At 44.3% G+C, this 263,213-nt stretch overlaps 1 protein-coding gene and 2 long non-coding RNA genes across 15 annotated transcripts; 2 read left to right on the top strand and 1 right to left on the bottom strand.

Annotated features, from left to right (window-relative positions):
• Positions 1-13,463: 13,463 nt before the first annotated feature.
• Positions 13,464-15,616, bottom strand: LOC103882142. Its single transcript, XR_643850.4, has 2 exons — positions 14,527-15,616; positions 13,464-14,422 (listed from the first exon to the last, which is right to left on the bottom strand). It is a non-coding gene; the product is annotated as an uncharacterized LOC103882142 (long non-coding RNA).
• Positions 15,617-15,889: 273 nt separating this feature from the next.
• DGKG (diacylglycerol kinase gamma) lies at positions 15,890-229,373 on the top strand. 13 transcript variants are annotated; one of them, XR_001899900.3, is made up of 26 exons: positions 15,956-16,178; positions 57,642-57,956; positions 69,933-70,009; positions 78,463-78,628; positions 79,206-79,268; positions 87,827-87,997; positions 91,974-92,023; positions 95,919-95,993; positions 96,686-96,808; positions 101,471-101,588; positions 104,768-104,856; positions 108,172-108,288; positions 109,325-109,417; positions 111,651-111,710; positions 115,186-115,265; positions 116,436-116,510; positions 119,015-119,100; positions 123,745-123,834; positions 125,007-125,167; positions 134,331-134,395; positions 164,513-164,603; positions 187,861-188,038; positions 211,861-211,981; positions 215,215-215,275; positions 225,762-225,845; positions 226,697-226,804. XR_001899900.3 is itself a non-coding variant. In XM_003894703.4 (25 exons), the coding sequence occupies exons 2-25, from the start codon at positions 57,890-57,892 to the stop codon at positions 226,793-226,795; spliced, it is 2,376 nt and encodes a 791-aa protein (XP_003894752.2). In that variant the 5' UTR covers positions 15,890-16,178; positions 57,642-57,889; the 3' UTR covers positions 226,796-229,373. The 13 variants fall into 13 exon arrangements, 11 of the variants coding, with proteins under 11 accessions (XP_003894752.2, XP_021790276.2, XP_003894753.2 ...); XM_003894703.4 differs by lacking the exon at positions 225,762-225,845 and having other exon boundaries at positions 15,890-16,178; positions 226,697-229,373; XM_017955608.2 differs by lacking the exon at positions 226,697-226,804 and having other exon boundaries at positions 225,762-226,685.
• Positions 229,374-235,560: 6,187 nt separating this feature from the next.
• Positions 235,561-242,233, top strand: LOC103882144. Its single transcript, XR_643852.2, has 2 exons — positions 235,561-235,857; positions 240,974-242,233. It is a non-coding gene; the product is annotated as an uncharacterized LOC103882144 (long non-coding RNA).
• Positions 242,234-263,213: the final 20,980 nt, after the last annotated feature.

Here is a 263,213-nt window from a genome sequence, read left to right on the forward strand (position 1 = left end):
TGAGTTCTAATCATTTAGTTGCCACTTTGATAGCTACAAAGGTTAATTTTACGTGTCAGCTTGACAGGGCTAAGGGATGCCCAGATAGCAGGGCAAACATTACTTCTGGGTGTGTCTGAGAGGGTGTTTCTCAAAGAGATTAGCACCGGAATCAGTAGACTGAGTATGGAAGATCACCCTCACCAATGTGGGTGGGTGCCATCTAATTTGTTGACAGCCTGTATAGAACAAACAGGAGGAGGAAGAGAAAATTCTCTCTCTCTTTTCCTGAGCTGGGATATCCATTTTCTCCTGCCCCTGACATCAAAGCTCCTGGCTCTTAAGCCTTTAGACTACATCTGCAGGTATCAATGGCTTTCTTGGTTTGCCAGCTTGTGGATAGCAGATTGTGGGACTCCTCATCCTCCACGGCGGTGTGAGCCAATTCCTTTAATATATCAATCAGTCTATCTATCCATCCATCCTTCTGTCAGCTCTGTTTCTCTGGAGAACTCTGACTAACACAATGGCCTTCAAAACCAACATGTTCAAAGCTATACTCTCCATCTTCCTGCCACTAGCAACACCTTCTAGGTGAAAGGTGGCATTGTTCACCAGTTGCCCAAACAAGAAGTTTGCTCTTCCCCCTAACACCTTTCTCTCCCTCATCCCCCAAATTTAATCAGTCTCCAAAATTCTTTCAACTCTTTCTCCTGGATATTCCTTGAGCACATCTGCCTTCTCATCTCTGCAGTCACTTGGTCTAGTTCCAGCCAGTCTTTCTCTGGATTGTTCAATGAGCCTCCCAGGTGAGCTCCTTGCCTCCACTTCCACCCATCTCTGATCAGCTGTTCACACTTCATCAGAGTACTCTTTCTAAAAGCAAAAACTCCGAACTCATACTTTCCATGCTTAAAATCCCCATTGCCTTCAGCATAAAAATCAAGACTCCTTAGCCTGACCCACAGGGCTTTTCAAGGCCTAACCTCAGTCTCGTCTCTCCTCCCTCTCCGTCTCCCATTCTGCATCACATCATGGTTTATAATTAGGGTGATTGAATAGCTTCTTCATCCAAATTAGGATACTTATGAGAGAGAAAGGAGTCCCAGTCCTAATTATGCTGGGATAAACTGGGATTCTCCATGGCAAACTGGGATGTATGGTCATCCAATCCATATGGCCATACCAGCACCCAAATCCATAAGTTCGTCCATTTCTTCCCAGAGCTAACTGGCAATTTCTCTCTGTGTCTCTTGGCTTAGGTTTTCAGAGCAGGAGGATCCTTTTGTCCCAGCTCGTCTTTTCAAGGCAAGCCCAAGTTATAGCCACTGGCCAACCTCTAGGTTAGTTGGCCATCTTTGTGTCAGGTGATCAAATGGGCCAGTCAGGGTGTCAGCATGTGGGTTACCACATGGCATAGGACATGGGTACTCGAATGTTCATGGCCACTCACTGAGGTAAGGCCTCTGGGTGGGGACTCCCTTAGAATGTAGAGTATAGAGTAGACTAGAAGGTACTCTGAGTTATCTCTAGAGTATTAGTAATGCAGCAAATGTTTGTGGAATGAGTGGACGAATGAATTTTCATCTGCTTTTTTCTTTTTTTTTTTTTTTTAAAAGGGAGTCTCACTCTGTCACCCAGGCTGGAGTGCAGTGCTATGATCTCAGTTCACTGAGCCCTCCGCCTCTGGGTTCAAGTAATTCTCCTGCCTCAGCCTCCCAAGTAGCTGGGATTACAGGTGAGTGCAACCACACCCGGCTAATTTTTGTATTTTTAGTAGAGAAAGAGTTTCTCTATGTTGGCCACGCTGGTCTGGAACTCCTGACCTCAGGTGATCTGCCCACCTTGGCCTCTCAAAATACTGGGACCACAGGTGTGAGCCACAGTGCCTGGCCAATCTTCTACTTTTAAATCATTCCCCCCCAACCTCGATATCTCTCCCGGTCACTCATTCTCTCTCTAGCACTGACATTTTTCATGCTAAAACCATAATTTCAAAAGTCCCAGAGCCAATTGAATGTCAGGCAGGCACTTACCCTGGCCAAAAAAGAAACAGACAGGGTCGGTGTTGGAGGATGGGTCTTGAAGGCAATATAGGGCAACGATGAATAGCAAGGCTTTGCAGGTTCAAATCCCAGGGCCACCACTTAGTAACTGAGTAACTTTGAGCCAGTTGCCTAACTTTTCTCACTCTTGGTTTCCTTATATGAAAAATAAAATAAGACTCATCCTAAGGGACTTATTCAAAGATTAAGTAAGATAAAATATGAAATTAATGTCATGATATTCAGTAGCCACCATTATTATTATTACTACTGAATGAGGAGAGGTTCAGCCCAACGTGACATACTTAGGCATTCTGTAAGGGCCTATCGATCACATCCTGTGCACTCTAAAACAAAACCTACAAAAAACTTTTCCCAAATAAATAGGCAGCCTGGCTGACTCTGAGTAAATCACATGAGGGAATCACATGAAAAATGTATTGTATTCTGCTAGAAGCAGCAGGAGAAACTCTTTATCATCTCTGACCATTAGAACTTTTTTCTTTTCTTGAGCCAAGATGTATTTCCCTCTAACTTTTGGCTTGTTGTCTCTGATTCTATCTCTTGGGTCCTTCAAGGGAGTTCCATGGAACTTCCTTCCAGCCCCATGGAATCAGCTGGAGCTTCTATGATCTTCTCCTCCACATAGGCCACAGATGGCTGGTCCAAGAGTGAGCACTTCAGTCATGTCAATCAAATTCCTTCCCTGGGATTTTAAAAGTTAGAACCAAGACAATATATCATTGTTTTTTGCCATCTACAAAAAGTTGGTCTGGAGGGTGAGAGGATGAGGCTAAAGTTCGGAAAGAAGCAGAGATAAGATTGGGCTTAGGAGGAGAGGGGAGGGGGAGATACAGAACTGATGACATGCGATCCCTGGTTCCAGTTGTTCATGAAGTCCATTCATTTCCCTGTTCTTTCTGCAGCTTGGTAATTCAGAGATTTGGGTTCACTTTCTGCTGTTTCTTCTTAATAGAGTTTTGGCTAACATGGAACCACAATGGATTTGTCAGACCTTTCTTCCCCAGAATCCCCATCAGATGTTAGAAGACAGCTCTATGTCCTCTGCCCGTGAGTCCTGCTCCTCAACATGGTCCACTTAACTCTGTGTAGCTTTTAGAGGGGGCTCATTGGGGCCACATAGAACTTTGCCTTTGTTTCAGTGTTGGATTTATATCAAAGGCTTTGTATGAACAAATGATTTTGTGGTTTAAAGATATTTGAAAATAATTGCCTTGATTTTAAACTATTTGAGGCAGAGCCCATCACTGTATTTTCAGTGTTTAAAATATTGCGGCGCACAGCAGAATCAATAAATGTTAGATAAATGAATGTATTCATTGGGTTCAGCTTCCTTCAATACCTTGGCTGTTCTTTGAACACACTGGCCTGTAAGTCCCCTGGAGCTGTCCTTATCCACCCTTTAAAAAAATCTCCTCTCTTCCTTGGGAATATTTGCTTGGAGGTAATAGACCTGGACCAGACATCAGCAAGGTCCCACACAGTTCCTCCTCATACCCCAGCCACTCTGCCCAGCATTTATCAGCACAGCCAACTTGTCAGCTGGCTAACTTGGAGGATGTCTTTTCTCCCCAAATTTTCTTCTCTCTTCCTTTCAAATCCTGCTGTGCTGTTATTCAGTTATGGAAACAGCAGAAATCATTTTAGAAAGGAAGCCAGCTGGTTCATTAGTCTGATTAAACTCAAGCAATGGAATCTGAGCACAGTTCACATGATGAATGGTTTGCTTTCTCCTTGGCCCCAGTGAGTTTTGCAATGATTATTAATCTTGGGGCTCAGTCACCCCTCACATCTGCAACATCCTGTGGGTCAGAGAAAAAGGACAGGGCTACAATGAGATGATGTCAGGGCTTTCTGAGTCGCAATGTTTCCATCTCCCCCTCTTCCTCACTGCAGACCTGGTGGACTCCACAAAGTACGCCAGGCTCCTCTATTCTGTCTTAAAAACCCTGATCTTCAGAGTCAGAGAGGCTTGTCTTTAAAGTCAGATTTTGCCACTTAGCAGCTCTGTGATTTGAGGCTCAGATTCTTCACTTAAAAGTGGGGACAAGGCCAGGCGCGGTGGCTCAAGCCTGTAATCCCAGCACTTTGGGGGGCCGAGACGGGCGGATCACGAGGTCAGGAGATCAAGACCATCCTGGCTAACACGGTGAAACCCCGTCTCTACTAAAAAATACAAAAAACTAGCCGGGCGAGGTGGCAGGCGCCTGTAGTCCCAGCTACTCCGGAGGCTGAGGCAGGAGAATGGCGTAAACTCGGGCGGCGGAGCTTGCAGTGAGCTGAGATCCGGCCACTGCACTCCAGCTTGGGTGACAGAGCGAGACTCCGTCTAAAAAAAAAAAAAAAAAAAAAGTGGGGACAAAAACATGTATTTTGGCCAGACACAGTGGCTCACGCCTGTAATCCTAGCACTTTGGGAGGCTGAGGCAAGTGGATCGCTTGAGCCCAGGAGTTCGAGACCAGCCTGGGTAACATGGTGAAACCCCGTCTCTACAAAAAATACAAAAATTAGCAGGGCGTGGTGGTACATGCCTGTAGTCTCAGCTACTCGGGAGGCTGAGGCAGGAGGATCATTTGAGCCCACAAGATTGAGACTGCAGGGAGCAATGATCACACTACTGCACTCCAGCCTGGGTGACAGAGCAAGACTCTGTCTCAAAAACAAAACAAAACAAAACAAAAACATATTTTTCGGGAAGCCACAAGGACTGATAACTACTTAAACTTCCAAATGAAGTGGTTCAAAATGTGTGGAGCACAGGAAGGAGTGTGAAGAGGTGAAAAATGGCTCAGAACAGGGTAAGCAGGGGCCAAATCACAAAGGGTCTTACAGGCTGGGCAAAGTAGTCTAAGATTTTATATTGAAAGCATCAGGGAGATTGTAACAAGATAAAATCATGGGAGAGTGATATGATTAGATCTGTACTTTGGGAAACTCATTCTGACTGCAGGACAGAAGGTATAGATTAGGAGACTGGACTGGCACAACAATACTTGTGGCAGGGAAAATGACCAGGAGGCCAGCACAGCTGTCCAGGGAGAGAGGATGCAAGCCTAAACGCAGGCGGGAAGTGCAGCAATGAGGAATCTGCCTCTTTCGCAGCAGATTTGGAAATCAACAAGAAAGCAAAATGAATTGTCATTGCTCAGGGACTGAGGGTGAAAGGGGGTCCAGGAGAGGAGAAAGGGGGCCCAGGAGAGGGGAAGTCTCAGCTAACCTCAAGGTTCCTAGCTTGGCTGAATTTGCAGAGAGTGGGAGCCATTCTCTAAGGAAAGAAACACAAGGGAGATGCAAATGTGTGGGGCACTAGGATACAAGCTGAATGTGGGACATGTTGAGTTTGAGGTGCTATTTTCAAATTTTCCATTTAGTAATGTGGAACCCAATATGATGGGAACAACTGGGCAGACCCTGTCTGAGGAGGCCACCTCCCCAGGACCTATTTCTGGGAAGATGAACAGCCAGAGTAGCCAAGACCAATATTTGTGTATCCCTCCAGTTTGACATTTTTTTCCTGGGAAGTCCTTTTGGAGGTTATAGCAGTGATGGCCGGGTTTAGAAATGCTCCTAAGTTTCCTACCAAGAAATCTCTCTCACTGTACAGAACACCAAAACCTACCATTTCTTTTATTTGGCCCTCACCCTGCAGGTATGTCTGTTGCAGATATGCTTTTTCTATACTGGTTCCAGGTGTGGAAGGGGGAGTGCAGCAACCCCAACAGAAGAGAACAGCAGCAGGTTTGTGCACCTGCAGAAAGAGGCCAAAGATGACCCCAGATGACGGTTGCTATTTAGGGAGGAAAAACCACAATGATGAGGAGAATGTCAGGGAAAAGCAAAGAGGTAAATAATACACAGGGACAATGAAATAGAAAAAGAAAACGCGACGAGCAACCTACATAAAAAGAAATTCCCAAAGTGGTCTGCAATGGGAGAGAAAAAGAAAATGGACCTCAAAGTTACCTCCAGAGGATGGCTTGGCACAACAGAAAGAGCACAAACTGGCCGGCCGCGGTGGCTCATGCCTGTAATGCCAGCACTTTGGGAGGCCAAGGCAGGCAGATCACGAGGTCAAGAAATCGAGACCTTCCTGGCCAACATGGTCAAACCCTATCTCTACTAAAAATACAAAAAAAAAAAAAAAAAAAAAAAAAATAGCTGGGCGTGGTGGCACGCACCTGTAGTCCCAGCTACTCCAGAGGCTGAGGCAGGAGAATCGCTTGAACCCAGGAGGCGGAGGCTACAGTGAACTGAGATTGCACCACTGCACTCCTGCCTGGTGACAGAGCGAGACTCGGTCTCAAAAAAAAAAAAAAAAAAAAGCACAAAGTTTAGAGCCCTATCGTCTTTGGTTCAAATTCCAGGAGAAAACTTGGTTGTGTGACTTTGGCCAAGTTGTGTCAACTCTCTGAGGCTCAGTTTCTTCTTCGACTGTAAAATGCTTATACTAATACCTTCCTTGTAGGGTCAGGATGAGAACTGGCCCAGCAAGGTGACCAGTGCAGAGGAGGGGATGGGTTAATTTCAGTAGTTGTTACTGCTTTTTTTGCCTCCATTTCTCCTCTTCCAGCTCCTCTGGGGTTGGTTCCCCCTGCTTCACCACCACAGGAATGATCCTGCACCCCTTTGGGGCACTCTGACCAAATGCCCACAGCTCTAGGAGGATAGTGATGGCAGGACACCCCCTGGATATATCTCCCCACACAATGAGCTCTGGGTCCCCGCTTGGTTTGTGAAAAATTGAGTTTGGCATCAGCTTCTCTGGATTTTGAAAACATCTGGTGACTACGAGGAGAAGCAGCAAGGTGGAAGGAGCCTGGGTCCTGACGCCCAACAGGACTGAGTCTGCTTCCTGCTACCCCAGGTGTGTGACCTTGAGAGCCCATCTCACTTCCCAGACTTCAGGGTCTTCTCTCCCTTACAGGGCGATCGCGAAACTAAAATGGCGTAAGAGAGAGTGTCTGGCACACAGTAGGCACATGATGAGTGTCTTCATTCTTTCCCTTCTTTCCTTTCTTCTCTGTATCTTCAAGTTTCCAGAGAATATTAGAAATTAATTATAAAACTGTATAGGACTCAATGACATCAATCAATTTCTTAAATTACCATTAAATATAATTGTCAGCAGAAGAGAGCCGAAAAACACACATCCAGAATCCAACAAAATGAGCTGAATCTCACTCTGTGGATTGATGGCAAATTGGCTGAGTTCCTATTCCTCCCTTTGTTTTTAATGCTGCAGAGATGAGGCAACACCAGCACCCAGGCCGCAAAAGCAAATGTCTCAATGTATTCGTTTTTCTAGTTTAATCCGTTTCAACTATGAAAAGCAGACAGTCATCTATAACAAAGTAGCCCAACGATAATTTGAGCTTATCCACAACTCAGCTTTGGGAGTTCAACTTGGGACTCTTCTCCGTCTTCATTCACCACCCAAACACAAAAGGATAAACAGCATATTTCTACTGTTTATTCCTTTTTTATTTTTTTATATTTTTGTCTACTGTTTATTTCTATATTAAGCAATCATGAAAAGATCATGGAGTTGCAGCCCACATTTCTATAAATTATAATGAGCAAACACGGTATCAGTAAAAAAAAAAAAAAAACAAAAAAACAAAAACCTAAAGCATGCAGTGATGTGCTTCAAGTTTTGCCTCAAGACCTGAGGAGGAAGACACAAGTTTATTCTCCACTGACAGTAATATTTCTGTGGGAAACTTTTGAAAAGAGCCATGTGGCTCTTTTCTTTTTCTACCAAAAAAAAAAAAAAAAAAAGCCAGGCATGGTGGTGCACACCTCTGGTCCCAGCTACTCAGGAGGCTGAGGCTGGGGGCTTGTTTGACCCCAGGCAGTCAAGGCCGCAGTGAACTACGATCACACCACTGCACTCCAGCTTGGGAGACAGAGCAAGACCCCCATATCAAACAATTAATCAATAGAATTTCTGGTAGGTGTTTGGGACTTCTCTTTCATTCTCCCTCCACAGACTGTTCAACTCTGTCTTCTTTAGACCTTTAATCCGACTGCATCTTCTTACCACCCATTTCTCCCCTGTGTGGTTTGTAATTTTTGCTCCACCATGAACCCCTCAGAGACAAAAACCAACATCCCTGTCTGAATCGTGTGGGTAACACAGCATCTACTCACTGGAAGTGCCCAAGAAGCATTTGCTAAATGAACAAATTCACAAATGAGAGGAAAAAAAGAGTCTACTTTCTATACCTCTAATTTATATATCCCTAATTGGCAAAACTCCCAGAAACATCTAGAAATTATTTACGGAATAAAGTAAGTTATGACATTAGCCAGAGGTCTGTGAGACGGTGATTTGGAAAAATTCAGAGCCCCCCCCAGTCTACATCCTTCTAGGGCCAATTGTAAAAATCTTTTTCTCAGGAACAAATAACTACGAAAACGTTAAAATACAGGCAGTTCCCTACATAGGAACATGTTGTATTCTGAAAGTCTATTTATGAAATTATTGTTTGAAATTCAGAATACACTTTCTCATAGAACTGTGCTCAGAAGAGTAACTGACAGCATAGCTCCAACTCAAGAGATTTGCAAAGGAAAATAATAGGAAGCACTAAAGCTATACTGTGGAATCACCCTTTTCTTTTACACATCATAAAATAGACATATGGAATGGGTCAAACTACACTGTAACTTTTGGACAAGGAGCAATACTTGGAAGCAATAAAATGAAATTTTAAATGGTTTCTTTTTTATTTATTATGAATGCTTTTACTTGAGAAAAAAGCACGTTGTATTTGCAGTAGCTGCTGAGGTTGAAAGGGATACCTGAGGAGATGCTTAAACCAGGCTGTCCTGCTCAGACTTCAGGGCCTGGATGAATCACCTGCAGGGCTTGTTCAAAATGTAGATTTCTAGTCTCTCCCTCTAGGGAGGCATATTCGGTGGGTCTGGGTAGAGCCCAGGAATATGCATTTTAACAAGCACTTGGGAAAGTCTGACCCAACCGATGTGAGGACCGTGTCTAAAGAACAGCTAGCCCAGAAGAGATGCCACATTACTTCTACCTGGGCTGAAGTCTCATCTCCTGAGACTGCCTCTGTCTGTTTGGTACAGAACGATGCCTCCTCTCTCATTCTCCCAATTCCTTCTCCAGTGGGAGAAGAGGGCAAGTAATGACCTGTCACTCCACAGGCTATGTATAGAGTCAGGGATTCAGGGTAAACAGCATGAGTGAGAGATTAAAGAGATCCTATCACTCATTCAACAAACATTGAGGGCTGAGATGCAGCCAGCATGTGGGTGGTTGAAATTACCAAAAATTTTTGTAGGGTGGAAAAATAGTCTCTGCCTTGAGTACTGCTCTCGCAGGTAGTAACCTCCTGCCAGTAGCAGCTACCCCAGTGAAACTCCCCATGGGTTGGGATTAATAACATCTTCATAGGATGTGTGTGTATAAAGTGCTAAATACATTATAAATGCTTGATAAATGTGTATTTATTTCTATTATTGTGTTGCCCTGCAACTATATTAAAATACACTCGGAGAATCAAGACAAAGACATAAAAAAATATAGCCAAGCAACAATAAGCCAGTTTTATAGAGTACAGTTCAATTTGTTGACAAGTACTGTAGAATGAAAATTAAGGCAAGTTCAGTGTGAGAGAAGCTCTCTTAGAGGAAGTGCACAGCACACTGTGGCTTCTGGTTTCTAATATTGCCTCTACCACCAACAGGCTGGGAGATTCCCAGCCATCCGCCTCTGTGTAAAGTGAGGATGGTGGTTCTCTCCTCACAGGGCTCTTGGGAGGGTTAACGTCCAAGTCTGCATAGTGCCTGGCTCATGATAGGTGCTCAGTGAGAGGAAGCTCTTTAGCAAGATTTGAAAATGGGAATAAGCCTTCCTGTAATTGTAGAATTTCAGAGCCAACAGGGACATGTAGCTGTCTTCTTTATATTCAGTTTCATATGATTGATCCCCTACTATGTGCAATACTCTGTGGGTGATAGAAAAACAATTAAGATGTAGTCTAAGGAGGATAAATTGCTGTTCCATGGATAGGGCGGGACAACGGGTATGAAGCATATACAAGTAATTGTAATACAAGGCAGTCTGTTGTAAGTACTGGAATAAATTATAAACAAGTTTCAATGGAAGTACAGGAGAGAGAATAATTAACTTCAACTGGGTGGATTTAAAAGGCACTATAGAAGAAGCAAGAGAGAGAAAAAAGGCAGTTCTCCCAGCTGTGGGAGTAGCCTGAGCAGGACAGGGAGGGAGCAGGTGCAAGGTGTGTTTGGAAGATGAAGCCGGGCAGCCTGCACACCGTGTCCTTGAAAAGCTTACCGGATGTGCAAGTGGATGAGTGAGCTGGGACCACTTCATGGAGGGCCCTGAATGCCATTTTAGGGACTCTCTATTTCTCTCTATTTAAGGCAGTGATAACAATAATTCCATTCATCCAGAACCTACCATGTGACCAATCCTATTGTAGACTGTTTATAAATATTTCTTCTATCTTCCATAAAAGCCTATGCCTAAGTATTATTATGTCCATTTTGTGGATGAGGGCTCTGAGGCTTTGAAGGCTTTTGAACAAAGAGAGGACTTTGGGGTCTAAACTCTCAGAAGTTACTCCGGCAGCAGCAAATGGGAAGAACGGATGAGAGGTGTTGGCACTTGGGGCTCCTTTAATTGCTAACATGTGGTGACATTTTATCCCCCCAAATTGGTTAATGGGAGATAAAGAAGTGACCAGGATTTCTAAAAATAGACTGATCCTTTCAAAAGTTTTGTGGGCTGGGCAGGCTTTGAAGCAAATGGTCATTTAGGGAGTTAGAACCTTTTCCTCTCTGTGGCTCTTCCCAGGGTTCCCCATGAAAAGCTTCCCCTCCAGGGACCACAGTGAAGAATTCCACAGAATTTCTGCTATGACCAGACATAGCAGAAAACAGACCTGGAGTAATGTAGTGAACCCAAATTAGCCTTTTTACAAGCTCATTAAAGCATAAAGTTTAACATCCTTTGCCCAAAATATAACAGAAAGAAGAAAGCCTCCTTTTTTCTCCCTACTCACTCACACCTCCTTCCCCTCTTTCCACCATCTGTCTCCTGATAGGCAATCATCAAAGCAGGATCTTGGATGGGTAGGTGTCTCCTTCACTGTCAAGTAAACACAATCAAAGTTCCTGGGAAATCCATTGTGGGCAACTCCAGTGACACTGTAGAATTCCAGACGGGGCAGATGTGCACTCTGGTAGTCCTGAAGTCCGCCCGCTCCTTTCATGTTAAAATATGACTATATTTGGGAGCGTGTAGACAGAGTTGCTGACCTGAATTGCTGTTTCTTAGGAAGCAGACACATTAGCAAGTAGTGTAATAATTAAGCTTTAAAAAATAGACTACCTTAAGGAAACAGACTATCTTCAATAACTATATTTTACATTTTTGCATAGCACTTCTAAAACATCTTCAAATAAGCTTCTTCATTGAATCATTGCCCTGAGATGCATGTATTACTATCCCCACTTTGCAGAAGAGGAAATTGGGGCTTAGAGACTCAGATCTAGCTCTTTCGACTCCATCTAATTCTAAATGATCTATTTATTATTCTGAACCCCATGGCTTCTCCTTTGTGTTTTCTTCAAGCTTATCAGTTGATATTGTGAGAATTTTCCCAGCTTGCCTTGTGGAGGGGCCCCACCCAGGCAAGGGGGCAGTACTTAAAAGTTGTTCAGTTGCTAGTACAGTGCCATAAAGGGTTGTAGGGACCATTTCCAGCCTTCTTATTTTACTAAGAAGAAAACTGAACTGAGGGAATCACCTGCCTACATTCCCAGGGCTGGATCCCAAATTCCGTTCATGGCAGAACTGTGACCAGGAGCTCCTGGTTCTCCTGTTTCCAACCCACAGTCTCATTCCATCACAGCCTCCACAGTCAAAGCCAAGAGGAAAGTTAAGGTTAGGACTTGGCTAATATCTGTTCCCATCCTGTCATTGCTTGATAACACTGAAAGATCCTATTAATTATGAGATCATAAAATATTAGGTGGAAGACAGCTTGGAGATAATCTGGTATAATCCTTTGTGTTCTGTACGTGAGAAAAGTGAGGCCTAAAAAGGCAAGCAGAACCCCCAACCCCAGCCCACCTTGCGGTTGGTGACCCTGAACTCAGCTATGCTCCAACTGTCAAGTGCTGTTCACTCAGCTTGTCAGAGACAGTGGGACTAAAAATTTCCAGACACAGGTACCTGACTCAGCCCTCGCTTTGCCTTGGCAATGGAGATCAGGCATCAGCTGCTGGCTTGGATGATGTGTTCCCAGAGCAACATGGTGAGTGTGAGCTGCCAACATTGAAGTCTCAGGGAATGTAAAGTGTTGAACCAGTTAAACATCCAAAAACGTCCCGTCTCTCAGAAACAAGGGTGACTCATCACAGCGCTTGGGCTACAACTGGGAATGGCATTAGGGTGGCTGTGGGGGCTAAAAATCCATGCTCAGAAGCCCCCGGCTTCCTTTCCTCTGGCTCTATGTTCAATGGTCTTTTCTCTGGCTGAGAACCAACATATACATGCTTCACTGCCAAACCCTCCTCCTCCATGAAGCCCGCCTTGACTCTTTCAGCCCAGAGGAGGTCTCCTTTCTCAAGCCCTGAGAATCTGCCCTGTACAATTTGGCACTTGATTCCATACTGTCATTCATTGTTTCTTAACCCAGTGGAGCGTTTGTTTTATAACTGACACGGATTGCAAAATCTTTGAGGGGAGGCACTAAGCTTCCTCCTCTGTATCCTATAGTATGTCTCAGGGTGTCACCACAGAGCAGAGACATGCTCAGACTCACAGATAGTCCTGACCTCAAGACTCTTTCTGCTTTACCTTATGTTTGCACATACAGCAAAGGCCCAATAAATCCTCACTTGTTTCACTGTAGCTTCTCCCTTTTCAAGTAAAGAACTCAGTTGCAGGGCCTCTGTCAGCCCATGCAAATTAAAGAAAAGGCATCTCTCTCTCCAGGCAGAGATGACCCTGCCAGACACAACCCCGACATGTTGTGTGACTGGGCAAGTGGGGCATGAGTTGGATTTCAGCCCCTTAGCTGGGTGCCCTGTGCAGCGAGCCACATAAGCCACCTGGGCTCTGGCTCCTTGTGAAAGCAGCACCAAGGACTCCCTCCCCACAGTGCTCCATTCTGATGGGGAAGGCCTACCTTGGGAAAGCCGGCATCAGTTACTTCCCAGCTTGCTTCCCAGCTCATTTCCCATCAAAAACAAACAACAAAAAATCCACACCTGCCATAGCTTCTCACTATGGAACCCGAGGTCTATGCTCCTGGAAGAGCATTTGGAGACTCCCACAATACTGTCCCATCCTTCCTTTCTTCTGCTGGGAAGACCCAGAACTTACCATGAATTGTCCTACTTCTCTGCTTTTGCTTTCTCCCAGCCTAGATTGCCCTTGTCCTATTGATCTTTGTGTGAGATCTCTATTCCCCTTTAAAATTCGATCCCAAACCCTACCTCCTCCATGATGCCTCTATTAGCACTAACTGTGCTTTGTGCTTCTTCCCACCCCATCCCTCTTTGCCTTCCACATTGCTTCAGCCTCTATTACCACCTTTTCCTCCATGTTATTAGCATGTAACTCAGTCCACACAGCCTTCTCTGAACTCATCCTGCAGCAACCAGATGCATCATTTGGCTCCATCTTGATCCCAAAGGAATCCATTTGCAAACAAATTGGTGAACAATATTGACTTTACGAATGATTTCTTTCACAGGACCAGGGGCTTTCATAGCTCACCCCACAGCAAACTACTTACCAATCTTTGCAAGCATCTCCCCTGTCCAAATCCCTGGACAACTTGGCAACCCTGTTGCCTGTTCTCAGGAAAGTTATTTGGCAACCCTGTCCTCAGAGCTCCTCCCCTCTCATTACCCTTCCCCAATGTGCTCTCAACCAAGCTGAGGCTCCACACTCAGTCTCTGCATGTCTTCCCCATTTGTTCCATTCAACGTGTTTCCTTCCTGTCCTAATAAGCAGAACAACTCAATATTGTCCTAACTCCTACTTGCAAACATGTACCCCAAGTCCATTACGTTGCTCAGCCAAACACAGAGTCTCCTTCAGTTTAGCCTTCTTTAGAACGAGTTAAGAATAGACAGCCAGAATGTTTTTCTTGTGACATGTATGTTCATTTTCCTCCATTGAGCATGCAGTCAAAAAAAGCAAGGATTGTGTCTTCCACACCCACGCAACCTAGCACAGTGAAAATACATACAAGAAACCTGTGTTCAGGGCTCCCCTCTTCCAGGGACGAGGACAGTTCTAAGTCCTTTCTGTCTCTCAGTTCCTCTTTCCTCCCAAGTAAGGCCCAGAACTGGAGTTACGGGGAAGCACCTGAAGACAGAGTGGGAGTTTAATAAATAGCTGTAAAATGAATGAGTCAGTGACTGAAAAGGAAACAAGAAAGGATAAAGGAAGAACTTTGAAGGCACCCTCACCAAGATTATTTCAGTCTAGCTGAAGGGAACTTGGAGAACCGACCCAGGGTGATAGAATGGATAAGACCTGGAGGATAAGAGGAGTAGCAAACACCGGGTTCTTGTATCAACTCTGCCTTCATCACTGTGTGGAAACTTGAGGAGATCTCTCAGCTCTGTTTCTCATCTGTCTCACCAGCCTGCCTGCAGATAGCCCAGTATGAACACCACCCAACACAGTCGTGAGGGCTGTTTGACATTCATATTTCAGGCTTCTTCCCCAAATGTGCAGACACCCAGAGCCCCTCGGCGCCTCCACACTCTGCAGAAAGCTTTTCTTGGCTACAGTGCTGGTCCAGGGACCTTCACTGCCCACTGGCAGAAAAGAATTCTCTGCTGTGGAAATGAGTAAACTCCACATATTTTAAAGATGACAGTCTAAACTCCTAATGATTCTAAATGTGGTGTGAAATGGACAGAAGTCATCCTGCTGTGTGACATGCCTGAAATAGTGTCACCATCACCATCACCCCCCACGTGGACATGCACGTCATGGAAAGAGAAGCAACAAGTCACAGTGCCTCGGCCAATGTAGCTCCCCTATTCCCCCTCTCACCCCCAGCCTCTTTTCTGTGCTTTTCTACATTTTTAAAAAAGAAGGGATCTATTTGCTCTGCAGGAATACTGTCCAAAGTCACCTAAAAGCAAAGGAGAATGGGAATTAAACACCCCCGGAGACCCGACCCATCCATCAGAGTCCAGCTCAGGCAGGCTGTGCCAGTCTCCACCGGGCTACAAGGAGAAAACCTTTTCAAGTTGAACGGCCACCAATCCACTGCCACCGAAGTCAAGGCTGTCAGAAACATCCCTCTGGACAGAGCCAGTGATTTGGAGCCTAGATATACTGAGTTCCTGGGAAACAAAGAGAACTTGTTGATTTTATATTTTTATTTTTTCTTCGATTTGGTCTGGATATTACGGGAACCTTGACCGGAGTTGAGAAAAGGAAACGCCCAGTCGGTATTTATTAACGTTATCCTTCGCCTCCGGGGTCAGGTGCTCTCTGGTACCCACCACTGCTGCGTACTCTCCACACCCCTAAGCCTGTAACTCCTCCTCCCAAACCAAAGCCCTGACAGTAAAAAAGCGTCCTAAAGATGCCCGCGCCCAAGTTGCGCCAAAGGGGTCGGGTTCCCATTGAGCGGATCCACGTTCGTGTGTGCGCACGCGTGTGCATATGTGGGCGCGCGTGTCTGTGTGTGCCGTGTGTGTACGCGCGCGCGCCGGTGTGTGTGGCGGGGGCGGGCTCTGCGCCCGGGGGCAGGGCTCCGCAGTAAGAGTGGCAGCTGGACTTGCCAGGCTGCGAGGGGCAGGGCACAGAGCCGCAGTGCCGTAGTAGCGGGCCACGGAGATAGACGGCTTTGGAGCTGCGGAACCCCCAGCACAGGGTGAAGACCCCGGCGCTGCCAACCACAGCCTGGCCTCCTGGTCTCCGCAGCACCCACTCGGGCTGCATCCCCCTCCCCCGAGAGGGCTGCGCGGGCGGGAAGACGCCCAGACGCCAGCTTCGGTCCCCCTTCTGTCTCTCGGTTCCTCTTTCCTCCCAAGTAAGGGAATAAACCGCGAGGAAGGAGCGCCCCGGGCCACCGCGCAACCAAGTGTTGCCTGGTGAGGTAAGACGGCGGCCGGCGCGGTGGAGGGGGTCCCCGGCTCAGGGAGCGCCCGGTGCAGCAACTTGGAAAAGGAGGGCAAAGCGGGAGCTGGTCCCGCGGCCAGGGAAGGGGCTGCAGCCAAAGCCACGGCGCCCACGCCGACAGTTCCACCTGCCACAAAGCTCTGCAGGAAGGGATGCCCCGCTCAAGGGGTGCAGGCTTGGGGAAGGCACAGGGTGGGGCTCGGCTCTCCCTGCGACTGAGAGGCCCCTCAAGCCTCAAAGCTGTGCGGGTGGGAGGCGGCCTTTCTCCAGGCAGTTTGCGAAAGCAACTGGTCGAATTTCCTTCTTCTAGTCTTACCTTGGCTCCTTGATATCCAGTTCGCACTCCAGGCAGTCCGAGAAGCAGGGGCTGTTTTTCCTAATGTCTGGCCGCCAAAGCCTCCGACCGTCCCGCGGGGTTCTAGGACTTTGGGGGCACTCCACAAAGCCCCCGGGCAGGGCGACTTAAAGCGAAGCTGAAGAGAACACGGACACCTCAGAGAATAAAGGAGGGAAGGGTCAGGAAGAGAATCTAAGGTTGATCTGTGTAGTCTCAGAGTCACAAGATGTTTCTGTGTGTGTGTGTGTGCTGAGGGGTGCGTACCCAGAGTCACCTGTGGTGCCTTCGCAGACTCCACCGGTCCTCCTCCCCTTGCCTAGCCTGAGATTTTCTTCTTTTGAACTAGTGGAATAGAATTAGGGGAAGGGGCTGTGGAGTTCTAAAAAGCCCTACAGGTGATTTGACGTGCTGCCCCCATCCCCACCATCACTGCAGTGGAAAGCATGGGACCAGAGCTAGAACCACCTCCCAGATTAGAGGGATCCAGCTGCGGAACTCAGGGCGGCGGTCGAGACCCCTCCCCTAGTCGCCCCCCGCGGCGGGAGGGTCTGCTGCAGCGCCAGGCGATTTGTGGCTGCGCCGCAGTGGTGCCCGGGAGCGCTGTGAACCCGTGGGCGCGCTCTCCCGCGCTGCGCCGCTACCTCCTCGGACTTCATTAGCATACGATGACCTCTCTGCGGGGAGGAGGGCCTGGGAGGGCTGTTTGTCATTCCTTTATTTCGGGAGCTTGGGGGACAACACTTTGGATCTGGAGGTGAACACCGGGGGTGTCATGATGAGAGACAGCGGTCAGGACACAGGACTGGAAACTGACCCCTGGTCTTGATGGGGGAATCAACTTTGTTATTTTGGTGCTTGGGATTCTCTGTCTGTAAAATACAGCTGGCAGAGCCACTTGCTGGCACACAGGGCACCCTGGTTGTCAGTGAAGGAAATTAGATCATAGAGGGCAAATGTCGAGGTTTGGTCATGAACCCAGGCACAGACACACACCCCTTTATGTTTTATGTCCCTCTCATTCCAGGCATGTGTCTGACATAGGAAAGTACTTCACTGTCATATTAAAAGGCTACATTTGCTGGAGATTCCAGTCCGAATATAAATTATACTCCTTAAATAAAGCGGCTGCAACTAAGCTAACTTCCCTGTCCTACTCCTGATCTATGTCTTTTTTGCCAATCACCCCACTTAACGTTTACAGCCAGCACTATAGGCATTACTACAGGTATTTTTCTGGGAGGGGCTTTAGAGTGGGAAGCTAGTAGATGAATCTTTCCTAGCTTAGAATTTTATGTAGTGGTTGGTTCAGATCAACCAAGACATGGGGAGAAAACGATAAACATCTGCGTGTCTTGAAATCTAGACTCTCAGAGATGGGAGTAACTACTAAGATCATCTATTCCAGCTCCCCCAACCTCTCCAAGTCCCCAGGCAGCACCATCAACAGATGGCAAGGATCCCTCCAACCTGGACACTCCCAGAGGCCCAGGCTGTGCATGTGTGAGCCTCTGCGAGGAAAGAACTCAGAAGCCAGCAACTGTTCCCTCTCCTACTGACGGGAGTTGGTGGATGCTGGCCCCACCTCCTCCCCTGGAAGAGAAGGGAGAAAAGGGTGGGGAAGTGCCCTTTCTTTGTGGTGAAACTTTAAAACTTTTTAAATGTCTATCTTATTGTATTACATCATTATAATGTACTCTTTTGGTATAAAAGTATTTCATGTTCATTGCCAAAATATTGGGAAGTTGAAAAGTATGCAAAGAACAAATCAATCACCCTTGATCCTACCACTCCCATTCCACACTGTTAATATACCGGCATATTTCCTTTCCATCTATTTTTATGCCTTGAAATCCTACAGTCCATACAGAGCCAGCATTTATTGGATGCCTAAGAAGTATACTTTGCATGCTGTTAAATTTTGCATGCATTACGTCCTTTAATCCTCAGGAGGCCCTCTGAGGTGAGTACTATTATTATCAATCCCATTTTTCTAGGGTTGCATTTTTCTAGGGTTCTAAGAGTTCAGGTGACTTGTCCAAGTTACATGGCTAGTACGTGGCAGAATCGAGATTCAAATTCAGGTTGTCTGACTCAAAAGTATGGTTGCTCAGCCTCTGTAGCTATTGCTTCTCTGCTTTTCTTCTGAGTTAGTGTTGTAGCAAAAGACCTTTCATGAACATTGTTTTCCTGGCTGCATGTTATTACACTGTCAGTTATTTAAGTTGCTTCTTGTCTTTAGCAACTACAAATAACTCTGGGCAAAGTCTTTACTGCACACATTTCCCATTACTTCCTTTGGATAGATTCCTAGAAATAGATCACCAGGCTAAAGGGCATGAATGTTTTAAGGCTCACAGTATCTATGAGAAGCCACATTTCAAAAAGGGTACACTAATTTACGATTCCATTCACCAGAAGCAACTCAGCCATAGTTAAAGCAGATGACCTTTAGGAATTCAGATAGGCCAAGGCCTCATATGACTAAAGCCACGTCACATGAGCATTCTTCAGTCTCATGGAAGAAGGAATCACACATAGCACCCTGCTTTACACACTCAGGAGGGATTCTGGAAACCATACAACATAAAGCTATACCTGTTTTTATGTGAGCAAGTATCAGCTGCAGAATTCTCTAGCTAAATGTCACATACTAACTTTGAACAAATCAAACCATCATGTAAAATATGTAAAGGTGTATCATGTCCCACTTCTCCGTACAAGTAATTATAACAACCTCACTCCTATGAATGCGCATCACGATCACAGCCAGATTCAGCAAGCTTAACCCATCAGCAACAACTTCTTCACACACTGGCCATATTCAAAGAGTTGTTTATTTGTACCAAGTATCAGAATTCCACAGCCAAACCACAGTGAGAGCTGATGTCACTTTAAAAGTAACAGAGTTCATCTGACTAAAAAAAAAAAAAATCACGGCTAGTAACTATTAATAGTAATAAAACAATTTAAAAATAAGGTTATACCCATCATTTAAAAAAAAGTCCCCAGGTAGAAACAAAATGTGGCTGGAAGAAGAGAGATTGAATTAGGCAATACAACACACACACACACTCACACACTCACACAAACACACAAGGGTTAGAAGAAAACAAATTGGCCCTAACTACGAGTTGTTCCTGGAGCCTCGTTGATCTCCAAGCCACCTCTGCCACCAGCAGTGGGTTTAGTAGCCCTGGAATATAATCTGTTGTTGCTCCCACTCTGAGATCAACTTACGCAAAATTCAGCTCAGGTCCTGAAACATCCTTCAGGGAAGCCCAGCCTAGAGACTTCCTGAATCTGTAACACCTGTGCATAAGCTTACCTCGCTATGGTGAAGTCGCTTATTTGCATATCTCCCACTGAACCATGAACCCCCGGAAGGCAGAGACCATGTCTAATTCTTTTCTGTATCCCCAGCACCTGAGATAGTGCCAATCCATAGTCAACAATTAAAGGTGATGAATGAACAAATAATAGGATTTTCCAGGTCTTGTACTGGATGCTTTATGTGCATTTTTCTTTCAGTGTACCTTATTCTGCTCAGGCTAGTCAGTCCCAGAAAGGTACCTGAAAGGTATCTAGAGCTGTGCTGTCTGTTTTCACATGTGACTATTTCCATGTTTAACTTTAGTTCATTAAAATTAAACAAAATTTAAAATTCAGTTCCTCAGTTATACCAGTCACATTGCTAGTGCTTACATGCTGCATGTGACCTCTGGCTACCATATTGGAGAATGCACATTTAGAAGATTTCCATCATTGCAAAAAGTTTAACTGGACTGTGCTAGAGCATAAGCTTGGTGCAAGCAAAGTGTGTGTCTGTCTGCCTTGTTTTCCACTGTGTCCTCAGCACTAGCACAGTGCGTAGCCCAGAAGAGATGAGGGAGAGAAAGATAAAGGAGGGATGATGGTAGTAAATGTTGTGGTAATATTAACAATAGCACTTATTGGGCCCCGACTCTGCATCCCACATTGTGCTATGTTTTGTACATGCATAGCTTCACCTGATATTCACGTCACTATACACCTGATATTAACTCCATCTCATAGATAAGGAAATTGAGTCTCAGAAAGTTTCAGTAATTTGCCTGTGGTCACAAAGCTGATAGGAGAGACTGAGATTGAAACTCAGGTCCATATGATTTCAAGCCTTTTCTCTTTATTTATCTTCTCTTTTTTCTTGGACCTTTTGCATTTCTGCCTCAATAACTGCTGTGTGTGGTGATGTGGATGAGGATTGCCACCATCGTGGTTTCCTGGGAAATCAGAGAAAGGGGACTTTTGAAAGCTTTCCAAAAGAAACAATGGGTATAATTTATGACTCTGAATGACATATCAAGAGTGCAAAATTTTGCTCAGGGTCTCAAGAGAACCTGTCCCTGGATGGGTGAGGGAGGGAGAAAGGAACCCACCCATAGTGTGGCCTGACCAGGGGACCAAAACCTACAAGAGCAGACCCAGTCAACCACCATAGTCTGTGCTGCTCCTCAGGGAGTCCTGAACCAGCTCTCAAGATCTTGCAGCCCGTTAATGGGGTGACTTGGCTCTCAACTCCCTGGCCAATGCCCTTTTCACTGCTCCAACCTACCTCATGAGCCATTTGCTCCAGTGCCCTCACTATTATTATCATCACTCTTGTCCTAGTTTTCTCTAATTTCTTTATTCTTAAAGAATAAAGTGCAAAATTTCAAGGGAGTCCTAATCAGCATGGAGAAGACTGAAATTACCACCTCCTCATTCTATTTCCTATTTCTATTAAAACTCTTTAAGGTCTAATTATGAATCTATACCATTGATACCTGTTGAGCTTAATATCACCTGAAGTAACCCAGTTCTCTTTTATACCTGCTCTTGAACTGGAACTGTGTTGCCCACCTGCTCGCCTTCACCCCATACTTGCCCACACCCCCTCACAGTCACTCTAGATAGAGACTGTGCAGTATTTCTCATTTTATCTTGTTCAGTTCAGTCTGCCTTGCCACCTTGCCCAGATAATTCTGGCCGTGATTCTATCATCCAGTGTATTTACTGGCCCTCTCAGCCAGCATCCTACCATCTCTGAGTCTGATGAGCACGACCTCTTCATCTAAGTCATCAATAAATATAATGAACACCATAGGATTCTGAGGCATTCCATGCATGTTTCCTAAACATAGATATTAATTCAATAATTAAACAGCACTTAGAAAATTTATTCAGCTTTCTGTGCTACAACTGAGCCCATATTTCTTCCTCTTTTTCAACATTATTAGAGGAATCTTATCAAAGGTCTTGATAAAGTCCAAATATTCTTCATCACTGGTATTTCCTTGATCTTCTGTCCAATAATCTTGTCAAAGAAGCAATTTTGTTGGTCGGACATAAATTAATTTCAGTGATTCCATGTTGGTTCCTTGAAATCACAGCTTCAATCCTAAAAGCTCATTCCAAATCCCATTCCAGAATGTTTCCTGGAATTAACATCAGTCCCTCAAATTAAGACATTTTTATAGATTTTTCCATTTTAAAAAGTAGAACTTTATTTCTCATGAAGGTGATGGTAGTGGTGGTGATGATGGTGGTAATGGTGGTGATGGTGGTGGTAGGACACTGATGCTGGTGCTGGTAGTGGTGATGGTAGTAATGGGGGTAATGATGGTGGTGGTAGGATGGTGATGCTGGTGTTGGTGGTGGTGGTAATAGTGGTGGCAGTACTAGGGGTGATTATTGTGGTGGTGGTGGTAGTGATGATGGAGGCAATGATGTTGGAATGTGATGGTGTGGGTGATGATGGGGGGGGTGTGATGGTGGTGGTGGTGGTGGTGGTGGGGTGATGGTGGTGGGGGTAATGGTGGTAAGGTGGTGGTGGTGGTGATAGTGGTGATGATGGTAGTGGCAGTGGAGGTGGTGGTGGTGGTGATAGTGGTGATGGTAGTGGTGGTAGGGGGTGACAGTAATTGTGGTGATGATGATCATGGTGGTGGTAGTGGTGTTGATGGTGGTGGTGGCAATAGTCGTGATGGTAGTGGTGGTGGTGGTGATGATCATGGTGGTGGGAGTAGTGTTGGTGGTGGTGGTGGTGGTGATAGTGGTGATGGTAGTGGTGGGGGGGGGGTGACAATATTGGTGGTGATGATGATTGTGGTGGTGGTAGTGGTGTTGGTGGTGGTAGCAATAGTCTTGATGGTAGTGGTGGTGGTGGTGATGATCATGGTGGCAGGAGTAGTGTTGATGGTGGTGGTGGTGATGGTAGTGATGGTGGGGGGGTGACAATATTGGTGATGATTTTGGTGGTGGTAGTGGTGTTGATGGTGGTGGTAGCAGTAGTTGTGATGGTAGTGGTGGTGGTGGTGATGATCATGGTGATGGTAGTGGTGGTGGTGGTGGCAGTGGTGATGGTAGTTGTGTGGGGAGTTGACAGTAGTGGTGTTGGTGGTAGTATTGATGGTGGTGGTGATAGTTGCGGGGGTGATGGTGGTGACAATTATAATGGTGGTTGGGGGTGGGGTGATGATGGTGATAGTAGTGGCTTCTTTACTCTATGATTCTGAACAAATTAAGGAGCATGGTCTAATTACCTCAATTGCACACTGTCTCAGCACCCTGGGATGTTATTCAATTAGGATAAGAGATATGTATTAATTTGGGACAGATCTAAGAATTTCTGGCATCATAGAAAACGAGATCAGAGAAACAGCCAAGAGAGCATCTGGTTCTAAGCCTTCATCCCAAGAAATAAGGAAACTCCCATCAAAAGAAGTGCCCTGCCTGGGGTTACCCAGCCAGAACAGGAGCCAGGGTCTTGCCACTCTGACCAGTGCCTTCTCCAGGGCATAACTCCTCTTTTCACTTTCTTTTCTGAAGAAGCTTAAGGCTTTGTTTCCTGCAAAAATATCCATTTCTCCTCTTGGAATTCGCCTCTTAAGTCACTGATGCTTCAGTGAAAGTTAAGGATTCTTTCCTGGAATCATGATGTGTAAGAGAAAAGAAGGAAATAGCTTAAGAGCTCTCATTCTCCAAGTGAAAAATGGAGGCATCTAGAAAAGTCTGCTGTGACAAGAAAACGGATGGAAGAGAGAAACTCAATGGCCACACAGCAGCTGACAAAACCCAGACTTGCCTGCCCAGTTAATCATTTGGGTCCATCACTCCTTTCTGTGTGGTTTGCATAGGAAATTTTCTTCTCACCTGGGGCATAAACAGTGTCGTCTACACAGAAACCCAGTTTTCACTTTGCTGATGGTTGATCTGGGGTGAAAGTTCCAAGTAGCCAAAGGTCAGTGAGGCCACTTTGATCCTTAGATGCTGAAATACTTGAAATGTTTTTGGCCTAAATGTTTCCATTTCCTGCTGCATTTCTCCACCCCTCTGCTCTGGGAACAGTGGCTCATAGTACTTCACCAGCTCCCTCATGCCCCTGCCTTGAGGTTAAAGTAAATAAGCTAGAGAAAGCTCTTTCCAACTCCCATAAGGCCAGAGTGTCCCTTCCTTGGGAGTCACACAAAATGGTTACTCTCATCTAGCCCCCCAAACTCCCCATCCTAAAGTCTCATCAATAAGGATGTTCCTGATCCACAGAATCCGACATAAAGATATTCACGGGTGAAAGTCAGTCTCCTCCCTTTTCTCATGCCAGCATGTCCAGCAGGCCTGGATGATCACGAAGTGATCTTTCTCAACTATTAGGAAGCCAGTAGCCATATGATCCTATAGGGGAAAAAGTCCCACTGTGCCCCAAAGACCACATTGTTCTTTAATCCCTAAATTATGCAAACCATAGCAATGCTCTCCTGAGGATGCTCCATCATTTAACCAATATTCAATCAGTAAATATGTGCTCAACACCCACTTCATGCTAGTCGCAGGACTCATTTCTGGGGATAGGACCAACTGGGTTTCCAGGAACTGAGTGGAACAGAGTATGTGTGTGTGTGTGTGTGTGTGTGTGTGTGTGTGTGTGTGTGTATATGTATATATAATATATATATATTGTTTTGAGATGGAGTCTCGCTCTGTCGCCCAGGCTGAAGTGCAGTGGTGCAATCTCAGCTCATTGCAACCTCCGCCTCCCAGGTTCAAGCAATTCTCCTGCCTCAACCTCCCAAGTAGCTGGGATTACAGACACATGCCACCACATCTGCTAATTTTTGTATTTTTAATACAGAAGGGGTTTCACCATGTTCAGGCTGGTCTCGAACTCCTGACCTCAGGTGATCCGCCCTCCTAACCTCCCAAAGTGCTGGGATTACAGGAATAAGCCACCATGCCCAGCCAGTGTCAATCTTTAGATGAGAGTCAGGGGAGGGTCACATCCCCAGCCCGGGAAGGTATTGGACCTAGGAAATCAGGTAACACTCTCTGGAGTAGATGAGCTTGAACTGAAATTTAAAGGATGCGTGAAGTTAAGTGAAGGAATGAGGGTAAGAAATTCTAGGTAAAGGGAACCATGTATGCAAAGCTAGTTCTTGTTGTGTATACTTCAGTGTTGCTGGAGCAAAAACTGTGAGTCAGGAAGTTATGGGAGATGAGTCTGGAAATGTGGACAGGAGCTGGGCCATGGAGGGTCTCATTTGTCACATTAAAGTGTGCATTTTTTTTTCTTGTAGCTAGTGATGAGCGGAGGGGCACTGAGAACTCATAAGTGGGGACTGACGTGGCCACGTTTTAACATTAGAGCAACCTCTCAGGCTGCTGTCTTGGAAGGAGAGAAGATGGAAAGTGAGGCTGCCCCTGAGGGAGTTCCAGGCAGATGAGGACTAAACCAATGGCAGTACAGGTGGAGTGGGGGAAAGAACTTGTAACTGAGTGTATGTGAGGGGGCTGAGGGAGGCAGAGAAGCCAAAGGTGGCCACCAGGCTCCTATACCTGGGAGGATAGTGGTTTCACTGACCAAGAGAATCTAGGAACAAGAGCAGGTGTGGGGTTGGGTAACGAGTTCAGTTCAGGGCATGTTAACTTTGAGGTTTCAGTGAGAGATCCAGATGGGCACGTAATTGGATAGACGAGCTCCGTGGCTAGCGGCCCAGATAAGGACGTCCTCAGTGCAAGTGGTGGGTGAAACTGTGAAAACTCATGAGATCAGGGGAGAGTCGATTTTCATGTATCTTGATCAATGTATTGCCAGTACCTGAAAGATCCATGTCAATGAGGTCCATGCCTATCTAATAATGGAAAGAAATGTCTCACAGCGTTGAGAGTCTGGGCTTGTCAACTGAGCTGTCCCAGTAGCCATTTATTGACTCAGACCAATGTCCACTTCTGCCAGGTGCATGGTCAAGCAGGGCGGTGGCTTACAGAAACACTTATGCTCATCTTCCATATTAGAGCTCACAAATTTGTAAGCGGGGTCTTTCTCTCTAAGCCAGTGGTTCTCAATTCTATTTAACATTAACATTGCCGGGGGCGGTGAGGGGGGGGCCTTGAAAAAGCACCAGTTGTAGGTCCCACTCCCAGAGATGCTAAGTTAATTGGTCTGGGGTCAAAGCCTGGGCCTCAGTACTTTTTTACGTCTCCTAATGCTACCAACTACGCCAGTGTTCAAAAGAGTTAAGAACCATTGCTAAACAAAAAATTCAGTGATTTCTCAAATTACACAGCTTTTAATTCCTTAGCTCTTCTGGTAAATCTCCTACGTGTGCATTACAGTTTCTCTAAAAACTACTTTAAGGTGTCAGAACCGAAACTGGGTCTGCACACCAGCCATGGTTTTGCTTGCGTGTCATCCCTGTTTTTGTATTCAGTGGGTATTTCTCCCTCATGCCTGCAAGGCTCATGAAAACTTTGTCAAGTCTCCTGCACGTACATCCACTGTCTACCACATTTCCCTGAGTTATATAACTAATGTACCTGTCAAGGAGATGTAAGAATCACCCGCCATGACTTCTTGGTGAACCTTGGTTAGTTCCAAGGGATCATTCCCTTCTCTTTTAACTGCTAACACGTCACCGCTGAACCCAGCAGTTCTCTAATTTTCATTTGCATTAGAACTTCCTAGAGATTTCTTTTGTAATGAAATGTGGATCCCAAGGCTCTCTCCTCAGAGACTCTGAGCCAGAGGTGTGGGAAGGGGGCCTCGAACCAGCATTTTTAACCAGTACTTAGGGTAATTATGGTGTGGGGATACCACCTTCAAAAAATAAGGCCTTAAAAATGAAAAATGAAGCATACACATTTAACTCTTACCTTCCATGATTTTTATTGAAATAACCAAATTCATATATACATATTTGGGTATTTTTGTTACAGTACTGACAACTAGCAAAGGATATCAATATAATCCACATGACAGACGTTTTGAAAACATTCCATAATAAAGAGTGTTCACAACAGTGATTGAGGGAAAGACCAACCAACTGTAAGTCATCAGAATGGAAGGAAAAGTTGGCCTGGAGATTAAATGAAAAGTACTCCTAGAATTCCACTAACATCTCCAAAGGTAAAGCATCAGAGGCTGCAGAGAATGGAATAAATGTTTGAAAACCACATATCTGAAAAAGAATTAAAGTCCAGAATATATAGAGAACTCCCAAAACTAAACAACAGCCACAACAACAAAAAAACCCAATTCAAAAATTGATAAAGAACTTGAAAGACATTTCTCCAAAAAAGATATATGAATAGCAAATAAGCACAAGAAAAGAAGCTCAGCGTCATGAATCATCAGGGAACTGTAAGTCAAAACCACAATGAGATGCCACTTCATACCCATTAAGATAGCTATTATGTATATTTTTTAAAAGAACAGAAAATAACAAGTGTTGGCAGAATGTAGAGCAATTAGAACTCTTGTACACTGCTGATGGGAACGTGAAGTGGTACGGCCACTATGGAAAACAGCACAGTGGGTCCTCAAAAAACTGAAAATAGAATCACTGTATGATCCAGCAATCACACCTCTAGGTACATACCCCCCAAAATTGAAAGCAGGAACATGAAGAGGTACTTATACATCCATGTTTATAACAGCATTCTTCACAATAGCTAAGAGGTAAAAGTGACCTAAATGTTCCCTTATGGATAACTGGATAAACAAAATGTGGTAAATGCATACAATTAAATATTATTCAGCCTTAAATGTGAATGAACTTCTGACACATACTGCAACATGCAACCTTGAATACATTACACTAAATGAAATAATCCAGTCACAAAAGAAAAAATACTGCACATTCCACTCATATGAAGTACTTACAGTAGTCAAATTCATAGAGATAGAAAGTAGAATGATAGCTGCCAGGGTGTGGTGGTGGGAAAGAATGGATACTTATCATTTAATGCCACAGTTTGTTTTGCAAGATGAAAAAGCTCCGTGGAAGGCTGGACGTGGTGGCTCATACCTGTAATCCCAGCACTTTGGGAGGCCGACGCAGGTGGGTCACCTGAGGTCAGGAGTTCGAGACCAGCCTGGCCAACATGACGAAACCCCATCTCTACTTTAAAAAAAAAAAAAAAAAACAATTAGCCAGGCGTAGTGGCACACACCTGTATCCCAGCTACTCGGGAGGCTGAGGCATGAGAATCGCTTGAACCTGGAAAGTGGAGGTTGCAGTGAGCCGTGATTGCACCACTGCACTCCAGCCTGGGCAACACAGTGAGACCCTGTCACAAAAAAAAAAAAAAGGTTCTGTGGATGGATGATGGCGATGGTTGCACAACAATGTAACTGTTACTTAATGATACTGAACTGTACACTTAAAGATGGTTAAATGGTAACTTTTATGTTATGCATATTTTGCCATGTAAAAAAACTTTAAAAAGTGGCAAGAGCTACAGGAACGCTAGGTAGGCAGGCAATGGGAAACACATCTCAATCAAATGCATCTAGTGGTCCCTCAGGTGTGCCTTGTGCTGGGGCTGTGGGACTCACTTTGTGAAGCTCATGAAAACAATATCTAGCAGTTCCAAAGGAGGGAGACATCTAAGAATGCAAAGCTAATGTCACTCTTTAAAATAGATGCTAAAAAAAGAAAGAGAGAACATAAACTTAAAAATCTCCAAGTTATATTTGTAGAGATTTAAGAGGATATAGCAGCAACTATCAAAATGGAGCAATCTGAAAGAGAGCAATCTGAGATTGTGAAACTTTGCCTGCTTTGAAATGAAAAATATTTTGCAGAATTGAAATCATGCAGTGGAAGCACAAACATTGGAACAATGCAGAAAGCTAAAGACGAGCAAGAATTCTGACAAAAAACATGAAAGTGAAATAATGAGGGGAAAATGGAGACTACTATTCAATACATTAAACATATAAATACAGAACTTCCAGGAAAAGAAACAATACAAGATGTTATAATAAAAAAATACAGGCAGCTGAGGCAGGAGGATCGCTTAAGCCCAGAAGGTCAAGGCTATAGTAAGCCAAGATTGCCACATGGCACTCCAGCCTGAGTGACAGAGCAAGACCTGCCTCTAATTTTTTTTTTTTTAAACTTTAATTTACCATGGCACATGTGTATCTACATAACAAACCTGCATATTCTCCACATGTATCCCGGAACTTAGATTTAAAGAATTTTTTAAGTTAAAAAAAAATATTTTCCTGACATTAGTTCAAAATGCTTCATGTGTACCAAGAAAAATTAAAAGTATATTCTGGTGAAAATTATTAATTATAAGAAAAAAATCTATTGGTATGAAAACAGAAAAACAATGTTTTATTTTCAAAGAAAAAATAAGCAAGTGTCAGACATTCTGCAACACTAAATGTCAGAAAGAAGCTGAGGTATGACTGGAATTTTGGGGTAGTAAGATAATGAGCCAATCGGTGCCGTAGCTCATGCCTATAAATCAAGCACTTTGGGAGGCCAAGGCAGGCAGTCACTTGAGCCCAGGAGTTTGAAACCAGCCTGACCAACATGGCAAAACCATATCTCTACTAGAAATACAAAAATTAGCCAGGAATGGTGATGCTCACCTGTAGTCCCAGCTACTTGGGAGGCTGAGGTGGAAGGATCACCTGAGCCTAAGAGGTGGAGACTGCAGTGAGATGCGATCACAGCACTGCACTCCAGCCTGAACAACAGTGGGACCCAATCTCAAAAAAAAAAAAAAAAAAAAAAAAAAAAAAAAAAAAGATTATGAGCCAGAATTCTGTATTCAGTAATTTGTACAGAAAAAAAAAAAAAAGATATTCTCAGCCAAAAAAAAAGAAAGTACCCAGCAAGTAGGCCACTGAAATCCTTTACTAAAAAAATGTATTTACTCAAACTATTCTGGTCAACAGAGAAATTAACATTAAAGCTTGGGAATGGAAGAGATGTGATATTACAACTGTAGGGTGAATAATAAAACCACACAAACATAGACTTAGTATTTACATGTTATTCATATAGTCAGGAAACAATGCAACTGTCAAAAATTAGTCTCAACAAAGAAGATACATAAGAAACTTAATGATAATAATCTGGGGGTAAAAACTCAGATTACTCAAGGCAAAAATCCTTGATGTGCTGAATGTCTCATTTTGTACTGTGGGAAACATTGAATATATTTTCATTGTTGACACAGAAAAATACAGGTTTAAATACATTTTTAAATAAGAAGAGAGTAGATGAATATAAAACTAGAAATACCATGTTTAACTTCAAAATTAGGAGGAAGATTTGGAACATCATAGCCGAGAATAAAAACTTAAAAAGGGTTGGGCGTGGTGTCTCATGCCTGCAATCCCAGTCCTTCAGGAGGCCAAGGTGGGTGGATCACCTGAGGTCAGGAGTTTGAGACCAGCCTGGCTGACATGGTGAAACCCTGTCTCTGCTAAAAATACAAAAATTAGCCTAGCGTGGTGGTGGGTGCCTATAATCCAAGCTGTTCAGGAGGCTGAGGCAGGAGAACACTTGAACCCAGGAGGCGGATGTTGCAGTGAGCCAAGATTGTGCCACTGCACTTCCAGCTTGAGCAACACAGTGAGACTCTGCCTCAAAAAAAGAAAAGAAAAAAAAATATATTAAAAAGGAAATAGCAAGGAAACGTTAATATAAAAAGTATGAAATAAGATGATAGAAACCAGATCAAACATACCACATTAAGTGTGAATGGTTTAATCATTTCCTTTTTTCTTTTTTTTTTTGTTTTTTTAGTCAGAGTCTCACTCTATCACCCAGGCTGGAGTGCAGTGGCTGCAATCTCGGCTCACTGCAACCTCCACCTCCCAGGTGCAAGTGATTCTCCTGCCTCAGCCTCCCAAGTAGCTGGGACTACAGGCGCCCGCCACCATGCCCGGCTAATTTTTTGTATTTTTAGTAGAGACGGGGTTTCACCGTGTTAGCCAGGGTGGTCTCAATCTCCTGACCTCGTGATCTGCCTGCCTCAGCCTCTCAAAGTGCTGGGATTACAGGGGTGAGCCACCGTGCCTGGCCAATCATTTCTATTAAAAGACAAAAAAAGTGCATATTGGTCAAAACCCAATTCTAAATATATGCTGTTTTAAACCAAATGGGAGAGAAAAGGGATAAAAAATGAAAGGGCATAGATATATCAGAAAAATGCAAACAAAAAGAAAGGAAGGTGATATTAGTATTAAACTACAGCTAAAAGTAGAATTTAATACAAAAACCATTAAATGGTAAAATAAAGCTGTCAAAACACAATTGCAGAGGGAAACTCTAACATACATCTATCAATCTTCAACAAATTGAGTGCCAAAAACAAGTTAGTGTTTTAAGGCTATAAGGAACTTGATGGAATGTACATATATAGGACTTTACATTTAAAAAATGAAAAAAATATTAAAATGTTTATGAAATATTGAGATATTTTGATCCCAACATAAAAAAATTTTGGTGCATTTCAAAAAATGTAGAACTTGTTCTGGCAGTAACAGGCAAATAAAACTGAAGTATGGTTACACTAGGATCATCTATTCTTCAAATTTGGTGTAAGTCTAGGACCTGTGTACATCCACTCACCATTATTGATTTTAGCATTCAGTGAGAACAAGACCAAAAAGACCTGTTATTTAACAAGCACCAAGTTTATAAAACGCTTCCTTCTTTAAGAATGAATAAAGAGTAAAACATATAGGAATTAAAGGAAATGTAAAATAAGGGAGTAAATAATAGCATACGAAATGAAAATGAGATACTCCAACTGGGCCTAAAAAAATACTTTAGTAGACTAGAATCTTCATAAGAGGGCACTAAAAGGCATGGTCTTTACAAATCAAAAGAGAATAAGAGGGGGCCGGGCACAGTGGCTCACGCCTGTAATCCCAGCACTTTGGGAGGCCGAGGCAGGCGGATCACAAGGTTAGGAGATTGAGACCATCCTGGCTAACATGGTGAAACCCCGTCTCTACTAAATATACTAAAAATTAGCCGGGCATGGTGGCGGGCGCCTGTAGTCCCAGCTACTCGGGAGGTCGAGGTAGGAGAATGGCGAGAACCCGGGAGGCGGAGCTTGCAGTGAGCCAAGATTGCAGCACTGCACTCCAACCTGGGCCACAGAGCGAGCCTCCGTCTTAAAAAAAAAAAAAAGAGAGAGAGAGAGAGAGAGAGAATAAGAATAAGGCTGAGATGAAAATGAAAAATGGTATTCAAAGATATGAATGAAATATGGACCTACTGCAAGGAAATAGAAGCACAACAGCAGAATTAAAATTCACTAGCTGGAATTAATGAGTTGTGTATTCTATCAAAAGTCAAAGCAAGCAGGTGAAGGAAGTGATAGTATAAAAGATAGGCAACTAGTACTGAAGCCAATTAAAAAAGACATCTAACTAATAATTTGGACATCAAGTTTTAAAACTGTATGCAAGGCGAGGGGCGGTGGCTCATGCCTGTAATCCCAATCCCAGCACTGTGGGAGGCCAAGGCGTGTGGATCAGGAGGTCAGGAGTTTAAGACTAGCCTGGCCAAGATGGTGAAATCCCATCTCTAGTAAAGATACAAAAATTAGCTGGGTGTGGTGGCAGGCGCCTGTAATCCCAGCTACTCGGGAAGCTGAGGCAGAGAATTACTTGAACCGGTGAGGCAGAGGCTGCGGTGAGCTGAGATCAGGCCACAGCACTCCAGCCTGGGCGACGGAGCAAGACTCCGTCTCAAAAAAAAAAAAACTGTATGCAAAAGTAAAATGTATTCAAATAGCATATATGCATTGAAACAAAAAAATTCTGAGATAAATTTGGGCCTAAAAACTCAGATAATAATTTTTAAAGCCTGAAAAGATGTGTTTGTCTGAAAGGATGAGGCAGTGAAAATAAAATATTCTGAATTCCTTGGTTCAATTATGAGAGAGTCATTTCATTCCTGACGCTTAAATTTAGAAGACAATAGTTATAGAGTTTTCAATAACCCACCTTCTGAATCAAGGGGTCTGAGAAAACAAGCTCCATGTAGCAAACTAAATATTAATTAAACAAAAGAGACAGCAAGGAAGCATTAAAATGATAATAAAATAGAGCATGAAAATGAAGACACCAAACACCTCAGTTATAACAATTAACACAAGTAAACTAAATCACTCGTTTTTAATAAAAGTTTTCTTATTGGATCAAAAATGAAAACTCAGCTTTATGTTGTTTACCATAGGAGCCCTTAAAACAATGTGTCGTGCAAAAATTGACACACTGAGAAAAGGTATAGCAGGGAGATGCCACAAAAACTAAAGCAGAAGTCATGATACTGATATAAGACAATGCAGTTCATGACAAATATCATTAAATAATACAATGAGCGTTGTTTTCTATAAGTGAAGAATCAAATTCACAGGGAAGATATAATGGTCATGGAAATATACACGTCAATTAATATTGCACCCCGAACTGATGGAAACACGATAGCGGTGGAATATTTCCAAATACCACTCTCAGGCTTTCACATATCAAGTAAACAAACAAAACATAATATAAATACAGGAATTGTGTAATATAATGAATACTACTGAAAAAATTATATGCTGCGTAATACCCAAAATACATAATAAAATTTCTTTTCTAGGGCTCGTGGAACATTTATAAAGATTAATTATGCATCAGGTTATGGATAAAACCTCAGCAGGTTCCTCAAAGCAAAAATAGTAAAAGTCATAGTTTCTAACTGTTAGAAATGAATTTTATTTACTTACTTATTTTTTAACTTTTATTTTAGGTTCAGGAATATATGTAAAAGTCTGTTACATAGATAAACTTGTGTCACGGGAGTTTGTTGTACAGATTATTTCATCACGCAGGTGTTAAGCCCAGTACCCAATAGTTACCTTTTCTGCTCCTCTCCTTCCTCCCACACTCCCCAGTTAAGTAGACCCCAGTGTCTGTTGTTTCCTTCTTTGTGTTTATAAGTTCTTTAAGTTCTCATTATTTAGCTCCCACTTGTAAGTGAGAACATGTGGCATTTGGTTTTCTGTTCCTGCGTTACTTTGCTAAGGATCACAGCCTCTAGCTCCATTCATGTTCCCGCAAAAGACATAATCTCGTTCTTTTTATCACAGCACAGTATTCCATGGTGTATATGGACCACATTTTCTTTATCCAATCTGTCGTTGATGAGCATTTATGTTGATTCATTGCTATTGTGAATAGTGCTGCAATGAACATTTGCACACATGTGTCTTTATGGTCAAATGAATTATATTCCTCTGGGTACATACCCAGTAATGGGATTGCTGGGTCCAATGGTAGTTCTGCTTTTAGCTCTTTGAAGAATCTGCATACTGCTTTCCACAATGGTTGAACTAATTTACACTCCCAACAACAGTGTATAAGTGTTCCCTTTTCTCCCCAGCCTTACTAGCATCTGTTTTGGTTTTTTTTTGAACTTTTTAGTAATAACCATTCTGACTGGTATGAGATAGCATCTCATTGTGGTTTTGAGTTGTAAGAAATGGATTTTAAAGGTAAACAACAGCAGAGGGAACTGTCAGTAAATTATGTCTACTTACACAATAAAATACTAGGTAACCAGGGAAAACAGCATTGTATGTAGAGGAATGTTTAATAACACCAAATAATGCTCACCATATACTGCTAAGTGAAAAAAAAGACAAAAAGAGCTAAAACAAATTTGAAATTTTTTTAAAGAAATGCCTACATATATATGGATAAATTCTAGAAAGAATTTACAGCAAAATGTTAATTGTCATTATAGTTGGATGAGATGATATTTGATTTTTATTTTAAAATCATTTAAAAATATGATTTGGATTCTTAGCTAAGACTACTATCATGCTCACACTGTTGATAGTTTGTGGAATATATTTTTTTCCTTTTTTTTTTTATAATAAAAGTAAGAATAGGCCAGGTGCAGTAGCTCACACCTAATCCCAGCACTTTGGGAGGCAGGTGGATTTCTTGAGCTCAGGAGATTGAGACCAACCTGGGCAACATGGTGAAACCTCGTCTCTACCAAAAATACAAAAAATTAGCAAGGCGTGATGGTGCGCATCTGTGGTCCTAGCTACTCAGGAGGCTGATGTGGGAGGATCGCTTCACCCTGGGAGGTAGAAGTTGCAGTGAGCCAAGATTGTGCCACTGCACTCCAGCCTGGGTGGCAGAGTGAGACTTGGTCTGAAAAAAAAAAAAAAAAGAAAGAAAGAAAAGAAAGAAAGAAGATTAGATTTGCTTGTTTCCGGTCCTCTGGCTTTTTGTTGTTGTTCTTCTTCAAACTTCTTCAAAGATCAATGAAAGTGGTTCAGCCTCCCTGGAGGTTCTGGTTATCTTCATTCCCAAGTGATAGACTAAGCTGTTCTTTGCTGTTATTGGTCTAAAATGAACTGGCCCCACTTCCCAGAATTCCTCCACCTGTTTGTTTGTTTGTTTGTTTGTTTGTTTGTTTTTTCTGGCCCATAGTGGGGTTTTCTTGTTGTTATTGTCATTTAGTATTTCAGATCACTTTCAGCTATTTTTTTCACATTATAATTTTTAAGTTTAAGTTTGTGCCATCTTCCTATATGTTCCTTGGTCGTATGCCTTTCTTTTCCTTGTTTTCTAAATGTCTTTTTCAAATGGGAATCCATGGCTGAGCCTGCAGGCACATCTTTTAAAAGAACTATTTCTTTTCCCTTTTTATTGGAATGATTTTTGAATGCTTCCCCATTTTGGAAAACTTCAGTCTGCCTCTATTCCAGAATCTCATATAATCATAACTGTCTTCTTTTCAACCTTTTAGACTGCCTAAATCTAGAATTTTTGGCTATTTACTACAGCCAGCCTTCTCTTCATTGACAATCACGGCCTCTGAGCTGGAGTGGCTTGTTTCTCCTAATATGTCTCTTCTGCTTGCTTCACCAAGCAGGGTCTTTCTGTTGGTCAGAATGAGGGACCGAGAGAAAAAAACAAAAACAAAACAAAACATTAAATAAAAAAATAAAGAATGGGAGACAGAGGAGTGTATCTAGTTAAACTTCTTTATTCCATGTCAATGAGGGAAATGAAGAGACTTGTCTGATGCTCTGTTTTTAGCTGAAAAGGGCTTTTTGGAAGTGTTTAGCCAGCACAAGACCACTTTCACTGCTCTCACTTCCCTTATGGCAGAACACCAGTGGCTGGGAATCCACCCTCCATTTTTTCCTGTGGACAAGCGGCCTGTAGAAAATGCTCATAAGGAGCTCACGTGTGTTCTTTACCATATTCTGCTCACTCACGATATTTCTAGGTGCTGTATCCTTAGAGTCGTGAATTCCCATAACAAATCAATCTCTTGCTGTCTAGACTGATCAGCCCATCAATGTAGTTTCTAGTATTCTTTATAATTATGTATACATATGTGTACGTGTCACCAGGTGCCTTCCCTCTCTTGTTTGTCTGTGTTTTACCAGCAGTTCCTGGATAGATTCATGGTATTATCCCAACACTTTTTTATTTTATTTTATTTTATTTTATTTCATTTTATTTCTGAGTTGAGGGTTTCACTATATTTCCCAGGCTGATCTTGAACTCCTGGGCTCAAGCCATCCTCCTTCCTCAGCCTCCCAAGTAGCTAGGACTACAAGCGTGTACCACTGCATCTGGCTCTATCCCAGCTTTTTGATCCTCTTACTCATCACTCTGTAGTAAATACGTGTCCCCCATGCTTAGTAGATACAAGTCCTTCATGACCTGACATGAACTTACCCTTTCAGCATATGATAAATCATCATCCAGAAATATACAGCCAGTTAGTGATATCTGCTTCCTTGTTATCCCAGAATTGCAACGGTCAGCAGAAAGAACAATGACAACATTATCCCTATTCCCAAGTCCTTCACAGTCTCGCCCCTCAAACTAGTGGGAGATCCAGTTAGCCTAGGAGATAAAGTACCTTGAATACTTGGAAAAGGCACTGAACACAAACTGATAGTTTAGTTCTTGACCTGGAAAATAATTGAAACCTGTGGTTTTTGGTAGTCTCATGTGCAGAACAGACTGAAATGAGTGAGAAAATAGTTATGAGACCAGAGACATGCTAGGGCCATTAAGAAGCCCCTACCCAGAAACTGGAGATGCCGTTACAAGGAATTTAATGGAGAGAAAGGGGCAGAGCTGAGAGAGAAAAGACAAAACTTGGTGAGTTGGTGTCTGATTTGGTATTGAGATATCAGAGAGGGGAAGGAGACTGAAGGTACATAAAGCCAATGTATCAAGCCCAGGAAATGTGGAGAATGACTTCTTCATTGAAAAAGTTAGTTGTTTAGTTTTGGAGATAGAGGTGGGAGAAAGGTAAGTTTGAGAGTAGATAATTATATATTTAAAAGTTACACCTAGCAACTGGTTGGAGGAATGAATACGTGCATGTGATTCCGCCAGCAACAGGGTGCCTTTCTGACCAAAGTAAACTCAGCATGTGGTTTCACACTCTGATCAAAACAATGTCAGTCAATCAAATAAAATGATTTATTTTTCTTTAGTTGGGGCTGGTTTCTGTTCGCTATTTTTGCCTAGTTCAAAGTGACTCACCCAGGGAGACAGTTCCTCCAATTGGGCTGTAATTTATTAAACACATTCAGCCAAATGACTAACTCTGTGCTCTTCTTCCAACCCTTTCAGTGGTATTAGTCTGGCCCATGCATCCAGCCACTCCTAACCCCTGCAAGCAGATGTTTCCATAAAGTTTATAGTTTTTTAAACTTATTTATTCATTAACAGCTTCTAGAGGTGAAGGTGAAAATTTACAATATTTTGTTTTCTACAGCTGGTACTAAAAAGCATCTTCTTTCCCTCCCATCCTCTTGAAGATTTTTCATCTCTAAATTCATACTTGCTCTCATTTTAAACCACTTCTCCATTTTATGAGGACACTCAAAGGGTCAGGGAAAGCCGGGCGCGGTGGCTCAAGCCTGTAATCCCAGCACTTTGGGAGGCCGAGACGGGTGGATCACGAGGTCAGGAGATCGAGACCATCCTGGCTAACACGGTGAAACCCCGTCTCCACTAAAAAATACAAAAAACTAGCCGGGCGAAGTGGCGGGCGCCTGTAGTCCCAGCTACTCGGGAGGCTGAGGCGGGAGAATGGCGTGAACCTGGGAGGCGGAGCTTGCAGTGAGCTGAGATCCGGCCACGGCACTCCAGCCTGGGCGACAGAGCAAGACTCCGTCTCAAAAAAAGAAAAAAAAAAAAAAAAAAAAAAAGGGTCAGGGAATCTTGGCACATTTACCTGTGTCTGATAAAGAAAAAAGGAAGGGAATTAACATCTGCAGAGACCTATGTGCCAGGCACGGTGCTGGGAAACCTATATTCATTATCTTTAATCCTACTGTGTAAGGTGATACCACTCTTCCCATTTTCCAGATGAGGAAACTTGGGCTCAAGAGATTAAGTGGAATAAATAGTATGTTCAAGACCACAAATACAGGAAATGTCATGGAGGAGATGCTGACTCAGGTTTGTTGGAGCTTGGGGTGATACTCCTTTCTGTTTCCTGGCAGATATAGATTTCCGGGTACTGCTGACACTTTGTGCTCCACATCAGAAGCCAGTGGTACAACAGAGCAGCAGAGAAACCTTTAATATCTCACAGGCTCCAGTGTACAGGCCTCTTGGCATGCCACCCACCCCCACAACCCACACACATGCTTCAGTAAGCTGGGCTCATTATTTTGGAAGATTTGGGGGAAATGAAATAGCACATTCCTAATTAGTTTGAACTGAGGAACCCATTAGCTATATTTTTTATTGAAATTGAAAATGCAAAAACATAATCTCATAGCATGAAAAAACCTCTTTTAAAGTTACACGTAGTTAGGAGTCTTGAGGTTTTGATTTTAGTAGTTCCTCTCTCCAGTGGAGGCATGTAAGACACAGTTAGGAAACAGGAGTCTTTTCTGCTCTTTCTTCTCAGTCAACCATGTCAACATCGTTGCTGGCTGAGCTCTTCTTTCTCTGAGCTCCACAGCCCTTAGCACACACAGCTCAGTACTGTAGCTTTTACAGAAGCTCTGTGATATTCCCAATGAGCTTTAAGTTTACTGATGGCTAAGGTAATCCTAATTCATCTTCGCATCCCCCATAGCTCCTAGCAGAGTATTTTAAACATACTAAAAGCTTGGTAAATGCACAAGCATAATTGCCTATTGAACATCATTATTTCAACCAACTTTATAGGAAAGGATAAGCTAAATAGAAGATAGAATAGGATTTCAAGCTAGAAAAAGTCCTCTATAATTTCTGGTGTAGGGGACCTTCAGGTGAAGGTAATTCATTTATTTAACAATGGTATACATTTATGTATCGTTCACAGATACTAAAATTCACGTGTTTATAAATACTTATACAGAATGAAAAGATATAATACATGTTGTTCATCTTATAAGCCCACATACATTACACGTGTTTGTATATAGTACACATAGATATGTTCCATGCAGTAACTGCTTGGGTGTCTGCCTTCGAGTCAATGTTCCGTAAGGCTCCATCTCTAACCAACATAGGTAAACTTTGAAAAGATTGAGTTGTGCCAGAAAAAAATAGAAAGAAGCAGACCAAGATGGTAAAAATAAGGATATTCCTTCAAATTTTTAAAAAGTATAAATAATACATTAACACATTCCCTTTTTAAAAAAGAATTAAAATATTACAGATAACAAAATCTCAACTTCTAAACTTTATGTATTTCTTGGAAGTAACCATAATTACATTTCTTGTATATCCTTTCACATCTCTCTTTTTTACAGTTACATAAGAATATTTGTACTACTACAAATATTGCATGTAACTTTGAGAGGTTTTTAAATTGACATTTACTAGTTCTAACAGTCACAAAAACCTCCACAGGGGAGATTCCATTATCACTTGCATGAGGAAAGTAGGGCTCAGATAGACAAAGACTTCAAAAAATTTACCAAAGTCACGTAGCTAGTAAGTACCAGAACTAAAGTGAGCCTTCCTATCCATGAATAAAATATACATCCATTTATTCAGATTTCCCTATTGTCCTGCTATAAATGTCTATAGGTTTCTCCATTTTTCTCCATGAAGGTCTTGCACATTAATTGTTAGATTCACTCCAGTGCACATTCTACTTGTTTTTTGTTTGTTTGTTTTGTTTTGTTTTGTTTTGTTTTCCAGACAGGGTCTCACTCTGTTGCCTGGGCTAGAGTGCAGTGGCTCCTTCTTGGCTCACTGCAACCTCTGTCTCCTGGGCTCAAGGCATCCTCCCACCTCAGTCTCCCAAGTAGGTGGGACTACAGGTACACACCATCACGCCAAGCTCAGTTTTTAAATTTTTTGGTAGAGATGGGATTTTGCGCTGTTTCCCAGGCTGGTCTTGAACTCCTGGGCTCAGGCAATCTGCTCATCTCGTGCTGAGCAGATTACAGGCTGAGATTACAGGCATGAGCCACTGCACCCAGCCCATTCTACTTTTTATTAAAATTTTGAAAAAGATTTTTTCTATTATGCTATATTTCCTAATTGGCTATTGCTAGTGTAAAGGAAAGCCACTAATTTTTTAATATTGATTTTGTATCAGTCACTTTGCTGAGATCCCTTAATAATTTATATTTGTGTGATCTCTTGGTTTTTCTAGATTTGCTATCATATCATTTAAAAATCATGACAGATTTGTCTTTTCTATTCCAATTTATATACCTCTAATTTTGTCTTATTTAACTGCATTGGCTGGGATCTCTCATAGACTGAGACTATTGAATAGCAGAGGTTCTAACATGCATCCTTATCATGTCCTTGATTTTAATGGTAATGCTTCTAGTATTTCACCATTTAAATATGAAGTTTGCTGTGGGGTTTTGGAGGATAGCCATTATGAAGTTAAAGGATGTTTCATTTACCTTCTGATGTGCTTAGAGGTTTTGTTTTTTTGTTTTTTGTTATATTTGAGTATTGAATTTTGTTAATTTTTTCTACATATATTTTGTTAATTTTTGTTAATTTTGTTAATTAATTTTGTTAATTTGTTAATTTGTTAATTTGATAATTTTGTTAATTTTGTTAATTTTATCTACATATATTGAGATGTTCTCTTGTATTCTCTATATGAAGTTCTCTTATATTCTCTTATATTCTGTTAATATAGTATATTGGTAGGTTTTATAACATTGACCCAGTCTTGCCTTACTGAAACAAACCCTATTTATTGTTATTTTAATACTATAATGAATTTTACTATTTTATGTGGGATTTTACTCTATTTAGGCGAGTCTGGTCTATAATTTGTCTTTGTATTTTCATTGCTAAGTTTTTGTTACAGGGTTATGCTAGCCTCATAAAATAAATTGCAACTTAACATCTTTTTCTATGCTCTGGAACAGCTTATGTAAGAGAAGAACTATCTGTTTCTTGATGACTCTTAGAACGGCCTGTAATACTGTTTGGGCCAGGAGGGTGGGGCACGTAGACCTTTTAATATTGGTTCAGTTTTATATATTATTGAACTAGTCAGGCTTTTCTAATTCTTGAGTCACTTTTGATCACTTATATTTTTGCAGAATTTTCCCGTTTCATCTAGGTTCTTGAATGTGGCGCTATAAAGTTGAATATAGTAGTGTCTCATAATTTAATAAAATCTCTTATATTTATAGTTATGTCTTCTTCTTCATTCCAAATATTGTTACTGGTTCTTCTTCTTCCTCTCCCTCCTCCTCCTTCCCCTTCTCTCTCTCTCTCTGTCTCATACTCTGCCAAAGGATTGCCTATTTTATTAGATTTTTCAACAATATTAACAACCAAAAGGACTTTTGTTTTTAACCAAAGCTGTCCAGTTTTTTCTTTGTTTTCTTTTGGGTGATAGTTCATTAATTTCTGCCCCTTTCTTTATTACTACCCTCTTTGGCTTCACTTAGATTTCTTTTGGGTCCCTTTTTTAGCTTCTTGAGTTGGAGGCTTCATTCATTTTTGTTTTCATCTACCTTGTTTTCTAAGAAATTTATTTAAGGATACAAAGTGTCCTTTAAGCATTGCTCTAACCAAATTGCAATCTACTACATTGATATTTAAAATGTTCATATTTTCATTTTTATAAACATGGAATTACTTAAGAATGCATGGATCTTTTTCTTAGTTTTCATATTGTTGCAGATGAAATTTCCTGGGATGCAGGTTCTAAGATGGAGATTGCCATGCAGAAGTGTTATGAACTTTATTAGGGAGTATGCTTGGGATCACCATTTGTGAAAGGGAAGGGACAGAAATGGAACTTGGTGAAGGGAGAAGCTGGATTGGGATGGTCCTGCAGAGTTTCTCCCCACTGGGGTGAGATGACCAGGCTTTTATACCATACCACTGTGTATCATCCAGTCACTGGATGTGGGCTGCCCAAGAAAGGGGCATGATCTTGGACAAGGCAGCTTTTTAGAGTTAAGGCAATTCCTGAAAATAATTGACAGGTGACAGTTGTCTGCCAGCGCCACTCCCAAGCATCTGGAAGATCTGATTGGCACAGTTCAGCACCTACTACAAATATGTATAGTATAATATTTTAGATGTACGTACTAAAAGGTATTTAACAATCCTATATTGTATGGCATTTAAATTGTTTAGACTTTTTGCTATTATAAACTGTGCTGCAACAAATGTTCTGGGAGTTGAATTCTTGTGGAAATAATAGTAGTTGCGAAATTAATACTGTTATTACTGTCCATAGTCGCTTTCTTAAGATAAACTTGCAGAAGTAAAATTTCATGGAAATGTACGTTTTAAGGCTATTGGCATATAGTATCACCTCAGCTAATTTACTTCCACACCAGCAGCATTGGAGAATTTCTGTTTCCTTCCTTTCTTACCAACAAGGATATTAACTATTTTTAAATTGTTAACAATTTGGTAGGTGGCAAAAGTATCTTACTGTTGTTTCTATCCAATGGAGTATGGTTTAAATGAATATGAAAACAAAAGGCATTTCCCAGCCTAAAATGATGGCACCAGATACCATGTGGCAAGAGTAAAGGGTTTACATCTAACATTTCTGGAAGGAAAATTAAATTACTGTCTAAAAAGAGCTTAAATATTACTTCACTCACCACAATTATCAAATTAGGAACTTGAAGACAGACAGTAGAACTGACTGCTTAGGCCAAGACGGGTGGATCACAAGGTCGGGAGTTCGAGACCAACCTGGCCAATGTGGTGAAACCCCGTCTCTACTAAAAATATAAAAAAATTAGCCAGGCACGGTAGCAGGCGCCTGTTGTCCCAGTCACTCGGGAGGCTGAGGCAGGAGAATCGCTTGAACCTGGGAGGCGGAGGTTGCAGTGAGCCGAGATCGCACCACTACACTCCAGCCTGGGCAAGCTACTAAATACTAGGACTTGGATTAGACCCAAGGGTCATACGACACTTTTTATTTGCTTTAGAAAATTAATTTTCTCTTCCTTTCTGGTTTCCAAACCCCATCAAGCTGTGGTGTTTCTGTAACTGGGGTTTATGAGCACCTTGTGAAATGATTTCAATGTTGTACTTTATTCAAATGGCAATGTTTAAAATTATTACAGGCATATTTGCATTTTCTTGATGACTTTCTTATGCCAAGTACTGCCACACGCCAATGCCCATTAACTTTGTGTCATATAACATAATGGCGGGGAACAGCCTCCAGAGTCAGAGCGCCTGGATTGGAATCCTGGATTCATTCATTAATAGCTCTATGACCTAGGACAAGTTACTTTACCTCCATGTTTCAGTTTCCTCAGCTTTAAAATGAGCATAATATTTGTATCCGCCTAATAGAGTTGTTATGAAGAGTCAACCAGCTAATTCATGCAAGTTGTTTAGGACCATCTGTCACATTGTAAAGGTTACCTAATATTAATGAAGTATTTATTTCAAACTGGGTTCTAGACACCTCTGGGGTAGAGGAGGCCATCCAGGGACATTGTCTGGGCCAGGCATGAGGTGTACGCACCTCTAGATGCTGTTGTCCACAGTGCTGAATCATTATTGCATGATTGCCCATTAGGACACTGTTGGTTGGTGGAGGAAGAGGCACCTGGCTACCCAGAGCCTTCCATAAACTCAACCCTAGGCTTCTGGAATGAACCGGTAAATCCACCCTCCATCAGTTTACAATCTAGAGATGGTACTAATAATCTCCGTAGGTCTGAGAAACAGTACGGATGCAGAGTGGAGTGGGGGGATATGGGCTTTGCATTCAGGCAGACGTGGCTTTGAATGATGGCTCAGTTTTCTGCAAGGAACCTAGTCCCAGGTGTAATATTACCTTGAGAGATTATTTTGAGGATTGCATTAATATAGAACAGGTAGTAGACTCTCAGTAAACAGCTGCTGCTGTTTATGTTGCTATGGGAAACAAAAAGGGGAAGAGGAAAAGGAAAGGAGAATTAGAGAATGGGAGATCAGGCACTGGTAGAAGAGAGAGGGGAGGGAGAACATGAGCGCTTCATGAAGTGGAGAATGATGACTGGATGGCTGACCTCAAGTTCCTCCTAGTCCACGGGAACTTACCAAGCTGAGCATGGTTTTACACACCGTTCCAAACTTGAATGTTTTCTCTTTAGTGTGGTTTTTTTGTGGTTATTGTTAAAACACACACACGTACACACCACACCACTATCACCACAATACCTGGGCATTTTTACAGAGCTGTCTGTCTCTAGACCTGCCCAAGCCCCATACTCATGCCCAGGGCTCTGCAGTGTCTCTTCACTGACAGATCCATTTCTGGTGTGGGAATGAGTTGCTGGCCTTAATAGAGCTGTCATTTTCTTACCTTCTTGGAGTTTTGGTTTGTTTCTTGTCCATTTGCTTAATGGTAGAAAATCATATCTGTTCTGTGCCTTCTCTAGATGAGTATTTTGCACAGAATGTTATAGAAGGAGTATGAAAAACAGAACCAGATTGGAAAGAAAGGAAAATACTGCAGGGAATATAAGTCATAACATGACAATTTTAGGAGTGTGGCATGATGACAGTTTTCTGGCAGTCATGGGCCTCCAGCTTCGCTGTAATGTTTTCCTGCCTCGGGAAAGTGGAACTGACTTGACAGACCCAAAATCTGTCTGCTTAAGGTCCCCATTAAGAAGAAGAAATAGCTCCAGATACTCCAAGTTTCTCTTCTTAGTCCTATTCCTTACATTCACGTAAAGCAGTGGTTACAAAACACAGGCATGTTGCTGGACCACCCTGAATTTCTCTAGCTCTTGTGTGGGTTCCAATAATTTGCCTTCCTAACACATTCCCCAGGTGGTGCTGATGCTGCTGGGATGAGGACCACGCTTTCAAAACCACTGACAGAAAGTCTTACTAGTGATGCTCTCATAAACAGTCCATTTTTTGCTGCTTGTAACAGGATACCTGAAGCTGGGTAACTTACAGAGAAAAGGAACTTATTTCTTACAGTTATTGAGGGTGAGAAGTCCAAAGTTGAGGGACTGCATCTGGTGAGGCCCTTCTTACTGGTGGTGGCTCTCCATAGAGTCCCAAGGTGGTGCAGGGCATCATATGGTGAGGGGGCTGAAGGTGCTAGTTCAGATCTCACTTCCTCTTCTTATAAAGCCACCAGTTCCCCTCCCACGATAACCCATTAATCCATGAATGGATTAATCCATTCACAAAGGCAGCATCCTCAGGAACCAATTACCTCTTAAAGGCCCCACCTCTCGATACTGCCACTTTGGGGATTAAATTTCAACATGAATTTTGGAGAGGACAAACATTCAAACCATAGCAAACGTTATACAAATAATCCTCATAATAACCTTGTGAAGCATGTGTTAATATTTTCATCATTCCGATTCAGAGATGAAGAAGAACCTGCTAATGTCACACAGTTGTATGGGATAGAGCCAAGATCTGAATTCTGGTCTCTAATTCTAAAGCCAGACTTGTGCTTGGTGCTCTGGGCAGAAGTCTCCCTGACACAAGGCATGAGTCTAGGGCAGCTGTTTCCCCAGGTAGTAATTTCATAAAGGAGACCTCCACTCACAATCCCTTCCCACATCAGCCCCTCAGCACTGGAGTTCAGAATCAGAGTTTTCCATTGCTATTCACAACCCTGCTTCCTTCACATTTCCTCATATGTTAAAGGCCCCAAGTGACAAAGCTGAGTGAACTCTCCCAGGTTTCACAGAGGTGGCCCCAGGGCAAGAGTAAGGGTTTTTTCCGAAGTCCCATGTTTTGCCTACAAATTTCCTGCATATTTTGCATTCTATTCCATTCTGTGCTCGTGTTTAATATAATATAGCTTTTTCCCTCTCAAATAATATTGGCTTTTCAGGAGCAGGCCATGGTTTTTCTTCCCCTTCCATGTTGAGGACCAGGGTGTGGCAGCTCCACAGTTGGTTTATTAATGGCATCTGTACCTGCACAGACCCATTGCTTAGGTTCTCAGTACTCATTCAGCCGGAGATGTTACCATGGGCTTTAGAACAACACAGACTTAGATTCCTATACAGTCCTGTCATTTACTGGTAGGACAACTTGGGAGAATTACCCTGGGCCTGTTTCTACAGCTATAAAATGGGCATAAAACATACCTTCCTCACAGGGTTTGGTGCATATTACAAATGAAGTTTGCAAGGCACAAGATGTGTTGCAATCTATAAATGGAGGTTGCTGCTATTGCTTGTTATTACAATGATTTGCTGAGCAGGTGAACAAATGAATGAATGACCAGTCCTCAGACTGTGATGCCCCTGAGCTACACTCTTCTTAGACCAACACTGTCTGCCTGTGCCAAAGACAGACCCCCCAGAGTAGCAGTTCTCAACTTCTCCTCAGAGCCCTAAAGCTTTTCCTGGGCACCAGCCACTCCCAGGTCCCCCACCTGGGCACTTGGTTCAGCCTGACATTTTCATGACTATCCTGTGGCAGAGATTCTCAGATTCACTCTGAGGCCACTAATGGTGTACAAAGTACCTCTCAAATGAAATTCCTCTCTGAATTCTTATGGATAGAATGCAATTCCAAGACTTTTATGTTTATGTTTGTTTAAGGACTATATGCTGGTAATCTGCTAAATGAGTTATTAGGTATTACTCATATTTGCCACTCATAAACTTAAATTAGATCATTGCTAAGTTCCCCAAGGGCTTTAATTCAGTTATCTGTGAAATCAGGCTGCTTCTAAATGCTCAGCAGCTACAGCCCCCACACTCAAGCAGATGGTTAGAATCCCGTGACCTGGGCAAGGCCCCGTTGTTATCATTGCATGTCAGTCTTGCTTCGAGTAGGTTGTGGTTTTCAGCTACTGCTATTCTTGCTTATTAATTAGAAATTATAGTTCACTTGACTTCATCATTATCATAGTAGTTTGTGGAGGATATTTGGCTAACCCTACAGCAGGCAGTGATACATATTTGCATCGAAGGTATTTTTAGCCTATAATTTTCCAATTACTAGATTTTAAGACATGAGTAAGTTGCAGTTCAAGCATGAATCATGCAGATTCTGTTGCTAAATAGACACATGCATAACCTGCCCCTAAAAGTGCTTGTGTAGTTGTCTTGGTTATCTATGATTACATAACTACCTCAAAATGTTGTTGCTCCACATTTATGTTATTAGTCTATGTGTTTCTGTGCATTGGGAATCCAGACCAGGCTGAGTGGGGGCGGGTTATCTCTGCTCCACATGTGATGTCTGCTAAGGCTGTTAAATCCCAAATGACTTCTTGTCCCACAACACAGCTAGGATGAGACTTAGATGACTGGGTGCTGGCTGGAGTGGCTTGGCTGGGGTCTTACATCTTGGGCTTCAGTTCTTGTCATCAGCTGAGTTGCTCAGTTCTCCTCTCTGTAATGTTAGATCTCCCTTCATCCATGTGGCCTCTCCACGTGGTCTCTATGTGATCTCTCCAGCAAAATGGCTGAACTTCTTACATGGCAGTTCAGTGCCCTTAGGAACACAGAAGTGGGAGCTGCCAGGTCTTCTCAAGGCTTATGCCTGATACTGACACAGCACCACTTGTAATGCATTCTCTTGGTTAAGGCTAGATACAGGTGCAGCCCAGACTCAGGGGAAGAAACTAGAAAGGGCATAAATATCAGGAAGCATGGTTTGGGGGACCACCAATGTAACCGATGACCACAATAGTGACAGTTCGTTGATAAATTCAAGCAACTTATGTAACTTACAAAATACTATCAGATTAAGCATAGTAAAGTCACTTGATTATAAGTCTATATCTGTTATAACTTTATAACCCTGATAGCCTATACTTGTGTAGGTCATTATTTTAATATTAAAATGTAAGTATTGATGTATATTTTATGGTAAATTAAGTGACTCATAAACGATATTATCAACAACTGTACTGCAACTTGTGTCTTTTGTTCCTCTTGAATTCTTTTTATCACCCAGTTCTTCCTCTATAGGGACATGTAAATAGATGTGGTAGGATCTTTGACTCCGTGAAAATGATGTTGGTCAAAAAAAGGTTAAGAATCATTTTTCTAGTGTCAAAAAAATGAACTCTTAGAAATCTTGTAATCGCTAGGGCTACAAAGTGGACAGGACATTCTTTCTGCCCTAAAGGAGTTCAGAATCCTGTAGGGAAGAGAGGTGGTAAGTACATGCACTCAGCAAACGTCATAATGGAGAAAAGCCCAAAGTGCTATTGGAGAGCAGAGAGGATATGCCCAGCCACATCTGGGCAATTAAAGAGGGCATCTTTAGGTACAACTTAAACTAAACTCCAAAGGCTGCGTAAGAATTACAGGGTTGAAGAAGGAACAGTAGGAGTAAAAGCCAGAGATGGGGCACTTGTCAAGTTGTGACTTTCCACAAGTCTGAGAAGAGAGGGGTTTTTGTCTTTGTAGCTTTTAGTCTTTCTTCCCTTATGAAAATGTACTCATTATGGCTTTGTAATAAACCTTCAAATGCACATAAATAGGCTTCTCCAATCTGATGTCATATTCATGAATTAATGTTTTTAGGAGAGTAAAGAGGAGATGAGGAGGTGTTTGTTCCTGGATAATTGGGTATGGCTGATTCATTCAAATGAATAGAGAGACCCAGGGTGCAATTCAATACTCATTGAATTTGCCTTCTTCCTCCTGACTTGTGATTTCCATGCTGACATCTGTACAGAACAAATAGAATTTGATCCAGTATATAAAATTGCAGAGCTAGAAAATGCATTAGAAACCATTATTCCCACCCCCTCATTTTATAGACAAGGAAACTGAGGCCAAAGGAGCTGAAGCAATTGCTCAGAGTGACATAGCTGTACAGACATAAAATACTCTTCTCCTAGCCAAGTCAGACAATATCCAATCTGAGTTTTATTTAGAAAATCCTATTCAACTTTTTCTGTCAGAAAAGATGCTTGGGGTGGTAATAAGAAGATTGTTCATACTACAAAGAGCCTCTGAGAGGGGAGTGACGGAGCGGGCTGCTGAGGGATGTGCTGAGCTTCGTGAGCTACGGAAAGCCCTCCTGGGTATCAGCTGTCACCTTCATCAAAGGGCAGAAGCCAGAGGCGGGCTGTCCCGTGGGATACCACCTGGAAAGTCAGGCAGTGTTTTAGGCCCCTAACTTTTCTTGAAGGAAGTAAAGAATGGTGTAAGGCCAGGCGCAGTGGCTCACACCTGTAATCCCAGCACTGTGGGAGGCCGAGGCAGGCAGATCACCTGAGGTCAGGAGTTCGAGACCAGCCTGGCCAACATGGTGAAACCTCGTCTCTACAAAAAATACAAAAATTAGCTGGGCATGGTGGCAGGCTCCTGTAATCCCAGCTACTCGGGAGGCTGAGACAGGAGAATCGCTTGAACCCAGGAGGTGGAGGTTGCAGTGAGCCGAGATCGTGCCACGACACTCCAGTCTGGGTGGCAGAGCAAGACTTCATCTCAAGAAAAAAAAAAGAAGAAGAATGGTGTAACTCTTTCCACTGTGAAGTCAAGCACTGAGCTACAATGGAAGAATCATGATAATGATAATATGAATATTTGTTGAGTGATAGCAATGTATACCACATTACCTCATCACCCCTCCTCAGCAGGAGCATCAGCTCCTTCAGGAAGCTTTTCCTGATTCCTTGTGCCTGCTTCAGACACATTAGAGGACTCCATAAATCTCTGGGCATATCTGCACCACTTCTCTTGCCAGCTTGTGTGTTAATTATTAATAGCTGTTTGGGTGTCTGTCTCCCACAAGGAACCGTCAACTACCACAATAGAGGAATATATAGAATTCTGTGGAACACAGCTGGGAGAATAGGCAAATTTGCTCAAAGAATTTCAAAAAGCTGTAGAAAAGAAGTGACCTTTTAACCCGGATCCAAAGAGATGAGTAGAGATTTGTCATAGGAAGGGAGGAGTAAAGGGCATTTCAAGTAGAACAAACGCATGGTGTATTTGTCAGTCCATAAGGCTTATGGGGTCCTCCCACATCCAGGCACTTTGCTAGTGCTAACAGTAGACAGAAGATAGATTTGGCTGGAAGGTGGAGTATGGGGGAGGAGGTAATGGGGGTGAGAATGGGGAGGTGAGTTATTACCACAGGTAAAGAACCTTGTGGAACTAGCTAAGGAGACAGTCCTTTTTTGCCTGGAGGCCAAGGGAGGCCTCTGAAGGATATTAAGGAGGTAAGTGTCAGAATCCAATTTAATTCTAAATGAGAAAGATCTCTACGAACAGGTATGGTGTGATTCATAGGGTGTATTGATTAGTGAAAAAACAATGTGCAGATAATGATCTATAACGTGCTACCTTTTGTATTAGAAAGAAAGGGAAGCCAGGCACAAACGTTCACATATAATCTCAGCACTTTAGGAGGCCGAGGCAGGTGGATCACTTGAGCCCAGGAATTCAAGACCAGCCTGGGCAACACAGTGAGACACTATCTCTACAAAGAGTTAAAAAAAAAAAAATTAGCAGATCATAGTGGCATACATCACAGCTACTCTACTGGGAGGGCCGGGAGGGGGCTGCTGAAGTGGGAGAATTGCTTGACCCAGGAGTTCAAGGCTGCTGTGAGCTGTGATTCCACTACTGCTCTCCAGCATGAGACAGAGAGAAACCATGTCTCAAAAAAAAGAAGAAGAAGAAGAAGAAGAAGAAGGAGGAAAAGGGGAAATAAGATATTCATTATCTTCTCACATGTGCAAAAATAAACACAGGAAGTATAAACTAGATACTATAAGGTTGAGTGGGAATAAAATAGAAAAGAGGAGCTGGGAACAGAGTAAGAGGAATGAGGGATACTTCTTTCAGTACGTCTTTTTGTTTTTCTTTTTGTTTTTGTATTAAGAAAGGATCCCATTCTGCTGCTCAGGCTGGAGTGTAGTGGTGCAATTATAGTTCACCACAACCTTGATCCCTCAGGCTCAGGTGATCCTCCCACCTCAGCCTCCTGGGTATCTGGTACCACAGATGTGCACCACCATGCGTGGCGAATTTTTTTGTTTGTTTGTATTTTTTGTACAGATGGGGTTTTGCCATATTGCTCAAGCTGGTCTAGAACTCCTGGGCTCAAGCAATCTGCCTGGCTCAGCCTCCCAAAGTGCTGAGATTACAGGGGTGAGCCATCAACGCCTGGCTGAATATATCTTTCTATACAGTTTTGACTTTGGAACCATACTGAAAAAGAATCAGTGGATATGAAGAAAACACCCTAAAATGAAATACAAACAGAAACTGATGGGAGTGAGAAAGAACTAACTACATAACTTTTGAGAGTAGTATTTTGAGGGTATGCTGTTGCCTGAAAACAATAGTACTGTAAACAAATCTTGAAGTCTATTTTGTTTTTCACAGAGGTGTGGACTAGCAATTCTGGATCTACTTTCTGTGTAGTAAGCAAACAAGTGTGTTGTAGATGATGGAAACAAAGCTTGTTAGAGAAGAAAGTTAAAAAATATGGAAGGAAGGGAAGGGTACAATTGACTTTGTAATGTTGGACTGAAGGTGGAGGTGTAAGTATGAACTCAAGGTATTTAACAGAGAGAGAGAGAGAGATGAGGGGTTCATGTGTGTGTATATCTGTGTACATATATTTTTTTTTAGACAGTGTCTCACTCTGTCACCCACGCTGGAGTACAGCGGCACGATCTCGGCTCACTGCAACATCCAACCCCCACCTCCCAGGTTTGAGCGATTCTCCTGCCTCAGCCTCCTGAGTAGCTGGGACTACAGGCAGGCACCACCACACCCAGCTAATTTTTGTATTTTTAATAGAGACAGAGTTTCACCATGTAGGCCAGGCTGGTCTCAAACTCCCGGGCTCAAGTGATCCTTCTGCCTCAGCCTCCAAAAGTGCTGGGATCATAGGCGTGAGCCACCATGCCCAGTACACACATCTATTTTCTAGCTCTGTCCTTGATAGGGCCTAGCAGCAATGACACCTCAGCAGCAATGAGCATACCTGGTATCCAAGCCTTGGCTTCAAATGTCATTCTTCACTAAAGGAACTCCTTAGAGAAATGACTGATTTTAGCGCTTGAGTTGAGGAAGTTCAAGATGAGGCTGAAACATTTTGTAGAGCTAGAAAATAAGGATGTGCTCAAAAAATGATTGAGATATATCTAAAGAACAAATCACCACCTTGACTGAGTTTCCACTGATCAAATCTGGAACAATTTGAGGTAGCAACAGATTTGTAATCCACAGAATAAAATAAGAATCCATGAAAATAAATATATATTATATATAAATGCAGTTTTTATACACACATATATATTCTTTATATATTTATAATTTATCTTTATAGTATACATATAAAGTGATATAAATAACAAGAAGGGAAAGCTCTTACTTACAATAGACTCCTAACTAACGAATACAGAGGGAATGACGGAATTAGAAAATCAATATCATTGTAATAATTAATCCAGGCAAGAATCATTAGTGGATGCTAAAACTAGTGGATAAGAGTTTGATGAGTAATTACAAAATTACAACAACCTGGAGCAGTATCAGATCAAGTTCCAAAACCTGTGGCACAACACTAGAAACTTTCTACTCGACTACTGTCAGCTGATTTTTTAAAATTTCAACTATTATTCAGCGGGTACAGGGGCAGGTTTTTTACCTGAGTACATTGCATGATGTTGATGTTTGGGGTATGAATGATCGGATCACCCAGGTAGTGAGCATAGTATCCAATTTTTCCGTTTTTCAACCTTTGCTCCTTTTCCCCTCGCCCCTCTAGTAATCCCCAGTGTCTGTTATTTCCATATTTATGTCCATATGTACCCAATGTTTAGTTCCCACTTATAAGTAAGAACATGTGGTGTTTGGTTTTCACGTATTTTCTATTTGGTATTTGGTATTTTTATTTGGTATTTTCTATTCCTGTGTTAATTCGTGTAGGATAATGGCCTCAAGCTGCATCCATGTTGCTGCAAAGGACACAATTGCATTCTTTTTTTACGGCTGTGTAGTATTGTATAGTATATGTGTACTACATTTTCTTTATCCAATCCATCACTGATGAGCACCCAGGGTGATTCCGTGTCTTTGCTACTGTGAATAGTGCTGTGATGAACACATGAGTGCATGTGTCTTTTTTGTGGAACTACTTATTTTTGTTTGGATGTATACCCACTAATGGGATTGCTGCATTGCATGGGAGGTCTGTTTTAAGTTATCTAAGAAATCAACCTGCTTTCCACAGTGACTGAACTAATTTACATTCCCAGCAGCAATGTGTAGGCATTCCCTTTCTCCAAAGCCTCACCAGCATCTGTTATTGCTTGTCTTTTTAATAATAGTCATGGTTTTGATTTGCATTTCTCTGATGATTAGCAACGTTGAGCATTTGTTCATGTTTGTTGGCCACTTGTATTGTCTTCTTTTGATAAGAGTCTGTTTGTGCCCTTTGCCCACTTTTTAATGGGGTTATTTTGTTTGTTTTTTTTATTCAGCTGATCGTTTAAGCCACATTGCTACATGTTGTATTTGTAACTGGATGATAATAACAATGATTTATTGAGTGTTTGCTATGTGCAGGCATTGCACCAGGTGGGGATCTTGTTTTTATGTTTTTTGCATATATTAACCCACTTCATCCTAACACCAACCCAGTAAGCCTTTTAATTAATATCTTCATGTTTTAGATGAAGAAACCAAAGTTCAAGAGATGAAAAATATGTCTAGGGTGAAATAGCTCAGAAGAGGGCAGAGCCCAGATTCAAATTCTGTGCCTTCTGGTTTTAGTTCAGTGTTGTTCTGTCATGCAGTGTGCCTCTGCGTCCTCTTAGATCTCCCTCTGTGCTTCTGAAGGTGTGCAGAATGCCCAGGCAATGGAGGCATTCTTTTTTTTTTTTTTTTTTTTTTGACAGACTTTCACTCTGTTGCCAGACTGGAGTGCAGTGGTGCAATCTGGGCTCACTGCAACCTCCGACTCCCTGGTTCAAGCGATTCTCCTCCCTCAGCCTTCCGAGTAGCTGGGATTACAGGCATGCGCCACCATGCCCGGCTAATTTTTGTATATTTAGTAGGGATGGGGTTTCACTATGTTGGCCAGGTTGACAGAAGCCAGGTCAAACATACCACATTAAGTGTGAATGGTTTAATCATTTCCTTTTTTCTTTTTCTTTTTTTTCTTTTATTTATTTATTTATTTTGAGATGGAGTCTCGCTCTGTCACCCAGGCTGGAGTGCAGTAGCGCGATCTCGGTTCACTGCAAGCTCTGCCTCCCGGGTTCATGCCATTCTTCAGCCTCAGCCTCCCCCGCAGCTGGGACTACAGGCGCCTGCCACCACGCCTGGATTTTTTTTTTTTTTTTTTGTATTTTTAGTAGAGACGGGGTTTCACCGTGTTAGCCAGGATGGTCTCGATCTCCTGACCTTGTGATCTGCCCACCTCGGCCTCCCAAAATGCTGGGATTACAGGCATGAGCCACCACGCCCGACCACACCCAGCTAATTTTTGTATTTTTATTAGAGACAGGGTTTCACCATGTTGACCAGGATGGTCTCGATCTCCTGACCTCATGATCCGCCCACCTCAGCCTCCCAAAGTGCTGGGATTACAGGCATGAGCCACCGCCGTGCCCAGTAGGAGACATTCTTAAACAGAAGCACTGGTGGCTCCTTCTTTCTTCTCGCCATGTTTACTAAACACCTAGCCTCATTTTTTTTCTCATCTGCAAAACAGAGAGAGCAGTATTGAATTTACATGTTATTAAGAGGACTAAATTAGATAATGTATATAAAGCATATAGCACAGTGTAAAGTACATGTCCATTCATTGATAGCAGCAGCAGCAGCGGTGACAGTGGTGGCAATGCTAGATTCCCTGGCATGATGGCAAAGATTTCTAAAGGATACTCCTCACTTTCATACTAAATTGATCATCAGGAGCCAGATCATAAAGAGCTTTGTGTTTCATGAAAAGAAGATTACATCTTATTCTACAAGCAGTAGAAACTACTGAAGAATTTTATTACTGAGAGAGATGTGATCTGGTTGGCAATTTAGAGAGCAGAGCAAGGGGAGAACAAAGTGCAAGGCAGGAAGAGCAGCAGGTGGCTGCTGTCAAAGGCCAGGCAAGGGATAAGGAAGGTCTGAGTTAATGCCAGAGATGGTGTGATGGACAAAAAGGAGCACACAGTGGACAGTCAAACTCTGGGGCTAGTGCCTGGGTTTGGCAGGAGAGAAAAGGGGAGGAGCTTAGCTGAGCCTCCTGCCTCTGACCTGGGCACTGGTTTCTCTTGGGCATAATCCGAGCGGCTGGGGACACTGGAAGGTGCAGATCAGGGATGGTTTGGGACACAGAAGGGAGTCGCAGTAGATGGTTGGATATTCAGATCTGGATTAAGGCATCTGAATATCTGAATATTCAGATTCAGACCAAGGAGAGAGCTCAGGGCTGCCGCAGCATGCGGGGGGTCATTAAAACTTGGAGGTGGATGAGATCCATCAGGGAAGGGATGTAGAGTGAGAAGAGGGCTGAGGACCGGACTTTGGAAGCACCAATTTTTTCTTTAACTTGTATTTTAGGTTCAGGGGTATGTGTGCAGGTTTGTTATATAGGTAAATCGCATGTCACGGGGGTTTGGTGAACAGATTATTTTGTCACTCAGGTAATAAGCATAGTATCCAGTAGGTAGTTTTTCAGTTCTCTCCCTCCTCCCATCCTCCACCTTCAAGTAGGCCCCAGGACCTATTGTTCCTTTCTTTGTATCCCTGTGTTCTCAATGTTCAGCTCCCACTTATAAGTGAGGATGTGCTGTATCTGCATTTCTGTTCCTGCATTTGTTCACTTAGGATAATGTCCTCCAGCTCCATCCATGCTGCTGCAAGGAACAGGATCTCATTCTTTTTTATGGCTGTGTAGTATTCCATGGTGTGTATGTACCACATTTCCTTTATCCAGTCTTCCATTGATAGACCTTTAGGCTGATTCTATGTCTTTGCTGTGGAAACATTTCAATATTTAAAGATGGCAAAAGAAGAGGCTGAAGGAGACTGAGAAGAAACACCCAGAAAGATAAGAGTTTCAAGGTGGAAGTTTCGTGCCATAGCAAAGACTGCAGAGAGAGAAACGATGTGAGGAAGGACTGAAAGGTGCCTGTTGAATTTGGCAATTAGGTCACTGATGACCTCGACAGCAGCAAGTGCCAAGGAGCAGAGTCGAGCTGGCTAGATTAAGGAGAGAGTTGGACTTTCAAGGAGAGAAACTAGAACTTAATGTCCCCAGGAATGTGGGTATCTCATTTCCTTGCCATGCATTCTGGTTAATGGAAGGTCTTCTTTATAAAGCTAGAATCTCTCTCTCTCTCCGGCATCTTCCCTCAGCTCTCGTTCACTCTCCAGGTCCAAAACAACCAGTCTACACACTTCCCCAGAGAATGGTCCATATATGCCTCCCAACTTGGTCATCTCATCCAGCACTGCTCATATGCTCCAGGCACCCCAGACTTGCCTTGCAGTTGGCCACAGGATGGATCCTGTTTTATTAAAACTGGGCTTGTTCTTTGGCAGCATTAGAGCCTGTGTTTCAATTGGTCTTTATTTCTCACCTTTTTAGGTTGGTGGCTTCCCAACCATGTTTGTAACCTCAACTGAGAATAAGAAAGACACTTCACAATATGATCAGTATAACCATGGGTGTATAGCTGAAGGAAAAGCCTATGACATAATACGTCCCCTTACTATGGTAGATGCACTCTAGTATTTTCAGCTCCATCTCATTCTATCCTATTCCGTTTCATGTGTTTGCATGCTTGTTGTGACTCATTACATCAATTTCACAACCACAAAACTGATTTAATGACCCACAGTACGAGAGGCTCAAAGGAAATGATACTCAGTGTTTTTTTGAATCCATCCCCATTTCCCTGCCTCATTGAGGCCAGCAGCCCATCCCTCTAACTCCCTTTTTTATGACTCTAAGAGGACAGAGAATTGCTTCAGTCACTAGATGTTAGCCAGTCTTGGGGGTGTTCCAAAATGGCTCACCAGAGCTATCACGGTGGAATTTGGAAATCAGTGGAGGAGAGAATGGCTGCATAGGCTCCTGTTCCTGTAATTACTCATGAGGCACCCAAGAGCCTAAGGCATTTTTATGCCCTGAGGATGCCCTTAGGCAGCCCTAATACCACCTCTCATGTGACACATTGAACATTTCCCAGAGCTGAGTAGTATGGCCCACCTGTTCATACAGGCCACAGCTTGCCCCTCAACACTCACTCCCAGCCAGACAACTGTCGTTATCCCCTCTTCAGACCTCTCTGAGGGGAGAACCATCCTTGAGAACCATTGAACCATTGTTCCCTGTAGATCTTTCAGCAAAGAAAATTCAGGCCTTTTTTTTTTAACACTCTCATTTACAATGTCTTTTTTGCTTCTACCTAGGAAGAGCCAGGACTTCTGAATTTACCTTGAATACAGACAGGAGGATGTTGCCTAAGGAATAGCAGAGATCTTGTCTCATCTTCTGAGAGGCGCCTGCTGCTGCTGTGTACACTTGAGTGCTCCCAGAAGTCTCCTGAAAGACTTACATCGCAAATCTGCAATGAGCCAAGCCCTTGGCTGGGCCTCCACTTCAGCCTAGCGAACAAAACTCCATCCCTGCCCTTTAGCCACTCACGCCAAGTTTAAAAATGGGTGAAGAACGGTGGGTCTCCCTCACTCCGGAAGAATTTGACCAGCTGCAGAAATATTCAGAATGTGAGTAAATGCATGGACAGACCTGGGACAGGATTTCTTCTTGGCTGGAGACATCATTTCTGGAAAGCCCAGTAATATTATCATTGCAAAGCCACAAAGAACGATGTCGGGCCTGATGGCTTATATTTCCTTATAAACACAGAATTAGTGTATTTAACATAAAAACACAATTATCTTTAGGCTCAGTAAATACTACGTGCTCACCATAGAAATTTGGAATATACATGGAAAAAAATAGAGTAGGTTAAAAATCCCTGACAACACTACAAACATCTTAGAGCACTTCCCTGCTGTGCATTTTGCCTTACACCGTTGAGCTCACACTGTATACACCCTTCGTTAAGCCTGCATTTCTCACCTAATGTATCGTATGTATTTTCTCACATCATTAAGGCCTCTTTAGAGCATAGTTTTGAAGGGCTGCATGCTGCATGGCTACGTTACTCAATTGTTTACTGTAATATATTCCTGCATTTGGAACCAAGGCCTTCTTGCAGTAAGTTGCTGAATGCTGATGTGTGTTTCTTTCTTGACTTTGTTCTGGGAAGGGAAGGCCTTCCCAGGAAGGAAGAAAAACAAGAAGCACAAAGGGGATGCCTACCCTTGAGGAATCAGAATCTTTTTAGGGAATCAGAAATGTGCTCGTGACACAGAGAACAGCTTTAAGGCTGCAGGCAAACAGCTCTGGTAGAGCTGGCTAAACTAAGCATAGAAATGAGAAGGGAATCAAAAACCAAGGGAAACTGGTATGGGGGTTGTATTATACTTTGCTACTTGGTTCAATCCACAATCAAGGAGTTAGCGGCTCTGGCTCCTTCTGAGAGTTGTGGAGAAGGGATCCATCCCAGGGCTGTGTTTTTGGCTTGTGGATGGCCATATTCTCCCTGCATGCCCTCACATGACATTCTCCCTGTGTGCATATCTCTGTGTCCAAAGATCCCCCTATCCTAGGCACACAACCTTATTGGCCTGGACCCGCCTATTCAGTCAGTCATGACTTCATCTTAACTAATTACATCTGCAACCACCCAAATAAGGTTACATCCTGAGTTATTGAGGGATAGAACTTTAACACATAAATATGAGGTTTGGGGCACAGTTGAACCGATAACAGAGGGTTTAGCTGGATAAACTCCATGGAGGAAAGAGGTTTAAAATGTGAGCAGTAGATGGAAGGGGAATGATGGAAGCAAAAGGAATGTTTAGGAATGTTGATTTTGAGATGGCGATAACACACCCACTATGCATTCCTGTAGTGTGCAGGGATGGTTAAGGAGAGCTTCTGGGCTGGATGGTGAGAAGGCGCAGAGAATGAGGAGGACATAAGGAGGCATGGGGATAGCAGAAGGCCTTAGGCCTTGCGTGTCAAAGTGTGGGCAAAATTTAGAGCCAGGAATCTGGAGACTGTATGCAGGGTGGCTTGGATCAGGCAGTTTCCAGGCCAGGGAATTGGGCAGGATCCTTTGGAGGAAATCTAGTCTGAGCCAAAGAGCTAGGCTAAGATGGTGAGCGTGGCCATGAACAAATGCTAATTCGTGGGAAACTGTGGTGGAAATACCATCAACACATATAGAACAAAAGAAAGTCATCAAAGATACCTTGCAGACTGAATCTGTAGAAAATGACATCAGGATGCAGGGCTGATGGGGAATGTTTGGGAATGTTGATTTTGAGATGGTGATAACACATCCACTATGCCTTTCTATGTGCCAGGCTCCAGGGATCCAGCAATAAATGAGACACAGTTCCTGCCCTCAAAGAGATCACTGCCTCACAGAGGAAGACAAACAGGACTCAAGCAAGGGTGTTGCAGTATAGCCGGTGGTCAGAAGTGGGCAGCGTGAGAGGAGAAGGCCCAGAAGTGGGCAGCATGGAAGGAGAAGGCCCAGCTCAGCCTAGTGGGAGGCTTCCTGATGCACGCATTGTTTCCAGACTCCAGGAACTGTATGGGGAGGGAGGGAGAAGGGTGTTCTGGGCAGAGGACGTGGCTTGGGCAAGGGCAGGGCAGGGAGGAGGATATCATAGGAGCTTCCAAGAACTGCAAGCAGCTCCCAGGCTGGGATCCCAGAGCTTGTGTTGGTGGTGGTATCAGTAGTGTTGGGGGAAGAACTAGAAAGGAAAGTAGGACCCCATCCTGGGGAATCTTGCTTTCTAAGCAATATGTCCTGCAGGCCCCAGGAGGGTATGTAATGGGATTTGAGTGGAAATGAGGGGTCAGTCCATAGCTCTGACTTGGGAATTACATGTGGAGATGGCAAGGAGAGAAAGAAAATGAATGAAGGCACTCACACAGCAGGAATGTCAGGAAAGAAAAGAAGAGGTTAGAGAACGAGGCTTACAGTATGTCTCTATCAGGGGTCAGCAGAAGACACAGAGAGAAGAACCAGAAAGACAAGTAGGTGGAAAAGGGTGCAGCATGGAGGGCGTGAAGGTGAGAAGGGGCTCCAGATGCAGCAAAGCCACTGAGCAGGCAGAGGGATGAAAAGGAACCAGAGTATTCAGTAGGAGAGGGTTCTTTTGGGGTTGGGCCTTTTCTTTAAACATTTACCTGTGTCCTTCTCTGACACTTGCTCGTGTTGTCCATGTCGGGAGACTGGATGAGGCACTCTGCTACTGTTGTTCAAACAGGAGAGGAAAAAAAGATACAATTCTTACAAAATGATTAATCCTCAGAGAAAACCCTGAAAAAGTCATTCCCACCAATTTTAGACACATTCTGGTGTTCAGTCGGATTGCATTGCCATAGCAACCACTCTTCCATAACCACATAAACAGGAGCTCTACAATAACAAAATAATGAAGTGTACAGCCTGAGAATTGAGAACTTTCTCCAGTGGGGTTACCAGGTAGGAGAGGCTCTTGGTATTTTCCACTTGTATAGTGTAAGGTTGGCGCCTTCTCTGGTGACCTTCTATAGGGTGGGGGTGGGGCATCTTAAAACTGCTCTTGGAAGCATGTATATTTACTTTGTATGTATACATACATACATATACACACAGACACATAGACACACACACATATAGCTGACTGTAAGTTTGCTGTCAGTCTACGATGTAAAGTACTTACCAAAAGAACTAATGTGATATTAAGAAATTTATATTATAAAACAATGAAATTTAAAGCCAACCATGATTCTATTTTCCAGTGATAACCAGCACTGGCATGTTTATGTATAAATGTAAGTATAAAAATAAATATTAAAATATACATGCACATATACGTATATACACATATACAACTTACATATGTAAAACAAACTTGAGAATATGCATGCTGTACTATTTTGTATGCTGTTTTCTTCTCCTTAACAATATGTTTCAGTTACCTATTGCAACATCAAAACAACTTCAAAACTTGTGTGCTGAAACAACCACCATTTTGGTTTCCCATGATTCTGTGGGTCAGGAACCTAGGCAGACATGGTGGGCATGACTCATCTCTGCTCCACTGTGTTTAGACCTTCAGGCGGGAGATCTCAAACAAGTGAGGACTTAGACCATCCAATATGGCTCGTTCACTCACATGGTGGGACCTCAGTGTTCCTTCATGGAACCTGTTTCTCCAGCACTTTCTTGTCTCTCAGGGCCTCTCCATATGGCCTTTCTTTTCAGCAGGATAATCTGGAAATCTAACATGGCAACTCAGGGCTCCAAGAGCACAAAAGAAGCTGCTGTCAGATCTTTTTAGCACCTGGGATCAGAGATCCTAGAATGGAACTCCCTCCACATTCCATTGGTCAGTGCAGTCACAGGCCTGGCTCACATTCAGTGAAGTAGAGGAATAGACTCCACATCTCAGGGAGGAGGGACTCACATAGGGACAGAAAGAATTCATGGCAGCCATCTTTGGAAACTGGCTAGCACACAAGATCAATCATGAGTCATTCCCACATCATTCTGTACTCTTCAGAAGCATAGCTTTTAGCGGTTGCAGAGATTTTTTTTACTACATTTGTACTATTTCATCTAACCAAACCAGTCATTGCAATCTTAGGCTGTATTCATAGACTCATAGTGCCTAGTAAGGCAAACTGATATCCACATTCTAGCCTACCCTGATAGACCATCAGACCTCTCTAGAGGACTGAATTTATTTATGGTCGCTATGGTTTACAATGGACATGGACAACCTGGAACTTGTTTGAGAGTTGGTGAGAGACTTCACAGCCACATTATGGAGAAATGAAGATACTGTGCATATTTGTTGGAGAAGGGAAGGGAAAGGTGAAGAAGAGCTCGTTGTATTAAAATAGCTCAGTTCTGTTGTGGGAAGAGGTGTGAAGTTAATTTTGAATGACTTCAAGAGGTAACCCTAGGACTAATGGGAGGAAGTTATAGGAAGTCTTTAAAGTGTGGAATACATTAATTCCTAGTGGTCAAACCTGCCCAAACTGGAATCAAATTGACTTAAAAATGACTGGGTTTCCTTTCCCTGGAACTGTCTGGACAGAGAGTTAGTTGACACACTATAGGGGAGATAAGAGCTTTAGTCATCTGGTTGATTAAACGACCTTCATTAGCTCTTCCAATACTTGGTTTCTATATTTAAATAGATTTCTACCACAGAAGATGTGTGCATGTGGGGATACCCCCTACTGACCCTCTTCCTAACAAGAATTACTGGTGGCCAGTAGAGGGTGGGCATTTTTTTTTTCAATTTTTTGTTAATTCCTTAAAAGTTCCATGATGCATCAAGGACAGAAACTATTCATTTATTCAGAAAGAGAAAAAAAGGAAAACAACTGATGAAGCATCCATTAAATTTTTAATTCTCTAAGAAACTAAACCAAACATTTCCTACATCAGCCAGCAGTTACTTGGACTGTGTAGAACTTTTTTTTTTTTTTTTTTTTTTTTTTTGAGACAGAGTCTCACTCTGTCTCCAAGCCTAGAGTGCAGTGGCGTGATCTCGGCTCACCGCAACCTCTGCCTCCCAGGTTCAAGCATTTCTCCTGCCTCAGACTCCCAAGTAACTGGGATTATAGGCACCCAACACCACGCCAAGCTAATTTTTGTATTTTTAGTAGAGACGAGGTTTCACCATGTTGGCCAGACTGGTCTCGAACTCCTGACCTCAGGTGATCCACCCGCCTCGACCTCCCAAAGTGCTGGGACTTCAGGCATGAGCCACCGCACTCGGCCAGAATTTTTAAAGTTGGGAAAAATCTTAACCATCATCAATGCCAAGCATTGCACATTTTAAAAATGAGACTACCAAGTCCAGAATGGCTCAGTGACTTGCCCAAGGTCATACAGAAGATCAATGGTAAAATAAAAATTAGAACCAAAAATCTCTCAATTCTAGTACAAACTCGTTTGCTTCAATTCAGCAACAACAAATTAAATGAAAAGTACCCACTGGAGCTCAATCTTCAAACATACATTAATGTATGTATGTGTATGTGTGTGTGTGCGTGTGTGTGTGCATGCAGATATGTATGTGTCAAATAAATTACATTAAAGCAAAATGTTAAGATGTCATTAAAGAGAATCAATCCATAAATTATGCTATTAGGAAATATATTTCATTCGAATCAGATTATGGCAAAGTTTCTGACTTTAAGATGTGGGTACAATTCAAAATACAAAACTGTTAGAGTCAGAGAACATATTTAGGGCTGATTTGTAGAACAATAGAAGGCTCTAAGTAAATGTTCTGTCACTAAAACCTCGCTATTTATGCTGGCCAGTAGAGTGAGGCTTGATCAAATGCTCATGAAGTCCTGGACCCATGAAGAGTCATATCTCATTGCTTCTATCTTGGAAGGATATAGCTGTAACTATTTCTCACCAATATGTGTTTCCGCATGACAGATCTTTTTTTCCTTTAACGATGAGGAGGACTCTGCCCACCAGGAGTCACAGAATCTATGGACAGGGAGGAATTTCTATGGAACAATAGCTCTCAACGCTTAATGTACACATGAATCTCCCGGAGAGCTGTTGAAATGCAGATTGTGAATCGGTAGGTCTGGGGTACTGCTGAGATTCTGCTTTTCTAGCAAGCTTCCAGGCGATGCTGATGCTGCTGGTCCAGGGACCACACTTTCAGTTGCAAGATGGCCCAAGTTGTCTGATCCACTCCTCCACCTTCACTTGAAATATGACCGATGAGGCCAAATTATTTGGAGAAAAGGTGATAAAATGTTCTAGCAATACAAATTTTACTTACACAAATAAGCCATACCAGTCATTCAGATCATTTATGATGACAAAAAAATTGTCTCAAAAAGCATTTTCTTGTTACTGACCCCAATTCCCTCTGCCTCCATATAAAGTCTTTTCTTATTATGTCATATGTAACATCTGTGGCAGAGCCATCGCTTCCACAGGTCAGTGGTCCTCAGCCTTGGCTCACGTTCAAATCACATGGAAGGCTTTGAATACTTCCAGTGTTCTGCCCACACCTTCCAGATCATTTAATCACAGTTTGTAGACATGGGGCCTGGGCATCAGTATTTTTTAAAGCCCCCCAAGTGATTTCAATAAGCAGCCAAGGTTGAGAACCACTAGTCTACCTTTTCTTTCTATGCCCCTGGGAATATAAGACACGTGGGACAAGTGTGACCAGCTCAATCCCTTTGCTAGCCTTCATTTATTCAATAGATCTTTCCTGAATATCTATTTTTTTTGCCAGGCAATGGGTTGCATGTTGGGGATGAACAGTGAACAAGAAACAAAGTTTAGGTGGGAGAACATGTGTGTAGCAAGTATATTCGTGCTTATGAAGCTGGGCTTCTCCCCTGTGCTTCCCACGTGCTGCTCTGAGGCCTGACTCCAGCTGGCTGAAGAGGTGGGCCTTTTGATCCAGTGCTCCTGGCCCTGGCCCTTCTGTTTTGACATTTTTCAGGACCCTTAGAAAACTCTGCTCTTGTTGTTGTGCATCTCACTGTATAACTTCCTAGAGTAATTAGAAAATGTATTCATACATTCCAGCCTTCACTGGAAGAAGGAAAATCTAGATTTTATTTTTTTGCTCATGTGCCAACTTTCTCTTCCACTCATCTCAGAGACTCCCCCTGCCCACCACTTATGGTCTTTCTACTCCATGGAATATGTTCCTTTGTCCTCGGCATCATGGTCTTTTCTGGGTTGCGACGGGCAAGCCTCAGCAGTCAGCTCCAGATCCACAGGCACATTGCTTAGAGCATATCAAGTGAGGTCCATGAACCTGCAAAATTGGTGTCACTTAGGATCTTATTCAGAATGTAGAATCTCAGGCTGTGGTCCAGTCCTACAGAATCTGCATTTTCACCGGATCCCAATGTGACTCATATGCGCATTACAGTTTGAGAAGCTCATGGAGAATTTTGAGGAATGGAGAGTTATCATGTACCTTAGAATTCCACTCTCATATATGGATTTTCAGATTCACTTTTGAAAATGTTGATTTATAGTTCTTTCAAAGTTTAACAGTTTAATGATCTAATGCTCAAATACTCTGTGTTCTTAACTAGACAACAGACTATAAACTTTGGGGTCTAGTCCTGGCAGCACAACTAATATTCTGCTGTAAACACTGAAGTCTCTGATTTGTCTGCTTGTTCAGATGGAACGCATCCCTGTCCCACACCAACAAGGCAACAAAGGTGTCTGTGTGTGGGGCCAAATTTTTCCCTTTAAAAGGCTTTGAATTTGCTCGAACACTAGGAACAGTGCTTGGTTTAGGTCCCAGAGTTCTTGGCACATAAAGTATACAAGACAATTTTGGACTGAAAACTTCTTAGGGCACTGGTAACCTTGATCAAAGAGAAAAACTTTCTGAACACCCGATTTAGGATAGAATTCCATGTGGATAGTCCTGACAGTCTGGGTTAACGCAAAACATACCTCTACCTTGCCAAGCAGCTGAACAAGTTGGGATAGAGTTCTTTGGTGTTGTCCACTTAAACAATAGATAACGTCTGCCAAGCACAGCAATATTAAATTTAGCAGTTATAAGCTTTTTATTCCCTTGGCAATAAGTATTCAAGTTCAGGGGCTTTTTAAGACAGTCCTCATTTACAACAATAAAATCATGTCCTAGAATGGCAGTCCTCAACCTTGACTGTACATCTGAATTCCAGGAAGCTTTTAAATTTTACTGTGTCCTGGGTTCCTCAAGAAATGCTGACTTAATTCACCTGGGGTAAGACTTGGGTTACAGTGTGTATAGAGCTCTCCAGGTGATTTCAACATGCAGGCAGGCTTGAGAGCCACTTTCATAGAGGAGGAGTCCTGGCTTCTAACTTGCCAGTGTTCAAGTATCCAGTGAATCTCATAACCATGGCCCATTATTTAGAAATATTTAAAAAGTGTGACTTACGAGCTGAGTCTCCTTGAAAGAATCACTTAAATTCCATAAGCCTCAATTTCTTCTCTACAATAAGGATAATTATTACATTAGAGGGTAGTTGTGGGGATTTAAATAAAATATGTAAGGTGACTAGGACAGCATCTAGCATATCACAAGCACTCCACAAAATGGTAATTGTTACAAAGAGCTGTAGAAATGGCCCTATTTTGTACAGTCAGAAATGGAACGTGGTGTCCTCTGAATCTAGTGCTGGTATTATGGTAAAGGCTTTGACAAAGGAATTTTCTGTGAGGTTATGCTATTGGACCCACAGATGACACCTAAAATAAGACCAAGGAATGCTATTTCCTCATTATTCTTTTCTGTCTTAAGATGAAACAGAATAAAGCAGCTGTCACTGAAGTAGATTAGTCATGCATAATACCTACTTACTCCTCATGGAAAAAGAAACCCAACACAGAAATCTATTCAGAAGAAAACTGTTATAAATTATATGAGGACATCCAAGGAGAAAGTAATGTGTCCCAAATTTGAGAATTAGGTTGATTCCCTTTTTTAAAGGGTATTGATGCTATAAGCCTATGAAAGCCCACAAAGCAAATTGAAGTAAATATGTGACGAGTAATCCATCTCATGGAAAGCTAGTTAGAAATCTCTTGGCTTGTTGTTGTGCTTTTTTTATTTATTTAATTTCAAGCTATTAATCAGATATCTTAAAATAAATGTCTTCCCTATTTTTTCTTTTTAAAACCTCTGTTTATTTTATGTGAACATATGATGAATTTATGTGTGTGTATATATATCACATATTTAAATATAAAACAGGATTTTGAAAATAGAGCAGCAGCACTTTAGAATCAAAGGAATTCTGCTACAATGAATGGTGTAATATCTAAAATGAGATGAGAACATCAAAATATCATACATTCAATTGAAATTACTCCATTGGTTCTCAATCAAAATGCTAACTCTACACTCTTCTTCCAGAAGTCACACCAAGGGTACCCATGTTCTCAAATTTTTATTTTTTTTAATTTAGACATTTTAGCTGAGTTTAAAACCTCCCATTAAAATAAATTCTAATGTGTAGGATTTGTTTTCCTAAATAATTAAGCTGCTTGTGGAATAACTTGAATATATGTGTAATGTTAACTGAGCTCTGGTCTCATTCTAACTTCTCTTTTATCCTGTTTCCAGAGTGGTCTTTAGAAAACAGAGAGCTGGTTATATGATTTCACCACGCAAATAAATCTTTAACCATTTCAAATCAATGTTCTTAACTCTACATTCAAGACCCCCCACAAATCCAGCCACAAACAACTCTCTGGTTCTAACTTGTCCTAAACGTTCTGTGGTGCCCATCTCTGCACTATTGCTCCCTTGGGCTCTTCCGAGAATACCCTTTCCACTTCATATCTGCCTTTATAAACCTTATCCAATTCTTTATGCCTCAGCTCAAGTGCTACCTCCTTTATAGGGCAGCCTCAGTTCCCACCCCATCCCACTTTCATCTTAATTTTCCTTCTTCCCCACTTGGTGTTTCATAGAACTTCATATCATTGTGTCACCCTTAATTATACCTTTCTTTATGTTAGCAAATGTTAGGAAGCTATAGTGAATAATGCTCAAGGGAAAAGACCATATACTTTGAGCCAGACTAGACCTGAGTTACAACTCTGGCTCTTGAGCAAGTTGAATTAATTTTTCTGAATTTCAGCTTCTCCATCTGTAAACTGAAGAAAATACTTCCATGGATTAGTAGAGGAGAGTTTATGAGACTATGCAGGTGAAGGTCTCCAGTGAGGGACAGCTATTAGTACCACAGTTATTTAGATCATCTTTCCCACTAGTCCATTAACAGTATCTTGCCGCATCTTACCCTCCATAGTGTTTGCTGAATTGAATGGAAGCAGCCCAAATTGACAGCATCTGCTGCCTGGCTCTTACTGAGCTATTAGATTTTCAACATCTGTTTTGAATTTCAGAAAGAAATTTCCATTTTTAGGCAACAGAAGCATTTTCCTGTTGTATTTCAATATGTCTCAATCCTGAAATGATTAGAACTTCTGCTTGATTGAATCCAAGTCAGCAAAGCCATGGAGAACAGCCCAGCCTCTGAATAGGTCTGCTTTACCTAGGCTTAAGAGACCTTAACCCTCTGTACACAGAGCCTGGGCAACAAAAAACACTGTGTGAGCTTTTAATAACATCGTCCTTTGGCTCAGATGTTTAAATAGAAACAATAACGGAGCTTGGAAAGCTCTTAATTACCCACAACATTGGGAGAGAGGGAGAGCCCAGGTCATAGAAACCCTGGTTTGCTTTGATGTCTAGAGTGCTGATAACTACACAAGATGAATTCATAATGTGTTTTTAATAACAATTATTGAGTCTCTTTTCTGGGTTCCCAATTCCTTTATAAAATTCCAAAAAGAAGCAGCTAGTCTTGTCTCCAGTTGCTTCTGAATGATTTCCTATGGAAAGCAGCATTTTCCAAACCACCGTGCTTCATGGATTCTCTGAGTCTTTCTTTATCTCCTTTCAATGTAAATGCAACATAGAGGGAACATTAAGGGGAAATCATGGCGCAGGGTGGAGGCCTCAACTTTCAGAGGAAGGTCTTCTGGCTGTCAGAAATATGTGAGAAATACCATGGGAACATAAAACCAATCATGCTAATTATGAGACATAATTGAGGTTATGTTTTATGTGTCAGAATGAGTAGCTCAGTTTTATCCATCAAGATAAAAAATAAAAATCAGGTGGAAAAAAAAAAGAGGGGGACAGAGTTGTCAAGATTCCAGAAGTAGAAGAAACTATCTTCCTGCAGTGTACAGCAGTTTTTCAGCACCAAGGACAGAGCCTCATGGGGTTTAATGCCTACCCATTCTACATACTTAATGAATTTTAATGTTTCAAAATTTTCACTCAGATGTTTATATACTCATCTACATATTGTTTTTCTGAGCCCTAGTTACACATCAGACAGTATGATAGACAAAGACTCACCAGCCAGTTAACAGCTTTCAAGGTAAAACTGAAGCAGGAGATGAGCAAGATAGGCAAGTTAATAAATAATTATAACACTATATGACAAGCGCTATTACATAGTTGTGTACAAGTCATGTGGGAACCAATGAAGGGAATGCTTAACTCTGACTGGTGCAAAGGAAGACTTTACAAAGGAGTTGACATTTGAGCTGGATATTGAAGAATGGGTGAAATTTGCAAGACAAAGAAGAAACACCATGAAAGAGTGCACAATATGTTCAGGGATGTCTGGAAATGTAACTTGATGTGTCTGAAACATAGAGTAAATAGGGAAATGAGGAATAGGGTAGATAAAATCACCAAGGGCTTGTATTCCAGGTTAAGGGCTTATCTTCCAAGCTATGAATGGTAAGCTTTATCCTGGGGAAACAGAAAGCCCTTGAATGGTTTTGAGTAGGGATATGATCTGATCAGATTTGTGTTTCAGGAAGATAATTTAGATGCAAGGGGGGAAATCAGACGGAAAAGAAGAAGTGGGAGGTCAAAGGGTAAAAGAGGGTGACATTTCTCCAGATTTTCTGGGACTGAGGGGCAGCTCCAACATAAACATGGTTACACAGGGAGAATTTATTTGGCCCAGCTTCCATTAGCTGTTTGCCAGTGTTTCACATGTGAATTGTGTCTCTTCAGATTCCTCCAAGAAGATAAAAGATGTCTTGACTGAATTTAATGAGAGTGGGAGCCTCAAACAATATGACCCACATGAGGTAAGAACAGTTTCATTTTAAGCCTTTAAAAATCCCTGTGTTTTAGCCTTTCCATAATTTGTTTCACTCTTGGAGACTCCACTTGCCTTGAAGAACTTGCTCTTCAGCATGTTTCCTCCTAAGTTTCAAGTGAGCCATTTGTGCTACCTGGCATCATATGTTTCCCAAGCCCATACACTCATCCCACTGTCCTAGAAGACTACCACTACTTCTCCTCTGCTCAGATCTCTCACCCCTCCTCTCCTCATCCTCAGTTAACAACTGAGTTTTCTACTTCACTGAGAAAAGAGAAACAAACAGAACATATCTTTCACAAGCTCCCTCACCCCATATGCCCACCTATGTGTACCTTTTCTTCTGTAACTGGAGATGAACTCTACATGATCCTGTTTAAGTCCAGCTCCCCAACGTGTGCACACAACCCCATCCTCTTTTGGCCTACTGACAGGCATTACTTCAGCAACATGTCTTCCCCAGACTCCCTTTCCCTCCCTCCACCTCCTTCCTTTTCTCTCTGTATCTCTACTTCCGTCTCCTTCATATCAACTTTCTTCTGTATATTTTATTTTTCCCATCAACATGTAAACATTCTGTTACTTCTTTTATATTAAAAAACATTTTCCTGACTCCACTTCCTCCTCTAGGTACCACCTCATTTCCCTCCTGTGTTTTATAGCAAAACTGTACAAAATACTTGTCTATACTCGTTGCCTCCAAATTCTGTTCTTCCTACTTTCTCGAAATGCCTTGCATCAGTCTGTAACCTTCACTCCTCCACTCAAACCACTAGTCAAGATAGCCAAGGGCCTCCCTACAGCTAAATCCAATAGCAGTTTTGCTCAACATCACTGGACATGGTTGGTCAAGTCATCCTCCATTTTCTTCACTTGGTTGTAAGATGCTACCTTCTCCTGATTTCTTCTTACCCCTCTACTTGACATTTACACTTAAAAATCAAATAGGGATCTCAAACTTAACACGAACTAAAATGATGTGTCCTTAATCTTCCCCTATAAAACCTGCTTTTTCAGCAGTCTTCCCCATTTCAGTAAATGACAACTCTACCCTTCAAGTTATTCAACCTGAAACTATGCAGTCATCATCAACTTTTGTCCTTCTCTCACATCCCACATCCAATTCATTGGCAAATTCTGTTAGATCTACCTTCAAAATATACCCAAAATACAGACACATCTCACCACTTGCACTGCTAGCATCCTGACCTGAGTCATCACCATACTTTGCCCAGATTATTGCAAGAGTCTCCTAACTGGTCTCCCTGCTTCTGCCCTTGCTGCTTCAGTCTATTCTTCACACACATCCTGAGTAATCTGTCAAAATTTACGTCAGAGCTTGTGGCTGCTCTACTCCACAATCTCCCATGGTTCCCCCCATTCCTACTCAGAGTAAACATGAAGATCATTACAATCGGCACCTCCCCCAGCTCTCTGACCTCATCTCTTGCTACTCTCCCCATCTTCAGCATATTAGCTTTCTTGATGCTATCAAACAAGCCGGTGTCACCATAACCTCAGCACCATTGCTCTTGCTGTTACTATTCCTTAGAATGTTCCTCCTCAGCACATCACATTGTCCATTACCTTACCACCTTCCAGTCTATGCTCAAGTCACCTTCTCAGTGATCATCACCTTCTTCATCTAATACTTGAAGCCCTCTTTCCCAACACTTCCTATCCCCCTGCTCTGCATTATTTTCCTCCTAAGTACTTCTCACCACCTGTCACACTATATAATTTACTTAATTAATTGTCTGTCTCTCCCACTAGCATGTTTTTATTCACTGCTGTGTCTTCAGTGCCTGAAAAAGTATCTGGCTCATAGCAGGCATTCAATAAATATTTGTGGACTGAATAAATGAATACAAGACCTCCCCCTACTTTCAAATTCAATGAATCTAACATTTCTTGGGCTTCTATGCACTGTATTGGGCACTGTAGAAGGCATAAAAATACAGAAGCACAGTTCCTGCCCTCCAGGACTTATTTCCTACTGGCCGGGTCAGGTTTGACAGCCATGACCCTGGAATTATACAGTCTTAGGTTAGACTTCTACCTCTGCCATCAACAAGTGGTCTTCAACAATATTTCATATCTTTGAGCCTCACTTTCCTCATCTATAAACTGTACATAACCAAAAAAAGCCTCAAAGTTTGTGGATGAGTGAATTAAATGGGAGGATCTTTGCAAAGTGGCTAACACTCTATAAGCACTTAAAAATTTGTACCTGTTGTTATCCCTCTTCCATCTCCTTTCCCCAGAATGTTTTTAACTCAATTCCGTTTTCCCTGCTCCTGAGTCCTTTTATAAAGACAAACCACAGAAAAGTGACTGATCTGCAGGATTAACTCAGGGAGAGACTGGCCACTTTCTTATTCACGTTGTCATCCATTGAACAAAACTGATCAACACCTTCTCTGCTGGACACTGGAAATGAATCAACAGAGCCTGTGCCCTCAAGGTACACCTAAGAGGGGCTTTGGATAAAATGCACCAGTTGCAGAGAGAATGAAGCAGGAGGAAGGTAGCCAGAACAGGGGCGAGATTGAGAATGCACCATTTCAAAGAACATTCCTGAGGAGAAACCACGCAGAGAAGATAGCAGAACCAGCAAAGAACTCACTGCCCCACACCCCCCACCCCCAGCTCCAAAACACAGGAACAAAGCCTGGCGGGGGCTGCTAATCAGCTTGTCCGCCCTGGGGCTGATGAGTGGGAGAGGAACAGTTTGGTCAGGGCCACCGCGGGTGTGGAGGCCACAGGAGCTTTCAGAAGCAGGGAGTCGCTTGGCTGCTATGAGCATGCAGCCGCCCTCACCTCTGTCGGGGCTGGCCCCCACTTTTTGTACGCCAGGCACTGCTGGGTCCCAAGGGAGCTCTGCCACTCTGATTTTGTTCTCTCACACAGTGCAGCTGACTTCTAGTAGGTGTAATGTCATGGCACGGGGGTTAGGGAAACAAGAAGGGTTTAATTTCTCTAGAGTTTGATGGCTTACTGCTGCTAAAATGTCTCAATGAGAAACGAGTTAGCTGTGGGAAGGAGCAGATTGCTAGCAAAGGTAGGATGGGAATAAAACTTTGCAGAGTGGCAGAGCTGCATCTGGTCGTGATGAACATGCACTTGCCCATCAGCACCAAGTGATTCTCTGGAGAACAGAGTGGTGGCAGACAATAGATAGTGGACAAAACCCAAAAGAGCAAAAGAGGCAGGTGACTTGGTGGCACTGTGAGCCTGGACCCAGACACCTGAGCACAAAGCCCAGCTCTGCCATGTGCTTTATGATCTTCAGCAAGTTATTTATGTTGTCAAAATTTGTTTTATCCCCAAAATGACAGTAACCGTTCTTCCCCACACTACTGTCCTGAGAATGAAAGTGCCTGATGCCTGCTAAGCTCTCCATCTAGTTCTCCTCTCTTCTTGGTCTGTGTAAGGATTAACACACTCTCTTTAAGCATGTTGCAGCAGGAGCAAATTGCCCAGCTAATTCCTGCGTAAAAGCTGCTGGGGGAAAACAGAGTTCCTTTGGCCTGAACCATGAGCGTGCCTGGGATGTTATTCCAGGTCTCAGAGAATTGCCAGCAAGCCTCATAGTAGTTGGTCATCTGGTTTGGGCATGACCCCTAGCCACTCCCTAGTTAGTCTCCCATAATGCATTTACTAAGCAACTACTCTGTTACTGGGCTGTGCTTTTAAAGAACTTTTGCATAACCCAGATATCACCTTGAGAATGTGGCACATTTTTGCATGTCTTTGCCTGCTGAACATGGAATACTGGAAGGGAGTGTCAGGGAGCACTATGCCAGTTCTGGACCCTGTGACAGATATAGAAGCAGGAGCACTGGACTAGGGGTCAGGAGGTCTGGCCTCTGGTTTCACTCTGCTGCTAGCTTGCTGGGGCTCATCACTCAATTTCCTGAGCCTTGGGGGCATCAGAAGACCAAGTCCTCTCTGAGACTCTTCTGGTTTGCAAGTTCTGTGCTTCCAGGTTTATTCCGTGCATCCTGTTCTCTAGGATAGGGACATGCATGGCTGGATAATTTCCGTCAGTATTATTTTCTAAGTTCTCATAACAGTTTGTCAGCTCTTTTCCTATGGCACTTGCCACTGATGACCATGCATTGCAATTATTTCAATATCTTTACCTCTTATATAACACTGACTCTTTGAAGATATGGACCAATACCTAATTCACTGGTGCCCAGCATATCTATAGGTATAGATATAGATATATCTGGTGTATTTCCCCCCTTTTTCCAATCTGTTTCTTCTTCAGCAAATTGTGAGTGGAGATATATATATATATCTCATATATAGTTGATCCCATAATAGTTGGTGACATCCAGGGGCCAGACACCAGGCTATTCCTGAGGTGCACTGATTAGGGTTCATCATCCATTCACATGCCTAAGAAGAACCCTGTCATAGGTGGTGTGGGGAATTCAAACATGAAAGACGACATTCTCACTACCTTCCAGGAGCTCTGGATCAAGTAGAGAACCAAGGTGTGTCACAAACCACTATGTATCAACGCACAGCAGCAGATATGAGTGTCACAAGACAGGAACCAAGGTGCCAAGTATGGAAATTCAGGGACAGAAAATCACAAGGCTTTCTGGAAAAGGCGGAATCTGGGTTGGGCCTTAAAGCATGACTGGAACTTTAACATGTAGAGATGGAAGCAGTTCATGCAGGGCAGAGTGCATGGAGGGTTGGTCGGGAAAGAACACAGAGGTCAGCATGGACAGAGTGTATACATGCACAAGGGGAATAATAGCAGAAAATACCAGAATCATCTCAGAGCTTGAAGTAACTACAAATCTTGGTTGGAGGGGATTATCGGAGGCTATGAATTCTGAAGGTCTAGGAAAGTACACAGGATGACCCACTGGACTGTAGAACACTGCATATTAGACTTTCTATTTACATTCATCTAATTTCCACTTGCCAATTTAGTTTTGCAAATATTTTATAATGTATAGTGCAAGAACACAGAAGTACATCAGCTGATCTCAATTTAGTTCCATGGGCAATTAGAAACCATGGAAAGTTTGTTTTTTGTTGGTGGTGGTCGTAGTTTTTTTTGGGTTTTTTTTTGTTTTTTGTTTTTTGTTTTGAGACAGAGTCTTGATCTGTCACCCAGGCTGGAGTGCAGTGGTGCCATCTCAGCTCACTGCAAGCTCTGCCTCCCAGGTTCACGCCATTCTCCTGCCTCAGCCTCCCGAGTATCTGGGACTACAGGCACCCACCACCATGCCCAGCTAATTTTTTTGTAATTTTAGTAGAGACGGGGTTTCACCATGTTAGCCAGGATGGTCTCGATCTCCTGACCTCGTGATCCACTTGCCTCGGCCTCCCAAAGGGCTGGAATTACAGGCATGAGCCACTGCGCCCGCCCCATGGAAAGTTTTTGAGTAGAGACGCAATCTTATCAGAGTTGTGCTTTAGGAAGATCAACAGGGCAAGGATAGATAAGATAGGTGGGAGGACCAACAGATGGACATGGGAATCAGGAAGCTTTGGAGGGGTATTGCAATGATCCAGGTGAATTATATGGAACAAAAGTCAGAATCCAGGAATTTTGGTGATGGCAGCAGGGACAATGGACATAGAAAAGGTCTGGATGTCACAGACGTTGCAGAAGAACAGTGGACAGAAGGAAGAGACAAGAACTAGTCTCAGACAACTGACGGTTCAAAGCTCAGCCTGTAATGTTGGGAGCATAATGGTGTCATTGGCATTAACAGAAATTGTGGAGTCAGAAAGATCAGCTGGTTTTCAGGGAGCAAGCTAATTGAAGTTTAGAACTTGAAATCTTCTAGTTCAGCACTCACAATTTACTGAAGAAGAAACAGATTGGAAAAGGAGGGGAAATGCGCTTGGTCTGAGACCAGTCATGAGGTTTGCTGAATCTCATGCTGATCTTGTTTCATGATCTTTTGGCTTTGGTTTTTTACAGCATTATGTTACATTGTTTAAACTTTTTTTTTTATTAGATCATTTAGTACAGTCTGCTTTCCAGAAATATTTTATTCTGATAGTTTTCATTTGATGCTAGCTGTAAGAGATTAATAGTTCACTATGGAACTGAAAACTACCTTTTAAAATAGTACTTGTCAATTAAAGTGATACAAAAAGACAAAGCAAAAAAACCTTTAGAAACAAATTAATGAAGAACAGTGCCATATTATTCAGTCAAATCAAAGTAAAGAATGAGAGAACCAAAACAGAACAACTGCATAGAAAATAGAGAACTTCAAAAAGAAGACAGGATGAAATGCTGCAGAGAGGCCAAAGATGAGACAGTCTAAAAAGAGATGATTATATCTGTGACCTTCAACAAAGCAGTTTCAGAGGTAATGGGCTAGGATCCAATCCAAATGGGATTAGGGAGGTGAGGAGGCTAATCTGGTCTGTTTGGAGAAATTTGAAAGGAAAGGCGAGAAGGATGGGCCAGTAGCTCTGGTAGATAGCACTCTCTTTGGAATAGGGGACATTTAACACATTTGCAGGTAGATGAAAAGAAAATGCTGGAGGTGCAATCAGAGCCAGCGAGAATGGAATCAAGGATCATATTGGGTGGGTTACAGTTGGAGAGGAGGGGCTGGGCATGGTGGCTCACGCCAGTAATCCTAGCACTTTGGGAAGCCAAGGCAGGCAGATCACTTGAGGTCAGTAGTTCAAGACCAGCCTGGCCAACATAGTGAAACCCCATCTCTACTAAAAATACAAAAATAGCTGGGCATGGTGGCACGTGCCTGTAATCCTAGCTACTTGGGAGGCTGAGGCATGAGAATTGCTTGAACTCAGGAGGCAGAGGTTGCAGTGAACCGAGATGGCGCCACTACACTCTAGCCTGGGTGACAGAGCGAGACTGTCTCAGGAAAAAAAAAAAAAAAGAAAGAAAGAAAGAAAGAAAGAAAAGAGAGGAGGAAGAAAATATTTTGTTATTGTGTATTAGGAGAAAGGAGAAGGATGTGGGAAGAAGGGACATTCTGAGGCGATGAAGCTACAGAGACAGCGAGGGACAGAAAGAATGTGAAATAAAGAGACACAGAGACTCTGGGACAGAAAAGGAACAGAGACATGGATAGCTGTCACAAGAAATGTGAGCCTACCATTTGCTTCGAGTTCCCCTGATCTGGTAAGAGCCTCTTACCAGATTCAGACTTCCTTCACTCTGCAAAGGAGATGGATAGAACAGTCAAGCCTGGTGCTAAACAGAAATTTATTTGTGGGCCCCCCAGTGGGTTGGGGAGGCCATTACTTGCTTTTAAGGTCAAGATTTTGAACCCAAACTTGTTTATACACATGTAAGCCAGTCTTTGGTTCTGGGAAGTCCCCCAGATCTCCCAGAACAGACAAGGGGTTAAATGCTACCAACATTTTGATGGGCACACCAAGTAGACTCCTGCAAAGGGATTTTATTCTCATGGCTGCTATTATTCACAAAAGCTTGCACAGCAGATCTCGGAGTAGTGCTTCCTCAAATGGTTTCCAGGAGCATCTGCCGATTTGATGAAGAATCTGATGCCATCAAAGCACAAGCCAGTGATGACTCACTGCAAACTGTTGTTGTTGTTGAGTGTTTGCTGAGTGCAGCAGCCCTTTCTGGCAAAGCTGCTCCCAGCCTGGGACCAGAAGCCAGGCGGTACCGGGAGAGACACAGCAGGAAGAGGGTCTAGTTTTTGGCATATCTCTTGGTTCTACCTTCTGTCCTTGGCTTCCTGCTCTTCTCCTGGTGCCTAAAACCTTCACAAGGACATGTTTTGAGAAGCAGCTGAGCCAGAAACACACACCCCCTTGTTATTTGAGGGTTTTTCCAGGGAAGATCAGGACTATGAAAGTAATGAAGGATGGAGCCTGTTCTTTTCTCTTCCAGGTCTTTCCTACTTTCTGAGACCTGAATACTCAGGCATCACATCCGTCATGGCACAAGAGGGAAACCAAGATACTACAGAAGAACCATTTCTTTCCATCATATTTTCAACTACATCCTTCTTCATCTTAACTAGGATTCCAGAGCACAGACCTTGTCCCCGCTCATTAGAGCCACATCCCTCACACGGTCCTGGACTAAGGGAGAGCCCTGCACTTTGGCCTCCACTCCCAAGGCTCACTCTCCAACATCTCCCTTTTTATCTACATTTACATAATATCATTTCTTATTACAGGAGCCTGCTCTGGTTCTGTGCCCCACCAACCCCCAATATGCAACCGCAGCATTTTCTCTTTCTTACATCCATCCCCCGCACCCTGTGCCTCTCATTCTCTATCACTTCCCTGGCCTTTTCATTCCTGTCCCCATCAGCTCCTCCATGTCCTGCTGCCTCCCTTTCCATTTCTTTCACCTGCCAGCTTTTCTATTCCTTTTCCTTCTCTCTTCCTCTCTGTCCCTTTGCTTCTCTCCACTGATTTTGCCCTTTTGCTCCTTCTCAGCCAATTAGCTATGATGTCTTCAAGCTGTTCATGAGGGCATACCTGGAGGTGGACCTTCCCCAGCCACTGAGCACTCACCTCTTCCTGGCCTTCAGCCAGAAGCCCAGACAGGAGACCTCTGACCACCCGATGGAGGGGGCCAGCAACAGCGAGGCCAATAGCCCAGGTACACAGAGTGTTCCCCAAGATGGGCAGACCTTGTGCAGCTCTCACCCCCTACCACAGCCACAGACTGCATTCCTAGAGGGTCCCCTGAACATAGTAACTACCCCACGGGTGCGAATATGAACCAAGAGACAGGGACGCCCTTCCTCAGAGCGCTTTACAGGAAGCCCTGATGAACCTCTCAGCAAGAGGAATAAAGAGGAGGCATAATTCCTGCCACTACAGATCAAAGAGCAGGGTGGGGAAAGAGGAGACACAAAATAACGTATGGCAGGGGAAGAGAGCCTTCAGCAAAGGCTGACAGTCCACAGATGGAGCACATTCAGCTTCTGTGTCCAGGCTGGGACCAGCCTGGAAGTGTTAGAGGAGAGGGAAGCCATGATCCCTGTCTTCCTGGAGCTTGGGCTATAATGGGGGAGACACAGTCAATCCCAATAAGTGAGCATGAACCCAGCCGACAGTAACCCAGAGACAGACACAACCCAGGTGAACCAGGTTCCATGGGGAGGTCCCGTACCTGCCCTTCCAAGAAGCTGGAAGGCCTGGTCTGGTCCTTAAATCTTCTTTTTGTTCCTCAGATACTAATATACAGAATGCAGAGAATGCCACCAAAGCAGATGAGGCCTGTGCCCCTGATACTGGTAAGTCTTTGGAATATAAGATTTGTGGGAAAAGTGGGGAATATCTCATCCCTGGGGAGAAGTGGGGAAACCTAACCAATAGTGCTGTCCTTATATAATTGTGCAATCTTATGCAGATCTGGTCCTCCTGTGGCCTTCAGAACCTCCATCTCTGGGGCTCCTGTCATTTGAATGTTCTGGGATTCTGAGGCTGGGTAAAGGTTTTTGCTTTACTTGCCCTAGAACAGAGCAAGTCGGGACTTGGAACAGCTTGCTAGATGTTTCTCTCTGATATGTCTGCCTGCCCAGAAAGTGAAGAGCCTTCTTAGGAGAATGTGTGTGTGTGTGTGTGTGTGTGTGTGTGTGTGTGTGTGTGTGTGTGTGTGTGAGAGAGAGAGAGAGAGAGAGAGAGAAGTGGCTGTGGCTCTAAGGCTGAGGTGCAGATTACCAGTGTGTAGCTGGAGAGGAACAGAGCAAGAGGGTAAAAATGTGCCGTGGTTGACTTCCAACAACATATATACACTATTTTGAGTAAGTTGAAGAGTTGCTAATAAGTTAGCAAGGGAAGCCAGCTCAAATGGTCTTGAAGATGTATTTGCCAGGCATCTGCTCATTACACATTTCATTTAAGCTTCACAATCACACCACTTTACACATGAGGAACTGAGGCCTTAAGAAATTATGTACCACTGGTGTGACCTGTGGAGCCAGGGATTCAATCCAGAATCATCCAACCTCAAAACTCCTGCAGTCTTTCCTATACCAAGAGAGGACACAATGGTCCTGGTGGTGTGGTTGGTTCCTGTGGAATGAGCAAGGCTGCACTCTCAGTGGGGCTGCTGTAGTGGTACCTGCTGCCCAGAGGCCCACTGTTGGGCTGTCAGAGACGTGGAATCTTCCCTGACACATTTATCAATGGGAAGCCATTCCTCTCTGCTGTTGACAGGCCAGGCCCAAGGCCAGAGGCTCCTGCGAAAATGAGCAGTAAAAGTTACCATACTTAATTTCTGTTCTCATATTCAATATAAATGTCCTGAGTACTATCAACTCAAGTTGGATCAGGCAACAGAGCATGTTGCTTAAGGAGCCAGGCTGCCTGGGTTTGATTCTCAGAGCCAACACTACTTAGTTCTGTAACCGTGGACATGTTTGAACACTGTCTCTGTGCCTCAGTGTCCCCAAGTGAGATAACAAATGTTATTATGAAGGTTAAGTGAGTTAGATATGTTAATGCTTAGAATAGTGCCTGGCATACAGTAAATGTTTGATAAATATATTAGCATTTATTATTCAGGCCACCTTCCAGAAGTACTCTTTATTCCTTTTTTTTTTTTTTTTTTTTTTAGATAAAGTCTTGCTCTGTCCCCTAGGCTGGAGTGCAGTGGTACAATCTCAGCTTACTGCAGCCTCGACCTCCCAGGTTCAAGCTATTCTCGTGCATCAGCCTCCTGAGTAGCTGGGATTACAAGAGTGTGCCACCACACCTGGCTAATTTTTGTACTTTTTTAGTACAGACAGGGTTTCGCCATCTTGGCCAGGCTGGTCTCCAACTCCTGACCTCAAGTGATCCACCCACCTCGGCCTCCCAAAGTGCTGGGATTACAGGCATGAGCCACCACACCCAGCACAGAAGTATATTCTATTCTTAACTCAGTATGGTCTGCCATTATCTCCTTCAACCTGCACCCTCAGTCTCCAAGTGTGTCAACTGGGCATCCTCTTCTCATGAAAGGTCTCTCATGGGCTCTCTTTCTCCCAGGTTGCTCCTGAAGCTTTCAATACAAAGACCCAGAAAGTCAGACCTTTTTTTTTTTTTTTTTTACTGTGCATTATCATTTTATTGAAAAGCTTTATAGATATCCAAAGGTGAATTCCAGCTCTTGGGATGTGCCCAGGGGAAAAAGAATGCAGTTTTTATTATTATTATTATTATTATTATTATTATTTTGAGATGGAGTCTCGCTCTGTCACCAGGCTGGAGTGCAATGGTGCGATCTCGGTTCACTGCAACCTCGGCCTCCCAGGTTCAAGTGATTCTCCAGCCTCAGCCTCTCGAGTAGCTGGGACTACAGGCCCATGCCACCATACCCGGCTGATTTTTGGTATTTTTAGTAGAGACAGGGTTTCACCATGTTGGCCAGGATGGTCTCAATCTCCTGACTGGTCTCAATCTTGTGATCTACCTGCCTCAGCCTCCCAAAGTGCTGGGATTACAGGCATAAGCCACCCCGCCCAGCCTATATTTTAAATATATATTTTAAATATATATAAAACAAGATAGACTAGAGATACTGCAGCTAAGAGAAGGGGAACTCATTGCAACAGGGACCTGGAATGAGAGAGTTCCTTCAACGTAGTTCTAATCTTTTTTCCTGTCACAGCAAAAAGAGAAACTGGAAGGATTATCGAGTTTTCAGTGTTTAACTAAAGGCCTGGTGGGATAAACAGTTCATGATAGATGGAAAGCAGAGCATGGTTGGGGAAAAACAGTTACCGCCGGATCATAAGCTCAGCAAACTCCAGGCTACGCACAGAGCACCAGAAAGCAAAGACTAGGAGCACCTGTGCCTTCCTGATGGTTTCAGGGACAGCAGCAGCAGGGCAGGACTCTGCAAAAATGCTGGCTCATCCACGCCCTGCCCAGCACGCCACTCAGCCATGCTAGTCCAGAGCCACGTGGTGAAATGGACATAAGGCACAGATAACTCTTACATCTTCTAAGGACTACAGGAGGCATATTCTGGCATAAATCATTCTCAAACTAGGGAGGAAAGGGTGAAACTAGTAGCTCTGAGATTTTAAACTCCCAGCAAGAAACTCAGTGGTGAAAAGCATCCTGCCCCAAATTCTTTACCTAGAGACTTTTCTTTTTTTTTCTTTGAGACGGAGTTTCGCTCTTGTTGCCCAGGCTGGAGTGCAATGGCGCAATCTCAGCTCACCACAACCTCTGCCTTCCAAGTTCAAGCGATTCTCCTGTCTCAGCCTCCCAAGTAGCTGGGATTACAGGTGCATGCCACCACACCAGGCTAATTTTTCTATTTTTAGTAGAGATGGGGTTTATTTTATCTGGAATTTCAAGAGGAACCTGGAAGAAGATACAATTCATTCATTGACGTTCCAAATTGTCTGGGCAGGTTGTGTTTTAGTGGGTAATGTTTCTGAGCTACCAAGGAAGAATTTATTGGGGATATGTCATTATGTGATATTTGAGAAAAGATGATCGATGATGATAATGGAAATTAGCTGACTTATTTGACCTCCATATGTATTTGCAATAGTTGTATCATTCTGGGTCTAAAAGAGAAACTTCCAGAGATTTCCTCCTGGAGAAGTGATTTTGTGATGTACCATTTTCCTTGTGTATGGGAAAAATCAGCCCCCTATAGTAAAATCATGAAAGGGCAATTATCTGACCCTTGGCCCAAGGAGTTACATAGCATTTTTTTTCATCTTCTTTTGACACTTGAGATTTAAGGGGAAAAAACCTTTTCCTGCTAGGCCCTCTTCCACAGATGTCTTAATTAGATGTCCCTGTTCACCAGGAACAAGAATTATAGGGCCAGGCGGTCACCACAGAAAGGGGCCTCTGCCAGCAAGGAAGAGCCAAGTCCTGGACTCACCTTCAATCAGGCCATCTGCTGAAAAGACCAACCTTTTCCTGTTGTCCAAGTGGAAGCCAGGGGAAGAGCTTAGATTCTTATTTCATGTGGCCTGTCTAGGCCTATCAGATCAGTCTCCAAGCTCAGATCCAGCAAAGCCCACTTCATTCCCAGAGCAGGGCAGGCATGTGTTTTGCCCATAAAGACAACAGAGCGGGGCTTTCAGGGTCCAGACTTTGGCTCAGAGGCCTGAGCAATCTATCACTGTCAAAATGTCAGCTCAGGAAAGGCTGAGCCCACCCTTCCCTTCATGAAGGCCCAGGACTAACTGAGATGAACAAGGAGAACTTCAGTGTCCTGGTGTTTCGTTAGTTTCTTGGCCTGTTGAGATGTTTCAGCAACTTGGAATATTGAAATATCAAGGAAAGTCTCCTAATATTTTGTGTTAGTTTTTCCAAATTGTAAAAGCAATATACTCACATTGTAAGAAATTTGAAGGACACAAAAAAATAAAGAAACCACAAAGATCAGTGGTGTCAAGGGTCAGGGGAAGGGAAGGATGAACAGGCAAAGCACTGAGGATTTTTAGGGCAGTGAAACTACTCTGTATACTATAATGGTGAATGCATGTCATTGTACATTTGCCCAAACCCACAGAATGTAGAACACCAAGAGTGAACCCTAATGCAAACTATAGACTTCAGGTGGTAATGATGTGTTGATTTATTCATCAGCTGTAACAAATGTACCACTCTGGTTGGGGAGTGAGGCATGGTAGGCTATGCATGTGTAGGGAAGCAGCGTGTGTGAAAAATCTCTGGACGCTTTTCTAGTTTTAGTCTGAATTTTACAGTGCTCTAAAAAGTGTGTTTTTTAAAAAGCACAATAAAATCACCCATAATTTCACCAATGGAATTACGTGTGTGTGTGTATGTGTGTGTGTGTGTGTGTGTGTAATCTCCTTGTAGATTTTTCTATAGATTTTTTACAGAATTGGGATCAGACTGTATTGTATAGATAATCTGGGACCCAGTTTCTTCTTTTTTTTTTTTGAGATGGAATCTCGCTCTGTTGCCCAGGCTGGAATGCAGTGGCACAATCTCAGTTCACTGCAACCTCTGCCTCCTGGGTTCAAGCGATTCTCCTGCCTCAGCCTCCTGAGTAGCTGGGATTACAGGCACCTGCCACCATGTCCAGCTAATTTTTGTATTTTTAGTAGAGATGGGGTTTCACCATGTTGGCCAGGCTGGTCTCCAACTCCTGACCTCAGGAAATCCACTCACCCTGGCCTCCCAAAGTGCTGGGATTACAGGCATGAGCCACCATGCCCAGCCTTGGGACCCAGTTTTGTTCTTCACTTAGTTAAGTCATTTACTTGAATGATTTCTGTAGTTCAAGACTTTGGGTAAACATCAGTTTTAATTCAATCCCCTCTTTAAACAGATGAGAAAACTGAGGTTGAGTATGGTGGAGTAAGCCTGCTTGTGTTAAATCACACACACATACTTTGTGTGTTAAATCACACACAATTGAACACAAACTCAGTGCTGGAATCACAGTCTTCTGCTGCCTGGCCTGGTGCTCTTCCCACTATGCCACACTGCCCAACTGGTAGGGAACAAGTAACACAGATACCAAGAGAGAAAGTGGAACAAGTCAGGTCTGCCCAAGAGCCCTCACATGAAAGCGTTTAGGACATGGCACCAGGACAGAACCTCTGCGATCTGGAAGAGAGTGTTGGCCTTTTTACAGGTGGTACCTGAGGGACATACTCAGATGGCCATAGGTTAAGGGTAGTTCATATAAGGCAGAGTGAAGAGGAAGAACACTGTCATTCATAATGGGACAATGGCAGTGCCTCTCAGTCTTCCTGGACCCCTGCATCTCTATGACAGGAGTTAGCAGCAGACTTCAGTGAAAACTAGAGAAATGGTTCAAGATCCAAGGATTGAGGTATAAATTGGCATAAATTGCATGTTTTAAGTGTATAATTAATTAATAAGTTTTGACATATGTATATACCTGTAAAACTAGTACCACAATTAATATAATGAACATACCCATAATCTCTAAAAGTTTTCTTTGTAATCCCTGTTTTCCACCCTCTTTACCCACCCACGCTTCATCCCCATACAACTACTGATCTGCTTTCTGCCATATATATTAGATTGCATTGTCTAGATTTTATATACATGGAATCATACACTGTCTACTCTTTTGGGTCTGCCTTTTTCCACTCCACATAATAATTTCGAGATTTATCCATTTTGTATGTATCAATAGTTCACATATTTTAGTTGCTGATTAGTGTTTTAATATATAGATATTCCACAATTTGTTCATCTGTTAACCTACTGATGGACATTTAGATTGCTTCCAGTTAATGATTATTATAAATAAAAGTGTTATAAATATTCTTGTGCTTTAATGATGTTGAGTGTCTTTTCATGTTCTTAATTGTTTGTTTATTTGGTCTTATTTAATTTCTTTTTATGTATTATGAGGCTCAATTTGCTAAAATATTAAGAACGTTTGCCTCTGTGTTCATGAGGGATATTGATTTGCATGTTCATGTCTTGTCATGTCATTGTCTGTTTTTGGCTTTAGAGTAATGCTGGCCTCAAAAATGGGTTGCGTAGGATTCCCTCCTCTTAAATTTTCTGGAAGAATTTGTATAGAATTTATGGTACCTCTTCACTAAATGTTGAGTACTGGATTTTCACATTCCTACAAATACTCCTGAGCTTTGTTTTTAGGTACAGTTAGGTTACTTGGAAACAGTCTGATCTTTTTGGATCTATCTTTTAAGCTTCACCGGACAGGACCAGAAAGGCATTTTCTCACTACTGAGAAACAATGCTTCTGAACACTCTATCGATGGTTCATGAATCATGGGGGTTTTCTACCCTGGTTGGTGGGAATAGGCATCACTCCTGGTTCTCTTTGCATTCCAGGGATTATTCCCTCTAATCCTAGTTCTTTCCCCAGCCTTAGGTGTTTTCCTTCCACAAGTGTGCTGATTCTACTCAGCTGAATAACTGAAGGGAACTCTCTGCTGTCACTCAAAGGGGACCTTCTACACATATTCAGAGCTAGCTGTCTGTGCATCCCCTCCTCTCCAGTGCCTGCTCTGTGAACCCTAGCCACCATGGGTTCCAGGTTCCAGCTTCACCTCCACTCAGAGAGACTGCCAGGGTTAGCCTAGCTTCCCCTCTCTGTGCTGCAGCCTAGAAGCTCTTTCCAAACAGTCTGATGTGGCAGTTGTAGGAGTCGTCTCATCTTCTCAGAGATCAGTGTTTGGTCCTCCCTGATAATGTAATGTCCTATGAACCATTGTTTCATACATTTTGTCCAGTTTTGTCACTGTTTTAGGTGAGAGGGTAAATCTGGTCTCTGTCAATCCATTTAGTCAAGTAGAAGTTATTGATCGTGTTTTAATTGATGAATAATCTGAGGACCTAGCAATAACTTTGGGTGTAATGGACTACACGGTACAAAGGCCTGTTCCCATGTTTTCCTCCAGTGACAATCTTAATACTTCATTAAATATGTAATTTTATTACAACCTCCCCTATCTCACTATCCCTATCTTTATCTCATCCTATTGTATTTTCATCTCTACTTGTCGAACCCTGAGGCTTTCTGCTTTTGTTTAATAAAGGTGATATCTTCTTACATCCTGCTAAGGGTCTTGTCCGGCAGAAAATTACTTTTGAAAATCCGGTCTTCTGAGACCTCAGAATGAAGCTTTCTTTCCTTACTTTGCGGCTGCGTTTCATAGGCTCCATCTTGGTTTCTTCATGAGGCCCTTTGTAATATACAAAGTGTGTCAGTGACCTTTGGTCTCTCCTATTGTCCATCTGGATGATTGTTAACTCCCTTCTCAGACCCACAACCGAATCCCTGGAACCTGGAAGGCTTTCATCTAGCACAGCCCTGCTTGCCTAAAATGGAATATTTACTTCCATTGCTTGGTTGTTTGTTTCTCCGAATGAAGAGTGTACAGGTAACATTGCCTTCCTCAACAGACGTTACTATCAAGGCTGTCTCTCCCACTGCCTCTACCTTCAGTACTTTGTTACTTGGTGGTATAATATTACAACACCTAAAATATTGGATTTTCCACTGCCCACCTTCCCTTTGTTCCCTGGTTAGTTGTTTTCTGTGAGTTGTACACTCCTAGCAGATATTAAGAGATCATTTCTGATGAGCATGGAGGTAGAGAGGGAAGACAGCATTCAAAGTGTCTCAAATAGTAGAATTCACACAGGAAAATGGGGTGCCCCATTTTCTTGTTAGTAATAGATCTTATAGTTCTGAACCAGCGGACAAAGTGTGGAAGAGACAAAGTGTTTTCCTACCTTAGAAAGCAGAAATTTTAAATGGAAAACTTACCCCATTCTTGCAGTACAATAATGCACTTTCTGCATTTTCTTCATCCAAATGATTAGACTTGCAGTTAGTTTGAGTTCTTCCTAGTTTCTGGAGATTCGTTGATTATCAATCCCAGTTTTCTCTTTTGAATATTCATCCTTTACGTGTGTTTAAATGTGTTTGAAAAGAAAATTGCAAGGTCTATTAAGAAATGACTGTTGGCCATTTACCATTTTGAAATCCCGGCCAAAATTACTTCTACAAGTTGGGTATGTTCCCAAAAAAGTAGGCCATATGACATTTATCTGTTGATTATTGATATTACCAATAATCACCATCATCTTTTCTGAATATTCAGAGTATAGATGAATTTCCTGCAAGGAAATAGACTCTTAAAGGGGTCAGCATGAGATCCCTTCAGAGAATATGAACTCCACAAGTTGGATTTCTAGGGCCACTAATTTGATCACATCTATGTAACCAAAGCTTTTGAAGACACTTCTACAAAATTCTTGCCTCTACCATGAAAAGGATGGGGTAACAAAGAGGGGTTAATATTTACTAAACAGAAAATGCCCTTGGATGTTTTCATTTTGCCTATCACAGAATCAAATATGGCTGAGAAGCAAGCACCAACTGAAGACCAAGTGGCTGCAACCCCCCCGGAACCCCCTGTCCCTCGGTCTTCAAGCTCGGAATCCCCTGTGGTGTACCTGAAGGATGTTGTGTGCTACCTGTCCCTGCTGGAGACGGGGAGGCCTCAGGATAAGCTGGAGTGTAAGTGCTCACCCTGTCAAGGGGCTTCATCTTTTTCCTAGAGAAAGATCTGGGGTTCTGTCCATTATTCCTGAACACACTGGAGATTGAGCTGGTATCATGGATATAGGTCCTGCGTCTTTGGAGAGGTTTCTTTGTCCTGTTACCAGCAGTGATATGAACAACTCCTAGAATCCACCCTGGGACATAGTACCAGTTGTGTATCATGTGGGAAAGGCATCTGAAACCCAGGCATTGAGAACCAGAATCTGGAAAGGGGAAGGGGTTCTATCAAGCGGTCAAGACTTCCTTGCTTTGCTGGCAGGAGTTCCTGAAAGCCTTTACTCAGAAAACTGCTACCTCCTCTTAATAGATTTTTTAAAGAAATATATTCAACATCTGTTCTCCTTCCCCCTATTCCGTGCCCAGGCAACTCTTTATGAGGAAACATTCTTTTCTTGAGATCTCATCCATCTCTGTCTTGATAAGGCTTTGTCCATTTCTCTACCTACGCCCCACCCCAAGATTATTGGCCTCTAGAGAACGAGGAGGCCAGTTAATTAAAGGAGTTGAGCTTGGTTTGGTGGTGCTACTAAAGTAGGTTTTAAAAATATGTCTTCAGGAGGAGAGTAAGAGCTGGGGGCAGAAAGTTCACAGTGGCTGAAACAGCCTGCAGTCTTGTAGATGATTCAGTCCAGGTATGGTTTCTCTGGCTTCTGTGAGCCTACAGACATACTTTTAAAAAATAGAAGATGATAGGACCTTGTTAAAAAATTTGTATTGTCTTTGCTTCTCTTGGGAACTTAAGTAGACAGCAAGGCAAAAAAAAAAAAAAAAAAAAGTACATTATAGCCAAAGTCAAAATTCAAGTTAATAATAAGACTAGTCAACAAAACTTAAACATAAGCAAGGGAAGTCTGCCAAAGGTTAACTCTTGCCAAAAACAAAATGAAACAGTTTGCTCATTAGCTGAGCTTAAAATCTCTCCCATAGGTTCGAAGTGTTAACAATTGCAAGTCTTAAGTGCTAGTTTGGTGGCAAATGTAGCAGATTGCTGTTTTCTTCTAGCTAATGTTGAAAGTGGAACATCAAATTATTTCCAGCATTTAGCTGGATTTTGAATTTCAGGCATTGTATTTATTGGTAACTACCAAAGAGAAGGTGACAGATTGTTTTATATTAATGACTCTCCAACTGAGTCTTATAATGGCCATGCAAAGAAAGGTTAAAACTTGTTATTATAGAAAATTTCAAAGATAAAAGTAGAAAGTACAGTGGACGTCCATGGCCCCATCACCCAGCTTCAACAATGATCAACTCATGGTCAGTCTTGTTGTGTTTATACCTCCCACCCATTCCCTCTGCCTCAGAGTATTTTGAAGCAAATTCCAGGCATCATATAATTGTATCTGTAAATATTTCAGTACGTACCTCTAAATTCACAGACTCTTCTTCTTTAATATAACCTCAGTACCATCATCACAGCCAAAGAAAATGATTCCTTTTACTATTATCAAATAATATTCACATTTTTCCAATTATCTTAGATATTTTTAACTGTTTGTTTGAATCAGGATCTGAGTAAAATTCATATATCACCACTGGTTGTTATGTGTCTTCACTCTCTTTTAATCTTTCGGATCCCTCTCCATCTTTTGCTAATTTTTTCCTTGCAAATTTTTTTTTTTTTTTTTTTTTGAGACGGAGTTTCACTCTTGTCGCCCAGGCTGGAATGCAGTGGCGTGATCTCTGCTCACTGGAACTCCACCTCCCAGGTTCAAGCAATTCTCCTGCCTCAGCCTCCCGAGTAGCTGGAATTACAGGTGCCCATCGCCATGCCCAGCTAATTTTTGTATTTTTGGTAGAGACGGGGTCTCACCATGTTGGCCAGGCTGGTCTCGAACTCCTGACCTCAGATGATCCACCCGCCTCAGCCTCCCAAAGTGCTGGGATTAGAGGTGTGAGCCACCGTGCCCGGCCTGCAAGTCTTTTGTTGCAGAAACTTGGTCATATAGAGTTTTCATTTTGGTTTGCTTTTTACTAAACCATATCAATTTATATCCTTCCTTAACTTTAAGGACGGAAAACAAGTTAAACTTTTCTTTGTAAAAACCAAGCATGTATTTTTTTGGAAATAATAGACTGAAGTCCCACACCTATTGCCAATGCAATAATAACAAGAACAACTATCATCAATAAACACCTTATATTTGCTAAGCACTTTGAATGCCTTCTCATTTTAACCTCACCGTAACCTAGAAGGAAGGCACAAGAGGGTTAAAAGACTTGTCCAAGGTTACACTGCTAAAATTAGGATGCTTACTCAGGCCTTTCTAGTTCTATTGTTCATGCACAGTAGGACCAGAGAGAGGTCAGCGTTGGAGAGTCGCCTAGGCCCAGAGACCTGGAATAATGCTAGCAGAAAAGGTCTGTTTATGTCATTCAACCATCTGCTGGGTGAGTCATCAGCATATGATACATGCCTCAGACTGGGGCCTTCTGAGGAATCACAAAGAATCGAAAGCCCATGACCCTACCTTTAAAGGACTTTGACTTCGCCAGCGATGCACCCCTGAAAAAAACACAAGGTACAGAGACATTAAAACATCTAGGAGGAAATGATGACACAAGGGCAACTTTGCAGAAATAAGGGGACCGGGCTGATACGTGCCCCGAGGTGTTGCACCGAATGGGTGCTCCACAGAGAAAGCAGGCATGATGAAGGGTTTTAAGGAATAGCAGGAAAGGCCAGGGAGCACGGAGGCTCATGCCTGTAATCCCAGAACTTTGGAAGGCCGAGGCGGGCGGATGACCTGAGGTCAGGAATTTGAGACCAGCCTGACCAACATGGAGAAACCCCGTCTCTACTAAAAGCACAAAATTAGCCGGGCGTGGTGATACATGCCTGTAATCCCAGCTACTCGGGAGGGTGAGGCAGGAGAATCACTTGAACCAGGGAGGCAGAGATTGCAGTGAGCCAAGATCGCGCCATTACGCTCCAGCCTGGGCAACAAGAGCGAAATTCCGACCCAGAAAAAAAAAAGCAGGAAAATGAAGAAATGCTTATCTCTGCTTCCTGCCATCCCGACTTATGAGACCACAGACAGGATCTTTGCCTTTTGGTTGAGTAAAATATAGGTTTCCAGGTCCCATAAGTAAACATGTAGTTCCTTGTCCAAAATTTTCTCCCAGAACTTCCTTATTCTACATCACCTCCCTGCAGTTAGAACATGATTGAAGATGTTTCTGAATAGCATGTTTCCAAATACCTTTTAGAAAAAGGAAAAAATGGCTTCTGTAACAACTACTTCATAGCATTATGAAGGATTAAGTAATAATGAGAAAGCATATAGGACAATACCTTGTATATGTTAAATGCTATATATAAATGTTCATTTTAAAAGGAAAATAAAAATTAGTGACATCTGTTGAGTGTTTTTTATGTTCTAAGCCCAGTTGATTTGGCCTATCAGTTACACATTAATCTTCATAATAATCCTAGGAGAAACCAGCTATTATTATCTCCACTTTATAGATAAGGAAGCTGAGCTCAAAGAAGTTATATAACTTATTGGGCACTCCCCAGAAGTGGCAGGGCAGCCCTAGGATTTAAATCTGCCTAACTCTACACTTTCTATGCTCAATAGAAGCAAAATGCTGGTGCCTCTGCCCCACCCCAAGCTGGGCATTTGCTTTAGGTTGTGTTCTAGTGACACTGAAAGGTGTTCATGCTCCCCAGGGAATCACACTCATGACCTGGACTTCATCAGCCACATAGGTATTGCTTAGACAGGTCCAGAAGCCAGGTGGTTCTCCTCCCTTGGCCCAGTCTCTCCTTAAGGAAGTCAGACTCTGCGCTCAGAGGGAGGAAGAGCTGGCTGCCACAGCCTTCGTCACAGTGGTGACAGAACTAATCTAAAAACTTGGCAGCATTAAAACTTCAGCCATCCCTGCTTCTTAAAGGACACCTCAAGGCTTACCTCTGTGTTTCTTACAGTCATGTTTCGCCTCTATGATTCAGATGAGAACGGTCTTCTGGACCAAGCGGTAAGTTCTCACTCTAAATATCCCTCACGGACCTGAGAAAGGCTGGGGGAGCAGGGAGCAAGCAGAGGAAGAATCTGAAAATGTTCAGTTCTGTCTTTATAGTAATAGCAATGTCTCGATGCAGGCTGAGGAAATCCGACTGGGACCTCTCCACCTGCTATTTCCTAAGGGCCAGCCTTGCAGAGCGTGAATGCCAACTTACCTTTTCACTCCCGAAGCCTGGGATCATCAAATCTCAGGATGGAGGGATGCTTTAGCATGTCACCTAGTTTAAATTCCCGTTCAGTTCACAAGGTCCTCCTGCAATTTCCTGCAGGAGTCCTGAGGCCAAAAGGAGAGGGCAGGGGAGGCAAAAAGACTAGGGGAAAAGGGCACCAGAAAGGAGGCTGCTGGTCACTGCTGATGTGTGAGGAAGGAGGCTGCTGGTCACTGCTGATGTGCTTTGGCATCACCCTTGGCTGCTTCTCCTACTCCAGGGCACTAGCCTAGGAGTCTGGTTCTGTCTGCTCTAATGTCAGGTCATGTTCCCATCCTGTTGCACCTGAAAAAGCCTGAGACTCACCCTTACCCCTTCAGGAATAGGCAAGGATCAGTCAAGGCTCATGGAGTAAAAGGAAGGATGGAAAGAGAAGAAGGCAAACAGAGTCAGATAGGCCCTGTGATCCTGACTGTCAATGTCAGAGATAGGGCTCATTAACAGGAAGGCCCTGAGGTTGAGATGCAAGGGGTTGAGTCAGACCAGAGGAAGGAAGGAAGGGAACAAGTCCACTAGACCAACTGAATCATCCCAATTCCCTCTAAACCCCAGGCTGCCTCTGTGGGAAGCACTGTGGCTCTTCAGCCACATTGCAATGCTGTGGGTTGGGTCATCTGCAGGAACATCCAGAGGATCACAGATTCTCAAGAACTTGGTCATCACATATTTACTGAGTGTCTGCATTATGTCAGGCACTCTTCTAAGCACTGGGGGTATGGCAGTGTAGCCAACTGACAAACTTCCATGCCCTCATGAAGTTTTCACTCTAGTCCAAGCACAGACACTAAGCAGCATAGTAAAAACATGTGTCAGGTAGAGATGGGTGCTAAGAATAAAAATAAAGGAGGGGAAGTGTTGGAAGAAGTTGCAGCTTTAGTGAGGGTGGCCAAGGAAGGCCTTTCTAGGACGGGGCATCTGAACAGAGGCATGAAGGAGGTGAAGGAGTAAGTCTAGGGGAAGAGCCTTCCAGGAGAAAGAACAGTGAGTGTGAGGATCCTGAGGGTGCCTAGGATGTTAGAAGATTCACTCCAGGCCAGTGTGAATGGAGCAGAATGAGTAAACAGATGAGATCAGAGCGAGGGAATGAGATTAGAGAAGTCATGGGATGGGGGTAGGGGAGTGGGGAGTTTGCAAAGCATGTTAAATTTTATAGGTGATTAAAAGTGTTTATCTTTAGCCAGGTGTGTGGCTCACACCTGTAATCCCAGCACTTTGGGAGGCCGAGGCAGGTGGATCACGAGGTCAGGAGTTCCAGACCAGCCTGACCAATATGGTGAAACTCCGTCTCTACTAAAAATACAAAAATTAGCCGGGCATGGTGGTGCACGCCTGTAGTCCCAGCTACTCCGGAGGCTGAGGCAAGAGAATTGCTTGAACCCTAGAGTTGGAGGTTGCAGTGAGGCAAGATCATGTCACTTACTCCAGCCTGGGTGACAGAGGGAGACTTTATCTCAAAAAAAAAAAAAAAAAAAGTGTTTATCTTTTACTCCAGAGAAATGGAGAACCATTGACGATTTTGAGGAGGGGAGTGATGTGATTGACTTATGTTTTAACAGAATCACTCTACTCCAGGTGCGGCGGCTCATGCCTATAATCCCAGCACTTTGGGAGGCCGAGGCAGGCAGATGACCTGAGGTCAGGAGGTTGAGACCAGCCTAGCCAACATGGCAAAACCCCGTCTCTACTAAAAATACAAAATAAATTAGCCGAGCATGGTGGCAGGTGCCGGTAGTCCCAGCTACACGGGAGGCTGAGGTCGGAGAATCACTTGAACCTGGGAGGTAGAGGTTGCCATAAGCCGAGATTGTGCCACTGCACTCCAACCTGGGTGACAGAGGGAATGCAAGCAGGGATACTGGTTAGGAGGCCATTGAAATAATCAAGGCATGAAATGGTGGTAGACTTGTGCAGGGCAGAATCATTGCAGGTGGTAAGAAGTTGTTAAATTCCAGATACATTTTAAAGGTAATATTGGTAGACTGAAGCAAATCTCAAAAGAGTTATCTGATTCAACCTGGAATCCCTGGCATATGGACTCCCAGTAACGGGGAGGTCATCCACTACCTTAAGACAGCCATTCCACTGCTGGAGGTGAGGCTGGAGAGGGCTTCCTTCCCAAAAACAGGCACTCCTCTGTCTGCCGGGGAATCGTTTTCAACTCAAAACCTGCTTCTGCTCCCCTTCTCCCTCAACCCAGCAGGGAGGCCAAAATAGCCAGTCCTCAACTCCTCCCTTCCCTGCATCCTTCTGCTTCCTTCTGTCCCCCGTACCTGGCCAGGACAAGTGGAATACCTATCCCATACAATAGACCTTCGAGTATTTGAAGGTGCTATCACATCTCCCCTAAAATCTTCTCCAAGCTAAAATTTCCCTATTCCTATGCTGGTTCTCATAAGGCAGGATTAAATATCCACTTTGAACAAGCTCTGGTTTGTCAATGCCATTCCTGAAATGTGGCACAGAACAGAATCCATCCCCTGTGACCCTTTAAGTGTCCAAACGTGGCCCGATCAGGAAGACCTCAGGAGAACTTTTTCTTTTTGAAATCTGCCAACTCTGCTTCTATTTACATAGCCCAAGACTGAGTCCAATTCTTGATTCCTGAATTACATTTTCTCATTAAATCTTGGACCCAACCAGATTCACAAGTTCTTTTCTATTGGAACTTCTGCCGAAACCTCTCCCCACCTTTGTGCCCACTTTCTTACCCTCATCTACTGGCCTATCCTGTAGTTTCACAATAGATTGTTTCTTAATTTAAATGAAATATAATTTTTTTAAATCCCTGCTGGGTTTTAGCTGGCTATTTTGACCCAGCATTCTATCTGGTGGAGGTAACACTTTTGAACCTTGCTTCAGTCTACAACATGTCCTCCCAAAGCAATCTTACTATGAACATCTTAGCTGGTGCCTAAGTGGTGCTAACGTTGACACCAAATTTCTCTGCAGTCTGGTATGTTTCAGCAGGGCTCTCAGAACACTGACTCATTGGCAGCCAACAATTCTGTGAGGTTTTTGATGGAGCCTGGCCTCAGTACCAAAGGGCTTATTCATCAAGTAAACATATTCCTCATGAGTTTCCTGTTCACGGACTCCTGGGCTAAGGGCTGGACCATGGTAAAAAGGAAACAGAGGAGATAACAAAAGGAATCAAGATCATGGTACCTGAGCTAAGACACACACAGTAACCCTCCATGCAGGAGAAACTGGCCTTGAGTGGGGAGATGGATCCCAAGTTGCTAAAGCTGTGGGGATGAGTGATAAGAAGTGACAGGAGAAACCTGCCTTGGTTTGTAAGTATTTGTGGAAGTGATAATCACAAAGAGGGATAAAAACAGGAGTGCTTTCTATGCATTCCAAGTTAAAGCACAGAATAAGGGAGAGAAGGTGGGTCCAGGAGAAGTCAGTGTTAATGAGCTTTTTGCATACCTCCAGCTTATGCATGCTCTGTGCTTCTCGTGAGCTTTGTGGTCGAGACAGAAATAAACTGAGCTCCTCACAAAATGCCAGTTACTGCACCAGCTTCTTCTCTTGCCCTGCCCTGTCCCTCTTCCCACTGGGCTTAATTTTGAGTTCAGCTCTTAAGGACACACTTTTGGTTGTCTCCTTTTGATATTTTCTCCCTTTGCTATTTTCTAGGAGATGGATTGCATTGTCAACCAAATGCTGCATATTGCCCAGTACCTGGAGTGGGATCCCACAGAGCTGAGGCCTGTGAGTTTCTGTAAGGATGGGATGGCTTTGGAGTGAGCTTCTGAGATGGGAGGGGGACACACTCGGGACATGAATGAGTGTTTACTCTGCAGGTGCTCCCAGACTCATCTTCTTATAGGCAGCTTCTTTGGAGTCCTGCACTTTACCTCCCACCTCTCTGATAGGAAAAATGTAGGCATCAGGAAAATGTGCAGACATAACTGAAATAACCATACTAATCTTTTCACCAGTGCTAAAATGTTATAACAGAAATTCATCAGTCAAAGAATTTAGAGAGAACTGTAGAGATTTCTGTTAGAAAGAATTGTAGAGATTTTCCTCAATCACCAGATAAAATGAATTATAATAATTACATTTGGGGGCTCCTATGTGTCAGGTATTTTATTATTCACTTTACATTCATTTTCTCTAATCCCTGCTACAGTGTTGCAAACACAACAATATTATTTCCATTTTTACAGATAAGCAAACCAGAGCCCACAGAGTCAGGGTGACTGACCCAAGGCCCAAGGGCAGAGCCAGACCTGGAAGCCTGACCTCCTCACTCCCAGTCTGCTCTATTCACACTTAACGGGAGAGGAAAGGGTAAAACACAAACCAGATAATGCAAGACCAACAAGACAGCAGAGGCAGAAGGCAGGTAGACAGGTTGATGATGAAAATGGACAATGATTGCTCTTCGGATTCCACAGATATTGAAGGAGATGCTGCAAGGGATGGACTACGACCGGGATGGCTTTGTGTCTCTACAGGAATGGGTCCATGGAGGGATGACCACCATCCCATTGCTGGTCCTCCTGGGGATGGATGACTCTGTAAGTCAACAAGCTGGAGTTCAGAAATCTCTTGCCATTCAGGAACATTGGGCTCCACATTAATATCCACATATCACTTTGGCTTCTGCTCCAGACTGCCCAACAGATGTGCCATGCATTCTAGACCAGCCCCAAAGTCCTCTCTATTCACATTATCTTGTATCCATTAGTGCCTGAAATATATTCATTTGACAGACATTTACTACGTTATTACTACATTAAAAATACTGCTGTGAGGGCACACAGACACAATATCTGCCTGCAAGAACCTTGTACTCAACCAGGCAAAGGGCCACAAACTTCAAAGAAGAATTCTGTCTTTTCAACAAATTAGGTTTAAAAATGCTAAGAAAATTGGGGAAGGAAAGGTGAGAGGAAAGAAAGAAGGGAGAGAGGAAAAAATACTGACTTGTTGTAGGGGTAGCTTCCATGAGTGTATCTTATTTAACAATCAAAACAACCAGATAAGGTAAATATTTTTATCCCAATTTACACAGATGGAAAACTGAGGTTCTCACCCTAAGGAGCAAAAGGAGGAGTGAGGATTTGTCTCTGACACCAAAAATAGTGCACTTTGTAATATCTCACACGTAAGAGTTAGGCCAGTGGGAAGAAACCTTGGAAGGTGTTGACTTGTCCCTGAAGAATGCATGAGATTTTGATGTCCCATTCTTGAGAATAAAGAGCAGGTGGAAAGACCTAGAGAGAGTTTATGGCTTGGAGAACAGCTTGATTAAAAACACAAATGAAAGAAAGTTCTGGCTGTGTTAGGCAAATCTCCCATTTGATCAGAGTAGGGCATATGTGTAAAGGCTTAATGTGAAATTGATGGTTATATATACCTTCATCTGACCCAGTTACTGCATTCTCTACCTATTTACCAAGTGAACTCACTTCCATACATGAGGTAGGGAAGACTAAAACTAGTAGAAGCACAAATGGTGACATTAAGCGTTTACTAGTCACACTGGTGGTGTGACAACACTACTTTGAGATTACAGATCTCAAAGATTACACTTCTTTCACACTATTCCATAGAGAGGAACAGAGCAGCAAGTGCAGCTGGGTGAGCCTCTAGCTGACCAAGTTGCCTATAATATCTTCATTTCATAGCTCTGCAATTCAGGACTAAAGCTGAGCCCCCATTTCTGAAACTCAAGAACTAAGAATTGGGCTGGGCGCGGTGGTTCAAGCCTGTAATCCCAGCACTTTGGGAGGCCAAGATGGGTGGATCACGAGGTCAGGAGATCGAGACTATCCTGGCTAACACGGTGAAACCCCGTCTCTACTAAAAAATACAAAAAAAAAAAAAAAAAAAAAACTAGCCGGGCGAGGTGGTGGGCACCTGTAGTCCCAGCTACTAGGGAGGCTGAGGCTGGAGAATGGCGTAAACCCGGGAGGCGGAGCTTGCAGTGAGCTGAGATCCGGCCACTGCACTACAGCCTGGGCGACAGAGTGAGACTCCGTCTCAAAAAAAAAAAAAAAAGAACTAAGAATTGTACAATCATTTCATAGCATGTCCAGTGCTTTCTAAGCGCTAAGGAGAAATCAAGTAACCAGGATCTACATGACCCCCTTCTCATTCCTTAGAACCCTAGAAAGTCAAGCTGGAAAAGATCTTTGTGGTCCCTGGTTGATTTCCTTTGTTTTACAAACTGAGACCCAGAGAGGTGAAGGAACTTGCCCAAGGATATCCACTGAACTGGCACTAAAGATCATCCCCCTTACTCGGTCATATCACACCTCTCACCCAATGATCCTTTGCCAAGAAGCTTTATGTACAAGAACCCAATCTAGGAACTGGAGGGGCTCAGATAAGTTAAATATACTTTCTGCTGATTTTACTCACTCAAGATTATACTCAAATCAAAACGGAAGTTCTGCTTGGGTGCTGTTCCAAAACACCATTTTTTTTTTTTTCTCATTTAGGGAATAAAGATGGGACATTTTAGTTACAGGGAACCAATTTCCATTTTCTGTTCTACTTTGGACTTGCTGAGGTTCAGAATACCACCAACTCTTTGCATGGAAAAGACCCGCTGTTTTGTGACTGGAGGAAGGAGAGCCCATCTACTTCCTCAGCGTTCTCCCTAGTGTCTCCCCTAAATGCCACATCAGCCTTGTAAAAAGCTCTATTTTACATCAGGAAAGTGGCCAATGCAAGTTTAGTTTTATTAATCAAGAGTTTTGTGCACTTATTTTTAAATATGTACTTTAAAATTTTTTGACACTATTTGGGGTTTTGGAGAAAGCCCCCATCAATGTCTTAAAAGTCCGTGGCTTCTTGGGCTTTTTCAAAACCCACATACAATCACTGAAAAGTCTGGGGAATCGCTGAATGGGATATTTGCAAAACAGACTCTCTCCCAGGGAAATCGTAGCAGCAGCATAAAACCTGGCGAGCACAAGGAAGGCTACTCCCACATTCTGCAGCCACCATCATGTGGAAAGGAAAGAGCCACATGATGGTGCTATAACCCAAGCAGAAACATTACTTTATCCCTAGTCATGGTCCCTGCACTTCTTATATCCATAAAAATAGTAGCTGAGAAAGGGGGATCAGCTAACTGACTTAGCTACTAGAGGTGTTTTCAGATACATTGACAGCCCTTTGGGCTACATGAAGAAGTCTGCTGAAGAGTGCTATCATTTTCCTTCTACTCATACAGGAAAACCCTGGCTTGCGAAGTAGAGAAGAGGGATGGAAAGAGCATGGGCTCTGGCCAGCAAAAGACCCAAGTTTGACTCCTCCTTCAGTCCTTCATTATCTGTGTGGGTTTGGGCTAGTTACAGAACTTCTCTAAATCTCTGTTTCTCATTTCTAGAATGGGAGTAAATCTACCTCCTTCCATGTCAACAAACACTTTTTAGTTTATTTTGTGTCTCCCAGCATCTGGAATGAAATAAGAACTTAATGAAAGTTTAAATTTACAACGTGTCAGGCATTGAACTAGAAGATTTACTTACATGGTATCACTTAATTCTTACAAAAATCCCTTGAGGTAGACCTTGGTCAAATGAGTAAATGAATGAATCAGTCTTTTGGTAAATCATTATCAATTTGTGAATGCATTTACTAAAGTGGAGACCATTAGATAAGAGGGTTTTAATTCTATAAAACTCATGTCCTGGAATAAGCAGGGTTTGAGGTAATGAGAAGAAAAGAGCTTCTCTGTCCCAGAGGAGGAAGCTAGCATTTGGAAAAGACTGTGAGCTCCTCTGGAGATCATAACAGAAGCCTGGGCACAGGCCGAGGTCTGGTTGCAGTGACCAGCTCGAATGCATATGCACCCCAGAATTGCATTTGAATTGCATTTGAGTCCCGCACATTGGACACTATGTCCATGACCATCGGTCCTCATCACCTTACCGTAGCTTTTACTGCTCATAAAACCAGCCCAAGAGTGTTACCTTGCGATGGAGCCTACGAGAAAGGTTCAGGGATCACACATGCAGGAGGGACATTCCTCCAGCCACAGCCTCAAGCCGTGCAGTGCTCCCCTGAGGTGGGAGGTGGGAGATGTGGTGCTGCAGGAAAAGTGTGTGTCTGTGTGAGGCTTGGTGTGCCTAGTAGGTGGAGGTGATTTCACTTCTGAACAAAGTCAGGAGGAGATGGTCTAACCCTCTCTCTGTCTTTTTACTATTTTATCTGTGTACTGAAAGCTGATAGGAGGAATACATTGTTTTTTACTAAACTCTTTCATCTTGATTATCACACTAGTACATGCATACTGTAAAAAATTTGGAACGCACAGAAGAAAGTAGAAATCAGAGAATACAATAAATCCATATTGCTACCAGCTATAGCCTACCTCTATTAACAGGTTAGTGAAATTAGTTCCCATCAAAGATCTATTAGATAAAACTCAAATCATAACATATCATCGAAATGGCATTCTGTTTTTTCACTTAGCATCATATCATGAGCACATTTCCATGCCATTAGATAGTCTTATAAATATCTTTTTGATTGCCACCTAATATTACATCAGGTGGATGTGCTGCAATTAACCTTTTGGTAATTTTGAGACCTTTAGGATATTTCCAGCTTTTCATTATTTTAAATAATGCTGGGTTCAGCATCCGGCAGGGCCCAAAAAGGCTCATCTGACTTTTAAAAATTATTTCTTTAGGACAAAGTCGAAGAGGAGAGATTGGTAAGTCAAAGGTTATAAACATTTAAAGGATCAAGATAGATAGATAGATAGATAGATAGATAGATAGATAGATAGATAGATAGATAATAGACGATAGATACATAGATAGATGATAGATACATAGATACATAGATACATAGATAGATGATAGATAGATAGATAGATAGATAGATAGATAGATAGATAGATAGATAGATAATCAGATTGTTGTTGTTCAGTGTATGCTTCTGCCAGCCATGTGGGAGAGGGTTTATTTTATCCCACATACACATACTCCCATTCAGATGTTTCTTGCTTTTAATATTTGCTAATTTTTAAAACACACACAAAAAAAACTTTGTTTTTATTTGTATTTAAAACTGTAAAAAAATATATCAATAACTCATCTTCCAACTATTAAAAAAAAGTCTTATTTAGGAAAAGGAAGAACGTGCAAGAGGCAGCCCCTGGCTTCATCCATCTCAGGGTGGCCAGCGTGGGATCTCACCTCCTATTACCCCTGCAGGGCTCCAAAGGGGATGGGCGGCACGCCTGGACCATGAAGCACTTCAAGAAACCAACCTACTGCAACTTCTGCCATATCATGCTCATGGGCGTCCGCAAGCAAGGCCTGTGCTGCACTTGTGAGTAAATTTCCTTCAAACCTCTTTCCCCCAGGCACCATCTTGCTCTGCACGTGGTTGGTTGATCCATTCCAGAGAAAATGTTGGTATTTCTGCTTCCCAGCTTGAGGAACCACCCATATTGTTCCAACAGAAGGAATAAAGTGAGGCCTTCATGTCCTGTTTTTACTCTACCCAAGTCCAATGGACAGGTCTTGGACTATTTATTATTAGAGGCTTTTTATGGGCCACTGACTCGCTAGAAAAAATTATTAAAGTTCACATATAATTTAAAATTTCTCATACTACTTTTATTTGGATTTTCTAGTCAATATTTATTCTGGATATGTTCAGAGGAAACTTATTTTTAAAAAACTAATAAGCATTTGGAGCCAAGTACAGTGGCTTACACCTGAAATTCCAGCACTTTGGGAGGTGGAAGCAGGTGGATCGCTTGAGGCCAGGAGTTTGAGACCGGCCTGGCCAACATGGAGAAAACTTGTCCTTACTAAAAATACTAAGGTGCTGGAAAGGATGTGGAGAAATAGGAACACTTTTACACTGTTGGTGGGACTGTAAACTAGTTCAACCATTGTGGAAGACAGTGTGGCAATTCCTCAAGGATCTAGAACTAGAAATACCATTTGGCCCAGCCACCCCATTACTGGGGATATACCCAAAGGATTATAAGTCATGCTGCTATAAAGACACATGCAAACATATGTTTATTGTGGCACTATTCACAATAGCAAAGACTTGGAACCAACTCACATGTCCATCAATGATAGACTGGCTAAAGAAAATGTGGCACATATATACCATGGACTACTATGCAGCCGTAAAAAAGGATGAGCTCATGTCCTTTGTAGGGACATGGATGAAGCGGGAAACCATCATTCTGAGCAAACTATTGCAAGGACAGAAAACCAAACACTGCATATTCTCACTCATAGGTGGGAACTGGACAATGAGAACACTTGAACACAGGGAGGGGAACATCGCACACCGGGGCCTGTCATGGGATTGGGGGATGGGGGAGGGATAGCATTAGGAGATATACCTAATGTAAATGACGAGTTCATGGGTGCAGCACACCAACACGGCACATGTATACGTATGTAGCAAACCTGAACGTTGTGCACATGTACCCTAGAACTTAAAGTATAATAAAAAATAAAAAATAAAAATACTAAGAAAAAATTAGCTGGGCATGGTGGCATGCGCCTGTAATCCCAGCTACTCACGAGGCTGAGGTGGGAGGATCACTCAAGCCAGAGGTGCTGGGAGGCAGAGGTTGCAGTGAGCCGAGATCGCACCACTGCACTCCAGCTTGGATGACAGAGTGAAACCCTGTCTCAAAAACAAAAAACAAACAAACAGAAAATCATTTTACATTCTGTAAATGCAATGGGAATTAAAACTCTACAGTTGTTTCACTTTTTAATTCCTTTAGTAAAGTCAGAGTGGAAAAGTGGGAAAAATTACAAGTGGTAGAGGAAAAAGCAGAGAGGAAGACTAGGAAGGCGGACAGGAGAAAGGGATGGGGAAAAGAGTGATAAGGAGTAGGAAAGAAGGGGTCACAGGGAGCAGGAGGAGAAGGCAGAGGGGCTGCAGCAAGAAGGCATGGCAGGCACTGGAGTATGTGGGTGCAGAGCCCTGCCACCCACCCCATGATGTGGACAGTGACACTCAGCCTGAACCCACCAGAGACCGGGGAGCTGCTGCTGCAGGGAGGCCCCTTGGCTGATCCAGGTCAAAGTGCTTCATCCAACACGCGCATGTGAATGAGGCAGCAAGTGACCTCAGCCACAAAAGTTGCCTTGGCAGAGCTGGACCCACTGTCCACAAAGACCAAGCATCAGCGGGCTGAAGAAGGGGCCCACCAGGCCTGTCATGGTGATTCATGCCTATCATCCCAGCACTTTGGGAGGCCGAGGCGGGCGGATCACGAGGTCAGGAGATCAAGATCATCCTGGCCAATATAGTGAAACCCTGTCCCTACTAAAAATACAAAAATTAGCCGGGCATGGTGGTATGTGCCTGTAATCCCAGCTACTCAGGAGGCTGAGGCAGGAAAATCACTTGAACCAGGGAGTTGGAGGTTGCAGTGAGCCAAGATCGTGCCACTGCACTGCAGCCTGGTGGCGGCGGGAGATCCTGTCTCAAAAAAAAAAAGGGGGGGGCTGCACCAGTCTCCCCAGTGCCAGTTCAAACCCAGCTCTCACCCACATTTTGTAGATAGATCTCATTCCCATTAAGTTCTAGGCCCATGGGCCTCTGCTGTTCACATAATGGTAGTAAAAACAACAGCAATAATATATGGAGTAGCTACTCTGACCCAGACACATGATGCTTTACACAAACTGTCTCATGTACTACTGCAACATCCCTGCAAAGAGAAAGAGGCCGTTTTCTTCCCTTTTTACAGAAAACCCTGAATTTCAGAGAGGTCAAACAATTTACCCAAGGTCATGTGGATTGTTACAGGGGTCTGCCTAGCCTTAAAAAGCCCTGGCCTTGGCCGGGCCCGGTGGTTCACGCCAGTACTTTGGGAGGCTGAGGCGGGCGGATCACCTGAGGTCAAGAGTTTGAGACCAACCTGGCTAACGTGGTGAAACCCTGCTTCTACTAAAAATACAGAAAATTAGCTGGGCATGGTGGCACATGCCTATAATGCTTATAATCCCAGCTACTCGGGAGGCTGAGGCAGGAGAATCACTTGAACCCTGGAGGCGGAGGTTGCAGTGAGCTGAGATCACGCCATTGCACTCCAGCTTAGGCAACAAGAATGAAACTCCGTCTCAAAAAGGAAAAAAAAAGCCCTGACCTTTCTATCCGCTCTCCAATGTCCTGGGCATGCAATACAGTGGCACTGGCATAGCCAGGAGGATGATGCTGCACACTCCCCTTCAGCAAAAAGCACCTTTCCGGGGATGTGTTCCTGCAGCGTTCACTGCCTACAGAGGAAGGGAGTGAGGCAGGTGGAGGTGCTGCCGCAGCGGATAAGAAGGGACTCTCTCCTCCAAGAACGATTGCAGACTATTTTGAATTTCCATTAGAAAAGCCCAGCCCCCTGTGTCCCCTGCCCCTCACCAACCACCCAGAGGGAGGTACAGGCCTTGGCTAGGGTGGGAGGGCAGCTGGGCCTCTTCTATGTGGCCATTCACAAGCACCTGCCTTGATGTTTTTTTTCTTTTCAGACTGTAAATACACTGTCCACGAACGCTGTGTGTCCAAAAACATTCCTGGTTGTGTCAAAACGTACTCAAAAGCCAAAAGGAGCGGCGAGGTTGGTGACATCTACTGCCTTGTTCTACTGCATGCCTCATCCAGGAAACATGTCCATCAACATGGATTCCTGGGCAGGAAGGCTTGCTGGGAGCTTCCTCCAGTCCCTTCTGTGCCTTGAGGACCACCTGTAAACCATCTCGTTCATTCATCAATCCATTCAGCACCTTCCTGGTGCCTGCTGTGTGCCAGGCTCCATGCTAGGGGGTACATGGGTTGTAAGAGATGCTCCCCAGCCTGCTCAAGAACTGTGCTGTCTAGGAGGAGAGACAGGCATATACGCAAAGAACAGAGTAGTGAGATGTGTGCTACAGTAACACAGCTGTGTGGAAGGTACAGTGCAAGCACGGGGCAAGTTGCACAAAGGAGCTGGCATTGCAGTTGTGTCTTGAACACAAATTGGGAGGACTTCATGAGACATCGAGAAGGACCAGACTCTCCAGGCAGAGGAAGCCTCGTGTGTAAAGGCATGAGACGTGGCTTATTCTGGGATCCATGCTTAGTTTGGCGTAGCCGGGGTGGAGGATGCTTAAAGGAAAGTGGCAGGAGATGCACTCAGAAAGTGGTGAGATCTGGTCTGAAGCAGGTCTTGTGAGGCCAGCTGAGTGAGAAAGGCGTTTTCTGTGCAGCCGGGGGCTACTGAAGAGCTTCAAGCACAAGAAGATGTGATTGAGTTTGTGAATTAGGTTAATAGCTCTGAGTGTGAATGTGGGAGAGAAATCAGGGGAGGGAGACTCTTCCAATACTTGAGGCAAAAGGCAGTACTGTGCTGAGGGCCCGACTGTGGTGGGATCCACACTCACTGCTGTAGGATGGTCCTGTGCTGAGGGTCCCTCGGGCCATGCCGGTTATTGGGTATTTTGACTGTCACGTTGGCTAAAGAAGAGAAAATGAAGGGAGAGTTTGAGAGGTAATTTGGAAGTACCACCACCGTGACCAGGACATGGTGATAGGGATGCAGAGGATGAGACAGGGGAAGAGGTAGGGAATGGCTCCCAGGTTTCTAACCCTTCAGCCATTGGGTGATGCCATTCTCCAACTCTGGAAATAAACTTACCTTAAAATTAGCAGGGAAAGGGCACTTTGCCTTCCTGCAAAGGGAAGATGACATGGAGGAGTGTGAGTCAGGAGATGGTTAGCAGTGAGAGTGGTACCCAGTCCTCCTGCAAAAGGACTCCCGGGAGAGAAAGGCGTCTCCTAGGATTTGTGTGCATGCCCTATGGACACTGCATGGTCTCATCCACGCCGTCTGCACCACCCCATGCACACCCTGCTCCATGTCCATGCCATTCACCGGGACACATGGTGTACCTGCTGGATGCAGGCCCTAAGCCTGCACTCTGGCCACTTGTCACACAGAGAACAGAGTGAGGCCGATGAGGGGCTGGCAGGGCACACTCACAACCTTTTCAGCCTGCAGGAGCACCCCCAGTCTTTCACCATCTCCTCGATTCCAAAGAGAATGGGGAAGGCAACGTAGTATTGGGGGAACGGCTCCGGACTTGGGATCAGAAGACCTGGCTAGGAAACTCTACTTGGCCATTCACCAGCCTTGGAACTTAGGGCCAGTCAGTTCACCTCTCTGAAACTTTCATTTTTTTCCTCTGCAAAATGGAAATAATAATCTCAGAGCAAATTCAATGTGGCCATGTAGATGACAGATTAATTAGCAAACCGAGTTATTTACACCCTCGGAAGTGCAAGGCACAAGGTGATAAGCTACCAACCACACTGACACATTTTCTGGAGCAATAATTTTACCAAAAACATTCTTAGGGGAGGCCTTAAGCAACTTAATTGCTAAGTAATTTAAAACATTTATTCTTGGACCAAGTGCAGTCACTCACACCTGTAATCCCAGAACTTTGGGAGGCTGAGGAGGGCCAATAGCTTGAGCCCAGGAGTTTGAGACCAGCCAGGGCAACATGGTGAGATCCTGTCTTTACAAAAAGAAAATACAAAAATTAGCCTGGTGTGGTGGCATGTGCCTGTAGTCCCAGCTACTCGGGAGGCTGGGCTGGGAGGATCGCTTGAACCTGGAAGGTTGAGGCTGCAGTGAGCTGTGATCATGCCACTGCACTCCAGCCTGGGCAACAGGGTGAGACTGTCTCAAAAAATCACATTTATTCTTATTTAATACAAACCTGGACAGAATTACACGAATATTTCGTGGGTTTTTAATACTGCGCTTGTAGTTAGCCACTTCAGGGTATGTCCCCCACCTTCTCCTAGAGTCTGTATCTACTTCCTTCTGTTATTTGTGGTCTCATGGTGAAAATTTTCAAGGGAGAATTTTGGTGAGAATTCCTCAGCCTCCCAGATAGTGGGGCTACTAGCCAGCTGCTGTTGCTTTAGCTGCACTGACACACACATAAAAAACATCCCCACCATTCCCACCTGTTTCCAAATGCCTAGCCTGCCCTCGTGGTATTTCCTGGTCATGGAGCAGATACAACCAGCTCTCCAGGAAACAGGTGTGAAAAGCACCAATGGACCCGCACTAATTTCTTTTGACTTTTCTCTAATTTCCTTCTAGAGTGCTTTTCAGTCTCAATTTCACGTTATAATCACCCAGAGTGCATTAAAACATATTAATCATGTGCCCCACCCTCAAAGACTCTAATTTATTTGCTCTGGAGTGTCCGCTGGGCATTAGGACTTCTAAAAGCTCCCCCAGGTGGTTCTAATGAGCAGCTAAGGCTGAGGAAAGAGAAGGGCGTTACCCAGTTGTGGGTACCCCCAAAGGGCCAGCACTGTCCCAGGGAGGCCCTTCCAAACGTGCTATCTCATTGCATTGCCCCAGTAACCCCAGAAGTGGGGCTTCTTATACCAATTTCTACAGGTCAGGGACCTGACACTCAGAGAGGTCTAAGAACTGGCCAAAGGCCACCACTTCAAAGAGACTCCAGCCAGTTTTGTCTGTGGCCCACCCAAACCCTCCACAGTTCCTCTGCACCACGCTGCCTTCCACAAGAGGGCGCGTACAAACACATCACTGCAAGGAGTTCTGCAAGACAAACAGATGGACTGCCAGACAAGATGCTGCTCAGAGGCCTGCCTGCCCGGGCGATTGAGCTGTTCAAAATGTGGCAAAGCGGGTTTTTAATCTACTTCGATTCACACAGTGTCAGTTAGGCAGGGAGGAACCACATCGTGCCATTAGGCAAAGCAATCCAACCTCCAATAAGCATCCTCTACACAGGAAACAGTCCCTCTGGTTCTCGGCATCCCCTCCCAGATCCTTCTCCTCCAGCCCAGGGCCCCGGGGGGCATGGTTCTGCCGTTTTCCCTGGCATCCTTCGCTTCCCTTCCGCAGGTGATGCAGCACGCATGGGTGGAAGGGAATTCCTCCGTCAAGTGTGACCGGTGCCACAAAAGTATCAAGTGCTACCAGAGTGTCACCGCGCGGCACTGCGTGTGGTGCCGGATGACGGTGGGTTGGTGCCCAGGGCGGCCCTGCTTCTTTTCAATGTTTTTTTTGCCCAAGCTGCGGCCCAGGAGCAGTGAACATCTGGCCAGAGGGCATGAGCAGAGCCAGGGGAGCGAGGGAGCCCCACAGCCCCTATGCAATGCCCTCAGCCTAACGATGCTCTAGTGAATTACCAAGCTGCCCAGAGAGAAGGCACCCCCGAACCAGGGGAGTGAGGACTGCTGAAGAAGAAGCTGGCCAGTCCACTGTCTCTGTGGCCTGGCAGCTGGGATCAGCAGGCCCGACTATGAACTTCTTTCACCTGGGTGTCACCTGGGGCCGGGGACACTGACAGAGTGGGAGAAAAATTGGACAACAGGAACATCATAGGAGGGGGTGCCTGCCCTGAAGGCGCATTCCTCAGGGCAGCCCCACTGCCAGGGCCAAAGGTTTGGACCTGCTGCCACCAGCCACCGCACATGCTGTGTCCACAGCCCCACTGGACACCCAGAGGGCCACTGGCAGCCACTGAGCTGGCCGACCTGCCTGACAAAACTCAGTGCCAGCTCTTGTCCTTCTTCCCAGGTATCAGCCTCAAAATGTAGATTTCTCAAAACCAGACTGCAGAACTCTCAAAATACAAAGGTTGAATCACAAGGTTTACTCTCAGCCATCCATGAGTTTTTTCATCAAGATCTCCCTTCTCCCAGAGTCTCGGGACCTGGAGAGCACATATCCAAGGGGGCTCTGGAATCAACACGGGGTGCCACACTGAAGGGTCACAGGCCGGCTCATGATCCTGTTGCTTCAGTAGCCATGAGCAGCTCTTGGCCTCCTTGTTCTGCCCACAGCTGACTTTGCACTCTTAACCACACACACACGCGCGCGCACGCACACACACACACACACACACACACACGGCAATACTGTCAAAGTCAGCAGTGCATCAGGATTTGGGGGAGCACTAGACAGCTCACCTCTCCCCAAAACCTCCATGTTTGATGTTTCTTTGCTCACTTTCGCTCACTCTCTTTTTCATTTTTTTCATTTCTCCTCTCAGTTTCACCGCAAATGTGAATTAGCAACGTTGTGTGACGGTGGGGAACTCAGAGACCACATCTTGCTGCCCACCTCCATATGCCCCATCACCCGGGTGAGTGCTCCTGCCCTGGCGAGGGCTCTAGCTTCTCTGCGTTCTGGTTTCAGATGCAGGCAGCTTTCAGACATTCACATCCCTCACAGGGCTTCGCTGACAACTCTTTGGGTTTGTGTTTTCTTTTCTTTCTTTTTTTACTATTATTTTAGGTTAGAGGGTACATGGGATGGTTTGTTACACAGGCAAACACGTGTCGCGGGAGTTTGTTGTGCAGATTATTTTATCACCTGGGTTTTTAGCTAGTGCCTAGTCGTTAATCTTTTCTGCTCCTCTCTGTTGGGTTTGTGCTTTCAGCATGTGCTTGAAAGAGGTCAGCGCTGCACAGATCAGATTTTGAGAGAAAACTTCTCTGACCAAACTGTTTCCAATTGCTGGCCATCCTGAATGCCCTGAAATGACCTGTCAAGGAAAGCACATTTGTTCTAAGCCTCTTGCAGGCAGAGCACAGCACACACCACCTATGCATGGCCAGGCTCCCAACCACCCTCATCTCTGCCAATCTCCCTGCCACGTCCAAACCCTATCTCCCTCTACCTCCTGAGTTTCCACTTGAATGTCTCAGCCAATTTGGAAATGAAAGCAGCAAAATTAAGCTCCTTTACCCCCACCTGACACTTTGTCACCTGTGTTGAAGACTCCTCTTCCAACAAACACCAACACTTAACCATGGCATCTTCCCATCTTAAAAATGTTGCAAGTCCCACTCATTCCTCACATCTCACTCTGAACTTGACCAGCTACTTCTCCTCATTAAAAAGGCCAACCATAGTGGCTCATGCCTGTAATCCCAGCACTTTGGGAGGCTGAGGCGGGCGGATCACCTGAGGTCAGGAGTTCAAGACCAGCCTGGCCAACATGGTGAAACACCATCTCTACTAAAAATACAAAAATTAGCCAGGCGTGGTGGTGAGCACCTTAAATCCCAGCTACTGGGGTGGCTGAGGCAGGAGACTCGCTTGATCCCAGGAGGTAGAGGTTGCAGTGAGCCACCTCTACCTGGAAAACCCAAGCATTTATTCCACCAAAAGACATGCACAAGAATGCTCATAGCAACTTTATTCATGACAGTTAAAAACTGGAAACAAGTAAATGACCATTAACAGGAGAATAGATGAATAAATTGAGGCATATCGGCATCTGGCATTCATAGAATGGGAAACTACATTGTAATGGGAAAGAACAAACTATGCATAGAGTAAAAACATGGAGAGTCTCAAAAATATAATGCTGAACCAAAGAAGCTAGACTCAGAAAAAGATATGCTCTATGAATCCATTATATTAAATTCAAAAGCCAGGCAAAACCCATATGGTATCAGGAGTCACAACAGGGTTATGCTTGAAGAGGTAGTAGTTACAAGGCCATCCCCATATACAAAATTCATCAAGTCGTACAATTTAGATTTGAGCATTTTACTATATGTGAGAAAATCTTAATAAAATAAACATTAGAAAAATAAACAAGATAAACAAAACCAAGAAAAATGACAACATCATATCATTAGATAGTGCTCAGCAGAAAAGCCAAGCCTATGGCCGGGCGCGGTGACTCACACCTGTAATCCCAGCACTTTGGGAGGCCGAGGGGGCAGATCACGAGGTCAAGAGATTGAGACCATCCTGGCCAACATGGTGAAACCCCGTCTCTACTAAAAATACAAGAAAATTAGCTGGACGTGGTGGCACAGGCCTGTAGTCCCAGGTACTCAGGAGGCTGAGACAGGAGAATCACTTGAACCCAGGAGGCGGAGCTTGCGGTGAGCCAAGGTCACACCACTGCACTCCAGCCTGGTGACAGAGCGAGACTCCGTCAAGAAAGAAAGAAGGAAAGAAAGAGAGAGAGAGGCAGGGAGGGAGGGAGGAAGTAAGGAAGGGAGGAAGGAAAGAAGGAAAGAAGGAAAACAAGGCCAAGTCTAAGAATTTGCTTCTCAGAGCTCAAGCTTCTAAATCAACTAAGTGGAATTCTGCCAATTTCAGTGCTCCCCATTATGTCCCTTGCCTCAAAGGTAAAGTCAGCCAGTGATGTCATCACTGGAGGCTTGGAGAATCCTAGAAAAAGTCATAGGGTACATTTCTTTATTTAGGCCAGAAGCCCTATGTTGAAAAACTTGTCTCCATACTACACTAGCTTTCTGATCTCTTCATATCAGCCATTTGTTTTTCATCTGATCTCTCTCTTTGTATTAGTCTTCTTTTTCCAAAAGATGCTTGTCTTTCCTTTCTTCTCACAGGACAGGCCAGGTGGGAAGTCTGATGGCTGCGTATCCGCCAAGGGTGAACTTGTCATGCAGGTACCTCATGAGCTCTAAATCCAATTGCACTTTCTAAGTTGTTCCAGGGCTGTGGCGGGCAGGACGGGGTTCAGGTGCTATAGAAAAGCATCTCATCACTTGCCTTCTCGTCTGACCAGTTATACCACCCAGGAGGGCATTTTTTTCTGGCCTCTGGAGTTACCTTTGACAGCCACACTGTCAGCAAGTGGTGAGAGGAAAGGTTGGCTGATCCCATTGCTGGTCTTATTGGGCTTTATTACTATTTTAGGAACAAGTTACATAAAACTTTAATATGCAGATGTCCTAAATAATAACAAAGATGTGGCCTAAAAATAGACAATGGGTTTTCCAGGATTGCCAAGTTGTCTCCAGAACATGATCTGCCAAAATGAAGCTAACCAGATCTAAAAGTTCTTCTTAATCCTTAAATGTATACTTAAGAACTCATTTTTTTACTTGGGTTCACCAATGAACATTTTTTGTGCCTTCCACAGAGTTCCAAGGAATGCAGGGAAGGCAGTCTGGTGAGGAACAAAGAGTACTAGAAAAGGAAATAGAAAACCGGGGCCTCCTGCTCTGCCTCTGAGCCTTAAGTTTCCTCCACTCAAAGGGGACACAGTAATCCCTGCCCTGCCCACCTCCCAGAGGCGCTGTAAGATTAAATGAGAACATACAGATTCACGTGTTGTGAAAAGTAAAACAGGCCAGGCACGGTGGCTCATGCCTGTCATCCCAGCCCTTTGGGATGCTGAGGTGTGCAAATTGCCTAAGGTCAGAAGTTCGAGACCAGCCTGGCCAACATGATGGAACCCCGTCTCTACTAAAAAAACAAAAATTAGCTGGGCGTGGTGGGAGGCGCCTGTAATCCCAGCTACTCTCGAGGCTGAGGTAGGAGAATCGCTTGAACCTGGGAGGTGGAGCTTGCAGTGAGCCAAGATTGTGCCACTTCACTCCAGCCTGGGCAACAGAGGGAGATTCTGCCTCAAAAGAAAAAAAAGAAAAGTGAAACATAAGGCAGAATGAGGGGAGAATCTTAATATGTGAGAAAGCTCTAGAAACCTAGAAGGGCAGAAAGGTGGGAAACAGACACAGGCACACACACATCCACACCCGATACGTGTATGCCAGTTGCTTAGGGCAGGCAGCCAGCAGGATGTGCTGCATCTATTATGATGGGACAGAGTCCATGCTGTAGGGTTGGCTGTTAAATACATTGAATGTCATCTCCAGAGGTGAGGGATTATTCCTTAGCCTCCAAGATGCTTCTGGGCATCACATAGTCACCCTGGGCAGGTGAGACAAATTTTTTAGATCATTGGGAATGCTATTATCCTTTTCAAACAACATGGCACTGTGTTTGCTGGACTTTTAGCTTGAGATCTGGAAAAGCAGGCATTAGATATTGAATATGGAGGAGAGCTGCACATCCACATTGGTGTATCCTTCCACTGAACCCACAAGTATTTGCTGAGTACACACTCTTGTGTCTGGTGCTATACAATCCTTGGTAATAGGGTTACACACACCCCACTCTGCTCCCAATGCATTTTAATCCAGTTGATGTTTTGAGTCATTTGTCTAAGAAAGTTAAAAAAAAATACAAATGAACAACAAAAGAAACTCCAGAAGATAGTACATGGTTTGTTTGTTTGCTTGCTTGCTTGTTTGTTTTTTGAGATGGGGTTTTGCTCTTGTCTCCCAGGCTGGAATGCAATGGTGTGATCTCGGCTCACTGCAACCTTTGCCTCCCGGGTTCAAGCGATTCTCCTGCCTCAGCCTCCCGTGTAGCTGGGATTACAGGCATACGCCACTACGCCCGACTAATTTTTTTATTTTTAGTAGAGATGGGGTTTCACCATATCGACCAGGCTGGTCTCGAACTCCTGACCTCAGGTGATCTGCCTGCCTTGGCCTCCCAAAGTGCTAGGATTACAGGTGTGAGTCACCGTGCCCGGCCAATAGTACATGTTTTAAGTGCAATCATTTTAGTTGCAATGATCAAGAGAAACTTCATATAAGAGATGTCTCTTGAATTGAGCCCTGAGGATAAGAAGGTTTTTGTTGGTGGTGGTGGTAGTCTTGTCTTGTCTTGTCTTTTCTTCTTTTCTTTTCTTTTCTTTTTTTTTCTTTTCTTTTCTTTTCCAATACGGAGTCTTGCTCTATCGCCCAGGCTGGAGCGCAGTGGCGAGATCTCGGCTCACTGTAACCTCCACCTCCCAAGTTCAAGTGATTCTCCTGCCTCAGCCTCCCGAGTAGCTGGGATTACAGGCGCACGCCACCATGCCCGGCTAATTTTTGTATTTTTAGTAGAGATGGGGTTTCATCATGTTGGCCAGGCTAGTCTCAAACTCATGACCTTGTGATCCACCCGCCTCGGCCTCCCAAAGTGCTGGGATTGTAGGCATGAGTGGTCATGCTCAGCCAGAAGTTTGTTTTTTTTTTTTTAAGAGTTTGCAAACAAGGAAGTAGGCATTTCAGGTCGTGGAATGGGAGAAGAAACAAGCATGAGCAGACCCATGGGTGGGAATGCAAGAGACATACTCTAGACTTACTAGAGGAGCAAGAGCAGGACTTGGCTGCACCTGCAGCTGAGGGTTAGCAGGAACTAGGAGATAGCAGTAGAATAGGGCTAGACTGAAAAGGCCTTTAACACCAGGTTAGGAGATTTACATTTTATCCACAAAATCCAAATCCTCCTTTAATAATGAGATGTCATTACCAGTTTTTGAGCAAGAGTGGCATGGCTGACCTGGTGTCCTGGGAAGGAACTGTGTGGGAATGGCATGCAGGACTTACCTAGGGTGAGAAAGGCACAAAGCAGCATGGGGCTGTGGCAGCCAGAGGTAAAGGGACATTTCTGGGAAAAGTTGACAGGACAACACCTTCCTTGGATAGATGAATGAATAACAGAAACAGGGAACCAGGAGAAAGACCGAGTTTCACAGGGAGAGAAGACGTGTCATGTATGAGGCACGTTGAGCTTGTGCTGATGGTGAGATGTCCAGTCGACGGTACCCACTGGCCAGTGAGAAATGTGGGACCAGGGTTCAGGAGGAAACTGGGGCCGGAAATCAGCATTTGGAAGGCGCCAGGGTGGAAGCGGTGGCTCACTCCATGAGTGCTATTTCGCTTACGTGTACGATCAGACAGCCGTGCTTCCTAAGATCATATTCAGCTGTGTCCCCCACAAAATTTACTCTTGTGCTGTAGGTACAAGACCACATCACTGTTGAATGATTTGAAGCTACAGCACCATTGTCCCATCGCTGATCCCGACCTCAAACCCTCATTTCCGTTAACACTGCTTAAAGACCATTCAAACTGGAGACACTTAGCTACTTAGCCCCTCAGAAAATTCAGCCAGTGGACAAACACCTGACCGCCTGCCCGCCTGCTTCTCATCTGCCTCTCCGAAGCTGTCTTGGCTTCAACTCTCATTTCACCCCCCTATTGGATGAAGCAGAGCTAATTTCTTTTTCTTTTACCTTTCAAGTATAAGATCATCCCCACCCCGGGTACGCACCCCCTGCTGGTCTTGGTGAACCCCAAGAGTGGAGGGAGACAAGGAGAAAGGTACGTTCTCTTCTGTTTCAAAGTGGAGCAACTAGGGCAACACGACTCAGGCCCTTCCTCCCCTTGGCAGTAACACAGCAGGCTGTGGAGACAAGCAGACTCAAATCCCAACACTGCCACCTGCCACTTTATGACCTGGCCCAAGTGACTTAAAGTCCCCAGGCCTCGATTTCTCCCTCTGTAAAATGGAGATAATTATCAGTCCTTCTCTCACAGGTGAGAATAGACATGGCGATTAGCCCACAGCCTGCCACGTAAGCCATTATTAAGACCACCAGGGTTAGACCACGCTCTGAGATGCCTGTGCCTTTCTAGCCTCTCAGATCTCTTGATTTAAGAGATGATGGGGGTCACATTGATTAGGGCCTCCTGTGCTACCACCACCCATGAGAAGCCAGGGCATCCACCTCATCAATTTGCTAAAATGCCCAGTTCAGTGGTGGCTAGAAACTGCTAAACAGCACAGGAGGACAGAGAGAATGGTTAAAGCAGCTCTGTCTCCCAATTCCAGGATCATTAACAGAGGGCACCATGATCTGGAATCCAGGTTAAAAAATAATAATTAGTAGAGTTAAAGCAAGAACTATGAGGACCCCCATCCTCGTCCAAGGGGCAGGACACCCCTCCTGAACTGACCTGACTCCAAGCTGGAGCCAGGAAAGCAGGCCTGAGTGCAGTCAGGGCCTCTCAGCCGCCCCCTGCCCAATGCCACCTCCTGCATTTCCTCCTGATCCCAGGACTGCAGGGGGCCTCTCCCTGGGGAGGAGGGGGGTCCTGTGATGCTTTTGTATAGTCTGCAGAGGGCAGAATCACACTGCCTAGACCATACAGAACATTTGGGGAAAGGTCTCTGTGGAGGACAAAGCTTTAGAATGAAAGTTCTGTTCTCTGGGTTTCTCTGCCCTGTTCTCTTTGTAAGGAGTGATGCTTCTGGGCTTAGGAGCTAGGTTGGTAGTGCAGCCTTGAACCGGGGCTGATAATACGGGGATGCCAGGTGGAGCCTGGACTCCAGGGTCAGCAGGCAGTGCCTTCCCCTCCAGGGATGAGGATGAACCCTCATCCCTGCCACTGGTGGGCTCCAGAGGTGTTTGCCCTAATGTGACTTCTCACGATGACATATTCCTTCTCTGTCTCCCTTTCTCCCTCCTCTTCTTTTTTTTTTTTCCATAGAATTCTTCGGAAATTCCACTATCTGCTCAACCCCAAACAAGTTTTCAACCTGGACAATGGGGGGCCTACTCCAGGGTATGGAGATCACAATCTTTACCTCTTATTTCTCCCCCTCCCTTTTAATCTCCAATGAAGATGCTTCTTTTGTCACCTTTTTTATCTTTCGTCTCTCAACTTGTCCCTTCCTGCCATTTTACACGCTGTCTCTGCTTTTTCTCACGTCCTACTCTGACTCCTGGAGATATTCGGGATGCCCAGGAAGGCTAACTCTGTTTGAGAAGTGGCCTCCTGTAGCTTGTCCTAGAAAAAGTTGTTGATTTTATAAGAGGGGATAACCGCACACACCTTTCATTTGATTGACAGGAGGAACAGGCTGGTAAATTATTTTAACTTATTTGCAAGGCTCTGTTAGCTGGTGTCTTCATACTGAATCATCAGAGAAGAGAAAGTTTGCTTATCATTGTCAGTCAGCAGTTTGGAATTCTAGACAGTGACTCAGAGCTCTGCCTTGGTGTTCCACTGTGGGGGCATTTTAGGATCAAGACAATTACTTGTTCAATGGAATCACTTTTGTTTTCTAAATCATTCGATTTTGAGGTTGTTTTGCTCCTCCTGCCACTTACTCATTGGTTATTCTCTGCTTGTTAGCATGGGGTTGAAAAGAGGCCCGGTGGGAGGCGTGGTCCCTGTGTCCATGGCTAATGGTGAGCTGCAGGTACCTGTGATGCCGCCCCTCCAACACCTGGGCTAGAAGGCAGGTAAAGCCTGGGCTTCCTCCCAGTCCGGGCCAGTGCTCGAGAGCCCTCTGCTGGCCGGCCCTGGACCCGGGGCTGTCTGCATACTCTGGGCTGGGCTTGCCCAGCACACAGCCACTTTGCCCAACCTCCAACAGGGATTTCTATTCCGGGTTCAGCAAGACCCCTCAGAGAGGTTGGAGTAAGGACTCTGAAAAGAGAATTTGACCCTGTTTTTGGTCGGCTGACACCAAAGCTATTATTTGTGGCAGCGGTAGTACAAGGCCCAGTTAAAAAGAGAAAGAAAATGTAAGTACAGATTCAGTACTCCTGCCATGATTTGCCTGTAAAACTAATTTCAGAACAGAGCCCACCTCTGTATACCACTGTAGTTGCCCTCACAGTCACCATGATTGCCATCACTGCTGAACAGCACAGCCTTGTGACAGAGCAGCCCCCCACAGACACCTTTACCAGCCCACTGCCAAAACTTGCAGACCGTCCTCCAGCTTAACCTCATGTATTCTAAATTGTTTTCATCTGAAATGTCGAGCCAAGTGGCTGCTTCCAGGGCTGATGCGCCCTGAGGGTCTCTCATGCGCCTGTCACTCTGTAATCAGACAGGTTGCCTAGCTGGAGGGAGCCTCTGTCCAGAATTCACTTCCTGTTGGAGAGCAGAGTTCTGCAAGAGAAGTGGAAGAGAAGGAATGTTAATTTGCCTACACATGCATCAGTGACTGAAAGCTCCGGGGCTCTTCTCAGACCACCAGGCAGGGCAGATTGGAAATACTGACCTTCGGCTTCCCAAGTCCCACCCCCAAGGTGTCCGCAGGTCACATTTGTTCTAAAGCAGAGGTTCTTAACTTTTTTGTGCCAGGAACCCCTTTGGCAGTCTGGTGAAGCATACAGACACCCTCTTAGAATATTTCTTAATGCATAAAATGAAATAATAAAAGGTAACCAGGGAAACCATATCAAAAAATAGTTATCAAAACAGTAAAACAAATTAGTGATATGAGAATATAGGAGCTTCACCAACACATTAAATAGGAAGACCCAGACGCGGGTCTAATAACTACCATAAATTCCGAGCAGTGGTAAGCATGACGGTGCTATGAGACATCTGCCACAACCGTGATGAAACACGAACATGCCTGTGATTTTGACTGTTGACAAAGTCATGGCTATCGTTCAGACCGCTGTGGTTTGTTGCCTACATGCTGAATTGAAGGAAATACTACTAATTTCAGTTTGAGCTTAGGGAAAATAAGAATGTAATATTTTCTCCTCCAAGTTCATGGCCCTCTGAATCCAATCCACAGAACACTTGGAGGTTCATGGACCCCAGGCTGAGCACCCTGCTCTCCAGGGTTAAGGCTCCGGAGAAGAGAAGGGCATCACTCCACTCACTGTGGCCCGCAGGAGAGTGAAGTGAAGATCCAGCAAATTCAGTGCATCTCGCTTACCAGGGCGGATGTCAGGACAGAGTAGGCGGGAGAGCCCGAGAGGAGTGAAAACACTGGAGGCTATTTGTATTGATGCCAAAATGCACAAACTCTGGACTCCTCGGCATAACTAGTAGAGAATTTCTAGAAAACCATTTTCCATTTGTGTTGAATGTTGATTCAGATTCTCCTTGTACAAGAATGGGCCCCTTGGCCTTGGCTCCATGTTCAAGGCACTGCATAGTAACTTCTGGTCTCAGAACATTGAGTGACCCTTTCAACCGCAAAAGGAACTGAGGTCTTAACCTACTCCTGGGGAACAGGGGAGACTCTGACTCAACGTGTATCGATGTCAACCGCAACCTAGTAACAAGTCCATTTTGGCCTTTCTTCTTCCCAGGTTGAATTTTTTCCATGATACTCCAGACTTCCGTGTTTTGGCCTGTGGTGGAGATGGGACAGTTGGCTGGATTTTGGATTGCATTGGTAAGCATGGGCTGAGAGGGCCTTTGCTGCTTATTTATAGTAAGCATATTTACAATCGGCAGAAGGCAATAAAAAAGGAAGGGACATGGAGCCATGTCTGTTCATCCTTGTATCTTCCCCTGGACCAAGACTTGACTAAATATTTGCTTTGGGTGGAAAAAAATAAAATTAAGAAATAAGACAGTGAAATGATTCCCTCCGATACAGAGGTAACAGTTTAGTTTCAGGCCTTCCCTATAAAGCAGATCTGTCATGGCTGGTGTTTGGGCAGTGGCAGGACAGGTCAGATCTGGGTGGTGGGAGGACAGGAGTGGAATTCTGGGCAGATCCTTTGGGGTGGGTAAAGGCAAGAGAACTAAGCATAGATCATAGCCTGGGACAAATCACCTTGAGATGAACAGCCGGAGCCTGAGTCCAGAAAGTGCATCTGCAAAGTGCAGATCAGTGCAAGCAAAGAAGGACCACACTGAGCTGTGTCCTCTACAGTACACTTAGATAGCAAGGCCCAGGCTGGAAGGCTGGTAGCCTGAGTTCTACCCAGCTCTACCTGGATCTGTGGGTCCTCGGACACATCAGCCCCAGTAAGTGATGGAAACTGACTGAAATTTTGGGATGGAAGCAGAGTCAAGATCTAACCCTAGAGAACCCAGACAAACACTGCAAAGTGTAATATAGGTATAAGAAAGCAGCTGGGGGGGAGCACTGGGGAGGACAGTCATCAAAGTCGGAGACTGGGCCCTGAGCGATGAGCCCTGGGCTTTCCATTCTTCGTTCCACAAATGCCGCCTGTGCCCCACGATGGCTCAAGCTCTCCCCAAGGCACTGGAGATACAGCAGGGAATGAAGAGACAAAAACTCCGCTTTTATGGAGCGTACCATGTAGAGAAAAGAGACAGGCAATGAACAACTAAATAAGTGAGACATAGTATGTCAGGAGGTGTTTAAAATACAGCAGGGAAGAGGCACAAGGAGCTCAAGGCGGCAATCTAACACCTCACAGAGAAGACAACATTTGTGTGGAGATCTGGAGGAGCGGTGAGCCACATGGATACCTGAGGAAGGGCAGTCCAGGCAGAAGGAACAGCAAAGACGAAGGCCCTGAAGTGGGAGCAGGCCTGGCTGCTGGAGGCAGGTCAGCATGGCCAGAGCAGAGTGGATTCAAGAAAAGCTACAGAGGATGAAGCAGAGGTGATGAGGGACCAGGTGACTAGGACATATAGGGCATTCTATGGAATATGGCTTTTATACTGGGAGGGTCCCATGACATTGGATGGTTTTTAGCAAAGGAAGAACATGACAGATTAAGAGAAGAGGGCAGAAGTGGGGAGATCGGTTAGTAGGCCACTGCAGCAATCTAAGAGAGAGATGTCCAGGGCTTGGACCACAGTAGAAACAGAGGGGTGGTGAGAAGGGGCCAGCTTCTGGATATCTTTAGAAGGTAAAGGCAATACAATTTGCTGACAGACTGGATATGGGAGATGAGAGGAAGAGGGGAGTCAAGGATAAGCCAGGACTAGACCGTGACCAGGGCAGAGAAAGCTGTGCCTCCAGGGGTTGTAAGTAGACCACCTAGCTGGGTGAGAAGGCTGCAGGACTGTACACCTGCCGCCCGCCACTCCCCCGGGCACTTTGGTTGCCATGGACACAGCCCTGCCAAGCAGCCACCCACGCTCTCCTGTCACCTTGGGCTCTGGAGCTGTTTGTGGGAGGAGGGAGGAGTCCTCTGGGAGCCAAGGAAGGAAAAGCTGATCTGCAGAGGGTGGATGGCTGCGGTACTGGACTACTCACACAGCTCCCTCCCCACCATGAAGGAGAAAGTAGGCTTTGGCGGAGAGCTTTATGCAATTCATCCGCAGAGGACCCAGGTGATAAAAGCTGCTCAAAACAGAAAGAAGATCACAGAAGGAGGAAGAAACATTAGTTTTTTTCACAGGTTAGTGACCCAAAGAGAAAAAAAGCAGAAGTAAAAGGGATAACTGTGTAAGATACTCATCCGTTCACTCTCATTTAAGCACTTGTTCAGTGCTCTCCAGTGTCCCTCCATGGTCCCCTCTCTGATCTGTTCTCTCCCTACACCCATAGCAATCTTTCCTGCATGTCACTGGGTGCATGGTGTGCGTAAAGCACACCAGTGGCTTCCATTATTCTTAGAATAAAGACAAAACCCTTGAAGTAATCTACAAGGCCCTGGGTGACCCAGCTGCTGCACACCCTTCCAGCCTTATTTCTACCTCCATCCCTCTCCATCTGGACTCAGACCCTTGGGCGTTCCAGTCTCCCTTGTACCTCAGGGCCTTCGCACAAGTTGGCCACCCTGTTTGCAGTGCTGCCCCAGCCTTCACTCAGTCAGCTTCCACTTCAGATCTCAGCTGACATGTGGCTTCCTCAGGGGAGCCTCCCCTGACACACCCACCAGCCTCAGCCACCTTCTTATAGGACAGTGCTCCTCTCTTTTCCAACGTGAATGTGAAATGATGCATTGTCTCCATGGATTCCTCTTTAATATCTGTCTGTCCCACTGGACAGTAAGTAAGCACCATGAGAACCTGAGCCACGGCTTTTTCGCCCACTCTCAGAGCTGAAGCACCTAACACTGCATCTGCGTATAGCAGACTTCAGCCGATATGTGTGAAGATGCTGTGAGAACAAGACCCAGCCTCCCTCGGAGAGGTTACAATACATTCAGGGAACAAACAAGGAAATAATTACAAGAGAGTACAATGAGATCATTTCTGGTGCTAAGGAAATATTCTGACGAGGCACCAGGTCCAGGCTGGGGCAACTAGGGAGGGCCTCCCAAAGGCAGCTTCTGAGCTGAGCCACAGACAGCTTTGTGCTTTAAGGAAGTGAAAACACTTGAGAATGGTTGACATGTTGTGTGGGAGGCAGGATGTGCAGAAGGGTGAGGCTAGGGAGAAAGGCAGAGCCTGGTTCCTGGGCCTACTGTGGCAGGCTATGGGGCCATGAGGATCCACACAGCCCCATCCCATAAGTGAAGGCAGTGAGCCAATTCAAGAGACTGTGGTTCGTGGACTGCCCTTCTTGGTGAAAGCATGGGCGACACACTAGGAGGGTGGAACTGGAGGCGGAGAGAGCCAAGAGGAGGCTGTTGCAGCGATACCAGTGGGAAGGAATCATACCTGCATTCAGGCATCACCATGGGGATAGAAAGAAGAGATTTCTTGGAGATCCGTTAAGGAGACAGCACATAGAATGTGATATGTGAATGGATGTGTGGGGGGAAAAGGAAAAACCCAGGGTGGCATACAGGTTTCTAGCCTCAACACCATAAGGACAGCTGACCTGCCAAGGTGGGGACACAGAAGAAGGGGCAGACACAGGAAACAAGAGCCTTCTAGGCAAAGGGAGCAGGCTATGCAAAGGCAGGGAGGCGGTGCTCCAATCACATGTTCTGAGGACAATGAGAGAGGCCATTGCATTGCTCTGCTCTCTATCTCAAGCCTTCCAGTGGCCATCTCAGTCCTGGGTCTCGCCTGTACTCAGCCATTTCTGACATAGGTCAGACAACCTGGAGGACCTACAAGCTCCAGTTTGCCAGGGCAGCCCTAGCTTGAGCCTCCTCTGCTGATTCCTGCATCTCTCCCAACCCCACAATCACATTGCTCACATCCAGGGGCACCATGAGTGCTGAGGTCTCATGGAAATACCCACCCAACCCCAAAACTGATGGACACCTGTGCCCCCTTGAGCTCTCCCAGCCTAGACAATGTGCCACGGTAGATCTGAGACCAGATGAAAACATGTACTGTTATGCTTTCTCTGGTGGTTCTATCTGATGTCCTTCACAACTATCAGAAGAGGAATGATTAGGAATCTGTGTCATTGCAATCCTGAGAGGTGTGGAAGTGAGAAACTGGTGTAGGGGCCAAATAACACCTGGAGGTTTTGTTTGTTTAGCTAATGTTAGTTTTAACTTTTAAACTCGAATGGTGAAAAGTTGAAGGTGAGCATCTTCAGCTTGTCCAATGTCCCACTATTCCCTAGTGTCCCAGCCCCACCTGTTTTACTAATCTGTGTACCTGCCTATCCCCTGAAGAGAGGAGGGGAATGGACTCAGAGCCATAGAGATCTGGGCTTGGATCCTGGCTCTGGAATTACTTTCCCTCTCTCCCATTGAAGTATTGACCAAGCCTAGCTCCTGCAATCAGATGAGATTGAGCGTGTTCAGGGTAGGATGGTTGTAGACTACTTTCCCTCTCTCAGTCTCAGTTTCTTCAGCTACTTGAAGGAGGATAATACCTTGCAAGGTTAGGCTGAGGAATAAATGGAGTAAGTGCTGATTATCATTAAGGATTAAAAACATGCAACTTAATGTTTTGGGGTGTATGCTGCCACCCCAAAGGACAGATTTAGGATGAAATTTGAATAAACATGTGCAAGTTGCAGGGATACAGATTTAGCTGAATATAAAACACAAATGGACAGATTTAACTCAATTAGTGGTGGTTAACATGCTGCAGATGGGATAGATGGCTTTAGGAAGTAGTGTGTTTCCCATCAGGGTGGTATTCAAACAAAGAATGCTATGGAGGGGTTCAAGCATCAGATCGGGAATAAAAAGACAACTTAAACATTCTATAGTCCCATGGCATATGGTCCTCTGTTCCTCTGTGTGTCTTGCAGATAAGGCCAACTTTGCAAAGCATCCACCAGTGGCTGTCCTGCCTCTTGGAACAGGAAATGACCTTGCCCGCTGTCTCCGCTGGGGAGGAGGTGAGTTTGCATGCTAGTGGTGCTACCCTGGGAACAGGTGTTCCTGTTGACAGAGATGCTCTACAGAGCCAAGCTGAACTTACCCTTTTGTGGATCACATTCCGCAGTGTAATACTCAACTCTGTAGTCATGTCAAGCCCATGACCCTTTCTCTGCCCTCCATCCCATGCTGAATCTAGAAGAAAAGCCCCTCTTCGGGGCTCTGGGAGTTTTTGCTCCCTCACCCCCATGTTTAATATCATCCTGAAACCGTCAACTTAGAGCCTGCTTTCCCCAGTAGAAAGCAATCAACTCTAGAGTAAAGACAAAGTCTCATGTGTCCCATCCCCAGAGTCCCATCCGAGAAGATGCTCACTTAGATGTTTCCTGTGTGAAATTCCTTCTCCCACAAATGGCTGATCTTCTGAATAAGGACTAAAACTGAGGACCAAAATGCTCCATCTCCAGTTACTTAGCGTCACTAGAAGCATTCAGATTATCCTAAGCCCCATGGCCATTGGCCTTCATTTTGAAATTTCCCTAAGAGGAAACACAGAGTGGTGACCAGTTTATAAGGCAAGGGGCAGAGAACTTTGCAAACTGCAGTAGCCCCCATGGAGTTGGGCATGCGCCAGAAAGTGGAGAAGTTCAGCTCAACACATGGAGCAGACAGATCAGGCTGCCAGCCAGGAAAAGGGTGGGAACTCCAGATGGCTGATAATTCAGAGAATGAGTCAAGACCAGGCAGTGCAACGGTCAGTGTTCAATGATCGGCCATGCTTGGTGGGCAGTGTCAGAGCAAGCAGGACCCAGGCCTAGGGGCCATCTTAAAATTCTGCCTGCCACACTGTCCATCTCCTACATGACACAGTCTCCTACATGACATCTGCTGTTCTCCCATGCAGAGACTCCCAGCCATCCAGCCCACCGCTTCTCCAGGGTTTGCTTCAGCTACACAAGCCTGCAACCTTTAGCCAGCACCCACTCCCTGCCCTGCCCCCAGCATCTTAGTATTTTCAATTGTCCTCCCCTTCTATGTGGTTCAGGGAACATTAGCGTCTCCAGCCCACAGACACAGTGGGGAGTCCCCTAGTCACAGATGCCCTGGGCTTACCTCCCCTGACAACTACCTGTGCATTAGCAAGAGCACTGCCTTTCTGCTGTGGTGGCAAATGCAGTGCTGTCCTCCACAGGTTATGAAGGGGGCAGCTTGACAAAAATCCTGAAGGACATTGAGCAGAGCCCCTTGGTGATGCTGGACCGCTGGCATCTGGAAGTCATCCCCAGAGAGGAAGTGGAAAACGGGGACCAGGTCCCATACAGCATCATGAACAACTATTTCTCCATTGGTGTGGTGAGTTGGTCAAGGATCACCTTTCTGCATGGAAGAGAAATGCCCAGGAAGGGTTCCAGCCTTCTGCTATCACCTCTGGGTCCCTAGTGTCTACCTGTCTTACCTGCCCCGCAGCCCTGACTTGGGTCCAGGCATTCTGAAACTTGGCCTGAGTGTGGACACCCTGATTGTACCCCGCTTTATTCCCCGTCTCTTGTTTAGGGAGGAAGTTCTTTCCTCCGTCATTTTAACTAACACAGGAAAAGACTGAAAATTTTTCAAAAGACATATTTACTCCTTCTGTAATTTGTAGCAGTCATAGAAAAGCAACACCAAGAAATAACCAGGGGAAAAGGTTGGTAGGAAACTCTCACATGAGCTTCAGGAACTGGGAATTCTGATCCTCAAAGGAGGACCTTGTGGTCCCAAGCTGCCTTGGCTGGCTTAGCACTCAGATATCCTTCTCTCCTATTCTCTCTTCTCTCAACCCATTCCACTCCCTCCATGTGCTTCATAAACCTCTAGGGGCGTCTCCTCCCAACTGACCCCTTAGGCTGAAAGTTATGAGCCTCCTTGATGCTCCCACAGCCCTTATGCTCACCCCATTCATGCACACTCTGCATTAGATTGAAGGAATTGGTTTAATGTACTTATATGGTACCCCCTACCCCCATGCACACACATACACTCCCACAATGCAAAGACAGCACTCTGTTCCTTTTTCATCCACTAGCCCCAGCACATCTAGTGTAGCTCAGCTTCTGGTCCAAAGAGGATTGGGGTGGGAACTGCTTCCCAGGCTGCTGTGAACAGGATGGGAACGGGAGGGGAGAGATCAATCATTTCTATAAATGAAGCTGGGGGTTGGGAGGGGGTGGGGGTGCAACAAAGAAATTTACTTTCTCCAAGAATGACAGAATTGGCCAGGTGCAGTGGCTCACACCTGCAATCCCAACACTTTGGGAGGCTGAGGCGGGCAGATCACCTGAGGCCAGGAGTTCAAGACCAGCCTGGCCAACATGGTGAAACCCTATCTCTACTAAACATACAAAAATTAGCTAAGTGTGGTGGTGGGTGCCTGTAATCCCAGCTACTTGGGAGGCTGAGGCAGAACTGCTTGAACCTGGAAGATGGAGGTTGCAGTGAGCTGAGATCATACCATTGAACTCCAGCCTGGGTGACAGAGCGAGACTCTGTCTCAAAAAAAAAAAAAAAAAAGACAGAATTATTGAACTATTTATTCTTTTTTTCAACAAATATTTATCAAATTTTTTCCCTAAACTTTTATTTTAAGTTCAGGGGTACATGTGCAGGATGTGCAGGTCTGTTATGTGGGTAAACGTGTGCCATGGTGGTTTGTTGCACAGATCATCCCATCACCTGGGTACTAAGCCCAGCATCCACTAGCTGTTCTTCCTGATGCTCGCCCTCCCGCCACATCCCCACAGGCCCCAGTGTGTGTTGTTTTCCCCCTTGTGTCCATGTGTTCTCATCGTTCAGCTCCCACTTATAAGTAAGAACAGACACTAGCATTTATTGAGTACCTGTGTGCTCTCTGCAGTGCTAGGCTGTACATAGTCCAGTCCTCACAGTAGTCCTGCAGGTATCATTATCCCGCTCATCTCACTCTACAGATGAGGCTTCAGGACCCTTGACTCGCATGGCAGTGCCTTGCTCTGGAGCCAGGTTCTCTCCGCTCTCTTCCCCTGTCTTTGGAGTTGTGCTGCCTAGTTTCACATGCGTATGAAACAGACCAATTCTCTGCCCCAGACTCTGTGATACCTGCACTCCTCAACCTTGCTTAGCTGTGTTTCTTTTGAAATTTTGGTATTTTAATTTTTTTAAAAAGGAAAAAGAAGGAGAAATGATAGGTGGCTTGAGGGGATAGCAAGTTTAAGTGAAAGGTTGTTTTGTTTTGTTTTGTTTTGTTTTGTTTTGTTTTTGAGACAAAAGTCTCACTCTGTCACCCAGGCTGGAGTGCAATGGCACGATCTCAGCTCACTGCAACCTCTGCCTCTAGGGTTCAAGCAATTCTACTGCCTCAGGAGTTGGGGATAAAAGCATGCACCACCACACCAAGCTAATTTTTGTATTTTTAGTAGAGACGGGTTTTCACCATATTGGCCAGGCTGGTCTCAAACTCCTGACCTCAAACGATCCACCTGCCTCAGCCTCCCAAAGTGCTGGGATTACAAGCGTGAGCCACCGTGCCCAACCTAGGTTTTACTTTTTTAATAAGAAGGCTAAATAGAGAACCATGGGAGAAGAAAGGATTAAAAATAATAATACCTTATATTTACAGAAGGATTTAAATTTTACCATATTCACAGATATATTCTGAAGGGCGTTATTATCTCTATTTTATGAGTTAAGAAAACAGAGACTCAGATTAAGGGATTTGCCTTCATTTTCTGATTCCTAATCCAGTGCTCTTTTTCTGTTACTAAAGCAGAAGAGGGAATCATTGCTGAGCCCATGATGAGGTTCTGAGAGGGTAGAGGTGGTGGACTGGGAGCAAGTGCCCCAATCTGATTCATCCCACTGGATCCCCGGCCTCAGCTGAGGGGCAGCTTTCCCTAGACCTCTTCCAGGTGCCCCTCCAGTGACCCATGCAGATGCCCTCCCTCCTCTTGCTGCTCAAAGGCCCCTCTCCTTTTTGGACCGGCTGCTGAGGCTCCACTTCCCCCAGCAGGAACATATGCAGCCTTCAGCTCCTGCAAATTAGATGTGACTGACAGGTCCGGGGTTCTGGGAGCGTGGGTTTCCCATCATTACAGTTTTAAAAACCTCATGTCTTTTTCCTGTAGTAACCAGAACACAACTTGCTAACATTTATTGAGTACCTACTGCACACCAGACATAGTTTCCCTGCCAGTGGATGCAGGCATTATCCATTTGTGTTTTGTAAGAAGGAACCATAGCTTAGAGAGGTACAGAAACAAGTTCAGGCTGGTGAGTGGCAGAGCTTGGAATCATAATAGTTGAGCTCTAAAGCCAACTGAGCTGTGGACCACTGAGCTTTGTGCCTCTTTGAAGCCCCCTCCATCTTCATGTTGCCAAATGTAACATGGTTTGAGAGAGGGGAATCTCAAAATTTAGTTGTGGTGGCTCACCACCACCTCTTATCAGAAATGTAAATTCCACCCCCGCAACAGATGCTGATTCGTATTCCAACTCAGTAGGTCTGGGTGAGGTCCGGCAACTGGCATTTTAACAAGCCCTTGAGATCATTCTGAATCAGATGGTCCTGACCAAGTTCTCAGGGAGTGAAGACAACCTACTAGAGCAGAGAATGGTCAAAGGAAGTGGCTCTTCACTGGCACGGAAGCCGAAACTGAAATAAATGGAAAGGGAAGCAGGGAAGGAGGGGAGAACTAGCCCCTCTAAGCAATGGGCTGGAAGCCAGAGCTGAGGAGCAAGACTGGCAGAGCTGCCTGGGAACTTCTAGACAGCAGGTTACAGCGCAGCTGCCTGCAGAAGCTTCAGCCCCACCTCTTCCCTTTATAACACACCCTGCTCTGGCTGACAAAAACATGGTTCCCGACACCTCCCTGTCTCAACACAGTGCCCTGTAATAAGATGGTCCTCCTTAGTATCTGCTGACCAAATGGATTAACACATGAAGAGGAATGGACAGCCTTCCCTCAACTAAATAGCCAAGCCCTAAACCCAAGAGCCAAGACTATTCAGTAATCATGGTTTTAATTTATTCTAGCAAAAAAGTAGGAAAAAATGAAGGAAAGAAGGAAAGAAGGAAGGAAGGAAGGAAGGAAGGAAGGAAGGAAGGAAGGAAGGAAAGAAGGGAGGTAAGAAGGGAGGTAAGAAGGGAGGTAAGAAGGAAGGAAGGCCTACTGGCTGGCTAATTAATTGTCCCCAAGGAAATGCATATAAACAGATTCTCCATCACTCTCAGTGGTCAAGATAATTTACCTACCCTGGGCTGACTTACAATAACCCAATCTATTCATCTTTCCAATTGTGAACAACTTCACAATATCTTTCTCTTGATTTTTTTCATACACCTTTAGCTTATCCATGTTTAATATTATATTGCAGAAGAATGAGAAACCAGGGCTGTTCTCATCTCATTGGTGTGCCCTTGGCTTTCTCTCAATAAAATGTTTGCAGGGTTTGTATGCTCGCTCTTTAAAAGTTGAAAAGAGAAATTCTTGAGAAAACAAGTAACCAACACGCAACCCTAACAGAGTCTGGGGCTGACATTTGCAGAAGGTCTTGCTCCCTATTTGACTTCCCAAACTTTGTAAGAGAAGTAGGTGTGTAAACCAAGGAAGTTTTACTTCCTTATGATGATCAAATAGAGGTGGACTCCATTGGCAAAGAGAGCCTTGCAAGGTCTTTGCCTCTTTTGAAGGACTTAGAATATCTTATGATATCAAATGTCTGTTGCTTTGTATTTATAAAGATGATGACAATGACCCCTGACACAGTGCCCCTGGGTGCTATGGATAGAATTTTCTCTGATGAGTTTACTGGGACCCGTTGACGCCAATAGAACCCACTTAATAGATAAGGCAATAAATAAGGCAGGGTCTCCTGGCCTCTCCAAGGAGCGACTGTGCTCTCATTGCTTCGAGAGCCCCATCCACACATCAGATTCTCAACAGTGAGAAGCTAAGATAGTTGGCCTTATCAGTCCTTCTAACCGACAATATCTACCGGCAGGGGATTTTAAACACAGTCATTCAGGATGCCACTTCCTCTGACTTCTCTGGCCTGCTCCTCCCTGTTCTTTATTTTTGGATTAGCAGAAAATGTCAGGATGGCCAGGTATCAGTGACAGGAAGTTTGAGACTACAGAATAATTCCCAAGGTATGTGTAACTCTGAACTCCTCACAAGCTCTGCTTTCATGAGCCTTAACAGGACGGGTGAACAGCTAATCCCTTGATTCAGTGAAATCTATTTCTGATGCTAGGGGAGCCCAGGGGCCAAGGAGAGGCCACAGTGGTCGCACTGACCCACACACCATTTTCCACTTTGCAGATCATTCCTAGCTATCACTAGACAAGCTTCTCACCATGATAAGCATCCTACACATAGGGAATTTCTCAACAAGGCATAATTTTTCCTGGAGATTCATGGATTCTGCCGGCACCAAGTTCTTATTTGTCACCTGTGAGAGCCATGAAGATACTAATACAGTGGGACTCCCCAGAGGGACACGGACAAGGGTCTACACCCTTTTCCATTCCCCAATCTCCCATAATTTTCAGACCAACCCAAATTCAAATAATCTGCCTTATGGTCTCCTTTCCATCTTTTTATCTCCATAAATTGCCAAAGTGACTTAGACCTGCGTTATCCAATATAACAGCCGTCAGCCACATGTGGTATGACGTGCTTGAAATGGGGCTTGTCTTAATTAAGATGTCAAGTGAGCTGTAAGTATAAAATACACAGTACATTTCAAAAATGTGATATAAAAAATTTAATGTCTCAATAATGTTTCTATTAATTCCATGTGATAATATTCAGGGCTTATTGGGTTAATGAAAATATACTATTAAAATTAATTTCAGGCCGGGCATGGTGACTTACACCTGTAAACCCAGCACTTTGGGAGGCTGAGGCGGGTGGATCACCTGAGGTCAGGAGTTTGAGACCAGCCTTGCCAATGTGGTGAAACCCCGTCTGTACTAAAAGTACGAAAATTAGCCAGGCATGGTGGTGGGCGCCAGTAATCCCAGCTACTCGGGAGGCTGAGGCAGGAGAATCACTTGAACCCAGGAGGCAGAGCGTGCAGTGAGCTGAGATCATGCCACTGCACTCCAGCCTGGGCAGTGGAGTGAGACTCCATCTCAAAAAAATAAAAAATTTAAAAAATTTTTTAAAATTAACTTCATCTCTTTTTTTTTTAATTTTTTATGTGGCTACTAGAAAATGTTAAGTTACATTTACATATGTAGCTTACTCTATATTTCTATTGGATAGTACTGGCCTAGACATTCCAATATCTCAGAGTCCAAATGACTGCTGCATGTCCTTGGAAGGGTCCCAGATTTCTTTGTCCACCCATGTGCTTGGAGTTGTAGTTCAGGAAAGAGGCCCTATGTCCATACCTTCCACCATCTCCTCTTCACTCCACACCTGAAAGAAAGACCTCAGATAGCAAGGCTGTGAGAAATGCTATCATCACTTCCGTGGATTTGTAACTCCCATCTCCCGCCTTCAGAACAGAAGTCTCGCTTTGCCTTAATTATCATCAAGAAAGGGTTTATACCTTAGTAACCAAGAAAGGGTTTGAACCATCGTAGCCCTGGTTTCCCAAATTTAAATGAAGTCACTACTGATTGTAAATAGGCTCAGGTCATTGCCTGACATAGAAGCTCCGGAGAGTGAAAGTGAATCTCGACTCTCTTTTTAATCCCCAGGTAGAGAAACGTGTTCAGAGTCTTTACCGTCATAGCCTTTTTAAGACTTAGAAAAGGCGCTGCTCTACTCTCCCTTGCTACTTTGTGTATTTGCCAAGGGATTACATTGTCAAATTAGGGACCACGTGCTTCACTAATAATGTTTTAAAGGCTGGTCTTTGTGAAAAGCAGCTTTGCAAAACCTAGTTATGGAAAAACCGAGGACAGCCAGAACTCTACGGAAGGAGGGGGTCTGTACATGTATCCCAGAGAATAAAAGAGCTGGGAGTCAGTCAGCAGTATTGGGGGTTGGGGATAGTGAAGTACAAATTGTGCCAGGCAACATGTGATTGCTTTTTTCTTCCCTCCCCTCCATTTTTTTCCTGACAGAAGAAAATTAGTGCTTCAAAGGAATAGAAGTAGATGGAATATTTTCATGAATTTTAGAGAAGTATTTGACAAATGTCATATGAATCTTATTGAGGGTGTTCACTGAAATTTGCTGAGAGAGTGGGAGGTGGGCACAGTCTGGGAGCATGAAGTGCTGTTGCCCAGGGAAGCAGTGCAGGATGGACAGGCCTTGGGGACAGAGGCCTCCCTGGGGTCCGCACATCTCACCTGTGCACCCATGGGGATGCCTCTCCAAGACCTTAAACTCTTAATATATCTTAAACTAAAAAATAAATCAGCCAGGCCTGGTGGCTCACGCCTGTAATCTCAGCGCTTTGGGAGGCCAAGGTGGGTGGATCACCTGAAGCCAGGAGTTTGAGACCAGCCTGGCCAACGCGGTGAAACACTGTCTCTACTAAAAATACAAAAAAAATTAGCCAGACATGGTGACAGGCGCCTGTAATACCAGCTACTCAGGAGGCTGAGGCGGAAGAATCTCTTGAACCCGAGAGGCGAAGTTTGCAGTGAGCCAAGATTGTGCCACTGAACTCCAGCTTGGGCGACAGAGTGAGACTCTATCTCAAAAAAAAAAAGCTAAAGTTTAAATTTTAAACTCTCAAAACATCATTTTAGCAGAGAATGTTTGCCAATCACAAAATAAGCCCATCTTTCTCCTCTTGCCCTGCCACCTTTCAGATGTGGGCTGGTGGACTCCTGTGCCTGGTGCACCTCACCACACAGAGTTCATGCTCGAAAAGCTTCTTCATAGAACTATACCTCTTGATGCTTAAAAACACACACAGAGGCTGGGTGCAGTGGCTCACATTTATAGTCCCAGTACTTTGGGAGGCTGAGGCAGGGAAGATCACCTGAGGTTCGAGACCAGCCTGGCCAACATGGCGAAGCCCTGCCTCTACTAAAAATACAAAAATTAGCTAGGTGTGGTGGTGGGCACCTGCAATCCCAGCTACTCGGGAGGCTGAGCCAGAAGAATTGCTTGAACCTGGGAGGCAGAGGTTGCAGTGAGACGAGATCGCGCCACTCACTCCAGCCTGGGTGACAAGAGTGAAACTCTATCTCAAAAAAAAAAAAATTAAAAATTAAAAAATTTTAAAATTTTTAAAAAACCACACAGGCAGAAATTTTCATATAAGAAACAGAATTAATATGCATTTGATGAAAATTCACTGCATGGAATTTCTGGTGTCTTGTAGCCATGTATTCCAGTAAATGGATTTCTATATTTTTCGTTGCAAAACAAATCTAGTCAGCTCCCTGATTTCTGTGTCACCCCCCATCTCCAGTCCAATTAGCCTGTTTATTTCTGAAACCCAGCACCTGCACCCAAAGTGCCAGCATGGGGCGTGAGCAGTGAAGGGGTGTTACACATTCTTCTGCTGGGTGTCAAGGGTGGAAGATCGAGTTTGAGGAGGAAAGACGAGTTCCGTTTCAGGTTTGAGGCTTAGGGTTGGCTCTAGAGATTGAGACTTTGAAGCTATCATCATTTAGATGCTGATAACAGCTGCGAGAACTCACAAGATGGCCACAGTGTGGAGTGGGGGCCACAGGTAGAACCCAGGGTTAGGAAGTTGTGGTCAAAGGATGGAGAGCCCAGGAGCACAGTGTCATGACAGCCTCCTAACTGTGAGTGCTGGAGTGCAGGGGGCCGCTAGTGTGGCAAAGGGATGTGCTCATAGGAGGGCAGTGTCCACACGGTGTAGTAATGACTCTTACTGGTCTTGGAGAGAGTCCTTCGAGTGAAGTGATCAAGAAGCAGAAGCCAGAGTTTAGTTTTCTTTTATTATCTATTAAGCATGTTATCCAATGCCACTAATTATTTCTATTGGTGTGGATGGTTAGGACTTAATATCTAATAGCATCTACCAATGTCAGGTTTCTAGTGTTGACAATATTCTATAGTTATATAAAATGTTATTATTGAGGGAAGCTGAGTGAAAGGGACCTAGGAACTCCATGCTATTTTTGGAACTTACTGTGAGTCAAAATATTCCAAAGTAAAAACTATTTTAAAAAGAATTATTATGGAAAGTCATTTCCAGAGACTCATGCTCAGCCCCAGACACAGGGTCCTGTGCTCACAGACTCTCAGTCTCCCCAAAGAGCAAAGGCTTTCCCCTCCACTCACCCCTGAACTATCTGTTCTCGGCGGGCCTGGGCTAGAGTGAAATAGCAAGGACTCCAGAGTCTACTGGCACAGGCTGTAAGAGTATTGATGATGCTAGCTCATCCCCTTGGAGGCAGTGTTGAGCCTCTATTGGTGCCGCGGATGTGACCTGGAGCCCCACCATGCGATAGAGTCCCAGGGTTGGCATGACTCAGCGAGGGCATGTGTGTGTCCCTTCCCTCCACACTGCACTGTCATGACCACTCACCAAGGATCTGCTTTGTCTCTTTCACTTTCAGGACGCTTCCATTGCACACAGATTCCACGTGATGAGAGAGAAACACCCTGAAAAATTCAACAGCAGGTAAGTTGCAGGCCCGGCTGCACTGCCACCCACCCAGGGTGGCCCTGGCGGGACAGAGGCCTTTCACCTGCTCTCCGGAAATGTTCCCAGCCAGGGCCTCCAGGGACTTGGCCTTCCTGCCACATTGCCGGAAGGAGGGTTTCCATTTCCAAGAAAAAAAAAATTTCAGAAACTTGGCACAGGCTAACTGCCTGTCCTCTCCCAAAAGATCTGTGCAAAGGGAGGGGCTGGGAAGCAAGAGGTGGGTATGAAGGGCCTGCTTTTGCAGAGGAGGAGGTGGGAGGGTATCTGCCCTTGGCTAACTGGAACCCCCTCCTGAGTCTCTTCTGCTTCCTAGTACAGCGCTTTCAACCCCAGCCCCTCATGATTCTTTTGTGGAAGGGTGGGGAGGCTGGAAGAGACCCTAGCTTCTGTCGGTCTCAAAGTGGAGGAGGTGGCAGCTCTGGGGCTTGGACCAGGAGGCCCAGAAGGGCGTCTCCTTGGCCTCCCCCGACAGCAGAGGGCAGCAGCAGAGAGGTACCTGCAAAGGCCGGAGACCCGGAACCCACTAAGTCCCAGCCTCAGCCTGGGCACTCTGTGAAGTTGCCAAGTTAGGTTCAGAAATGAAAGGAAAGAGGAAACGAGGTCATTTGCAAATGAAAGCAAACCCTTCTTCCTTGTAGGAGAAAATTTGCCAGAACTGAGTTGTGACTGACATATAGCTACCCCTTTCTCCCTCCTTCCTTCTTTCTCTCTTTCTTCTCATTGGTTAATTTTCATTCTTTCTTTTTCTTTGCTGTACTATTTCAAGATGACCACTATTTTGACACTGTTCCCACCCCAGCCCTAGGTAGGTGAGGAGGAGGATGGATAATGATTTGGACTTTGTCTTTGAACCTGAAGATGTTGACTTTTGTTTAGCCCACAGAATTGTCTTTATTTAGTTATTTATTTATTTTATTTTTTATCTATGAGACAGAATCTCACTCTGTCACCCAGGCCAGAGTGCAGTGGCACAATCTTGTCTCACTGCAACCTCCTCCTCCCAGGTTCAAACCTTTCTCCTGCCTCAGCCTCCTGAGTAGCTGGGATTACAGGCATGCGCCATCATGCCCGGCTAACTTTTGTATTTTTAGTAGAGATGGGGTTTCACTATGTTGGCCAGGCTGGTCTCAAACCCCTGACCTCAAGTGACCTGCCCTCCTCAGCCTCCCAAAGTGCTGGGATTACAAGTAAGAATTGTCTTTAAAAGAGAGGTTAGAGCATTCACTGAAGACATTCATTTAAAGCCTGTACCCATCATTTTCAGCACTTGCCATTTTCACTCCTACTCTTTGTCCTGACCCCACAGCCTGAGAGGTCAACCAATAAGAAGGAGGTCTTTTCAGAGGTCAGATATTGAACACTGCAGCTTCAGGAAGAGTGATCTATGAGATGTGATAGTAGCTGAATGAACCTTTTAGGAAGTGCATCCTATCACAGCGTCTTCTTGCTCTCACACGCACAGACTCTACACACTCACTGCACGCTAGGAACACGTGTACTTCCAGCCCCTGACACTGTAGTCACAAACGTACAGTTCAGGTGATCACCTCTAACAATCTTTTGCACTCCCAGATATACACAAACCACTTTTTTAAAAAGTACTCCTCTTCAACTCATTCCTCAGACTTTTAAAGTCCTCTTTCCACACAAGTACCTTTTTTTTTTTTTTTTTCTTCAGTGGCATCTCACTCTGTTGCTCAGCCTGGAGTGCCGTGGGGCAATCTCGGCTCACTGCAACCTCCACCTCCTGAGTCAAGTGATTCTCCCGTCTCAGCCTCCCAACTAGCTGGGATTACAGGTGCCCGCTACCACACCCGGCTGATTTTTGTATTTTTAGTAGAGACAGGGTTTCACCATCTTGGCCAGGCTGGTCTCGAACTCCTGACCTCAAGTGATCTGCCCACCTCAGGCTCCCAAAGTGCTGGAATTACAGACTTGAGCCACCGCACCCGGCCTCACACAAGTATCCTTATACGTACTCATGCGCATGTACCATACACTTGTGAAAGCCGTGGGGCTCTGTTCATTCATTCATCCATTCATTCAACAGATCTTTTGAAAACATAATGCACACCAGGCACTGTTCTACAGGCGTTTTGGACAGACCCATGTAGGGGACTCACAGCCCGGTGCTGGAAACAGGCTGGCAAGCAGATGTGCAGAATGGTTTGTGTTAAGGGATGTGACTAGAAGTGACCTATGGGAGCAAAAACCAAGGACATGAAACGTGGCATGGAGGGTTTTCCAGTGACAGAGATGACTGAACCAAGGCACAGAAAAAGAGGAGGGCAACACAGGGAGAAGGAAGCAAATGTACGAAAAGATACGAAGGAGTGAGAGGGTACAGTATACTGTGGAAGAGCAAGATGTTCAGTGTGATCAGTTGTATGGTCTCGGCAGGGGAAAGAAACCAAACCTCTGTAATTCCCAGAAAGCAAGGAAGCAGAGGGAGGGAGAAATTTCTCCATATGCCAAAAATCAATAGGCAGGCCAACATATGACATAAATAGAGCAATCATCCATCACCCACATGATTAAGTACAATTAGAAAGACACATCAGTCAGAAAAAAAAAAAAAGATTGTAGTGTGCATTTTAATGCAAAGTATGAACAAATTCACTGTGATCTGTAGAACTGTTTTTCCTTCTCCCTTCCGAGATCCCATAAACAAGACTACTCTTTGAGGGTAGGTTCTCACCTCACTCTTCACCTGATTGAGGTCAAGGTAGCATGGGTGACGTGGTGACAGGCACACGGATTTGCACGTAAACCTGTGTGCTTGCCTAACATCTGAAGACAGAAGGGCTGAAGTAGCACCTATTTCAACAGGTCACCAAATGCTTCCTATGAGGAGCTTTGCATACATACTGCTTCTACCCTGCCTATTCGCCCGTGTCTAAAATACCCAGGAGTGCCCAATTTGTCCACTGAGAGGCAGGCAAGCAGCCATTTTCTTCAGGCTTCCTTATTTAGCATTGGAGATGGTTTTAAATAGGCAGGTGGTTGTTGCCATGGTTACCCCATTACACCAGCGGCTAAACTTAGGAAGGGCCGCAAGGGATAGGAAGAAAGCTTGATACCCAGGATTTGGAAATGTAAACGGTATTATCAAACAAGGCTTATTTTACTCAGCTTAACTTAGGTTCTCCAAAGAGTAGTTACTGCTTGGCTGAAAGCCCTTTGCCATTACTGCCCAGGTTTGGACTCTCAGGGATAACCTTGAGGTTAAATCTTGGGAGTTGTCATTGCTGTGTTTTGTTCTGTTTTGTTTTGTTTTGTTTTGTTTTCAGCAAGGGAGAGTGACTAGTCAGGGCTAGAACTTACCAGGAAACCGGAATCATTCACATTACTGATTCCCTTTTCTTGGCTATTCTAACAAGAATTCTTAATCTGGGACGCAAGGGCTTCAGGGGTTTTGAGAACACCTTGAAATTGTACTAAGGTATTGAATGTATTTTTCTGCAGAGAATGTCTATAACTATCAGAAGATTCTTAAAGGAACCTATACTCCCCAAATGTTTAAAAGTCACAGGTCTGAGGCCTCTTTGAATCCTAAGAGGCATCAAATTATGACTCAAATGTTGGGGTTTCAGGAAATTCCTCCTCCATGGCCTCTCTATATAGGTTGTTACCAGGGAGGATAGTAGATTCCAGAAAACCAAGTTATGTTCCCTGAGGGAATAGTTTCGTTAACGGAGCAAGAACCAGAACCGAGGAGGCAGGAATATGAGCCATGTGTGATGGACAAAAAAGAAAAGACCTTTCAGGGCAGAGATGGGGTTATTTTTTGCCCTGTCTACCTCCTAGTTATCGATAGGCTAATTATTAATTGCTAATTGAGGAATGTTAGGTAGATTATCATCTCACTGTTGGCATAAAGAACAAAAGAGAAATTCGATTCAACTGAGATTCTGAAGTGTTTGAAAGTGATCTGGAATAAAGGGCACATAAGACATGGCCCCTGCCTTCAAGGAACTCATAGTCTAGCAAAAGAAAAGGAAAAATAGTGCTCAAATATTTTTTACAAAATTATTTTAACATACAAGGTGGTTACATTTCACAGGTGATACAGTATACAGGAAGTTGTATAATATATAAGAACTTATTAATGGTCATATCCCAAACATCATTTGCAAATGAATTGTTTTCTTTTTAAGGGGTATTTTTGGTCATGTTTTTTTGGTTGTTTGTTTTTGTTTTTTTTTTTAGAAAGAGTCATTCTGTCGCCCAGGCTGGAGTGCAGTGGTGTGATCTTGGCTCAATGCAGCCTTTGCCTCTCGGGTTCAGGTGATTTTCCTACCACAGCCTCCCGAGTAGGTGGGATTAAAGGCACGCACCACCATGCCTGGCTAAATTTTTTTCATATTTTTAGTAAAGATGGGGTTTCACCATGTTGTTAAGCCTGGTCTTGAACTCCTGACCTCAAGTGATTTACCTGCCTTGGCCTCCCAAAGTGCTGGGATTACAGGTGTGAGCCACCACTCCTGGCCAAATTGGTTGTTTTAAGTGTAGCAATAGTGTTAAAGGGGAACCTAACTAAGAACTGTTATAATTTTTTTAGCTCCTCCTAGCAATATTGTTAAAGGGAAACCTGACTAAGAACTGTTTCATCTTTTAGCTCCTCCTAGATGCCAAGTGGTGAACTAGGGTCTTTAAATACATTAAATTATTTAAATCACAAAACAACCTTACAAGAGAAACATTAGCATTCCCATTTACAGATAAAGGAACTGACGCTGGAAGAAACCAAGTCAACTAACAAAAGTCATGTATTTTTTAGGCAGTGGGGCTAATTTAATTTCTGACCTAGCTCTTCACTCCAGAGTTCAAGCTCTGTTTCCTGCAACTGCTATCTCCCGTGGATTTCATTGAGCAAGCACTGATGTATACCAGACACTCTGATAAGTACTTTATACATCATCCCACTCATTGCTCACAATAACATGCAAGGGTAAGTGCCACGGTCCCCATTTTAGAAATGAAGGAACTGAGGCTAAGGAGGATGGAGTTATGGTTGGCATCATCTGCCTTTATGGATTGTCTCTATGGGAAAATGCCTGCCCAGTTCCAGAGGGAAGGAGAACAGGTACACCATCCAGTCATACATTGTATGGTGTGAGTATCCTCCCTGTTTCCATGTCCACAGCAAGGAGCAGGACTGGCTATATGATCTGTGTGGCCCAGTGCAAAAGTAAAAAAGGTGAGGCCCCTTCTTCAAAAATTATCATGAATTTCAAGCCAGTGACAGCCAAGCATTAAACTAAGCACTGAGCCCTCTTAAGTGTGGGGCCCCGGGGTCCACGTCTCACACCTATGAGCTGGCCCTGCCTAGCAAGGAGAGAGGAATTAATAAAAGGACACATTTGCCAATAGTCACGGAGTAGAGTGTTTGCAATAAAGTCAAAAGAATGGAGGAAAGAGGGTTTCAACTTAGAGAGAAGGAGAGGGACTCTCAGTCCCACAGACAGGCGGCAGTCAGTACTAGCAGAGGAGACAAGAATCCCATCAAAGTCTTCCAGATAGCCAAACCCCAGCCACCATGAAGTTTCCAGATTAAGTCTCCATGAAGAGTTTTGCCATACGAAATCTATACATAAAAACCACCTAATTCTAATGTCACTGTCAGTGAGTGTCTAGAAAGAGAAGTCTAAGCATGGAATGTTTTCATTGTTGGTTAGAAACTCAGAGTACTTGAGGAATGTGTTACTCTAAACCTGTTGAGTGTATCCACTTGACTATGTCTCTCAGCAGTTGAGGCTGAAGCAAGTTATTTCCTGTTAGACCCTTCAAAGGGACCGAAGCAGTGCTTCATTCCTACTAGAAGCTGACCACCTTTCTCAAAAGCCCTTGAGTAATTAACAGGTTCTGAAATATTAGCTTTCTTGGAGCAGGTCCCATGGAGTCACTGATGAGGGGCTCCCCAGAAGCCCTAATGTAGCTTGAGTTTTTAAGAGGTTGGAAATATACCTTGTAAATAACTAAGCACTTAGTAACTATTTATAGAAGAAGACAGCAGGGTATAGAGTAAGTTGGCATCAAAACTTGGCTTTGCCACGTATTAGCTATGTGACCTTGGGCAAGTTAATCTTCTTAATCCTTTGCTGCCTCTTTTGAAAATCTTGCAATGTTGCTATAAGTATTTAGTGACATAATACCTAAGTTTTCATAGTACATAGTAGGTTCGCCATAAACATTTGTTGTTGAATATCATTAAATAACAAGCATTGCCTTAAATTGACAATAAAGTATTGACAATAAATGGGTTTTTTTTAATGGAGTGGCAAATGGGATTCAGTTATCATAGAATCAATGCTCCATTGACATGGCCTTTAACCTGAAAAGTTGGAGGAGACCCCAGCAGTGATGCATTGAATCTGCCCAAATCCTTCTCTTTGGGTTGGGAATATGGCACCAGTTTGGTTGGTTTGGATTCTGCAGGACAGAAGCTCTAGAGGAAATCCCCTTCACTGGCTCCATGGAGATCCGAGAGGTGGAGGTTGGGGATCTGAACACTAGAGATTCGAAGTCCAGTGCCAAGTCCGGGCTAGCAGGATCAAGGGAGGGGGTCACAGACCCCAGGTGAAATGGTATCAGGAGGAACAGGGCAGGAGTGAGTAAAGGAGAGTGGCAAGACAGATTCCATGTGCTCTCTGGGTGCTTCTGGCTTACTAGCAGGGGTCATGGACTGCACGACAGGTAGGCAAGTGGCCCTGTGGTCAGATGCTGGGGATATGACTACCCCTCCCTCACGGATACTTCTTTCCCCTCACCCACCACATACCTCTCCCCAACCCTGACCTCAGATAAAGACAGAGATGTTCTGTGGGAAACCAAATAGAAACTGACAAAGCTCAAGTCATACAGTTCTGAAAATGAAAGAAAGGGTTTCCTGTCTTGAATACCTGAGGTATGCTCTGCCGTCACAAGCATAAAATATATCACGATTTACATAAGATTTTCTTCTTATATCTAAAAATGAAACCTTTCTAAGTTGTTCTTTCCTGGCGCCCTGTGAGGTAGCCCACTATTACGACCCAGATGTGTGACTTTCTCAAGGCATAAAGGTTCAACAGCAGCAAATATAGCAAAGTTAAAAATCCTTGCCATCAAAGTCTTCATTCTGTGCCCTGAATTGGGCTTTGCCTCTCTTCATCTAATATTTGGCACCTCAAAAGAGACCTGCTGTAGGTAGCCAGAGGTCCAGACTGTCTGCACCTGCTTCCCTCAATATAGCAAACTATTTTTCTTAAATATCTGGGATTCAGAAAAGCCCCAAATGAATTTAATTGTGGCATTTTCTATGTTTTTTCTTATTCCTGTAGGTATTTATAAAGAAATGCAAACCTTATGTTTTGTGCTCAAGAACCTTTGACTTTCAAGTCAATTCTGACAGAGCAACTGACTTAATTACTTGAATGTTTAGATACTAAGCCACAAAAATGTTTTGTCCCCCACCCTCCTCACCCCTCTTTGCGAGAGATGCAGAGAGTAAAATGAATGAAATATGGGTTCATGTTTTTTTCATCAGATGCTCATTACACAACTGCAGAAGTCCAGGGTTTTTTGTTGTTGTTGTTGTTGATGATGATTGTTTATAGTTAAGCCTTGTTTATTCGCAGAAATAAGGGAGCAACCACGTGGATCATCTAAAGTGGTAGATGATCAAAGATTTGGGGAGTCTGTTATTAATATTTGTGTGCAGTTCTCTCTGCCCTAACGTTCACAGTATTTTAAATAATATGATGAAATCACATTGACTCTTAACAATCCCTTCATTTTCCTCCTGGGTCCCCAGTCCACATGGGAACAGACAGCACAACCTCTCAACTGTTGCACAGCAGCAGCCTGTGGCGTCTCAAGCCTCCCTACAAGGTTACCCACTGGCCAGAACCGTTTCTTTCTGTAACTTAATGGGCTTTTCTTCTAGCCCCTGCCAGGCTAGAACAGGAAAGGTCTTATTCATGTCAACAAAGAGTAGAATCAGTTTGTGATCATACCAGAAGGAACTTGAAAGCACGCTATATTTTCAAGACTATAGGCCAGATAATCCCAGTTATCAGTATTTACTGACTGATTGATTTCTAGAAATATTTCCATCGAAGAGCTCAAGATGCAGTATGTAATCAAGTTCACAAGAGTTGAGGCTAGCATGATAACCTTATGGAAGAAAATCAAAGCACACAAATTCAAAGTAAGGTTGGAACTGACTGGATCCTAACGTGAGAGTTGACAGTCTGGATACTTTCCAGAAGGGAGTGGTTGAGAAGGTACTAGAACTTTAGATGTCTTCGAAGAAAAGGCTGAATCTGGAATTGTTTCACCCAAAGAAGAGAAGCCTTAGAGCGGAGTGATTATTGGCCTCAAATATTTAAAAGGCTTTTCTTATAAAGCAGGAATTGTGTTATTTTGCACAATAAATCAATGAAAAGATGACTGGAATGCAAGACTGGGTTGAGCCCCAAATAGGACATCAATTCTACCGGTCAGAGGCATCCTCAAGTGCAGTGAGCTATTGGGGAAGGTGATGAGTTTTCATGTTTTGCGTTCAAGCCCATGCTGGCGATCATTTTGGAAGCAAGTGCCCAGTAGGAGAGGTTCCATGATCAGACAACCTGGATTCAAATCCAGGAGTCCTCATTAACCACCATGTGTGACCTTGACCAAGTTACTCTTCCTAAACCTCAGTCTGCTCACCTGTAAAACTGGAGTATAATATTATATGAGTTTCCTATTGTTGCTGTAATGAGCTGCCACAAACTTAGTGACTTAAAACAACACTACTGGCCGGGCGCAATGGCTCACGCCTGTAATCCCAGCACTTTGGGAAGCCGAGGCAAGCGGATCACGAGCTCAGGAGATCAAGACCAACCTGGCTAACACGGTGAAAACCCGTCTCTACTAAAAATACAAAAACAAAATTTGCCTCGTGTGGTGGCAGGCGCCTGTAGTCCCAGCTACTCGGGAGGCTGAGGCGAGAGAATGGCGTGAACCTGGGAGCTGGAGCTTGCAGTGAGCCGAGATCACATCACTGCACTCCAGCCTGGGCAACAGAGGGAGAGTCCATCTCAAAAACAACAACAACAACAACAAAAAACTAGCACTACTGTATTACAGTTCTGGAGGTCGGAAGTCTGAAATAGGTGTCACCGGGCTAAAATCAAGGTGTATCAGGGCTACATTCCTTTCTGGAGGGTCTGGGGAAAAAGCTGTTTCCTTGCCTTTTCCAGGCATCACCACTCTTTGGCTCCTGGCCCCCTCCCATTGTTGAAGCCAGCAGTGGCCAGTCGAGTCCTTCTCATATGGCATCCCTCTGATATTCTTTCTCCTGCCTCCCTCTTCCACTTATGAGAACGCTGATTGCACTGAACCCACCCAGATTATTCAAGATCCTCTCCCCATCTCAAGGTCAGTTGACTGGCAACTTAAACTCCATCTGCAACCTAAATTCCCCCTTTGCCACGTAACCTAGCATACTCACAGGCTCTGGGGATCAGAACGTGGACGTCTTCAGGGCATTGTTCTGCCTGCTAACCTCATAGGCTTATTTCGAGGATCTAGTGGAACAATGCACTTAAAGTGTTTATTACAGAGTCGGGCACATCAGTGGTAGCTATTATGATTGTTATTAATATTCTTATTGAAAAGAGATCCTATATCAGATAATAATCATGTTAGATGATTCAGAAGCCCTTAAAACTCTGAATGTTGGTGATTATCTAATATAGGCAGATAAAAATCTATTTAATATTAAATAGGGTGTGAGTCATCAATGTAGAAATATATGGAATTATTTTTCTCGTCATTTCTCTTAATTAAAAGTTTTTCAATAAAATATCAATATATTTATCATTATGTGATTTAATAATACATCATAAGTATTATTATATAGCACATTGCAATATCATTATAAATAATTTGGAACATTCAGAAAAGTTAAAGTAAGAAAAAAAACCAGTCACTCATAGTCCCATCATGGAGAAACACAATATTGCCATTTTGGTGCATTACAGCAGTTATCTTGATATATATACCTTAAAATATTTATGATAAAGTGTTTTTATAAAGCTATACATACCATTTTTAAAATAATTTTTCTTTATATAAGTCATTGAGGCTCATTGTAAAAAAAAATCATATTTTTCATCCCCTCCTCCAAAAAATAAACTCAGCACTATAACATATTTTCTTTCAACACTTTAATTGCACAATTTTATTGACTCGAGATCACGCTGTAAACACTAGTTTAAAACGTTATTAACATACTAGCATTTATAGGTTATGAAGCGAAGATGATAGAAAGGAATTGAATGGAGTGAGTTCATTGGCTGTAGGAGTTTTATTGGTCTTTTCCAAGTAAAAAGTCCCAATGCTTTGGTTTAGTCATTGAGTGCTTTAAAGATACCATTATCCAAGTCCCTTCACAGTTGAAATAACTATTTAATATGTTATGCAGCTCTACTATTGCACAGGGTATTGAAAAATATTTTATCCTTTCAACACGATTCTGGGTCCTGCCCATAGTTTTGCTGTATCTCAAAAGAACCAGTTTGTGTTTTATCTGACCATCAGAGATAGCAAGAGTTGCCTTCTGAACTATGCAGTAACATCGTTTTTGTTTTCATTTTTGTTTTTTTGAGATGGAGTCTCTCTCTGTCACCCAGGCTGGAATCAGTGGCACAATATCAGCTCACTGACATGGCCGCCTCCAGGGTTCAAGCAACTCTACTGCCTCAGCCTCCTGAGTAGCTGGGATTACAGGCATGCGCCACCACGCCCGGCTAATTTTTTTGTATTTTTAGTAGAGAGAGGGTTTCATCATGTTGGCCAGGCTTCTCTCAAACTCCTGACCTCAGGTGATCCAACCACCTCGGCCTCCCAAAGTGCTGGGATTACAGGCGTGAGCCACCACATCCGGCCTAGTATAGTTTTTAAAGCATGAATAACCATGTCATTTATTAAAGTGTTTATAAAGGTGGTTTTCCCAATGTAATCAGTTCTGCTCCAACCCATACCAACAATAGTAGCCATCATTTATTGAGAGCTTTCAAGGATCTCATGTACAATATTTTTAACTGGCACAACTCACCAAATGTAAGTATTATTGATCCATCTTACAGATGAGAAAAGTGAGGCTCATAGAGAAGATGGAACTTGCTCCAGACCACAGTAGTTACTAGGGAAGCTGCCATTGGCATCTAGGCCTGTCTACTCCACAACTCCTCTTGCCCTGCCACACTTCCCTGCCTCTCCATGTGCCCAGTTTTGTGCCCCATGACCAAAGATGCACCCAAAAAAAAGACTAGAAAAGAGCCACAGATATGATTATAGGGTCAATGAGAAAGCCACAAGTCATCCAAAATCACTTTTCTTGGAGAGAAACAGCGAATATGCTGGGAATGGGCCTCAAGTGTGTGAAGGATTCACAACTGGAAATAGTGACTACACCTCCTTACTCTTCATCTCAGTTCAGGAAAGAATGAGAGAGGGAAAAAATGTGCTCTACAATTAAAGAATTGTCTTTTGGATAGGAGCAGGAATCTTCTGGCCTGGAGACATTAAAGACTGAAATGAGTTATTGAGAGTAGCTTTGGAATGTCTTGCAAAGGCTTCCAAAAACAGAGAGTTCCATTCATCTGGGATGATAAACACACCACCTTCTCCAAGCCCAGGGGCGGACTACCCAGATGGGAGCTTTCTGCCTCCCATTCCACAACTGACCAAGCTGCGCTGTTTAACTGCACAATTTTCTTTACTTGTGAGACCTCTTGCCCCCTGTGCTCCTCAGTTCCCAATTGGTCCCCGAGATGTCCCATCCTCAGGATTTCCTCAGCTACCCTCTGGCCCATCTCGATGCCCTTCCCACTCAGGCCCACCCTGCCTGGAGCTGCCCATTAGTCTCCCCGGGATACATTTGTGGTCCTGTTGCTGCCGCACAAACACCTACTTCCCCCAGCCCCATCCCGCGTTACATCCCATGCTTGCATTTAGTGCCCTTTCTAACATTCTCCTCTTCAAACACCAGCCTCAGCTTCTTGCTTGCATGCTCCGTTACTCTCACCTTCCCCACACCGCTGCTCTCAGGCCCTCAATCCCTCAACCTAGACGACATCTCCTCTTGTGGCCTAGTCATCACTTGTTTCAAAATGCAGCACAGAATATTCTGAACCAACCTACTTGACCAACCCATTTTGTACTCCACTTTCTCTCAGACTCCATCTCCAATGTTCTTTTGTTGTTGTTTTGTTTGTTTGTTTTTGAGATGGAGTCTCGCTCTGTCGCCCAGGCTGGAGTGCAATGGTGTGATCTCAGCTCACTGCAGCCTCCACCTCCCAGGTTTGAGCAATGCTCCTGCCTCAGCCTCCCAAGTAGCTGGGACTACAGGCGCCTGCCACCACTCCCGGCACATTTTTTTGTTTTTAGTAGAGACGGGATTTCACCATGTTGGCCAGTATGGTTTTGATCTCCTGACCTCGTGATCCGCCCGCCTCGGCCTCCCAAAGCACTGGGATTACAGGCGTGAGCCACTGCGCCCGGCCCATCTTCAATGTTTCTGACACATTCTGTCCCACTTTGCTGCGCCCTCTTTGTCTTCTATAATTTATTGTTTGGGATGCTAAACTACAAGCTATGTCTCCAACTTGTTCATAAGCTTTCTCACTTGGAGAGGAGTCTAACTCTCTTCGGGATCCACTGAACTAAATCCAGAAGGGTGGTGCCAAGCATGTTTCTTCATTCAGCCAAAATGCATTGAGCATCTATTTGTGTTAGCATCATGCTATGTCTGAGAGGGACGATGGAGCACCACAGCCCCTGCTTTTCAGGAGTTCGTGGGTGTAGCTGGGAAGATGAGCACATACAGAAGTTAATACCAACTGTATCAGTGTGCTGGGCTGCCATAACAATACACCACAACTGGGTGGCTTAGAACAGCAGGAATTTATTCGCTTGTGGTTCTAAAAACTGCATGTCTGGCCTGGCGCGATGGCTCAAGCCTGTAATCCCAGCACTTTGGGAGGCTGAGGTGGGCGAATCACTTGAGGTCAGGTGTTCAAGACCAGCCTGGCCAACATGGTGAAATCCCGTCTCTACTAAAAATACAAAAATTAGCCGGGCGTGGTGGCGGGCTCCTGTAATCCCAGCTACTCGGGAGGCTGAGGCATGAGAATCACTTGAACCCAGGAGGCGGAGGTTGCAGTGAGCCAATATCATGCCACTGCACTGCAACCTGGGTGACAGAATGAGACTCTGTCTTAAAAAAAGAAAAAAAAAGCTACAAGTCTGAAAGATGTCAGCAGGGTTGACTCCTTCCCCAGGCTCTGAGATAGAATGATTTCTGTGCCTCTCTCCTTGCTTCTAGTGGTTGCCAGCAGTCTGACATCCTTAGCTTGTAGATGTATCAATCACGCCAATCTTTGCCTCCATCATCACACTAGTGGAGAGGCCGGAGGTTCCCAGGTGGAGTGAAAAGGCAGCAGGGAGCAGTTGCAGCAGATCTCGGTGGTCCGTACGAGAGTTTGCATCTTATCCTGGGAATGGGTGAGTGGATAGTGAGGGTATCCATCAGTAAGTGCTTTTTGAATAGATTAATGAAGGAGTGGCTTACCTTTCAAAGTATTTCTGGAGCAAAACTTTCAGGGCTCCTAGAATCACTGGGACTTTAAGATACTGAACCTTGATGAAATGTTAGAATAGTACAGACAGAGTGTTAGTCAGAAAGACCCAGAAAAGAGGCAATCCCTGTGGGGAGACAGAAGGAAGAGGGGCATCAGGAGAGAGATGAAGGAGCCAGTTCTGCTGCCCTGGAGGAGTCAGTACACATCAGGGCTAGAAAAACTGGAAACCAGCGACAGAGCTTTCTTATAAAGCCTGAGCTTTAAAGCATGCTATTTGGTTGTGAAGTAGAAATCCATACTGAAAAAAAGAATCCACATGTCTTTCTCTCTTCCTCACCACCACGGTTTCAGATGCCTTCAGGGAGAGGGCAACTTAGGCTTTTCAACTTAGTTTAACATGTCTCTTTGTTTTTATATCCAGAAAAAATACTGTCAGAGTTTATTGGCCTTCTATTGTACTTTACTAATTAAAACTTCAGAAAATTGTTGCCCTTTTGCATAAGGGTATTTTGGTGATACAACAGAGTCCATATCTGTATTTAGAGCTGATATGATTAGCATATTCAGTCCTCCATATTTTCTTTAAACTTTTCATAATTGCATGTATTTTATTATGAAGAAATTAAAAAACAAGGCAAAAAGGTATAGATGTTCTCAGAAAAGATTCAAGTGATTAATTTTAATTCCCCATTTAAATCAGCATTTACTAAAAAAAAAGCTGTAACGCACTTATTATTGGGCCAAAGGAAATTTCGAAAGCAAGCTTTCACTGTACTTATCAGGAAACGCACTCTTCCGTGAAATAAGTAAGTTATTTCACAGAAACCCTGAGCAAATGGCTTTACAACTCTGTTGCGCCAGGTCGTGTCACCCTCATGTGAAATACAGATGCAAATTCCTGAGTTTCATTGCATTCAACATCAAAAGAACTGTTTCAGCCCTTACTCTGCCTCTTACTTACTGTGTGCCATTGGGAAGGTTACTCGCTTCTCTGATTCCTAATGTTCTGATGTGTAAAATGGAAATTACAACTGCCTGACAAGGTGCCTGTAAGAATTAGAGTAAATAAGTCAATGGATTTGAAGTTTATCAGGTATTGGTATGAAGCTATTGATTACTATGGGGATTTGTAAGGAGAACATGCAGCAGTATATGAGAATCCATTGTAGAATCTCTAATTTTAGTGCACGCTGTCATGGTTCCTGTCTGTAATAGTAACTTATAGACTCCTAGATTTGGATAGGACTTTAGATTTCAACCCCCTTCTCAGTATAAGCATCCCCTCTATAAACGCTCCTCCAAAGGGGGTCATCAAATCTCTACTTTGAAGACTATAGATCTCTACTTTGAAGATTGTAGGAGTGTTTAAATTTGAAGGGGGTAGGGGGTACTTACCACTTCACATTTTACTAAGAAGGCATTTTCCCAATCTTCTAATGCTCTTCAATAAAAGAGGGGCTCTTCTCACTTCAAGAATGTACTTATACCTTCAAATTACTAACACAGCAGGGACTTACGTAATTGCTGAATATTCATGTTTATTGAACCTACACTTAGATTGAAATTCTTCACTGTCTAGTAACAAGATGTTTTCTATTCTGTTGAATGGAGTGTCCCTTTAATCCTGAAAGTGGGCCTGTTTGGAGAGCATTCCAAACTGCCAATCAAGCCAAGTACCCTTTCTTGCCTTTGAACTCAATAAGCTGAAAGTGGGTCCGTAATCTCCAGTTTTGGGTTACCATAGAGTAAGAGGGAGTGAGAAAGTCCTGGGTAAATGAAAACCGCCAACTGTTGATCTCAGTGAAACTTTTATTGGAGCTCTCAACACAGTGTTGTAATTAGTCAGGTTCCCCCTTTCCTCTTCTGTACCACCTTGCCCCTGAACTTGGATGGGGAGACGGGGAGCGGCTGCTCTTAATCATGGTTTCTGTGGGTATATGCAGGGTTGGGGTGGAGATGACACCACAGGATGCCCTCTGATTTGAGCTGACGTTTTGGTTCATGCTTTGTACTCATTTCCCCCTCTGGCCCCATCTCCACAACTGGTAAAAATTGCACTAAAGAAAAATGAAATGGTTAACAGCCAAAGGGTGAGAAAAGAAGAAATTTGAAGGATTGGATAATCTACTTACTAAAGAACTTGTCCCTTAATAATCAAGACTTCGTGGTATAATCTTAAAATTCACAATAATCATGGTTTGTACAAAGTAGTGAGTTCAGGGAAAAGATAAATGTGAGCTTAGGCTACTTTTCTAATAGTTAGAGTCAAGTTCATTTCTCAGTGTTCCATAATTGTGGAATAGTTGATCTATCTACCAGGTTGTGCCCTAACTTCCAAACACAGAGCAACTGCAATATTATTTCCTGGAAGAGGTAGATTTGGATGATATTTTATTTCTGTGCATGTGATCTTTGCAAATGCCAATATGATTCATCTGTCACCCTGCTGCAGCTGGTCAACCCTTGAAATCAGACATGTATTAGGACTCATGACCAAAGACACCAGCAGCTCAGACAGGAAGGATCTGAGGAAGAAAGTAGCGTAGACACTTTTGAAGCATCTTCCAGGGAAATTCCCAGGGGAAAACTACAGAGGTCTATATGAGAGGTCACAAATCCAAATGCGTGCAGAGGCAGGCAGTTCGTGTAAATGAGAGAAGTGGGTAGATGTGAGGCTCTAGGGAGTGGTGAGAACTCTAGCCTGAGACCTGTGTAAAGGGAGCAGCCAGTTCTCAGTGGCAGTCGATTATTGCCAGGTTGGAAAGCAATCCAGTATTAACAGATCTGATTTCTCAAGAGAAGCTGGGCTTCAGGTGTGTATGTAAAATTTTCCAATTTTAAACACCACTGTGCAAGCCAAATAAACACATTGCCAGGCCCCATAAGAGCCTTGGCCCTCCAAGTTGTCACGTGGATGCCCAGGAAATATAATCTTAGGGTTGTGATGGGGGCCAATTGTTTATTTTTCTTTCTTGACCTTGGTCACAAATTATTGGTGCTGTAAATGTGAACTGGTCTTCTGCCGAAGGAGAGAATGCATGGGCTTGAGGAGAATTTAAAAGCATTGACAAAGGGTTCCTAGATGTCATTTAAAAAAAATGATTCAGGGCCAGGCGCAGTGGCTCATGCCTGTAATCCCTGCACTTTGGGAGGCTGAGAGGGGAGAATTGTTTCAGCCCAGGATTTCAGAGCTGCAGGGAACTATTAATATAATCGTACCACTTGCACTGCGGCCTGGGCAATGGAGTGAGACCCTGCCTCAAAAAAATAAGTAAATAAAATACACTTTAAAAAAAAAAAGAAAGAAATGATTCAGAAAGAAAAGGTACTCAGGAGGGCAAAGAGAACATAAAGAAAAGTCGCTCTGATTAATAAATAGATATGGAAATAAAGAGGAAATGCCTAATTCCTGTTTGGATAAAAAATTAAAAGTATAGTCTCTGCACAAGGAGGATAAATTTGGACCTTCTGGAGAAGGGAGACAGAGCAGCTAACAGACTTATCATGAGGTTCAACTCCTGATGAGCCTGCAGAGGTAGCTACCCAGATTGTCTTCTTCCAGCATGTATTAAAGTATGTAGCATTGGTTAAAATGCATTCCACAGGATGTTAAAAGGAAATTCACAAGAATATGGGGGGGGGGGTGTCAGTCATTGAATACACTTAGAAAATTGAGTTAAACGTAATTCTTTTCTGTTTGATATTGTAGAGCTTTTAATGTAGATTCTAACCTGCTGAGATCACACAAAAGCAAGAGAAACTATTTCATTTCCCAAATTTACCTGACCACAGCATCCCCTTACCCCAGAGCCTCTTGAGACCAATATTTTACTGAATTCACATTGGTGAAAGCCCCTGCATTCAAGTGTACATATTCATATAACTTACAGACTCTTTCTCCTGTCTGCCTGCGGGCATGGTGGCAAATGACACATTTGGAAGAATCCTGGTTAGTATCTCTAGTGACCTTTGATGTCTTGGGTAGGAAGCCAAGGGACACGGGCAAAGGCAATGCTTTAGTCTCTTCCTCAGCCATGAGTCGTAATTTTAGAAGAAACAGGCACATATGGGGAACACAGAGCTGCTCTGTAGCTCATCTGAAAACGACTGTTCTTCTGGACCATGGATTTTGATGCTGGAATGAGAGGACCCTGGCAAGGAATTGGGAGCTTATCACATAAACCAAGAGGAATATTTTTGGCCAGATACTTGAAGACCAAACAGAAGAGCTTTAAAATGAGATTTAAGTAGGATAAAGTAGAGTGTTCAAATTAAACTCTAAAATCACAGCCCGCAGAAGGGCAGCAGGTGCAAGCTACAATTAAGAGGCATGGCTAAGGTGATGCCAAGCAGCTCTCCCAAGGAACTGGCAGGGAGGACCACTGGGGCCACACCTACAACTGGGATGCATTTGCCAACCGCATAGTGAGAGGGCCAAACTGAATTAGTCGTGTTCTTTAGGGGAGAAGAGCACGACCTTAGAGATTGCAGACAGAGACATGGTGGGGCAGGACGCACAGCAGCACCATCAGGCCAGGTGAGGATGACAAGTTCACATAAATTGTAGTCTCTGAAATGGGTGGCAAGGATGTATACACAAGAATAAGAAGTCACAAACGTCAGAGTGGAAGCAAAGTAGAGAGCATATGGATGAGATTTTCAAAAGGATGAAATAGAAAGGATTTTGCTGGCAGGGTCTACCACAGTCTTCTCAGGCAGAGCGAGGCTCTGGCTCATGCTTTTCTATTTAAGATTTTTTAAACTGGCACAGGAAGAAGATGGAATAGGGAAGAGAAGGGGGATATTTATCCAGGCATCTGCCCTATCGAGTGCATTTTTGACTTGCCTTGCTAGCAATTTCATGATGGGAAAGGTAAGGGAAACAATGAGGGAATGACTTACTGTGGACTTAATTCTAGACAAGATGCCTCTAACTGGCCGATGGTGTGGAAGGCACAGGAAACATAGGCGGAAATAAACAGACCAACCTGGAGTTTTATGATCGCAAAAGAAAGACACAGGACACATACTTCAGTGTGTGCTCTCTGCTACCCTTTCTGCTTTTGCTACTTCACAGTCTCCCTCTGGCATCTCCATTCCCTTCCTAAGTAGAACTCCAGCCCAGACTTCAGGGTCACCACCAGGGATGTAGGGTAGAAGAGTCTCCAGGTTTCTTTCCCAGGAAGTTGAGGAAAGCAAAGATCCCCAATCCAAATTCAGCAGAAAAGATGTGCTCCCTCTACTTTAAGTTGGAACTCAGAATCATGAGGCCACAAAACCAGTTTTATATACAGCATTGCAGTTCTACTGTGCCTTTATTGGAGTGTATATCATGAGACATACATGTGTGTGTATTCTTCTGTGCTTTTTTGTTGTTGTTGTTGTTGTTGTTTGTTTTCCTGAGACGGAGTCTCACTCTGTCGCCCAGGCAGGAGTGCAGTGGCATGATCTTGGCTCACTGCAACCTCTGCCTCCCAGGTTCAAGCGATTCTCCTACCTCAGCCTCCCAAGTAGCTCAGATTACAGGTGCCCACCACCATGCCTGGCTAATTTTTGTATTTTTAGTAGAGATGGGGTGTCACCGTATTGGCCAGGCTGGTCTCAAACTCCTAGACCTCATGATCCACCTGCCTCGGCCTCCCAAAGTGCTGGGATTACAGGCAGGAGCCACCATGCTCGGCCTAATTTTTGCATTTTTAGTAAAGAGAGGGTGTCATCTGTCTCCTGACCTCAAGTGATCCACCTGCCTTGCTCTCCCAAAGTGCTGGGATTACAGGCTTGAGCCACCATGCCCAACCATGTGTGTGTATTCTTAATTAATATTCCCAGCAACCCCTGCAAGGTAGGTCATATTGTGTCAATTCAAAAATATAGAAATAAAGAGACAGACTAAATGATTTGCCCAAGGGCACATGGCAAGTAAATGACTGAACTGTGGCTTGAACCCAGGCCTTTCTGCCTTCTCACCACAGCTCCTTCAGCTCCAGTAAGCTCTCTCCAAAACAAGACATTGTATTTTGGGTATCTGATGGGTTAATTGACTCTTGTGGGTTAGCCTGGGAATCCAACCTCAACATAACATTGTTTCTATGGGGAAATGTGCTCAGAGTGACAAACAACTGGCTTAACCAAGGAACTTTTGTAACCCAACCTATCATAAAGCAGGCACTGCCTCGTGTTCAGAAAGACTGGCGGGGGAGCAAGAGGGGAGAACAGGATCAGTCAGCCTGCATCCCCTCAGACTCTGCGATCCCATTCCAGTCTAGCTGTAGGTTTGCCAAGGAACAACCATCTCACACATCTACAAATAGCCACCGTAGTACCTACCGCAGGGGGTAGATATGAGGATCAAAAGAGCAGGACCTTTGAGTGTAGAAAGCAGCCAGTGCAGGTCAAACCCACAGTCAACATTTGTGAAGTGGGAAGTGAGATTCCTCCCAACAGCTGGGGGCTGGCAGAACTCAGCTGGCTCCCTCAGGACCCACCTGGCAGTCACGGTACTGTGAGGGTGTGGACCTGCTTCCAGGGTTTGCCTCTGCTCCTCCAGACAGTTCCACATTTCAGTCTTGGTTGATCGGGACCCAGGAAGTCACCTTCCACAGCGAGAGGCTCAGCTCCAACAGGGCAGCTACCTTCTCTAAGCTTTTAAGGCTCAAGTTCTAACACAAGGCCTCGCCCACCTGTGTCTTCACTGTCCCCTTTGCCTTCAGATACCAGTTCCCAGGGCTGATGGATGTGTAAATGCTGGAAAGCACAGCTAAGGAATCACTACAGAACCTCAGCAGTGAGCATTCCTGTCCGCCTTTTCCCCATCCCTCCAGGCAGGGATTTCTTTTTGTCCCAGTATTTGACTTTGCTCTCTGATAACTGCCAAGAGCAAGCTTATTCCGTGCCCTCCAGCCTCCGCCAAATCGGCCTGAAGGGGATTTTCTTTCCATGAATAACTCTTCAAAGGGAGAAAGGATTGCTAAGAAGCAGCCAAACTGTGAGGGTTTTTCTTTCTTTCCTTTTTCCTTTTGGATGAGGGAAAGGAGCTATTTTCTCTTGGCGAGGACAGATACTAACTGGACAAACACCCTGGAGACCAAGGCCATCAGGAAAGGAAACCCCTGACAACATGGTCCTGGCCTTGCCTTTCCCTCAGCATTCTCCCCTGAGGGCCACCCCCAAAGTGGTGCCTTTCACAGCACACGGCCGGCCATTGTCCAGTCAGGATGCTGGGCTTTTGGAGAGACTCTCTGGCCTCAGAGGGGCAGTGTCTGCGAGCACATTTGGTAACAGTGGATCATGAGTCTCAGAGAAACCTTCTTGTTGCGGCCTGTGTGTGTGCCCGCACGTGCACACGTGTGTCCTTGTGTGCTGCACTGGGAAAGGATCCGATTTCAGACTTTGGCAGTCTTCGTGCTTGGAGTCCTGCCCTTAGGAGGAGATACTGTCAGGTGCCAGACAGAATTCGGAGAGCCTATCAAAGGAGAATGTGTCCTTGGTCCACAGAAACACACTCTCTTATATGGAAGAGAAGGGTCACTGTTCAGAGGCAGTAGATTCTTAGGTACCCAGAATTACCCTTGAAGGGGTATGGAGGCTGCTCTACACACGAGGCTCATGAGTTTGGCCCTTTGTTAGTCTGGGACAAGAGTGGAGACTGGAGACCAATGGGGAGGTCCAGATCACTGACTCTGCTAAAGAGTGTCAGGGTCCCAGCCTACCTCAAGCTGGAATCCTACAGCCATATAGGTGGCCCATGTGGTAGATGTGAGTAAACCCAGCCCACAAGCATGAATGAGAATGACTCACAGCTTTGCAGTCACTAGCTCTGGTGACTTTGGTTGACTTTTCTGTTTCTCTAAGGTGCCTCTGGGGCATAGCAACAGGAGCCAGGGAGAGTAAACCAGTAAGGAGTATGAGCTGGAAGACGGGGTTTGTATTCCAGCTCCGTACCTCCCAGCTGCATCCTCAAGAACTGATCTTGGTTTCTTAAGCTGTACCATGAGAAGGCTGCCATAGCTTAGAAGAGAACCACCAGCCATCCCTGGTATAGAGTAGTAATTTTACATGTACCCTTATACTATGGAATAGTGCACTATTTTTATTCATTCTCCCACTGCCTCCCACCATGGGTGCCATATTGAATAAGACTTTTGTCAGCCATAAAGCTGTTCTAAGTAATCATTTGTTTCCCCATTTTTATTATTCAGGATTCAATTGCCATTCAATCCGTGTCTCTGGTTACCAAGCAGTAACTGATATAACTGATTTAATTCCATTGCCCATCAAAAAAATTATCATTTAACCCACTAGTTAGTCTGTGCTGTCTTTATTATGATTAAATGCACAAATACTATTTTACATTAAGAAATATTAACAGCAGCTCATGGACTCCATTCATACTTTGGAAGACTCTTTGGAACCTGTGATCCCCCAGCTATAAGTCCCTGAACCCTGAAAACCTTTTAAGTGCAAACAGTATGTCATCTGTGATTTTACAGTTAATTTCTCACATATGAAAATGACTCAAGAAGTGTCTTTAGAGGTTATTAAGAGGATTCCATAGTTATACAATAAAATACATCCTATGCAAGTTTCTCCCTCCTTTCTCAGTCTTTTTATTTTCCTGAGCCCCTTCTTGAGATCTCCCCTTTCCTGTTCTCCATCTCTCTGCCCACCCTTTCTGGTCTCTGGCCTCCAGTCTTCCCATCATTCACCACCCGAGATTTTTCTGAGTGCCATGAACACCAGTCTTGTCCCAAGTATGGAAAAAAGCCAGGGAATACCTTGCCCCTTGAAGCTGAAACACATCGAGCCAACACAAATCTGTTGGCAGGAACAGCAGGCACAAGAGTCACATTCAGAGTACAAAAACAGCTATTTATAAAGCCTTCTTCCTGATTGCTGGGTGTTCACTTTCCCTTGAACCAAAGGGGCCACTGCCCCCTCTTGGAAAAGATGATTCCATCCACAGCTCCGTGCCTGAGGATCACTGAGTGCCTGTTCTGATGAGCAGTGAGAGCTGGGGACAGCATGCAGTGTGGATTAGATGTGGTGACACACTCTCTGATGGGCCAAGGCAGCTGGGTGTGCGGGTGACACAGATGGCCTCTGCAGCACCTGTGAGGTGACAGTCATGGGCCCCTTATAGGACTTGACATCCTGGCCTTAGAGCAAACCCCACCTGCCTTTGCTTTTTTTTTTTTTTTTAACTCTTGATGTAAACTTTGGTTAACATAGTTACTAAGCTTCCAAAGGTATTTGAGATTCAAGTAATGTAAAATGTTAACAGGCAAAGTACTATCAATATTATTACTAATATTTATCAGTTAATTATAATTCAACTCTTATTGCATTTGACTGTTCTGCATTTCTATTATACCTGATTTGCTAAATTATTATTTACCTTAGTAATCCAATGCTAGTCTATTATCTTCAGTAGTGGTAGCAATAACACCACTAATAACCCAGCAAATCCCAAATGGGATTGAGACCATTTGTTTTGTTTTTTAATTGAGATGAACCTGATGAAAATTTATAATTCATATACAGAAATGTCCTGTTGGCTAGCTACAGTTTTCCCAAATGTGTAGTTTTTGGCTTAGGTTCTTAAAAACTTGAATTAGTTGCCAATTCCAATAATCAGATTTTACATGAAAATATATTTCTGGATTCTCTTTCAAAAATGTCAGCTCTGACAATACTTGGGCCCACACTCCTACATGGCAGCAGTTGTGGAACACGTGAGTCCTCCCATCCTGTTCTGAATTGTGTCATCTCAAGTTGTGTCTGGGGAGCTTGGAGAAACCTTGGAAAGCAGTTGGTCCGAGTCCTTCATTTTTTTTTTTTTTCAGACGGAGTCTCGCTCTGTCGCCAGGCTGGAGTGCAGTGGTACGATCTCGGCTCACTGCAACCTCCATCTCCCTGGTTCAAGCGATTCTCCTGCCTCAGCTTCCCGAGTAGCTAGGATTACAGGCATGCACCACCACGCCCAGCTAATTTTTTGCATTTTTAGTAGAGACTGGGTTTCACCATGTTGGCCAGGATGGTCTCGATCTCCTGACCTCATGATCCACCTACCTCAGCCTCCCAAAGTGCTGGGATTACAGGCGTGAGCCCCTGTGCCCGGCCCCAAGCCCTTCATTTTTAAGATGAGGAATCTGAGGCCTGGGGATGCTGAGTGACTCTCATGAAGTCAGGTGCTGGTGTGTTTGATAATGGGGTCTGGGAGGCAGCTTTGCCCGCTGGTGCAGCACGGTCTCCACTAAATCATTCTGCCCTCCCTGCATGCAACACAGAACACCATCTTGTGGGTGGCATCTGTTTCACCAGGCCTCCCAACCTAATGCTAACTGACACCCAAGGCCTAAGTAACTATGTGAGGCATGAGTCACTCCGAGAACCTGATTATCAAAGTCCAAACCACAAAGAGGAATACCTTCACTTCAAGGGCTTCTATTTCTAGAAATAACTGTAGTGTTCTCTGTGTAGACTTCTAAGCCCAAATAAATGTTTTCATGTTTTGACAACTTCAAAAGCCCGTTGCCCTTAAAACTTCCTTGATTCTCAGGAAAGGGTCCCCAGAAGCTCGGGGTGGTATAGGAAGCTGAGTACGTAGCCTCTGCTGGTAAAGTGAATGGCCAGCAGCTAGCTGGGTTTCACTGTGGACATCCTTGAAAACAGGCTATTCATAGCTGTCAGGATGATGGATTCCAGCCCTAAATTGCTGACAAACATAAAAGAACATTTTTAGTTAGTCTCATTTTTTCTCTCATCTGTCTAATGAAAAGATTCAACTAGCTAGTGTGCAATTGATGTTGTTTTCTTATAAGCCAGGGGGCAACTAAGAAAACGCAGAAATAGAGTTGAGCCATGGTGTCACTATTTGTATTTGCCATTTCTCCATGTGGCTGAGAGTCCCTTGGAGCACACAGGAGGATCTTCTGCCTCAAGAATGGGTTCATCTAGGTAGTTCAGAGCCTGACAATGAACCTAGGAGTTTCATGGAACGGGAAATCAGCCTCAGAACAGCTGGTTCAGGATTAGTCATTTCCAGCTGAAAGGTGATTATAAGAGGGGAAAAAATGGTGGGCCAAAGACAACTTAGGAAGAGAGATGCAGAAAAAGCATTCCAGCAGCCATTAAAACATTGTTAGTTTTATTTTCTTCAAAAAATATCGGCCACCTACGATAGACTCCCCACAGGAGACCCGCCCTTACCCCTGCAGCCTTTGGGGAATGCGTCTTCTTCCAGTGATTGTGTCTCCTAGCAACAAGGAAGAAGAGCTACTGAGCACTTACTATGCATTAAACACCTGCTTGGTACTTTGCATTTGCCACATAAGCCTCACAACTTTGTGAGTAGAAAATAATGTTCCCACTTTGTAGAAGAAGTGAAGGTTCAAAGAATTTAAATAACTTGCCCAGCCAGTGAGTGGCAAAGCCAGTCATGAACCCTAGCCTCTCAGCTCTCAGATGCCATATTCTTGTACAATAGAAGATGAAACAGACAAACACTCAGTGCCACATTCTGCAGCAATGGTCCTCCTACAAGGGCTAAGAGTAAAGTAGCTGGGGAGACATCTTCAAAAGAGAAGAAGGAACATTGCACTCAGGCTCTCTGGTGGTCAGGGAGAGTGGGGACTGCATCTCCCAGCTCAAACTGCAGGGTACCACATGTCTATAGGCTTTTCCTAAAGGCTTTGGAAACGGGTGGTGATGGTGGTGTGCTGGTGATGATAAAGCAAAAGGAAGATGAGGCAGAGAAGAATTCGCTTCCATCTGTGAATGTCCTTGTTTGTAGCAATAAGGAAATCCTAGAGTAACCTACCAGTAAGCTTCTTCTGAGACCTGGTAGGTTCTCAGAGAAGGAGACGGTGTGTGTAAAACGTTTAGCAGAGTGCAAAACAAAGGGCCATGGGAATAGAATACATTCACTTCTAGCCAAAAATGCCTGCATTGAAAGAGGAGAAACAGAAGCATTTCCATTTTGAACATATCTAAAAGTCACGTCCCTCATGGGTCAGAGGTTCAATGTTAGGTCTTGGTGAAGCTATTAAAAGCGTATAGGCTCAGCCAGGCATGGTGGCTCACGCCTGTAATCCCACTACTTTGGGAAGCCAAGGTGGGCAGATCACATAAGTCCAGGAGTTCAAGACCAACCTGGCCAACATGATGAAACCCCATCTCTACTAAAAATATAAAAACTAGCCGGGCATAGTGGCACATGCCTGTAATCCCAGCTACTCAGGAGGCTGAGGCATGAGAATCACTTGAACCGGGGAGGCAGAGGTTGCAGTGAGTCAAGATTGTTCCATTGCACTCCAGCCTGGGAGGCAGAATGAAACTCTGTCTCAAAAAAAAGGGGGGGGGGGGCAGGGGCGGGGTCTTGCTTGTCTTATTCATCACTTATCTCCAAGCCCTATACAGCACCTGGCCCATAGTAGGGGTCCATAAATGTTCAGTGGATGGATGGATGAATGAAAAGATTAACCAAACACAAAAGTGTTGTCTTCCAGTTACAAAGATGACTGCCACAGGAGAATCAATATCCTGTGCCCCTCTGTCAGGAAATGACACCTGCCATCTACATGCTGTCTAAGACAAAAACTTGGCCATCGCTGTGACCCCTCTTTTTTGTTCCGTAAGCTAAAATAACTCCTAAATTGTAGCATGTGACTCTCCCCTGCTCTTCCCTTCTAATACTATTGTCATGACCCTTGTTGAGGCCCTTCTCAGCTATCTCCTGGATTTCTACACCACCTCCAAACTATTTTCCAAACTTCCAGTCTGTACCTCTCTTTCCAGTCCCTTCTCCACAACTGGAACAGAATGATCTTTTAAAAACCAAAATCTGATCAGGTCAATACTGTCACCACCTCCCCCTCCCATACCACTTGAGGACGGTCCATGACTCCCAATAGAATTTTTTTTTTTTTTTTTTTTTGAGATGGGGGTCTCACTCTATCACCCAGGCTGGAGTGCAGTGGTGCATTCTCAGCTCACTGCAGCCTCTGCCTCCCAGGTTGAAGCAATTCTCCCACCTCAGCCTCCCAAGCTGGTGGGATTACCGGTGCCTGCCACCATACCTGGCTAATTTTTGCATTTTTAGTAGAGACGGGGTTTCACCATGTTGGCCAGGCTGGTCTTGAACTCCTAACCTCAGGTGATCCACCTGCCTCTGCTTCCCAAAGCACTGGGATTACAGGCATGAGCCGTCGCGCCCCACCAGATTTTAAGATAAAGCACAAACCCCTAAGTGTGGCATGCCCATCCTTCACAGTCTTGCTCCTGTCTGCCTCCAGCCTTACCTGGCCAAGCCCTACCTTGAGTTCTGTGTCCCCTCCGGCAAGACTATTCTCTCTCTTGCCTGTCCCATGGCCTAGCTTCTTTGTCTGCCTGAAATGCTTTTTCTCCACCTTCCATGTTTGCCTTCTACATCCTTCTAAGAACTGGGTGTCTCTCTCGCTACGAACCCCGGTGCCTGGTTCTTGGCTGACCACGCTGTGGTCTGCTTCCTGTCTGTCTTTCCCAGATGTCCAATGCATGGAATGCTATTTTGTTCTTTGTTGTACCTAGCACACCTTCTCTAGTCCCTGGCATGATGAATGTCTGTTGAATTGATGAATACTTCGTCTCACACCAAACCTGTACTTTCTCAGAAGTATATTAGCGATTAACATCACTTTGGCCAATTGTGTGACCAGTCAAGATAATTAATCAAGGATTAGGGTGTGGTATGATTCTGAAAAAATCTATTAAACTAGACATATGGGGAGCATATTTTTTTTCACCAAAAGTCAAGGCACATAATGTAATAAATATGATCACATTTTTTCTTGCCTGGAAAAATATTAATATATAATATCTGTAGCTACACATCCTTATTTGTCATTTTTGCCTCACTATGTTATCCAAATATGCCAGCTTAAGACACTGAAATAATAATAGCGAATAAGTAAGTAGCTGGCATTCTTGATGAGCCTTCTATACAGCAAGCCTATGTGAAGTCCTTTGCTGTCATCTCATTTAACTTTTCAACTACCTCTTGAAGCAGATATTTTTCTTATCTCTATTTTAGAGATGAGGAAACTGAGGCTTAAAAATGTTAAATCACTTGTCAAAGGTTACACAGCCAGCAGTGAATGAGTAGTCCGTTTGATCTTCTCAGTTATTCTGCGATGCTGACCTAACCATGACCTCTTAACCTTTATTAGCTCATCAGAAGAGCTACTACTGGGCAAAAAATAGCTGTGGCTTCCGGAAACTTTTATTAAAACTCTAAATCTCCTGGCAATAACTTTCAAAAGTCATGATTCAGGCCAGCAGTGATATTTGAAAATGGAATCACAAGCAAGTCTCCTGGCTACAGAGATCCTCTTGCTGCCAAAAAGGAATGCTCAGCTTTGGTATTTATGACAATCTGTGTTTTTCCTGTTCCTTAGTCTTTTGCCATCATTGACTGTGGAAAGGCACTGACCCTCATTCTGTCCTCCCTGGAGAATCCTCTCCTTCAGGTTTAACTGGTTCTGTCCTTTTCCACGTTTTCATTTCACTGGAATCTACAGCAATGTTTCTCAGTCCTGTCCACTGACCGTTTGCATAATGATCACTTGGACACACATAAAAATGCACAATCCTGGGCCCCGTTCCCCAACTGTCTCATAGAATCTCTGTAGATTGGAGTCCTGGAAGCAGCATTTTAATCATATTTCCCGGGTAATTCTTATAAATACCAATGTTTGAGAACCACAGGCACAGTCTCCAGGTCCACATGACTAACAGTATCCCCTGGACCAGCAGCACTGAAAATGAGGAATCTTGGGCCCTAACCCTAAACCACTGAATCAGAATGTGCATCTTCATAAAATCCCCAAGTGATTAGACATTCACATTACTGTGCATACAGAGAATCAGTGATCTAGAACAATGTTTCCCGCAATTATTTCCCATCATCATGGCATGCACAGAAAATGAAAATCTACGTATGGCGCACTGGGAATACAAATGAGAATGTTTGCCATGGCATTGGGGCTCAGCCTGTCCCAGATCCCACCTGGCCACTCTGCAGGCTGAGAAGATTGACATCCCAGGTATGCCTGTGCCACACACAGCACATGGGTTGAGAAGCACTGGTCTGCTTACAGTATACCCAACTCTTCTAACTTTGTTCATGAGGCATAATTCCCACAGCTTGCTTACTCTTACTCTCTTCATCATTGATTAGTTCTTTTCATGCATACTAAGAGTCAGAAAAGTTATTTCCCAACCAACTAGATCTCAGAAGTCTTCATACAATGGAAGAACACAGTCTCATCTTCAAGTTCTAGGTAGACTCTTGGGAAAATCTGCAGAAAAGAGTTGTGTCTACTATTCTGGAGAGTCATCTGCTACAACCTAAGGAAGATGAGGAAAAAATAAGAGCCCTCTTCCCTCTGAAGACTGCTCCTTTCCCCTTCATCTGCAAACCTGAGGAGAAAGGATTAGCACCATGCAAGGTGGCATCCTCTCTTCTGAGTGCCAAGAAGAATGTGATTTTGTTTAATCCTTCCTTAGCAAAATCTGTCAGCTCGTAAACTGGACAGGTGTCCCTTCTCTTAGCCAACCTCTGATAATGGGGTAACAGTTGGGGTGGAAGGAATGGAATACCTTCAGAAACATTTCCTAGTGAGACCATCTGATCCAAAGCACCAAGTGTCAGGACACATCATCTGATTTTGCAAAGCCCCCAGCTACATGAGAACCCCATTGATTGATTTCTTTTTTTTCTCTTAAGGAAAAGGCTGAAAATTTTTAAAGCTTAAAGTAGTGAACTCTTACTATGAAGCAAATATGGCAAGGCTTGCTCTTAACTGAAGGATTGCCATGGCCTAAGCAAATACATTTGAGGAAGGGGGGAGGTGATTATTACTACCAATCAACCCTTCTTTTTTTCTTGGCTGCAAATCTGTATCTAACTCTTGGCACTCTGCTTCCCCCAATCACAGCCTGGACAATGCAACACGCATTTTAGCTGGGTTAGTGTGGGGCTATCCCTCCTCTGTCCTAAGACTGCACATCCCTCAAGTCTTAGAAGAATCTTCCCTTTACACCCCAAACATACCCAAAAGAGAATTCTGCCTGAGTAATGGAAAGGACAGTGACCAGAGCACTGTATCGATATTTGCCACCTCTGGCTTGACTTCTCATAGAACTCTTTCCTTAATGCAGTTACAGAGACCTTCTTCCTGTTCGGACCAGGAAGCTCGGGGAGCAGTTGGTAGTTCACCCAGGGTTGCCATGATGTCTAAGAAATAAGTGGATTTTCTCTAAGTTCCGAGCAAGAACAGTTGGTAAAAATTTCTATTCCTTGATCATCTGATTAACAAGTGCAGAAAATGTAAGATTGGGGAAATTGCTGAAGGCTCGGACCTCCCAATCCAAAGAACGTAGTTATTTTACATGATCATTTCAAGTATGGAATATTGAGGCATCTCTCTGCTTTGTGGTCCAGGATGAAGAACAAGCTGTGGTACTTTGAATTTGGTACCTCGGAGACTTTTGCAGCGACCTGCAAGAAACTGCATGACCACATTGAGTTGGAGGTAAGTTCCCAAGTGGGGAGAAGGCTTCCTGGATCTTGGTTCCGCTCCTGGATGGTCACACATGCACAGGATGTATCCTCTCGGGACCTTAAGAGGTGACCCACAGCGTAGTCTGTGTTGTTTCTCCATCCTGTTCCAAAACACCTCCATACCCTCACTCAGAAGGCTCCAATGACCTGTCTAGAGAATCCCTGGGGGGCTCTGGAACTCAGAGGCCCCAAGACCCCTGAGCCACACTTCATTCCAGCCCTCAGCCCTCCTTCCATGGCCTTGCGATTGCCTCTTTTCTGAGAGGTAAAGTCTCCATTGCCATCAGCACAGGGAGAGGGGCTGCTATTGGAGAGACAATGTCCCAAGCCTGGTAAAAGTCTGAGAACTGGTGTTACAGGGCAGCAGGGGTGGGGAGTGTAGGAGCTGCAGCCAGACACCCCCCAGCTGATCTGCCTTGATTTTCACATCTGCTTCAAGGAGCTGACTCACAGTTACCCAGGGTCAGTTTTGTGGGTATGCAACCTTTGTGGTCACAAAATGTCCCTGTGCTTAGAAGGGCCCTTGGTTTCATGCTATTCTGTCACTCTCTTGCAATCCTTGATAATTTTCTAACAAAGAATCTGGCATTTTCATTTTGAACTAGGCCCCACCAATTATGTAGCCAATCCTGTTGGTGCACTTGTGTTTCACTAACTCTTCCGGCACTTGTAGGGGCCTGCCTCAGACAGTCTGCCTGCTGGCTTCCCTCCCCTAGTTGATAAGCTGCCCACTTCCCACCCTCTCACCCCACACTGGCTGGGCTTCGCTCCGGAAGCCATCTCATTGATGGCTATGAGGATAGCTCCTTGGTCTCTGGCCACCTGAAAGTCCAAACTTCTATGCACACCTGCTCCGTGGGACTTTACGCCTATTGGTTCTCTTGTCCAGAGTTCTTGCTACTGGGCCTACCTTCCCATGAGATTTAGGCCTGTAGTCTTGTTTTCACTTGAGGAAAACAAGTGGAAGAGGCAGCCAGAGAGTTCAGCCAGGGTGGGCTCCTCTTGGCCCACCAGCTTGGCCTCTAAACCTGCACTGTAATCCAGTGGGACCTGGGCCTCCCTTGGAGGAGGCGCATGTGGCCTGGAGCAGTGTAGGAAAGCCCTGCCGCTCCCTGCCGGAAGGGCCCCTGTGCTCCTCACTCACAGGGAGTTTTCACAAACAAAACACGAAGCCAGAGGTTCTGTGCGGCTGCCTTTGACTCATCTGCCTGCCTCTCCCCTTCGGTTGCTGGGTTACCAATGCCAGGGTGGGAGGCGCCGATCTGGCTAATCCCCTGAACTTTTGGCCAGCTTGGTAAGAGGGCAGAGAGGCCAGGCGCCAGGGTATGTGTCCCCAGGTGCTACACAGAGAGTCTGAGAAGACGGTCCTCCTCTCTTGATGTGTGAACGCAGTGCTGGGAGCTGAGGAAGGAGGAGAGGCCTTGGCAGGGGAACCGAGTGTGGCTAACAGGGTTATGTGTGCATTTTTTCCCCTTGGCACGGCAGTCTGGTGGGGTCTCTTTAAATATACCACAAGTGAGGGACAGCCCTGGCCTAACCACAGCCAGCTGCAGGCGCACAGCGACTGCTTGTTCTCCCTGCAGCTGGCCTTGAAATTGTGCCCAGAATACAGCAACTTAGCTCCCCTGCCTCTGGCCTGCCCTCCCGGCTCCAGGCCCCACAGTCCCCTCTGGGTTTGAAAGACAGAGGCTCTTCCTCAACTGCAGAGGGGGCCTCGTTGCTAAAGACACTGGTGGCCTCTGGAGGGGGTGGGGTTGTTCACTGGTCTGGAGGGGGGGTGTTGTTGGGAGCTTTCAGAAGTACTTCCTGTTTTCCTTATCTCTCCATAATGAGTCTTTTTAGTATTTATTCATGAGGGTTAGCTGGGGGAGTGGGGCTGAGCATGTCATGTGATGGACAGCTTCTGACAGCCCTTAGGATTGGGGCAGGCACCATTTCTGCATCCAGAGAATAGTGGTGGATGGTCTTGTGCCTTGTGATCCAGAGGGGGACTAAGAGAGACAGACGGGGGTGAGGCGTGGGGTTAACAGGTGTAAGGAGACTGCAGAGCCTTGCAGGGAGATGGGAGAGTGTCAGGGGCCTCAGGAGGAGCTGGTAAGAGCAGCTATACTAAGGGACCTTCTAAACGTGGTTGCCGCAGACAACAGGCCAGGCCTTTGAGAACCAGCACATGACCCACCAGGCCAAGGCCATCTAATAACCTCACTGAGGCATTGCTACTACATTTCGCCATCTTCAGTTCCCCACCACAGCCTTTATTTCAAAGTCACACAACCAACCCTGTGAACTAAGTAGTCCAGAGATTATTATCCCCATTTTATGGAGAAGCAAGCTGAGGCACAGAGATTTAGAAGGGTAAACTGGGCCAGGTGCAGTGGCTCACACTTGTAATCCCTAGCACTTTGGGAGGCCGAGGCAGGTGGATCACCAGAGGTCAGGAGTTCGAGACCAACCTGGCCAACATAGTAAAACACTGTTTCTACTAAAAGTACAAAAATTAGCCAGGTACGGTGGTGGGTGCCTGTAGTCCCAGCTCCTCCGGATGCTGAGACAGGAGAATCGCTTGAACCCAGGAGGCAGAGGCTGCAGTGAGCCAAGATCATGCCACTGCACTCCAGCCTGGGCAAGACAGAGCAAGACACCATCTTAAATTAAAAAAAAAAAAAAAAAAATAGGGTAAACCGAAGGGAGAGAAAAGTCCAGTGGGACAAGAAAAAGTCACGTGCTTTGACTGCCAACCATAGCATGTCCTAATACACAATGACCACACAGTGAGGCAAGTATTGTCACATTTTAAAAATGAGGCTCAGGTGCATTCAGTTTCTCAACCAAAACTTCATTGCTGAAAACTGATAAGAGAAAAGATTCTAGGTCTTTTAGAGTGAATTTAGCTTGGAACCCAATAAATAGAGATTTACCTAACAGGTGCTAGAAGCGGTAAAGTCTTCAGCAGGAGGCACTGTTTCTTCCTCCTTAATATGCTGATTTCCTCTCAGCTCATGCAGCTGGGCAGGTGTGCTGAGAAATGCTTTGCAAAGAACAGAAGACTCAGTCCTACTTCTCATTTGAGGAAGGAATAGATTCAGGCTGCATCATAGGAGAGAGAGTCAGAGAGGAGGAAAACTGCCTTAAAGTTTGCAAAAGGTCTTCCCACACAGCGTCTCATTTATTTTGACGCACAAAACAGGCAGGGCCAATATTAATGTCCTCACTTTACGGATGAGGGAACTGAGGCTGACGGGTTCAGCGATTACAGGAAGGGCACAACTGTAAGGAACTTAGGGGAACAGACAGTGAAGTCTATTTCAGTTCTTCCTTTTTTTTTCTTTTTTTTTTTTTTTTTTTTTTTTTTTGCCAATGTGGTAAAAAGTTGGATGGTGAAACTTAAAGCTCAAATGAGATACTGCAGGGAAGGTCTCCATTAAAAGCCATTCACGTGGCGAAGCGTGGTGTCTCACACCTGTGATCCCAGCACGTTGAGAAGCCAAGGTGGGCGGATCACCTGAGGTCAGGAGTTTGAGGCCAGCCTGGCCAACATGGTGAAACCCTGTCTCTACTAAAACTACAAAAATTAGCCGGGTGTAGTGGTGCAGGCCTATAATACCAGCTACTTGGGAGGCTGAGGCAGGAGGATGGCTTGAGCCTCGGAGGTAGAGGTTGCAGTGAGCCGAGATTGTGCCACTGCACTCCATCCTGGGGGACAGAGCGAGACTCCGTCTCAAAAAAAAAAAAAGAAAAGAAAGCCATTCATGTGATATGCAGGTGATTTCTCTGAGGCTAGGGGCTGTTTGAGAAGGAATAAGAGACTTAGTCTCATCTCTGAAACAAAGCTTGTGGCCAACTGGGCCAACTGGACAAGAGAGAAACTGAAGGGAGTCCACAGAACACACAAAAGCTGTTCAATATGGCACTTGCTTAACTAGTGCTAAGGAAACTAGATCCAAAAAGTCCTGCAGAGCCACATGAGTCAAATCACCCCTGACCCAGTTTTTTAGGGCCTTGTGACTCAGGTAGAGGAGAAGGTGACTCTAAATCTCCTGCTCACCTGCAGACACTTGGCCAGGGCCCTGACTTGGAGTCACAAGGCCTGGCAGTGAGCCCTGGTCTGTGCTTAGGTTAAGCAACTTATTGAACTGTATATCTGAGCCTCAGTATTCTCATCTAAAAAATGGGGGGCATAGGGGTTAGTCTACCTCCTAAGGCCATTATTAGGATTAAAGTTTTCAGGGCTTTTTGTTTTTGTTTTTTTATGTAACTGGCAGTGGTGCTAAGTGCCTCACGGAATCTGCAAAGCAGCCCTAAGTGGCAGGTGTCATAATCACCTTTCCAGAGAAGGGGGACAGAGGCTGAGAGAAGGTAAGAAGCTCACCTGAGGTCCATAACCTGCGAGCGATCAGGTCAGGCTTCAAATCCAGATTTGCCAGACACCTGAGAGTTTTGGGCAGTACTGGCACTTGAGAAGCTCAGTCTAGAGCAGAGACTCTTAACCAGGTTTGGGCATATCCAATCTCCTTATCATTCACAGTCTTTATTTTAACATTTCAGATAACGTTAAAAGCAGGAATTAATTCTTTCCATTTGTCAAAACAGGAGCATAAAAAAAAAAAAATTGCAAACATTCACCCTAGATGCTGCTTCTATGAGACCACAAAGGAAGGTCTGTGGACCTGAGTGCTGTACCTGGAAACTGGGTGCTCCATAAATCGTTGTGGGCTCTAATTAAGAAGCCGGCCTGTCGGCCGGGTGTGGTGGCTCATGCCTGTAATCCCAGCACTCTGGCAGACTGAGGTGGGTAGATCACCTGAGGTCAGGAGTTCGAGACCAGCCTGGCCAACATGGTGAAACCTCATCTCTACTAAAAACACAAAATTAGCCAGGTGTGGTGGCACATGCCTGTAATCCCAGCTACTCGGGAGACTGAGGTAGGAGAATCTCTTGAACCCGGGAGGCGGAGGTTGCTGTGAGCTGAGACCATGCTGTTGCATTCCGGCCTGGGTGACAAAAGCAAAACTCTGTCTCAAAAAAAAAAAAAAAAGAAGCCAGCATGTCACCCACACCCCACCCTCACCAGCCCTGGTCTAAGGCAGTCTCTCAGGGTGCTCCTCTCTGACATCTCTTCCCCTCCAGAGGCTCTTAATATTCATTCTAACCTGATTTCACCTGATTAAGCAGGTGGGGGGTGGGGTGAGGGGGGCACACAGTGAGTCACCTCCCCCACCCCAGGCCCAGAATAACCTTACAGAGCTTTCTGGATGGGATCATAGTTAGGTAGAGCAAACCAGACAGGCTTCAACTTGAGCACTTATTTTACATTTTGTAGAGATGTTTCATTTTACTGGCTAAAAATAAGAACTTACAAAATTCCTTGATTTTTTTTTTTTTTTTTTTTTTTTTTTTTGACAGAGCCTTGCTCTGTCACCAGGCTGGAGTGCAGTAGTGTGATCTTGGCTCACTGCAACCTCCGCCTCCCAGGTTCAAGTGATTCTCCTCCCTCAGCCTACCAAGTAGCTAGGACTACAGGCGTGCACCACCACGCCCGGCTAATTTTTGCATTTTTAGTAGAGGCGGGATTTCACCATGTTGACCAGGATGGTCTCAATCTCCTGACCTTGTGATCCACCTGCCTCAGTGTCCCAAAGTGCTGGGATTACAGGCATGAGCCACTGTGCCCGGTCCAATTCCTTGATATTTAATCCAATCTTTAAAACAATATTCACAAGGGAAGGCCAGCCAGCTCCACTACTATGAACTAATATAAACTTTGATGGAGGGGAAGTAAGTCCAAATCTGGAAGCTGCTCAAAAAAATAATAATAATAATAATCTGGTTATCCAGTATATTTTGGGCATCTCTGCACATCAATTGCTCCTTTTAGTTGAGGGTTTTTTTGAATACAGAAAAGTCTTGAGAATAGTATATCAAATACTGCCAACTCCCCCTCACTCAGAATTGATATTGTCATCATTTTGTCTTATTTCCTTCAACTATTTTTCCTTTTCTTGTTGTTGTGGTTGTTGTTTTGTTTTGTTTTTTGAGATGGAGCTCACACTGTCACCCAGGCTGGAGTGCAGTGGCGTGATCTTAGCTCACTGAAACCCTTTCCTCCTGGGTTCAAGTGATCCTCCTGCCTCAGTCTCCTGAGTAGCTGGGATTATAGGTGCCTGCCACCACACCCAGTTAATTTTTGTATTTTTAGTAGACACAGGGCTTTGCCATGTTTGCCAGTCTGGTCTTGAATTCCTAACCTCAGGTGACCCACCCACCTCGGCCTCCCAAAGTGCTGGGATCACAGGCATGAGCCACCGCGCCCAGCCCCTTCAACTATTTTTCAACAGAAGAAATAAAATACTACAGATAAAGCTGAAGCCCCCAGTCTCTTCATTCTCCAAACTTACCTTTTCACTCACCTTTATGTTCTTGAGATCACTCCGTGTTAGTGCTGATAGAGCAGGTTGGTCACTTTTTTTTTTTTTTTTTTTTTTTTTGAGGAGTTTCACTCTTGTCACCCAGGTTGAAGTGCAATGTCACAATCTCGGCTCACTGCAACCTTCGCCTTCCGGATTCAAGTGATCCTCCCGCCTCAGTGTCCCAAGTAGCTGGAATTACAGGCGCCCATCACCATGCCCAGTTAATTTTTGTATTTTTAGTAGAGACGGGGTTTCGCCAAGTTGGCCAGGTTGGTCTTGAACTTCTGACCTCAAGTGATCAGCCCACTTTGGCCTCTGAAAGTCCTGGGATTACATGCATGAGCCACTGCACCCGGCCTGGTTGGTCACTTTTAACTGCTCTATGGTGTTGCATGAAAACCCAGCCACTATCTGTGAGGAGGAGCAGAAATGGGAACTCTTAGACCCTGCTGGTGGGAATAAGCCACTTTGGAGGGCGGTTCGTCAATACACACCAAGCCAAAAATGCATTTATAGCCTATATGACCCAGCAAGTTCTTCTCGACATTGATCTAGAGAGTTTCTCACACATGAGCATGGAGGTGCAATGCAACATTTTTTTATTACGGCAAAATGGAACCAACCCAAATGACTATGTTATTCTAACACTTTAAAAAGGCAGTGTGAGTGAACGTACTAAATGCCACTGACACTTTAAAATGGTTAAATTTTAAAATTTTTAATAAGCACACTAGTCTGCTCTGTCACCCAGGATGGAGTGCAGTGGCGCAATCTCAGCTTACTGCAACCTCTGCCTCCCAGGTTCAAGTGACTCTCCTACCTCAGCCTCCTGAGTAGCTGGGATTACAGGCACACACCACAACGCCTGGCTAATGTTTGTATTTGTAGAGATGGGGTTTCGCCATGTTGCTCAAACTCCTGACCTCAAGTGATCCAGCTGCCTCGGCCTTCCAAAGTGCTGGGATTATAGGCATGAGCCACCGCACCTGGCCAGTGCCATTATTTTTAAAAGAGAGACATCAAGGACTTCACAGGTGAGGTACCTTGACTAAGTTCACCCAAACCAGTATGTGCAGAAGAGAATTCACAGCTCATAAGCTCCAGCTGTGGGCATTCTCTACTCTGTCTTAGCATCCACCTGCAGTGCTGCATTCTCTTAAACTAGAGGGAAAGAGGTCTTCAAGTCTTGGTCTCTCCTGATATGATCTGAACCTTCTTCTCAGCTACCAGAGGTAGAGCCTTTTGCTGGAGTAAGGAAGGTGGGAACTGACTGACGGGCAGCCCGTCCATGCAGCCACAGTGGCAGAAATGGAAACATGCATGGGGAAGGGAAAGTTGAGAAGAGCATTAGAAGGGATTTTGAGTTCGTGGAAAATAAGAGGGCCAACCTGATTACATAGCAAATCCTGAAGTCAAAAGTAAGGCTAGAATGGTCCTGAGAGAGCTCCTCCTTCTAGTTTATTCCCTTCCTCAATCCAGTCCAGCAGCTCCCTCACTCCAGCACCACCTTCACTGTGAGACCATCCAAGGCAGCTCCTGCCAGTTCTGGTTGCTTCTTCGTGCCCATTCACCAGTTCTCACCACTTGGTTTCTTTCTGCTTCCTCCTAATTGGTTTCTTTCTGCTACTCCTAATATGTGTGCTAACCTCTTTTCCTGATTACAAATGTAATCCAAATTCATGGTAGAACATTTTAAAATATAGAGGAGCAAAAAAGAAAATAACCCCCAATCCCACCAACCAGGAATTAGCACTGTTACAACACTGGCCTCGTTTCAGTCTTAACATCAACCCTTGTTTCTTTAACATCAGGCCTCTTGAGGACCTCTATGATTCTTTGGCTTATTACATCTTTATTCATTTTTAAATGCAGCTCCATCATCCCCATCTCTGTCTCTTTCAATCACGCGCCGACTACAAGTTTCCTTCACCGATGCATAGAATCGTTCAGCTTACCAAGGAAAAACTGTTTCCGCCAACTTTCCCTTACAGAATTCCATTGTTTGCTTGCAGTTTCTGGCACATAAAACTTTTTCTCTTTCTTAAATGACCCTCTTTTTTTATTTCTTACTAATGCGCACCCTGCAGTTCACTTCAAGCCTCTATTCATTCATATGCTTTTATTTTCCTGTTCTTTTCCATTTCTTTTGTTCTTTGTGAATTGCTTTGATTTTCTTTTGTCTTCAGACTCCTGGCTCTATCTACTTTGTGTCTTCCGTGGACTTGGGAATAACTTTTAAAGATTACGTTTTATGCCTACATTTTCCCAAAGTAATTGTTGGGGGATATGCAGCATGTTTAATAGATGGGGCCCAAGAAAGTCTCAGGAGACCGAAGTTGGGAGTCATGTGATTCAGCATGCTGGGTCAGAATGTGCTCCCACAATACATTTTTTTCAGGAAGATTGTCTCAGCCAACCTCTGTCCCAGCCCCAGGAAGCATAAGTCTTCTACCACCAAGGTCCCTTACTAAAAGAATTAACTTTCCCCAAGCAATGTCTACCAAACAAATGCATCTTTTAAGTAATAATAAACTCTGAGGCCCCGTCAGTGGGAAATGACCTAGGCTTTTTAGAATATTCAGAGGAATTCATGATCTTCATCACCACACCCGGGAGATTTGGGAGCCTCAGAGAAGAGAAACATTACAATCCTTTTCTTCCTCTACAATCACAGGTTATTAAACAGAATATTATATACAAATATGTCTTGTTGGCTATAGTGGATATGTCTGTTTTTCTAACTTATCCTGTGAGGTCCTAAACTGACTAATCTTAGTCTTCACTAGAAGAGGAATTAAGAAGGTAGAAGAATTGAATCTTTAAAGAAGGTCATAGAATCTACAAGGGATTGGATAAATACCACTGTGCACACACACATGTTATATCTCAAGCCCTTTAGGATAAACAAATGAATAACCATCGCAGCAACTTACTGAGTACTTACCATGTGGCAAGCTCTGTCTTATTTCATCTTTATAACAGCTCTGCATGGTTGTGTATTATTCCCATTATTTACCCAAGGAAACTGCATCTCACAAAATAAGTAAGTATTCCCAAGATCAGATGAGTTTCAAGCCTCAATCTGTGATCCCCAGCCCATATGCCCTTCACAATGCCCCAGGACCTGCAGTAGGAGATGACCTCTGCATTACCCTCCTGCTTTTAGAAAAGTCATGTGTCCATTTCGTTGATAAAGGGGCTCCCATTCAGGACTTGGCATATCTATCAGGCAGTCAGCTTTCTGAAGCAAGGACTTTATCTTATTCATTCTATACCCCTGGACTTAGCACAATGCCTAAAATGAACTAATTCCTCAATAGTTATTTGTTGATTGTAAAATTGAACCAAGTATAGGAAATTCCACAATTGGTGTGAACATTAGAAATGATCACTTGACCAGCCTCAAGTCACGCCTTTTTCTTGGAAGCTACCAGGAAAGGGGGCCCACCTTGCTGCATTTGTAACACAAAGGGGAAGATGGCAGGCACTCAGGCCTTCTCCTAACTGCACGGTGAGTGAGAAGGCCTCCCACGCCCATCTCTAGGAAGCTATTGGTGGTATCTTTGATAGTAGCAGAGGGTCCGGGACAAGTGTGAACCAGGACAGGAAATGCCAACATTCTCCCACCTCTTTCCCACCCAACAGAGTTAAGACAGTGAGTGGGCAGAGCCCATGTGGCAGTGAGGGTGCCGGGTGGCTGTAGGGTGGAAATCACCCTGCAGGGCAGAAAGGATCTCCATTCTGAGCCCTCTCTTGTGGCTCAGAAGCCTACCTGCCCATGATCCCTGCTGGCCCCCAGGCCATCAAGCCCTGCTTTGTCTGCAGAAAAGTGTGATCCCTCAAAAAGCCCCATCCACTCCAGGTTGGCCTTAGCTTCCCAGACAGACAGCAAAGCCTATTCATCTACATCCAGAGCAAGAATCCCTTAACACACCAGTTAAAAAAAAAAAAAAAAAAAAAAAAAAACCACTTGGGGAGGGTGGAGCAGCGGATAGGAAACAGCTTTGCCTTCTGTCCAGCTCTGAAGCAACCCACCACTGTGAACTCTGAGAAACAGCAGTTTTGTTTTGGAAACTGGCACCCAGTGCCGGCTCACTCCTGGAAATGGATTTGGGCACCCCCACCCCCAGCTGCAATATTCTACTTCCAGTCTGCCTGCCAACACCCCCTTCCAGCTGCCCCTCTCAAAGGCACCATTGTGCCCGCCTGGCACGGCAACAGAGGAGGGCTAAAGAGGAAGAAAACATTTTCTGCCCATGGGATGTTCTTAAGCAGGTTGTGTGTACATGGCTTCAATGCCACATTCCTTGAGCCCACACAAACCCACCAGAACTCCATCATCCCTGTCACAGATGCAGCCACTTTCCAGTCTAACTGGCCCACCTCGGCTCGCTGTCAGAGAACTCCCAGCACACAGCAGGGCGGACAAGGCTGGGTGGAAGTGGGGGTCAGGATGGCACTCTTTCAGCACAGCGCACACTAGTCTGCCAAAACAAAGCTGAACGTGGATATGGAATTTTGGAACTGGAAGGGGATTTAGTTCCACTTACCACTCCACAAAAGACTCATCCTAGCACATTCGGATAAGTGGGCACCCAGCCTCCTCCTGAATACTCCAAAGATAGGAAGCTCACTACTTTTCAAGAAGCCTGCTGTGCTACTGGACAGCTCTGATTTTCAGAAAGTTCTTCCTGATGTTGAACAAGGATTGTGTGTCCCATTCCTTATCATCTTCTTCCCTAGACAGCACTTAGCACAATACTTGGAGCAAAATAGGCGCACAATAAGTGTTTACGGAGTACATGACTGAATTCACCATCCACTGGGCCCATTTTCACCCTCCAGGGGCACACACAGCATCCTCTGCACTCCTCCACGTGACTGCCTTTCATAGAGCTGGAGATGTATCTTCATGGTGTCTCCTCTTCATCTTCACTGAGCTAAACAGCCTCAGTTCCTTAGATGACTTGATTTATGGACCCATAAATATCCTGGACCACTCTTCTCTTGATATACTCCATTTTTTTCAGGGTCCGCCTTAAAATGAAAAATCAAATTCCTGTTCTATGATACTCTAAATGTAATCTCATAGGTAACAAAGCACAAGAGTAAGAGGCATCGGGTGCGTGCACTCTGTAAGTTGGGCTGACTGCTTGATCTCATCACTTGCATCTCATGCAGGAAACCTGCAGGTTCATGAGGACTATCATGAGCCTTGACAAATTTAGAAAGACATTCCTTCCTTAGTGTCACTGAGTCAATGTTTCCTCATCTGTAAAAATGGGAATACAAGGCCAGGCGCAGTGGCTCACACCTGTAATTCCAGCACTGTGGGAGGGTGAGGCAGGCAGATCGCCTGAGGTCGGGAGTTCAAGACCAGCCTGGCCAAAATGGTGAAACCCCATCCCTACTAAGAATACAAAAATTAGCCGGATGTGGTGGTGTGCACCTGTAATCACAGCTACTCAGGAGGCTGAGGCAGGAGAATCACTTGAACCCAGGAGGTGGAGGTTGTGGTGAGGTGAGATCATGCTACTGTACTCCAGCCTGTGCTACAGAGCAAGTCTCTGTCTCAAAAAAAAAAAAAGGAGGAATACAAATACTGACATTGTAGGGTTGTGAAGATTAGACATAAAATATATAAAGTGCTGGTTCATAATAGTTACTCAATAAATGATATATATTAATAATATATAACATATGTGTGGATTAATATCATTATCTAACTGCCCACAATAGACATCAGCTCCTAAAATGATATAAACCAGCACCTCTGAATGCAGAAGAAGCCACTGTTCTGTAAGAGTTGCTACAGGCCAGGCCAGTTTGTGTATGTGGATAATACTGGATTGTCTTAAAAGCCGGGTGAGGTGGCTCACGCCTATAATCCCAGCACTTTGAGAGGCTGAGGCGGGTGGATCACAAGGTCAAGAGATTGAGATCATCCTGGCGAACATGATGAAACTCTGTGTCTACTTAAAAAAAATACAAAAATTAGCTGGGCATGGTGGCATGTGCCTGTAGTCCCAGCTACTTGGGAGGCTGAGGCAGGAGAATACCTTGAACCCAGGAGGCAGAGGTTGCACTGAGCTGAGATTGCGCCATTGCATTCCAGCCTGGGTGACAAGAGCAAAACTCTGTCTTAAAAAAAAAAAAAATACTGGACTGTCTTTCCAATAATGTTGTCACCACTCATCAGCGCCACTCAATACATCACCTTTTCTTCCCTTCTGAGCCACATAAGATTATTGACAATAAAAACATTCTCTCTAGTTTTTCTCTAGGGAAAACAGATATTGTTGTTTGCCCTATTTTTCTTTCACTCCCAGTACATTTCTCTATTATGGCCATAGGCCCTGCAGACATGCAGATGACTACTTCCTTTTCTTCCCCGTTGCCTCCAGCCAGCGGTGTGCTAGAGCAAGCTTGCTTGCTGGTGTATCGCTTCCCAACTTGCCTTTCGGTGATGTCATCATGGTCACTTGAACTTGGCCATAGTAGGAATATTTACACCACCATGGAACACAATAACAAAGGTTTTTTTTTCCTCCAGGGGAGTCTGCTGTTAAGCATTTAGCAGCACACCATTGCCTCTAGTATTGACCCACTGGAAGTACCTTGAGGACAGGGACTGTGTCCCATTTCTGCTCCATCCCTAGAGTCTAGCACAGAATAAGTAGGTTCTCATCATTCTTGATGGATCAGTGAGTACTCCTTTCTTCTGCCTGTTAATGTCTCTCTCATATAAAACATGCCTCATGTGCCCTACTCTTGTTGCCTATTCAAGTGTTCAAGTATGGATTTCCTTCAGCTATGATCAGAGGACTACTTGATGGAGACTTGGATTAACCTTCCATGTCTCTCCCTATCCTGGAAATTTGGTCCACTTTTTTTGTTCACTATATTCATCCTGAGAGGTTGGGGGAACTCATCTGGAAGCAAAGAAACTGTATCACATTTCTTCAAAGAACACCTGGGTTTCCATTTTAGGATTTTTGCACACATTATTTCTTTCAACTCACAAATGGTTACATTGGACACCTGATATGGGTAAGACATGCCAGGTACTATGAAGAACACAGAGCTGTCAGATATGGTCCCCACCTTCCATGAGTTTGAAGTCTTTTGGGGACAGAATAATATGCAAAATGCATGGCAGAATATACATCCATATAAGAGGAGAAAACAAGGCAGTGAAAATTCAGAGAAAAAGAAGATTCGTTTCTAGCAAGAGCATTGGGGAGAACCTCATAGGGAGAAGGCTTTTGAGCTGCAAAGGTTTTTTTAACAGGCATAAAAGAGCTGATGGACAATTTAGGCAGTGTGTACAGCAGAAAAAAAGGTAAGTAGTCCCCAACTTTGTGGCCTCTATGCAGAATTCAGGCTACTACAACTGACATTTACTAAGAGTCAGCTAACCCTCTCCCTCAGCTACTCTCCTGTGTCCAAACCAAAGGAGACCTTATGGCATCCAGCCTTCCTCATAGTCTGACTTACATTCCAACCTGCCAAGCTAATTCACAGAGAGAGCCTGCTCCCCTCCTATGGTAGCAGAAATGCTCTTCCTGTAAATGAGCACCATTGCCTCATTCTTACCTAGGTCCCACAGGACCCCCAGGGGCTGCATAGGTGCACAGCGTGGCTTATTGGTGCTTTCTCTTTCCCTATTGCCTGCCAGTGTCCTGTTCCCTTAAAAAAGAGGCACTGTGTGGGGTGGTGGGGGATTTCACTCAGGTCTAGGTCAGCTACCCTCTGCCTTTTAGTGTATCTAGGGCTCTGATATGGAGCCCAGGCATCAAGGGAGGCCACCATCACCTCCTGCCCATGCCCCTCTCAGCCCACCAGAACCCCTATTCAAGTGTGTCAGAATACTGCCCACCTCTTCCTCAGCCCTCTCTCTTCCTTCTGACTATAACTGAAGTACTATTTTCCCTGGACGTGGCCCAGCATTTACTACTTCCATCTTCAAAAGACCTACCCCCTGGCCAACTCTCTCACTCACTGAGAAAGGAAGGACTCTGGTATTATCCCCAGATCAATGTCCCAGCACTCTGTTCAGCATCTTCTCTTCCACTCCATCTACTTCCCATCTTAGGCATCCCAACTTCCTCTTCTCATTCATTCATCCAACAAGATGTATTGAGTATCTTCTCTGCCTCAAACATCCACACAAAAAACCTTTTCCTCAATCACATTATCCTTTTAGATCCCATCTTCCCTCTCCAGCCCGTGTGCCACCAAACCACACAGACTCTGACTCTGTTCCCTCACTACCACCACCTGACTCATCCCAGAGTCCCTGGTTAAGCCCTTATCTCTCCCAGGAGAGAGCTGTGTCATCTGGGAAGGTCAACTTACAACTTTAGGCCTCACTGTTCTCATTTTGGTAATTAGGAATGGTCTCTAATGTCCCATGTTGCTTTCCCATTCTAAGACTCCATGCTTCAGCCCTCATCCAATAGCCAAAATTCCTCTTTGTAAAGTCACTCATGGCTTCTTGGTTGTCAGTCCAAGCAATCACAGGTCTAATTCTGGATCAGCTCACTCTAATTAGCTAAGTAACACTGGGCCATTCCCTAAACTTCTTTAGCCTCAGTTTTCTCATCTATAAAGTGAAGTATTTGGACTGGGTGACTTTTCAAGCCCTTCAGGTCTTTGATTCCATGACAGTACAGATGCAGAGAAGAGAAAAAGAGAGGCTAGGTGCAGTGGCTCACACCTGTAATCCCAACACTTTGGGAGGCCAAGGCGGGTGGATCACCTGTGGTCAGGAGTTCGAAACCAGCCTGACCAACAGGATGAAACCCTGTCTCTACTAAAAACACAAAAAATTATCTGGGTGTGGTGATGGGCGCCTCTAGTCCTAGCCACTTGGGCGGCTGAGGCAGAAGAATCACTTGAACTTGGGAGGTGGTGGTTACAGTGAGCCGAGATCGTACCACTGCACTCTAGCCTGGACAACAGAGTGAGACTCAGTCTTAAAAAAAAAAAAAAAAAAAAAAGGAAAAGAAAAGAAAAAGAGAGAAAGATCCTTTTAAAAGACTATACAGGAAATAATTTATGGAGAAAATAGCATCTGTAGAGATTTGGATGAAAAGTACAGGGAGGGTGCTAGGGTATCCTCAAGGGTATCCTACCATTAGGGGACTACAGTAATCGGTCTAGACAAGAACTGTATAATAGAAGGTGCAGGCTGACAACACCTGAATCCACTGATCAGTTTAAAAATCACAAAAAAGAGACAACCAAATTATGTGCTTGCTAATGAGATGCAATAGGAAATATACAGCCACACTAATGAAGTAATCTTGCCAAAAAGCTAACCCTAAATCTAGTCAAGCCTCTAGATCTAAAAATACCAATTTAGTGAAAATACAAGGGATAGACTATTTTTCAAAGACACCCCAGAGATGCAGTTGGCAAAATCCAGAATCTGCACAGCACTACAGCCTTACTACTCAAAGTGTGGTCCACTGACCTGCAGCGTCAGCATCACCAAGGAGGGGGTCAGAAATGCAGTCTCGGGCCTCACCCAGACCTCCCGAATCAGAATCTGCATTTTAATAAGACCCTGGAGTGATCTGCATGCACATTAAAGTTTGAGAAGCACTACTCTAAGTACAAATGACCCATTTCTTCAGTAAACAAAAGACAAGGATAAAAAAGAACAGGAGTCTATAGATCCAAAGAGACCTCACAGATATATATCAACAAATGCAATGTGAAGACTTTTCAGGCAAGCTAACAATTTTTTTAAAAAATGATACTATCAAGGAAATTTGAACAACTACTGGATCCTTTTTAAAGAATTTTTTAAAGAGTAACAATAGTATTGTAATTTTCTTTAAGTTATTAAAGACACATAGTCAAGTATTTATGGATAAAATGATAGAATCTCAAGAATTTGCTATAAACTAGTTTGATCTGGAGGTGATAAAGTGAACTGGGGTAGAGTTAAAACAAGATTAGCTGCCAGTTGCTAGAGGTGCTAATTACCCAAACTGGGTTTTGGGGTACACAGGGGTTTATTATTCTCTATACTTTCCCTGTATGTTTGAAAATAACCATAATTTGTTGTTGTTGTTGTTGTTGTTTTTATACGGAGTCTCGCTCTGTCCCCTAGGCTGGAGTGCAGTGGTGCCATCTCAGCTCACTGCAACCTCCACCTCCTGGGTTCAAGCGATTCTCCTGCCTCAGCCTCCAGACTAGCTGAGATTACAGGCGCCCCCCATCACACTCGGCTAATTTTTTGTATCTTTAGTAGAGACGGGGGTTTCGCCATGTTGGCCAGACTGGTCTTGAACTCCTGACCTCAGGTAATCCAACCAATTTCAAAGTGCCAAGTGACATAGTATGAGCCACAGTGCCTGGCTTTTTTTTTTTTTTTTTTTTTTTTTTTGAAAGACCAAGAAGGAGTCGTGGAAGATGGGAGGGACACTAACTCAGTGGCAGGGCATCCAAGAAAGAGAAAATTTCCAGCAGGAAGGGGACATATGCCTCCGGAGCTACCGAGTCCTGGCTTCCACCTCCGATCTGGCCTGGCGGAGGTCATTCCTGAGAGCAGACAAAGCCGAGTGGCAGGCCTATAAACAGAACCATCTGCCTCCAAACCAAATCTGTGGCACGGTGAATCGAGGTTAGAAGAAGGGGGAATTTCCTAGTTGCTAAAACTGAAACAGGTCATCAAGTAAATTGTGGAATCTCCTTCCCTGAGGCCCTTCCGAAATAGGATCGACGGGGCTGGAGTGGAGGGGCCCCCACCCGCCGCCCTTTTGAGGTCGCGGCGCAGGACAGCAGGAGGGCGCGGAAACGCCGGCACCCGTTGGGAAGCTTCGGTGCTCCAGGTCCCTGTCGGCGAGGGCGGAGAAGTCGGCTGCCTCTGCCTAGAATTCTGTGACTGTAGGGATCGAGACGTCAAGGGCTGGGAGGCGGAGAGGAATACAGGTTCCCTGTGCGTTTCATTTGCACATAAATGCGCTCTGCCTCCTCACCCAGTCTCTGTTACCTGTGCACTGGCCTTCCACCAAACCAACCAATCACCCGTGGCTCAGGAAGAAACCAGAACTGGGGGGATTGTCCTCCCAAGGGGGACACAGTCGAACGTGACCGGCAGCCGCTGGTCTCCCGGGCCTGGGTTCAGACGGACTCCGGCCCTGCTTCCAAGCCCGACGTCGGGCACCTGGCCGCCGGCGCACCAGGGAGCACGATTTCAAGCGTGCGCACGTTCTCTGCTCTGGCCAGGAGCTGTTTCAGCGCCATTCCGGGCTATAAATCCGCGGTTCCGCCCAGCGCAGCCTGGGCTCGGAGGGCAGCCTGCTAGCCAGGTCCTGGGTTAGGGATGGCCCACGGTGTGCGAGGACCGCCACCCTCCTTCGCGCCACGCCGGGGCCGCTCGGGCCGGAGCAGGGGGAGGGGGCCCGATGACGTCATGGAACAGTTGGAGGATTTAGCTCCGGAACCCGCCGGGGAGCGGTCCCCGGGGCCGGCGTTCCATTTAGGCCGACAGCGTCCCTTGCTCGGCTCCACTTTCCCAGACAGCACGGCTAGCTTCCACTTCCAGAGCGGGCCTGGGGTTCTGAAGGAAATCAGGGCACGATCGCGAGGCCAGGAACTCCGGAGAATGGGCACGCAGGCGTGCGCTGGCCAAAGCTCTTACCAGCCTGGGTCGGGCCAAGAGACCATCAAGATGCTTCCAGCAAAGCCTCAGGTGTGGGGAGTGAATTCAGGAAGATAAATTCCTCTTGGCACAGAGGTTGGGGAACCTGTAATAATAATGCAGACAGTTACAGAGTGCGACTGCTTTCCAGACACCATTCAACCTCTTAAAGCAGATGTTATTCCCCCATCCTCCATTTTACAGATGACGAGTTAAACCTCAGAGGGGTAAGGAAACAACCTGGAATCACACCGCTGGCAAGTGACAGAGCCAAGATTTAAACCCATGTCTCTCTGCCTCCAAGCCCAGGCAAGCACGTTCTTTCCAAGACACTATATTGGCTTTCACTTTCCAAGTAGGTGCATTCCAAGAGGAGAGGACATCAGCGTCCGGCAGACCCCAGGCTTCTCCCACCTCCTCTACTTGCCCTATCTACATGGGACCCACTGCGGTAATAGGGAAGGGGACAACCTAGAAAGCAGAGTGAGGATTGTCTGCTCTTCCAGGAAGCGGTAAACGTTTACCAAGGTAATAGCAAACACACTTAGCTGGCTATGGATAGAGATGAAGGGACAGAGTGCACTTAAAACTGTAGTACAGAAGAAAGGTGACTTTGTGGAATACTGTTTGTCAAGGACAGTGCTGGTGATGTACTTTTTTGAAAAACAAACCTGGTGTGGAGGCAAGATATAATAATATTAATATCCAACATTGATGTGCCAGGCATTGCTCTAAGCACTCAATAAGATAGAGCAGTAGTGGGAGATCTCAATTATTCAAACAGCTGGAAGTTTAATTTTGCTATAAGCCTAGCATCAGCAAAAATCCCGATTTGCCTCACTGACTCATCTCCAGCGTAGGATCTGGCATCTGCCTTCCTGGGTTTGCATCCTGGCTCTGCCATCTTGTAGAGTGGGAAGCTATGGAGCCTTGAGCAAGCATCTTAACCCCTAAGAGGCCCTGTCAGTTGGGGGTAGCAATGCTGCCTCCCTCATCATGTTCATGTAAAGATCCCAAGAGATGCTGTGGGTGAATCCCAGCACAGTGCCCTAGGAAGCTCTCAACTAGCATGAGTTGCCAATATTATTATTATTACTGCTTAGAAGGGAAAGGGATGTTTTGACCAACAATGAATAAATTGAGATGACGCAGAAGCAACTACAACCAAGACGGGGAAAGTGGCCGCTTCATCTAGAGGGTGACAAGAATAAAAGAAAGTGTGGGCCAGGCGCGGTGGCTCACGCCTGTAATCCCAATACGTCGGGAGGCCGAGGCGGGTGGATCACCTGAGGTCAGGAGTTCAAGACCAGGCTGGCCAATATGGTGAAACCCCGTCTCAACTAAAAATACAAAAAAAATTAGCTGGGCATGGTGGCAGGTGCCTGTAATCCCAGCTACTTCAGAAGGCCAAGGCAGGAAAATCACTTGAACCCAGGAGGTGGAGGTTGCAGTGAGCCAAGATCACGCTACCACACTCCAGCCTGGGCAACAAGAGCAGAACTCTGTCTGAAAAAAAAAAAAAGAAAGTGTGATCCAATGGGACTCCAGCCTAAATCCCTAATTAGGAATATGTGTATGAAGGATAGGAGGGTAGAAGACATTCCAAAATAAGTTTCTAAGAAGTCATGAATCACATTGAAAAGAAAAGAAAAAGGAGTTGGTTTTTGTTTTTCAATCAATGTGACAGCAACAGAGAGAGCTGGTTGAGCCCATGCTTTCAGGGAACTGTGCGAATACACACAAAGGCAGAGCCTGGGCATGCAACCAGGTAGGAATACACAAAAGCAACTCAGAGCTATGAGTCTGGCTTCAGGCTAACTGAAGGCCAAGCTGAATGCTAGACAACATTTGAAGCAAAAAAGAACATAGAAAGCATAGCTCAACAGGACTTTGCCATTCTGGAAGAGTTTTCATCTTTTCCAAAGAGAGTGGCCTTAAACTAAAAGTGGAAGAAGAGATGCCAAAGTGGATACTAGAGCCCAAGGTAGATCAGCAGAGAACTAACTGGCTTTGAAAAACACACACACATTTGAATCCAAGTTGCCGGACAAGCCTGTAGATATCATTCAGGGGCCGCTTTGACAAATCCAGAAAACAGAGTAGGTTCTAGCCAATAAGAGGCAGACAAATATGGCTTCAGTGTTCAAAAAATAAGAATAGAGTACATTCTGGAAACCACAGACTGATACACTTTATTCTGATCCCTGGCAAGATTCTAGAGTAGATTATTAACAAAGTATTTAGGCTTTGCACGGAGATATTGGTGACTTAATTAAGTTCTCTTATTCCTTTTCTGATAGAGGTTGCAGGGTGGTCATTTAGGAAACGCTGTTTGATCTCGGCACAGTGTTTTATGTTTTCGTGGAAAGAACACAGGATTGAGGTCTGGAGACCTGGATACATATCTAGTTCTACCATTAATAAGTTAGATGACCACAGGGAAGTTTCTTAACCTCACTGGGGCTGATTTATGAAAGATGAGGCATGAAAGATGAGAGGCATCTTCCCTTATGTGCCTCTCATCTCTGAATTCCATCAGTCTGTCTTATAATAAAAAGTAGCTGGGTGACAGTCCACTCCAGAAGATGCAGCTCCGAGAGGGCAGCCATACCCCTAGAGATGTTAACGCATAATGTTTGGTGTTAAACTGACCAAGGAGAGGGCTCGGTCACTGTTTTTTCCTTTTATGCACACATGTTAATGACTTAATCCCCAAATGATGGGAACGCTATGACAGAAGGTCATAGAATGAAGATTGGAAGTAAACTGGGTAGACTAGAGGAAATTTGGGCTGAAAGCCAGATGCAATTAATTAACATAAATGTAAAGTTTTATGTCTGTGTTATTTTTTTAAATCTACACAGGTTCAGAATGGCAAAGAATTGGATGAAAAATAGGATCTTGAGATGGTCTGGGCAACAAAGATGACCACCCATTTAAGCTGAAGTGATGTTGTGATCTAGTCGCTAACAAAAGGGCCAGTGCAACCTTGATCATATTGAATAATAAGGATAAGGATAATGATAATGGATAACGTGCTGAACTCTTACATGAACTTTGCACATCATCTCATTTCTGGGGCAGGATAGTATCATAAAATTTCAGCCACAAGAAGTACTGGTGTGGTAGCCACCTGCCCCCATCAGATCCCATCATTGGTGTTGTTTTCAATGCTAGGGACCTTGCCAAATAGCAGGGTAACAAACTACAGTGTGTGCAAAACAAGGCAGCCAGGATGGGAAAAGATCTGAAAACCAAGTCCCATGGGAGAAGATGAAGAGAGTTGACAGTCCAGAGGTGGCACAACCTGGTAGTATGAGAGGGAGGAGAAATAAAAGACTTGGGCTCTGACTGCCTGCCCTTAAATCCGTGTACTTCCACTTGTAAGTTGTGAACTTTGGGCAAGTTATTTAACCTCCTCTGTGCCTCAGTTTCCCCAGTGTAGAAAGACGATAGTCATAGTAACTAACTTATAGGATTATTACGAAGATAATCAATGAGATGTGTATAAAATTGTGTGTGGTAGATGGCAGTGCTTCATACATGTGCACGATGGTGATCATCATCATCGTCATCATCATCATCATCATCATCTGTCCTGGGGGTGGCCCATGGAGGAGGAAGGAGGGTCGGTCTGTATGAGTTCAGTAGAGAGAACAGGACCAACCGGTGGAAACAAGAGTGAGAGAGAATCCAGATCAACATAAAGAGACCTCTCAAATTATCAGAACTTCTCAGTGAAAAAATGAGTTCCCAGTTACCAGAGATGCTCAGTGTATTCCATCTTGTAGTTGGGGAAACAAGATAACATAATGTAAGACCTGCGAAGAAATCAGGAGATGAGTCACTATGAATGGCAACAAGCCTTCGAGTCCTCCTCTGATGGCAACAATACCTTTCTAGTCCTCCTCTGTTGATAAGTCTCTGGAAGTTTGGGTTTGTACGTAACCTCAGAGATAGTGGGTTTTTATTGTATGCATTTGATTTTTTCTTTCTCGCAATAAACAAGATAAAGACCATGTACTTTGTAGTCAAAGCCCCCAACTTTGAACCCCTGCTCTGTTATTTATTAGCTGTGCAATCTTGGATAACTTAGCTCAACTCTCTGGGTCCAGTGTTTGCTTCTGTAAGTGAAATAAACTACCTACTATCCTAAGGAACAAGGATCAGAGCTGATATTTCTTGCTGTGTTGGTAAGCACGATGCCAAAGTGGGCTGACTTTATAGACATGCGAGATGAAAATTCAAGCCTTCTGACTTTTCATACCTGGTGGGGATTGCAAGTTGTGGAGATTGGATAAAGAAACTCTGCTCCTTCAGCAAACACGTATGCCAAAATTGCACTTATGATACAGATACAGGAGACAGGCAGATTCTGAAAGCCTTCCAAAGCTTAAAGTCTTGTGCTTCTCACAGAGAGATAAAATAGGAGGGGGTAAAACAAAAAATTTCTGACCAGGCGTGGTGGCTCACTCCTGTAACCCCAGCACTTTGGTAGGCCGAGGCAGGCAGATCATGAGGTCAGGAGTTTGAGACCAGCCTGGCCAACATAGTGAAACCCCGTCTCTACTAAAAATACAAAAACTAGCCAGGCGTGGTGGTGGGTGCCTGTAATCACAGCTACTTGGGAGGCTGAGGCAGGAGAATCACTTGAAACCAGAAGGTGGAGGTTGCAGTGAGCCGAGATTGTGTCACTGCACTCCTGCCAGGGCGACAGAGCGAGACTCCATCTAAAAAAAAAAAAAAAATTCTGTCATTTGTTAGGTTCTGAATTCAGTTCCACTAAATCTTCTAATGGTTAGGAAGGGGCAAGATTGATGATAATGAGATTAGACTGGAGAACAGTTTGACAATTGACTTGAGAACCAGCCCTAAAGCACTTCTAGACCTAAAGATGACCCCTGGAGCCTTGTGCTGTCTTCCCCAGAGCTGACCAGGACTGGATCTCTCATCTCACCGCAGTGGTCAAAGCATTAAGTCTGAGCGACTTTGCCCATGACTTCTCCTCTTACAGTGGCAGGGTGGTGGCTGAGGACCTGTCACATCCTTTAAGAGAGTACCCACCACACACACACACACACACACACAGACACACACACACAGAGCACCTTGGGTTGTGACACGCTGAGGACACTAACAGATGGCCTTTTCTCTCTGTCCTCCAGTGTGATGGGGTTGGGGTGGACCTGAGCAACATCTTCCTGGAAGGCATTGCCATTCTCAACATTCCCAGCATGTACGGAGGCACCAATCTCTGGGGAGAAAACAAGAAGAACCGGGCCGTGATCCGGGAAAGCAGGAAGGGTGTCACTGACCCCAAAGAACTGAAATTCTGCGTTCAAGGTAAGCCAGGAATGAGGATAATTGCTTCAGGTCAATGCCCAGTGGTAGGAGCCCTCAGGTGGGTGTCAACGGGCTTCATAAGGCCCCACAGCCCAGCAAGGACTCTGTGCTCTGCGCATGTGCTGACTTGTCATCCGATGTTGCAAAGTTTACAACTTAATCCAGAAGACAAAAATTCACAATAAGGGTGTCTTCAATGACAGTCAGTTGTCAAACTGTGGGGCTCCATGAGGTTCAGAGTCAACTGCTACCTCTGTCAAGGTTACCAGTTCAATAGCTAAATCCAATCGTCAGTTCCTAACCCTCATCTTGCCACAGCTGTCAGTGGCATGTGACCCAGCTGATCACTCCCTCTTCCTGGAAACGCTTGGTCCACTTGGCTTCTAGGACTTGACTTGCTCACGGTTTTCCTCCTCCCTCCCTCCTCGTCCCTCATTCCTTCTCGGTCTCATTTCTCTCTGACCTCTTGATACTGGAGGGTCCCCAGGCAGGGTCCTTGACCCTCTTCTCTTCACTGCCTGTGCTTAATCCCTTGATCACCTCATCCAGTCATAAGACTTTATTTAAATACCATGTGTATACTCAATGATGCCTCTAGCCTGTCTCGAGTTTTCCCTGAGCTCCAGGCTCCTGTGTCCAGCAGCCTGTGCCGTACTTCCCTTGTGTGTTTAGCAGACACCTCAAACTTGGTATGTCCAATGCAGAGCTCTGCTGTCCCTCCCCCAAACCTTCTCCACCTACAGTCTTCTTCCTCTCAGTTGGTAACTGCAGCCTTCCCATCCCTAGAGCCAAATGCTTGGCATCATCCTTGACTCCCCTTTTTATCTCACATCTCATAGCCAGTCCATCAGAAAATCCGTTAACTCTACTTTTAAAAAACATCCAGGATTCAACCATGTCTCACCACCTGTATTCCTGCCATCTTGATCTGAGCCGCCAACCTCTGTCCCCTGAATTACTGCAAAGCTTCCTCACTGGGTTCCTTGCTTCTATCCCACTGCCGTAGGTAACCTGTTCTCACCACCACATCAGAGCAGTCAGGTTGTGACACTCCTCTTCTCAAAATTCTGCAGTGGCTTGGAGAAAAAGCCAAAGATCACGTGGCCTAGAGGGTCCCGTATGTTTTGGCTTCCCATTACCTCCCAGACCTCCTCTTCTGCCACTCTCTCCATTGCTCACTCTGCCTCCGCCACTCTGGTTCCTCCAACACAGCAGGCTGCTCCCATGAACCAACTATTCTTTCTGTCTGGAACAACTGGGTAGTATGCTTTAGAGGCCACCAGCTGGGCCTTCCACTTTTAACTCACCAGAATACAGAACACAGCTTTCTGAGAATGTCCTTAAAACCACCTCTACCCCAGCCTCAAAAGTAGCCATTTTCCACCAGTGATCTAAATGGAGAGATTCAATCAAAGCTCCTGGCAGCTGATTCCCCTGTGGGCTCACGGGTCCTCACAGGTCCTCAATGGACATGTGGGCTGGAAGAGAAAGGCAGGTGTAAGAGCACTGGCAGAGACACCATACCAGCAGGAAGAGGACCAAATTCTAGTCCAAGTCCTGCTACTAACCTATTTTTGGCACCTCAGTTTTCTTTACTCTAAAAGCAGTATCTTGTATCAAAGTTTTGATAGGTGGATGGATGGGGTTGAACCAGATCCTTGGTTCTTAAACCAGCTGCTTGTTGAAAATGAAGATTTGTGTACCCCAGCCCAGATTTACCTAATCAATCTCTGGGCTGGTTCCTGGGAATCTCAATTTTGATGAGCTCCCCAGATGACTCTGATGGGCTGCCAGGTTGGAGCACCATTGCTACAGGCAAATGCCCGCAGTCTTTCCCATGCCTGGCATTCCATGGCTCTGTGTCTGTGTGCTTTGATGTCCCCGGCTGTTAGTACTAAGGTGGGATGTGATCCTACCACTAGAAGAAAACAAAACTCCCCTGACATCAATGCGGGGGTTGGGGAGGTTGTTCTCTTGTTTCACACCCATCTATTTGACAATCAGATTGTTATATTCCAGGCCAGGTCATCAGGAAACATCATCTCCACACCTCTGTCCTTTAAGAGAGGATTCAGGAATTGTTGACCTCTTTTTTTTTTTTTTTTTTGAGACAGAGTCTCACTCGGTCACCCAGGCTAGAGTGCGGTGGCACATGATGGCTCACTGTAACCTCCTCCTTCCAGGTTCAAGCAATTCTCATGCCTCAGCCTCCTGAGTAGCTGGGATTACAGGTGTGCACCATCATGCCCAGATACTTTTTCTCTATTTGTAATAGAGATGGAGTTTCTCCATGTTGACGAGGCTGATCTCAAACTCCTGCCCTCAGGTGATCCACCCGCCTCAGCCTCCCAAAGTGCTGGGATTACAGGTGTGACCTACCGTGCCCAGCTTCTGTTGACCTCTAAAGTCTCCTTTATTTCACACAGTAAACTTTTCAGTGTGTAAAGCTGAATAATGTGTTCCTTCTTCCTCTCTTGACAGGGGAAGTTATGGGTGCTAACGGAGGGTGGAGGAAGCATTGAAGGTTGTATCAAGTTCCTGCAAATTTTCCTACCCTGGTGCTCCTATCTCAGCCCCACTCTGGTATCTAGCTCCCTCAGAACAGAGAAGGGAATGAGCAGAGCCGAATCCCCACCACCGCCCTCCCCCCTCCCCACTTCCACTCTCCACCACCCTGCGGCTGGGGGAAGCTCTTGATGAAATCATGTGCTGATCAAGGACAACCTTTATCTTCCCCTTACATGTCTGACCTTATATCTTCCCCTTCTTCAAGCAAGACCAAAGTGTCTGCTGATTGCTTTTGACTATCATGTACAGGAACTCTCTTCCCCAAATCCCCCTTTCTCACCCCTACAATGTGCTTTCAGAGCTAGAAGTGAAACCACTTCCTGTTCTTTAGATGAGCACATCAGCTGATCAGAGTGGGGCACTGACTTCTGGGCTTTGCAGAGATACCAGCACTGAGCTTTCTTCTTGAAAGGGCTATGATCTCATGTAAGTTGAGTTGTTAATGGGAAAAGCTAAAGAGGCAATGTATTTTAGTGAAAAAGCATTAGCCTGGGAGTCAGAAGACTGGAGTTCCAGTCCAGACTCTGCCTATTGCTAGTGTGTGACTTGAGGCAAGTCTTTCCCCTTCTTGAGTCTCAGTTTTCTGAATCTGTAAAATAAGCAAGTCTGATAATTATATTTTAAGATTCCTTACAGTTCTGCAAAATTAAGGCATAGTCAGATTTTGGTCTATGTGAACTCTTTCTTAGACAGAATTGTATTCAAATTTCTCCCTTCTCTCAGTGTATTTTGTCCTGAGATTTGTAGGCTAATGGCTGAGGAGGCAGGGTGCTCTCTCTGCAGCCTCCTCATGTATTGCGATTCTTAACTCCTTGGCAGTTTCCCTGGGGTTGGAGGAGAGGGAGAAGTCAGGAGAGCACAGTAGGAGGGAATTAGTTTACCATAGGAAGTGGAAGAGGAAATGATGATGGGAGGGGTTACTGTAAAATCTCTCTCATCAGGCCGGGCGCAGTGTCTCACACCTGTAATCCCAGCACTTTGGGAGGCCAAGGCAGGCGAATCACTTGAGGTCAGGGGTTTGAGACCAGCCTGGCCAAAATGGTGAAACCCCATCTCTACTAAAACTACAAAAATTAGCCAGGCATGGTAGCACATGCCTGTAATCCCAGCTACTAGGGAGGCTGAGGCAGGAGAATTGCTTGAACCCAGTGGATGGAGGTTGCAGTGAACTGAGATCACACCACTGCACTCTATCAAAGATTAGTCTTTCTCCTGGGAAAAGCAATCCGAGTAAGAAGGTCATTCAAGATTAGCATGGAATGGGTTCTATAGAAACATTGGCTGATAAGAAAGCAACAAGGGATATTGGGAAAAGCCCCATGCTTACCGTTAGATAATCTGGGTTTAAATTTTGCCTTTATGCTTCTAGTTTTATAGATCTTGGAAATTACCCAACCACCCTGAGTCTCAGCTTCCTCATCTGTAAAACTGGCATAATAATACATGGCTTATTAGGAAGATGATGGATGTGAAAGTGCCTGGAACATAGTATAATAAGCTCAAACTTAAAAAAAAAAAGTCCCTATGCCTTTAATTCTATTTTGTGTTGGAGAATGCCAGTTGATTCACATTTGAAGTTCTTGTCCTAAGCATTACTATCCACCTGCACTACCACTAAGAGCAGAGCTCGGCCAGGCACGGTGGCTCACGCCTGTAATCCCAACACATTGGGAGGCCGAGGCAGGTGGATCACCTGAGGTCGGGAGTTCGAGACCAGACTGACCAACATGGAGAAACCACATCTCTACTAAAAATACAAAATTAGCTGGGCGTGGTGGTGCATGCCTGTAATCCCAGCTACTCGGGAGGCTGAGGCAGGACAATCGCTTAAACCCAGAAGGCAGAGGTTGCAGTGAGCCGAGATCGCACCATTGCACTCCAGCCTGGGCAACAAGAATGAAACTTCATCTCAAAAAAAAAAAAGAAAGAGTAGAGTTCCTGCCAAACTCCAGCCCAGCCTTTGTAGTAGCACATTAAACTTATATTACCAATTGTACCTACTATCTCCTTTCCTAGACCTTCCAGATTCCAAGGATGGAGGCTGGGTGTTATTAATCTTTGTATCCCCAGTGCCTGGCCTCAAGTAGTTGCCCTACCCCCTCCAAAAAAGGCTTTTAGCTCATGAGAAGCATATGGAATTTGCTATTTTTTAGTTTTTGTAACAATAATAAGAATAGTGAGAAACAGTCTCTTGTATTTCTATTTCATTTTGGCTTGAAAATAATTTTGCATGTATTCACTTAGTGTAATCCTAACCAGAAACCCATGAGCAAGGATATATCCAGCCTCCTTCATATTCCTATTTCATAGTTGGGGAAAATCAAAGGCCCAGAGAAAGGGTAGGATTTATACAATTTACATCCAGTGGTGGCATCAGAACCAAGATTCAAGCCCATGACTCCTAGCCTAGCCCAAGCGGCTAGTGTTTAGAAAATGTGTTAGGGAGCCTACTGTGTGTCTTGCATAAGCCCCGCACTCAGGAAATAGTAAGTATTTAATCCCAGTCTGAGGAGAGGCTCCACAACTACTTGTTGAAATTCTGCTCCCTCTGCAAGGCCTATCTAATGACCATCTCCCTGCTGGAAGCGAGCCCAGCCTGTGAATTCCCTGAGCACTTAATTTTGCCTTCTATCTCGTCAGTACACTAATCGGAAGTTGGCCTGTGTCAGGGGCATGTGTGTTCTCATCATATGTTTTCCCTGCCACTACCTGGAAAATGAGGATCATGTGTTTTTTATCTTTGTGTCCCCTTCAAAGCCTTCTACCCTGCCTGATGCACATGTGTTCGACAGAAACATTTGTTGGAAGAGGGCAGAGAGGGTAAGGAATCTTGCCTCTGGTTTGCCAGTGGGCAGTAGATTCTGGAGCAGCACAGGAACAGGCACTTAGTGGAAAAGTCTTAAGAAAAAAAATCTTAGAGTTACATGTGAGTATTTTTGAGGCTGAGAATTCAATTTCATGGAGCTATTATAAACTCATTTGGTAAGTAAGATGTGCTGGCCATCTTTAAATAGGTAATTCAAATATAGCTTAGAGGACTTGCAAGTGAGAGAGGGTAGAGTAGGTACTCACCATTGAACTAGAATTCAGAAGACCCAGAGCTTCTCACCACCAGCCATGGATTCGATGAGCCGCTGGACATCTCCAGCCTCCATTTCAATGCTTACAAGATGGAAACAAGTATGGTCTCCCTCCCTCAGCCTTGTTTTGAGGGTTAAAAGAGATCATCCATGTAGGAACTCAGCAGAGTGCCTGGAACTTGGTGAGCACTTGGTCAGCAGTAATCAGAATTATTGTTAGGTGTGGGGGAAGGTATTTAGAATATTATAAGAAAGGGGCCAAATTTAGAATTTCACTCTCTTGACTACGGCTTCAGGATTTGATCTATAGATTTTAAATTGCCTGTGGCTCTAACAACCTGTAATTCTAGGGTTGTGTATTGGCTCTGTGCCTACACGTTTGGCTGTTGTTGCCCATGTGGAGTTCCACCTGAGCTGGCTGTCCAGTGAAGCAAGGGGAGGGAGAGGGTGCCCAGTCTTGGATCCTGGGGAAGCACCAAGGGCATGGCACAAGGCTGGGTCGGTCCCCCTGGGGTTGAGGAGCAAAGTCCTGGGGAGCTATGCCATTGTTTCTCTCTGGCCCCAGCCTAAAATATAAAGGCAGAGGCTTCCTGCATATTTTCTCAGCCTCTTCACTGATCCTCATACCCGCTCCTATCCAGCCTTCAGTTTCAAGCCAGCGGTGGTCTTGAGCCTGTGTTATCCACACCTGGCCCCTCTGGCTGTCTGATATTAAAGCAACTTTCCTCTCAGTGATTTCTTGGTCAATCCTATTTGAACTGCAAATGGTGTGTCCTATAAAAGGTTTTATTTTATTTATTTTATTTTATTTTATATTTTATTTTATTGTTTTGAGACGTAGTTTCTCTCTTTTTGCCCAGGCTGGAGTATAATGGCGCAGTCTCGGCTCACTGCAACCTCTGCCTCCCAGAATCAAGTGTTTCTTCTGCCTGAGCCTCCCAAGTAGCTGGGATTACAGGCTTCCGCCGCCATGCCTGGCTAATTTTTGTATTTTTAGTAAAGACTGGGTTTTTGCCACGTTGGCCAGACTGGCTTCAAACTCCTGACCTCAGGTGATCCGCCTGCCTCAGCCTCCAAAAGTGCTGGGATTACAGGTGTGAGCCACTGCGCCCAGCCCCTAGAGAAGGTTATAAATGGGTAGCGCAAAATCTCCCAGGATCTCACTAGATAATACTTTGTGCAATTCTTGGTAAACAAAGACAGGGAGACAGATACCCTCGGTAGTGTTTACTTTGAGTCATTTTCCCAGCAGTGGAGACAGGCTTCCTGTCAGTTTATTCAACACATACTTAACAAAGCCCCCACCAAGTGCCAGGCACCATGGTACAATGGCGAACAAAACCAAAAACAAACATAGTCTTTATAGCCATTGGGAGTGGGGGAGCCAGGCCTCAATAAAATAATCCCATAGACAGGCATATAATTAGGAACTGTGCTAAGTGCTAAGAATTGCTTAGCTACCCAGAAAGAACCCAAGCAAGGCCAGCAAGCCAGTGTGTAGCTCATGTGGCCTCACTAGCCTGCACTCAAACCAACTGAGCAGAGCAGGCACAAGCACTCTTCAGGCAAATATGTGCAGTCATCAGATCTGCCCTCCTAGATGTGGACAATTTACCTGGGAAGGGCAATACCTTGGCTCTGCTACTTTGCAAGCACATATGGTTCAATCTGTCTGTGCACTGTACCTGTGTGGATTCTCACTAATTGTATGGATTATGCTCTGAATCCCAAAGCAAGGGAATGGGATGCCATCCAGCCATCTCAGATTCATACTCCCAGGTGAGGAACTAGAGATCAGTTGAGACACCAAAATAATCGTGAGCACGAGTTCACTGTTTCTCATGGCTTTCTTTTCACCTTTATGAAGCCGTACCAGAATGTGGCCTCAGGGGCTCAGGAGCTGTCCAGGTCTGTAGATTCCCAATTTTCCCATTCAGTGGAGATTTGACAGTCACAGTGAGAAATGATCTGCCACCACTCCTCCGAGTTGAGAGAAAATAAAAATGTTCCTAAAAAGTTTGCATTTAACAGAGATCCTCTCTGGCCCAGGTCTCTCCTGTGGGCCGAGACAGAGCAAGGCAGGTAACCCCCAGAGAGCCCCAGAAGTACTATGGGTGTGTGCACTGGGACTCTTCTCAGCTCTGGGAAGTAACCATGGCAACATATATGTCATTCCCGTTCAACATTTGCAGGCCTACAGAGATGCTGTTTTGCTTTTCATAGGAATTCACAGCTTTGTCATTTAGTCCTTCAAGCAGCCCACGTTGAAATCAACATGCCCCAAACTAGTCATTATCTTCCCCATCTTTACACATCCTTCCCCCTTCTAAAAACACTGCCTCTTCCCGTACCCATGTTCCCTGCCTTATTGATGTCTCACCTGTTGCCCAAGCTGGAGACCCAGAGTCACGTGTTTCCCTTCACGGCTGGCTTGAGGAACTCTCATATAATTATTTATCTACATGGTGTTTCTCCCATCAGACTGTGAGGCCCCCAGGAGGCCCCAGATGTCATAAACCCTTCTGTATCCCTGTGCCTTGCAGAGTCTCGGAGGCCTCGAAAGAGCTTGTTAATATTGGTTGACCAAATGCACCCAGTCAGGAGAACATGGAGCAGTGAGTTAGGGAATTGTTTTTGAGTTGGTCTCTCAGCAAGAATGACTTTGTGTGAGTGATGCTGGCATGCGCTGTGCCAGAGCCCCTCTGCCAGCATGCACCTGTACTGGAGCTCGGGAGGCCAGCCTCCAATTCTCACTCTTCCTTCCTCTCAAGCCCATTTCTATTCCGAGCTGACTCAACATCAGAGAGTAGCTGTGGTCTGTTTCCATAGACTTCTCATGGCATCTGATGGGATCTGCCTTGCTAGACTCTGCGGGGTTAGGCCAGGTATGTTTTTGCAGCTTCCAAATGCCGGCCATTCAACGTGGTTCTCAGATGCCTGTTTCTATAGAAACTATGATGTTTTCTATGTAATATTGAAATCCCAGAATCACAGGCTGCCTAGAAATGTAGATATTATTTTGTTCCCTGGATAAGGAAAGTGAGTACCAGCAAGGTGAAGTGGCTTGCCCTTGGCCAAACCCAGATAGAAATGCAGACCTTCTGGCTCACACAGACCAATCCTCAGTCCTCTACAGCCGGGGTTGGCAAACCTTTTCTGTAAAGGGCCATGTTGTAACTATTAAAATAATTAGGCTGTGTGCATTATACAGTCTCTGATGCAACTACTCAGCTCTGTCCACTTAACATGAAAACCACCATATGCAATATTTAAATGAACAGGCATGGCTGTGTTCTGATAAAACTTTATTTACAAAAGCAAACAGTAGGTTGGATTTGATCCTCAAACCATGGTTAGTCAATCCCTGCGCTAGAACACCATGTGGTCCATGAACCAGGAGCCCTGGCCTTGCATGGGTGTGTGTCAGAAGCACAGACTCTCAAGTCCCACACCAGGCCTGCTGAAGCAGAATCTGCATTTCAACAAGATCTGCTGGCGATCACACGTACACTGAAGTTTTTGAGAAGCACTGCATTGGTAGGTCTTGTTTCTCCTCCAAAAAATACCAAGAATAAACTTCATAAATTAGAAAAAGGAAGCCCAGGGAGGTTAATTGATCTATCAAAGGTCACACTAATTGGTGCATCTGGTACTGGACCCAAGTCCTAGTATTCCAAACGTACAATTCTTTCTACAAACCCCAGAGTAACCACCCCAACCCCACCCCAGCCTCCCAGTTTCTGGCTGGTCCTGACCCAACTCAAATTCACTGGAAATTCAAGTGAAGCAATCATTCACTCTTTCTCAGCTGATGTCTGAATGAGGAAGACTCTGACTCCAGCTGTGTCTCCTCCCCTCTCCCACTCCCTTCTCCAAGACCTGGGAGGGCCTGGAGAGGTGGAAATGTGCCTCAGGAGGCTGCTCAGCAGCTGCAGAGGAAAAACTTGCTCACACAGGTTCGAGCTGGAGTTGAACTCCAACTGAATTCCTGCCTCAGGAGGTTTGCTGCTCAAAATAGAACCACAGAACCAAGGAACCTTTCACTTTTCACATACAGAAGAAAATTCTAGGCTAGGCTCTTTGGCAGGACTAGACACCTTAGTTTTTCCCTCTTGCGCTTGCCCATCTTGACCCCCAAACTGGTCTCTGTTCCCCTGCAGAAATTCATAGACCATTTAATATTGGGCACCACCTAAGATCCATCCCACAGCAAAAGTCCATCCTGGCCACACGCTCTGCACAGCCTGAATGTTGGTATTCTCTTTGGTCTGTTTCTATTTGGTGCAAGAAGTGTTTTTCTTAGTGAGTTGGGCTTCTGTAACAGAATACCATGGACTGTGTGGTTTAAACTACAGAAATTGATCTCCCACAGTTCTGGAGGCTGGGAAGTCCAAGATCAAGCCACAAGCACACTCGGTTCCTGGTGAGAGTCCTCTTCCTGGTTTGCAGATGGACGCTTCCTGCTGTATCCTCGTGTGGAGAGATCATCTCTCCCAATCTCTTCTTATAAAGGAACTAATCACCTTAAGGACTCCCCCTAACTAAGGACTCCACCCTCATAATATGGTTATGTTCCTAAGGCCCCACCTCCAAATACCATCATATTGGAAATTAGGGCTCCAACATATGAATATGGAGGGAGGGGAACACAAACATTCAGTCCATAGCAGTGTTTAATCTTCTTAATCAGCAAATATATGTTGGGCTGTTATTTATTGAATACCTACTTATGGGACAAAACCATTGCATAATTATTTAATCCATTTTGTCTCAGGACATAATTGAAGCTCAGTGGGATTAAGTAACTGGGCCAAAATCACATAGATAACACATGATAGAGCTTGAACTCAAACCCATCTTCAAGTATCTAAGGTGCTCCAAGTCTGCAGAGGAGGGGACAAAAATGCAATGTGGTCCAGGCCTCAAGTAGTTGACAATCTACTATTTATATGTAAGAAATATCTGTAGAACAATCATGTTAATATTGGCATAATGGGCAAGCACCATGGAATGGAAGACACGAGTTTGTAAGAGTGTGGGAGGTGGCCGAGTGTAGTGGCTCACGCCTGTAATCCCAGCACTTTGGGAGGCCAAGACAGGCAGATCAAGAGGTCAGGAGCTCGAGACCATCCTGGCTAACATGGTGAAACCCCGTCTCTACTAAAAATACAAAAAAATGAGCCAGGCATGGTGGCGGGCACCTATAGTCCCAGCTACGTGGGAGGCTGAGGCAGGAGAATGGCATGAACCCGGGAGGCGGAGCTTGCAGTGAGCCAAGATTGTGCTACTGCACTCCAGCCTGGGTGACAGAGCGAGACTCTGTCTCAAAAAAAAAAAAAGAGTGTGGGAGGCAAGGAGGCCTCCCCTTCAGAACATGTGCCCCAGCTGCCCAGCACCATGCAATGCACCTAGTAGGTGATCAACAAATGTTTGATGAACAAATGAATGAACAAGATGAAATGCATGTGTGTTAGTCCTGGCAGCTCGAAACGATTTGAAAAGACAATGAGTAAAAGAAAGGCAACATGGGTTGGGCACTGAAACACAGAAGGAGCAAAGCAAAGACTGGAAGATGGAGACCGTTCATGTAGTTTGAACATGATCCTTTGAATAATAAGAAGAGATGAAGGTTTTTCAGCCAGGAGCAATAGGATCTGAGAGTCACGTGCAGTTTGGATTAGAAGGAAGGGAAAGAACCTGGTGGCAACGAGGCAAGGAAGGGAAAGAACCTGGTGGCAACGAGGCCAGTGAGGAGACTAATGCAGAATGCGGGCTTCCAGCTCCAGGACCTCAAATTGAGAGTTAGTAGCCCGAAGGGAAGCATGGACAGAGCCAACAGTAAGTAAGGGGTGGATAGAGGACACTGCCACACAGGTGATTCCTCCCTCCCCACAAACCACCCAGCAGGACCCCTGCTCCTTCTCCCAACAAGCTCAGCCTTTTCCTGCCTGCCTCCACACTCAAACCTCTCCCCATCAACAGGGGCTTCTGTTAGCAGAACAGAGACATCGGCAGAGACCTTTGCCCCTGAGCACCTCTAGCGTGAGGCCGGCGCCCATCTCTTTTCATCTTCAGGTCTATTCATCCAGCATGTGTTAAGTACTTACTTGGATCTAGCACTAGATGCCAGGAATATTTTGCATTCATCATTTCATTTTAATCCCCTACAGCACCCCTGAGGAATACTTTATAGATTAGAAAAACAAGGCCCAGGGAGGTTAACTGACCTATCCAAGACTGTGTTAGCTGGTGGATCTGGGACTAGAGCCCAAATCCTAGTATTCCAAACATAGGATTCTTTCCACACACACCCAACGCCCTCCCACACCTCCCCCTTTCTGGCCAACCCTGACCCAACCACCAGAAAAAGGCCCTCCCTGTCGTGCTCTTCCTCCAACTTTGCCTTTCTGGAGAATCTGAGATGATCTTAGGGAATGTGATTAGTTCCTTTATAAGATCTTTCTAAGATGATCTCTCAATAGTAGGTGCTGTAGGCAGCCCGTCGAGCTGTGATTAGTTTGGCCAATGCAGATCTCTGGAATGTACCTTATATATGCCACGCCTGAGAATCAGGATTGATTTAAGCTGGAAAATCTTACCACTAATTGATTTATTTTATTATATACAGTGTACCCTGAATGAGATTCCTGAGCTCAGTGGGTAAAGTAATGCCAGATACTATAGCAACTAGTATTTTACCTTCAAGCCGAAGCATTCAGCATTTCATTTAATAAGATCATGTAGCCAAGGTTTCCCTAAGAGGAGATGAGAAGAGGCTCACCCCCACCCAAGCTCACCTCCCTGCCTTCAGACACCCTGTCACTCCAAGGTACTTTGTCTCTGCCTTGCGTCCTTTCGAATGAGCTTATTTTTTGAATCGGGCCTTGGTTTGAATTCCAGCTTTACGGTATGCCAGCTCTCTGATATTAGGCAAGTTTCTTAGCCTCTGAGCCTGAAGGACTTGTTGTTGTTGTTGTTTATGTTGGGATAGTAGTTTTTAACGGAGTTGCCACGAGGATTGAAAGAAAAACCTTTGTTGGATGCAGAGTTTCCAACATTTTTCTCCCATTCTGTAAGCTGTCTGTTAACTCTGTTGATCATTTCTTTTGCTGTGCAGAAGCTCTTTAGTTTAATTAGATCCCATGTGTCAATTCCTGCTATTGTCCTTTGTAAAGGTCTAGGCTGTGGAGTCTGTGCCCAGCACTGGACCTCACTGGGACCACCAGATCAAGATTCCATAGCTCTGATGGCTCCCAGGCCTTAAAGGACATCCCCACCCTTGGCTTCTCTTAGGGCCGTGCTCATGTCAGACCCTTGCTTCAGAGCCATTGGGACATTCCCCACCATACAGCTCTGCCAGTGCACTGCCTCCCACTCTGAAGCACCTGACCCTCATGCACAGAGCTTTCAAAGCCCACCTCCCCCAATATACAGCACCTTCATTGGAGCCCTGGGGAATCCCAGAAGATAAAGCCACACAGAATGGAGGACATATTTTTCCTGCCCCGCCCACCACATAAGCAGGTTTTCAGGAACCAACAACAATGGCCATTGTGTGCAGGCCCTCACACTTTCTCTTGCCTCAGTGTAGGGCTGTACTGAATGTTCCGTCTTCTGCACAGTGTGAGGACAGGTGAGGTCTCCTACCCGTCTGCCCTTGACTCAGACCATCAGGAAATCCAGCCTCCATCTTGGCTGAAAAAGTGCAAATAGACCTTAGGGATAGGATGCCTCCACCCTCAATTGGGGGAAACTGAGGCCCTGAGGAGGGAAGTGATTTTCCCAGGTCACACAAGTAGACAGAGCCAGAACAGACACAATTCCAGTCCTGCCTGCTGGGCCCACACGTCGCTTCTCCCTCAGGCTCTGCAGGCCCTCTCCCTGTCAGAAAGCAGTGGCTCTCCCTGCTTCTGCTTCCTACCTCTTCCCAATGGGATTATCCAGACTCAAAGGCCACTCGATGCCCTCTGGCCACTTGTATGCTTTGATGGGGCTTACAGAGCCCTGAGAGGAGCAGAAACCCACAAACCAGTGTGACAAGGGCATGGCACAAAGGAGCGGGGTACCCAACTGGCCTAAGAGTATCCAACCCATGCCTTAAAGATGTCTAGAACCTGCTCTGCTCCCACCTTGCTCAGCCCAGGAACAAGAGAAGGCAACCAGGATGGTTGTGGGATTGTGTCATACACACACACATACACACACATACACACACACACACACAGCCACAGGGAAAGGAGGGGAGTTCATTTTCAAATAAAAGGGTGAGTTTCCCCCCTGTTTTGGAGTAAAAAGAAAAAAAGGAATAGAGATGCTTCACTTGCCAGAGGGCAAGTCACCCTAAATTCTCAAGGTCATAATATCTCTGCTCTTTACCGTCTCTCTGCCTTTCTCTTACTCAGAATCCTCCCCGCCCCTCCCTTCTCCTTTTTTTCACCTATCCTTCCCCTCCCTCCCTCTCATCTCCTTCTCTTCCTCCATAACCTTCTCTAAGTTACATGAATTACCATCTACAGAAGGCCATGCACTTACTGTGTGGCAAAGATGGAACTTCCTGAGGATATCCCTTTGTAAAGAAACATAAAATTGCAGTAAGAGCAAGTGTTTCTTGAGGGCCCTCTGTGTGCTGCTCTGATCCCATCCTAATCATACAAGGTATTTGAGGGCATCCCTTCTAAACTTCGAGACAACCCTGCCAGTGACTTATTGTATCTATTAATACATTTTCCAGATAAAAGGCAGACTCAGAAAAGTTAAGAGCCTTCTTCCAAGTGACAGGATCAGACCCAACTCTGTCCGAAGCTCATGCTGTTTCACAACCTGTCACGAGGGTACATTCTCTGTGCTGGGTTCATGGAAGACCAAGGAATAAGCCCTCTGCCTCTCTCTTTATGACAGGGTCAGTTTCTTTGGGGAAAGCATTAATCATAGAGTATTCTTCAGCTTAGTTATGGTTGGGATGCCTGAAGGCCTGGTGATTTGAGAGGCCAGGCGGGAACGTGGGAATGGAGATTGACCAGTTAGAGCTTTCCTTTCTTACTCATTGGTTTGTTCCTGGGGAACCCCAGTCCCCTTCCCCTGTAGAAGATCAGGAAACAGTATTTCAGGATTCCTTCCATTTCCCCACCCCTAGGCCTTTTTCAGACTACATTGCCTTTGAGCTGTGCTTTGAAGCTCTTTTGCCAGGAGCAGTGTTTCATCTGTGCAGACCAGTCCAACTGGGAGGTTCAGAGGAGCTGAGCAGTGCCCAGCTTTGTTGAGCTTTGAGTGCCTGAGCCACCAAGGACACATGCCCATCTCCACGGAAATTTGGAGGCAGGAGAGGAGCCCGAGGACATGCCTGCCGCAGCCTTAGCGGGCTAAGTCTGCAAAGAGGCCTGCCAGCTCCCACGCACCTGTCTAGACTGTGGGGACTGAACCTGGCCCCACTGCAAGCAAAACTGGGCTTGTGTCCTTTCTTTCTGAGGAGGGTAAGAAGATCCCACACACACACAGCACTTGTCAGCTTCTCAGTAGCACAATGATAAGGGACGTGGCTTTTTATAGAACACCTTGATATTCTTTATCTCTTTTGTTCTCAGAATAACCCACGAAGTAGGGTTTATGATTATCCCTGTATGGGCAGAATTGTGTCCCCCAAAACTTCACGCATCAAAGAAGCCCTAACCCCCAGCACCTCAGAGTGTGACTGTATTTGGAGACAGAGCCTTAATGAGGTGATTAAGTTAAAATGAGTTTATTAGGGTGGGCCCTAATCCAGTCTGACTGGTGTCCTTATAAGAAGAGATTTGGACACACAGAGAAACACCAAGGGCCATATGCATGGAGGAACAGCCCTGTAAAGAGGCAGCCAGAGGGCAGCCAACTGCCAGCCAAAGGGAGGGGTCTCAGAGGAAACCCACCCTGCTGGCACTTTGACCTTGGACTTCCAGCCTCCAGAACTGTGAGAAAATACATTTCTGCCTTCTAAGCCCTCCAGCCTGTGGCTGCTTGTTTATGCAAGCCTGGTCAGACTAATGCAGCCCCTGTTTTCGAGATGTGAAAACAGGCTCAGAGACAACAAATGACTTACCCTAAATGACACAGCAATTAAGCCATTAGTCCCATCCTCAAGAACTTAGTGTAGAGTTTCCCAGCTTTTTTCTTTACCTCTGTGACTCCAGTTTTTCTATCAGCGGCCATGTATTAAGTAGTGACAAATTCCTGTTTGCATTTCTAATGAATCAGATGCATACCCCTGCCCGTCAGAGCTCAACATGAGCATTGGCTAACTACTGTTATCCACTGAACTGACAGGATTGCAGCCCAAACAATAGCACCTAACATCTTAGCATGCCAGTGCTGCTGTAACCCAGGTAAACGAACAGGGCCCACAGGTTTTATCACATGACACAGATGCTCTAAGGTATGGGGCAGGCTTCCTTGCCACTATGGCGGTATGGTTTAGAAACTCTCTTGGCTCCATACATAGTCAGGCGCCCTGCACCTCTTTTCAGGGTTGTTTGATTCCCCGGGCTGCTCCATGGCAGCCCCAAGACCTGAACCCTCGTGTGCTGATGGAAGGGGAAGTGGAGTAGGAGTGGGATTGAGGGTAGCAAAGCATCCTCTTAAGCTAAGGATATCCCACACTTCTCAAAGGCACTGTAAAAGAAGAGCCCAAATCAGGACACCCAGAGATTCCCCTGCCTCTTAAATGACTGAATTTTCACTAATGCAAAAAAGCAACCAGGGGCCGGGTGCGGTGGCTCACACCTGTAATCCCAGCACTTTGGGAAGCCAAGGCGGGCAGATCACCTGAAATCAGGAGTTCAAGACCAGCCTGGCCAACATGGTGAAACCCCATCTCTGTAAAAATTAGCTGGGCATGATGGTGGGTGCCTGTAATCCCAGATACTCAGGAGGCTGAGGTGGCAGAATCTCTTGAACCTGGGAGGCAGAGGTTGTGGTGAGCCGAGATCATGCCATTGCACTCCAGCCTGGGCGACAGAGCAAGACTCCATCTCAGAAAAAAAAAAAAAAAGAAAGAAAGAAAAGAAAAGAAAAGAAAAAAGCAACTAGGAAGAGAATGGACAGAAAAATTATGCAATACAGGAGAGAAGCAAAAACCAGGCTGGGTAGAAATTGACTGTTATATGCAGATTACATGAGTTAATTCATGGAAAACCTGTTACCCAGTACAATCTGGGCAAGTGCAGTCAGGTTTCTATATTCATGGGTTCTGCATTTGTGGCTTCAAGCAACAGCAGATCAAAGGTTTTTTTTTCCTAAATGGATGGTTATGCCTGTACTGAACACGTGTAGACGTTTTTTCTTGTCACTATTCTCTAAACAATACAGTATAACAACCGTTTACAGAGCATTTGCATTGTATTAGGTATTATACGTAATCCAGAGATGATTTAAAGTAACAGGAGCATGTGCACTGGTTATATGCAAATACTGCACTATTTTATATCGGGGACTTGAGCATCTGTTTTGGTATTTGCAGGGGTCCTAAAACCAATCCCCCATTGATAACCGCAGGCAACTATAGTTATTATTATTATTATTATTATCGATTATTATCTCTTTTCTTCTTCTAGCCAAACTTGTCAAAGTCTTTGGCTCTCAAGCATCTATATTATTCAGTTTATTCAACAAACATATATCAAGAGCCTTCTATATGCCAAAGGCTGGTCTAGTTGCTAGAGATACAAAGATAAACAAAACAAGAACACAGTCCTGCAATGGAGTTGAGAGAGTGATACGTACAGAGCCAGTTGTTGGGTGAGATCCACTATCTAAGCACAGAAGAAGGAACTACTATCATGGTGCCTGGGGCATCCCAGGAGGCTAAACAGGAGTTGTCCAAGCAGAGGGATATTTGCACACCTAGCTAAGGAACTTGAACATTGTTTTTGTTTTTTGTTTCTGTTGTTTGTTTTGGCTTCCAGATGTTCCCAAAGAAAGACTGGACATGTCAGATGTGCCCCAGAGTGTTCTGCTAGCCTTTACTCATCCGTATTAAGCTCATCTGGAGTTCTGACCTTTACAGGAAGCGTAAAACTATGAGGAACATTGAAGATTTAAGAAAATGTTTTTAGCCTTAATATTATGGCCTAGGGACTCTTGTACACAGCTCTAACAAGGTAGATAGACTGACTATTGGGAGTTGTCAGGGTGAACGTGGAGAAAAAGGAAAGTGAAACTAATGTATTTTGAGTGCCCACTCTGTGCCAGCCACTTTCACATACAGGTCTGCCATTTAAATCTCATAACCCCATTTTGAGGTCAATATTATTATTTCAAATTTTCCATTGAAATAGCAATAGATCAAAGCAGTCATGAAATAACTTGTTGACATTCTTCTTCACTCCAACTTCTGTATATATTTTGGGCAATTTTATTGCCTAAGGCCCAAGTTCTCAAACTTAAGCATGCCTCAGAATCTTCCAGAGGGCTTGTCAGAACACAGACTGCTGGGCCCAAACTCCAGACTGTCTGATTGGGTAGGTCTGGGGTGTGGCCTAAGAATTTGCATTTCTATCAAGTTCCCAGGTGATGCTGAGGCTGCTGGTCCAGAACTAGACTTTGAGAACTACTGACCAATGGGAATGATCCACCCAATAACTTAGCCCAGCGGTTCCCAAACTGTGCTGCATTTTTCAATCACCTGGAAATACTTAAAAACAAAGACTGATGCCTAGCTCCTATGCTCACACGTTCTGATTTAATTGGTATAGGGTGCAACCTGGTATTGTTGATTTTAAAAGCTCCCTAGGTCATTGTAACACTCAGCAAAGTTTAGGAACCACTGGCCTAGCCTCATTTCTCCTTGACTCTAATCCCACCCTCCACCATCCATTTCAGCTGCCCACCACTGGGACTACAGGTGGAATTTGTCATCAGCTAGTGCTGTTCACAGCTCCTCTCCCCAACCCTCTCTTTCACTGTCTCAGAACAGCTGTTTCTAGAACTCCTTAAGTCTCTTACTCACCTTCTCCCTTTTCATTCAGTCCATCTCCTTTCCTATTCAACCTAGACCCTGTGGCACAGTAATTACTGCAGCCATCTCCTGCCCACAGCCAATATCATCAATGCCCTTGTCTTCCTTGTTCTTTCTTTGACTATATCTACCTGGGAGAGTTTGAGGAGGAGCATCTAAGTCAAACTGCAGGCACAGGAATTTGAAGTTCCTTTTAAACTTCTGGAAGTTGATGACACTTGACCTGAGTTTTGATAGATAAATGAAAGTAGGAGAAAGCATATGTAGAGTATATTTAAAAGCACAGAGGAGGAAACAGTAGGGTTTGCCTGGGGAATGACATGTTGTGTGTGTCTGCAGCAGGCATCTAGTCCCACAAAGACAGGAAGTAAACTGCAGAGGCAGCCCCTTGCCAGATGGAAATTGGACCTTGGGCATTAAACCGGAGAGTGTGAGCATTATTTTTATAACTGTGAAGAGCAGTTGATATCTTTTTCTACATCACTTTTGTTATAACATTAATGCATACTTATGGAAAATAAGAAATACCAAAAAGCATAAAGAAGAAAATAATAATTACCTTTCATTTAATTACCCAGAACTCACCACCGTTAAGATTTTGTTGGGATTTGTCCTTTTCTTTTATGCATATTCTTTTTTTTTTTTTTGAGAGGGAGTCTCACACTGTCGCCCAGGCTGGAGTGCAGTGGCCGGATCTCAGCTCACTGCAAGCTCCGCCTCCCAGGTTTACGCCATTCTCCTGCCTCAGCCTCCCTATAGCTGGGACTACAGGCGCCCGCCACCTCGCCCGGCTATTTTTTTTGTATTTTTTAGTAGAGACGGGGTTTCACTGTGTTAGCCAGGATGGTCTCGATCTCCTGACCTCGTGATCCGCCCGTCTCGGCCTCCCAAAGTGCTGGGATTACAGGCTTGAGCCACCGCACCCGGCCTCTTTTATGCATATTCTTACCTAGTTGAAAGAACGCTATACAAGTAAGTTTACATCTTGCCTTCACACTTAACATTTTAACATAAACAATATTTAATGTTATTGAAACTTCGTAAATATTTTAATGTCAGCAAAAAAATTTCATCACATAGATACCGTATCACTTATTTAACTATTCCCATACAGGAAGAAATGGGGGCAGGGAGATTTCCTGTTGCAAATGATGCCTCAATGTACATATTTGTATGAAGTTAGTTTCTATCAGTGATTTTCATGATCAATACCAAGAAAGAAATTAATGGATCAAGCAGTAAGGAAGTTTTATACTCAGTAAAATTGGCCAAATTGTTTCCTTCCTACCAGTTTACGTTTTCAGTGTGAAAGTATGCACACTGCATGTTCCCTTCTCCAGCATTTGGTGTTTTCTGTTTGTTTGTTTGTTTGTTTGAGACAGAGTCTTGCTCTGTCGCCCAGGCTGGAGTGCAGTGGTGCGATCTTGGCTCACTGCAATATCTGCCTCCCGGGTTCAAGCGATTCTCCTGTCTCAGCCTCCCAAATAGCTGGGATTACAGGCACCCACCACCACACCCGGCTTATTATTTTTTATTTTTATTTTTTTGCATTTTTGGTAGAGACAGGGTTTCACCCTATTGGCCAAGCTAGTCTTGAACTCCTGACCTCAGATGATCTGCCTGCCTCGGCCTCCCAAAGTGCTGGGATTACAGGCGGGAGCCACCGAGCCCGGCCAGCCCTTGGTATTATAACGGGTGCCACTGAGGACTTTTCATATGTGGATGACATAATCAGATTTGCATTTCCTGGAGGCTGAACTGAATGGGCCAGATTGGAACCCCTACTGTCATCCTTGCTTTTCCTCCCTTGCCTCCACATTCTCCTTTTTCTATTTTCCCATTTGTTATCATCCTCTTTTCTTGGAGCGCTTATATTATGTGTTCACTACACGCAAAACACTGTACAAGGCTTTGCTACCAAGAAATAAATAAGAGCAGCACTGAAAGTCCTAGCTCTATGGATGCGACAAGCTCATGCTGGCCCAGAGACCCTCTTCCTCTAGCTCTGGCCAAAAAGAGTCTCTGGACAGTAATTCTCCTGAGGAAATAATACATTTTATATTTCACAATGAAATTGCCAAGTGGGTTTATTGCTTAATTATTTTTTTTCTTCATCCTGTGACCTTCCAGCCCCACCCATGATCATCCCTGTGCCTGGAATGTCCTTCTTCCTTCCTCTTTTCAACCCAGAAATTACCTTGGTGCTCATTCAACCTTCAAGACCTCTTTTAGAGCTCTGGAACACCTGCCTTCTGTACCTTGCCCCAGCAGAATCAGTCACTCAGGTTTCCTTGATCCTGCAGTCCAATTACAGCATTTTCTACACCTAACTTGGTTTCTCCCTCTTGGCTAAGAGCCCTTCAACAATAGAACATTTTGCATCCCAACTCTTACAAGACAGTGTCTGGCACCGAGTTGTTACTCAGTAACTGTTGAATGAATGAGTGAGTGAGTGAATGAATTCCTGTTTCACTAAGGTGCATGCATACACATTCCATCTTAAATACTAGTGAGTTGAAGAGTGTAAAGGCAATATGGAGATGACATGAATTGCCAACATCACACCCTGAATCATTGATGCTTAAGGTAAAACAGACACCCGGTATACCAGATGTCTCAATCTAAACATTAATTGTTCTGTGTGCCTAGACACTGACTTGCATTCTGTTCTCTTTCATTTTAACTCCAAATTTAAGTTGTACCTGAGTTTCTCTGTGATAGAGGAAGTAAAGGGGATTAAGTGATACCAGAATTTCCCAAAATACATTCCTAAAAAATGGAAGCTGTGGGTTGTTCATAGGCATCACACACAAGAAAAGGGTCTTGTGGTCTTATAACTTTGGGAAACAATGTTACATAGATTTCTTTACCTCAAGACCTCTCTGTAGGCATTCTCGGAAGTAGAAGGAAAGATCAGTTAGGCAATGGTAGAGAAGTAAAAGAGCAATCAGGTCTTGCCTCAGTTGTAGTCATCCCAGCCTCTCTCTGCCAGGGAAAACTCAAAGGCAGGATGGCAAACAGTATGCCAAGATCCTAGCCCCTTTCCCTACAAATCTCCTCAGTCCCACATCTGTGTAAGCCCCTGCCCCCACCCACCCACCATGCTGATGAGATCAGCCTTCATTACTTCTCTTCTAGAGCCAGGAAGCAAGGTAATGTGTGGGAAGTGATAGCTGCAAGGTAATGTGTGGGAAGTGATAACAACTTTGGAGTTAAAGCCATTCAACGGGAAAATTTGTTAAAAGACCAAGACATTGTAAAGCTGAAACACTTGAGTCTATTAAGTTCCCTGCTTCTTAGAACATTTTGTTACCAGGGAATGTTTTAAGGAGGGAAAACATTGAACTATCACAGCACCATCAGATACCAAAGCCTGGTACAAAGAACAACATTTTACAAGACATCTGTCTCTGCCACTCAAGAGACTTCTGAAAAGTTCTGCTTCTCTTTTCTCCCCCTCTCTCCTAGCCCAACATCAAACCTCAACCCCCCTCACCCCTAGACATACTCTATACCTTTCTCTCCTCCTCCGTTTTCCTCTCCATCCTCCTTCTCTCTCTACCTTACACACACATACAAAAACACACACATGCACATTCATAGCCCATGTTTTCACAGACCCTATTGGAATGACACAGTGAGCTAGACCATCCAACGTTATTCAACCCTCTTTGGTAAGAAGGAGGCTAATTAAGTGACTAGAGGTTTAGACATTCACTGTTTAATAGGTCCAAACTCCAGAGAGCCTGGAGCATTCTCCTAAACAAACATTACCCTTTCGTGGATTCTTATTCCAAGTCCAAATGAGATGGAGTGTTTAAGGAGAAACAGTATCTTTTCACAAACATGAAGAAAGGAGTATGAGGGGAGAATGTGATTGTCAACAGAGGTAGAGGGGAAAAGCTATGTGCCTGTCACAGAAAGACTGATGCAAGCCGTGTATCTGTTGGCAGCTAATGTCCATTAGTGATCGTCAGTAATTTAGACTAGCAATGTTAACACATTTGTGGTCAGCCCAATGGTTTGTTTAACTGTCTTCACTAGGAATACATCCGTCAAGAGACTGTTTTTTAAACAATAGTTAGCCTTCTAAACAAGAGTAACGACAAACTCAAATATCTCCTTGCCAATCTTAACACTGTTATACTATACCAGGAGGCACTTTACAAGATAGAAGCCACCTGTTAAATAAGCAACAGCATTAACACAGACACAGTTTTCTAGTTTGTAGATATTAAGGGGATGTTAGTGATTAGCCACAACTTATGAGAAAGCTACTTTTGTCTTGGTAGGCAGAGGAATGGAAGCTTTTTAAAAATCTGCCTTTTTATTTTGCTTCTGTTTTAAGTAAATGAAAGTTGTGTTGGAAAAGCGAGTTTTGAGCCCAACATCAAACATTAATGCTGCTATTGCTTTCACAAGAAACTGCGGAGCCACCATCCAAGCCTCAGCAATGCTGAAGAAAAGGACCTCATCTAAGTTCTGAATGAGAAGCAAATCCCACTGTGGGAGACCATTGGTCCTGAGTGACTCTGAGCCTGAGCCTCCAACTTCCTGCCCCTCCTTTTCTACTGTGGGCTCACAGACTCTGATGTTGGTGAAATGTTCTTTTCCTTGGCTTAGATTAGGCACCTGGTGTCCTGAAAGAGGTCACTGGTTTTCTTGAGGATATCCAAGGAGGTTGGCTCACCAGTGACTTACCACAGGCCAAATTTGAGGTTAATTAACCATCAGTCGTTGTCAGTGGGGCCAAATGTTATTCAGACATTCAGAGAAAAGAGACTTGGTCCAGCTTTGGGTAATGGCCCTCATCAACATTCCTTCCTATCCTAGTTCCAAACCAATATATCTTTAGCTGCACTGGGAGGTTGAAAATGATCAGAAATAGCTGGTTTGTCATTTATGTCACTCTACATTTGAAGAGGCTTCTTGATATGGTAACCTATTTATTGGATATATATGATATCTGAATCAAAATCTTTTTTCACTAAAACTGACCATCTCCTCATGAAAAGGTACATTTATTGATCTTTGGGGAAACACCCTATTCAGAGTGAGTATGAAAAAGGTGTTTGGTGGGAGATGAAGGGATACAGACATTAGCCATCTGGGGACCAGACTTTCTGGCCAGAACTTATCTGAGGAACAGAGAGATGTATATGCACTACTTTTGCTGTCTCACTTTGCAGACCTCAGTGACCAACTCCTTGAAGTGGTGGGGCTAGAAGGAGCCATGGAGATGGGGCAGATCTACACCGGCCTGAAGAGTGCAGGCAGGAGGCTGGCCCAGTGCTCCTCTGTCACCATCAGGTATGCCTCTTTGTCACCAAACAGCCTCTGCGTCTCCCCATCTCCCTACACATTCGTGCAGACAACTAAGAAGCCATCTTTGGATTTTAGGGCAGGGAGAGTGCAGCACAAAAGCTTGATGATGTTTGTAAAGAACATCTTTGTAGACCATTTCCCAAACAGGATGTAATGCGCCCATCTAAAACATCAACTGGAGGACCCGCCACAACCAGTTTGCTGTTCTATTAAACTGATCTGGTGAAGTTCTCTAAACAGGAGTATAAGATTAAATGGTCCAGAGACCAAAGGTCCAACTCCTTGGCGTTTTTATATTTGCAAATTAAAATGTTAGATAGATGGCAGAGGGATGCCAGAGGGAACACTCTGATGAAAAAACGATGTCTCTGCTCTGCTCTGCTCTTTCTCAGACAGTGACCTGAGAAATGCTATTTCCTATATGTCTTTGTATGCTAAGCCATCAACATCAGCAAAACTGGCACAATTGACAGAGAGGATGACAACTCTAGGATACAGACCACACAGGTTAGCCACTGCAGGCTCCTGGAAGAGATGACGTCTAATCGAGAGGATCCTCTGATTTCAGTTGCCTCTGATTAATCAATGCAGCTCATCATACTTTGTCTGAGATTCTTCTCCCACCTGATAATGTCAGAAGTCTTTATTCCTTTCCTTTTTCACTGAATTACTATGGACCAAATCTATTAACACGCCTTGGGGATCGCCTAGAGGAGTCCACAGGATGCTGGGTTTCCCAAAGGTATTTGACCACAGAATTCTTTTCTCCCATGGGCAAGTATTATCAGAGCACATTGGAAGAAACTCTGCCCTTGGCACTACATTGCATTCCTCAGAAAGGTCCCCACAGCAGATTCCCTGAGGTCTCTTAGCTGAAGGTCTGCTCCATCGACCCCTTTTCTTCATTTCCTCTTTTTGTTTTCTGTCTTTTCTATTCTCCAAAGCTTTGCTCTCCTTTCTTTCTGAGCTGGTGTCCTGATGCGGTCCCTGTTTTCCAGATTAATTCTTGAGTCCTATCCATTCTCCAGGACTCTAATACTGAGTAGGTGCAGTCTGTTAACACATCTAAGCCATAACTTATGAAAACCACAGAGAACAGAATATCCTGATCCTTGAGGAATCCAAAAGCCATGTATAAGGAGGAGGACTTTTTCTTCACATTCAGTAGCTCTATTTCCAGATAGAAACAGAGGGAGTGAGCCAGGAGCCCCATCCTCCTGGCCATTTCCTGAATACCATCCCCAGCCTCAAGAACCAAAATGCCACTCTTTACTCTTGTTTTTGTTAGTAGATTTATTGTTTTTATTATTAAATACCCTCAGGGTCGATCAGAGAATCATCACATCAGAAGACAGCTTTTCCCTCCCATTTTATAATTTCAAGAACAGAACAGTTGCCAAACCCAGGTGAGGGCTTCCATGTCAATGGGTGATAACTGTTCCCTGCTCACCCAGACCAGAGGCCTCCAAAAGAGCCTGCCTTTTCTTCCAAAGACAATGTAGTATGAATTCATAACTCTTCTGCAGAGGGACGTCAGAAAACTTCATCTCTCTCCTTTTAAAATCTATGGCGGGGGGTGGTGGCTCACATCTTTAATCCTAACACTTTGGGAAGCTGAGGAAGGAAGACTGCTTGAGGCCAGGAGTTCAAGACCAATGGGGGCAACATAGCAAGACCCCCTTCTACAAAAGATTTTTACATTAACCAGGTGTGGTGATGTGCACATGTAGTCCTAGCTATTCAGGAGGCTGAGGTAGGAGGATTGCTTGAGCCCAAGAGGTCAAGGCTGTAGTGAGCTATGATCACATGACTGTACTCCAGCCTGAGAAACAGAGTGAGACTCTGTCGCTTTTTAAAAAATCCATATGCCAAGGCCAGAAAAGCCTTGTCTCAAGCAAGAAGGCAACACTTTTACCTCTCCTCTGGGGAGAGTATTCCTGGATGACCCCATTTCCCAGGTAAGCCAGGCCCACAATCCATGCAACCCCAGAGTGTACTTGTTCAGGAGATTTTTTAAAAGGATTGAGGTTGGGCCGGGTACGGTGGCTCACGCCTATAATCCCAGCACTTTGGGAGGACAAGGCAGGGCAGATCACGAGGTCAGGAAATCGAGACCACCCTGTCCAACATGGTGAAACTCCGTCTCCACTAAAAATACAAAAAAATTAGCTGGGCATGGTGGCGGGCACTTGTAGTCCCAGCTACTTGGGAGGCTGAGGCAGGAGAATGGCGTGAACCCAGGAGGCGGAGCTTGCAGAGAGCCAAGATGGCACCACTGCACTCCAGCCTGGGCGGCAGAGCGAGACTCCATCTCAAAAACAAAACAAAACAAAAAACAGGATTGAGGTTAGAATAGATTGCAAGGCAAGACACACTCAGACCTGAGCTGTATGTTGTATAAATTGGAGACATTACCTCATTGACATGATGCAACCTCTCACTCAACATAGAGACCAGGCCAGTTCCCCTTTCAGAGTGGAGTTTTTGGCATGCACTCCGGGCCTTCTAGCTGATTGTTTGAGGAGCATCTGCTCAGTGGTGGTGCTGCCATGCTCACTGGTCACTGTGTCCCAGACTTCTGTGGATTTCACTGCTCATCCACAGCAGTATTTCTCAAACTGGGGTCTGAGGACCAAGGCAGTAGAATCCCCTGTAGTGCTTATTAAAACACAGACCTGGCCGAGCACGGTAGCTCACGCCTGTAATCCCAGCATTTTTGGGAGGCTGAGGCAGGCGGATCACCTGAGGTCGGGAGTTCGAGACCAGCTTGACCAACATGGAGAAACCCCATCTCTACTAAAAATACAAAAAATTAGCCGGGTGTGGTGGTGCATGCCTGTAATCCCAGCTACTTGGGAGGCTGAGGCAGGAGAATCGCTTGAACCCGGGAGGTGGAGGTTGTAGTGAGCCAAGATCGTGCCATTGCACTCCAGCCTGGGCAACAAGAGCAGAACTCCGTCTCAAAAAAACAAAACAAAACACACACACACACACACACACAGAAACACAGACCACTGGGCCTGGCCCCAGACCTGCCAAGTTAGACTCCCTGAGGTGATCTCAGAAATCTATTTTTAACAAGTTCTCCAAAAGAGTCTTAGAGAACCACTCTTAGGTGGGCAGATAAGGTTTTCCTACTTCTGTTTTCCTGGTGGGAACAACCTTGATTCTCTCACTTGAAAAAGCTCACTGTGTTCTCTTGGTGTTCTGGGTTCCAGGACAAACAAGCTGCTGCCAATGCAAGTGGATGGAGAACCCTGGATGCAGCCATGTTGCACGGTGAGTCTTGCCAATCTTTGAGACGGGGATGAGCAGCCTTATTTTTGAGCTCTTTAGGGCACTGACTTAATATGAAATCACTGAATCTCGGAGTTGCAGGAATCGTGGAAGACTATCTAGTGCAACCCCTCTTCCACTTTGTTTATCCACCCACTCATTTACCTACCAGCTCTTATCAAACACCTGCTATATGCCAGACACTGTGAGGCACCGGCCACAAAACTGAATGAGACATAGAACTGACTTCGAGGAGTTCACAGTTCTAGTCAGTGAATTCTGAGACTTCACCTACTGTATCCTGGACAGTCTCAGCTTGAATCATGTCAATGGCAAGGAATTTAGTACCTCAAGAGGAAGACTGTTCTGCTGATGAACAAGTCAAATTGCTTCCTTATGTGGAAGCCAAATCTACACACTTACCTTACCTAGAATTTGGTAGGGTAGCTCCTCTGACTGCTGGAGCTCCCGGGAGAAAATTTCTCACAGAGCACAGACATGCCTCCCAACCAGTGCACCCACAGCCCTGATAACCTACTTGAAAATTCCACTGAATGAGTCACCACACGGGTTATCTATTTTGTTTATGGCACTATCACCCAGAACGTAGAACAGTGCCTGGTTTGTAACAGTTGCACAATAATATATGTCAAATGATGAATAAAAGATTGAACAAATGAACTAACAAAAATAGAGTATCTCCATTCCCAGACTTACTGTATTCGTTAGCTCTCCTTTTAACACCAGTACAGGAGCCATGCATCCTTCCTTCTTAGAGTTTGTCCTCAGTTAGAAACGCAGCTAGAATTTCTGTGGTGAAGAGCAATCATTGTTCTGGTTTTCAGGGCCTCTGCTGGGATACTACATGTGTCATACCCTCAATAAGATTGCAGCTATGCAAATTTCAAAAGATAAAGTGGAGTTTCTAAGCTTCCTCACTCTAGTGGAGTATTCAGATACTTTGATCACCTGCTATTTTGAGCCACTTAGAACATCAAGTTGTCTTCTACTAGAGAGAGGGTTTCCTGAACCTGCTGAGAAAAGGTAGCATCTCCTATAAAGGTTATCAAAAACAGAAATTTCTCTGCAAAAATCTTACCTCGATCTTATGAAGACTAAGAAAAAAATGAAAACACACTATATCAAATAATGGCTTTCCACCCTGCTAAAGTTAGGACGGACGGAGGGAGTTTCTACTGTTTATCATTTGATGGAACTGAATTGAGAAGAATCTATCCAAGCTCCTCCTATCTCCAACCCCCCTACAAAAAAAAGGTGGAAGAAATCAAACGCTCTCCTACCTGGTTCAGTCCTAGCTGAAAACTGGATTGCTATTCCTATTAATTCAAGCACTGGATTTTGAAGTAGCTAACTACTTCTCCCTATGCCCACACCCACCCTTCCTCCACACCAGCCTTTAGAGATTACAACTCACTATGAAAGAATTTGTGAACCAATGATTTCATAGTGTGAGGTCCAGAAATCCATATGGAAAGGTATATTCATCTGCTTTGACTGCCATAATAGAATACCACAGACTGACAGCTTAAACAACAGAAATTTAGTTTCTCACAGTTCTGGAGGCTGACAACACAAGACCAAGGTGCCAGAAGGGCTGGTTTCTGGGGAAGCCTCTCTTCCTGACTTCCAATGGCCGCCTTCTTGTTATATCCTCACATGGCTTTTCCTCTATGTTGCACACTCCTTTCTCTTCTTAAAGGAACACCAGTTCTAATGGATTAGGGCCCCACCCTTGTGACCACATTTAACCTTAATTACCTCCTTAAAAGCCCTATATACAGATATAGTCACATTGGGGGTTAGGGATTCAACATATGAATTTGGGGGGACACAATTTAGTCCATAACAGAAGGTAACAGAAAATCATTCTTAAACTTGCAAGGGTTAAAACCCATGTACCCCTTGTTGAAACATCTTCTTGAAGGTATACACCAACTAAGAAGTGATTCAAAATTAAAGCCTTAAGAATGGACTATCGCAGCCCAAAAGAACTTTTGGTAAAAATGGAAACCACTGAAATTAGAATGAAGTTTCCAAAAACCTGCTAAATATGGTTATGCAACTAAATGCTAACGGCAAAAATCATTCTTCGAAAGTGAAGACATATCATGTGAACATTAATAACCTGTATCCCAAACCTAAGATTATGTTAACAAAGGCCAAAAACGCAGGAGACACTGCTGAAGGAATAGTAAAGATACGTGAAGTTTCTCATTGTCTCTCTTCACTTTGATGATAAAACATATAAATCAGAAGATAATTTTAATAGGTAGACAATCACTAGTGAAACTAAAAATAGGGCGCACGCCTTTCAAATCTGGAAGAATTCAAAATATATAAACTCTATTAATGTAGCACAGGATAGAAAGCAAAAAATAAGCCAACATTTAAAAATTTTTTGAATCAAGTCGAATGATGTTAAGACTATATATACACACACACATATATATACACATATACATATATATACACACATATATTACACATATATAAAAGAAAAATAGATGAGTTAAAGTTCTCTATTAAAAGACCAATACTCTCATATTGAGTTAAAAATGAAAATCCAAATATATGCTTCTTACAAAAGATACATCTAAAATGAAAGGTTATACATATGTATATATAATGTATATCTTCTTATTTTATCCTTTATCAGGTACAGAGAAATTAAAAGGAAGAAATAGTAATGTTAATTGTGCTAATTTTAGACAAACTAACCTTCCCATGTGCCTAAAGCATAAAGCAGAATAAGTAAATGCATTTTTTATTTGATAAAAAGTACACTCAATTATGAGATATAGTGGTCATAAAATGTTAGATATTTAATAACAGAATAAAAATATATACTGTGAAAAAATAATATCAATATATATTCTGAGAAAAGGTTGATATAGAAGAAGTTGACAGACAGATATTGAGAAGCTTTAAAATATTTGTTTCCATCTTTGAGGCTAAGTAGCCAAAAAAAAAAAAAAGGCTTGGATGAAATAACTCTATAACTCATAAAGAAATTAAATATGATATTTGTTCAAGCATTCATATTTACTAAAATAGATCAGAAACTAGTTTACAAGGCAAAAAGCGCCATAAAACCCAGTTGCAGAAATTATAAAGGTCATTTTCTTTGACCACAAAGTAATAAAACTAGAAATTACTAATAGAAGATTAAGTGAATAAACAAAATTTAGTCACTTGGAGACTTAAAAATTCTCCTAAACAAGAGATTTATGAGGAGATCAAAGCCACCATGGTTGATTACTCAAAAAATTATAAAAATAAGAAGGCTCCAGTTTAAAAATTATAGAATATAGCCTAAACTATGTTTGGAAGTAAATTCAAAGCCTCATAATCTTCCATCATATAAAAAAGAAATAAAATGTAATGAATAATACTAAAATTAGAAGAGCAATAATAAAACAATCTTAGGAGAAGCAGAAGGAAGAAAATAATAAAGACAAAAGTAGAAATTAAATAATTAAAAACAGGAAACTCTAGAACTAGTTCTTAAAATATGTCAGATGTTTGAAAACCTAATTTTTAAAAGAGAAAGGAATCAAAGATATTAAAATGTAAAAAACATAAATGTAATATAAAAATATAAATATAACTGTTTCCATGGCTTTATTTAAATATAAAACAAGGCTAGGTGTGGTGGCTCACGCCTATAATCCCAACACTATGGGAGGCTGAGGCACGAGGATTACTTGAGGTCAGGAGTTTCAGACCAGCCTGACCAACATGGCTAAACCCTATCTGTACCAAAAATACAAAAATTAGCCAGGCATGGTGGCCCATCCCTGTAATTCCAGCTACTTGGGAGGCTGAGGCATGAGAATTGCTTGAACCTAGAGGCAGAGGTTGCAGTGAGCCAAGATCACGCTACTGCACTCCGGCCTGGGTGATGGAGTGAGACTCTGTCTCAAAAAAAAAAAAAAAAATATATATATATATATATAAAACAAAATACATAATCATCTTGATTCTAATGAACTCGAACATCTTAAGAAGATGAGTGAAAATCCTGGTAACCATTAATGAAATCAAATTATTTCGAAGAATTACATACTAAATGATCTTAAAACAGGTGGCCTTATTGGGGAGATCTTCCATACTACTAGGAAATACATACTTAGGTAAACTATTTCATAGTATAGACAATGATGGAAAGCTACTGAATCCATTTTGTGAAATGAAGACATGCAATAACCTAACAAAAATTACACTTAAAAATAGAAAACTATAGACCACTCCCAAATATAAATATGACATAAGAATTATAGTTAAAAGTATTGGTAGGTAGAATTGAACAATGTATTAAAAGAATCATTCACCCCTCTGAACATATCAAAGGAACAAAAGAAAGTCTTCTAATATTAGTTTAAATAGAAAAATTACATGATAAAATAGATGACCCAAAAGTATACAATTACATTCAACATTTCTGATTTTTAAAGATAAAAACTCTTGAAAACTAAGATCAGAAAGCTTCTCCCCCACTAATGAATACCTTTGTTAAATATATGTTAAACCATAACCAATGTTTTACTTAATAGTAAAACACTAGAGGAATTTTCACTAAAATCATGAACCAGACATGTATTTTTAACATTGGAAATTTTAACCAATGCAATACATACTTGAAGCAGAAAAGAAATATAATTATTTAGAAAAGAGTCAAAACTGTCATTATTTGTAGGTGGTAAGATTATGTACATTAAAAGCTAATAGAATAAACTGAAAATCTCAAAGGATAAATTACTTCAATAAAACCCTATAGAAAAATGGACAAATATTAGTAGTTTTCCTATATACTGGCAATAATCAATTCAAATAATATAATTAAAAGCTTAAAATATCATTATATAAGCAACAAAAGACATAAAATACTAAACTGAACTGTGTAAAATGAATGAAGATGACTATAAGATTTAACCAATAAAGAAAAAAAAAAGGATTTAACACAGAACATCCCACGTTCCTGAACAGGGATTCCCAAATTCCAATGCAATTGTTTTTTTAACTCTACAAACAATGCAATTTCTAGGATGTTTTATAAAAGAATGCTGAGAAATAACTTCTCACAAGATATTAAAATAATTATAAAGCCACAATAATTTGAGTAACATGCTATTGGCATGATATTGGATACATAAATCAATAGTACAGAAGCAAGCCTTGAGAAACCCTAGTATACATAAAAACTAATGAAGGAAAGACAAAGATTATAAACTAATTAGATAGGAATGAACAGTTTAGTATACAATATCCAAGAAATTGCGTTTCAGAAAATGTCATTATATAGAACCTCTCACCTCAAACTATATTCCAAAAACAAAACCAAAACAAAAAAAACCCTCCAATTCAATTACAGAATTAAATGTTCCTAGCTACCAGAAAAAAAATAGATGATCATAATTACACTGTGGGCAGGGATTTTCTAAGGAAAAAGTGGCATATTTGACTATTAACCAATTTTAATTTCTACAAGTCAAAAAATCAATATGGAATTTTTAAAAGACTAAGGACAAATTGTTTGCAATCGCTATTCCAAAGATCAGGTTAATTCTCACAAGGTATAAAGAAACGAGCTATTAGAATCCAGTGGAAAAAAAAATACTAACAATGCAATAGTGAACAGAGAATTCATAGAAGAAGTGCCATGGGCTAATAAATCTATGAAATAATATTTAATATCACAAGTTTTTTAAAAAGGAATAAAAGATTTTTTAATTAAAACCGTGAGAAAGCTATGCCATGTTTCACTTACCAATTAGCACAGCTTTTTTGTTTGTCTTAATATTCATTGCTGTCAAGGGTATGGGGAGACCAGTACACTCATACAGTGAGGCAAGAGTATCGACAGTTACAGCCATTCTGAAAAGCATGCAGACCCATGTATCAAGAACTGTTGTTATAAATATCAATATACATTGATCTAGTTCATTTACTTTCACTTTTAAAAATTGTTCATATACTTCTAGGAACTTATTCTAAGTAAAATACAGATTACCAGAAATACAGAGATTGATATATAAGAATGTCACGTCTATATTACTCATCATTGCAAAAAGTTGGAAATTTCCTAAAAATTTCCTTTAAAAGCCCAACATTTAGGGAAAGGTTTCAGCTGGGCACAGTGGCTCATGCCTGTAATCCCAATTCTTTGGGAGGCCGAGGCAGGTGGATCACAAGGTCAGGAGTTCAAAACCAGCCTGGCCAACATAGTGAAACCCCGTCTCTACTGAAAATACAAAAAATTAGCCGGGCGTGGTGGAGGGCACCTGTAATCCCAGCCACTCAGGAGGCTGAGGCAGGAGAATCACTTAAACCCTGGAGGCAGAGGTTGTAGTGAGCCGAGATCGTGCCACTGCACTCCAGCCTGGGCGATAGTGCAAGACTCCATCTCAAAACAAAAACAAAACAGAAGCCCATATTTGTTTATATATGTATACACAAAAGTATATATATATTTATTAAGAAAACTTGTCTCATTATTGTAACACTGTAAGATGATCTTTCATGCTTCACCATCACAGTTAGGTGGCATAATTTGAGCCTCAAAATTCAGAATCTTCTCCCAGAGTTAGATGATAGTAGAATCTCAAAGTCAAAGATGATCCTAGTTATCTAGTCTGGTGATTCTCAGACTTGAGTTTGCATCTAAATAACCTACAGGGGTTCTGAAACACCTATTGCTGGGCCACATCCCAGATTTTCTGGTTCAGTAAGTCTGGATGCTAGAGAGTTTTCATTTCTCACAAGTTCCAAGGTGATGCTGATGCTGCTGGCCTATGAGCCACACTTTGAGAACCAACGATGTAGTTGAACTTCCCAACTCATCAATAAATCCCACACTTCTTCCCCACCCTCTGCAAAATCTGATTGATTGTCCAGTTACATTCTTTTGTTTTTTTGGGGTTTTTTGTTTGTTTGTTTTTTGTTGTTTTTGTTTTTGTTTTTGTTTTTTGAGACAGAGTCTCGCTTTGTTGCCCAGGCTGGAGTGCCGTGGCACAATCTCGGCTCTCTGCAACCTGTACCTCCCAGGTTCAAGTGATTCTCCTGCCTTGGCCTCCCAAGTAGCTGGGATTCCAGGCGCCCACTACCACACCTGGCTAATTTTTGTACTTTTTAGTAGAGACGGGATTTCACCATGTTGGCAAGGCTGGTCTCGAACTCCTGACCTCAGGTGATCTGCCTACCTCGGCCTCCCAAAGTGCCAGGATTACAGGTGTGAGCCACCGTGCCTGGCCTTGTCCAGTTACATTCGAAGGCCTCTGATGGCAGGAAACACTGTCATGAAGCAGAGCATTCTAGGATCTTGGAGGGCCCAGAAACAGCTAAGACCTGAAAACCATGGAAACCTTCACCCCTCCCTTAGGCTCGCTTTAAGCAGATTTCCTGCTTAAAGCATAGTTTTCTTTAACTTTTAAAATATCACAGAGACTATTTGAGACCTTTCAGATTTGTGCCTTTCTATGCATCTCCAGTTAAAATTACAGCAGATCTCAGACACTTTTCTTTTTTGTTGTTTTGTTGTTGAGACAAAGTCTCACTTTGTCACCCAGGCTGGAGTGCAGTGGCGAGAACATGGCTCACTGCCGCCTAGACCTCCCAGGCTCAAGCAATCCTCTCACCTCAGCCTTCCAAGTAGCTAAGGGTGCCCCTTCATGTCTAGCTAATTTTTGTATTTTTTGTAGAGATGAAGTTTCACCATGTTCCCCAAGCTGGTCTTGAATTTCTGCGCTCAAGCGATCTGCCCACCTGGGCTTCTCAAAGTACTGGGATTACAGGTGTGAGCCACTGTGCCTGACCCCTCAGACATCTTTCAAATGGTTTGGGAAGGGTTCACACTTAAAGTTATTGGCCATTTTACTAGGCACTATCTGAATTACTCGCCCTGAGAAGTCCCTCAATCTCTTGCTTCTCTTGAAGTAATAAAAATGTGTTGGTTTGCAGAAAACAGCCCCCAAACAAAGTCAATCGCCAGCACTAGTGAAGTTCACATTTTTGTTCTATTTTAAAGGGGAAATTACATGCTGCAATAGTTTTGTGAACTTCGAACTATCATGCAAGAGTCTAGTGTATCAATTCTCTCTATGATCGAGCAGAAAACTATGCACTAAGCTCCTGATCTTAGCATTTGGCCAGGTGCTGTCAGTGTTGTGAATAGTTTTTAAGAAAATCATAGAGACTTTAGTTAATTGCCTGACTTACCCGATTACCAAAGAAGCTTGGGTGCTAACTACAGAAATGTGGGATGACCTCTTTCTATCAGGAATTGAAAAGGCAGGCTTAGCCACATCCAACTACCTCCTAAAATAGGATCATAACTATTTTACCTGCTAGCCCCTAATTTAAGGGTAAGGGACTGATATCTCTTTGACTGGAAATGAGGATATGATTTCATACTTCTTTCGGTTCTATAGTAATAGAATCCACAAAGCTGACCAAAATATTATGTTACCCGGGAGCCCCAAACTCCTACCCTATCTAGACCTTTGTCAGAACTGCTGAAAAACATGCAGGAGAGATTTGAGTTTTACTTCCTCTTCTGTGCCCTAGAGGTACTAACTAGTGAATAAATAGCTCAGCTAAAGGGAGAAAAAAGAGAAGCGAGGGTCTTGTATCATCTTAAAAAAAAAAAAAAAACAAGGCCAGGCACGGTGGCTCATGCCTATAATCCCAGCACTTTGGGAGGCCGACGTGTGCGGATCATGAGATCAGGAGTTCAAGACCATCCTGACCAATGTGGTGAAACCCCGTCTCTACTAAAAAATAAAAAATTAGCCAGGCATGGTGGCAAGTGCCTGTAGTCCTAGCTACTCAGGAGGCTGAGTCAGGAGAGTCGCTTGAACCTGGGAGGCAGAGGTTGCAATGAGCCGAGATTGCGCCACTGCACTCCAGCCTAGGCAATAGAGTAAGACTCTATCTAAAAAAAAAAAAAAGGGGGGGTGCTCTACCAGCAGGAAAGGTAGGCACCAGCTACCAACCTCTGCCTCAAACATAGCCATCTCCACTGCCAGCATGTACGGCTTATCAGTCAGTACTTCCACAATGTGTTGTACCCTGAACAGGCACTGCACTGGCTCAGAGAGTACCATGGTGAAGAAGCTGAAGTCCTTCCCCTCATGGGCATGGGAGATCAGGAGTGAGAGATGGCTGACCACCGGGGAACATGCCACAAAGAATGCTACATTGCATGCCACAGATAATTGCTATCCGAGTGTCCAGTCTCCAGCCTATGCCTCACTTCTGTGCATTCTGGGATAAACATAATGCCCACAATAAGACACACAGCACAAAATGATGTTGATGCATTCTCGGTTTTCTCCTCTGGTGACTATCACAGAACAGTGACTCTCTCCCCTTTTAGGTCTCCAGGCTGGTGGAAGCCAACATAAGGGTCATTTTCAGCTTTTAGCACCAGTTTATGCTAATTGTCCACAGTGTCTTTTGGTCCCATCCTTCCCTTCCATTTCCTGGAGCCCTTTATTTTAATTTTAAGTTTTTGAGATGGAGTCTCTCTCGTCGCCCAGGCTGGAGTGCAGTGGCGCGATCTTGGCTCACTGCAACCTCCGCCTCCCGGGTTCAAGTGATTCTCCTGCCTCAGCCTCCCAAGTAGCTAGGATTACAGGTGCCTGCCACCACCTCCAACTAATTTCTGTATTTTTAGTAGAGACGGAGTTTCACCATGTTGGCCAGGCTGGTCTCAAACTCCTGGCCTCAAGTGATCCACCCATCTCAGCCTCCCAAAGTGCCGCGATTACAGTTCCTGGAGCCCTTTCAATGTCAACCTGGCTTACAGTAGTACCCTCTTAGCCAGGCACTCACTAACCCAGCTCACCTTGACAACAGCTGTTAAATAATTTCCCTCAAACTCTTTTTTTTTTTTGTCATGTTATTCAGCAGTGTAGAATGCCATCTCTCACGCTTCCTCGTTTCTTCATGTGAACCCAGTCTTTCTGCCTCCCTTTAAAACCCCACACCAGCTGCCCCACCTGTGTCCATGACCACATTTCTCATAGTTTGCCCTGAACTCAACCTGCTCATCTGTGACTTCTCTACCCACGCCCTTTTCACCAACACATTTCCTTTCCTTCCTTCAAATTTTAAAATTCTTTCCTCCTTGTTCCCATCAGATTTTTCTCATTCCATGCCCACCTTGTTTTGGACGCCACTTGGTTTAGCCGAGATTAATTTAAACTCGTTGATGGTCTCTGTCTCAAGAGTTCTTCTGTTGTTCCCTGTGGTCACACTGTCATTTCCTACAATGCGGTAAAAACCACAAGAATGAGTTCATAGGTTCTGTTTCTTTTGACCTCCATCTTTCTCTTTCTCTTTCTCCATAAGACAAGGATTTCACTAACTGTTACTTTCCATTTTACAGTTTACAGTGGGCTTTCATTGACAATCTATTATTTGATCTTTGTGAGGAAAATAAGACAAATGTTATCCTCCTCATTTGCAGTTCAGTAAGCACTGGCTCTGAAGATTCAATGATTCGTCTGAATTTTCACAGCAAAGAAGTGGAAGTGTCTGGACTCAAACCCAGGTCTTTGAATTCTAAGTGCTTCCTGTTCCCACATCATCATCCTACTCTGAGCATTATCATACTTAATAAATATTGTGGATGGACTGATAATGTAGATTATTAAGGTTGCAAGGCCACACTCAAGTAGGAATTTACGATTTCAAAGTCATGACCTGAGGATAAGGTTGGGAAGAAAGGCAAAAATGAGAATACATCGGTGTCTTTCACTTCCAATTGACTTAAAGTTTACAGGAGAAAACACTTATAAACCCTAAAATTTAAAGAAAATAAAGTTTTAAAAAGAATTTAGGCTCTTCCCTAGAAGGCCAAGAAAAGAGGAAATACCTAAGGCACTCACTTGGGAACTCTCCACATAATGTTGCTTAGTCAGAGGTCAGACCAGTCTCGGTCACTTGATTGACATCTCAGCACTGCCTTGGCAGGAATGACCAGGAGCAATGGAGGCTGGGAATCTGAAAAACTGGGCTCTAATTGTTCTGCTGCTCTGTTTGTGAACTTAGGCTAGTCTAACGGGCTCCTGCAGAGGGGTCGATTGAGTCCCTGAGGTCTCCTCTGGCTGTGACATTCTGAGAGTCTGTGAATACCAAGGACACAAGACAGGTGTGAGCTGATCACCACGTGGGAAGCTCACACCTGTCTCTCCAGTGCTTCCGCCCCTCACTCCCAGCCGTGCCAAACTCCAGGCCCAGTCAGGGTCAAGTTGCCAATTTTGAAGCCGTTCAAGGACAGTTGTCCTTCTGCATGGGGCTCCTTCCAGCCTGAAGCTGGCCTTTCCTTTCTCTGTGGCTCACTCTCCCTTAGGCTACTGAGATTTGCATGCCACTAATTCATTTCTGCCTCTTTGCTTTTAGATTAAAATTACTCACAAGAACCAAGCGCCCATGATGATGGGGCCTCCCCAGAAGAGCAGCTTCTTCTCGTTGAGGAGGAAGAGCCGTTCAAAAGACTAAACAGTGTGCCAAACACCAGCTAAACCAAGAGAGAAAACAAGAAACTATAATGCACACTCACACACACATTTATGTGCACACTCACATGCACACACACGCACACATATACACTCTTCTCTAACCAGTGGAAGCAAAGCCACCCTTCGGGAAGAAAACGTCACCTTGCCATAGATTCTATTTCAACAGTGGGTACACCCCTAACAGAGCCAGTGCCAACAAAACATTTTGAATGGACTTAGGGCCCGTGAGGGCTCATGCAGCAACCTCCACATTCCCACAGGCCTCGAGTAGAATTTTCTGAGACTGAAGAGAAATCCCCCTTTCTTTCTACCAGCCCTGCAAGTTTCCTCATGGACGCTTGCAAGGGGCAGGCTGCAGGTTTCCTGCCTATAGTGAGATCGGATGTGGCCAAGGGAAAGAGCTCTGGTTCCAGAGAATTTGCACAAAGGTCCCTCTGTACAGAGACAAAACAGCCTCCAGCTCTCAGAGCATAATCCTTGGCAGGGCTCAGCAGGCGCACGTTGGTTTCTTGGTCCTCCTTTGAGTGATAACTTCTCCCTCAACCTGCTGAGGAGGCAGAAAGGCCGTGGAAAGCTGTATTTCCATTCCTGGGTTTCTGCACCATCAGTGGGCACTTGTTATTTTCCCGGAGCCTTCTCCTGGTGGCTGTATGTTTGTTTAGAGGTGGCTCCAAGAGCTCCCAGAGCTGCCTGCACAGCACACCTTAGATGTGGTATTTATTTTCTTAGTTCTGTGAACACCTGGGAGGGAAAGCAGAGAAACTGGGATTTATTTTTCAAATTGGTGTCATAATATTGTGTAAAAAGGGAAGAAAAAAAAAAAAAACCACCCCCAGCTTCTTTCTTTTTCAAGCCAAAGCGTGTTTCCTGTTTGAGTTCCAAGCCCTGGTGGCAGACTATTCCTGAAGGCAGAAAAGATGGGAAGGAAGGAACTTTGCTGGGGAAACCGGGAGATGGTTCCCTCCTGCTTCTTTGCACTCACCACTCCCAGAGTATGACCTGAAGGACCTTCTGATGGTCTTACGTGTGTATGTATATATATGTTTAGCCTATATATATTTATATATATATAAATATTTATTTACTGACGGACTTTTCCTGATTGGAAAAAATAACAGAGGTAGTATGAGACAGAAAGTGGTAAGGAAAAAAAAGGTTCTTACTCCCCCACTCCACTGTTTCATTATCAGGACGCATCTCCCTGCGGTGATCACAAGGGTTAAGGGGAATGAAAGTAGCTCCCTACTTTCATGAAGAGACTGAGAGCTCCTATTCTGGATCCTCAAAACAAGCATGAAAGACTTGCTGGGCTGGATTTACTCTCCCATTTGTCAGATAAGAAAATTGAGTCTCAGAAAAGTTCAGAGACTTTTTCCATGGTGTCTTGGCTAATGCAGCTTGAGAGTAGGTGCCGTTATAAAGATATTTAATGGAGAAAAGAACCCATGCATCTCAGAGTAGGGTCATTTCCGGTCACTGAAAAGTGATTCCACTTGGATCCAGGTTGCCAGGGAGGAACAAACGTACAGCACATGCGTGGACGGGATATGCCCACACAAGAAAACGAGTGCCTCATGCTGCTTCCCAGAGGTTCTCTCTGGCCTGAATGGAAAAGAAGTTGGTCTGAGGTTGAAGGTACTAAACAGATCATCAGATTGAACTCTCCACATGTCACCTCATCATGGTCATCATAGTCTCTTAGTTTGGAAACAACCTTGGCTGCAGGGATGACCTCAGTGGAGAGTCGCAAGGAGGACTGAGGCATCTTCTGCAAGATACTGCCAGCCAGGACAGAGGGGTCTCAGCAGAGCTTAGTGGGCTTCATTCAGCAAGTGCCAGCATTACCATCCTTTCCCAAAGGCAAGGCCGCTCAGCGCTTCACTAGGCCTCCATCCCTCTCTGAGATTTCTCAGTGGAAACTTGGACCCATTTAATATCACTCCGCTGAGCTACCTCTAATCTCCTTGCATTGGACAGGAGCTTTGGACAAGGAAGGGAATATTAAGATTGTGTGTACAAATGGCACTTAACTGTGAAGGACCATCTAGGAGCAAGATCTAAGACCATTCTGCTCAACCTAATAGTGCAGAATGCTGACTAAGGGGAAAACTAGGCCACCTGAAGTATATCTTTAATGATGGTATTCTTGGTGATGGGACCAACAAGCTCCAGAATTACTACAGGTACTATCTTGGAAGCCACTTGATTCTGAAACTGAGGCAGGTTCAGGTTTGGGGTCACTGATTCTAAGACATTTACAGAAGTTCATGCATGTGTTTCAGCCAAGTTCCCCTAAGATTGAGGCTATTGAGACATGGCACTATCAACAGGTGAAATTGATTCTCAGAGACTCACAAGTCTCATGAAGGGGCTGTGTGGAAAATGGCCCTTACCTGCTGTACCCTAGTGCACAGGACTTGCAATGTTGCTTGAGAGACATATCCCAAGTCCTTCTTAGAGGCATGGAGTATAACAACTTCAGTGGAATTGCACTTCCAATTTGGTAACCTTAGTAAATCTTGTGTTGTTTAATCATTACTTGCAAATCATCCTTTAAACACTATGACTGTGGTTTCTTTTTGTGGAGTCCCTCATCATAGTGACCCTCATAGCAACCTCTGAGGTTAGCCGAGAAGGTATTATTATCTCAATCTCAATGAGAAGAGGTTTAGTGGTTAGTCAGGGGAGAACCTAGTCCCTTATTTCTTATTCTGATTCTGGCCATGCTACAAACATGTTCTCACCTGCCCCCCATGCTTCTACCCCAATAGCAATAAAAACTGTAAAGCAGGAACTCTTTAGTACATTGTGTTGTCCCTAAACTGATGAGCTAGGAATTGTGTTCCATTATGGCTTAGTCTTTTTGGAGTTTCCCCAGTGTGTTGAGAGTGGAGATAGACCTAGTAGGATGATTATATTCAGGTCAGAGACCAGCTCCTCTCAAGAGAGTTCTTTCCACAGATGGAAAAGATACGTTAAAATTGCCAAATAAATTAGGAAATACTTGGCAGAACCTGGAAGAGCCTCCAGACTGGCGTTACATAACATGCATATACATTATACATATGCACATTATATAAGGTGACATAGTACTTAATGTGCTGTATATATTATGTAAATTACATATTTGTGAGTAATCATGATAAATATAGAGACCCACTAATCACTTTTTTACACATACTCAGTGACAGATTAGGAAGTTACTTTGCCAGAGAGTCTTAAAACTTACTCTCTTCTGCTGCTTTGGTTCCAACTCCTGCCAAAAATAATTGCATCAACTTTTCCCATCTCTAGCCCCCTCTTCTCTTGGCCAAAACTCTCAGTTACCTCCTGTCCCAGCTAGTCTGTGCCTTCCGTGCAACACTACACAATTGGGATCCACAAAAATAGAATCATGGGGATGGGAAGGATCTAGATGCTCAGATCCCCTATATGTCAGGCCTACACCTCGGCACTCCCAGGCAGGTGCATGCCTAATTCTAGTATTAAAAGAGGGGGAGTTGGGAGAAGGAGGAAGAGTCTACCAACCTTCCAAGGAAGGAAACTTCACAGTCTTCCTTGGCCACCAGCTCCAGGATCTAACAGTAATCAATCAAGAAATTATTTCAAATGTTCAGTCTGAGTCCCCACAGCATATCTGAAACCATAACTTCCTAAGATGTGTCTCCCAAAACACAAGTATCCATCAAATGTTCCATGAAAAAAAGAGTTCTGTGGTCAAGTGCTAAATCTTTTCTGGGAAGTACATAGAGAGTCTCTGAGAACTCCTAGTAAAGAACCATAGAGTCCTTTATTTGTCAACATCTATAGATTAGAAAACACTGCCTTCAGACCACCATTTATTTTGTTGTTGTTCTCAGTGGAGGTGGAAACAAGCAAGTAACCATCCTCTACAATAATATCTCAAAAAGTGCTTTTTCTAGAACAAGAAGTCTCCATTCTTTTTTTTTTTTTTTTTTTTTTTGCTGGGGTAGGGGATGGAGTTTTGCTCTTGTTGTCCAGGCTGGAGTGCAATGGCGCAGTCTCAGCTAACTGCAACCTCTGCCTCCCCGGTTCAAGCGATTCTCCTGCCTCTCTTGAGTAGCTTGGATTACAGGCGTGTGCCACCATGCCCAGCTAATTTTTGTATTTTTAGTAGAGACGGGGTTTCACCATGTTGGCCAGGCTGGTCTCGAATTCCTGACCTCAGGTGACCCACCTGCCTCAGCTTCCCAAAGTGCTGGGATTACAGGTGTGAGCCACCGCGCCCAGCCAAGTCTCCATTCTTAAGACACCTTTTCTTGTTTCTTTATGAGATTGTTTGTCTATTTTTATTGTTCCCCTCTATCCATCTTCAAGCAAGAATCAATGATCTAGGCCCTTTGTTTCCTGAGTTGGGAAGGGGATTGAAGAGAAGAAAAAATAAAAGGGTAGGCATGATAGCGGATAGAGATCAGACTTCATCTGTGTAACTCCAGAGAACAGAATCAGGTCTGAAAAACACAGTTGTAGACAGGTTAACTTCTATTCAATTTAATAACTGCTCCTGGAGCTGCTCTAATATGGAAAGGACTGCCATGTGCGGGAATGAACATGCACCTGCAGTTATAGGAAAAAGCTTTGACCTGGTTGGATGGGAAACCAACAGTAACTAATCTACCTTACCCCAAAAGCTATTTAAACTGTTTTCGTAGGCATTAATGTTAAATCAGTAAATCTATTAATTCCTTTTGAACGGCATTTCTTGGTGTCCGTTATTTTCTGAAAGAATGAAAAATTACTCCAAGAGCAATTTCTGGATTGGGAGTACTGACCATTTAGACCAGTCTTGGACATGGCAGGATTGACCTGACTCACTGGCACCCTCAGGGGTCGGTGATGGTGGTTGTGATTGCTCCTTAGTAGCTCTGAGAACTTAAAAAAATGGATTATAGTATTAAAGTCAAACAGATTTTGCCTTTCTACTGAGGTCCATATTAGCAGTTTGGAACTTCTAATCGTAAATATCAGACCTGTATCAGACTTGCAATAGCCAGGAAAAAGAAACTATCCTACATCTCAAATTCAAACAAGTTTTAAATAAAACAGGAGAGCAGAATTGTACAAACTTTCACATGGAGCCATTGATTTTAGCTCAACTTGATGTTCTACCATATTAGAGTGCATCTTTCAACTTTCTGCTATAAAGAGAAAGCAGGAAAGGGAGATAAGAAAGGAAACTCCCAGCCGGGTGCGGTGGCTCATGCCTGTAATCCCAGCACTTTGGAAGGCTGAGGTGGGCGGGTCACGAGGTCAGGAGTTCGAGACCAGCCTGAACAACATGGTGAAACTCCGTCTCTACTAAAAATACAAAAATTAGCTGGGCTTGGTGGTGCGTGCCTGTAATCCCAGCTACTCAGGAGGCTGAGGCAGGAGAATCGCTTGAACCCAGGAGTGGAAGGTTGCAGTGAGCCGCGATCGCGTCACTGCACTCCAACCTGGGTGACAGAGCAAGACTCTGTCTCAAAAAAAAAAAAAGAAAGGAAATTTCCATTCATTGCTTACTAGGTGCCAGGCACGGTGTCAAGGTCTTTTCATGTGCTTTCCCTTTTGATCTTCAGAACAGCCTAAGATATTGGCATTGTACTTTTTTACAGATATAGAAATTCATGCATAGAAAGGTGAAGTACTTTGTCCAACAGATAGCAAGTGGTAGAACTGGGACTTGACACGGGTCTGTCTCATATGAAAATCTATGCTCAGCCAGGCGCAGTGGTTCACTCCTTCAATGCCAGCACTTTGGGAGGCTGAGGTGGGTGGATCACCTCAGTTCAGGAGTTTGAGAGCAGCCTGGCCAACATAGTGAAACCCCGTCTCTACCAAAAATACAAAATTAGCCAGGTGCGGTGGCACACACCTGTAATCCCAGCTACTTGGGAGGCTGAGGCAGGAGAATCGCTTGAACTTGGGAGGCAGAGGTTGCAGTGAGCCAAGATCATGCCACTGCACTCCAGCCTGGGTGAAAGAATGAAAATCCCGTCTCAAAAAAGAAAGAGAGAGAGAGAGAGAGAGAGAGAGAAAGAAAAGAAAAAGAAAGAAAATCTACGCTTTTCCCACTATATTTTAGTGCCTTTAAAATTCTATTCTAATTGTTTCCAACCATACTAGTATTCTACTTGAAATAATATGACATTGACAAATTGATATCCCATCTGTTTAACCTCTGTATAGCTAGCTAATCATGTTCCTACTGAAGAACTTCCAGTGCTTGTTCATATTTAAACTCAATAGCTTCCATGGACAGCTGGATCCCAAAATCCTGGCAATCAAATCAGCAGCCATCCCTTCCTCAATCCTCAATGTCTTCATGTTCTAGCTGAATGCAACTCATTTCCCAGGACCTACACCTAATAGATTTTTTTGTTCAGCTCTGTGAGTGGGAGAGCAGCAAACAGCCTTCTCAGATTTAAATGCCATGGTCAACAGTGACTGGCCAGCAAAGGGAAGGAGCACTGGGGTTGCTGAAGGGAGCCTCCAGCAAGGAGGCTCTGTATGCAATCCTCATTAGTGATAGGCGTGGGCTGGGCCATCTGTGTTCCACAGAAGAACAGAATGGCAAGCTGCCTTTCAGATGCCAAGAGATGCTATCTAATGGGAAGATCCAGAGAGCTCAAAAAGCAGAGAAGCGTCTTTCCTCATAGGCATCTCTGTGGGAAACCAGGGGCACAGAAAACCAAGGGGTTTTGGAAATTAGCTACTTAACTTGCTAGGCGTTCTACCCTTGCTGCCACTTCATTCTTCATGTCCAAGGTGCAGGACGACAAGCAGAGCCTTGCAACCTCATCTGCAAACTAAACTCCCCTAGATAGAGCTGTGGTGAACCTTTGTAAGTCTGAAATCTGTGCATGGAATAGCAGGTACATTATAGCAAGACATCAGAGTTTACGATTAAGCTTCCAAGTCTCCCAGGCGTCAGGAAACCCTGCAGGTAGAAGAGACGGCTTGATTGGATGCTCAATGCTGATTCCAGAGAAATCATCAGAAAACCTGGAGGACTACTCTAAATGGGTCAGATTAAGAAAATGCAATTTGGAACAAAGAGGATAACATCTAACCCAGTATCAAGCATGCAGTAGGTAATAAGTAGGTATTTGTCAAATGAATAAATGAATGAACAGCTAAAGTGGGTATCTGTACTTCTACTCTGGAATGGGTGGGGGCAGGGGGATGAAAGCTTTTTAACTAACAACTCAGGAACTTGAAACCACAGGATGTAGAGGGAGCTCATGGGGGCCTTTAACTACCCAGACATCTGTTGAGTGATGGATACAGCTAAATATGGATCATCAAAGGGCTTTCTAGGTCACATGGAGGGCAGCTACGTGATTCAGAAAATATGAAATTCGACTTGGACAGAAAGACAGAAATATTTGCAATTCACTTCTTAGAGATAAGGTCAGAACTGACAAAGAATAAAAGGGCAGCACAGAAGTAGAGTTACAACATAGTAAGAGATCAGCATAATAAGATTCAGGTTCATAAGATGAAAAGAGATAGAGAACTGGATTTTTTGGCAGATTGATTTGGGCAAGGGAGGTGGGCATGAACACTATAGCCCAAAAATAGAAGGAAGAACTGAGAAATCCTCAAAAAAAAAAAATTTAAGCCTAAAGCCAAGTAAATGATAAAATAGAAATTCCCAGGTATTAATGAAATTGTTACTAAATAACAACATCATTTATCATCTAGTCCAAAGCTTACTATTTTTACGACCACTTTTGAACTTCGCAAAAACCTATATGTTCTCTATTTGACAAGTGAGGAAAACTGAGAAACAGAGCAAAGCTCACAGTGACAGATCCAGGAGTCAGACCTGTCAGTACCTGCCTTCAAAGTCCACATTTGTGCCTGCAGTGCCATTACCAATTCCTCCGAGTCGCAGGAATGGACAGGGATTTACTACCCCAAAACTAATCTCCTGTGTAGGACTTATTCCCTTCTCAAACTGGAAACCCAAGTCCCTCTCCTCCCTCTTCTGCAGAGCTGGAGTGGAAATAGCATTCATGTGTCTGGATGCAGGGGCGCACTGAGGTGGGGCAGCAGCCCTGAGCAGCAGGAGGTCCATGTCAACCTCCTCCTACCTTCCCAGGTCCTTGCTCCCAGGCACCAGCTGGGCAATATCCTAAGGCACTACTTGAGAAGGATGGACAACGGTGGATACCTGGTGAAGAACTCACCCAGATCACAGTATTCACATAGTATTAAAGATGCTACTAAAACATATGCAGAGACCATAGTAAAGATCAGGGGCAAAAGAAATAAGGTCAGGTAGTCAAATACCAGAATTTAGTAACGTCTCTGAAGGTGGAGTGGAGATTTGAAGTGGCCTTTTAAAAACCTTTCGGGTGAATCATAATTTGGGATAAAAAATACTGCCTAGAGAAGGTGGTAAAACACAAAAGTGATTTTTTTACTCTAACCTCCATTTGAAATGAAATTGGCCCTAGCTTTAGAGGGAACAAGAAAATGTTTGGGATTGCAGTGCATACTAACTCTACAGTGGAACTGGGCCTGAAAAATCTGGCTTTATTCTAAACTCTGAGGGTAATATGCCTCTGCCCTTTAGTCAGATTCTGTGCAAATTGTGAAATATAATTTTATTATTTTGCCAAGATTAAAAAACACTTTTACAAAAAAAAAATATACTGCCTAGAGTAATGCAAAAAAAAATTGAGCATTTTTAACTCTCCAAAAAGCAAAAATCTTTTTAAAATGAAATCTTAAGAGGAATTACAAGGTGAGGAATAATAAAAATAATAATGTATTTGTACCCTAGAAAATAGAAATTGAAATGAATTTTAAAACCCCGCAATATAACTGGCAATCCGGAAGAAGATTCCAGAAAGTTTGCATTTTCTGTTGAGGGACTAAACAACAGTACTTTCAAAGTAATGAATGAAATTGTTTTGTGTTTTTTATTTTTTTAAGAAAACTGGTACCAATTGGTTACCAGAAAATGGCATGATCTTCAAGAAAAGAAAAGTTTTCCTGGTGAATATTTCCTCGCTCCCCAACATCCTTGAGGTAAAGGGATTGAGAACTACATCTTTTAACTCAGAGAACCGTACTTGTATGGAAGGTGTTAATAACAGAGGGTGTCACGGAATTGCTGTTTGGGGTTTGCTATTGTCGTACTCTGCTACTAGCAGACATTAAGGTAATGATAATAGACCTAGGAGAACTAAGCAATTCCTGCCTCCCATCTGCTGCCTGTCAGCCTCCCAAAGCCCCCACAGGTTAAATATGCCTCCTGAAATTAGAACATCTGGGAATAAATTCTTTTTATGATGAAAATGCTCAAACATACAAAAAAATTGCAGCCATGAGTATAATGAGCAACCATGTGCCCCTCACTTAGATTTAACAGTTGTTAACATTTTGCCCTGTTTCATCTTTTTCTGGCTGAATTTGTTATAAGTAAGTTATCATGACATCTCACACCAAAATACTAGAGCCGACATCATCACGGAGGATTCTCTCTGAAGTGTTGAAGGTTGTGTGTATCATCCACATTGCTGAAGGAAGGCTTCAAGGTGTTGTGCATATGAGCTCTGATATTTCTCAACTGACTGAGTCCAGTTGTTCCCAAGCAGAAATTCATCAGGACATTTACCATCACTCATGAGGAGAAAGTGTTGGGTGGAACCAAAGATGGTCTTAGCTGTATTTGAAACATTTCTGATTCTTCTGGAAACAGGAAAGCAAACAGCCCATGAACTAAATTCTCAAAAGACACTAAATTGGAAAGTGCTGTGAGCACTAATGACACCAAAGAGAAAATGCAAAACACTTGGATGAGTTAGAAATTCACCTGAAAGGCAGGGCGCGGTGGCTCACGCCTGTAATCCCAGCACTTTGGGAGGCCAAGGCAGGCGGATCACTTGAGGTCAGGAGTTCGAGACCAACCTGTCCCCAATACAGCGAAACCCCGTCTCTACTGAAAAAAACACAAAAAAATTAGCCAGGCGTGGTGGCGCGCATCTGTAATCCCAGCTACTCAGGAGGCTGAGGCAGGAGAATCCCTTGAACCCGGGAGGCGGAGGTTGCAGTGAGCCGAGATCGTGCCACTGCACTCCAGCCTGAGAGCAAAACTCCGTCTCAAAAGAAAAAAAAAGAAAGAAAAAGAAAAAGAAATTCACCTGAAAAATGCATGTTCTTAATTCTGAAATAAAAAGACTGTTTAAAGCATTAGTAGTTACAGAGTGGCTGGGCACATTATTTTGAACAGGTAAAACAATAGAACATCATGTCTGCAGATTTATCTGTTCAGCTAAAGGACAGTTATAGTTATTACCGCATCATGTGAAGACTAGGAAGCTAGACTCAGGGAGGGGGTAGGCTGCTGTGATGTTCAGATACCCCCTCCACTAGGGCAGGACTGATCTGGAAGTGTGTCAACCCCCGAGAGAACATCTGGGAAGCCTGGTTGAAAAGCTTTGGCTCATTTACGCAGGGTGAGAGATAATTTTCAATAGGCAAAATGTATGGAAAGCAGGTATCATTCCACTTGCTCTGTGCTTAGCTGCTGGGATCAGGGTGGGCTGACTGCACATGTTCCGGACAAGATGGTGGGCAACGTGGGTGGTGAGTTTGCTTGCAAAGGTCTGCCAGCTCAGTGATTCTGCCAAACAAAAGAAAAGCAGGCAAAAATGAGTGACAGCAGGTGCCAGAATATTCAGCCTGTCTCAGTCAATGAACAAAATGAGTTTCCCATTTTAAGCACGCCCTAAGGGAGAAGCAACAACTAGAAACCAAGGCCTGATAGATTCCCAGCCTGTGCATGGTGGAGCTACATGGGCACCTACCTGACTTCCTACACATCAAGAGGAAAGCTTTCTTATCCATACCCCAAGTGCACATCTGCCCGCCTTTGAATCATTAAACACCACCCCTCCCTTTGCCACCCCTTTCCTCACACCATGGAGTTCATAACACCAAACATCACCTTCTCTTCTCCTGATATTGACACCACGAGAAATGGAAGTCTATGTTGACTGGCACAGAGATGAAAATTGCCTCCATCACTCTGAGTATAGGAACATGTTTTCTTCCCAGATCGCCCCCTCTTTGGAAGAACACAGTCTCTTCTAAGCTCCCTCCTCCAGCCTAACCCCTGGCCCTGAAGCCCAGGATCTGCTGATCAAACACATGAGCTCACTGCAGCTTATATAAGAGCTCTTGGCAGGCGTTCCCAGAGACGGATGCTGGGCTAGGTCTCTGCACACTTGCGTTTGCCTTGCCTAGGCAACATGATTTTTTGTTTCTCTATCTCCTCAGAACAGAGAGGCCTATTTGTACTACTGTTCATCAGTCGTTTTGTAGTAGGGAAGAGGAAGCACAAAGTTTCTTCCTATTTCCCACTGATTAAAAGTGGCCCAGCTTCCTAAGGGGGAAAGTAAGAATTCCAAAGCCAAAGCTCACTTGAGTGTGCTGAGCCCCCTTCACTTGGCTGTTTTCTGTGATGGGGCCACACTGCTGTGGGTCACCAGAGGGGAGCAAGGATGGAAACAGAGTGGGAGCTGGGGGCCACGCCTCTGTGACATTTCAGAGGACTCCAGCTCGAAGGTCCCTTCTGAGATGTTTGTGAGCAGGGACTAGGGCAGAGGGAGAGACAAAATATTAGGTTGGAGCAAAAGTAATTGCTGTTTTGTTTATATTTTTAATGGCAAAAACCGCAATTACCTTCACACCAACCTCATCAATGAGAGTTCCCACCTTCCCCCAAAGGGGAAATAAAAGGACATTCAGGGAAATCTGTCAGATAGTCTCAAAGGTAAGTCATCTGCAAGAAATCCATCCTGCCTCCGACTGACTTGGTGAGAAGTCCCATCCATTCCCAGACTCCATTTTCTTAAAGGAGGAAAGAAACTTCTGGAAACTGCACTCAGGAACTCAGAGAAACGAGGAAAGAGAAAAAGCAAGGAAAAGCCATTCATGAGCCCAACTTCCAAATTCAGTGGATATTTTGCATGGCTCCCAAGAGGAGAAGGGACGGTTGTATGACAGGATTTGGTTCTCCTACTGCCACTGACGAAAGGCAAGGCAAGGCGTGAGGCCCTTTGGAGTGTCCAGCTCCCTTCTGCTGCCTCAGTCACTCCGAGCCTGGGGCTCTGAGGCAGGGCCGGGGAAGGAAGACGCAGGCCTTAGCTATGCCCATTCTCATTCCCTTTCCTGAGCTTCGAAGCCGCGCCCTGAGGGCACTTCCTATACACACATCCTCAGCCCGGGAAATGTGCTCTGCCTCCTCCACTCAGCATTGGACTTCTCCGGCAAGGCCAACGCCAGTGCCTCCCTTGATACCAACCGGCAATAGGGACATAGGCAAGTCATATTACAGCTCACTTTCCCCACATGTAAAATGGGGCTGGATAGGGTGATTCACACACTTACTAATGGATTCATCAGTAAATATTTTGTTTTTAAAGAATGTCTATCTGGGCTGGGTGCAGTGGCTCATGCCTGTAATCCTAGCACTTTGGGAGGCTGAGGTGAGAGGATCACCTGAGGTCAAGTGTTCAAGACCAGCCTGGCCAACATGGTGAAACCCCATCTCTACTAAAAATGCAAAAATTAGCTGGGTGTGGTGACACACGCCTGTAATCCCAGCTATGATAGGCTGAGGCAGGAGAATGGAGTGAACCCAGGAGGTGGAGCTTGCAGTGAGCTGAGATCGGGCCACTGCACTCTAGCCTGGGTGACAGAGCGAGACTCCATCTCAAAAAAAGAATGCTCGATTTGGGCTGGGCACAGTGGCTCATGCAAGCCTATGTTTACGGGAGGCTGAGGCAGGAGGGGATTACCTGAGGTCAGGAGTTCAAGACCAGCCACAGCCATAATGTCACCATCTCTACTAAAATACAAAATTAGCTGGTAATATGGTGATGTGTGCCTGTAATCTTGGCTACTCAGGAGCCTGAGGCAGGAGATAAATTCTGAGCTCAAAAGGCAGAGTTTGCAGTGAGCAGAGATCTTGCCGCCACTGCACTCAGAAGCCCTCAGGCAACAGAGAGAGACTCTGTCAAAAATTGATCTGTCAGGGACTGCACCCTAATCTCTTAATACGTTGCAATGCAGTTCTCTTACTTTTTCTCCATCTTGCTTTCCCATCACATTCTGCTTTTCTCAACCTCTACCCACACCCAGAGCCTACTTCTTCTGCTTTTTTCTTTTATTCTCATGATATTTTTCTTGACTCTCTGCACCCTCCCCCATCCCAGCATGGTTCTATTTTTAGAATGTTCATACATAAAATCAGAGGATTAGAAAAGGGTTTTAAGGGGCCATCTGCCCACTTTGTTACCTCCAGGCAAACCTGTGCTTAAAAGGCCCAGGAAAGATCAGAGGGCATACTCCAAGCCCAATGTCAGGGTGCACTCCAGCGTCTCACAACTTCTCCCATAAAAAAATGGCCTCAATGTCTAACTTAAACCTCTCCGTTCAATACTACTCTCCTTTTTCTCTTCACCTCTTGCGTCTCATCACAGACATAAGGCACCTTTGTGGAGAACTGTTGGGAAGTTTAACCCATAATGACATAGTGGAACATCCCAGGCCATAACGATCATAGTTTCAATGTAAAAACAGATTCAGGAACACAGAATGGGCTAGAGGCTATGGCAGTTAGGTGGATTGGGCTTCTGTAAAATCAGCAAAGACAGAACAAATAAGCAAAAACCAACAAGCACAACCCTACTGGACTCACAGTTTCTAGCAAACTATCTCAATTAACATGAAAAGTCCAAGAAGCAAGGAATTCTAAAATCATAGCCCCCTTAGCTTGGAAAGGCCCTTCCTTAGATGTTATCAAGTCCAACCTTTTATGCAGAGTTGGCAGCCTGCATAGCACAAAGTCTATCTCTGTTGATTATAGTTGAATAACGAATGGCGGTCATTCAGTACTGGTTCTTCCATCAGCATATAAAAAATTTCTTCAAAGCAACTCTCCCAGGACCCTGGATAGGAGGCAAAGCAGGTGTTCACCTGGACAGGGCCTGATGCTCCAGATGTTACCCTTTTTGGTCTGTGCTAACCTGCCGAGGTAGTCTACAGTCTTAATAGAGACAGTGTGGTCCAGTGTGTAGGTCACTCAACAAGAAGGCAGATTTCAAAACCTGCCGCATTTTCTTGCTTCCTCCTTCAGATGGCAAGAGGCAGACAACTCAACTAAAGAGAAGAGGATTCACAGCAAGTTGCTGACCCAGCTTACAGCACAGCTGTCCTCTTCCATAGAATGGGAAGAAGTTTTATGCTTTTATGCTTCTCTGTACCGTTGACCTCAAAGTTCGGTGGGTATCGCAGAGAAAGTGTTATTATTAGCAAGTAGTCATAATTCCAAGAAGCCACTTGCTAAGGGGTTTCTGATGGATGATTTTCTCTCTCTGTAGAAAACAAGTAAGAACCTTCTATCTTGGGGAAGTCTGGCAAATGCTCCATAGAGGCTGCTGTGGAAGGGAATCATTCCACATCCCATGTTAGGATAAGGCCCGAAACCCTGCCTGGGAAAACAAGAGCAGCACAGGGAGTGGGCTTCAGTCCTGTCTCATTTACATGGTCTTGGACACACATCCTATAGGCTTCTGGGACCTGTTTTTCTCTATCTGTCAAACAAGGTGGTGCTCTAAAGACCTTCCTGCTGTAGCGATCTTGCTTCACCTTGGGCAAATGCCAGAGCCATAAGAGAGGAGGTAGGGTCTTTGTCCTCATGGGTCTCCCACTAGGCCCAAGGCTTCTCCAAGCCTTGCTGACCCAGGAGCGCAACTCCTAGCCCCTCTGCCAAGAATCTACTTTCCTTCCCTCAATGATTGATCGTGCTCAGAAATCAGCCAATTTTGGGGGTGGGAGGCGTCCAACATGAAAGAAACACTACAAAGAAACGCTTAGGTAAACTCTCCACCTCTACACACACCCATACACATACACTGACACAGATACATACATGAACCCTGAAATGTAAGTATTTTCCCTTCCATGTATCAAACCTCTTTTGCCCTCTCGAATTGCCAGTGTGCTGGGAGAGAATTCAGTCCCACCGTGGAAAAGCACTGCTTCCACTTACGGAACTCAGCTAAACCTCAGTGTTTAGGGATGACCCTGGGCACAGGTTGAAGCTAAAGGTCCCAACACACCTCAACTGCAGTGCAGAAATGCAGCGTTTACCAGCCATGACTGGGGCAGTAGCTAACTAGAAGCACAGGACCAGGATCCAGATCCTTCCTTCCTTGCTCTTCCACTTCCACTGCCTCCCCCACCCTAGACGTGTTACTCTGTAACAATGGTCGCCTGCTCGAGCCTGCTCATCTGCCTGCATAGAGTGCCGTGGACTTGCTCTGCAATGCACTGTATATTGTGTATGTTCTGACTCTGTGGTTTACTGCAAATAAAAATGACAGCAGGTGGCTGACCCCTGACCTCCTGGTCATTTCTTTTCATGCCATTGCTTGTGAAATCAGGATTGGCTATCCAGGCACAGGGCACTGGGGATGTGCGTGCTCCTCTAGACACTTCTGTGACCATTCCACAGGTGCACACTGCTAGAAAGGCACCACTAATGTGTCATGTCTAGGAGGGGTTGAAATTCTCTGTTGCCAATTCCCTGGTGCTGAAGGAGGGGGAGAGAGAGCCAAAAGCCCTATTTAATAAACCCCAGCAAGTTGAACAATGAGAACATGTGGACACAGGGAGGGGAATATCACACATCAGGGCCTGTTGAGTGGTGGGGGGCAAGGACAGGGAGACCATTAGGACAAATACCTAATGCATGTGGGGCTTAAGACCTAGATGACGGGTTGATGGGTGCAGCAAACCACCATGGCACACGTATATCTATGTAACAAGCCTGCACCTTCTGCACATGTATCCTGGAACTTAAAGTAAAATAAAATTTTTTAAAAGCCCCAGCTAAACACTTTATGTACATCTTCACACCGACATCTCCCGAGACATGGTCAGCATTTTATACATGATGAAAACAGGAGGCTCAAAAATGGTGATTAACTTGCTCAACACATAACGCAATAACCCAGTTCTGTCTCTCTCAGACCCCAAAATTCATGTTCTTTCCTCTAATGTTTCTCTAAGTATGGCCCAGGGACTGCTCACATCAGAAACACCTGGGTTCCAGATTCCCGGGGCCCACCCGGATCTCCCTCATCACGATCTCTGAGAATGGACCTCTGACATCTGATATTTTAAAAGCTGGGGCTGTCTCATTCCCACAGAGGTTTGAGAACCATTGCATCACTCCATTCAGGGAAAGCAGGACTACTTTGGAAGGACAGAGACAAGTCAGGGTTTTAAAATGACTTGGTAAGAAGTCCCTTCCGTTCCCAGACTCCATTTTCCCAGACTTCTATAAGCTCAGAAACCAGAGCTTATAGAAGACCACCCCTAGACATAGACTGGTGAGGAAGCAGGTCTGGAATAAAAGAATGAGTGGGGGCCAGGCATGGTGGCTCGTGCCTGTAATCCCAGCATTTTGGGAGGCTGAGGCAGGTGGATCACCTGAGGTCAGGAGTTTGACACCAGCCTGGCAAACATGATGAAACTCCATCTCTACTAAAAATACAAAAATTAGCCAGGCATGGTGGTGGGCACCTGTAATCCCAGCTGCTCAGGAGGCTGAGGCAAGAGAATCGCTTAAACCCTGGAGGCGGAGGTTGCAGTGAGCCAAGATCGTGCCACTGCACTCTAGCCTGGGCGACAGAGCAAGACTCTGTCTCAAAAAAAAAAAAAAAAAGAATGAGTGGGGAGTAAGGCTGTGGGCTTCAATCAGAGTTGGCTGGTCCCTCTGTCCAGAATGTAGATCCAAGAGCAAATCCACCTGCTGGTCTCCAGGCTGAGGCTGTCCTGAGCCCAGGGTTCAAGGGCACACTGAGGTGGAGCTAAGGCAACAGGACGTGGGTTCAACACAGCAGCCTCAGAGACTGGGTCTGCAATAGGGCAGCAGTCTCAGAGGATGACCACAGACACTGCAGCTCCTACAGATTGCTGCTGCCTCTTCAGCACCCCACCACCCTGCCCAGCCTGGCCCAACTGGCCAGTCTCCCGGATTTGAAGAACCATTACTGTTGTCTCTCCAGGCTCTTCCTGCCACAGTGGACCAACAAGGCTCCCAAAGTATTGGAACTCACATCCTGATCCACAGTTTTCTCCATGTCTCTGCTGTCATTCTCGGGGCTGGGCAAACACTCTCTCCTCAGGGAACCTGACCAAAATGTTCCCACCCATGCCCTCCTCCTTCCACCTGGATCTGCTGAGTTCTATTTTGTGCCTTAGAGTCTAGGTGGAGGTTTCTGAAATGACGGTTGGGATGTCTGAGGTGGAGCACTGTGAGACAGATGCATAATTGCTACTTGGGGGCAGAACAAAATCCTGGAAATAGCTCAGCTGCCCACTCAACTGCAGAGATTCAGCTAGCCTCTTACTCTCCCAGCTGCAACACTAACTATGCGTGAAAAAATATTTTCAAGAAAATGGCTTTTCTGAAGTCGAGAAATCATGAAAACACCTCCTGTACAGAATTTGATATAACCAAATCAGCAAAGCACTTAAATTATGAGTCTGCAAAGCAGTTTATGATCTAGAATTCTTATAGTGAGAATTTTCTTGAATCTCTGCAGCTAACAAAAGAATTGTATAAACAAGGAGAATGCTGGTCCATTCAAGAACAAAGGCCTTTAGCAGTTGTGCTTGCATTTTAAACAATAGCTAAGAATAAGGGATGCCTATTCGTTTGCTGTAGTATTTACAAGACTCCCAAACACACACCACCATGTTTCTGCTTCTACCCCCACTTAACAGGTTACTGTGTGTCCATCAAAGTAACAACACTGCCTTTGTTCTTAAATGTTCCTCCTTCCTACTTTCCATTACACTGGACTATCAACGATTACAGAAATATTTCTGAATCTAAAACCCTAAAACATTCTCAGAAGGAGCAGACAGTCAACAAAGACATCAAAAACGGTGAGGAAAGCAGATCAGCAAGAAAGATCTGAGAGAGCAGAAGGAGATAATCGTGGTCTCAGAATTGGAGGGATCACAGAGAATACTTGGTTCAACCTCTCAGCCAGAGCAGGACTTCTCTTCACAGCACCCTGTCCCCATAAACAGCCCCCTTTGCTTGAAGACTTCCACTTATGGACAGCTCACTACTTTCCCAGGAAGTTCATCTGGGAACAACTTTCTGAGTTTTAGATAGGCTCCAATGGCACCCAGATCTGCCTCCTATTAACTCCCATCATTGGGCCCTGGCTTGGTCACTAGCAACACAGAATGAATCTTTCCTCTCTTCCGTAGGAAACTTGCAGATATTTGGAAAGACCTACCTCATTCTAGCTAAGTCTTTATTTTTTTTCCTCCAGACTAAACATCCTCCAGATCCTTAAATCATCCCTTATATGTCATAACTCTCAAACCCTAAGCTATTCTTGCGATTTGCTCTGGAACAACAACAGTTTGCCAAAGTCCCTTTTAAAAGGCAATTCCCGGAACTGAACACAGCACAGTGTCCCAGAAACGGATGGTCAAGTGGAGAGTCGCGTCCCTTACTCTCAATACCACATTAGCTTTCTTTGGCAACCATATCACTCTGCTATTTCATCCTGCTGTCACACAACAAAATCTCCTAGCATCGTGTGAATGATAATAACCACCACTCGTATGACGTCTCAGAGATGACAAAAGCTTTTCAGAAACATGCTCCTATTTGCCCCTCATGACAACCCAGTGAAGTTGATTAAACAGGAGGAAACTATGGTTTTCCAAGGCCTCATGGCCAGCCCTCAAGCCCTGAGCCTGTGATTCCAAATCTATGCTCCTCCAAACACACCCAGGCTGCCTTTTCACCTGAACAATGATTATTTATTTAGGTATTTATTTATTGAGACTTTTGCTCTCGTTGCCCAGGCTGGAGTGCAATGACATGCTCTCAGCTCACTGAAACATCCACCTTCCGGGTTCAGGCAATTCTCCTGCTCCAGCCTCCTTAGTAGCTGGTATTACAGGCACCGGCCACCACGCCCAGCTGATTTTTTGTATTTTTAGTAGAGACGGGTTTTCACCATGTTGGCCAGGCTGGTCTCGAACTCCTGACCTCAGGTGATCCACCCGCCTCAGCCTCCCAAAGTGTTGGGATTATAGGCATAAGCCACCGCACCCAGCCCTGAACCACTGTTAAGGCCACCGAAAACCTCCCTGGCTTCATTTGTTGGTGTCTTTTTTTTTTTTTTTTTTTTTTTTTTTGAGATAGAGTCTTGCTCTATTGCCAGGCTGGAGTGCAGTGGTGCGATTTCGGCTCACTGCAACCTCTGACTCCCTGGTTCAAGCTATTCTCTTGCCTTAGCCTCCCAAGTAGCTGGAACTACAGACACGTGCCACCATACCCAGCTAATTTTTGTATTTTTAGTAGAGACAGGTTTCACCATGGCCAAGATGGTCTTGATCTCCTGATCTCATGATCCACCCACCTCGGCCTCCCAAAGTGCTGGGATTACAGGCATGAGCAACCACGCTCGGTGCCTATCTCTTTTTGACACCTGTTTCTGTTGCCTGTTATATTAAAGACACTGGGTCAGAGAGAGAGAGAGAAGGCAGCAGAAGAGGGTGGGGACAAACAGGAGGAGACTTTGGGAGGTAGGAGCAGAAAAGGGAGCAACTCAGAATAGAACGGGCAGTGCGGAATGACGGCTGCATGTGGAAGCGGGGGATGGAAAGACCGGGTTCCAGTCGCTGAGCACCTTGGTTGACTCTGTTACCCTAGGCAAGCCCCTTAGCCTCTCTGAGCTTCACTTTCTGAGAAGGAGGGTCAGAAGTGGGACTAGTCAATTCCCAAGACCCTTCCCAGTTCTATGACTCTAATGGGCAGATAAGGCCTTATCATTAACCTAATGTGCCTTGTCTTTTTCAATCCAATAAAGATACTGAAAATCAGACTCTCCTGAAATATTTAACGTGACTTCCTTTTGCTAAAATAAAGAAAAGCAGATACCTAGGGGTCATGGCAACAAGCAACATTTATTTCATCTGACTGTCAGCCATGGGTTTTTCGGGGGGCATGGGGGAGATGGGTTACGACAGCTACTTCTCAAGATACAGGACCCAAAGGAATCATCGAGGGGACTTAACAAGCTCTAAAGCTCTGCAGCCATGTCACCTGATACCTTCTCCAAGTACCAGAGAACTGAGGGTTCCACAATAAACAACAGCCTCTTAAACCATGTGTGGAGGGAGAGAAGCTCCTACTCGTTAAGCATCTCTTGTGTGCCTTCCTGGCCAGGTCACAGGATAAATGTTCTTTGATTGTTGCATTAAGATAGGAAATATCTGCATGCCTTTATTCTTCCACAGCAGCGCTGTCCCTTAGAAATACAATGTGAGCCACGTATGTAAGTTTAAATTTTGTTTTTTTTTTTTTTTTTTGAGATGGAGTCTCACTCTGTCACCCAGGCTGGAGGGCAGTGGTGTGATCTTGGCTCATTGCAACCTCCACCTCCCGTGTTCAAGCGATTCTCCTGCCTCATCCTCCTGAGTATCTGGGAGTACAGGCATGGGCTACCACACCTGGCTAATTTTTTTGTATTTTTAGTAGAGATGGGGTCTCTCCATGTTGGTCAGGCTGGTCTCAAACTCCAGACCTCAAATGATCCACCCGCCTCAGCCTCCCAAAGTGCTGAGATTATACGCATGAGCCACCATGCCCGGCCTAAGTTTAAATTTTCTAATAGCTACATACAAAGACCTAAAAAGGAACAGGTGAAATCAATTTGAATTTGAATAAAGTAGTTTTAAACTCAGCATATCCCATAAATAATCATTTCAACATGTAATCAATATAAGACATTATTAATGAAGTGCTTAACATTATTTTTTTGCACTAGGTCTTCAAAATCCTGCAGGCATTTTACACTGATAGCACTGGGCTGTGGTTAGCAGCTATTGTATTGGACAGAGAGTACCTGAGGCTTCCCATCACAGCACTTCTCAAACTTCATTGTACTTGCCTATTTCATTGTCTGAATTATTCATCTGACTGGAAGCCCTGGATGGGCAAGGACTGTGAAGTTAGACCCCAGCAGAGTGCTTGACACGGATATAATAGGCCTCAATTAACACTTCACAAGGGAGCAAGGAAGAAAAGAATGCAAGGTCACGTACCTAACCAGCACAGAGGAGAACTTGGGTTTAAACCCATTCCTATGTAATGATAAAACCCACCATCAGCCGGTCACGGTGGCTCACGCCTGTAATCCCAGCACTTTGAGAGGCCAAGGTGGGTGGACCGCCTGAGGTCAGGAGTTTGAGACCAGACTGATCAACATGGAGAAAACCCGTGTCTACTAAAAATACAAAATTAGCTGGGCGTGGTGGCGCATGCCTGTAATCCCAGCTATTTGGGAGGCTGAGGCATGAGAATCGCTTGAACCCAGGAGGCAGAGGTTGCAATGGGCTGAGATGGTGCCACTGCACACCAGCCTGGGCAACAAGAGCAAAACTCCATCTCAAAAAAACAAAAACAAAAACAAAACAAAAACAAAAAAAACCACCATCATTTAACCAAACCATGCTGCCTCATAAACTTCAGGAAGTATTATGAAAAAAACATGGTCTTTGGTGCCAAACAGACTTGGGTTCAAATTTCAGTGAGACGATCCATGATGAGGAACTCACGGAAGAGATTGAGTGGTTTTGTCCCAGTGACTTTACCTCTCTTAGCCCTAATTTCCCCATTTGTAAAATGGGGATGATACCAGAAAACATTTACCTCGCAGGTAACCACGAAAATGAGCTGAGACAATATGACCAGTATCTTGCAAACTTTAGACTTTCTGTAAGGGTTTCCAGTTCCTGTCTAGTAAAATGGAAATAAATCATTCTTATCTGGCCAACTTAATCATGAGGCAGCTTTGACCCTATCCAGTAAGGGGAAAGTAATAAAAAGCAAACCAAAATTTGAGGAAGAAAGCCAGCTCCTGCCATCTGCCTCCTTATTCGTTTGTTGTTGTTGTTGTTTTCTTTTCTGAGACAGAATCTCACTCTTATCGCCCAGGCTGGAGTGCTATGGCGCAATCTCGGCTCGTTGCAACCTCCGCCTCCCGGGTTCAAGTGATTCTCCTGCCTCAGCCTCCCAAGTAGCTGGGATTACAGGCATGCGCCACCAAGCCAAGCTGCTTTTTGTATTTTTAGTAGAGACGCGGTTTTACCACATTGGCCAGGCTGGTCTCAAACTCCTGACCTCAGGTGATCCTTCCCGCCTTGGCCTCCCAAAGTGCTGGGATTACAGGCATGAGCCACCGTGCCTGGCCCCTTGTTCCTTCTTTAAACAGCTCCACACAGCGCAGATCTAGCCAGGGCAGCCATGCATTGTGAGAGAGCTGGAGATCCCCTGCACTGCCGCACTGTCCTTTCTTCTAACACTTGCCTCAGGGATCGTCATATTTAAACCTCCTCTGCCCCAAGTCCAATAGAACCCATCTTTGCCATTCTGCTCAAGAGGCTGGAAACTCTAAGAACTGTTCTGGGTGCAGCAGCCCAGGTAGAGAAGGAGCCCAGTAAACACTCAGAGATTCACCTACAGGGCCCTTCCCAGAATGGAGGCCCCAGAGCTAGTGAGCTTTGGCCGACAGAGAAGAACACAGCAATTCTAACCCAAAATCCTCACATGGGTTTAGGAAAAGGAACAGCTGCAAAACTGTTAGTGTCTTGATTAGAAAGTAAGGGTCAATTAGTAAAAAATGCCTCCCAGCTTCACCTCCCCACCACCACCTCCCCTGCACATACCCTGTTCCTCATTCCTCTCCATGCCTTCGCAGGCTCAGCCCTCTGCCTGCGGTCCCCCCTCACGCCCTGTGACCACAACTCCTCCCCTTCATCGCTGTCACTAGGACCTCATTCCTGCCTCCTGCCTTGACCTCATCGTGCATATGTGTACACACACACACCACCCTCCCCATCACTACCACACACACACATTCACCACCACCACTCATTACACACATACTCCCATACACACTCTCCTCCACCACACACATACACCACACACCACACAAACACCACCATCACCACTACACACCACTCACCACTACTCACTCACACACACACACACCCCCAGCACACAAACATACCATCACCACTACACACATTCAACACCACCACTCACCACACACACACCCCCCACACAAACATACTATCACCACCACTACACACATTCAACACCATCACTCACCACACACACACACCCCCCACAAACATACCATCACCACCACTACACACACACATTCACCACCACCACTCACCACACACACACACCCCACACCACACAAACATACCATCACCACCACTACACACATTCACCACCACTTACCACACACACACCACACAAACATACCATCACCACCACACACACACACCCCACCACACAAACATACCATCACCACCACACACACACACACACCACCACACAAACATACCATCACCACCACACACACACACACACCCCACCACACAAACATACCATCACCACTCACACACACACATCCACCACCACCACTCACCACACCACACACATTCAACACCACGACTCACCACACACACACACACACACACACCACACAAACATACCATCACCACCACACACACACACACACACCACCACACAAACATACCTCATCACCACTACACACACACATTCACCACCACCACTCACCACACACCACACACATTCAACACCACGACTCACCACACACACCACACAAACATACCACCACTACACACACACACACACACCACACACACATACCATCACCACTACACACACACATTCACCACCACCACTCACCACACACATCCAACACCACCACTCACCACACACACACAGCCCACACCACACACACCACACAAACACCACCATCACCACTACACACACACACATTCACCACCACTCACTCACACACACATTTCTTCCTCTACCTCAAACACACACATAATTCCCATACACTACACAAACACTACTCACTACTACACACACATTATCTACCACCAGTCACTACACACATACTCTATACATATATTTCTCTGTAACACCACATACATAATTTCTATTACTCATACTAAATACTACTTAATACTACTTGGCATACACATTCTTTGTGTTTTACATTAATATTTCTTTTACATTGACATACATTTAAATACTACTCTTATGACTATTACTTACTATACTTCATATTATGTTTTACCATTGTTACTACACACTCCCATACTCAAACATACTCCCCACACCACATACACACCACATACACATAACCTACACACACAGAGGCCCATACACACCATATCCACACCACCCCACACACCTCACCCTTGCCCACATACCCCACAACACACAGACAGAATAATGACCTACCTCAAACACTTCGTCTCCTGGGTTCTGAAGCTTATCTTTGTCACCTTGATTTGATTTATTAATATACAGACACTGCTTCTCTCCCCTACTTGATTAGGAGCCCCTTGAGGACAGAATGTGTTTCTCTCTTTATTTCTGTAACCAGCATAGTGTTTGGTATATCGTTGGGGCTCAACAAATATTCCTGAATCAATAAATGACTCAACTAATCAGCTCATAGGTGTCTATAGGGCCTAAATGAGGTGAGTGCAGAGAAGCAATTATGTGGAACCAATTGTGCAGGCGCTGAGCAGGCCCAGCGTGGGGCCTGGGGGCCGTCTTTGGTGGCTGGTCCTGCCTGGTCCTGCTCCACTGCCTCGGTCTCATTCCAAGGGAAATATTTGTTCTGTGAGCAAATAAATTGTGAATATGTTCTAATCTGTTGCAAACATACACAGAGCTGCCTTCAGCCTGGTGCTTAGATCTTTGAGGGCAGTTCAAAGAACTGCAAAAATAAAATGTCCTCTGTGGAGCGGGAAACATGGAACTCTTTCCTGCCCAGAGAGAAGGGCGAATGAAGGCTGGATGACAAGTCTCCCGCTTGAAGATATGTAAATCAAACCTGCTGTGGGCCCGTCAGGACCCCAGACAAGAGAGGTAATTACAGGCTTCGCTTTCCTATCATGCTATGTACTTAGAAGCGCCGAACCTGCCGTTTGAAAACACACAGGCACACACACCAGAAATCTTTACTTCATGCCCATGTTTAACTAATGAGGGAGAAGTTCCAGCTCCCAGCAATGTGTGTGTTGAACCACATCTTGTCTGCCTTGCTGGCCGGCTGAACTAGCCTTCTGCCCACCCAAGTATCACACACCGTGGACCCTGTGTGCCTACATTTTAACAAACATGCCGAATGGATGGGAGAAGTGAGGAAGAAAAAACAAAAATTCCCAGTCGCAGAAAATTAGGAGGATATCTTTGTATTTTGTTTGTTTCCTACTAAGGAATTCTTAGAAGTTCAGAACCTTCCATAATAAGCTGTCATCGGATACACTGGTTTCCGAATAGGGCCTCGGGTTTGATTGCAGGGTTTTTAAGCTTCTGACAGAGGAATGCAATGTTTCAACCTTGCCTTAGCCCAACCCCGTCCCTTTTCACAGGCTGGGGCAAAAAAAAGAAAAAACAATAGTGTTGAACTGTCCAGTGTGCAAATTAAATCATTTATTCAAGGCCTGAAGAGAGAAGGTTTAAGATCCCTACAGTGGATTCTGAAACTATAACCCAGGACTCCATCTTTACATCCATGTTCTGTACGTGCGAGTCTCCTGTGTTGTGCTGTCCTGAGGTCAGGCAGGCCTGTTTTGAATTCTGGGTTAAGAACAAGCCTCAACCATCCCTTAGGCACAGCCTTAGTTGCCATTTACTAATCCTTCCTTGGTGTTTAAATCCTCTTAACAACAAACTGCAGGTGAGAAATATTAGTGTCATTATCCACCTCATTTTGTTAGTGGGGAATCTGAGGCTCAGAGACACCAAGCAACTTGCCCAATATGGCCCAGCTAGTGTCAGAATTCTGCTTTTCTAACTCCAACACTCCTCCTGTTACCCTGGTGAACTCACCAAGGAAGTCAGCCTGCCTGGAACTTCACTAATACTATTCCCACTAGTTTATCATTCAAAGTAACTTCTATTCTCTACTTCATTAGATCCCCCATTTTTTAACATGTGTAATTTAATTTAAAAATCACACAATACTAGTCAAGTCCATGCAAAAGGCTTTTTGAAAACGTCTGTTTCCTTTGAAAATGGATTGCTGTCTATGGCCATACCACCCTGAACAAACCCGACCTCATCTGGAAATGGATTGTATTTTAGGTTCCTCCATTTCAAAGTGGACACAAGACCTCCCTAATGTGTTTACAACATTCCTGTGCTGAGTGTTATCCCTTCTCCCAGGAGCCGGATTGACAGTCTCTAGTGCAGCCCTCCCTTTGGCTGACAGCTGTCATTCATAATGGCAAGGGGGCAGTCCCATCCCCATCTAAAATAGGCAACAGAATGTAGCCAGATCTCCTGCTGTCATACCTATACTAAAACATACACACACACACACACACACAAAGATATTCATGGTAGTGTTGTTTTTTAACCTCAAAAAATTGGAAACAGCCTAATACTCAACATTGGGGAAACAAGCAAATCATATTATAACTATAAGAAGGTATATTACGCAAATCTTAAAAATTGAGTTTCTGAAGAATGTTTAATAACGTAGAGCCACTCCTATGACATAATACTGGGAAAAAATACAAAACTTTTTATCTTTTAAAATCCCCATTATGTAAAACAGCAAGGAAAAAAGACAGGGAGGAAATATGTTTAAATGTTAACAGTATTCATGTCTAGAATGATGGATGTTTAGTTTATTTTTAATTTTTTTTATATTTCCCTAATTGTATACAATGGATATAGAATGATTTTACAATTTAAAGTGTCTTTATAACTCCCAATTTGGGTGAATTGAGAAGATTGATTTTAAAACTTAACAAAAACAAATGCTTTTGGAGAAACTGTAACAAGTGAGATTATTAAATATCTGAAACCTCTCTGATTGGAATTAGGCCATAAGTTTAATTTTTTTAAGTATCATGACAGATAGGCATGCCTACCAGTTGAAAGAACTATTTTACTTCCCACAGCACTCCCTTACAAATAATGTACCAAGTCTTTTTAAAACAACAAATGTAACAGCCTACAGGATTCTGTTACTTGTTTACCCTAGAACTGGGCTCAAAATGGCTTGAATCTATCTCTACCATTCAAGATCAGCCCTGACGAACAAATCCCTGGTGTGCCTAGCGGGAGGGAGGGTGGAGAAGAAGTCAGGGGAGGAGCAAATATGAACTTCCCCAGCCCCCCACTCACACCTGGTGTGGAGCTTAGTCAATTACTCACTGAAGGAATGTAAAACTCTGTTCTTCCTACCGGATCCAAGCTAGCAGAGGCAGAAAGCAGCAGCAGCAGGACGTGCTGGGTTGATTCCAAGACACTCAGAGTGTTGATAGCCCAGACAGCCTTCCCTGTTCTTCCTTCTGAACCCAGTCCTGCTCCTCTGAGCTTTGGGGTGTTCTGAGCCGGGACAAGAAGGCATCTGAAGAATGCTTTTTCTGATCCCCCATCTCTTCAGCCAGGTCTGTGCTCTCTTTCTCTCACCTCTCTGCTCTGATGCGCTTCAACCCACCATTTACCCTCATCAGGTTTGTCATTCCCAAATTTCCCCCTTCCATTTGTCACTCCTTTACTCTACAACTTACCATGGCTTGAAGAATCAGACCCAAATTCCTCAGATCCCCAATACACAGCCCCCACCCAACTTCCTCCAAACTCACCTCCCTCTGCCAGGCTACCCTCACCCCCACCCCATCCCACCTAACTCCCACCCCACCCCCAGCACCCAACCCAGCTCTCCCTGCAGACTGAACTTCAATGGCACTCCGAAGTTGGAAAGAAATGTTCCTGCACTAAAATAGAATAGTGGAAGCTTGTCCAAATTATGCTCAAAGATACAATTTTCTCAATGTTAAGTTTTTCCCATCAATTTTTGTTAAACCTTTGGCACTCACAGCTCTGCCTATCTCTAGTGAGAGCCCACAGATGGCAAGGCGAAGGAACAAGTCCCGTGTGAATAATCATGGAAAAGCCTCAGGAGCAGCCCATCACATGTCCTTCAACAGCTTGTTTATTTCAGACACGTGCTCATGGTTGTGATCTTACATGTACACATAAAATAAATTCCCATTCTCTACTAATAAAATTGTTTTGGTTCATACGATAGAATTATATACCACATACTTTTCTGATAGTCTTTTTTTTTTAGGAAAAAAAAAAAGTCATAATGTTCTACTAAGAAAATTGTGATTGCTGAGAGCCAGGACATCTCAGTGACTATACAAAGTATTGCCTCAGACACACTCTTCTTCTTCCAACATATCAGATTCATACACATTTATGCCTTCATCATACCATTCTTCTTATGGTCTCCATGACCTCTTTTCTGCCAAAGAATACCTGGGCATTCTGCGAGGTCCCATCCTCCAAGAAAGCTTTCTCATTTCTGTCCTGAGATCCACTAGAATCCCTTTCATTTCTTTGGAAATCAGCGAGGAAGACAGAAACACTCGACATCAGAGAAAAGTAGTAAAGAAGAAAACACTAAGTGAAATCTACAAAGGAGGAAATATCACATTGAGAAGGAAGGTGTGGGAACTATTTAATTTACCCCAGAGAAGACCATTGTGGATCTTACTGAAAAGGTCACTGGTGGTCATGAAAGGTGAGCTCCTAGCGACAAGATTCATTCAGAAAAGTTGGGAGACAGCACAATGTATTACATTTCTACTCTATTCCAGATACTCTGCTAGATGATTTTCAAATATTCTATTTATTCCTTTTGGAAACTTTAGGGTTTGCATTATTATCCCTGTTTTACAAATGATAAAACTGAGGCTCAGAGAGATTAAATTATTTGCTCAAATTCATCCATTTCACAAGATGGAAACCAGTTTCCACGGCCCACATCTACCTGGCACTGGACATCCTCACATACATTATCTCATTGAACAGTCAAACAGCCCTATAAGACAGGAGTTATTATTCCCATTTTTCAGATAGGAGATTGATGTGCAGAGAAATAAAACAGCCTGAACCCACAGTCCCCTAATCAGTGATGACAGAGGTGAGATAGGATATGAGGGTTTGGTTCCAAGTTCATGATCTTTTCACCATACCCCAGCTGCTACAAGGAAGCACAGGAATAATTTAGTAGCTTTGAGAGAAAACAGTACATCCGGGAAGCAGGGGGAGGTGGTTTACGCCACTGAAGATCTTTGGATAAATAGAGAGCTTCTTCCAAACGAGAGTCTATAGAGCTATTACCATATTACCATATGGATTACCTAGTTACCATTTACATTTACAAGGTGTACACATAGTTGTAAATGAATGCTACTCGCATTCCAGTCAGGCATGTGTGGGTTGGAATAGGTAAAACATGGATCCTGTAATGAAAAATTGCATCTTGTCATCGAAAGCAGTTTAACTAATAGGGAGGAAGGGGAAGTCCATATTTAGCTGGTATATTCCCCTGTGACGGAGACAGACCCTGTTGGAGCAGGCCTAAGGTCAGCTCACAGGTTCAAGATGAACATTCCTAGGTGAGAAGATCTAGATGAAACCCAGATAAATATACAAAGCAATTAGGTTATGGAGCAAGAAGAGTGAAGAAAGATTTCAAAGGTAGTTCAAGTCAAAGGCATACAAAATTCTCCCAACCAGGATGCTACTTGATGAAGAAAATTCCTTGATGGTCAGGCAGAAAGGAAAGCCTCGGAATGTTGATTTTTCTTGGCTGCCTAAAGACCCTCCAGATGCAAAGGAGTGTATCACAAGGAAACTGGCAACAATGGTGAGGACCAGGAACACCAGGGGTGAGTGAGACACTCTTTTTAGGGGGGACACTGAAGCCTCCCAGTCTTCCCAGACCAGAGGAGAAGTGGAAAGTGGTTCTTCCAACCTGATCACTATTGCCCAGTCCCAGTGGATAAAGGGGCACCTGTCAGGGAGGGAAAGGGACGTAGGTGGAATGAGTCAATGAGGAGGTAGAAGTCCTCCTTCTGAACAAGACTTAAATGAGGACATGCAAATGGGAGACTTGGGAATTTGGGTGCAGTATGAACTCCTTCTGAGTCGCTAAATGCTAAGATGAGACCCTAGGGTCCCACTGAGCTTCATGCCATTCCTAATCTGACCAAAACGAAATTCTGTGTCCCAGGGTCCAGGTACTGCTGCTAAGGAAATGCGGTGCTTCCCTCCACACACACTCTGAGCTATTGCAGAGGCCAGGTTACCAGTTCCTCATTCGTCTTCCACCATGTGAGCAAGGCAGAAGCTGCGCACCTGTAAAACTTACGTCCACAAAGAGAAGGTAACCCAGCCACCCCCTTTCTCAGGCACAGCGTTTTGCTGTGCAGTAGAAATCACTTGCTCATTTGCTCATTCACATTTTCATTCATCTTTTGGTGACCACCTCCTAAGTGCCAGGTGCTGTATTTGGGGCTGAAGGATTCAGACAAGAGTCTGAGAGGTTCCCTGTAAGAGGAATTTGTGTCACAGGAAATACAGATGCACAAATAATGTGATCTGTGCTTTAATTGAAGACATCACAAAGGCTATGATGTTTGAAGAGGTTTTTATCTTTTGGTTGATTGGTTTTTTGTTTTGTTTTTTGTTCGGTTTGTTCGGTATTTGTTTGTTTGTTTTTTGAGTCAGGGTCTTGCTCTGTCGCCCAGGATGGAGTGCAGTGGTGCACAATCTCAGCTCACTGCAACCACCACTTCCTTAGATCAAGTGATCCTTCCACCTCAGCCCCCCTAAGTAGCTGGGACTACAGGCGCGCACCATCATACCTGGCTAATTTTTGCAATTTTTTGTAGAGATGAGGTGTCGCCATGTTGCCCAGGCTGGTCTTGAACTCCTGGGTTCAAGCCATCCACCCGCCTTGGTCTCCTAGAGTGCTGGGATTACAGGTGTGAGCCACCACGCTCAGCCTGGTTGATTGTTTTTAAGTACCTAAGAGATGTATTAAATGATTCCAAAATGTGAATTGTCACTCCTTTAATGATTACCTAAGACCCTTGATGTCCTGTCCCTAAAATACCCATTCTAGCCCTTTCTCAGTCATATCTCCCCCCGAGCTAACATTCTACAGTTTAGACACACATGAGGAATCGACAGTCCCTAGATGCGTCAGCTATTGCCAAGCCCCCATATATTTGTGTGTGCTGTTCCCTCTGCCTGGAAAACTACTTGCTCTGCAAAGCAGAGTTGAGTAATTAATCATTCAAGGGCTGTCCCAAATGTCAACCCTCTCTAAAGCCTTCCTTGACCCTCACAGGAAGTACTCACTGCTCCTTCATTTGTACTCCCAGAACCCATTTACAGGGCTCTATTACGACACCTGTAAACATTGTACAATAGCTATTTGTTCCTGTGCCCTTCTTCCACCTCCCACTAGATTGTGACCTTTTCTCAGACAAGTCGTAAGCTGAGGACACCAGCAACTCAACAAATGCTTCTAGAAGTGAAAATGAAATTTACTGCTGTGCAAACTCCTATGTGTCTTACCTTAATAAGAACCCATTAAAGGTGATTGCCCAGGCCAGGCCCCGTGGCTCATGCCTGTAATCCCAGCACTTTGGGAGGCCAAGGCAGATGGATCACCTGAGGTCAGGAGTTCAAGACCAGCCTGGCCAACAAGGTGAAACCCTGTCTCCACTAAAGATAGAAAAATTAGCAGGGTGGCGGGCATCTGTAATCCCAGCTACTTGGGAGGTTGACATGGGAGAATCACTTGAACCTGGGAGACAGAGGTTGTAGTGAGCCATGATCATGCCATTGCACCCCAGCCTAGGTGACAGTGTGAGACTCCATCTCAAAAAAAATAAATAAATAAAAAGTGATTGCCCAGCCTTATCTGATGGAAGGAAAAGTCACTTTCCATGGTCAGATACACTCACCCACTTATTGCTGGGACTCTATAGTGTTTGGGGTGGGGTGGAGGGGACCTAAGGGCAGAAATACAGTATAATAAAATTTAATTTATATTTTTAAAAGGTTGTAACACATAGATATAGTTGTTTAGGCAATAAAAAACAGAATGATACACAAGAAACTGTTAATCATGCATGAAAATGGATACAGGCTAGGAGGTTATGTACGGGCTTTGATTTTTCATTCTACACCTTTCTGTGATGCTGAAATTTCTGTCATGAGTCTCTGACACTTTTCGAAGAAATAAGAGACTAAAACAATTCCTGTGACTGCATCTTAAGTGAACCAACTAAAATTAGGTTGATGTTTACCAAAAGATGTGCTAGAGTCTCACTACAATGTTCATAGCAGCATCATTAAAAATAGCTAAAACTGGAAACTGCCCAAATGTTCACTAACAGTAAAATGGGTAAATGAGTTGTAATATACTCATACAATGGAATACTATACAGCAATGAGAATGAATGAAATATAACTACATACTACAAAATGAATGAATAACCCAAACCTAATGTTGAAGAAAAGAAGCCAGACACCACATTATACACTGTATGATTCCATGTATATAAAGTACAAAAACAGGCAAAACTGAGTGGTGATGTCAGAAGCCAGGATGGTGGCTGTCCTCATGGGGAAAGGGATTTAGCAATCGGTAAGGGCTATGAAGGCGGCTTTTGGTGGGATGAGGAAGGGAGCCGGGAGTGTTCTATTTCTTAATATTGGTATTGAATGCACATAGGTGGGTTACTTTGTGAAAACTCATAGAGTTATATATTTACAATTTGTGTATTTTCCTGTATATGTTATACTTCAATTAAAAAGTAAACATGCAAAATAGGCCCAAATTGAGACGGCTGAACATTCCCTTACATCAAGCTAATAATCCCTCTTGAGAGCTGGATGCTGATCTTCCAGCCTCCTAGAAATAAATACAGGTCAGCAGGGCGATGGGAGTGAAACTGTGCCCCCTGATCATTTCATGAGCGCTAGTGTCTTGCACCCAAGTAGAGCCTTAGGGCAGGAAGGAACAGACAGAGAACCTGGATGCCTTCAGGGCTGTCCTGGGATGGGATGTTGTTCTCATATTGTATATCTTTAGGCATATAGTTTGGCCTCTTGAGAGGAGAGAAGGCAGAGAAGGGAGAAGAGCGGGGATGAGAAGAGGTTTTCAGATGGGTCTGGTTTAAATTGAGGCTGCCTCCTGCCCCAGAGCCAAGAGGCAGGCAAGACAGACTATTAGCAAGAAACATGATGGGGAGAGGAGGGAAGAGGATGTATACTTCCGTTTAAACACTCACTGTGGTTATCTGGTTTGACATGGCCATGAGTGGGAAGATGCCTCAGGCGAAAAGGGCAGACTGGACCCTCCTTTGAAGCCAAGCGATCAAATCCACTGATGGGACATTTGTTCTGGGGGCTCAGTTGTCAGTTGGCCATGGTTGATCTTCCCTTTGTCCAACTCAAAATAAATACAGCCCACTCCACAGGCCCAGCAGAGCCTCAGCAGAGGTGGGCGTCTACAGACCAAGCCAAGAGCTGAAAGAACCACCCGCCTTACCACCCGCTCTCCAGCTGCCACGTTGAAGCAGGCCCATGAAGAAGCCCCGCTCCAGCCCTGCCAGCCCCTTAGTCTCTTCCAGTGGAGCTGCGGGAGACGCTGAAGCAAGGCCTTTCGTAGCTTGAGACAGGCAAGTTCTGAGTCAGCCTGTTCCTGCTGTAGGCGCCGAAGTCCAAGGAGGGCACCGAAGGGGTTAACCCCTGGTCACATAAAACTCACCACCAAGGGCATAAAAGGAAGCAAAAAGAGGACTCTGAGCGGTCAAAATAGATTTTGCCAAGTCTACACATCCGAGTTTGTCCACTTCCTCATTGGAGGGGATGCTTTTGCTGCCACTCAGAACCTGTGGACTCTTTCTCTATGCCCATTGCAAACATACTTGGTTTGCTGGTTTCCACGCCCATGGCAGATCACAGGCAGAAAATTACAACAGATGTGAGGGGCTAGAGAAGCATGTGCTGAATGCATCGTGATGTTCTGATTAACAACCTGACATTGAAAAGGGAGCAGGAAAACTCGGAAGATCCAACACAGGATCCACCAAAAGTCCAGTAGCCCGAGGCTCTTTCATGGGGGACAGGCAGTCCTTCAAATTTCTCAGAGGTACGGAAGGATGCAGGCATGTGACTGGCTCTAGGAGCTCTTCCCTGCATGGCGAGACCAAAGGACTCAGGAGGCCTGGGAGGGATTGCAGGGTCCCATGGGTGCTGCAAAGATTCTGCTGCAGAGCTGGACTCAGTTTTGAAGTCAAGGAGAAGCCATGGGAAGTTTCCTAAGATTTCCACCTCTTTCTCTCCCTCCCTCCCTCCTTCCCTCCCTCCCTCCCTCTCTCTCTCTCTCTCTCTTTCTTTCTTTCTTTTTTGAGGTGGAGTCTCGCTCTATCTCCCAGGCTGGAGTGCAGTGGCATGATCTTGGCTCACTGCAACCTCCGCCTCAGTTCAAGTGATTCTCCTGCCTCAGCCTCCCAAGTAGCTGGGATTACAGGCGCACGCCATCATGCCTGGCCAATTTTTGTGTTTTTAGTAGAGATGGGGTTTCACCATGTTGACCAGGCTGGTCTCGAACTCCTGACCTCAAGTGATCGGCCTGCCTCAGCCTCCCAAAGTGCTGGGATTACAGGTGTGAGCCACCATGCACGGCCGGTTGTATCTTTTTAAAGCTGTGGGCTTAAGAAATAAACCTGTCAGCCATCAGAAATCTAAATAGGACATGCTCTTCCAGGTTTTCTTGATAGTGGCTGTTTCGTAAGAATTGAAAGTCAGAAGGAGACAGGAGAAAGGATGTCTTCAAGCTCAGTCAAGAGCCAGGAGAGGAATAAGGTCCCCCAGGCTGGCTGGATCTGAGGGTCAAGAACATGTATTCTGTCAGAGACCTGACTTGCTCCTTTCTAACTGAGAAAACTCAGACATGGTTTTAAACCTCTCACTTTGAAACTAGTTTTCATATCAGCAAACTGGGTATTATTACCACCTCTAAAAGAGATTGGGCATATTAAATGAAACACTGTAGTATGTAAAGTGTCTAGCACAGAGCCTGGCATATTGGAGATGCTCAGTAAACATCATTTCCATTCTCTTTCTAAAGTGGCTTTCATGAAGACAAATCCTTGCCAGCCCAGGACAATAATTCAGAAGTCTGGCTGGAGTTGCTGAAGCAGGTTCCTAAGGAAGCACAGCAGCTCTCATTGGAGTGGCAAGCAAGCAGCCAAAGCCCTGAGGGCAAGGTGAGGGGCAAGACAACAAAGGGAGAGATTGCAGGAACTAAGGCAACAGAGCAGAGCGAATAAGAGCAAGGACTCTGTTCAAGATCTACATTCAGTGCCTAACTCCAACTCTTACTAGCTGTGTGACCTTGGGCAAGTTACCTAACCTCTCTGTGCCTCACTTTCATCTATAAAATGAGGAGAATAATGATATCTGCATCACAGGGTTATTAGGATGACCAAGTGGGTTAATATAAGCAAAGCCCCTAAACAGAGCCTGGCACAGGGAAGTGTTCTTGCAGTGCTGGCTGCTGTCATTAAGCACACACAGCTTCCGCAGGGCAGCAGAGTGGCTACTGGGCAGGCCCTAGGGGAGCGGGCTCTACTGCTTGGGCACACTCCCTTTTTCACTGTGTGCTAGCTATGTGGCCTGGAACAATTGATTGAACCTTTCTCTACCTAAACTTTCTCATCTATGAAAAGTGGAGGTGATGATAATAGTACCTCCCTCAGAGGGCTGTTGTTGGGACTAACTGTGCCAAGGCATGTGGAGTGTTTAGCAAAGTGTCTGGCTCATATTAAGTACTCAGTAAATGTCAGCTATTACTATTCCCCAGCTAGAAGGAACCCTGAAGACAATATGGCCCTATTTTTTAAAGAGACATTGAAGCTAACAGATGTTCTTTTCCCCCTTAAGTTTCTAGGGCCTTTATTTCTGAATTTTAGAAGGGAAGATAGGATTCTTTATGTCTCCCTTAAATAAACACATTTCAGTACCTTTTTTTTTTTTTTGAAACGAAATCTCACTCTGTCTCCCAGGCTGGAGTGCAGTGGCATGATCTTAGCTCACTGCAACTTCCATCTCCCAAGTTCAAGCGATTCTTCTGCCTCAGTCTCCCGAGTAGCTGGGATTCCAGACATGCACCACGACACCTGGACAATTTTTGTATTTTTACAAAATACAAACCTCTAGGCAGGCCTACACTCACCCCAGCATTTCTAACAGAGAAAGAGGAGGCATTTTCCCAGTATGAGAGACCAAGATCATGATGCTTCCATATTTCCTACCATCATTTTGGTGATCAGCTCAAGACAGGGTTGCCTGCCTTATACGGTAACTTGTTTTTGGC

Source organism: Papio anubis, chromosome 2, assembly GCF_008728515.1.
Source record: "Papio anubis isolate 15944 chromosome 2, Panubis1.0, whole genome shotgun sequence".
Taxonomy (NCBI): domain Eukaryota; kingdom Metazoa; phylum Chordata; class Mammalia; order Primates; family Cercopithecidae; genus Papio; species Papio anubis.

Bases quoted from the DNA above. Each gene is read 5' to 3' on its own strand.
- DGKG (XM_003894703.4), top strand. From the start codon at position 57,890: ATGGGTGAAGAACGGTGGGTCTCCCTCACTCCGGAAGAATTTGACCAG. The intron at 79,269-87,826 runs GTAAGTCTTTGG...TGCCTATCACAG, and splicing joins GGCCTGTGCCCCTGATACTG to AATCAAATATGGCTGAGAAG. The intron at 101,589-104,767 runs GTGAGTAAATTT...TTTTCTTTTCAG, and splicing joins GCAAGGCCTGTGCTGCACTT to ACTGTAAATACACTGTCCAC.